The following is a 288358-nucleotide window of genomic DNA, read 5'->3' on the forward strand; positions in this document are numbered from 1 at the left end:
TTGAAGAGTAAAGAGATGTGAAAGTTTAGAAAAAGGCTTTTCGAAGCGTTTCCCATAGACAGCGCCAAATGATGTAGCGCGATCTGGTCACTCCTATCTGGTACTCACGTGGCTCCTGGAAGGTACCTGAGATCAAGAAGAAGAAGAATCCCCAGGGAGTTTACCCGGTGGGGATACTCCGATGCTTAAGTTAGTACTCTGTAAGAGAAGCAAAAAGGAGACGAAGGCTAAGAGTGCAGATAGCGCAATCTCACTATACTCGAGAGATTAGAGGTCTCAAGAAGAAGTTTCTCTCCTGCCTTGAGGGCTTTTATAGGGGCACTCACGTCAGGTCGGGCATAACCGCCACTGGGCTCCTTCCACTGCCATTATCTGTCAGGGCTGTGCAGGTGGCCATTGTGGCATACATCTCACCCGGGTGAGTGACACGTCTCCAAAGTGGCAAGCACGTCTTTGCCTGTTGAGAGACGTGGATGCAAACTGCTGAAAGGACTCGGACTACGCCGTCAGTAAGGGATATGGCACAGTCTGACCGGTATGGTCTGTTAGTCAGAAGCTTCCTGAAGAGCGTTCACGTGGCTCATTGGGACACTCCATGAATATCCTTAGTAGAATTGGTCATTGGGATGACTTGTCTGCTTGGGAGCTCGGACGAGCTAATAACCTTAGCTCGCGAGCTAAAGTTACATCAGAGTATCTCTTCAAAGGTAGCTCGGGGAACCCGGAGCTTGCGTTGTGGCAAGCTTCTCCTTTTGTGAGCTACAATGTAGCGAGCTGCTTTATGGGCCCGTCACTTGGTCGCACCAGGCTACAACGCTGAGTTGTCGCTCATGCTGAGTCAGTGTCCATGTGTCACCGTTTCATAGGTTGGGTCAAATCGTCCTCCATCAAAACTGTAAGAGCATTTTGCAAATATATGAAAATATTCAAGAATTTCTAATGCATAAACATAACTCTTGGGGGAGGACAAACCCTGTCTTTGTACGTTTTCATCTATTGGGGGTCTAAAAAATGCTACATCATAGCCAGTATTGGGATCATACGCATGATAAAAGTTCAGAAAGACCAAGGATAAGAAAGCAAAGTACAAATCATAGTGTATATTGCAATATAACAAATATTTAAAACTTAAAAGCCAAAAAAAGGTAATCCCTTGAAAAGACATCTCATCCCAATGGAACCATGGGCTTGAGGTAAACCAAACACCCTACCCAACTTGAGGCAAGACACTGAGAAACTTGGTAAACTAGGAGGATCTTGCTGCTGTTGTGGCTCCCCATAAGTGAATGGTGGGTTGTCATTTCGATCCAATCCAATATCTACATAGTTCTCCAAAAGGAAAAATGGGAAAATAAAAGAACTGCATACATCAATTTAACTATCTTCTATAAAGAAAAGGGCACTGACAAAGTAATCCATTTAACTATCTTCTTGTAAACTGGGCAGTTCTGGGGCTTTTGATAAGTTGAATTCTTTTCTGAATGTTAAGGAATTGCTAGAGATTAAGAATGGTCAAGCTGGTCCACTACAAGTGGGAATTAGGCCCCATGACAAATGGGAGACTGATCCTCAAAGCACTGAAGCTATCATGGAGATAGATTTCTCATCCACTATAGAAGGAAAATTTTTTGGTTGTCTTTGTTTGTACCTTGTAGGGTTCTTCAATGGATAGGCTTGATACGTTGAGTATTCCTACTGAAGCAGAAATGCATGGGAAAGCCACGTGCAATGGACTTATAGGTTTGGTTTCAATGTTTATTAAGGCTCTTCTGCCATTTGATTCCTTAGAAGCAATCCATGTTGCTCTATCTTTAAGAAATGGGGCTCCAAATATGTTAAGGATTGTCATTATTAGTGAAGTTTCAGAAAGCGTGAATCTTTTTAAGATCAAATACATGGAAGGATTAATACTCTTCCTTGGCACTATTACAAAAATTGTAGTGATTGATCCTCCTATTGATATATCCAATATGTATTTGGATTGTAAATTACTTATAGTTACAACAATTCAGTTAGTCCACAAATTGGGCTCTCAGAAGTTTGGCTTAGCCAGATGTCCTTTAAGGTTGGGCTCTTAGTCTAAATGTCGGAAATCCTAGCGAGAGAGGCATTGAAGAGAGTGGATGTAGTTTCTTGTCGGGGCTTACGCATGGAAGAAAGGGTTCTCTCTCCATTTGGGGTTGTTGGGAAACTGCTTCTTGTTAGTTGCATACAGAAATGAAGATAGAGTAGCGATCTATTTCTTGAAACTTGGGTTTTATTTTGAAAATTGGAAGAATAATGAAGGGAAATTTTGACATTTTGTTTTTTCCATTAGCACTTAACGATGATGTCAATTATCAGAAATAATAGGATTTGTTTAAGGCAATAGTTAAACAGTAAGGGTACATTTTGTCAATTAGCTAAATAATTGGGGTAGTTTAAGAAATTTGCCCTTAATATTAATGCATTCATCATATTAAACAAAAATAAGTGTGATAGATAAGAGCTATTTTTATTAATGATAAAAATATAATTAAAAACTAAACTAACTTAAAAAGAAAACTATTTTGCACACATACACATATATTAATCATATTAAAGAAAAATAAGTGTGATGAATAATAATTTCTTTATTGATGTTGGAAATAAAATATAAAATTTAAATACAACCCAAAAGTGAAATTGTTTTCCTGGTGACAAGTCAACAATTGAACCTTTCAGGTCATATGTGTCAACCATTCATTTCATAATTAAATAATAAAAATTAAAAAAGATAGAAATTATGTAAAAAACATTTGGACACATCTCTAATATTTTATATTAATCATATTACAAATTAGGCACAATAAAAAATTGTTTTTAGCTTTTTATTGATGATATAAATAAAACTCATAATTCAAAACCAACCCAAAAGTGAAATTGTTTTCCTATTTGGTGGTAGATCAATTCAACATTTTAAGTCAAATGTGTCAACCCGTAAAGTTATAATGGAACAATAATATTTTAAAAAGAAGAGAACACAAAAATATATAAATTATGTAGGAAACATTTAAGCATATCTCTATATTAATGAACCATAAGAAGTGTGACAAATAAGAGTAATTTTCATCAACACAGAAATATAAAAAAATTGTAGAAAATTTTGAAAACTATTATATACTATCATCATCATCACAAAATTTATCATGGGTAAAGTACATACATACATTCTAGTAATTATTTAGAGAGAATGAAAGCAAGGTAAGAGCCCTTCAACTAGATTATAAGTTGTCAGTGTGGGCCTCACTCAATCACACATAGATAGCCAAAAGCCCTACCCCTTAATAAAAAATCATTGTGTTACTCAATATTCAAGCATTATATATTTATCGAAATAATTAGCATATTTTTCAACCTAAAAAAGCATATTTTTCATATTTTTATAAGTATGAAATTATGTATATTTTCTTTAAAACAGCTAGAGTCAAGAATATTTGGCTTTAGGGTCGAGTTAGGGTTTTGATTATTTGACCCAAATCGAGTTCGGTTTTGGCAAACCCACTCCATTGTATACTTATTCAACGGCCTAGCTTCATGCCTAATTTTACATTGTATCGGGCTTGGGCTTCGAATTGGGCCCATGAACAAGTCTACCCCACCAAGTCATGATACCCTGCATATATACAATGTATTGTTGTAATTTTTTTTTTACTTCTAACTCTATAATTTTAAAGTTTGAGATTTATTTACGTGCTGATCTTTTTTTTTAAATGGGAAAAGTAACACCTTAAAATCTATAAAACAATTTCCTAACTTAAATTCATGGATTCTAGATCTTCAAAACGTGTTAAAAAGTACAATTGAAATGTTATGGGTCGGATCAAGGTTGGCATCGGGTTATATCCTATAGGGCTGGATCAGGTTTGAAAATTATGCATTTTAAGGGTGGGCGGGTTCGAGTTGGGGCACTAGAGGGTCGGGTTAAGGTTGAGGCAAACCCATGCCAAACTCGACCCATTGACATCTATAAAAATAATGCCATTGAACAAGTTATATGTTTGGTTACTAAATATGACATTTGATAACTTGTTGTATAAGAAATAAAATCATAATAATAAAAACATTCAAAATTTAAGGGGGTGATTGCCAATGTGAATCATTTTGTTTCCCGAGATCTTTTGTCACTATTTCTTGTTTTCCTAACCACATTGCTGGTGGAGGATGAATGTTAATGCATCTACAACACACTCAAAGGTGAAGATGGGGATTATTGTGAGGGATCATACAGGTTAACACTTGTGTAGTGAAAGAAGCTAAGGCTAAAGCATTTTTTGAAAGTTAAAGCTACATTCTCTCTCTCTCTCTCTCCAAAGTTATTTTTGAAGGTGAATGTTATTCATTTCAAATTAAAAGAAAATTACATTTCCCATTGGTACATTCACATTATGATTGGCATGTATAAGAATCTTTTCTCTCACTTTTTATGAAGTCTAAATTGTCTTTCAAGAAGGTCTCAAAGAATTATTCAATCTAAAAGCTTAAGCTATTATGTGAATAATTTGAATATGCTTTTTTATCTAACACGCCCCCTCACATGAAAGTGCTAAAATTTAATTAATTATAATAAGGACAATGATGAGTAATTGTTAAACCGTCTCAAAGAAATGTTCAACCTAAAAGCTTAAGCTATTATGTGAGGTCTTTGAATAGGATTTTTACTATAACAAAAAGGATGCCAATCATGCCACTTCTTGGATCATTCATCTTCTTTTACCAAGCTTTAAAATCCTTTAGATTTTATTGTTTCTCTATTCACCAAGGATTACACTTTTTATCAAGACTTTTAGTTTGGTGAATGGATATTTTGTCTTTTACATGGAAAAAATTTTTGTTTCCAAAAACAAAAACAACAACCATGTAAGCAAAAAAAATAAAATTATTAGATTATAAGCTATAAAAAAATGTTTTTTTTTTAACAATAACCAGAGTTAATACTATCAACTTTATTTGTGAAGTCATTCCAAATTAAGAACTTGTTTGATACAATTTTTGCATTAGATGTGAATTACAAACTTATGATGCCAGAATAGTGGTAGTTGAACACTTGTATTCTGGAGAATGTACCTAGAGTAGCTTTGTATTGTAGTCGTGTGTTTGGAATGTAGTGGCATGCTTTTTGGATTTTCACAAATGTAGTTTCTGACATTCCCATGTGGGGCCTAGTTTGAAATCAAAAGTTGCATCCCAAAAGCCCTCCCAAATGGGTCTAAATGTCTTTTTTTCCAATTATTTATTTGGTAGAAAAAGTAGTAAAAAGATTCATTAGTGCACTAGGAATAAGAAAATATACAAAGACCAAATATATCATAAGCAAACAAAAAAGACTCACCACAAACTAAGAAACAATAGTTCACTTTTAAAGTCGAGATACTTTAGATAACTAAAGTGGGACATCCCCATTAAACATTAAAAAGATACCCAAAACCATACCAAGCTAACAGGCAATGTATCACATTAAGAGAACTAGGCACAAAAACTAAAATAAATATCCAAAACCTTGCACTCTAATTTAACATCATAAGGAGACAAAAACAAACTCTCTTTGGGATCCTTTACACAGCAAGCAATAACCATTATTGAAGTCACAAACTGTAGACAAAACACAACCCTTAGAACTCATAAGAATTATTCCAAAAAAATGCAATCTACGAACTTAAAGACCCTATCATAATTCAATTTCAACCACCTTGGGTTTAGAGGCTTTCAACTAGCTTGCTCAGGGGGGAGCTAGTTTTAACCACCCTCGAAACTCATAATAATTATCCACAACAGTATACCCTAGGAACTTAAGCATCCATCATAATTCAGTTTGCTTAAGGGGCAGCTAGCTTGACCACATAACACACATTTCTACTATCCATAAAAGTATACCCTCGAGGCACAAAAAAAAAAATCAAAGCTTCATTGTTCCAGCTCCTATAACTACTATTTATAAGGTCATTTACTTTTATTTTACCTAGTAATACATTTTTCTACCCCCAACAACCATACCTTGGTAATGACTCTCTTAAGAAATCCTTATTTTTGAAGTATCATACCTTAAGAACTTAGACCCAAACACTTTTAGAATTCTTATAAAACTTCCAAACAAGCTTTACCAACAAAGCCAAATTAAAAGAATAAGGGTCCTTAAACCCAATACTACCCTCGACGTTACTTTTGCAAATCAATTCCTATTTAACCTAACTAATTTTGTATTTATCTAGAATCCCTTTATGCAAGAAGGATCTTTGGTTCTTAATCATTTCATTAAAACCTGATTTTAAAAGGAGACAACAAAACATGATATAAGTTAGAATTTAGTTGATTATAACTTTTTAACATATTTTCCTATTCAATAAGAGAAAAATAATTGACCCCATCCATTAGTCTTGCTTTTGATTATATCATTAAGATACTAAAAATACCTTCCTTGTTTGATTAGTCTAGATTAATTGGGAGGCTTAAGTATTTACTAAGGCTCTGGACAAATTTGAAGCCCAAACTTTTGGCAATGTTTTTTTATTTTATTTTATGATGCATATATATATTATTACTAAATAAGTTTTTGGACTTTTGGAAATTAATTTTCTACCCAAAAACTCTTTAATATCTTTTCAACACTTTCAAAATCTCTTCTCCTTCATTGAAAAATATTCTTAAAAAATATAAATACCATTTGCAAAGAAGACATGGTAGACAAAAGATTTTTGTTTTTTGTTTCTTTTTTTTACAAATTTTGATTCCTAAAAAACCATTGCTTTAGGCTATATTGTTCAAATTTTTAGAAAATCACATTAGATCAAGGATAAAAACTATGTAAGGTAAGAGGGGTCCCCTTCTTTGAGACCTCTGAATAAAATGATTGATTTATTGCCTGACCCATTGACTAACACTATCAATCACAATAGACACACTCCATGATCTAGTAGTTAATGCTTGTTCCAACTATATGAGGTAAGAAGGGAGTTTACATGATTGTTATTTGATAATTCCACTATATTTAGTGTCATATATAGTATTAAACTATGGTATGCCAAATCATGTCTTATGGCCCCGATCCAAGTCCTTTTTTGGTTTGCCCCTGTCTCTAGTTCTTTATAAGAACCTAATTTTCTTGTCACTATTTTCTATCTTGTTTTTTATTTATCTAACATTTTTAACTACTTATAAAATATTTTTTTTTCTTTAAGGTTAGTCTTGATGTCTGGACAAGGAGATAATTCGGACTCTCTACCAGTACCAGTTAGCTAAAATGCTATCCCATCTCTCGTTTCAACCCAAAAGATACAACTACAATAGCTTCTCCATCTTCAAGTTCTAAAGATGATGTTGGCAAAAGAAGTTCAAGTACCACAACTTCAGAGGCACCATCTAAAAAGAGAGTCTAAAAAAAGTAACTATTGATGGACACATCAAGTCAGTTTGTAATTACTGTAATAATAAGCTTGGCGGGGATTCAAAAAGTTGAACTAAACATGTGCATGAGTATTTTCATAAGTGCCCAAGGTGTAATCAATAGGATACAAGGCAACAATGTTTGGAGGCAAATCAAAATAAGAAGGATGGAAAGTTTAAAGTCACATAAAACACATTTGATCCAAAAAACTCAATGAAAGAACTTGCTAATGTGATCATTCCACATAAGTATCCTCTCTCTATAGTCAACCACATTAGATTTAGGAGGTACTTATTTAGTCTACAGCCTACATTTACAGTGGTTTCGTGAAACATAATTAAACTGAAAATTTTTTTAGTAAGAAAAGAAAATGACAATTAAATTGTTGAAAAAGAATGAGAGTAGACTAACCATCACAACTGACATGCGGGCTGCTAATAATCAGAAGAAAGGGTCCATGGCAATCACAACACATTTCATTGATGTTGATTGGGATTTATAATGTCAAATTATAAGATATGCCTTTTTAATATAATATTTCATTAATAGTATTTAGTATTGTTAAGTAAGTTTTGCATTTTTTGTATTTATTTTTGTTGTTTAGTTTTTTTTCCCGTTTTATTTATTGTTATATGTTTGTTTAGGTGTTTTGTATACACACAAAAGGTTCTAGTAGATATATTAGTAGAATGTTTTTTATATTGGAATATTGATAAAAAGTTATCTACAATTACTGTTGATAATTGCACTACAAATGATGTTATTTTCAATGATATTATGGATAAACTTTTAATGAGTTCACTTATCTTGGATGGAAGATTCTTGCATATACATTTTTGTGCACATATACTTATGTTATTGTACATGATGGATTAGTTGTGATTGGAGATGACATTGAGAAAATTTGTGACAATATTGTGTATTGGAAAACAATCCCCAAAAGAGAACAAAAATTTAAGGAAACATCCCGACAATTGCAAATTCAATGTAGTAAGAAATTGTCTCTTGATTATAAAATTAGATGGAATTCAATATATGAGATGCTTCACACTGCTTGATTTATAAGGATGTTTTATCTCGCTTAAGACAACGTGAATTACAATATAAATGTTTGCCAAGTAAGGAAGAGTGGGAATTGGAAAAAGAAATTTGCGAGAGGTTAAAGTTATTTTATAATGTGATTGAACTATTCTTAGGGACCAAGTATCCCATAACAATTTTATATTTTCTTAAGGTTTGTGAGATCAGAATAGCATTATCTCAATGGCTTAGATGTTCATGTGAGGTTGTAAGGAATATGGGGTTGAAAATGTTGGAGAAATTTAACAAGTATTGGTATGTGACTAATGGCATTTTTGGTGTGACAGTAGTGTTAGATCCAAAATATAAGATGAAGTTGATAGAGTATTATTTTCCTATAATATATGTGAATGGTACATTAAATGAGATTGAGAAGATTCGTCAATTGTGTTATGATTTGCTTCATGAGTACCAATCCAAATCCAATAATAATGAAGTTGGACATGAAAGTAAAACTTTAGTTAATCCGATTTGCACATCTGAAAATATTGATATAGAAGAACAAGATTTGTTTTCCAATTATTACTTGTTTATTAATAGGAGTTCAAGTAATTTAATTGTAAAATTAGAGTTTGACCATTATTTGGAAGAAATTATACTACATAGAATTTAGAACTTTGATACTTAATTTTATAGTAGTTAAATGGAAGTATCCTACCTTACAAACAATTGCAAGGGATATGCTAGCAATTCCTATTTCCACAATTGCTTCAAAGTTTGCCTTTAGCACTAGGGGAAGGCTAGTAGGTCTATACTGTAGTAGAATTCATGCCAAGACATTAGAGGCATTGATGTGTGCTTAAAATTGGATGGTGTATGAAATTCCAAGTAATGTTATTTAAATTGAAAAAATTAAATGTTCATCATTTGATCTTTATAATTAACTTTTTTCTTTTATGTAGATGCTCCTATTGGTAAAGATCCTTACACTTATAACACAATTAATAGTGATGATTCGGATATAGATGAAGCATTTAAATAGTGATGATTCTGATATAATTTTAACTTAATCTCCATATACTCTCTTGTTTTTTTAATTGTTTCATGAAAATGGGGTTGTGGATTAAAGTAGAAAATTGTTTGAGTGAGATGGAGCCTGGATGACAGTTCTATCAGGTAGTTTTAACTTAATCTTTATACACTAACTCTTAAAGTGTTGCTCTAGGAACTTTGACGAAGCTTTTTGCTATTCTTCTTGTACATCAGCTTTGTTGGTGTTCTTCCAGTTTTCTGGTTCCAGTTTAGGATTTGTTTGAGTTAAACTTTGTAAATTTGTTAAATGCTGCATCCAGAGTGAAGCCTTTGAAATTCCAAGGATCAACCAACCCCCCTTTAACCACCCATGATCACTTGAGAGCCACTCCACAACTTTGTTTTGAAAATCAATTTAAATTTGTAAACCATCTAAAACCCATCCGCTATCATAAATGGTTTGATTTGAGGGTGATAAGATATTAGGAAATAAACTTTATATTTTTAAAGCATTGACAATTTTTTTTTGGTTTTAGAAAAAACATATTATGGAAAAGGAGTATTGTCCATATTTCCTATATCTACATCCATGACAGTACCCTTATCTAGGCATCATAGCCAGGCATACACACCAATGAATGCTAATAGAGGCATATATGCTCATAGCAAAATCATAGTAGTTAAAGAGGTGGTTAACTTACCTTACGCCAAGCACAAGATGCATATGAGCAGAGAAGTTTATTGTTCTTGCATTTCTGATGAAACACATTTTATCAGCCAACCATAGCATGGAAGCTTATTGTTCAAGTTCATCTTGGAAGCAAATTCTAGGGGCATAAGCATGGACATCAATAATCTATAAGAAAGGATCAAGAAAATAATATTTGAAAATAATTAAAAGATTTCCTTGCCTCAGAAATTTTAGAAAATGCAATTAAAAAAAGTGCAAGTCACATAATCTGCCTATTTTGGATTGCATATTTATGCATGGTATGTAAGCATTCCATGTAAATGAGCATAACTGGTTTACAATATTTAGAAGATTTATATGCTACTACATAATGGATTGAAAATTTAAAACTTTGTATAATTGTATCATTAGAGTAGCTATCATTACCTCTTGAAGCTTTTCTATGATTACCTCTTTTGCAGGGCCAATATGTCTACAACATCTAAGTGGTTTATTACAAAGGAAATGCTAATCCACAGTCATTTTCTCCAAATGGACCTATTTTAGAAAAATCTTTTGAATGTTGTTTGATGTTTCCAGCTAAAGTTTCCTATTGGAGTAATACAGTTGTCCTTGTTGTTTCCAGTTGAAGTTAGAATGTACATAATGATTTATCTTAAGCAAAGTAATGTTTATGCTTCTTCCTGGTACTCTTGCCTTATCCATAGCTTTATGTGTGAATGTTGCTTGATGAAGTTCGTTGTATTATCTATTCTTTTTTTTTTTTCAGGAAAAGAATATCAGAATTAGTCCTAAGGAATCTTGTTTACTTCTATTTTTTTCTACTTGGTAATGGAATATACTTTTAGTCTCACAAAAAAGAGGCAGTAATATGCCTATTTGACAAATGTTAAATCATTATAGTAACAATGCAAAAAAGAGTAGGCTATATGGGGTCAATGTTGAGGAGTTTGAGCTTGAAAAGTTCATACATCTTAGGCTCATCTTGGAGCCAACTAAAGATTGGATAAGTTATAGGATTGATTGTAAAAAAGCTCATTAGAAATTTATAGCATAAAAGAAGAGATACATTTCTTTTGGAGTAATACAATCATTAGAGCGGGGATATGTCAGGGATTACCCATCCCCAAGTTTAATGATTACGAGGCAGGGATATGTTGGGGAATCTCCATACCCGACGGGGCCGAGGATGGGGGTTGAATCTTTACCCTGATATCGGGGATGGGGTAGGGACGACCTGGGGGATTTTAGCCACGAGGCGGGGATGAGGAGGGAGTGCCCTGCCCCATACCCACCCCGTTGCCATTCCTAATCATAGTCTAGAGGTGTAAATCAGGTTGTGCTACCTATTTACACGGTCTAGCCTGGCCCAAGGGTCGGTCTACGGGCTAGCTTGGCCCAGTATGGGACTGCATTGCCTTGGGCCATGGGCCGGGCCGGGCTGACCCCCCAAAATATCCCACGAGAGGGAGGTATGACCTGTTTTACACCTTATGAGCTCATAATCAAGTAAATGTACTTTTTCTATATTCATTAAATATACCTATTTGGTACTCAATCCATTCTCTTCTAAAATCTACCACATCATCTTTTCATGGAGCCTCATATGTTTTCTCCAATTCTTAATGCCATCATGTAACTAAAATTACAAAACTAAAAAGGATGACAATAGAAAATAAGCTAATAGATAAAAAGTATTGATTTAAATACATCATTTGGATAGAAATTATCATATTCTTTGTACCTAAAACAAAGTTGCATGTAAGAAAGGAAAGCCATCAAGCATCAACAAGTTGTAGACCTGGAAAAAATTTGACCCAACCCACGATCTTGACCTGCTATGACCTAAAAAGTGGGTCAAGGTCCCCTATCTAGCTAGCAACCCGAATTAGAAGGCAAACTGATACAACCTGATGATCCAAAAAGAATTTGGCTCAAGTCTGGGCCACCTCTTTTCAAACCAATGTTTTCAAACTATTAATTGATCCATATGGTTGAACCATTTGATCAATTGAATGGTTAAACCCGTGTTTTTTTGGTAAAAAGCGTTGATTTGATCAAAGACCTAATGGATTAGGTGGTTGAACCATTGACCCATTTGATCCATGAGGCAACCCTAAACGAAATATTTAGGATTATGGTCTAGCATTTTGCCAACCCAACCTGAAACTTCACTCAATTGCAATGCCTAACAAGTTATGATGTCCTTAGTTTTTGACAACTACTTAAGTCTCTCATAAACTTTGACCTATAAAAAAACCTCCCTCCATACTATGGGTAAATTAGACAAGTTGATCACTTTCATACTTAGCCTTGATTTTCTATGTAATATGATTATAGCTTGAATGCCTTGGCATAAGCCAAGAAGAAACATTGCTGGTGGTGGAGGGTGCTTACTTTAACACGTCCAATAGCAAGTGTTGTCACTGCAAAAAGAACCCACAACTTGGGTTATGCATGAAATGAAAGTGAGAGGTGCAATTCTGGTGGGCTTGAGTAGTCGAGTTGGATTTTTGTCAAAATTTTGAATGGACCCAAGCTCGAAGTAGTGTAAAATGCTAGTTCAAGCCATGGTTATGTTGCTGCAAGTAACCTGCTCGAACCTCCTCTGTGTTGTTCATTTTGCCATGTCATGGTGATGGCGCTATAATCAAATCTACTCAAACCTTCAATGTTTTTATTGATCACTTGTTTTGGTAGAAATTTCTGTTGTGAATTCATGCAAGTAAAAAATACAAAACATATAAAATAGTGTTGGGCAATTTAGTCACAACAAATGAATCTTGGAGTATAATTGGAATTTTATTTATGTTTAAAACTGCGATATCAGCTTTTTTTTTTGTGCTTACAACTCAATGTCAAACTAATTATATGGGTCAATTTGTTTAAATTTACATGAAATGTGATAGATTTTCTTAAAGGTCAATATTCAAGGGAGGTTTAAGCAGATGTTAGAAATTATAGGGGAGATTTAGGTAATAAAGAGGGTGTTTGGCACTGATGTATCATATGCGTTCCTTTCTACCAAGAATCAAGAACACCACCTCCTCTATTTTTCCCCAAAGAGACATAAAAAACCAATTTGCTGGAAATGAATGCCATTTGGGTGTTTAAAGCTATCAGTTTTTCAAATTTCAGTGTATTACATCACTTTTTTTTTGTGTGCGTGTTCAAATCAAATTTGCTACCATAGTATGGTAGCTCTGCATTGAAACAATAAAATCAAAGCCTTTGATTTATTGATGTGGCCCTACCTTGAATTAAATGAGCTGACATACTGGTAAGGTGCAACAATAAATCAAAGACCTTGATTTTTTGCTTTAGTACTGTAGTGATTCAAGATCATCAAGATTAGCAAGTCAATAAATACATCATTTTTTGGATGACAATTTTCTCCATAGAGCTGGCCCCTGTACCCCTAATTGAGTAATTTGACAGGTTTTCCTCAATCCTAAACGAGGATGGAATTTACATATAATTCCCCAAACTCAATGGTAAATTATTAAAGTATGTGTAAGTTTAATTTAATTTCTAAAATATTCCTAAATTTCTCCCAAATCTCTAGAACCTTTATGATCATCCCATAACCCAATCTTTAAAATACCTCCAGATTCCCATTATCGAGATTTTGAAATACCCCAAATCCTCATAATCACATTTTTAAAACACCCTCATATATAATGTATTTTTAGGTGGTGGACTTGTGGGAGAAAATTCAGGAATTGGGTATTGCCCCGAACCCGCTCTACCACTTAAGATAGGGCGAGAATGGGGAGGGGCATCTTAGGAGACCAAATCAGCCCCCCAAGATTTCCCCCCACAACGTCTCACAGCACATCCCCGCCGTGTATTGCGAACATATCCCGATGAGAATCCCATAAATGATGATGTCATCATCAAGAGATGTTCCCAATACACGGAGGGGATGTGCTATGGGACGTTGTGATATGGGGGGCTGATTTGAACTCGTATCTTATCCTGAATCCATCTGATTGCCATTCCTACATCACTCTAATGATTCAAGAAACCCCCATGCCAATGGAGAGAATTGGATGATAACAGATGATGAGGGTAGAAGTAGAACCCAACCTGCACCATGGCCCATGGGATGGGGGATGGGGGATGGGCTACCCCATTGTGTAGCCCATGAAGCAAAAGAAAAAAATAAATCCCTTGCCTTGTTTTGGTGATCATATAACATCAACTTATAATATCCCACCTCCCTAGTGATTAAATAACCTTTTTTTGGTAAGTTGGTCAAAACAAGATCACCCATTCACCCCTACTCGGCCGCTACCTCTCTCCCGCGACTCACTCAGACGGACCATTCGCTTGTATAAATAGAGCCCTTCAACTGTCAAAAGACACCCAACGACTCTAGAATCTAGAGAGTCTGGATTTCCTACCAACTTCTCTCTATTCCCCTCTCTACTAACCCATTAAAATTATTCCAGCCTTAATTAATCTCTCCGCTAGATACTGTTTTAAAGAAATACCTATTTTATGCATTAATTAATATTTTTAAAAATAAAAGTATAATAATTCTGGGTGGTCTGTAACTCTTTTTCCGATGCATGAATTTGCTTTACTAGGCTTAGAGAATTTTGCATATAATTAAAGAGAGAATGGGAAATTTGCATATAATTAAAATAGATATTTTTATTTCTTTTATAAGCCTAGTAAAGCAAAATCATGCATGGAAAAAGAGTTATAGATAGGGGTGAGCTAAAAAACCATGGTTTTTAAAATCAACTCGATGACCGAACCGGTTAGGGGTCTTGTTATCGGGTCGAATGACCGCTCGAACAACAGTTCGACCCAAACGGTTGGCCTGTTCTCACAAAAAATAAATTAAAAATGGTCAAAACCATTCGAACGATTAACTGGCTGGTCCAACGTTTTGCTGAGCAAAATCAATAGTTTTGGAGAAAAACAGAACCGATCAGGTCAGGTGTGACCAATTCTCGGATTTTCCCAATCCGGCTGTCCGGTCTAGTCCGATTTTGAAAACCATGAAAAAAACTGAAAAACCGATCGAAATCGAAGCAACAAATTGGTTAACCGAACTGATCAATTCGGTGTTTTTAAAAAATCAAAGGTATTAGTTTGGTTTCGGTTAACCAATTTAAAAAACTAGCGGTTAACCAAACCGACCGGTATACATGTTTTTCTATATATTTATGTATATTATATATTATAAATTAATAAATATGCATTATATATATAAATATATAGTTGTAATATATTATATATTATATATTATTTAAAATATAATATTTTATATATACTTATAATTCTTTTATTATATATTTATATATTTTATAATAAATATTAAAAAGTAAAAAAAAACTGAAAACCCGATGAACCGAATCGTTGGTTAACCGACTGGTTTTGGTTTGGTTCTGGTTACTGATTTTCCATAAATCAGTACTACCGATTTGGTTTACAAAAAAGGCCCACGGTTTGATTACCCAAACCTTGAGCACCCCTAGTTACATACAACCCAAAATGATTATACTTTTATTTTTAGAAATATTTAATTAATGCATTAAAGTGAGTATTTCTTTACCATTCAGTCCACCCCTAGGTGGAGGTACTAGTAGACTAGGGGTGGACTGAATCCAACTCGTGGATTGATGCCAAATTCATGGGTAGGATGTGGTTTATAGGGGGGGGCTATTAAGAGACTAGGAGGGGTTGAAAATTTAATTTCTAACGTGGGTTGTAGTCATTTTTTTTCCATAATTTTAAGGGCAAATTTCTTAAACCACCCTTATCGTTTAGTTAATTGACTAATTTTACCTTTACTATTTAGATATTGTCTTACAGAACCCCTAAGTATTCTGATAATTGACTAAATCCTCCCTACCATTGAGGTCCGTTAATGGAAAGAAGAAAAATACTATTTTACCCATTATTTTCTTTCAAAATTTCAAGCCTCAGTTTAATGTAGTTTTACAACATCAATTGACAGAATCTTTGCTGCAACTGCCATCAGTTACATTCATCCAAGCAGAAAATGAAATTGCATCCTTGAGTCTGAATGGAATCGCTGCCATTAAACAGACTTTATTCTGGACTAGGGGGATAACTTGTACTGTGGCAACTCAATATCCTTCTCTGAGAGAGTTAATTTCCAAGGCCATATACCACCTCAAGGTTTATCAGGCAGGAAATCATCTTCACGCAATCTTATACCACATAAATAAAACTGTAGTGAGATGGGTGGCCTTTGTTACCCTCTGTAGGCTCTGCTTTTTTTCTTATTTACAGTTACCCGTAATGTATTGGAGAGATGCGGAGAGTTTGAAGGAGCTGAAGAGGGTTATTGATTTTGGGTCAATGACGCTGGAATCTTTGCCTCAAGGAGCTAGGCACAAGTTTCCTCCACCAAGATCGCTGTCAGAAATCCCTCGCTGCCTCCTTGTCCTCTTCATCCTTTGTTGCCCTGTCAACCGATATTGTTTCTAATTTGTTTATATAACTTCCGAATCATCAGCTGCAATGCTGATTGGGAGGTATACAGAATCATCAACTATAGATGCAGATCACACTGTTTAATTCTGATCATTGGACGAGGCTGAAAAAAGGTGGTGTCGTAGCTGATGTATGGAGCTATTGTGATTGTAAGCTCTGAGCCCGTGTACAAAGGATGGTTGACGTGTTTATTTCTGATTGGGAGGTACAACTCATATTACACTTATACATGGGAGGGTTAGTCGTGAATGGTTCCTAGGAATGAAAAGCCTCAACAGCAGAAAAGGAGTTCAGCCAATCTGCAAATGTATAGTCTTTGGAGGATGTTTTGATCAAGGACTTGTGGATGTGAGGAATCACACCTCCACCAGCTATAATTCCTTTGATCATTATATCAAGTTCTTCACCCCCTCAAATTGCAAGCTGTAGTTGCCTTGGTGTAATATGTTTAACCTTCAGATCCTTACTGGCATTGCCTGCTAGTTCCAGTTCCAAGACTTTTGTAGTAAGATACTACAAGATTGTTGCCCCTACTCTTCCATTAGTTGCAATTTGGCCTGGACTTTAGGAGACGATGCTACAGCCAGCAAGGAACTGTAAGCCTGTTCTAGAAGAGCGAAAGACATGTTTCTTCTTGTCCATTTTGGTGTTTAGAACCGAGGATGTAATTGGACCTTTTGCCTTTTTCTGACATCATTCCCACCAAAAAGATTATTGTTTTCAACGATTTAGGAAGGGAAAACAAACTTAGAAGCGGTTGGAGAGATGGATAGAAATAGAGGGAGAGATGAAGAGTATCATTAACTTCGGGTAGGGAGACTTTCTCCCAAAAATCACTATAAAAACTATAAAAAAGGCCAAAAGGGTATAATCATAATTTTTGAAAAAAGTATGATAAGAATAGAGTTATTCAATTAACCAAATCATAAGGGTAATTTAAGAATTTTATCCTAATTTTAATGGGGTAGTAGAGGGAAGTTATTAGGAAATAAGGACGGAAATCTAGATCCCCTTCGTTTTCGTTCCTTAAGATCGAAGCAAAACCATTTCCCCCTTTGGTTATCAGTTACCACATCCACACTTGCTGCAAGTCTAACGGAAAATATCTTCAATGGCGGGGAGAGGATTTGGTTTTTTAGCGAATGCCCCCACAACCATGATCGTCACGAACACACCAGCTTCGGATCTAGCTCTCACCAATTTCGCTTATTGCTCGGCTTCGGATCTTCGAAAGTTCGCTGTTCCTGGGTTGAACCTCTTTCTGGCATTGGTGGCCGATTCATTCGTCCTATCTCTTCGATATCCTTTTTTTTCTTTTCATTTTTGTTGATTCTTATGCTTCATACTTGCTTTGATCACTAATTTGTGTTTCTTTGGGCGATAAATTGCTTTTTATTATCCTTTTGTTGGTTGAGTTGATGATCGGTTAATTGTTGAACTTTTAGCTTCATTTCCACCTTCAAGGTTATACATTTAAATCAGTGAAGTAAGGTTGTGGTAAACTAGCAATTAGAGTGAAGTAAAACATTGAAAGCAAGTAAAGTGATCATTATTATTAGTAGTAATAGCAGAGATGTTCAATGCCTGTACGTTCTTTTGGAGGGAGGTTGGATTGGTGTTGTCTGTTGACTGAATCAGTCCTATTTTTTTTACCTATATGATATTTTTCTTTTCCGATTATAGGTTTATGTTCACTACTTTTGATCCCTCATTGGATTTATTACCAGTATGAATGCCTTCTTTTACATATGGGAATTATGCATTTCATAGTGGGAATGCTTTGCCTATGTGTTTCTCCAGTAAGTGGTGGTGGTGTTTTTTCTTCAAACACTATCCTCTGAAGGGCCTCAGATCTTCCTTTGCTCATGAGAGATCCGTCCGTTTGATGGCTATAATCATAATTCACTAGACCAAACTTTTATTCATCAAAGTCACTCTTCTAATTTTCAATTACAATGACTCTATTTATATACTCAACACAAGTGCTCAGATCTCCCTTTGCTTTTTTTTTTTATTTTTTATTTTTTGATAGTAAAAAATTTATAAAAGAACATAGAAGCGAAATAATTGACTAACTACAATTCCAAGTTTGAAGTTGACCACTAATTGCATTAAAACTAAGATAATCCATAAGACACTCAAATATGGATTCCAACCCCTAAAATAGCATAGACAAATTTTGGATCCTGAACATTAGAATGGAAGAAAAGTGATATCATTGTGTCCACAAAGACATGATAAGTAACTGAAGTGAGTGACATCTCCCCCTACTTTAAAGCATCACATGCATCTTCAGCTCATACGCCCTAGCACCATTGAGAGGCTGTGAATAAGTCTCAGATGCAGTACTCCACACATATTTTTCAGTCCTTTAAACATAAAATTTCTGCTAGTGGTTGCATTGAGTTGAGCACCCAAGACATCAGCATATGATTTTCTCGAGTCCATTTGGTATGATTGGGGTCTTTGGAACCAGGCTCCTTCTCACTCCTTGTGATGTAACCCAATTTCCCATGTCCCTGATCCTAATCTACACTGGTTGTGCCCATTCTAGATAGTTGAAAACATCTAACCTCACTGTAATGATCATTCCAGCAGTTTGGGGGGTCTCCACCTCCTCCCTTCAGGGTTCCAACCTCTGTAATCTGGTTCTGTTCACTTCCACTGGTCTCCATTCCTTGCAAACTATTTCAAACAATAACAGAAAGCCATATTTGATGTGAAGCAGAGATTCCGACCACAAATCCTAACTACAACCCAAGATGGATCAACCTGGGAGCATTGTGAGAAGAGAGAAATGGCAACCACTTACTACTTTTGTCAGGGAGGCCTTACCTTCAAAAACCCTGCTTTGTCTCTGTCCATAGCCAGTAAAGTGCAAATGGTACTAACAACCACAAATGGATCCCCCTCTTACTAAAACCTTTTCCAGACTATGAAGTGAATAGACTATAATCATTCCTCTCCACGGCTCATTACTTCCCAAAGAACTATATAAATTAAATAGGAAAAATTAAGTGGTTATAATGGGTATGTTTCTCTGTCTCCCTTCTGGTCTTTAGCCATCTTCTCTTCTTTATATGTCAATTGTTTGCCATTTTAACTTTTGTCCTTATTTTTACTATATGTTTTGATTAGATTGAGAATACTCTTTTGTAGTTATATGCATTTTTCTTTTTCCTTTTGAATTATAGTGACTTAGTAAGCGAATCATATCAAAGTAGTTCTTTTAGGAAAACATTTTTAAAAAATTAAGATGATTTTAATGAAATGTTGAAAAGTTTTTAATAATATTCTAAAATTTGAAACTTTAAATTTCGTATCACCATCTAGCAAATGGGGATATATTGTGGATATTGCAAACCATAATGGTGATTTTCATTTTTATCTTCCCTTCCTTGGGTTGCAAGCCTGGATAGATTTTCACTTTTTTCTATTTAATACTTTCTCTCTTTTTCTATCAAGGAAAAAACCACCAAGGCTGACATAATCTTCAGTGGCATAGAAAAGAGTTTTTTAACTACATGCACTTTCACCATTAATGCAACAGTTGCTAATAAAAGGCTATGTGAATATTTTGAAATTAGACTATGTTACTGTATTTTACTCATAGATTATTGATATTTATATGTCTTGAGTTGCAAGTCTCATATCCCAGGGTCCCATGCCTCACCTCGTGTCTTTGATGATAAATGAAAAAAAAAATTCTCTCATACAGTTATACTATAAAAAACAAAATCCCCTCTCTTGCCATTCAATGGTGTATATATATTTGTTACTGCAAGTATCTGGTGCGGCAGGAAATTTTGTGTAATAAAGAAGTTTTAAGAAATTTAATGATGGTCGGTGGTTTTTTTTTGGGAGGGGGGCCTTAACCAATACTCACTGCTCATGAAAGTATACGTGATGGTTATATTGCTCTGAATGCCATTCAACGTCGGCATGCAAGAGTTTCTACTGGAGACACAATATCTGCAAGCAGGTTAGATGATTGATTCCTAACTTTTCCATTTAGACGTAATTTGTGTGTTTCTTAACCTTCTTTTTAATTGTTCACTGATGCCACTGTACCTAGATTTGTTCCACCTGACAAATTCAACTTGGCATTGCTCACACTGGAGCTGGAGTTTGTCAAAAAAGGGACTAAAAGTGAACAGGTAAGCCTTACCTTAGACCTCTCTGGTGCAATATGATATAGTTCCACAGGATGTGTCTCAAATGAGTTGTCCACTTAGTTTATTCTGGAGACATGCCCACTTGTCCACAATCATTTTTTAGTCTACTTGTGCTTTATGGAGGTTAGTAGGACTTAGATGTATATAATCCATTGCAGATCGATGCTATTCTTCTGTCTCAGCAACTGCAGAAGAGATTTATTGATCAGGTACGAGTCACTTTTTCCTTGTGTGTGTGCGTGTCTATAACTCTCTCTCTCTCTCTCTCTATATATATATATACATATATATCTGTGACTAATTAGTTTTCTATTAATTTTATAAATGGAGTATTAATGCAATTTGGAATTGTGCCAAGTACCCCTTCATATTTAGGTTAGCCCCTGCTGCCTAACCCTCCCTTTCCACTATCTTGCTTGCAAGTTACAAAATTGTTTTCCTAGGAAAGTATCCCCCAATATAATTGGATTCTGTTAGTTTATTGCTTGGCCATAGCATTGGCTAAACTGTAAAGCTCAGTTTAAGTCAGAGTAATATATACTTCAATTGAGTCTTCTCATGAAAAATACCCCGTCTGCAGGTTATGACGGCAGGACAAAGAGTATCTTTTGAATATCATGGTAACAACTATATATTTACAGTCACACAGGCAGCTGTAGAGGGGCAAGAAAAATCCAAGACCCTTGAGCGGGGAATGATATCAAATGATACATACTTTGTGTTTGAAGCATCAAATGCCAGTGGGATAAAGGTTAGCTTATATTTATTTTTCCTCATGTAAAATTACTGTGATAGTTAAAATAATCTCTGAATCATGTAAAATTACTGGGTCTTCATTTTCAAATGGAATCAGGCAAATAGCTAAATCTCTTCTTTTCTTTTGTTATATACTGTCTATCAATTATTATAATCTTGGACACTGACAAGTTATACTGACTCATTGTACTTGAGCTGTACAGATTGTCAACCAACGTGCAGCGGCCAGCAGCAACATATTTAAGCACAAGGAGTTTAATTTTCAGTCACTGGGTATTGGTGGTCTAGATAAAGAATTTGAAAATATTTTTCGAAGAGCATTTGCTTCTCGAGTTTACCCCCCTCATGTAACAAATAAGTAATTACGCTCTTTTAAGTTGTAATTTACCCTTTAAGCCCCATGCATTTCTTCTTTGTTATATTTTTCTACTTGTGATCCTAAATAGAAAGGCTTTTGATAATCCAGATTGGGCATCAGGCATGTCAAGGGAATGCTGCTTTATGGTCCTCCTGGTACTGGGAAGACTCTTATGGCTCGCCAGATTGGCAAGATGTTAAATGGGAAGGAACCAAAGGTATTAAATAAGCTGTACCCAGAAAATGATATGAATAAGTTTCTTGATCTTGTTACTACTTCGATGTCTGCTTGCTTTCCTATTTGTTAATGTATAATAAGTTTGGAGTCAAGTGTCAATGCTGCTATCTTGTTTGATTTTTTATACCAGTAGATGGAATTTGTTATATATGCAGATAAAGAAAGGCAATCAATTATGTTTTATGTCAAGTGGTGAAGAATTTGAGGCTTGTTTATACATTTTTGCATTCAAGGCCTTAGCATTTTTGCTTTTGGGTATCAGTAGGGAGTAGAATATATATTTAACTTTTTGATAGTAAAAGGAAAATATATTTTTTTGATCATTAGTAAAAAGAAAATATTTTAAAAATAAAAATTTAGAAGTACACAAGAATTCCAGCTCAAGCAAAAATGGAAAAAAGAAGACAAAACTATGTATCACCACCAATTGGAGCAAGCGTCGACAGAAAGAATGAGCCACCCCCTGCCAAATGAGGTTCTGATTTTGCACAATAATACTTTTCAAACTTAGATAAAAAATGATGCATGCTGCCTCTGGTTTCATGGTCACTTTAATTTCAATCATGGAGAAATGAAAATGGGAAAGAAAAAAAGGAGGTCCTGATTTAAATGTTATTTATAGGTTTCGTGGGGTTTGATCATCATTATCCTACTCCTACTTGTACCTATTCTTGGTGGAGGAAGTGGCCTACTTGTGGTTATGTTTTTTATTTTCCTATAAATGCCTTCCTCAGTTTTTGACATTTCTTTTTTCATTGCCTTGGTGCCAGTCTTTAGATTATTGCTTACTTTCATACTCTCTTATCTAGCTGTAACATTTTCCTTTTTAACTTTTAGATTGTTAATGGACCTGAAGTATTGAGCAAGTTTGTTGGAGAAACTGAAAAGAATGTCAGGGATCTATTTGCTGATGCTGAGAATGACCAAAGGGCCCGTGGTCAGTAAAATGTTAATATTCCAAATTTGTTTAGTGCTTACTTTTCCATTATATAATTTTTTTTGTTTATTGTTTTCAGGGGATGAGAGTGACTTGCATGTTATTATCTTTGATGAAATTGATGCTATTTGTAAGGTGGGCGCTTGCATAATTCCAATCTGATATTCATTACTTCTTGCTGTAATTTGACAAAGATGATGGTGCAGTAGATATGATCTATGATACCCTGGGTACCTGTATAAGGGTGCCATATTTTGTTGGATACTTAAAGGTTTTAGTATAAAATTTGCATCTGACACCTTGTTCAGTCCAGCTAGAACTTGCTATTTAATTTAGGGAGAATGACTGTTCAGCCCAGGGTCAGAATTCATAGGCCCAAAGTACAGTTGGGATAGGTGCCAGCTCGGAATTGATGCCAATTCACGGGCGGGTATGGGTGCATTGAGTGTGGGTTTTTGACCTTTTGAGTGTTTATAGATTTGCTGAGGAATTCAGAAATCTGCATTAGGCCTGCCCGTACTTTTCCATTTATTTTACTTATGCACTATTCATTTTGTTAAGTGCATGCTGCTTTCCACTCCATCAATATGATCTAGGCATTATTGGCTTGTAGCCTTCATTATAATCTTTCTACTCGCAGCCTCACAGGAAAATCAATGCTCATGAGATGTTCTAGAGGAAAAGTTGGACATGATTTTTTTGAACCTCATACTTGTAATTTGTGCTTAGCATGACACTATGAACTTTCTTTTTACCTGTGTAGTCATCTCTCTATAATCTGGAACCACTTTGCTATTATGTCAAATAGTTGATTTGATAGTTTTTGGGATGCATGGGGCTTAGAATTTGGTAGTGCTTTGTGCTAGAGAGAAGGCTATTGGTGGTATGTGTGGGGGCGGGGGGGGAGATCCACACTACTAGGATAGTATGTATATTGTGGGATCTTTCAGGGAGAAAGAATGCTAAATTCTTCAAGAATGACCAGTCATTCATCAGGTACAGATGCTGGAGTACTTGGGGGGACTATGGTATATTCAATCTTGAGAAAGCCATATTTATTTGATCTACAGAGACATAATGTGATGGTATATGCACCCCTTTGTGAACATTATCAAACTAAGCTGATTATTTCCTAACAACCCAAGAACTTTGGTGATAGGATGGCATTCAGAAACAATGATGAGTGTGGTCATTCTAGAGTACTTGGGACTGGTTGGCTTTGGGATTCAGCAAAAACCGGCTTTTGTATCATGGACAAAGGGGCTGGAGTTATCAGCATCTACGGGCCATGAGAGGCTGAATATTGAGGGGGGTTGATAGGTTTTGATTGGTTAGAAGAAGGACAGGTAGGTTAAGAGGGCTATATATTAAAGACTAGGCTATTGGAGTAGATATTTAAGGTGAATTCATTCCTTTGGGTTTCTCTACAAACTCCACAGCAGATATCCATGCAAGATAACTGTAAAATGAAGAAGATCAGCAAATAGGATGATATCAGCTATCCTATTTTCTGATCTTTGTGTCCATTTTGCATTCCTTATCCCTTTTTAGAATTTTGATCTCCTCATAATTTTCTAGTATTGCTGTGGGGCCTTCTCATTTTTCAGCCATTTAATCACCACTGCGGAATCTCCTTCCAATTCTGTGTTGCTATAATTGAGATCTTTGGCTAATCTCAGCCCTTGCAATGTGGCTAACAACTCTACCTTTAAAGGGTTTCCTTGCCTATTCATTCCAGAAAATATGGCCATAATGTATCCAGTGCGATTCATGCAATATATTTAAACTTAAGAAATTTGGTGTGGAACTCTGTGGTATGTTCCTTCTTCCCAAAAGAATAGAAGGTAGACAAGTTAATGTATAAATTCTCAGAATTGAGGAGTGATATGGATGCCATGCTACTAGTCTTCGAATTTAGGAGGATGGGGTGGCTAGGTTGAGGGTGGGCGTGACCAAGAGGATTGTTAAGCCAGCTGGATGGTTCAGAGAGAGAAATATTCCTTGGATGGTTCCATAGGGATAGTTGACTGGAATTCATAATAATCAAAGTTTGATACAGAAATGGAAGTAAGCAAGGCTCCAGGGTTACTCGTTATAGGAGGAGAAACTTTCGCAAGAAAAATCTTTTAGGACTTGGAAGAGAAATATCCTATGCCTGTGGATGACTAGTGCAGATCCAAAGGAAAACTCTTCAAAACTTATAGACAGTAGTGGTGGACAAAAGGTACAGAAGGAAGCGCAAAATCTGTCAATGAGAAGAGTGAAGAATGGTTGCAGGTCAGCTATTTGAGAAGAAAACAGCTATGAAATTGGAAAGGATTAACGATGAATCTAAGAATCTCTTGGGGTTCAGGAAGGCTAATCTCACAGAAGATTCTGGAGTCAAAAAAAGAATTGAAATGTTTTGGTTTCAAATGTCTTCACTAGATTAAAAAGGGGGTCTTTTTGGACTTGGATCAAATAAGAAGGTGATGAAATCCAGGAAATTATCAAAGAAGGAAATAGAGAGATTTTATCATGTTGATTTTCTTTCTCAGCTTGTTGGAATGCTGGCATGTGTAGGGGTCTGTGGTCCTTCTACCTAAAGCTTGTATGTTTGGGGTGTTTTTTGGTCTTTTCTTTGGTTGAAAAGTGTATTTCTGGTGTTATTCTTTTGTTTGAGTGTTGTTTCTTCCCTGGAGGCGTGTTGGGGTTTGGAATTTTCACCTTTCTTGTATCTTTATTTTTTTCTTATAATAAAATTTTATGTTGTACCAAAAAAAGTTGGAGAAAGGCTCCATTTTTAAATTAGAACTGGAGCACCTACTAGGGAAGTTTTCTCTTAACTTTCTATCTTGAATAATTTTTTTTTGGTTGTTATTGATAGGAAATGCTGTTTTTTTTCACCAAATGCATATTTTACCGAATCTGTTGTTTGAATTAATGTCATAAATTGTTAGATGGATGTCAGTCAAATTGTCTAAACCTTTATGGAGTGGGTAAGTATTTTATGAAATGGTTTTTCCATGTACACTATCACTCTTCCAATATCCACATGAGAGTTGGGAAGAACAAACAGAGCATCCATTGGCTGACACACAATAGAAATGCAAAAATGTTACCTATTAGCATCTGGTACTGTCATTCCCCATTCTAAATCAGTCACATTGACACCTATCCTATCTGAAATTCTGAACTATCTATTAAATCCTTGGCAGACCAAGAGGTACATCTGAACAAGAAATTCAGATTACATGCTAAAGTTAGCATTTCTCTAATCTAGTATCTTTGGCCCCAAGGTCCCTGAGACTGAAGTTGCAGCCATCTTATTATTACTTGACAGTACCTTCAACCACAAGCCCATGCCATCCATTACTAGAATATTCGTGGGCCGGGCTTTGTCTCTGTATTAACAAAATATAATCAGGCCTGAGCCCAAACCCGGTCCGACCATTGGGCCTAGGTCTTCTGCTCAAGCCCAGCCCTTATTTAAAGCCTGAAGCCTGGGCCTGAGTCTGAGCCTAGCTAGAAAGTTGGAAAAAGATTTTTTTCTTTTTTATTCAATAAATTTTTTATTTATATTAAAAGACCTGAAAACCTGAAAAATAATGAAAGATCTCACTATTACTTGAAAAAAGAGAATAATAAAGAATAATTGGCCCGAGTCTGTGGTCCTAAAATCCTGTCCAAGCCCGACTTAGATAGGGCCAGGCCGGGCTGGCCCGTGGGGCTACTCAGCCCATGAACAGGTCTATCCATTACTATATGAAGCTTCACTATTATATTATTTGTCCTGTTTCTTTAGGGCTCAGCTGGATTAGGCAACTGAGTGAGGGATGAACTCTTAGCACTGCTACAAATAATTAACTGACAGTACCTTCAACCACAAGCCCATGCCATCCATTACCATATGAAGCTTCAGACCTTGTAGCAGTGCTAAGGGTTCAGCCCTCACTGAGTTGCCAAATCCAGCTGAGCCCATTTTGCATTAGATCTAAAAGTCCTTTCTTGACTTAAGCTAGAAGGGTGGGACTTGATAATATGGAAAGATAAAAGGCCACCCAATGTTGGCCTCCCAGCTATCTGTGGTTTTAGAGAGGTGGAACGGATACAGTCCTTACTTCTGGCATTTTTTTGTACAAAGTGGCTGCTCTCAGACTCGAACCCACGTTCTTATGCTTGATAGCCCAAGATTTTACCATTACACCAAGTAATGACCCCTTCTCTATATTATGAGAAGATGCAAAATGCAAAAATCTAATGGGAATTAATAGTCCTAGAATTGAGTTGGACTGAAAACCTTTTTCTTCCTTCACATGACCAGATGATACTTTTTTTTTCTTCTCTTTTAAGATCTTATGTGCAATTAATGAACCTACTACCGAATCTAAGGAATTAAGGTAAAAGATGTTAACAAGTAATTTTTCATTCCAAAATAAAAAATGGATTCTTTATATAATTGAAAAGGAAAATAAATGATCAAAATAGAAGTGAGTTTCTAACTTTGTTTTTATTTGATAGTGATTTGATTCAGAGAGAGTTTTTAGCTTATCAAAGTAGTACAATCATGTTTAGAGGATGGCAGCACATCATAAGCTCTTCTTCCCACTATTTATTTTGGGAATCCTGGACCTTTGGTTGTAGGGGCATTATGGTAGCATGATAGCACACTGGCAGCTATATTTTCAGGCCCTATAGGACAAGGGAACTAAATGAGAGTGGAAGTCTGGCTGTCTAGCAAGGATTAAGGATAGGGAAGGAGCTAAACCATCACCAGCTGTTGGTGGAGGGTGACTCAAAGGTTGTAGTGGAATGACTGTGGGGAACAAGCGTGGTACCATGGCAATGCAGACATATCGTGAGAGAAATCAGACAGATAGCGAGAGATGTGGAAGCCACCTTCAAATGAGTTCAGTGAACTCATAATGGATTGGCAGATAGCTTGGCTAAGCAAGGGGTCAATAAGTACAGATGTTTTGGGGAGTTGTCCCAAGGGATTTGAATGACATTGTGAACTGAAAAAGAAGGATCATGGGTTAGGTAGCTGGGCTCTAAACATTCCCAATATCTGATTGACCTGGGTTCCCAAGAAAATTACCATCAAAGTATAGAATGCAGCCTTGTACAGGCGCTGACAAAGGTACAAAAATTACATGTTTTCGAGGAGAAAAGCTAGGCACTGAGGTCCTCCCTCATAGGACTAAATTGATTGGTACTCCTTTAGTCTCACCCTGGTCTCCTCCCAATATACAATCTGGATTGTACATATGTAAATGATGCTATTTGTGTCATTATAATTGTTCTAAGAAATTCCTGTGTTTTATTTGCACCATATACTCCACAAGATTGCTGCTATCACACAATGCCATAGTAATTTTCCTCTTTTGGTGGAAATGGGGCAGAATTGACTAGAAAATTAATCTACAACATCCAAAGAAGCCCAAGAAACTTTGAACAGATGAAGAAAATAGCTCCACACCTTAGTAGTGAAGTTGCACTTGAGAAAAAGATGAGCTGCACAAAGGAGAAAAGAACTACTTAGTTCTCCTTTCTTAAGCATATCACCTGTGTTGATAATCTTCAAGGAGGATGCTGAAGAAAAGGCTTTTAACTTTTGGGGGAGCAAGGCCCATCTAAATTGCTCTCACTGGACACAAAGGTGAGAAAATAGGGGATACATCAAGGTCTTTTAAGAAGGAAAACATGATAATAGACCAAGTGTGCCATGAGCCCATGTACTTGATAACTGTTAAATGGATATTAATGTCCTAGGGTAAAAAATGCTCCTTTTTCTGAATCTATTGATGTATAATTTCTTGTCATGAGATTTATGTGTATTCATGGATGTTATTAGTGATCACTTGAAGTATCCAATGCTTTATGTGTATAGGGATTTGGAGTCTCCACCTACGAATGCATATTTTGTTCTTTCCAAATATGCATTTACCCCTTTAATTTGCTTATTCAGTTCTAATAGATGGTTCTGCTTTGAATTTGTAGTCAAGAGGATCAACAAGAGATGGTACTGGTGTTCATGATAGCATTGTGAACCAGCTTCTTACGAAGGTCAGTTTTATTTATTTATTTACTTTTCAACTGGTAGAATCATTTTGATGTTCTAATCATTTAACAATGCTCCTGTCAATATATGTTACCAATTCTAATAAAGTAATTGTTTCTCAGATTGATGGTGTGGAGTCTTTGAATAATGTTTTGCTTATTGGAATGACCAACAGAAGGGATTTGCTGGATGAAGCCCTCCTGAGGTCTCTCTCTCTCTCTCTCTCTCTCTCTCTCCCCCTACCCCCATGTGTGTGTGCATGTAAAGTTGTATCTTATGCTATATAGGATAAGAATTGAAGAATTGTATGATCAAACCAGCATCTTACATCCAAGGCTCTGCAACCTCCAAAACCCCTTGCTATGTAGGATAATTTCGACAATTCTAGTTGATTTTAAAGGAACCAAATTTCTTGACTTATAAATAGTCAGTTAGTAACAAAGCTGGTGTCTAGTGATTAACATAGGTGTTTTTTGAGGTAGTTAAACCACAGGGTTTGAGTACTGTATAGAGGGGGAGCTTTTGTATTAACTGCTTCTATTAACAGGACCTTTTATTTTGGTGATAATGATGCTATTGTTTCTATGGTGGAAATACCTCAGAAAAATGAAAAAGGAAAAAAAATATAGAGATTAATATCTCAGGAACAAACCATATGATGAAAACTCAAAAATTTGCAATGCATTAAGGTATCTGTCCTTTGGACTCGTTGAAGAATGAAGCCAATAGAAATTGTGCTTCAAGCCCTCATCATAACTTCTTCCTGTTGTCTAGACCTATTCTGGAATCTCTTCTGTTCCTTTTCAAGTGAAAATAATTATAAAAAGGGTTCATCCTCCAAAATGTCCTTTTTGGACAGCCATTGTATCTCTAACATTGCCCCTCAATCACCATAAAGCATTCTTTGGAGTGGCCTGAATACCTGATATTCCAAATCAAGTTATCAAGCAAGACGCTGGCACTAGATCTCCATCACAAGTATGCTTGGCATGTGCATGTAACCAGGCATTGTAGATCACCCCTAAAAACACAAAGAACTTAATTGTAAAACAAAATTTCTACCGACTTATATTGCTCAAAATGAATTATAGTTCATGGAAAAAATCTTACTTGTGATAAATTTGTTGAATCGCATAATGATACTTTACAATAAAGAATGTTTTAATGGCATTCTACTGGCAATTATGTAAAACATACATAATTTCTGGAGTTAATCAGTGTTTAAGGCAGTTTTTTTGGCTTGTGCTGCAAGTTGTTTGGAGTAGGTATTTTTTTGATTGGTTGGTATTTTGATTCTTTTACATTGGAAGAAGTAAAATTTGGATGTTCTACTTGCTGTTACTGAGTCGGTTAATCTAGTATGGGCTTCTTGGTGCATCAATGATTTCCTTAGAAAATCTATCTTATAAAATTTTCTTTTTGATTGCTTGGTTTGTAGACCAGGACGCTTAGAGGTTCAAGTTGAGATTAGCCTTCCTGATGAAAATGGTCGTTTGCAAATTCTTCAAATTCATACAAACAAGATGAAGGAAAATTCTTTCCTTGCTCCAGATGTGAGCCTTCAAGAACTTGGTATGTGTATCAATTAACTTTCTTTGGAAAAGTTATTTTACGGTTTTATTTCTTATTTCTTATTTTTTTGCTCAATTTATGATTTTTTGACCAGTAGCAGAAAATTTTCATTAAAAGATATGAATCAAGTAGAAAGGTGGGGAGAAGTAAACTCTCTTAACTCTCCCCCATGAAGATACAACATACAAGATTACAACATAGCTCAAAGCAACTGTTTCTTTCCACCCCTTGTTTTGCAAGTGCATCTGCAAAGGAATTGCACATCTTTTTACCAACTGCAGTCTCACCTCCATGCCCTGAGTCAGCCTCTTGAAAATTCTTCGTACATGCTATCATCTTCCTTCCTTAGTCATCCTATTGCAACTTTAGAGTCTCCTTCAATAATCATCCTGTTAACATTTAGTTCCTCAGCCCTTTTCACACCCTCCATCAAAGATAAAATTTCTGCTCTCAATGAGTATCCAACACCAATTGGGCAAGAAAACATAGCTATGGCTGGACCTTCCTCCAATCTATAAACTCTATCAATCCCTGAAGGTCTAGGGTTACCCTAAAAAGAATTTGAACTTAGGTTGTTTAGTTGAAACATAACTCAGATTTTGATTTTATTTATTTTTTCATTATTTGAATGGTACTGTCTAGTGGCCATTACTTGGTGCAATGGTAAAATCTCAGGCAATGTGTAATAACAGGGGTTTGAATCTGAGAGTGGAAACTTTGTGCAAACAAATGCCAAAGGTTAGGACTGTATCCAGTCTATCCCTCCCAAGACCCCATATAGCTGGGACCAACACTAGGTACTCTGCAATGGCACCAATGCATGTTTTATTGAGTTGCCTGGTACAGACTTGACAGTTTTCACTTAATAAATGCCAACCATGTGTAAACTAAGTGGGTAAGTTTTATGTGCAGTAACTCTCTCTCTCTCTCTCTCTCCTGCATTGGTGACACAATAATCTTATTGAAGGTCTTTTAAAAGGACTTGTGAGCTACAATAGAGTGCTAAACACAAAAAAGAAGGCCTGAAATTGCATCTTGAAATTTAATTCTATTAGTTCAACGACTGAGAGAAGATTATATTTCTGGATGCAGCTGCGCGGACAAAGAACTACAGTGGTGCAGAACTTGAAGGTGTTGTAAAAAGTGCAGTATCATTTGCCTTGAATCGGCAGCTAAGCTTAGATGATCTTACAAAGCCCATAGATGAGGAGAACATAAAAGTTACCATGGATGATTTTCTTCATGCACTCCAGGAAATTATTCCTGCATTTGGAGCATCCACTGACGACCTTGAACGCTGCAGGTGACTTTCATCTATGACCTTTTTTATATCATAGAAATGCACATTATTTTACAAATGGGAACATTTATATTCATCTTTTAAACTAGATGGGCTCACAAGATGTCAGATTAAACAGGTCTGTACGATTTTCTGTTATATATTGGCCTTACACAATGTTTATCACTCTATCCATTAAATAGTTGAGCATCTTCTCTCTATCATACCTTTAAGTTTTCTTTAGTTGTGGATGGTTGGATATATCCTGTGCTCAGTTTTTCAGGTTTTATTTGTTCACTAGCATCAAATAAATATAACCCAACAAAGCCTTGTCCTAACAATATGGGATTATCCACTTTGTTCAGTGCTATTTCTATTGTTAAATTGTAGGCCCTCTCTAACTACTTCAATGTATGTTCCTTTTGGCCTGTCTCTAGCTCTTCTAGGTCCTTCAATTTCCAATAGATAACTTCTTAATAGTGTTGTAGATGGTTTTCTATGCACAGGACTAAACCATCTTAGTCTATTCTTCATCATTTTATCACCTATCAAGACTACTCCTAGGTTTGTACAAGCAGGTTTAAAATGTCAGTGTTGGTGGAAATATTGGTCATCCAAATACAGGAAACATGTTGGAAATTCTGTATGGAAATATTGTAAAAATTATAGACATGGTGATTCATCAATACATACATATATATATATATACATTCTGGAAAAGAAAAATGTGACAACATTTTATGAAATGATAAAAGAAGTATAGGTTCACTCATTAAATTATTATCTTGTTCCAAATCATCAAGAAAAGCTAAGAAATTAAGGTTAACAGAAAAAAGAATACATTACAAGGTTGTACTATAAACTTGAAGAGTCATAACTACATTCAAGCAAAAGTTAAACTCATAGAAAGTGTAAGTGATTCTAACATATCAACCAAATGATTTATTACACAAACAAAACTAAGATTTAACTTAATATCTAAGAAGAATTTCAAGCTAGCTCAAAGTGGCAATTATGTCCATTAGGCAGGCATCTACAATATTTGTTGCCAACTTATGTTTTTTTTTTTTTTTGAAAAAGGTAAGGTAAATTTATTGACTGAAATCAGAACCATACAAAGAATGTCATATCTAGTAATATTTGTTGCCAACTTATGTTGTAATACCATTTTGTGTACTCCACATAGCATTAGTAGTTTTCACTTAGAATAATGTCAATTCTAGTAATATTTTTAGTTGTCAAGACATCTAGGTGATTCTGGGTGACACTGGGGTGCCTAGTTGCCTAGGTGATAAGAATTTTATAATATAAAGAAGTAACTTTTTGCTAGTTTCCTAGTTTTGTATACCATTCAGCATGCATATTAATTGAAAAATAGAAATTCTCTTTATTAAAAACATTAAATTTCTTCTAAAAAATGTGGTAAATCATCATATCTAAAAGATAAAAAATCTTTTAAATATATTGATTTCATTATTTAAAAAAAACACTACTATAATAGGAATTTAATAGAACTATTTCATATCAATTATTAACTAAAGAAGGCTATTAACGTTATATAATAAAAATTCACGATGGAAAGTAAAATAGTCAAAAGGGATGCAGTTGCTGTTTTATCTAATTGAAGAGGGGGGGGGGGGAATAGAAAAAAGCTTTATACTTCTATTATTTCTTTCTTTCTTTCTTTCTCCTCAAAACTTTTTTGATCTCTTAAATTTCAATATAAATGATATATAGTATATAATAGAATGTATTCACACGCATATTAATAAGATGCATCAATATAAATGATACTATAATAAGGTGTCCGCCTTGTCATTTTTGTTGCGTAGGCGGGTGGCTGCCATAAGTTGAGGCATTTGGGCAAGGTGACCAGCCAAGCTTGCCTCGGCAACGCCTTGACAACTATAGTGTCAGTATCCATGGACCTCCTTCAATTACCTTGGTTCTATAATTTATAGGATGGGCAAAATGGAAGGGTGCATCTGGATGGAGTCTTATAAGATATGTGAATACCACTTGGATAAAAAGAAAATTCTACGAAAAAGTTGTAAGCCCAACAATGCTGTATGGAGGAGAGTGTGAATGTTGGGCAGTCAAGAAACAGAAATGAAGTCGTTCGATGGAACCTAGGACTAGCTCCAATAGGCAATAAAATGAGAGAAAGCAGACGAAGATAGTTTGGCACGTGTATATAAGACCATCATTTTTTTTTTGATCATAAGTAGATAAGACCATCATCAAGAGCACCTATAAAACTAAGTGATTTGTTACAAGTTGAAGATGCTAGAAGGGCTAGGGTCAGAACAAAAAGGGCATGGTTTGAAGCAAGGATCAAAATTTTGGCCCATATTGGCCATTGCGTATTTGTATCGGTGGGTCATTGATATGTGAAATACAAAGAGTTTCAGGGGGTATCCCGGCCTTATACCGACACCCCCCCCCTGAACGTGTTTGAAAAAAAGGAAAAAACTAAAAAAATAAAAGTACTCTCTTCAAAAGTTTGATATGCCCATTTGATGTATTGGACTATATTGGTATTTTGGAACCCTTGTTTGAAGTTGTAAGAAATGATTTAAATGTTCACAATTTAACAATGGATATGGTACTAAATAGAATGGAATGGTGAAATAGAATTCATGTAGCCAACTCCATATAGTTGGGAGACAAGGCTTAGACAATGATGATGATGACCCATGATAGAAAGAACGGCGAATGGGTTTGCTTATGTGTTAGCAAAGCAATGGGTGGGAAGGAGTAATCTGTTCTGGGCTCAATTGTAATATCTAATTTATACTATGGAGAGTTAAGAAAGTTTATCTCTCCTGCTCTTGTATTATTTTCATAATATTTTTAATGAAATCCTGTTATTGATCAAACAAAAAAAAAAGAAAAAAAAAGAAAAAGACCCATGGAATATGTCAATATGTCATGGAAATATTAGGAAATATATAGACATTTTAAACCATGCTCAAATATGCTAATTTTGAATCTTATCTTTTCTAGTTTTTCTGTTAATCCATCTCAACATTCACATCTTTGCTATGTTCATTTTCTAGATTGTATCCATAGTTGTAAAGGCACTAAGGTGTGGCTAGGTGATTAATGATGATATTTTTTATACAAACTTGGTTATTTTAGCTTTTTGAAAAAAAAGGTAAGGAATAGATTTTATTACTAGAAGAGAAACAAAAGTATTACAAAACATATTCTCTTGTACACAAGATTCTGCACCCTGAGACTGTGCATTAGTATATTTTCATCACAAAAGTAGGTTACTGTGATAAAAAAACTGGTGTGACTCCTTTGAAGCTTTTGAGAATTGACAGCCAAGAATGGATTGTGACATAGGTTCTATTCACAATTACATCCTCTGAAGCCATCATTTGATAAGTAAGTCAAGCATTTTACTCCTTCCAGACATTTCAAATGATCACAGCAGGAATGATCTCCCATATGGTTCACCCCTTTCTATTTTAGACCAGTCAGGTACTCAGGTTCCAGCCTCTTGAAGATTTAACAGTGTTGCTGGGAGACGCCCATTGATCCCAATTTTTTTTTTGATCAATGACAGTAACTTTTATTAAAAATATTAAAGAGAGATACAGTATATAGGGAGAGGTAAAACACTTAACCCTCCCTAACAATAAGGATCATATTACAACACGGCCCAAAAAAGATTTGCTCTTCCCACCCCTTGTTTGGCCAAAAAATCTGCCACAGAATTGGCACACCTCTTGGTCAATTGTACCTGAATTTGCATGTTTCGGGTAATCTGGTTAATTTTTTTTTTTCATTTGAGAACTTTCACAAACTAGACTCTTTCTCCTGCAACCAGTTAACCGCCAGCCTTGAATCTCCTTCCACCAACAGGTTTCTGATGTTCAACTGCTTGGCTCTTTTGATCCCTTCCAATGCTGCCAAGATTTCAGCCCTCAATGAATCCCCCCAGCCTATAGGTGCTGAGAACATGGCAATAATCCGACCTTCTTCATCCTGAAACACTCCACCCATTGATCCCAAAATGTCTTGTAAATCTGATTCACAGTGCATATGAGAAATTACAATGCTGAAATAGGTTATCAGCAGTTTCCACTTCTTGCTGACAGTGAACACAGTCTGCTGAATCAATTATCAAAAAAGAAAAAAAGTCTATTGAATCCAAATTAATCTTCATCCTGCACAGCCTGTCCCTTGTCAAACACTTGTCAAAGACATCCTATGTTACCATACAAACCACCTTTGATGGAATTTGAAGAAGCCAAACCTTTGAACTTGGGAGAAGATCCTCTTGTTCTCTTGACTTACATTAGGTTTTTCTTTTTTAATCACAGAGTACCATGATTTCTTCCATCTCCCAGTTGTTTAAATTTCTTCTAAGAACATGATTCTATACCAATTGATCATTTAACATCTGAAAAAAAAATGCTACCAAAGAGTTTCTGTCCCTAGCAGCCAAGAAAAGGGCTGGAAACAAATCCATAACTAAATCTATCAGCACACCTGGCATCTGTTCAGAAATTGTTATAGCTTCTCTCCACTTCTTTCCAAAGGTCACAGCCATATGACTTCCTAGCCTGCCACAATGCCAATTCTTGACCTGTATTTGGTTACTATGGTTTGTCTCCACAAACTGTCTGGTTGTTCATTGAAGTGCCAAAACTATTTCCCTAATAGGGCTTCATTTACCAATCTCTCACACATTGTCCATCCCAACTTTTCAGGAGAGCACACCTTGTTCCAATTTACCAGATGTATTTTATCTTCCTCCAGATTTTCCACAAAAAAATCTTTCTTCCTTTCTAGCTATGTTGCCACTTGAGATGGAAGTGGAAAGAGGGATAAAAAATAAGTAGTAAGGAGTGCAAAGGGAACACTATTCAACAATGTGATTTTTCCGTCATTTGATAGGTATCTCAATTTCTATGATGCCAATCTCTTATCAAACCTTTCCAATATAGGACCCCTCATAGCCTTGGAGATATTTCTTTAACCTAAGGGCAAGCAAATATTTTACAGGCAACTTACCTACTTTACAACCTAGAATTTCTGCTAGAGACTCTATTCCTTGTGCATCACCCACTGTTAGGCTAAGCAGCAAGTCAAGGTAAATTGCTGTCAGCTTGTTCATAGGAATACATTTTAGTATAAGCTTTCATTTTCTGTACATATCAGCTTCCTTGTGTAACAATCACCAACTACCTGATTTCTTATGAATCATAAAAATGTCAACCACCTAATTTCAAGTACCTGTGACATGCAGACTACGTGGTATGGTGGAGTGTGGTGAACGGCATAAGCACATACAGGAAAGAGCTATGCTACTAGTGGAGCAAGTTAAAGTGAGCAAAGGAAGCCCACTGGTTACCTGTCTTCTGGAAGGTCCAAGTGGCAGGTAAATCTTCCTGCTTCTTCATTTAACTTTGTTTGTTACCACTATTCTAATACTTCTATTTGAACAGTGGCAAGACTGCAATGGCAGCAACTATCGGCATTACAAGTGATTTTCCCTATGTCAAGATAGTAAGCTCTTTCTTGTTTTGAATATTTATTTAGTTTCCTTGATGCCCACTCTTTTTCCATTCTTTTTTTTTTTTTTTCTTACTTGATATCTCTGTATGAGGGCAGGTCTCAGCAGAAACAATGATTGGTCTTAGTGAAAGCAGTAAATGTGCACAGATTGTCAAGGTCTGTAACATTGATCCTTGATTTTCCATACCTTCTTCAATGATCTATTGGAAATTTCTGAGTCATCTAAACAAAAAGAATGATTTGTGCTGATCTTCTTGGATCAATTTATTCTTGTTATTTCAGAAGAGATTTTATGTAGTCTGTTGGTTATGTTATCTTGGATTTATCTGTCTCAGTGGTTGGCCTTTAAACTTGTATGAAAGAAGCCTAAAACTCATCTCTGATCACATATCCTTCCCAGGTATTTGAGGATGCATACAAATCACCATTGAGCATCATCATCCTTGATGACATTGAAAGGTAACTCCTGATGATTTAAATTCTTTTGACTTTTCATAAACTTCTGTTTTTCTTTTAATTCTTTTATTTTTTATTTTTTATTCTGTGTTATTTCTTTTGTGTTCAATGGTTGTTTCAATAACTGATGCAGGTTACTGGAGTACGTTCCAATTGGACCCCGTTTTTCAAATTTGATTTCTCAGACATTGTTGGTCCTCCTCAAACGACTCCCTCCAAAGGTTTTTCTTTATGTCTCTTTTCTTTGTTTTCAATCCTAGAGATAATTAAAAAATAATTATATGAATTGGTCCAAACTCCAAGGTTCATGGTAGTGTGGGTGTCAACTGGCAAGTGCTACTATGCTATAGTAGTGTCCCTTGGTTCCAACACCTTAGGAACACTCTGGGAAGTCCAGGTGGCAGTGAAGATTCCTCTAATGCATGCACCTTGTAAACACTGGAAATGGACTGTGTACAAATAAAGGGGCCATTTACAATACAGTTATCCCCCACCCAAGATAAAAGGAAAAGGCAAAATGTATACACAACAATAACAACAATAAAAACAACAAAGAAAGGGGAGGAAGGTTTTTTTATTGTTGAGAAAAGGTAAATTCTATCATTTTTTTTTAAGAAGGGTAAAATACTTTTCTCACTTCCGCAGGTTTATGATTATGATGATATTTTAGTGAAGTGCAAATTTCTGTTGTGGATGCTAATTGGTTCAAACCAGTGTTGACCATGGTTGCACTTGGCAGATACATTTTTGAATTTTTTTTCTTCTCTCTTTTGCAAAGAAAATGAAAAAATCTTTGTGAGTTTTGTTCTTGTTTATTTCATTCATTTAACTTATTATTAACACTAAATGTTCAAAATTATTCATGTAGTTCTGAGTGCAGAGAGTAGAAGTTCAGAACTGATATCAGTCTTGAACCCTGATGGATTTCAGGATCGAAGATAAGAAGAAAGGTAAGAGGAAAGAAGAGGAAGAGGGAGGAGAAGCAGTAGAACACAAGGGTTGAAAGGAGGAGCAGAAGCTTATTGTTCTGCCGCCGCCACTTTAATTAATATTTATAGGTTATGCTCATTACATGGAAAGGACAGATCTGCCCTTAGTCTTTACATAACAAATAGAGCAAAAAATAAGACTGAAATAAATAACTGAAACAACTAAATGACCAATAGCTACAAACACAGTGGGACCGTAGCTGTGGGGCCCACATCAGTGTTCTCTACACTCCCCCTCAAGTTGGGAATAAATGTTTATCATTCCCAACTTGGAAAGATCTGCCTCTAACTTCTTCCGTGGTACAGCTTTGGTGAGGATATCTGCCAGTTGCATATTGGAGGTGATGTATGGGAGACACACTTCTTGTGATGAGACCCTCTCTTGTACAAAGTGTCGATCAACTTCAATATATTTAGTCCTGTCATGCTGCACTGGGTTGTGTGCTATATTAATAGCCGCTTGATTATCACAATACAACATCAGGGGCTTCTCATACTCAATACCCAACTCCTCAAGTAGTGATCTCAGCCACTCCATTAGCCATTGACCTGTACTCAGCTTCAGCACTGGTTCGGGAGACAACACTCTATTTCTTACTCCTCCAAGAAACCAAGTTACCTCCCACAAGAGCACAATATCCAGAGGTAGACCTTCTGTCATCAACACTCCCAGCCCAATCGACATCTGTATAGACTTCCACCTTCATGTGGTCATTGTTCTTGAATAGTATACCTCTACCCGGGCATCTCTTCAAGTATGCTAGTATTCTTTCTGCTGCTAGAATGTGCGTGGTTCTAGGAGAATGCCTTATTGAGCCGACTTCCCAAGGGCTAGTCTGAATCTGTCGAACCAAGCTCTAGGTGATTGCTTCAAACCATACAATGCCTTATTGAGCCGACAGACCTTCTTACCTGCCTCTGTATCATAGAATCCAAGAGGCAACTGCATGTAAACCTCTTCCTACAAGTCCCCATTCAGGAAGGCATTCTTAACATCCATTTGGTACAAAGGCCAAGTGTAGCTTGCTGCAAGAGATAATAGAACCCGAATGGTGGTCATCTTGGCTACCGGGGCAAATGTCTCCAAGTAATCTATACCATAAGTCTGAGTGAACCCTTTTGCAACTAGCCGAGCTTTGTACCTCTCAATGGAACCATCCGCATTGTGCTTCACAGTAAATACCCACCTGCATCCAACTGGTTTCTTTCCTTTGGGCAAGTCAACTAGCTCCCAGGTATTATTTTTCAACAGGGCATCCATTTCAACTTGCATAGCACCTCTCCACTCCGGGACTGATAGGGCTTCTTGCACTGTTCTCGGAATAGGGACATCAACAATGGAGGTGAGATAGGACTTGTAGGAAGGAGATAGGCGATCATAGGACAAAAACTGGGAGATGCAGTGGGCTGTAGATGTGGTGCAATGCCGTTTTTCTTTACGGAGGGCAATGGGAAGGTTAAGGTCATCTGCAGAGGGTGAGATAGCAACAATGGAAGGAGTCTCTGTGGGCCCTGGGACTGTAATATCTTGACTTGGAGCCGCAGAAGAGATTGGAGCTGGCTGGGACTGCTGATGATCGGGATCAACCTGCTTGCATCGCCTATGATAGACTCTTAATTCCCGATCCCTTTGACCACCCTCGCTACTACAACCCTCATCACCAACTGGAATAGGTAAGGGAACAACCCCAAAGGTATTAATCCTGTCCTCACTGCACTCCCCCTGAGGAGAGACCCGAGAATAGTAGGGTGTCTCCTCAAAGAAAGTGACATTCATGGATACAAATTTCTTCCCTGAGACAGGATCATAACAACAATAACCCTTTTGAGTTTGTGCATATCAAGAAAGATGCATTTGGAGGCCTTGGTTCAAACTTGGAGTGATGGGGACCGAGAAGCTGAACAAAACAGGTACAACCAAATGTCTTGAGGGGAATAGTGAACAACTCCTCACTAGGGTATAGAAGGGAAAAAGGAGGTTTCATATCAAGAACCCGAGAAGGAATCCGATTAATAAGATATACCGCCGTAAGGATAGCATCACCCCAGAAGCGAATAGGGACATTGGAGGTAAACATAATACTTCTAGCCACCTCCAAGATGTGCCTATTCTTCCTCTCTGCAACCCCATTCTGTTGAGGTGTATGAGGGCAAGTGCTCTGGTGAATAACCCCATGATTAAGGAAGTACAATGCCAATGGCTTAGCAAAGTATTCCTTTGCATGATCAGATCTAAGCACTTTTATCGTGACATCAAACTGGGTTAGGATCATTTGGTGGAAGTTTTGGGTCAGGGCAGGCACCTCATCTCGTGATCGCATAAGATAAACCCAAGAAAACCGGGTGTGGTCATCAACAAATAACAAAAAATACCTGTACCCACCCATAGAAGGAATGTGATATGGCCCCCAAACATACAATATGCACAATATCAAAAGAACTATTACTCCTTTTATTACTCGATGAATAAGAGTTTCTACAATGTTTAGCAAACTCACAACTTTCACACTTCAACTGAGATGACTCAACAGACTCAAACAAAGTAGGAAACAGACTCTTCAAGGACCGAAAAGATAAATGACCCAATCGGTTATGCCAAAGCATAACCGGACTCACAACCTGAGAAACAAGTAACTTCTTATCCACTGACTCTTCCTGACGAGAACTCTCCCCGAGCAGATAGATCCCATTCGTCTCACAGCCAGTTCCAATCACCTTCTTCGTCTCCAGGTCCTGAAAAACACATCGGTCAGGAAAGAAAGTTATTGAGCAGTTCAAATGTTTGGTAATACTACTAACGGAAAGGAGGTTAGTATCCAGTTTAGGAACATGCAAGACAGAGGACAAGGATATAGTATCCGACAGTTTGATGTCACCCTTGCCAGAAATAGGGACAAGAGAACCATCGGCTATAGATACTTTATCCCTACCAGAAGATAAGTGATAAGTAGTAAACAAAGAGGGCAGGCTAGTCATATGGTAGGATGCACCTGAATCTATTACTAACACGGTTCAGTAGTACCTGGAGCGGAGGCATGGTAGGCTGAGGCTCGAGTACCTGAGTGTGCAAAGGCCGATGTGGCCGGAGTTGATGATGACTACGGTAATGAGCTGAACTGCCAACTTCCTTCTCCATTTGTATTAGAGCAGCCTGAACTGCAGCTAAGGTCTCTAATGGTGTGCCTCTCGTGCCAGATGAGGATGGTGAATCAGTAGTAATGGCCACATGAGCATTACCCCTTTTATTTCTCAACTTTGCCGGGACCAAATGTGGATGCAACTTCCAACATGTTTCTTTTGTGTGTTTAGGTTTCTTGCAATGCTCACACACCACATCCCTTTTATCTTCCTCTTTCTGTCCCTCTCTGAATCACCCTCTGTTTTGGGTTTGACAGCTACCAAGGCAGGTGTAAGCGGCTGAGATTGCATCATGACTTTCCTCCTGGTCTCTTCACTGTGCACTAAGGAGTATGCCTGAGAGAGGGTCACACTATCTCTGGTCAAAATTTGCTGCCTCACAATATCATATTCTGAATTCAGTCTTGCCAGGAACTCAAACACTCTGTTTGTCTCGATGTGCTTTCTATGTATTTGAGCATCTTTGGGACTCTCCCATTCAAGAGTCTCTAAGTGATCAATCTCATGCCACAGGGACTTCAAGGTAGAGAAGTAGACCGACACCGGTTTCTCTCCTTGTTTAAGGGAATTCACCTCACATTTCAACTAATATGCTCTGACAACATTAAGGGGTTGGGAGTAAGTCTCTTTCATCACATTCCATATCTCCTTGGCTGTCTTTGCCCATAAGTAATTTCGACTGATATGGGGCTGCATAGAATTACAGAGCCATGTCATAACCAAGTAGTTTTCTTGGACTCACTTGGTATACATAGGGTCTCCCTTGGAAGGTTCTGCCGCATCTCCCAAGAGATACCCTACTTTGCCCCTTCCCCCAATAGCCATCATAGCTGATTGGGCCCATTCCAAATAGTTTGATCCATCAAACTTTACGGTTGTAATCTGAAAACCTGTCTCAGAACCACCACCACAACTGCTGTTCCCAAAACTGCCTTCTGCCTGATTTTTAAACTCCATTTCGGTCAAGAACCAGAAGTCTCAAAATTATGGTTACTACAGTCAAAACCAGCACTAGAACTCCCAACCACAGTCACAAAATCAGTATAGAACCAATCTGTACTCACGGTAGATGTGCATGAAACATGTATAAGACTGATTTGAAATCAATAACCACACACAACAGCAACAGTCCGAACTGTTTTCACCCCTTTAGAAGTGTTCGAAACCCCAAAAGAAATCTGAAAAACAGTTTGAAGAGCAATCTGATATGCTGAAGCCAATTTGAGGTTTTAATCAGTCCTAAGAGCCGTACACTCCAGACAGTACCGTACTGATAAGGTTTATATTAGGGTTAATATGAAACCCTAAAACTGATCAATGTTGAGGAGAACTATTAGGGTTTGCCGCAGGGATAAGATCACAAGGTTCGGCCTAATACTAGGGTTTGCCGCAGGGATAAGACAAAACCCTAGAGAATAGAGAGATAAAACCCTAGAGTGGTTCGGCCACCCTTGCTGGATAGGTCCAACCTATCTTCTCTGATGTTACTTCTCTCAGAAAATAAAAGACTTACAATATGATGTAGTTCGCTGCCTAACAAGGTTACCCGAACCCTAGCCTTCTCTGATTCTTCCTGATCACCAACTCGCTGCAACTGTGGCACTTCTTCAAACAGCTGCTAATCCTCTGGAGATCTCCAAGAACTAGTCAACGAACTTTGCTTTCTTAGCTTCCAGCCTTAGATGGTTCTCATGTGGTTGGCTGGACTAGACTCACATGAGAAGCCCTGGCTCTGATACCAAGTAGAAGTTCAGGACTGTTATCAGTCTTGAACCCTAATGGATTTCAGGATCGAAGATAAAAAGAAAGGTAAGAGGAAAGAAGAGGAAGAGGGAGGAGAAGCAGTAGAGCACAAGGGTTGAAAGGAGGAGCAGAAGCTTATTGTTCTGCCGCCGCCACTTTAATTAATATTTATAGGTTATGCTCATTACATGTAAAGGACAGATCTGCCCTTAGTCTTTACATAACAAATAGAGCAAAAAATAAGACTGAAATAAATAACAACTGAAACAACTAAATGACCAATAACTAACCCTAGGCAGACTAGAACATCTTCTACCCAACGAACACAGTGGGACCGTAGCTGTGGGGCCCACATCAGTGTTCTCTACACAGAGCTAGATCCATCTACCCATTGTTGATCTCTGAATGAAAATCAGAAACCAATAAAATCTTTTGCTTGTAGAAGGATATCAAGTTCTAATTTGATCTTGTATGTAATATCACCCAATAAAGCCGCACTTGATCAGGATACCTATACTTTGTTTGGGAATAGGTGCTAGTTTGGGTGCTTTTGTTTATTGAGTTGGATGACATAATATCTGGTCCAATTCCCTGGAAGCTTTAATTCATTCTTATTTTTCTGAAAATCATGTTTCCCATTCCATGCTATCTATGGCCTTATATTCCAAAACTGTTAAAAAAGGTAAATTCAATTTTGGAACATGTGTCTGATTTTTTTTTTAATTCTTGTTTTTCTGTCAGGGAAAAAACTTGTTGGTGATTGGTACAACTAGTGAGTCAGCTTTCCTGGATTCACTTGGTATCTGTGATGCTTTCTCTGTTACTTATCATGTCCCACAATTGAAAACTGAAGATGCCAGAAAGGTAAATCACTACCTAACCCTCAACCCACTTAATTCAAATTACAACTCAATCATCCAACTCAGGACAGGAATAATTCCCAAAGTACATTTGAGCTCTGCTAGTCCACTGTTTAGCTGGTCCATCAGCAATACGGTTGCTTGATGTTCAAATCCACATGAATGTTTCTCGCAGTTCTGTAACAAAATGCTTGATTTCTCTCATTATGTGTCTATATTAACATGGTTCCTCACTAATTTGGATCTCTTACACTTACGCCTTGCACTAAGGCATATATTAACCATTGAAAAGAACCGATGATGTCTGGCCGAAGGTGTGGGTTCTTCTAGGAGTTGAATCGTCATGATGGAGAAGTTACTCCAAGGAAGAAGACGATGCTAGCTGGAAGGTTCCTGATTACGAAAGTTAACAGCTCAATATAGGGCTGTCAATGGGTTGGGTCCGGCCCGATGGACCCAAACCAATTGGGTTGGTTCTCGTTCTGGGAATTGGAACCGACGTGCAGTTTTGTGTCCCGATTACTATCAGTTCGGAACCGGTTCCACCTAGTCCCAAATAGGGCTGCAAATAAGTCGGATCGGATCGGATCGGATCGGATCCGATCCGAATCTGATACCGTTTCGTTAAGAGGCGGATTTGGATCTCTCATGATCCCTAACAAAACGGATTGGATTGGAAAAGCCGATCCATTAAGTTAATGGATCGAATTCGGATATTGACTGATCCGGTCCATTGAGACCCGATCCTATCCGTTAATTATGAAATATTATATACTATATATTATTTGCATATATAATATATGTATGTTCTATATATTATTTATATAATTATATATTATATATTTTATATTTACTATATTATTGTATTATATAAATAATATAATATATTATTTATATTATTTACATTACAAAAAATAAATATAATTCTAATCGAATCGGATATCCAATAATATATTCGATCATGCTTTTGAAAATCCAATGGATCCTTATTGGATTCGGATCAATTGAATTTTCTTAACGGATTGGATCAGATATTTGCAGCCCTAGTCCCGAATCGATTCAGATCCGACCCTATATATATAATGTGTAATATGTTAAATAAATAAATTATATATATACATAATATTATATAATATTTAATATATATTAAACATAAATATTTACTTTTTTATTTATTATAATCGGGTATGTCGGGTCAATCCAATTGTCCCAAGAACCGATCCATTCAGTTTCGGGTTCAAAAATTACAGACCCTATTGGGTCGAGTTTCGGGTCTGTGTCCTCAACATTTCATGTTGGGTCGGTTCCAGTTCCAGCTGGTTCCGACCTAGACCCGACCCGTTGATAGTCCTAGCTTAATAGTATCGGGAATTGGAGTTAGTGTGAGGGGTAATCAGACTTATGCAGAGGCCGTTAAGGACGAAGCCACACCATCTATTACGATGGGCCCACATTTCATATTTAATCATATGAGGCCTGATCTGGCTAAGGCCTTGGAAGATGAATCGATTTTTGGTCTTGGTTGAGCTGGTGGAGTCAGCCCAAGGGATTATCAAGCAATCTGTGCGTGGGAGCCTTCACTTGTCTCGATAGGAGAAATTAACCCCCTTCATTCCTCTTTAGGTAAGAGAATTGATGGCGTTAAGCTCGCAGTCTTAGAAGATTTTCTTCGTTTTCCTTAGGGCGGTATTAAGGTGTGGGGTGCAAATGCTCCGATGTCTTTTGTAGAGAAGGGCTATTGCATAAAGTCCTCACCTCATGCATTAGGAAAGGAGTGCAGTGAATAGGAATTTAAGGTCGATCTGCATATCGGGAGGAAGGGAGGTTGTTCCAGAAAAAAAGGGAAGGTGGAAAGTGAAAGGTGCCAGGATTGATCAAATCAAAGCTGAAAAGAAGTGAATGGGTAAGGAGTTTTTCGACTAAGGCTAGAAAAAGGAAGGAAGTGAAGTGGATTTGGGTGATTGCAAAGTTTGATAAAAATGGTTGGAAAAGAATCTTTGATGGTTTAGGGAAGGTTCTTGACGAATATTCTTTGTCTCAGTCTTCGGAGGTGCTAGTACCCAAGGTTCAAAATTTTGATACGTATCATATTGGGGGCTTCTCGGTATGCCCCTACAGGAAACCGACCCCTTTGAACTAGGTTAAAAAAAACTAAAAATAAAATAGGGGAGTGAGCCTCGACACAGTCTGATACACGGCATACATACTGGCATATTTGGTTGTATCAATATATTTTGAACCTTGCTAGTACCTGTTGAAACTGAGAGGCCAAAAGGGGAAGAGGAGACGGGCTCGGATAGGAATCTTTATGCTGATGTTCAGTTGGAAATTGAATGTAAGGAGGAAGGGAAAAATGATTCAGGTGATGAGGAGACCCCCAAAGAAGAAGTTGAAAGCAATGCTTCTCGCTTCGAGGAGGTGAAGATCGGAAAGTTGGGTGTCGATTTGGGTAGAAGGGGCAACACTAAAGAGGAGGGGGGAACAAACCAGTCTCAGTCTTCTTCCTCCCTGATGCCGAAAGTGCAATAGGAAAATAATTCAAGTGGAGGCGATTCTGAATCTGTGATGAGACAGATGATTCAAAATGATAACAGTTATGTAGGGGAGTCAGGTGGGGGGCCCTCCAAAAAATAGTGGACAGAGAGGTTACAATTGTGAAAGGCCTAGGTCTGTTTTATTGGGGTGGTGAGGAGTTTGCTAGAATGGATTTTAAGGAGTTTGAAAGGAAGAGAAGTCCAAGAAAGATGCCCGTCCAAAAATAGACAAGATATGGGATGAAGACAAGTCAATCCAAGAAGACATGTCCACAGAGGTTTTCTGAAGTCAAGGTTGCGGCTAGGCGGGACTTATGTTTTTCTATTTTCTTGATGGGTTGTTGGGCTATGTTTTTTGGGGTTTTTTCCTGGCTCTTAGTTTGGAATTGTTTGCCAATCCAAGAAGACATGTCCACAGAGGTTTTCTGAAGTCAAGGTTGTGGCTAGGCGGGGCTTATGTTTTTGTATTTTCTTGATGGGTTGTTGGGCTATGTTTTTTGGGGTTTTTTCCTGGCTCTTAGTTTGGAATTGTTTGGGCGTTCCTTTTTGTTATCAAATTATGCGGGTTTGGGGTCTCAGAGGGTCTATGAGTCTTGCTTTTCTTCTTTTGGTGATATCTTATCACCTCCTTGATGTATCTCTTATATTTTTGATAAAATTTTTATCTTCATTCTTCTTCTTCTTCTTCTTCAAAAAAAGAAGGCATTTGTGCTCACTTAATTTCAACTCTCAAACATGAGAGTAGATGGGTATGACACAGGGAGAATTTTGACCATAAGACCGCCCTGGTGAATTTTTGTTGGTTAGCTTATGCCTTAGTTCAAGGCATTATTAAGCCAACCAACAACAATCCTTAAATCCCATCCTACTACCAGGCTATTGAAATGTTGATCCCTTGCCATTCTTAATCCTTGAATGACTGCTTGTAATTCTTCTCTTATTGAGTCTCCAACACCAATAAGTCCTGAGAATTTATTATGCCATCTAGTGTCTAAACCCTTGATGCCAGACTTCCCAGGGTTAACATTAGCTGCACTTATCGTAACCAGCGATTTAAAAGGCGTGCCTAGGCACACAGGTAGGGTGCATTTTAGGGTATGCACCTCGCCTAGGTCCTAGGTGCAGCACTTTCAAAAGGCACATGCCTGGTGTGTCTTGCATTTCAGCCCATGCTGCACCGTGGACTGGTTTGGTCTTGCCTTGAGGGACTTGGGTACAAAGGCTGCTCATAGAATCAAGAATGCATAATGTTCAACATCACATTAACTATTTGAAGTAATGACATTGGGGGAAAAATAAAGAGGTTGAGAGTTTTACATGCTTTTTTTTTATAAGTAATAAAGTGATTTATTAAGAATAATTAATATGAGTTATTGATAAAAAAAAGAATAATTAATATGAGCCAGCATAAGGTACATGATAGAGTTCCCATAGAGAGACATGAGATTCTGCCTCAGAAACAAAGCAAAATTACAACTGGGTAATAGAGGATCCAAAATTACAAGTAAACCCCTATTTTTCTCACCAAATATATTTTCCAGGAGACTCCACCAAATGACTCACCTTCTTACATTTGGAGGATCCAAATCTCTCGTGGAAGGTACAAACATTTCCTTTGGAGAGCACACATTTCTCGTGGAGGACCCAATACCCTCATTGAGGACACAGATCCTCACCAGAAAATATCCTAATGCATACCTTTACAGAGGTAATCCTAATGCATACCTTTATAGAGGTACAAGAACCCTGCTTTTCTTGTACAACAAGAAAACCCTCAAAAAGGTAGTATTACATTTCAAATAGGAAATCTTCTAAGAAGGACAAATACAACTTGCCCTGGAATTCAACGCGCAATCTTAACAACACACACACACACACTAGGGGAAGTAATAGTTTTCTGGATGTTCTTATTTTTTTCTGGAAAATGATAGAAATTTTATTAGAACAGAACTAAATATCACATGATTACAGAGTACATCCAGCAGAGATGGGAGATGCAGCCCCAGCCAGAAAGACAGATTACAACTTAGCCCAGAATAATTTAGATCTATGCACCCCTTGTTTTGCAAAGAAATTAGCTATCACCTTAGCTGACCGTCAGCCTTTCCCATTGGACTGAAATTGTCATATCTCTGACCAGCCATTTAAATCTTTTCATATATTCTTTGTATTTCCAAATTACAGTTTCAGGTTCCTTCAACCACCCTATTACCAGTTTAAAGTCACCTTCAACTAACAGTCTTTCATAATAGTTTTTCGGATGTTGCATAATTTGTTTTTTAAACATATGTAGGTGGCTAACTATACACCGATATGAATGCTATGTAAATATATCTGTCTTCTAAATGAGGAGATTAGTGCTCTTCTTCAGAGTTGGTCTTATTTTGACATTTTGGAATAAGCTCACCATGTATGATGTATCTATAGTCTAGTGAAAGATTATTCATTACATTTGATATTAGGATAGAGTTGGATTGCATTACCATGACTGATGACCGATAAATTCATAATCTTGAGGGCAATCCTTTGCCTTCCTCACATTTGGGGTTAGATGCTTAAAATCTCTATCGATGTGCCTCAGTGCTTGTAGAGCAAACATGTTGTGTTTCTACATCTGAGTTTGTTGTCTCCATTTTCTCTTATTATTAGACAAGGAACATCATATTCTATTAAAAATGACTAGAATCTCCATGTTTTTTTTGGCATCGATTGGTTATTTTTTTACACAAAACTGTTAGTGATAATGCTTTCTATACATCAGTTTAAGATATTGTCAGATGTAAGTTCAGTTGCACCTGTTTCACTTATCAGAAAGATAATGTTTGTGAATCTGAGTGTTGGTGGCATTTTCTTCTATGCAGGTTTTGGAACAATTAAAGGTGTTCACTGAAGATGATATAGATGCAGCTGCAGAGGCCCTCAATAATGTAAGCTTAATTCCATTAATTCTTCATGAGATATATCATTCTACCCCAACTCTTTCCCCTGCTTATTTTGACACTTTCTGATGAAATATGGTCATTACAATTTACCAGTATGTCCATGAAGTTGACTGTGCTGATTGGTTGGAGACAAAATCATCACAGTGGGCTGGGCAACCTATCATGAGTGTTCACCATTGTTCCATATGCATAAAGGGATTTTGTCTCCAGCCCATGAGGTTCCCATTTCAGTAATAGTTGTGGCTGAATAAAGGGATTTTGTCATGGTACTGGTCATTGCTGGAAACCAACGGTGGTTAATACTTGGTAGATTCATATGGGGCAAAACTAAACCTACTTAAAATAAAACACCGCTTGGTTTGGAGATGTCAATCTTTTTTTCTTATGACCAACTATTTCTGCTGAGATGAAGTTTTCATCCATTTAGTTTTTTATAGTAGTGTTTGCATTTATAAAACTTGGTGACATTGATACGCCTGCCTCCATCTGACATCAAGTTATGGAAGTGATGAAAAACAGATTCAATTTATTTATAAAAAAAAACAGATTCAATTTTTTTCTCTCTTTTTTTTTTGATAGGAAATGTTAACTTTCATTGATGGAGTTAAATAAAGAGTACAAGTATCACCACCCAAAGGATGGTTGGAGAAGCCAAAACAATATTAGCCTTACAAACAAGCCCAAAACAAAGCCTCCCTATTAACTCCTTGCTTAGCTAAAGTGTCTGCCATTCCATTTGCTGACCTTCTAACCCATCTAAATTGCACCCCAAGCTCCCTTGCTAAGCTTACAATTTCTCTTAGTGGCTGTTTGAATGACCACACTCCCAGGTTTCTTGCTTGCATCCACCATATTGCCAGCTTGGAGTCTCCTTCCACCTCTAAGTGTTGCATTCCCCATTGTTTTGCCAATCTCAGGCCTTGGAGTAAGGCCTTGACTTCTACACTTAAAGAGTCTTCCACCCCCAGTATAGGTCCAACACTCTTCCTTCCTCATCTTTGAAGACACCCTCAACTCCCGACAGACTTGGATTACATAAGGACCTTCCGTCAAAATTCAATTTCACCCTGAACTGTGGCGGTGGGGACCAACTCACTTGAACTATAGGAGAAGAGGAAGAGGATACTAGTATTCCAACTTCTAATTAAATCAATTAAGGAAAAGTCCTTGAAAAGTTGTGGAGCTTTCAGCCAATGTAGAATCTTAATGGTAATGCCCTCAGCAAGTGTTTCATTGGATTTTTCTTGCCCTTGGAGAATCTTATTATTTGTCTCTTCCTAAATCGACCATAGGATGGCTGCTCTTGTTATTCTCTACATTACCCTACCCTGTTTTTTGGTTGTTGGAAGAAACTAGAGTACAAAAGGTTCAACACACGGGGGGGGGGGGGGGGGGAACTCCACCTGCAACCAAACAGAGAGGAGAAATAAACCCAAAGGTAAGAAGCAAAAGGACAAGAGATCAAAAGATGAGTCTGTCTCACCACTCCTTAAGCAAAGGCAACAGACGTGGGGAAAGGCACCAATCTGGCCTTTTTCTTTGAAGTACATCCATAGTATTGATCTTTTGGAGAGATACTTCCCAACAAAATGCCTTAACCTTTGGTGGAACAGGAGTACACCATACTTCTTTAACAGGAAAAGGGAAAGGTGCAACAGTCGGCTGAATTAGGGCATTGAAGAAAGAAGAGCAAGAACCCTGAAGAGGACTCTATCCAGATTCTTCTGTCTGGGCAAGAAAGATGAAGGAAAACTGAACTCAAAAGAGTGAAAAGTTCATCTTTACAAACCATTTCTGAATCCCTGAACCCTCTTTTGAAGCCCAAATCCTAGGACCCCTTAGACACACGAAACAAGGAAATAAGCTTGAATTTATTTATGGAAAGAGAATACATTACCAGGAACCTATCCTTAAGGGGAATGTTCCAATCCAAATGTCTTCCCAACACAGAATTTTGTTACCTGAGCACACCAAATCTGATGAAAGGGACTCCGACAATGGCTTTCCAATGCGAGAAATGAGAGGCCCTAGGGTTGACACCAGCATCCCATCCATTTGCTGCCATTCTGTGAATACTTTCCACCACAAAAAACCACTATCTGTCCTGCTCTAGGGGAAACCTCCACAACCACTTCCCTAACAATGCTACATTTTTTAATCTAATATTGCCAATGCCTAGACCCCGAAATTCAAGTATTATGAAGCTGTAAGAGCATAAATTAAAGAGCAACTAAATAACACATGAGAGTAAAGATGGAAGGAAGGCTGGTGTCACGTGGTATTAAAAGAATGGTGCTTTAGGGCATTTGAGAAACGTGTTTAGGGGTGTAAGAACAGCCTGACCTTGTATTATGCCCAGTAAGGTCAGCTGAGTGGGGGAGTCATGGTGACATGTCTTGTGTCTGGTCTTTGCACGACCGGAAAGACTTGAGATTCTAGAAAGTGTCGAATTTTCCAGAAGAGACTCGAGATCCCAGAAAGAGTAGAGCTTTCCAGAAGGGGACTCAGGGACCCCCCCTAACTGCCTATAAATTGCGTAGTTCTGGGGAATTTGGGGACATTCTCTTTTTCAGATCCAAGAACCTTTTCCTCCGATCACCAAGCCACTGCAACTTTCAGGTCATTCACGACTAAGTTAGATCGGTGGAGTTAACATTAGAAAATTTTCTTGTTGCATTTTAGAACTCTCACTTGTATAAGACATCCATAGTGCTCTTTTGAATAGGGTAATGATTTTACAGACTGACACATGGGTTTGTTTAAAAGCAAGGTAGTGATTCTCATTTTCTTTTTTATGATAGATGGTAGTGATTCTCACTTTCTTTTTTATGATAGATGGTAGTGATTCTCACTTCTCACATGGTTAGTTTGTATTATGATATGTTTTCGCAGATGCCAATCAAGAAGCTCTACATGCTAATCGAAATGGCTGTCCAGGGGGCACGAGGTGGAGGTTCCGAGGCCATTTATTCTGGTAAAGCAAAGATTGACATTTCTCATTTTTTTGATTGCCTTGGGGATGTCATTCGCGTGTAGCTTTTACTTGTTCTGCACTGTACAGCTTCTTGGGTTTGATCCCTTTTTTCCAGGAGATATGAAATGTAATTAAGTTGGGTATATTTACTTGGTGGTTTTAACGAGGATTTAAAGGAAGATTCCATTTAATTTTGTATGCTCTCACGGTCTGGTAATCCATCAATCTCTATGGACCCTGAATTCTATCAACTCAATCTAGTTTATATGTTTGTTTACCAAAAAAATGCATAATTCATATGTTTCAAATTCCATGCAGAGAATCTGGGGTTGGGTCCGGATTTTGGAAAAAAATTATAGACTGGGTAGTCTTAGCATGTGAACTTGAATGTATAATTTGGATGGCCATGAAACGTGATTAATGATTCATAAGAGGGTTCTAATGTCTCGTATTAATTCTATGGCTAAACTCCATATACTCTTCTTTCTATACTATTTGGTGTGTTTCACTTCAACTACACTAGTGTAAGTATGTTTCACTTTAACTACACTAGTGTAAGTAAATGGTAAAAATATAAGTTGACATTATATCTATGTATGTATGCGTTGATGTGGCATGGTATGAACTATCTGATCCAACTGTTCAAACTGGTGACCCACAACTTGGAGGCAAAAATGGTTAGGCGTATTAGTTGATTTTTAAAACATTGGTTTAAATCAAAGCAAGTATTGACTTAACTTGCAGGGTTTGATTGTGATACCAGTGGTATTCGTCAAAATTCATGGGTGCCAAAGCTCTTACCGTATCATGTATTTCAGGTATCATAAATTTCCCTGTTTTATATTCGTATGGATAAACCTAAGCTTAAATTTTATATTCGTATAGATTTCCCTGTTTCCGGTATAATTGTTCAGAAGCGCGATTTGGACATTGGAAAATGTGAAACTTCACATGATGATGAAGAGAGGACATATCTTCCATCTATTTCCCCAACAAAGAGATGTTATCTTATCACTTTGGTATTTAGCTTAATTCTATATTTTTGCAAAGGGCAGTTGCGACTTTGTGGGTCGTTCAAATGGGTGGCGACTGGCGAATGACCCATCACACGGTGCCTCACTTTTTACCGTTCACGAAGGGTACAAGGCTCATTATATAGAGTATAGACGATGATGAATGGACGTCATGTTCATCAAAATAAATTATAATCTTTTTTTATAGATGAACAAAGCAAAATAAAGTATAAAAAGGACGCCACATTCATCACAATTTTAGAAGCTGCCAAAGCTGGTCCCCCACATCACAGTGCCACTTTTTTCTCCTGATATGACACATGGCAAATTCGCAATCCAATTCAAATGCAAGCATCGCAAGTAGCGATATGAAGGTTTAGCCACGTGGACTATCCGCATACATCAACACACTTCCATTTTCCACTTCTCTTTTTATTTCTTTGCTTCGGTCATTGCTGAGACTTGAGAGGTTGCGTGTTTTAGCAATAGCTTCACGATTCAGTTATTGCACTATAACATACCCAGAATTCTTTCACCTGATTTGGTTAAACTTAAACAACTTTTTTAATTATAGAAGAATTTGATACTCAAAAATGCAACAATTTGCCGAACAAAAGATACAGAAGGTGCTTGATGCACGGCACAAATCAGATTTGCTCCTCACGGAGAGTGCCTCACACCAACCTTACATCCAATGCAGCCGTAAATTGGGAATATTTTCTTAGCAACATACAATTATGGTATATGTGTTTCCACTTTCCATTTCCAATACACGGCTGTGAGATTGGTGTGAGACGCTATGTGGAGTAGCAGATCCGGATTCAAAATGGTGGGTTGAAGTTTCAATGTTTGTATTTGATTTGTGACATTGGAAATTGAAAAAGCAAGACTTTCTGCACATAGCTCAATGTAGTGATGTACAGTTGCTTGTTTATCGTAATTTCAACTTTCCAACGCATAAAGCGTTATTAGGCGCCACAGAGAAATTAGAAATACAGCCGAAAGGGAAACAGTCCAATATGGAAAAGTTCAAACGCGTACATTGTATTTGTACTTATGTGGAAGTAGATCTATCATCTTTGCATGGGAGAAAGCAATTGTCCCAAACAGTACCCAAAAGGATGGGCAACATTGGGTCAAGCGTCACTGGGTCTTGATCGCCGCCCAACAACAAATTTCAGTTGTTTGTTATGAGCTCCAGTTTTTTCTTTTTCTTTTTTTCCTTTTTTGGTGCCCTGTTCTAAGCTCTATCCTTGAAATTGACAGAATAGGGAAGTGGGGGGAGGACCGACCACCTTGCATGTGAGGATAAAAAGTGAGAGAAAGATCACAATAACGTAAGGCTACGGATTGTTTGACATGGATTTGAAAAGAAAGTAGGCTACAATGAGAAGCAACTTCTATTGCAAAAAACAAAAACTATATAGGTTCTGTTTGCTTCCACTGTTCCATTGATATAAAAATTTAGGGAAATAAAAAAAAAAAACAAACCATAAAATTTAAATGGTTTGGCATATTTGGACTCCTATGTGCTAAGGCCATTTATTCGATTTTCTCTGTTGAGTTTCTCAGTAACTTGGGCTTGATGCCATTCGTAGAACAGTGAAGGAACAACCAAACACTTGGGTGGTCACCCATGCACGAGCATATTTGCGGGCCATACTTTAGATCATGAGCGAACCATATTCCCATTGAAATGACTCAATTTCTTAGTTTTAATATTAATATATATATATAAAAATTAAGATCTTTTGTATGAACAAATTAAATAGCTGTGTTACAGCTTTCAGTTGGGTGTGCGATTCAGTGATTGGTGAAGCCCATATAATGATGGACGAGAGAGAACGAAAGATTTTTCCACTGTTGCATTGACAACATCTTCTCGACCCTTTTTATTTTCTTCTTTTTTAATCATGACTGAAGGGGCCAAGTCATGAGCAATTTTGAAGATTTTTTTTTTATCAAAAACCAATAACCCGATTGAGCTAGTAAATTATTTCACTGCATGATTGAATCTTATTTTAATGGTGAAAGGATGAACGAATGATGCTATTCTTTGGAAAATCAATAAATATAGAAGGCTGAGTCTAAGCATCTCGACTGTTGATGACTAGTAGTCTTAACCAAATCAAATCACCATTGTCTTTTACTAAATCAATCAGCAGCATTTGCAGAATTTTTTATTTTAGATAAAACCCAGGAAAAGAAAACATTAGTGGAGATTACAGTGCGGACGTGCGTGCTAGTCTAGCATCTGTGTGAGGGAGAGATATGAAGATGACATGAGAGGATCAGGACCAAAGGAGGCCACCCCACCATTATTGAGATTCCTTGGGATGCTTCCTTGAGTCGTGTTCTCCTCACAGGTCTCTATATCACCATGGCCGTGCTGTCTATAAATACCAGAGCTGGACACGGTCTGGAGGCATAGCGAGTACGAGCGATCCCATTTCTCACAGTTCATTAATCTCTGCTTTCTGTTTTCATCTTACGTGCAATCACTCACCATGTCGACCTGCGGCAACTGCGACTGCGCTGACAAGAGTCAGTGCGTGTAAGTCTTCTATACTCACACAACCCATCTGAAATCTGGTTATTGTTTTTCTATAGAACTTAATTACCTACCCTCCTCTCTCTGACGAGCCAAATTATCTGCACTTGGTGATTCCAGGAAGAAGGGAAACGGTTACACCATCGAGATCATCGAGACTGAGAAAAGGTAATTAATCTCAGAACCACCTTTGTTTTGCATCTCCCGATATAAAATCGATCTCCCTGCCTATAATTCGTTGAGAGTGGGAGATGAATCATCGAATGGGTTCAAACTGCTCAGACTAAAACTAGAAAGATTTGTTGATTTATGATGATGGGTTTCTCTTGTTAATTTGCAGCTTCTACGAGAACACTGTGAGTGAGGTTCCAGCGGCCGAGAATGATGGCAAGTGCAAGTGCGGAAGCAGCTGCACTTGTGTGGATTGCACCTGTGGTGGTCACTAAGCACAGAACAGTATTTTAAGGGGAGTGAAGATAAAAGAAAAGATGTAATAATTAATTAAGAAGTTGTGGTGTTCACAGTTCACTGCTCACTGGTCTGTGGTGAATAAGCTGGTTGGTGTCGTTCGTGCTTGTGCTTGTGTGCTAATGGTGGGAGTCAGTCATTGTATTGGCTTTCCTACAGCACTTACTGCTTGTATTGCTTAATGAAATTTCAATTATTAGTATCCTACTGGCTTGATAAATCTTTTTATAAATCTAGAATTATATAATTCATATTAGCAAAAACGAAAGAAATCGATCTGTCTGATATCTGACTGGTTTTGACAAGCTTTAGATATTGTAGATCTAAAGCTCGTCCACATACTGGTTTTGATAATTTGAGTTTGAGTGGTTTTCTTGCTTTGGTCATAAATAGTCTCTCTCAGATTTCAACAGGATGGGTCTCTATGTACACGCTAAAAGCCTAAAAGCCAAATGCACAAAAGATAGTTGCCATAACTTTCTAATACTGATTGAATTGATGGGATGAACGATGACCTTATCTTGTCGTGATCTGAAGGAAACTCTAATGTGAACGGCAACCTCTTTTGACAGATTTTTATTTTAGGACCTGAAGTTGGGTTGGGTGAAAAGAAACAAGTGGACCTTACAGTTTAAGTTTGATGTTTTCAAAAATCTGACAGTTTCGGTTCATTTCGATTAATCATTTAAAAAAAGCCAGTGTTAACTGAACTGATTAATATATATACAATAATATATATTTATATAATATTATATTAATATTATATATTATATTTTATTATTTTTGAAAATCTACTAAATGCGGAACTGACACTTTTCAGTTTGCCTTTCCTTTTGGCTTTTCCCTTTCTTTTCCTCTCTTTCTCCGAGCTCTCTTTCTCCTACTCTCTCAGTCCCAGTTCTTCCCCAACAAACCGGCGGGCGACGGACTTCACTCCACCTTAGACATTTGGGTCTAAAAATTCTGACCCTGGGCTCAACCGTCATTTTCAAGTGTCAAAAAATTTAACAGAAAAGTACAGACAGACTCAATTCAGATTTCTAAATTCTACTATAGAACTATAAACATTCAAAATGTCAAAAATCCCCACTCCATACACCAATGCCCGTTCATGAATTGGCATCAATTCTGAACTGGCACCCACCCCAATTATACTTTGGGCCTAAAAATTCTGACCCTGGGCTGAACCATCATTCTCCCAAAATTTAAATAATTGACCAAGGGCATTGAGATAAAATACAATTGGTTGAAGAGAACTGCAAATTTATTTGCTGAAAGATTTCCTAATCCAAGGGTGAATAGGAATTCTTTGTCTTGAGCTCAATTCTAATTTTGTTTTCTTTTGTTATTTGCTTGTGGGGGAGTTAAGACAATTTACCTCCCCTTATTGTACTTAAAGCTTCTTAAAATTTAATGAAGTTAATTGTTATTGATAAAAAAAATTGGAGTCAAATTGATGTGACCCCAGTTTAGTATGGGGAAGTAAAGGAAGATGGTGGTGCAAAATTTGCATTAGTTTTTAAGATGCAAATTTTCTACTGCCAACAGCAACAACTGTAAGTTTTGCACAAGGTAGGAGTGCAAATTGTTTCAAACAAATGCAAATCAGAAACGAGTGCAAAATTTATATCCAGTTCAGACTTGCACCGCAGACTGGTACAAAACTGACCGGAGGCAAATTGGATGGTATTCTATTACAAATTAATATGAATGAGTATTAAATGATATATTATAATTTATACATGGCAACTAGAAACTTACAAATCAAATTAACTTTACATGCAGTATATTTATTTTTTACAAATATTAACATTTAACTTTTGCATTACATCTTAATTAAATTTAAAAAATAAATAACTTAAAAAAATTATATCCAGATTTATATTTATTGAACCATACCATTCCTTATATTTGATCCTTGTAGCTGTAGGAACCATATCCAGCTTGCATACTGAGCTTCTTAAATCACCAGTAACAATACAAAACATTCAAGAAACCCTGCATAGATAGCATCTCACTCTTTTCTGTTTCTTTTCACTTGTAAAGTAGGTGTGTTCTGTTCTGATAAAAACCCTGATCTTACCCCTGGTAGAAGAAGGGAAAAAATTACATTCTCAGATTCTGAAAAGAGGCTCCCTTTCTGTGGAAAGAAGGCTGGATTTTGGATTAAGGAAAGGCTACCAACAACTGCATGAACAGCCGCATCTGGCAATGTGGGCCTTCCTATGATAGTCTGAGTTTTTTATCCAAGCATGAGAACCCTCTTCAAAATCAACTGCAAGAGAAAATTGTGTCAGAAAAAAATGAACTGCAATCAAGTTTATGTCAAATCTTGAAAGGTGATCAGCAGCAACAGAAGTGAACAAGATGATGTGACGCAATTTCTCCAGACAATACATTTGACAATGTTGCCTTCGAAACCCAGGGACCTCAGGGGTGGGAGGAGTTGTTAGAAACCATGAGGTCAGTATCATTTTAAGTTTCTCATGCCCGGTGGGACAAGGAAATTCCTCTAGAGCTGAACTTTTGGCCTTGGTTCAGGGATTAAAACTGTTGGTTAGGCAGGACCTAAGGAATGTGGAAGTTGAAGGTGACTGTCAAATGGTTATAGGTTGGATGACAAAGCAAAACCAAACTCCTTGGAAGTTCAGATCTTTAGTCAGAATGGCTCAAGCTCTGGGTGCTGACTTGAACACCTCATTCAGGTGGGTGCCTAGGAATGCCAATTTTTTTGGCTGATTCTCTGTCTAAGGCTGTGGTTGGGAAGTCTAGTTTAGATTAGGGATGCCCAGGACTAGCTACTAATGTATAATTTGTAACCAGTGCTTTTCTTTGTTGTATTTCGTTTTTTCTGTTGTCAGATGTGGATGGCCTATTAGGAGGCCCAGCTTTGTATGCTTCTTTGGCTGTACTTTTGTGTGCAGCTTGTTTTTAATGAATTTTCTCCCTGTGTTGCTTGTCAAAAAAAATGTTGCCATGTATGCACTCATTAACAAAGGGACTTTTTCTTGAGAAAGTAAAAATTTCATTAACTACAAAAATTGCTTCCTCAAAGGACCCATAGAGTAAAAAATTGCTTCCTTGAAGGATAAGGCCTTTCCAATCAGGAAAACACTTGGCAAATAAAGGACCCATAGAGTTTCTAATTGTTTTGTATCCAATTTGGAACTAAGGCTGTCAACAGACTCCATAAATCTTATATCTGAATCAACCCTGAATCCCAGTATCCTGGAATTGGATGTCAGAAGTTGAATCCAATTAATGATCAAACTGGATGCAGATTTAACCCTATCCGATCTGATTAAAATCCGAGTCCAAGAAAAATATTAGTTTATATATATGTAGTATAATTAAGTTATATATATATATATATATATATATATATATATATATATATATATATATATATATGTAATTATGTTTGTATGCGTGTGCCTACACACACAAATATAAGGAGTTTATAACTAATAAATTTAATATTTTATATTTACGTACATTTAATTGGTACCAGTAGAGAGTTCGAATTATCTCCTTATCCAGACATCAAGACTAATTTTAAAGAAAAAAATATTTTATAAATAATTAAAAATGTTAGACAAATAAAAAACAAGATAGAAAATAGTGACAAGATAACTAGGTTCTTATAAAGACTAGAGAGAAATAGGCATATTTGTATGAACTTATTAGTAGTTTCAATACGTTGTGAAATGAGAACAAAAAAGACTATGATAATTGATTGTGTAAAAAATGTCATCTATAGCACCTTTAAGAAATCATCTATTGCTAGTGGAAGGGTTTAAGGAATTGTTCGTTTCCTCTTTACTCTTATCTCTTAAGAGGAATCTTTTAACTTTAATAAAAAAAATGGTTGTTCACTTCCTCTTATCTCTTATCTCTTAAAGTGCAATGATACAATTTCTTATTTTCCAATGATACCCCCAAAAAGACAAACAAAAACTCTCATATATGGGGTCAAAATGTACATTTGATACTTTTCAAAATTCAGAATAACATTTTTTGCATTCAGAGTTCAGAGGAAAAAAAAGTTCACCAATACCAATATACCTCTTGATGTAATTATTGCACTTTCAGATGTCAGACTTTAGAGCAAACGAACAGGCCCTAAAAGAGATAAGGGCAAACCAAAAAGGACTTGGATTGGGGCTAGAAGACATGATTTGGCATACCGCAATTTAATATTATATGTGACACTAAATATAGTGGGATGGCCAAATTACATTCATGTAGACTCCCTCATTACCTCATGTAATTGGAATAAGCATTAACTACTAGATCGTGGTGTGTATCCATTGTGATTGATAGTGTTAATCAACGAGTCATGCAACAAATTAATCATTTTATTGAGAGGGCTCAAACAAGGGGACCCCTCTCACCTTATATGTTTTTGCCTTGCTCTAATGTGATTTTCTGAAAATTTGAACAATCTAGCCCAAAGTAAGGGTTTTTTAGGAATCAAAAATTGTAACAAAAGAAGCCCTTTTGTCTATCATGTCTTCTTTGCAAATGGTATATACATTTTTTTAAGAATATTTTCAATGAGGGAGAAGATATCCTGAAGGTGTTGAAGGAATACTAAAGAGTTTTTGGATAGAAAATTAATTTAAAAAAGTCCAAAAATTTCTTTAGTAATAATACATATGCATCATAAAATAATAAAAAAAAAACATTGCCAAAATTTTGGGCTTCAAATCTGTCTAGAGCCCTAAAAGCCTCCTAATTAATCTAGATTAATCAAACAAGGAAGGTATTTTTAGTATCTTAATGACAAAATCAAAAGCAAGATTAAAAGATGGGGTCAATTATTTTTCCCTTCTTGGAAAGGAAAATATGTTAAAAAGTTATAATCAACTTAATTCTAACTTATACCATGTCTTGTTGTCTCCTTTTGAAACTAGGTTATAATGAAATGATCAAGAACCAAGGATCCTTCTGGCAGAAAGGGATTTTAGATGAACACAAAATTAATTGAGTTAGATGGGAATTGATTTGCAAGAATAACGTCAAGGGTAGTGTTGGGTTTAGGGACCCCTATTATTTTAATTTGGCTTTGCTATTAAAGCTTTGTTGGAAGTTTTATAAGAATTCTAAAAATGTTTGCACCTAAGTTCTTAAGGTGAGAAACTTCAAAAATAAGGATTTCTTAAGAAACTCATTGCCAAGGAAAGGTTGTTGGGGGTAGAAAAGTGTATTATCGGGTAAAATAAAAGTGAATGACCTTATAAATAGTAGTTATAGGATCTGGAATAATGAAGCTCTAAATTCTTTATTTTTTTTGTGCCTCAAGTTGTAAAAAGCATTTTCATGACTAATCTTGCCAAAACTCAAATGAATATATTCTCATTAGGGACCTTGGTCCACAAAGTTGTTTTCCATTGAAGCCAACTTATTATGTTGCATATAATCGTACTAAGTTCCCATTAACCAATTAGTAGATAGAAATCTCCCTTGAAAAATTGGGATATTAATATTAAGCCTAAAATTAAATGTTTCTTTGAAGATGTAATAATATTATTGCTAGTAATGATAATCTCTTAATACAAGGTGTTAGCCTTAATGGAAACTGCCACATGTGCAAAGTAGGAAAAAACTATTTTACATGCCTTGGTTAAATATGATAAAAATAAAATGGATTTGGGTTGTGAGCAAACTTGGGTTGACCAATTTAATAGATTTCAATCAATGCTTTAGTAATTGAGTTTTGAATATTATGAATTTTCTTCTAATGGAAATAACTCTTTTAATGATTTCTTTGCATATTTGGCAAGCACCCTATGGCACATATGACTTAATAAAAATGAGCATATGTTTCGTGATACTGATCAATCTATAAAATTTATTATGTGTAATGTTGATAGGTCAAGGCTAAATCTCCAAACAACTTAAAAAAAGACTTGATCAAATTGCAATCCAAGACTTCGTAGCTACAACTTATTATAATAACATCTTGGTTAAGCTAGATGCCCCCTAAGCAAACTGAATTTTGATGGGGGCTTAAGTTCATAGGGTGTACTTTTTTGGATAATTATTATGAGTTTCGAGTTGGAACTAGCTCCCCGCTAAGCAAGTTAGTTGAAAGCCTCTAAACCCAAGATGGTTGAAACTTAGTTATGATAGGGTCTTTAAGTTCGTAGAGTGCACTTTTTTTGGATAGTTTTTATGAGTTTTGAGAGTTGTGCTTTGTATACAGCTTATGACTTCAATAATGGTTATTGCTTGTTGTATAAAGGATCCCAAAGATAGTTTGTTTTTGTCTCCTTATGATATTAAATTAAAGTGCAAGGTTTTGAATATTTATTTTACTTTCGTGCATAGTTCTCTTGATGTGTTAACTTGCGTGTTAGCTTGGCATGGTTTTGGGTATCTTTTTAATGTTTAATGGGGATGTCCCATCTTAGTTATCTAAAGTATTTCGACTTTGAAAAGTGAACTATTGTTTCTCAGTTTGTGGCGATTTTTTTTTTGGTTTTCTTATGGTATATTTGGTCTTTGTATCTATTCTTGTTCCTAGTGCATTAATGAATCTTTTTTCTACTTTTTATACCAAATAAATAATTGGAAAAAAAGACATATAGACCCATTTAGGAGGGATTTCGGGATGCAAATTATAGTTTCGAGCTAAGCCCCACCAGGGAAAGCCAGAAGCTACATTTTGTGAAAATCCGGAAAGCATGCTACTACATTCCAAGCATGAGAAACACGACTGTAATACGAAGATGCTCTAGGTACATTCTTTAGAATGCAAGTGTTCAACCACCATTGTTCTGGCATCGTAACTCACATCTGATGCAAAAGTCATACCAAGCAATTTCTTAATTTGGAATGATTTCACAAATTAAGCTGATAGTATTAACTCCGGTTATTGTTAAAAAAATTTCATTTTTATAGTCTATAATCTAATAATTTTATTAATTTTTATTGCATGGTTGTTGTTTTTGTTTTAGGAAACAAAACTTTTTTTCTATGTAAAAGACAAAATATCCATCCACCAAACTGAAAGTCTTTATACAAATTGTAATCCTTGTGAATAGAGGAACAATAAAATCTAAAAGATTGTAAAACTAGGTAAAAGAAGAGGAATGATCCAAGAAGTGGCATGATTGACATCCCTTCTGTTATAGTAAAAAACCTATTCAAAGACCTCACATAATAGCTTAAGCTTTTAGGTTGAACATTTCTTTGAGATGGTATCAAAGTTAATTTGATCAAATGGTCTGACATTTACTCATCATTGTCCTTATTTTAATTAATTAAATTTCAGCATAAGGTATGGCTGAGCCTATGTTTATCCATGATTCTAGCCCAATGGACTTTCATGTAAGAGGCTATGTTAGATAGAAAAACATATTCAAATACTTCACATAATAGCTTAAGCTTTCAGATTGAATAGTTTTGAGACCTTTTTGGGAGACAATTTAGACTTCATAAAAACTGAGAGAAAAGATTCTTATACTTGGCAATCACAATGTGAATGCACCAATGGGAAAAGTAATTTTCTTCTAACCTGAAATGAACAACATCATTCACTTCACATTCAAAGATAACTTTGGAGAGAGAGAGAATGTAGCTTCAACTTTAAAAAAATGCTTTAGCCTTGGCTTCATTCGCCACACAAGTGTTAACTTGCATGATCTCTCATAACAATCCCCATCTTCACCTTTGAGTGTGTTGTAGATGCATTCACACTGATCTTCCTCCAATAATGTGGTTAGAAAAACAAAAAAGTAGTGACAAAAGATCTCAAGAAACAAAATGATTCACATTGGCAATCACCCCCTTAAATTTTGAATGTTTTTATTATTATGATTTTATTTCTTATATCATAAGTTATCAAATGTCATTTTTAGTAAGAAAACATATAATTTGTTTAATGGAATTGTTTTTTTATTGATGTTAATGGGTCGAGTTCGGCATGGGTTTTCCTCAACCTTAACCTTACTCTCTAGTGCCCAAACCCAAACCCGACCTAACCCACCTTTAAAATGCATAATTTCCAAACCCAATCTAGCCCTATAGGATATAACCCGATGCCAACCATGACCCATAACATTCCAGTTGTACTTTTTAACATGTTTTGAAGACCTAGAATCCATTAATTTAAGTTAGGAAATTGTTTTATAGATTTTAAGGTGTCACTTTTCCCATTTAAAACAAAAAGATCAGCATATAAATAAACCGCAAACTTTAAGACTATAGAGTTAGAAGTCAAAAAATTACAAGAATACATTGTATATATGTAGGCTATCATAACTTAGTAGGGTAGACTTGGTCATGGGTTGGGCTCAAGTTTGGCTATTGCCATAAATTAAATGGGCCCGGTTCGAAGCCCAAGCCTAACACAGTGTAAAATTAGGCCTAAAGCTCGACCCTTGAATAGGTATACAATGGAGTGGGTTAGCTAAAACTGAACCCGATTTGGGTCAAAGAATCAAAACCCTAACCCGACCCTAAAGCCAAATATACTTGACCCTAGTTGTTTTAAAGAAAATCTACATTGGCATCCCTTTGTTTTAAAGAAAATATACATAATTTCATACTTATAAAAATATGAAAAATATGATTTTTTGGGTTAAGAGTATGCTAATTATTTGGATAAATATATAGAAATATACATAATTTCATACTTATAAAAATATGCTTCTTTTGGATTGAAAATATGCTAATTATTTGAATAAATATATAATGCATGAATATTGAGTAACATGATGATTTTTTTTAAAAATGTGTAAGGCTTTTGGCTATCTATGTGTGGTTGAGTGAGGCCCACATGGACAACTTATAATCTTCGTGAAAAACCCAAGAAAGACAAATTGGTTGTTCATCACTCCATACGCTAGTTGAAGGGCTCTTAGCTAGTTTTCATTCTCTCTAAATAATTACTAGTATGTGTGTATGCACTTTACACATGATAAATTTTGTGATGATGATAATAGTATAGAATCGTTTTCAAAATTTTTTACAATTTTTTTATATTTTTGTGTCAATGAAAATTACTCTTATGTGTCACACTTCTTATGTTTCATTAATATAGAGATATGCTTAAATGTTTTTATAATTTATATATTTTTGTATTCTCATCTTTTTAAAATTTTATTATTTAATTATAACTTTATGGATTGACACATTTGACATGAAATAATCAATTGATCTACCACCAAATAGGAAAACAATTTCACTTTTGGGTTAGTTTTGAATCATGTGTTTTATTTATATCATCAATAAAAAGTTAAAAACAATTATTGTTTATCATGTCTAATTTTTAATATGATTAATATAAAATATTAGAGATGTGTCCAAATGTTTTCTATATAATTTTTATCTTTTTTAATTTTTATTATTTGAGGGTAATTTTTTTAAACTATCCTTATGGTTAGTTAATTGACTAAGCGTACCCTTACTGTTTGAAAATTGACTAACACTACCCCTACTATTTCTGACAATTGACTAATACTTCCCTTATTGTTAATGTACCGTCATAAATCATTCACGTGACTGTTATAACTTACAAAAATACCCAATATACCCTTGTTATAACTTCCAACCCTATTCAAACTCAGCCCTCCGTCACACCTCTCCACTAGACTGTGTTTCTCCCCCATTTCCAATTGTCTGTCCTGAATCTTCCATTCGAGCCACCCTTTCATCCTTTGACGAGTCAGGCAGTTGTAGAATCTGTAAGGGATGTTGATCTACTGATGCTTTTGATAAAACAACAAAATCGAGATACCTAGGTGAATAGGTGCTTCTGAGACCCCACAATCCCTAGGGTGAAATGCTCCATTTGGACTAACCATAATTGCCGCAGAATCACGTAAAGCAAAGAAGGGCTTACTACAATCAACATGAGCTATAGACCAAGGTGCCCTTTAAGGTGTTGGGGTTCATAATAACCCCAATTTTGGATATTCAATTCGTCGTCGTCCATGACAACTAGAAATGGCGAAGACGTATGAAAAAGTATCAAATCTTTTTTCTTATTTCTGTTCAACCCCATCGATCACATTGTAACCTGCCAACACTGCCTACATAACTCTCCACCATGAAAGAAAAACTAAGAAACACAAAAATCCACATCAAAATAATAGCTTCCCAGAAAACAACAAATAAACAACAAATCAACTCCACTAGGTTGTGTTTCTCTCATCGCTCCAACATATCGCTTCATGTCTCTTGGCCTTCCCCTCTATCGTCAATAAAAAACTTGGAGACCCCGTCGTTGAGGTTGTCGTTGATAATCTTCGCCACACCGGCTAAAGTTGAAGAGGACATGCTAATGATGGACGAGATTCTAGTCGATTCAGTGCCAGGAAGACATATGAGGGCGGGGCTAGATTCCAACTCCTTGTCATTGGGGAACAACCTCTATAAGATAGAGATTTGCCAGGCATGGGAGGATACCGGTAATTGCCACTACCACTCCAAATTCTAGGTATTGTTTTCCAATCGAATGGTTCTTTTTGTGATGATGATCCATGACCATGAAAATCACTCAACTATCTAGTGAGCAATGGATAGGCAAAAATTTGAAGAAGAATAAAGGGTAAAGTAGTGTTTTTTGTCTTTTTGTTAACGAATATTAAGGGGAACTAACAGTAAGGGAAGTATTAGTCAACTGTCAGAAATAGTAGGGGTAGTGTGAGTTAATTTTCAAATAGTAAGGGTACACTTAGTCAATTAGCTAAACCATATGGGTAGTTTAAGAAATTTATCCATTATTTAATTATGAAATTAATGGTTGACACATATGACCCGAAAGGTTGAACTGTTGACTTGTCACCAGGAAAACAATTTCACTTTTGGGTTGGCTTTAAATCTTATATTTTATTTCCAACATCAATAAAGAAATTATTATTCATCACACTTATATTTCTTTAATATGATTAATATATGTGTATGTGTGCAAAATAGTTTTCTTTTTAAGTTAGTTTTGTTTTTAATTATATTTTTGTCATTAATAAAAATAGCTCTTATCTATCACACTTATTTTTGTTTAATATGATGAATACATTAATATTAAGGGCAAATTTCTTAAACTACCCCTATTGTATAGCTAATTAACAAATTATACCCTTACTGTTTAACTATTGTCTTAAACTACCCCTATTGTTTCTGACAATTAATATCATTATTAAGTGCTAATGGAAAAAACAAAATGTTAAATTTGCCGTCCACTATTCTTCCAATTTTCAAAATAAAACCCAAGTTTCGAGAAGCAGATCGCTACTCTATGTCTGCTTCTGTCTCTAGCTAATGGGAAGCAGTTTCCCGACAACCCCAAATGGAGAGAGAACCCCTCCTTCCATGTGTAAACCTCGGCAAGAAACTATTCCTACTCTCTTCAATGCCTCTCTCGCTAGGATTTTTGACATTTAGATTGACAACCCAACTTGAAAGGACCTCAGGCTAGGCCCAACTGCTGAGAGCCCAATCTGTGGACTTACTAAATTGTTTGTAACTATAAGTAATTTACAATCCAAATACATATTGGATATATCAACAAAAGGACCAGTCACTACAATTTTTGTAATAGTGCGAAGGAAGAGTATTAATCCTTCCATGTATTTGATCTTAAAAAGATTCACACTTTCTGAAATTCCACTAATACTGACAATCCTTAACATATTGGAGCCCCATTTCTTAAAGAGAGAGAAGCATCAGTTGCTTCTAAGGAATCACATGGCACAAGAGCATCAAGAAACATTGAAAACAAACCTATTAGTCCCTTGTATGCAAATTTCACATGCATTTCTGTTTCAATAGGAACAATCAATATATCAAGCCTATCCATTGAAGAACCTTGCAAGCTGCAAACAAAGAGAACCAAAAGTTTTTCCTTCTATAGTGGATGAGAAATCTATCTCCATGACAGCTTCAGTGCATTGAGGATTAATCTCCCATTTGTCATGAGGCCTAATTCCCACCTGTAGTAGACCAGCTTGACCATTCTTAATCTCCAATATTTCCTTAATATTCAGAAAAGTTCAACTTATCAGAAGCCCCAGAATTGTCCAATTTACAAGAAGCATCTACGGAGTTTCAATTTGGGTTTGCTCAAATAGTCAAACTCATTGCAATCAAGCCATTCAAGCACCTTGACCAGAATACCAAATTTGGGGTTTTGGGCTTGGGTGGGTTGTCAGAACCGCTGGTGATGTTGCTACCTTTTTAGACAAGGTTTAATGCCTCGAAAAACACCAACACGCTTTGTTGCCAGGTTTTCTGAACGATTCTATGCGTCTCCTTCAATGTTTGTTGTTGATGAACAAGAAACCACCAATGGCACTGAGGGTTGTTATTTTAAGGTTTCTTCTTCTTTTCTTCCCATTTTCTGATCTAAGGGAAGATGCAACCGTTTCTTCTTTGAATCAACAAGCTCCATTTCAATTTTCGAGACTGTCTATTCAGTGGTTCAGGAAGGTGAATGTGGGAGGTCTATTGTGACGATGGAGAGAAGGGAGAGAAAAGAAGAAAAAAGGAAGGAATAATTGATTTGGGGGTCGAAGTTGTAGTCTCTGAAATGTTGAAGCTTTGGCAGGGACAAGGGTAACATTGGGATTTAAAAACATTATATGTCACGTGGTCACATGTGTACAGATTTTTACGGAACACTAATGGATGCTAACGATAGGGGTAGAGATAATCAATTGTTAGAAACAATAGGGATAATTTAAGACAATAATTAAACAGTAAGGATACAATTTGTCAATTAGCTAAATAGTAGGGATAGTTTTAGAAATTTGCTCTAATATTAAAGATGCACCCAAATGTTTTTTACAAAATTTCTATGTTTTTAATAACTTTTATGTCTCTATCTTTTTTAAATATTTATTATTTAGTATGATATCATGAGTTGATCCATTTGATCTAAAATGTTGAATCATTGAGCCGCCACTTGAATAGGAAATGGTTTCGTTTTTGGGTTAGTTTTATATCTTGCATTTAATTTTCATATAATGAAAATACATTTATTTTGCATGCTTAATGTTATTTGATATGATAGATAGATAATATTAGAGGTGTGCCTAATTTTTTACATTTTTTTATAATTTTTGTAATTTTTGTAATTTTATAAATTTTATATTTATTTTTAAAATTTTATTATTTAACTATGATAACATTGGTTGACCCATTTGATGCCAATGGTTGAACTATTTACTTATAATTCAATTAAAAAGGGTGGTTTATTTAATTATTTTTCATGTCGGTTTTGGACATAGGTTAGGTTTTACATTGTTAAAAATATTAGATATAAATTTACTTTGTAGAATTTATTGGTGACAAAAATATTTCAAATAAAGTATCTAAGGAGAAGGAATGAGAGTTAATACCTTAATGAGAGGAAATTTAATGAAGTGGAAAGTAATAGTACTTTAAATTACATTTTTGGCTAGCATAGTTAGAGAGGTATTAAATTCATAAATAGGGGTGTTTTAGTCAAGAAAGTCCACAAAACTCATTTTTTTAATGTATCTTAGACATAATAATTAATGAAAGGAAACAAAGACTTAATATCTTAAATATAGGACTTAATGATGATGAGTATAATGAATTTAATAAAAGTAGTAGTTCCAAGCTATGTTTTTGACTCTCATAAATATTGGGAGACCAAGTTCAAAGAGTAAGGGTATTTTAGTAAAAAAATCCAGAATGTAAACTTCTTTCACACTTTTAATAGCAACATTGATATTGATAGTATAAATAAGCATTGAACCAAAAAATGTAAATTGACATTTTGCTATAGCTTGTTTTTCAATTATAGAACAAAAAAGGTACTTTTGTGTCATTTTATTAAATAAGTAGTAATATATGAAAATGTAAAATAACAATTTTTTTTTTCATTAGAAGGAAATCCTAACTTGGGTTTAAGCACAATGGCATCTTGGTTTTTAAATTGGGCCCCACACAGACCACCTACATCTGTAAGTTATGTTAGTTGAAAATGAAGAGAGCCCAAAATGATCATAACCAATCATTATAAGGTCTTTCCACCTTAGTCCGCATTTGGCATTTCTTATTTTAAGGACTTACCTCCTTTATTGCATTTAAAAAATTAGTGTTCAAAAGGGCATTTTAAACAGAAAAAGGATATGTGTCCTTAAAATAAGGATATGTGTGTGCGCGCGTGTGTTCTTGTTATATTATTATTATATAATAAGGATATTATATTATTATTATATGTAATAATATAATATATCTAAATTTAACTTATAAAGTTATAAATATATAACAAACTCTTTCGTTTTATAATAAAATAATAAATAATAAATAAAAGTTTTAAGTTTTAATTTTAAGGGTGCTATTTCGGCTTTCTAATTGGATTAAGCCCAATAGAATCAAAGAATGGTCCAAATTCCCTAAACTGTATTAAAAACCACACCAAATCATAATAGAACGGTTTGGTCTAATTTGGTTTCTATGCCAAAACGGTTTGATTTAATTTATAAATTTTTGAAACCATAATATAAGGGTTTAGTTTGAGATATTTTCTAAACCGCACCGAAATAGACCGTAAACACCCTAGTTGAACCAAAGCAGCCTCTTCAAAGCACCTGAACTAAATTAGTTAAACTGAAGATTCCGTTGCTTTGAAGTGTTCTTGTTAAAACCATTCAAAGATGCTTAAATGGATAACCCTTCTAATGACCGACCGACATCTGATTTGGCTTGTCGGTGTTTGGAATTTTACCGAAATAAACTTATATCCATATGGGGTACAATGGTCCATTACAGAAAGCCAGGAGGTTTTCATAAAAAAACCAAAAAACCTAACTGAAAAATGTTGTTAACCAAATTGTTTGATTTAGTTTTGGTTCGACATTTCTGATAAACCTAAGGACCAGTTTAGTTTTTGCCGTTTTGGTACGTGCCACATATTATTTATATATTATATTTATAATTATCTATTTATTGTAATCAATTTATAATATTAATATTATATATATTTATAGCATTAATAATATAATATACACGTTTATAATATATTATATATAATTTATTATTTATAATATATTATATTATATATTAATTTATAGTATATTTAAAAAACTAAATAACCAAACCGGTCAAAAACCGAAATCAATTAACCGGTTACGATTTGATTTCCGTCGAAGAGTTGCAAAAATCGATAGAACCGATTCGGTTTAAAAAAGTTGCCCATGGTTCGGTACTTCGGTTAACCGAACTGTGAGCATCTCTCAGCCGGTCGATGTGTTTCAGTCCTCTCAAACGGGCCCTGAGCGGTCGGCTAGCGGGCTAGGCCTAGCGTTACTCATTGAATAACTAATTCCAATTTTACGCACCGTGTAGGTTAACCCCTAACTAAAACCCCCCGTGCTCGTTCGATCCTCTATTGCCTATCAGCTGAAAGCCTGAAAAGCCAGTACGCGCATTGAAGCAGAAATCATGGCGAGCAGACGATGCCTCAACGCTCTCACTCATCAGCTTCGGTCTCTAGCCTCCTTAAACTCATCGTTTCAATGCCTTAGAGCTCTTCATCAACTTCGCACCCTTGTTGCATCTGATCCTCTCTTGCTTGGAAATCCCACCTCAATCACCTATCGTATCGGTCATACATTCGAATCTGCCTCCTGCATTCAGTCCCAAACCGTTCGCCCTTACTCATCTGGAAGGAGAAATTCTAGTAAACCCCAGAACGACGACGATGACAACTATGCCGACGAAGATGATGATATAGACGAAGACGAAGACGAAGACGAAAACGAAGAAGAAATGGGAGAAAGCAGTGATGGCGACGGAGAAGGAGACCATATTCCGGTGTCAAATTGTGTACCGAACAGATCTTATTCATTAGAGGAGACAGAGAAGGAAGCAGATGCAATAGGGTATAAAGTGGTCGGGCCTCTTGGTCCTTCGCAGAGGCCTTTTAAACCATGGGAGCCAGTTTTTGCTGTTGTTCAGGTTTTGTGCATTTTCCATTTATTTGGTTGATTTAGACTTATGCAGTAGGTTTGAATTAGGGAACTAGAACGAGAAGTTAGGTTTGCAACTGTAATTTAGACTATATTGAATTTTCACAGGGATTTCATCTTATGCAACTATTGCTGGAGTACATTAAAAGCATGCTAAATCTCGTGTTTTCTGTGGGTTTGCTTTCTTGTTTTTTATGGTTTTATTTACTTTTAGTTTTACAGGCACAATATTTTTGAATTTCAAATTATCGGAACTATGACAGCCTTACTGTAAATTTCATTCCTCATGTTTTCTTATGTCAATCTCAATGTTTATCTTTTTATTACACCATGGATATTGATACTCCACACGCTCGTATGGCTTTCCCACAAATTGTCAACTGAAAAAGTAACTTCCCTATTTAGCACCCCATATTGCACCAAGTGGTTCTTGTGGAGCTAAGTGTCTAGGTTTTAATGCTTTTGTTGGTAAAGTTCGCTTGATGTAGCCCATAACAAGTGTTCACCAACCATGGTTATTGTATTCCCTTTCTGTTGATGGGAGTAATAGCATATCTATCTCAAAAGTAAGTAGAATGGTTCTCGTCAAAAGTTCTAATTCAAGCTTGCATATTTACTCCTTAAGATGCAGGCTGTTACTGTAGATAGACTTGCAGGCTCCAAAAGGCTCTCTCATGGCCAGGTGATACTGGGTTTTGGAAGTACCTCCAATGGATTGTGTAATAGTTTTCTGAATGAAAGAAGCGGGTGTAATTATGAAGATAAAACTTATATGGAGGCTAATGTTGCGGCATCACCGGGAAATAGTGTTAGAGAGAGGTTATTCTTTATAAATAGTGTTAGAGAGAAGTTCTTTGAGGATAACACTAGCCCTACGTTTCTGGGCTGTGAGTTTTTTTTTTTTTTTTTGAGTTCTTTTAAGCGCCCTGTGGTTGTTTATACAGAATCTCACTGTGCAGAGGGCTGTAAATAAATTTTCAATGTTAATATAATACTTTATCTTCTCAAAATAAAAGTAGTAAACTAGTCATGTCAAGGACTTAGAAAGAGGCCAAGTGGTTTAAATTAATGCTTTGAGGTCTGGATGAGGATTCAATTGGTTCGTGAGAAGTCCATTCTTGGAAATAGGTATAGCATAAGGGTTTGGGTAGAAGTCACTTTGTGGAGGATGTGTTGTTGTAGATTGCAGGTTCTGGGACGTTTCCTTGGCATTAGACCTGTTCATGGGCCAGGCTGGGCTTTGCCTCTTTATTAACAGAAAATGTCCAGGCTTGGGCCCGAGCCTGGCCCAACCATCAGGCCTAGATCTTGAGCCCGAGCCTGGCCCAACCATCAGGCCTAGATCTTGAGCCCGACTCTGGCCCCTTATATAAAGCCTGGTATGAATAGGAACATGCAAATTTTATTATATGCTACTAATATATATATATAGTGTGTGTGTGTGTGTGTGTGTGTGTGTGTGTGTGTGTGTGTGTATGTGTGTGTGCGTAGGGGGGGGGGAGGTGTTGCTGTTCACTCCCACAAAGAAAGATTTATATTATGAGAAAATTACACATATGCCCTTAGCATGCCTAAATACAAAAAATGACCAAGAAAGACCAATAAGCCCTTACAAATAAAACATATTTTCAACTCTCCCCCTTAAGCTGAGCATAAATATCTATCATGCCCAGCTTACCAAGATTGTTGTCGAGTTTCAGCTTGGGAACCCCCTTGGTTAAACAATCAAATAGTTGATCTTCTAACTTGACAATAGGTAGGCAAATCTCTCCACTAGCTATTCTCTCTCCAATAAAGTGTCTGTCCATTTCAATATGTTTTGTGCGATCACAGGGGCGAAGCTAGGGGGGCCTATGGGAGCCATTCCCCCCTTATGGTCCAAAAACACCATATGTAATGCATTTTCCCATGCATGTTTCCTCTCTCTCCCTAGTTTCCACCTAATGGTTGGTCCCCCAATGCTCCATCCATAAGTTTTGGCCCTCATAAAAAATTCCTAGCTCCGCCCTTGTGCGGTCATGTTGGACAGGATTATGCGCAATTATGGTAGCTTGACTGTCACTAGATATCTACATTAGAACTTCTGCTTGTATTCCAATATCTACCAGCAAACTCTTCAACCATGGCAATTCTGATACACCATGAGCCATTGCTCTATATTTCAACATCAGCATTGGGTCGAGCTACAACAAGTTGTTTCTTACTTCTCCATGACACTACATTGCCACCAACGAATGTCCAATAACCTGAAGTAGATCTCCTATCATCCAAAACCCTACTCAATCAGCGTCAGTATAAGCCTCAACCTTAAGATGTTCATGGTTAGTATATAGCATTCCTTTACCAGGACAACCTTTCAAATAGGCAAGTATCCTATTTACAATCAACATATGAGATGTTTTAGGCTTGTGCATGCATTGGCTCACCACACTTACTGCATATGAAATATCAAGCCTAGTCAAACATAGATAAAGAAGGCGACCAACCAATCTTCGATAAACACCTTTGTTTGGAAGAATATCTCCATCATCAACACTTCACTTATGATTGGGATCAATTGGAATTTTAGCTAGCTTATGCCCCAATTTGCCCACTTCTTGAAGTAAGTCAAGGACAAATTTCCTTTGTGATATAAATGTTCCTTTCTTTGATCTTGTAACATCAATCCCAAGAAAATACTTGAGATCACCTAGATTCTTGATCTCAAATTCAAGAGGTGTCAGCTCTAGTAACCACAATATCATCAGCATATACTATTAGCATAGTCAGATGGTTATCAACTCTTCTTATGAATAAAGTATGATCAGCTTGAGATTATGTGAATCTTCACCACGACTTTCCTAAATCTATCAAACCAAACCCTAGGAGGTTGCTTGAGGCCATAGAGAGATTTCTCCAAACAACATACCTTTACCTCACCATTAAGGAAGCTCACATTAGAAGGAAGGTCCATGTAAACCTCTTCTTGAAGATCACCATTAAGAAAAACATTCTTCATATCCATTTGATACAAAGGCCATGAGAAGTAAGCGACAAGGGAGAAGATTACTCGAATTGAGTTCATTTTAGCCACAAGAGAAAATGTCTCCTGATAATCAATGCCCTAAGTTTGAGTATATCCTTTTGCCACTAGCCGAGCCTTATATCTCTCAATTGAACCATCGACCCTATGTTTTATAGTGTACACCCACTTGCATCCCACAGGAACTTTGTCCTTAGGAAGAGGAACTATTTCCCAAGTCTTGTTCTTTATGAGATTTTCCATTTCTTGGTTCATGGCATCCTTCCACTGAGGTGATTGTATTGCCTTTGTAACATTGTGAGGAATGGGCACAGAAGAAATAGCAGAGACGTAGGCAAAGTAGGATGGTGAAAGGGCATCATAAGAAACGTAATTATTAATGGTTATTAAAGAAAGTTGGATATTGATCAAAAAAAGAAAGTTGGATTTTCTTTAATATGTTGAATTTTCTTTCCTGGTTCAGCCCCTATATTTTTTGAATTTTCTTTCCTTTCTTCTTTTTCTTCTCATAAATATGTTGATTTTCTAGACTTAAACATGAAGTTTATAATTTTCTTATGAAAATTATGGATAGTTATTAAAGAAAGTTGGATATGGAACCTAGGGAACTACCCTAGGATATGTGACTTTTACTTAAAAAATCCATCACCTAGGCGACTAGGCAACAAGGCGCCCCCTTGTCACCGAGCCTTGCCGTGGCGCCTTGAAACCTTGAAAACTATGCTCAAGCACATATTTTGAATATATAGGAGAACATAATTCAGTTAAGGATTCTGAGGTTCTATCAGTGGAGCTACCCATTATTTCCAAAGCATGCTTCAGGATCTGAGTCTTCTGCATTGTTTTCCTCTAAGGAGGAGCAACCTTCAGTCCTCTCTTGCTGAGATTGGCAAGATGATAGATAGAATTTCAGAGACATGAAGAGGATCTGAATTTGAGGTTGTATGCATTGATTTGAAAAGAGTGATATCAACATATGTTGAAGTTTCTTCTAATTCTGAAGTATGCGAGAAAGATGAATTTCGGTTTGATATAGACTTGATGAAGGGTCTAAGGTAAGGTGAACCTTTGCCCCCCTTCCTTTTCATTTTGATTGTTGAACCTCTTGGAAGACTGATTAGAAAGACTATGGATGGTTGGTATTTGGAAGGTTTTCAGGTAAGCCTGGAAGCACCTCAAGTCCCCTTGCTGCAATTTTCTGATGATGCTATTATTTTCTCAAAAGCAAGCCAAAAAGACCTTTTTTTTTTAAGTTGTGTTCTCATTTGCTTTGAAGCTGCTTAGGGGCTGAAGATAAAGTTGCAAAAGAGCCAGCTTATCCCAATTGATGAAGTCCGAAAAATAGCCGAATTGGCAAGGGCCCTGGGTTGTAGAGTTGGTTTCCTCCCTACTAAATGACTGGGCTTTCCCTTGGGTGCACAATATAATTCCTCTGCCATATGGGGTCCTGTCATCGAGAGATTCTGCAGGAAGCTAGCAGGCTGGAAAAGGTCCTACCTTTCTAAAGGTGAAAAACTTGTTCTAATTCAAAGTGTGCTCTCAAACCTGCCCATTATTACATGTCTTTATTTTGCATCCCCTCCTCCGTGGCCAACATTTTGGAGAAGCTCCGCAGGACTTCCTTTGGGAAGGTCCAAATGGTGAGAAGAAATTTCATTTAGTGGCTTGGAATAAAGTGTTTGAACCTATTATCAGCTGGTGGCCTGGGTTTAAGGAAGCTGCACACAACGAACAAATCTCTCCTTTGCAAACGGTTCCAAAGGTTTGGGGCGGAGAGCAACTTTTTGTGGTGGAAGTTAATAGCAAGCACATATGGTTTGTCTCCCACTGGTTGATTTCTCTTCTCCCAAACTAGTCTTATGGTTGCAGGGATTGGAAGGGTATCATGAGACTGAAATCAGATTTTGAAGCCTTCACTAAGCTGAAACCGGGTCCGGATGATAGAACTCTCTTCTGGAAGGATGCCTGGTGCTTCAATCACCCCTTCTGAAAATCTTTTTCCGATGCTGTTCCTTTTGGCTTCAATCAATGATGCCCTGGTCTAAGACTGTTTTGAAAGGATGGGTTCTAGCATAGTTTTGAGTTCCACCTTCAGATGCAATTTGAATGACTAGGAGATGGATAATCTTGGATTGCTACTGGAGAGATTCCACAATTTTGATTTCAACCTGAAAGCTAGTGATGGAAGGATATGGATTGGTGACAATTCAGGTTGTTTTTCTTATAAACCTGGCTACAAGGCTCTCACAGGTCCACCAGCTCAGCCTACTCCTCGGGCTTCCATCATGTGGGGACTTATACCCACCAGATACCAAGGTCACACCGTCTTTCTTTGTGCATGTGGAGAATTCTTACTGTTTGTGTAGCATGTTTCAGGAATCAGTGTCACATCTCCCTATTCATTTTGCTTTCTCCCAATAGATCTGGTCTTATTTTTTGGTTCTGTTTGGGAGATCATGGGTGACACCCCCTGACATGCCATCTTTGTTAGCCTCTTGGAATCAGCCTGTTTTTCAGTTAAAGGAATTTTCTGGAAGTCCCTCCCCCTTGCATTATGCTGGACTATGTGGAAAGAGAGGAGCAATAGGATTTTTGAAGTTAAGTCCTCTCCCATTGAAGTGGTGATTAGAGAAGTAGAATGGTCTCTTATTAGGTGGTTGGGGTCCTGAAGACTTTTGCTGATATCCTCACTCACACTTTTATGAATCAGTGTATAAATATAATTTTTTTTATAGTTTTTGTGGATTTATGTATAGAGCTGAAATGGTTTTTTGTTCTCAGCTATTTAGCAGCCTGTATATGATTATTGGGGTATCTTTGCCCCTCTTTTTTTTTCAGTAATACAAATTTTATACCATTTATCAAAAAAATGTGTCTTTTTTATCTGGGCTGCAGTTTTTGTTTTTTGGTTGTGAAGGGATAATTTTTTTGAAAGGTAAGTTGATGCACTATAATACTAAAAAATAGGGTGACACTTGGGCCATGTTCTTTTTTCGGAAACACATTTACCTAGGTAAATGCACTTACCCAGGTAAGTATTTCCTAGGAAACACTTACCTGGGTAAGTGCATTTACCCATGTTCTTTTTTGTTTGATTTGTCCAGGTAAATGAAGTTTCTTATTTTTCCCATGTTCTTTTGCAACACCCACTTTCCTGTGTAAATTGTTATTTTTTCATCTCTTTCCAATTTTACCCTTTGGACATGGATTTGAAAACCATGTTACAAAGTCTTAAATGTCCCTAAAATTTTTGGAAATAAACCATGCTGCCTCATCTTTTAAACCCAATTTGAGCCTAATTCAAGTTTTTCCTCTGGAACGATAGAAGAAAACACCATCTGCCATTATTTTGGGTTCAAATTTTGGGCATTTAAGACTGTTGTCATAATTTCTGGTTTTCTTTATGAAAATCAAACTAGTTCTGGTTATTTAATGAACCATTGAGTTTTCACAAATAACAAATAGCAGAGGAGAGTTTAAAATGTCAATGCTTATAAGATCATGTCAATCCTTTGACCTTCAAAATCACAATTATGAAATTCACAAATGGGCATATACAACAAATGAAGAAAAGAATAATGTGAGGACCCGAAGCACTTGCAACAGAAGTTTCTCTGCTACTTCCTGTAATGAAAGAAGTGAAGTGTTATTAACAGAGATCCCCCACCTCATCCTACCAAAATAAAAAAGATATACTAGCAAGTGAGAATCTGTTGGAAGCTCAAGAGTCCATTTCTTGTTCACTTTGTCATAAACCTCCCCACTCCCCTGATATTCATAATTTTTCAAGCAGATTCCTTCAGCAAGATCTGTGAGATTCCACAAATGCATTACCCATGAGGCCATGATTATAGTTATCCCATCCAAATGAAACCAACTGTAATAAAAGGTTCAACCTAGGCCTATAAGCAAGAGTAAAGTATAAGAAAACTTACCCCTGGTCCTTTGCAATGCGTAATCAGCTCGGACACTGCTCTGTGGTAACAAACCTTTAACCCATTGTCCTTTCATTAGAGCATGAAGCCTTTGGTGTTCAGTTATAGCATCAATGCACTCCTGTATGGCAGGGACAAATGAATGTTGATAAAGGCAACTTTGCTGCAAATAGAAAATCCACAAGAAAACATCTAAATATAGGCATGACAAACAATAACTAGTAATAGAAAAACAAGAGGATAATAACAGTGTATGAGCAACTGCCATGCAGCAGTATGAAGAGACTGCACAAGAGCAGCACGTAACTGATGAAGGATCCCATCTTCGTCCAAAGTAAATGTTGGTTTCCATTCTTTAGACCCATCAATTGGAGAGACAGTAGTAGGAGCTCCAGTGTTTGGGGAATCACTTCCTACTTTATTGACAGTAATTGAGATACCAAGTTTGCTAGCTGCTTGCATTACCTGAAAAGTGGATGCTCCATTGATATTCCAAGGCCAAGTTAAATATCTGGATTTCAAATTTAAAACAAACTAATTAAAAGAGATCTCGCTCCTCCTAATTAATACCAGCATACTCAATAAGCTACTAAAGGAGTTGCAACTTAAAACTGAGCAAAACCAGAACTTATTTTCAAGGTCAAATGGCAGGAATTGAAACTCAAAAAAGAGGTCCAAGCAAAACTGGGGAAAAAAGGCAAGTGCATAGCATAAACCTATTAAGCTCTAAGTGAGTCCATTTAAAGAGACCAGTGCATCTGATTATTAGAAGAATCATACGCCCTTGAGCTCCCAGGTTCCATGTATTGCCTGCTTCCTTGCTGAGAAAATTCAAGCTCACCGGAGAACTGACCGTCAACAGACTGTGAGAATTGTCTAATGCCTAAATCATGAGGAATCTCGTTCGAGCTGCTACTACATTCATTTCCCTTGAAAGCCCATGAATTGCTTGTTAAGTTGTTTGGTATAGCACCATGAGGTGCTGATGATAATTATGGCCATTCCTGAAGAAGATGATAATAAGCTAGAGACTTTTTTGGGGAAGTTAGACCTGTTAGTCTCTAAATGCATGTATAAAATTACAAATTTCTTCAGTGTTGGATATATATATTGGGTTTTGCTTATGTATATATTTTGACAGAGTTATTTCAAGGGAGAATGGTGATTTTGTGCTAGGGAGGAGCATCACAGAGAATGATACCTTGGGGCATGAATGAATTTAAGTACATAATAAAAGAAAGAGAATGCTATATTTTTATATTGAACACTGTTAAATTTTATTGAGGTTGTTACATACTGGATTCCTAAGGATACACTCGATTGTAAGTGTATCTTTTTTATTTGAAAGGCTAGAAATATAGAAAAGGAACCAATTCATAGAAGATAAACATATCACAATTCAAGTGAATGAATTTAAAAGAGATAAGGGGAAGGCCATCAAGGAGAGTGATTGTAGTAGCAGAAACTGAACTGGGGACTTACAATCCATTAATTAAGAGGATAAGGCCCTAGAGTGGAATTGCAAAAAAAAGTTTGCATTGAAAGCATATTTTGAATCCCATGCATGTTCTAACTATATAAATGAAAATAAAACTAATCAACTTCAACGTGAATCTGATACGGGATGGTCCCCAGTTTAACTTTTGATTGATAATGGATGCCTTCCCAAAAACTACAAGCAGCAAGCTGAGCCTTATGGACACATCTATGAGCCTTAAACGGGATGGTCCCCAGTTTAACTTTCTTTCTTTAGCTGAAAGAAAGAGATACAAGCAGCAAGCCTTCCCAAAAACTACAAAGAAATGTTGCATGGACATAGTCACAAGAATCAGAATCCAACACATGTTCAGGAATCTGACTTGGCAAGATGAAAAACCAAAGATTCATGGACACATCTATGAATTATTAAATACTAATTATTTTAATAATTCCCATTTCCGACTGCCAACCAAAATGAATCCTTACTAATAGGGAAAGATTTTGGTTGCTTGGGCTCCATTTGAAAAGAACGCAGATACAAATATATTTAGTGAACTGCATGTGCAATAAATGTTATTTATAAATCTTATTTTTGCACTGTACATATTGTAATTGTACACTCTTCCCAAACTGAGCCTTATGGCATGTTTAATTGATGTGAAATGGAATCATTTCAATAATTTCCTGAAACCATGAAATGACCTCAACTTTGAGTCTTCCAACAGTTCAGACTTGAGATGGTAATTTCTGCTATATATGAACCAGGTAAGTAGAAGGTAGCACCTAAAACGTATTGCTACTATCTTCATTCTCGACAGGCTTGCTGATGGATCAACTATCAAAATTTAACTTGATCACACCATGAGCATGAAGATCCATTTTTGCATAGTGCTCTGCCTCTACTAGTCTGAATGCCATAGCAGATAGTCTCCCTACTTCAGAAATCAGTAGTTTTTTTATTTTTTTAATTTATGGAGCAATATCTCCATTCCCATGCATCGTTTGGTAGGAGAAACTGCTTCTCGATATTTTGTTTATTTTTTTGCTTTCTGGATGTAATTTAACTCTTACCTTTTCTTAGAAAAGGCAATCCCCAAAATGATAGAACATTTGAGATACGTCAACTCTTACCTTTTGTTATCTTTTAAGTTTTACCAGATATTTTTGGACCCCTAAAGCAGTAATTAGTAAGCTTTGTCCCAACTATATGACGTTGGGCCAGTCAACTGCATGAATCCTGTTCTGCCACACCATTCTATTCAGTGCCATATCCATTATAAAAATATGGGCTGTTAAATCATTTCTCACTACCTCAATCCATATATGTCTTTTTTATCATATTCAGCAGAAAATAAGCATCGACATGAAGTAAATAGTAACACCCAAACCTGATTTGAGTTAAAAATAAAATCACTCATGCTTAAGCCAATAGAAACTACAAAGAAATTATTCATTTTATTCATCACAAGGTGTCATTTGAACATAAAATCTAACCATTAATGACCTGACCTTATGCATATGCAAGTAAGCCATCACAAATTTAAAATCAGCAAGGATAGCAAATCCTCATAATAACCCATTTATTAGAATCCAAACCGAGATGATTTAATCACAGAAATCAAGACAGCTATCCATCCTAGGAATTCAATCCAGACCCATACTAATAAAACTAGGAATGCTTCAACTAAAAACAAACTCAGAACAAGCTGCAAAAAAAGTGTAAACAAGAGGGACTTTAAATTTTACAGAAAACAAACTGTTGTCTGGGAACCGAAACCGATTGCCACAGCTGGAACCAGCAAGGGAAATGGCACACTGTTCCCAGGGTCTCCCTAGTGGAGTCACCCGTCTGTGGGCACCAGAAAGTGATAATGAATGTATATTTTATATTACAATAAATTTTATGTCACATTGTTCATCCATCCACAATAGAATCTCAACCAGATTTCATTCTTCCTTATTTGTAGTGTAATGTGATACAGTGTATCTTATCTCTTTACTACCTATAGGATGAGTTTGGATAGGTGCATCTGAGGTAATATTGTCAGACAGGCCCTTGATGCTTCTCTAGTTTTATAGCTTTCTTCATATTACAGTCTTACTGAGATTTCTTACATCCAAGAGGTTTTTCTCTGTAGGCAAATTACATATGCAATTTTATTTTTTTATTTTTCTGCTTTTTGTTGTACTGATTAGCATTTCTTTCCTGGAAAATCACATAATTTTGCTCTCTACTTTTATTACCACAGGACCCAAGTTTCTGAGCATCAGGGTCACACCATAGTTCTGACTCAGCCGATAGATCCACAGACAAGATGGACATTTCCCCTGGAAACAACTTGAGTGGCGATGCATATGATCCAACTGAAATAAAAGATTCAACTAGTTCCCAAAGTAGTTTGCCTCGTGGTGTATCTCCTATTTCTGATAATTCTCAATATGATCTTTTATCATTTAATTCAAGGGCTTCAGATTCAGACACCAAAGGCTTGCTTGAAGCTTCCGAAGAAACAATTAATGAGCTCCGTGCAGATTTTCAGTCCTGCATTGTTCCTCCTCCAGTGCCTAACAATATTCAGCCACCAAAGGTTCTCAATATGATCTTTTAACATGTTTTTAGTGCCTAACATCTTCCTCTAGTGCCTAACAGGCCATCCACATCTGACAACAGAGAAAACGAAATACAACAAAGAAGAGCACTGATTACAAATTATACATTAGTATCCAGTCCTGGGCATCCCTAATCTAAACTAAACTTCCCAACCACAGCCTTAGCCAGAGAATCAGCCAACAAAATTGGCATTCCTAGGCACCCACTTGAATGAGGTGTTCAAGTCAGCACCCAGAGCTTGAGAAGATCTGGACTTCCAAGGAGTTTGGTTTTGCTTTGTCATCCAACCTATAACCATTTGACAGTCACCTTCAACTTCCACATTCCTTAGGTCCTGCCTAACCAACAGTTTTAATCCCTGAACCAAGGCCAAAAGTTCAGCTCTAGAGGAATTTCCTTGTCCCACCGGGCATGAGAAACTTAAAATGATACTGACCTCATGGTTTCTAACAACTCCCACCCCTGAGGGCCCTGGGTTTCGAAGGCAACATTGTCAAATGTATTGTCTGGAGAAATTGCATCACATCATCTTATTCACTTCTGTTGCTGATCACCTTTCAAGATTTGACATAAACTTGATTGCAGTTCATTTTTTTCTGACACAATTTTGTCTTGCAGTTGATTTTGAAGAGGGTTCTCATGCTTGGATAAAAAACTCAGACTATCATAGGAAGGCCCACATTGCCAGATGCGGCTGTTCATGCAGTTGTTGGTAGCCTTTCCTTAATCCAAAATCCAGCCCTCTTTCCACAGAAAGGGAGGCTCTTTCAGAATCTGAGAATGTAATTTTTTCCCTTCTTCTACCAGGGGTAAGATCAGGGTTTTTATCAGAACAGAACACACCTACTTTACAAGTGAAAAGAAACAGAAAAGAGTGAGATGCTATCTATGCAGGGTTTCTTGAATGTTTTGTATTGTTACTGGTGATTTAAGAAGCTCAGTATGCAAGCTGGATATGGATCCTACAGCTACAAGGATCAAATATAAGGACTGGTATGGTTCAATGAATATAAATCTGGATATAATTTTTTGAAGTTATTTATTTTTAAAATTTAATTAAGATGTAATGCAAAAGTTAAATGTTAATATTTGTAAAAAAATAAATATACTGCATGTAAAGTTAATTTGATTTGCAAGTTTCTAGTTGCCATATATAAATTATAAATTATAATATATCATTTAATACCCATTCATATTAATTTGTAATAGAATACCATCTAATTTGCCTTCGGTCAGTTTTGTACCAGTCTGCGGTGCAAGTCTGAACTGGATATAAATTTTGCACTCGTTTCTGATTTGCATTTGTTTGAAACAATTTGCACTCCTACCTTGTGCAAAACTTACATTGTTGCCGTTGGCAGTAGAAAATTTGCATCTTAAAAACTAATGCAAATTTTGCACCACCATCTTCCTTTACTTCTCCCATACTAAACTGGGGTCCCATCAATTTGACTCCAATTTTTTTTTATCAATAACAAGTAACTTCATTAAATTCTAAGAAGCTTTAAGTACAATAAGGGGAGGTAAATTGTCTTAACTCCCCCACAAGCAAATAACAAAAGAAAACAAAATTAGAATTGTGCCCAAGACAGAGAATTCCTATTCACCCTTGGATTAGGAAATCCTTCAGCAAATAAATTTGCACTTCTCTTCAACCAATTGTATTTTATCTCAATGTCCTTGGTCAATCATTTAAATTTTGGGAGAATGATGGTTCAGCCCAGGGTCAGAATTTTTAGGCCCAAAGTACAGTTGGGGTGGGTGCTAGTTCAGAATTGATACCAATTCACGAGTGGGCATTGATGTATGGAGTGGGGGTTTTCGACATTTTGAATGTTTATAGCACTGTAGTGGAATTCAGAAATCTCCATTGAGCCTATTCGTATTTTTCCGTTAAATTTTTTGACACTTTTCGGTTCGTTGGGAAAGAACTGGGACTGGGAGAGTAGGAGTCAGAGAGAGAGCTCAGAGAGAGAGGGAAAGAAAGGGAAAAGCCAAAAGAAAAGACGAACTGAAAAGTCTCAGTTCGGCATTTATTAGATTTTCAAAAATAATAAAATATAATATATATAATATTATATAAATATATATTATTGTATATATATCAGCCAGTTCAATTAACCACTGGTTTTTTTTTTTTAAATAATTAACCAAAATCGAACCGAAACTATCAGTTTTTTGAAAACATCAAACTGAAACTGAACTGACCGATTCAATTAACCGATTTTTCAGTTTGGTTTCGATCGATTCGATTTTTCGGGTTTTTTTTTCTCACCCTAAGGTCCACTTGCTTCTTTTCACCCAACCCAACTTCAGGTCCTAAAATAAAAATCTGTCAGAAAGAGGTTGCCGTTCACATTAGAGTTTCCTTGAGATCACGACTTTCACAATATCTCAGATCACGACAAGATAAGGCCATCGTTCATCCCATCAATTCAATCAGTATTAGAAAGTTATGGCAACTATCTTTTGTGCATTTGGCTTTTAGGCTTTTAGCATGTATATAGAGACCCATCCTGCTGAAATCTGAGAGACTATTTATGACCCAAGCAAGAAAACCACTCAAACTCAGATTATCAAAACCAGTATGTGGACGAGCTTTAGATCTACAATATCAAAAGCTTGTCAAAACCAGTCAGATATCAGACAGATCGATTTCTTTCGTTTTTGCTAATATGAATTATATAATTCTAGATTTATAAAAAGGTTTATCAAGCCAGTAGGATACTAATAATTAAAATTTCATTAAGCAATACAAGCAGTAAGTGCTGTAGGAAAGCCAACACAATGACTGACTCCCACCATTAGCACACAAGCACAAGCACGAACGACACCAACCAGCTTATTCACCACAGACCAGTGAGCAGTGAACTGTGAACACCACAACTTCTTAATTAATTATTACATCTTTTCTTTTATCTTCACTCCCCTTAAAATACTGTTCTGTGCTTAGTGACCACCACAGGTGCAATCCACACAAGTGCAGCTGCTTCCGCACTTGCACTTGCCATCATTCTCGGCCGCTGGAACCTCACTCACAGTGTTCTCGTAGAAGCTGCAAATTAACAAGAGAAACCCATCATCATAAATCAACAAATCTTTCTAGTTTTGGTCTGAGCAGTTTGAACCCATTCGATGATTCATCTCCCACTCTCAACGAATTATAGGCAGGGAGATCGAGTTCATTCGGGAGATGCAGAACAAAGGTGGTTCTGAGATTAATTACCTTTTCTCAGTCTCGATGATCTCGATGGTGTAACCATTTCCCTTCTTCCTGGAATCACCAAGTGCAGACAATTTGGCTCGTCAGAGAGAGGAGGGGAGGTAATTAAGTTCTATAGAAAAACAATAACCAGATTTCAGACGGGTTGTGTGAGTATAGAAGACTTACACGCACTGACTCTTGTCAGCGCAGTCGCAGTTGCCGCAGGTCGACATGGTGAGTGATTGCACGTAAGATGAAAACAGAAAACAGAGATTAATGAACTGTGAGAAAAGGGATCGCTCGTACTCGCTATGCCTCCAGACCGTGTCCAGCTCTGGTATTTATAGACAGCACGGCCATGGTGATATGAGAGACCTGTGAGGAGCACACGACTCAAGGAAGCATCCCAAGGAATCTCAATAATGGTGGGGTGGCCTCCTTTGGTCCTGATCCGCTCATGTCATCTTCACTTCATATCTCTCCCTCACACAAATGCTAGACTAGCACGCATGTCCGCACTGTAATCTCCACTAATGTTTTCTTTTCCTGGGTTTTATCCCCCCCCAAAAAAAATAATTCTTCAAATGATACTCATTGATTTAGTAAAAGACAATGGTGATTTGATTTGGTTAAGACTACTAGTCATCAACAGTCGAGATGCTTAGACTCAGCCTTCTATATTTATTGATTTTCCAAAGAATAGCATCATTCATTTATCCTTTTACCATTAAAATAAGATTCAATCTTGCACTGAAATAATTTACTAGCTCAATCGGATTATTGGTTTTTGATAAAAAAAAAATCTTCAAAATTGATCATGACTTGGCCCCTTCAGTCATGATTAAAAAAGAAGAAAATAAAAAGGGTCGAGAAAGATGTTGTCAATGCAACAGTGGAAAAATCTTTCGTTCTCTCTCGTCCATCATTATATGGGCTTCACCAATCACTGAATCACACACCCAACTGAAAGCTGTAACACAAAATTATTTAATTTGTTCATACAAAAGATCTTAATTTTTATACATATTAAAACTAAGAAATTGAGTCATTTCAATGGGAATATGGTTCGCTCATGATCTAAAATATGGCCCGCAAATATGTTCGTGCATGGGTGACCACCCAAGTGTTTGGTTGTTCCTTCACTGTTCTACGAATGATCGAGCCCAAGTTACTGAGAAACTCAACAGAGAAAATCGAATGAATGGCCTTAGTACATTGAAGTCCAAATATGCCAAACCATTTAAATTTTAAGGTTTGTTTCTCTTTTTCTTTTTCCCTAAATTTTTATAGCAATGGAACAGTGGGAGCAAACAGAACCTCTATAGTTTTTGTTTTTTTGCAATAGAAGTTGCTTCTCATTGTAGCCTACTTTCTTTTCAAATCCATGTCAAACAATCCGTAGCCTTACGTTGTTGTGATCTTTCTCTCACTTTTTATCCTCACATGCAAGGTGGTCGGTCCTCCCCCCACTTCCCTATTCTGTCAATTTCGAGGATAGAGCCTATACAGGGCACCAAAAAAGAAAAAAAGAAAAAGAAAAAGAAAAAACTGGAGCTCATAACAAACAACTGAAATTTGTTGTTGGGCGGCGATCAAGACCCAGCGACGCTTGACCCAAGGTCCCAAGCCACACTCTATTGCCTTCGCCCATCCTTTTGGGTACTGTTTGGGACAATTGCTTTCTCCCATCCATAGATGATAGATCTACTTCCACATAAGTACAAATACAATGTAGGCGTTTGAACTTTTCCATATTGGACTGTTTCCTTTTCAGCTGTATTTCTAATTTCTCTGTGGCGCCTAATAACGCTTATGTGTTGGAAAATTGAAATTAAGATAAACAAACAACTGGCACCCACCCCAAGTGTATATTGGGCCTAAAAATTCTGACTCTGGTCTGAACTGTCATTCTTCCAAAATGTTAATAAATTTAACAGAAAAATATGAAGACTCAATACAACTTTCTGAATTCCACTGTAGAGCTATAAACATTCAAAATGTCAAAAACCCCCACTTTATACACCAATGGCCCTCATGAATTGACATCAATTCTGAACTGGAACTCACCCCAACTGTACCTTGGGCCTAAAAATTCTGACCCTTGGCTGATCCGTCATTCTCCCAAAATTTAAGTAATTGACGACATTGAGATAAAATACAATTGGTTGAAGAGAACTGCTAACTTATTTGCTGATGGATTTCCTAAGCAAAGGGTGAATAGGAATTCTTTGTTTTGGGCTCAATTCTAATTTTGTTTTCTTTTGTTATTTGCTTGTGGGGAGTTCAGACAATTTACCTCCCCTTATTGTACTTAAAGCTTCTTAAAATTTAAAAATTTAATGAAGTTGTTATTGATAAAAAAATTGGAGTAAAATTGATGTGACCCCAGTTTAGTATGAGAGAAGTAAAGGAAGATGGTGGTGCAAAATTTGCATTAGTTTTTAAGATGCAAATTTTATACTGCCAACAGCAACAACTGTAAGTTTTGCACAAGGTAAGAGTGCAAATTGTTTCAAACAATTGCAAATCAGAAACGAGTGCAAAATTTATATCCAGTTCAGACTTGCACCCCAGACTGGTACAAAACAGACCGGAGGCAAATTAGATGGTAATCTATTTCAAATTAATATGAATGAATATTAAATGATATATTATAATTTATAATTTATACATGGCAACTAGAAACTTACAAATCAAATTAACTTTACATGCAATATATTTATTTTTTACAAATATTAACATTTAACTTTTGTACTACATCATAATTAAATTTTAAAAGCAAATAACTTAAAAAAATTATATCCAGATTTATATTTATTGAACCATACCAGTCCTTATATTTGATCCTTGTAGCTGTAGGAACCTTATCGAGCTTGCATACTGAGCTTCTTAAATCACCAGTAACAATACAAAGCATTCAAGAAACCCTGCATAGATAGCATCTCACTCTTTTCTGTTTCTTTTCACTTGTAAAGTAGGTGTGTTCTGTACTGATAAAAACCCTGATCTTATCCCTCGTAAAAGAAGGGAAAAAATTACATTTTTCTGTGGAGAGAAGGCTGAATTTCGGATTAAGGAAAGGCTACCAATTCGGTATTTTATTATCAAATTTTAACATATTTCTTTCAATATTCCCTTTGATTGATCCTGCCCTCCAATTCCAGCCAGTCTACATGATTGGTCCAATATCATTCTGTAAGTGGAAGACCTCTCCCATGGCACAATCCCAAAATCATCATTATACTCCTCCATTCCTTCAACTAGGAACTGCCAGGGAAATGCACCTGCGCCTGCTCCATTCTTCCTTGCTGACTCGTAAATGATGTCGTAAATAGTTTTGTAAAATTTATCTCGATGAGATGGCTCAAAGTCCTTGTTCTTATTTGACAACCCAAATTCAGTAACCATGACAGGCTTCTTCAACACTTTGTCACCATCTTCTATGTGAGAAATTACCCATTTTGAGACAAATTTCAGTTTGTCTTCCAGTTCTTTCTCCTTAAACCTACAGAATAAACCAATTAGATACCATCTGTGTTTTGATTTAGATTGGTAATACAACAACAAAGAAAACATAAAGAGGTTTTCCCTTCAGACAAGAGTAAATTCTACAAATTGAACCATTTAGGTTTCAAAGCACCTTCCCATATTATATGTGATTTTGTAGACAAGAAATTCAGAACAATTAAGTTATTGTCTTTCAATGCTTACCAGTTATCAGGATAAACATGTATAGAGGCAAAATCAATGGTTGAAATCTCTGAATTTTGGATAAAATCAGATCCTAGGAGAGTTGCCCATGCTTCTGGGTTCACACTCAGTTTCTCTGGGTTCCTGCTAGGACCATAGAACCCCTCAAGTCCCACAGTCAGCAAATGGTTCTTATCAATTGATTTCACAAAACGACTCATCTCTTCAATCCAATCCTGCAATTCTTCACCAGAGAATGTAATCAAACTCAGGACTTCAAAAAATAAAAGAAAAAAATTCAGTAATCTAAATTGCTAATCTTCTTCCATTTACCATTCAATCATCTCTCTCTCTCTCTCACTCACACACACCCACCCACCCCCCCCTCACGTGCACACATGCACACAGAGGACTTACTTGAAGGGTGTCACCAGAAGGATCAGACATACAGCGGGGTTCATTTATCAACTCCCATGCAAAGATAGTAGGATCGTCCCTGTATTCAATTCCAGTGAGACTGTTCCTCCTTGTCAATATAGTCTGCAAAAGGTAAGTCAAATTGAACCGATAAAAGCTCTAATATCAGTGTATTACTTTGCATTTCAACAATGATGTGAGTTCAAAAATTGAGTATTAAACTAGCTAACATCCAATGAGAAAGAGCACAGTTTTACTATGTATTTCTAGCTATGCTACATAGCCTACATTACTTCAACAGAAGACAAGGTCATTTTAAGTTTGAGTTTTGTCCTATACATATCTGCAAAGTTTCCTCAGTAACTTATCTGAGATAGATGATCTATAACGATAATTCCTCTCATTAGTAGCTTTCCTCACATCCTTTGCTTTAACTGCCAATGGATATCTTGATACTTCAGATATTCAAGGTGGGTGTAGCAGGTCTGATTTTATTGTCCATAATCAACAATTCAAAGTGCCAAAATAAAATAATGATGTCCTTGATTTTGGGTATGCAGTTGGTGTTTCTCTGAAGCCACTCTGTATGTGCAGGGGTAAGGCTGCATACATCTGTCCCTCCCCAGACCTCACATCGATGGGAGCCTCGTTTACTGGGCTAACCTAGTTGGTGTTTCTCTGAAGCCCGAATGGCCAAACTAACATTTTATTTTTATCAATATTCCAAGACCATAAACTTCTCTCAGAAGAGAATCCCGGTGAAAATTCCATATTGGTTATGAGTTATCTACAAATGACTCCACTATCATAATGTTAATTGGCAAATAACAAGAAGTAAAACCCACCTTGACATAATTCTTGAAATAACTTCGAATGGATGGATCAAAGAAGAACGAATCATTGGAAGAGCTCAAGGCAACACCCTCTTCCCACGCCCATTTGACATACTGAGTCTTCCCACCATATGCTTGCAAATTATTGACCAAGCTAAGAATCAACCTGATCCCATGCTGTCTGGCCTCTGCAATGACACCATCCAATGCCTGCCAGTCTAACTGGTTATTAAATGAATAAAGAACACAGGGTTCTTATAATATGGCACACTACATGACATCGCTACAGTAATTGTAGAATATGAATTAATTAGAAAGAGAACTAGAACTTGCATTTTTTATTGAAGCATGGTGCAAACTAGAAAACTCAGGAAAACAGAGCAGTAGGTTAAATCACCGGAACAGAGGAAGTAATATAAAATAGTAGCCAGCTTATCTTTTACATACTAAGTCTTTGTCTCTTCAAAATGAGAACCGGCCCTTTTATCTCTAAAATTTGGTAGTAAAGCGTTATTTGATCAATAATTTGGTTAATCAGACATTCTTTTCTTTTCCTTTAAGCTTGCATTTGAACAAACAAATTAGAATAGAACGAAGAAAACAGACTCCACCCCAAAAAAATTCTCTTATTTTCAATGTGGTGTCAAGTTTTGATTTTTCTCTTCATTTTAACAGTTCATCGCTGATCATTCTTCTTCTCGATACCCAATGGGTAATAGACAATTAAGTAAATAAAAGCAATAACACACAGATTATCACTTAAACTCTTCCAATGAAAACCAAAACCAAACTTTCAGATACCCAAAAGAGAAAAGAAATCGAAAATGATAACTGAGTCGCAAAAGTTTTTGCATCCCTATGACGAGACACACACAAATGAAAAATATAAGAACGGAAGAGAAGGGATTTCTGCAATACCTTGAAGACGCGCTCATTAAATCGTCCAGGGGAGGTCTGGAGCGCATTGTACGCTCCATCGTTAAAAGCCCAAGTTCGACAAACAGTCAGACCCATTTTTGCTCCAGCTTGAAGCATTGCCTTGACTCTAGGCCTGCTGAAGGCCTCCACAGCCTGATCCATCAACCAGTAAGAGTTCCAACCGTTCACATAGAACGCCCTCCCGTCCACCATGAATCGAGTCCCATTCCTCTCCACAAAAGCCATCTTGGGTTCTTCAAAATGATACAGAGTCAAGTCCCCCAAAGATATGTAAATGAAAACAACACAGGATGCAAAACCAAGAAGAGGGTACAACAAGCCATTTCCGGCCACCATCCTCTCTATATTCTCGAACCCAAAATTCAAACAGATGGCGTTATCCCTCCTGAGTTCTACACCAAGTAATTCAGAACAAGTAAAATCATTCCCCAGAAAGAACAAGAAAAATCAAAATTTTAGATTCCTAGATACCTTATTCCCTCAAAACTAGGGAACCCAAACAAAAGGAAACAGTTCGCTTTAGCATGCAATCTTCTAAGACTGCAAGTCTGCCACTGCAAGATCAGGTGTTCGCTCTGTTCCTAAGTGAAGAGGGGGTTCACTGTTCAGCACTCCAAGTGCGGTACTTAGAAAATTTCAGAACTTGGAACCCGGGAGATGCCAAAGTCCAAAATCCACAATGAAAAAGAGTCAGACACTTATGACAAAGTGACCCAGATGCCTATGATAACTGAGATACAAGTGTACTCCAAGTTATCATCCATCAAAACAAGGAAGGAGAGAGAGAGTGATTGGGGAGGGAGGGAGAGAGAGAAGTCGAGGTATAAATGAGGGATCAGAATGGATCTCGTAGCCCCTTGTCCAGTTTCGGGGGTTTTATATGAAAATGCTAGTGTTAGAAGGATTAAGAGGGAAGAAAGTGCCAAAAGAAGTAAGAGAGGACATCCAACTGACCACTCTCAGGAACATGGATGGACGGGAGGGTGGTGTGCGGTGTAATGTTGGTATCAAGTTTGGCTTTCTGGGCCATCTGTCCGTTCAAAAACCCTCCTGATCCATAAACAAAGTACAAAACTACAAATTACAAACTCATTTCCCCATTTATTTGATTCTTTCCTAAAATACAAAGAGAAGAAAAAGAAGCCCACAAACAATTGGAACATCAACTTCTCGTCTCAGTTGGCTCTAAAATCAGTCATTTATACAATTATACCCTTCATAATTATTAGAGGGAGAAAGCTCAGAACCGAGAAACCCAACCAACCCAAGCTCTGGTCCTGCCCATTTGATGTGAGTGTGAAGACTGAGGACGACAGTAAGCTGTAGTTTTCCTCTAAGAAGTAACTCTCAAGTTTCTCAATGTATAAAAATGCTGTCTGCTTCTTTTCTTTTTTTTCATTTTCAGATTGATACTTTAGAAGGATAAATAGAGCTATGGATATATTTGATTAATGAGGTGACATCATTTCTCTGCCATAAAAGGAAGAAAGAGTTCCTACATGTGAGGTTTGTCGCTTTACAAACGTCTGATTAGAATCTCATGGTCAAAAAGTGTTAAAAGAAAATCAAAACCCATGAGAGAGGTCCATTAGAGAAAAAGAAAAATCTCGATCAAGGGCCAAACAAAGATGGTGTTAACGCGTTGGGTATCTGTGCTAATGTGGTGTTTAAAATTAATTTAGTTTTGAAATTAAACAAACTTCACTCTAATTAGAAATAGGAGGTAACAACTCAAAAGTTCTACTTTAATGGCTGGCATGAAAAAGAAAAACCAGGCAATTTGTGTTTGTATGTTTGCATTAGATGGCATCAATGAAGGCAATTCTTGTCCGTTTACCCCAAAAACACTACTAACATGGAGGGATCGTGAGCATACCAAACACCCTCTTAATCAATATGCCATGTGAAGGGATCTGTGACCCGGAACCCAATGGATTGGTTGCATGTTCGGTTCAATCTCACAGTCTGCATCTAAACTCAATCTGTGAGTTCTTCTTATTGGTTTTTATTTTTATTAATGTGAAAAATTTTATTTATTTATTTTTACATATTAAAACATGGTTCTATTTATTTACCTGGCAAGCTTTTTAGGAATGAAAACTTATCCTTGAATTAAGGATTGGAATTGTTTTTGAGCTATAAGTTAACTGAAAGATTGTTAGTCTTTTGGGTGTTGGTTTGACAGAAAGCACTTAAGAATTTTTACAGAAAAGAGTTGTTCCTTAAATTATGCTTCTCTCTTATTTGTCGGTATGGTGTTTGATTTGTCGGTATGTTTATGATAATTTTATTTATAAAAAAGTGACTTATCATGGAAATTATTTAGTCTTTAATAAGTAAATCAAATTTTCTAGTGAAATTCAGTTTTTTTTGGTAGATAGAAAAAAAAAAAAAAACTCTAGTGAAGTTCAGTTTTTTTTCGTCTTTTTATGCCAGAAAGTCAAATCAGTTGATATCCGTAAAAATGTCAGTTATCTATAGTGAACCAAACGCAGTGCAAATGACCAGACTGGCTAATGGTTGATTATATAAATGCAAATGATTCATCTCTAACATTATTAATATCAAGATAAAACGTTATATATAGAGAGAGATGGACCATTTGACCCATGACCCATTAATTTTTCTATAATAAAATAATTAATTTTGTTTGAAGAAGTCGGTAGACCGGACGGAGAAATCAATCTCCTTCAATCACTAATAATTAATATCCCCTATCACATTCACTGGCCCCCTCTATTTCATTTCAAATTTCGGAGGATCTTCATTCTTCAATAAATAATGATGTTTAGCTTTAAATAATGATGATCTGATGGAATAATAGCAATGGAGGGGGGGCAATTATAGAGTTTATCTAATGGATTATCTACTTCAGAATGGGCCCATCACATGAAGGAGGAGCTATTTGTGACGTCCGATTTGGATCTATTTAACGGCATATTTTTCTCTAATGAGGGAGAGCATGATATAACCAATGGCAGTGATGAATTGGATATAGTGTGAGTGTGAGAAAGGCTGAACGGGATGTCTGTTAATTAGGCTGTGGAAATTATTATTTTACACACTAGTAATAAAATGCATGGGACCTGCATCATTTATAGAGAAATTAATTAATTACTAGTGTGGAATAAATTTTTTTTTTGCCTTTTTTTTGGGAAAAATGATGTCAGCTTAGAGCCAATATAGGTTTGTATATCTATGAAAGCCATTTTTCTAGAATATGGCATTTTGGGTATTTATTGTGACGATATATGTCTTAAAATATGAATAAATACTAATGATTCATTTGGTTCACAAGAATAGAGGTCTGAAATTGGAATGGACTATTCTAATTCTAACTGTTTTGGTTGGACGGAATCATAATCTCAATCCCATTTTTGTTGGGATGCCATTCCTCCGTTTAAGGGAATGGCCATTCCCTGTTCCTTTCTTAAGAATGAAATACCATTCCTGCTGATTCTTATTCCTATTCTCATTCTCATTCCTATTTGAATCAAACAGACTATGGGAGTAGATCATTCTGATTCCGATTTTGAAAGATTTTGATTCTAATTATAATTCTGATTCTGACTGAACAGATAAAGTATTGTTTTATATTTTGTGCAGAGTTAACCACTAAAAAAAAAGAATAAATTACAAATAGGTACCTTATACCTTAAGGGAGTGATACTTAAAAACCTAAAGTTTCAAGTGGGACATTTTAGTACCCTGAATTTTCATAAATATACACTTAAGTCCAACTATATTAAAACTAACATTTGAATGAGGGAAAATTGCAAAAATACCCATATTTGAACTTTTATTTTACTCTTTTTTCCATATGGAACCACCTCTATACTAAGAATAAAAGCATTTGAATGAAACAACAGAAAAACAAAAAGAAATGTAAGTTGGTTGTAAAAAACTGGACTCAAGTGTATATTTCTGAAAGTTTAGATTACTAAAATATTGCATTTGAAAATTCCTAATCAGCCCTTTAAATGTCACTCCTCCCAAAGTACAAGATATGTATCTTTAATTCACGAAAAAACAGTTTTTTGGATAAGGGAATCTCGACTTCTATGTATGTTTTATATTGTTATTTAGTGTCGGCTAACAAATAACTTTGACCTTTGAAAAAATCATTCGTAATGCCACGTTACCATGAGAGTGGGGTAAAAGAATAATTGTCCTTATTTTCTTTTGATCAAAAAGTTAGATGTGGGCATGAATTGGTTACTGTGTCAAGCTCAAAAACATTCTCAACAGCCTATACTATACTGTTGGCTCCAACAACTAAAATTTTCCTATCAGCTAGATGCCACGTAGGCAAAATGGTGAAAACATTGAACATCAAAATGATGCTTTCTCCAAAAAGAAAAATGATTCCCACTGAGTCAGAGACATTTAGTGATGTTTGAAACGGCATGAACATGTTGAACCAAACAATAAAGAAGAGAGGGAAAGAACGAAACGTCCATATAATGCTGACATGACAAATGCCTTGGAGAAATAACTCTGGTGCCAAACACTACCCTGATGTGAGGCTAAGAAAAAAGAAAAAAAAAAAAAAAGCAGCAGACAATCAATTGTGGCATTGGTTGATTTAAGTTAGGGGGTCATTTCGCCAACTTCACAATACCAATTGCCAGCTCTGCTAAAATGATGAACAATTAATCCATATGTGCAGTGTCTGATCTGATTTTCATTTCATTAAATAAAAAAAAATGTTCCATCGGGTCCAGTACTAATATTTGATTCCCTTAATATCTTTTCATTTGAATTGCTTTGGCCCTTGTAATTATCTAGAATCATTCATGCATGGTTCATATAGACCAATATATATATATATATGTGTGTGTGTGTGAAAAGATATGAATAACACATTTGATCAATCTTTTCCTTCCACATTCTATATTTTCTACAAATATCTTGTCTTGATATGTCAATGCTCAATGGGTTGAGTTTGGTACATTCTCGATTCGAATCCAAACCAATTAAATAAATAAAGAATATCAAACGCTGATCCACCTCATCTCATATATAATATATCTACACAACTAAATTTATATTTGTAAATATTACAATACTTTTAAAAATAGAAAAAGAAAAACAAATATTTTAACGCAACAAACAATGTCAATAAGTATGATTAAACAATCAATATCCGAAACTGACCTAAAACTCAATCAAGGCTAACCCAACCCTAAACCACTGACATCCCTAAACGTGTAATAGTAATAAATGGGGCTAATAAAATTGATTGTTATAAGCAATGAGTTATGAATTAGTTAATTAATTACCATTTTTTTTGAAATTAAGAAAATTTTAGCTTGGTAAAATGACAGATCACCATTTTGCCACCTCTCGATCGATAAAACACTAACAACCAACTGGTACGATCAGTGAGACACGAGATCCAATCCCGTTGTCACTAAGGTATTATTTTGACCCGGGGGGTGCCATAGGTGTTGCACTATGCAATAGCCCCTACGTGGGTTATGGGCGCATCGCCAACATACAAAATAAAAAATATAATAAAACACCAACAAGCGATCTACTTTTTTTTTTTTTTCATTATTATTATTTAAAGAAGTCCACAGGCAATTCATTGATTCATTTCACTAGCTCGGAGATCGGTCAGTTACACGAGTAACATTAAAAAATTTTAGGTTGCGTTTGGCTGTACTGCAAATTTTATTTGTACTGATAATGTTATTGTAGTGCATATGATTTGAGTGAGAATATTGATTTATTCTTGTTTCAATTTTCACTTTATTTTGTTTGATTGAAGTGAAAATGAAGTAAAACAAGTCCTGTAGCAAAATAAAATAAACCTCAAAATAAAAATTAAACCAAAATTTGCATTTATTTCATTTTCAGTCCAATGCATTTATACTAGTGCAAATAAAATCACATTGCAACCAAAATTAACATGTCTTGGCACATATCTCACTAATAAGCAAGAAGAAAGGTGAATACAAGATTCAAGTTTTCGATATGATATGCCCCACATCATATTTGTATCTTTTAGATTCCAATACACCTATTTAAACGCACTTTTATGAATTTTTATAATAATAAAAATACATAAAATAAGGCCAAGCTGAAATTTTGAAAAAAAAAAAGAAATAAAAAACACAAGGCTCAAAGTATCAATACACTTATACACCCCTAGGATGTATCCATATAATCATTGAATTTGTGCAATCAATAGGCACAATTTTTAGCCACCATTGTAGATCAAAATCATCCATTAACAAAAGATTAACTATGAAAGCACTTTTATAAAAGCATTTTTATCAAAGAATTTTTATAAAAGCACTTTTACGAAAGCACTTTTGTAAAAGAACTTTTATACAAACACTTTTACAAAAGAATTTTTATAAAAGTATTTTTACAAAAACACTTATATGAAAGTACTTTTATAAAAGCACTTCAACAGAAGTACTTTTATAAAAATAATTTTACAGAATACTTTCATAAAAGCACTTTTTTTCAAAGGTAAAACTTGCATCAGGTTGAATCAAATCTAATCCAATTAACACCTCTACCAATGTTCATAAAACAATTCACATTAAGTCAATTAGGACCCATGGCCTTATTCTCTTTCATCGAGTTTAGAGCCTCCATAATTTCACTAGCTAGCTTGATGCCTTGAACCTCCTTCCCTACATCCTCATTTTCTTCCGCGGTGATGATTGGGTTAATTACTTCCAGGTACTCGTCAATTTCTTCGGTGGTACCATGCCTATCTCTCTTTAAACGCCTATTTTATTCTTTGACTTTCTTATCGTTGATTTAATGTGAAAAAATTTTGTGTCCATATCTAGCCAAGCTATTCTCGATCTCCTCTTTTCCTAAAATTTTATTTAGTCTTTAACACTTTTTTGAATGGCTTTTTCCTCATTTATGTCATTTATCGTCATATTTCCAATCTATTTTCTCATGGAGACCACCCCTAACCCCTTCTCCAGGTAAACTTTTAAAGTTTAAACCCCCTCGCCTCCATTTCAATCAAATTACAACTGTTTAAAATATTTCTGAATGAGTTTGTTTCAGTAATATTGAAAGATCCTCCATTCTTGTCTTCTTTTGTTTTATAAGGTTAAAATCACCAATTAAAAGTTTAAAACCCATGGGTCAGGGGTTTGATCATAAATTTCTTTGATCCATTTTCATATATACCGTGGATTGTTCAATCCTTAATTGCTAATATTGGGGGTATATACAAAAGTTATAAAGGTTGTATTTGGAAATGATGCAAATAGAGTGTAAATCCCAATTCAGGGTAAATTCGCACTCTAGTTCACTTTGCCTGTGTTTGGCAATATTACATTTATGCATTAACAAATGACAAAAATTATTTTTAATGCATAATTACATTGATAATAAGATGTAAAAGTACATCAATAAAATAGAAGTAAATTTGCATTCAAGTGGGTTTTTGATAATAAAAGGCACATGTTTTATTGGAATTCGTGTTTACATCCATTACAGCTAAAAGTCTGTTTGGTAAGAAGGTAAATTTGTGAGTGCAAAACTAACCCAACTTTGCAATTTATATTAGGGGTGCAACTTGGGCGGGCCCAACCCGAGCCCGAACCTGCTTAGCCCAAAATTTTATACGGGCTGGGCTTGGATTTTTTATCTTCTTGCTTGGCACAAGCCCAAGAAATTGGGCTTTTCGGGCTGGGCCCAGGCCTAGCCCTTAGGTAGCCCGAACCTGATTTGAGCCCAGCCAACTTAACACATGTGTATATATGTTAATTTTGCATACATACATACATACATACAAAAAAATATATATATATATATATATATATATATATATATATATATATATACACACACACACACACATTTGTATACATATTTACCTATTTACATACATATTTGCATAAATACATATATATGTATAATTTTAGAGTGGGTTTATTGACCAATCCGAATTTCTCAAATTACAATGTGGGCTAGGCTCAGGTTGGGAAAATCGGGCTTGACCTCGGGCTTGATCCGACTCGGGCCTTAAGTCCAAATTCTAAGATCAGGCCCGGGTAGATCATAAACCTGGCCCAACCCAGCCTACCCAACTTGCACCCGCAATTTATATGGACTGTTTTACACTTTACATATTTGCATTGCTTCCAAATGCAGCCAAAAAAAAAAAAAAGGTTATTGGACTTATCATGCAATTGCACTTGGATCAATATATCATTTACTACTACAAATATGAACAGTACAAATACATAGTTTTGCACCCTACGTAGATTTGTAATTGTACTCTTCAAATCCCATGTCTTTGTTCCACCACAACGAGAGACCTCCAGAATAACCCACTGGGTCTAAAAAAAGAAACCAGGCTAACCCTTGTTTCACACTAAAACAAGACGTCTGATCTAATACATTTCGATATTGCTGACGTGTCCATTTATAGCTGACATGTCCGTTTTATACTTGACGTCTGGTCTGTTTTGGGCCTAGGAATGATCTACTTTTTTTCATTTGATAGCTGTCATGTCCATTTTGTTGGGGGGTTGCAATATATTGCTTCCAATAGTTTGACAAGAGAAAATACAAATAACAATGAGTGCATTTATATTTACACTGAACATATTTGTATTTATACTCTTTCCAAATGAAACTGGCATTGCGGAGTGGAACATATACATTCTTTTCCACGCATTGAAGGATCCGTTGCAACTAATTTGTTGTGAAAATTCATTTGCACCATTATAAAATGCATGAAAGTGCAAATGAGAAAAATGCAAATTCTAGTTCGCTTTTGTTTCAAACTTTAATTTAGACTCATTTTGGAAGAAGTATAAATATAAATATATAGAGTGCAAAATCTTGTATTTTATATTATTTTGTATGTATTTATATTATATATATTTGTATTTGTGTTCTTTTCAAATTTAACTTTAGGCTCCATTTGGGAGTATAAATACAAATATATAGTATAAAACTTTATATTTTGTATTATTTTATATATTTGTACTCCTTCCAAACTGAACCAGTTTGGAAGGAATACAAATGCAAATGTGTAGAATACAAAAGCTTGTATTTTATATTATTTTGTATATATTTATACTCCATCCAAACCGAGCCTTAACCTCCTTTGCAATGGAAACAAATAACACAAAAAATAAAGTTTGAAACAAAAGTAAATCATAAATTGCTCTCATTTACACTCGCATACGTTTAATTATATATATATCAGTAAAAATGAAATAGATGAAACTTGAACTACAGACAAACCAAGCTTAAAGTAGAAACGAGTCAATAGTGGATTCTAGTGTTGTAGCTGTAAGCACATGCACTCAATTATTTTTCATATTAGGATAAAGTGATTGGAGGCCTCTTGGATCTCCACGACCATTTACATCCTTCTCAACTATAATAGTGAAATGAGTTTGACTAGTTTGGTTTCATTAGATACTCAGATTCCATTTAATTATTGCACCTTTTTTTCCTATTTCATATAATATTGCTTTCAACTTTTCTGAGTCATTCTTTTATATTAATATATGCTCACCTTACAGCAACGACAAATTGGTAGCTTTGAGACAAATTATGATTTTACAGTTTGTGGATGTATACTGGAACATGAGTGATCTATAAATGGAAAGCTAATATGAAGACTAAATGAGATTAGATTTAAATGCTCAAAACACATCCATATAGCTAATTTTAGAAGATTGGATCACAAGAGAAGATTTCTGGGTTGTTTTTCACTTGGCAGGAAAAAGGCCAACTGCTGCATAATTTAGATCAGATGAAAGAGTACGTAGTTAGATAATACTTATGCATCCGACTAGCTCTGTTAGCTTTCATCCACTCCAATAGTCCAATGGATCATCATTAATTGGTTGGGTCATTCAGCCCACTAATTAGGCACGGTCTATAAGTTGGTCCAATCCAACCGACTGTTGTCGGCTAACAACTTTATTTGTCCATAACCTAGCACTTTCGATACCATCAAGAACAGAATCTTCTCATTTTTGAGTTTTCATGGCATTTGGCATATGGAGAGTCGGAGACCTCCTATGAGTTAACAGTTTCATCTAAATTAGAAAGTCTCTTCCCTAAAAGAAATTGTGAATGGACAGAAACACTAACGCAGTGAGATGTAATGTATCCTGATCCAATCCGATCATTTTGGTCTAATTTCTTGTTTTATTTGCTTGTAAAAAATATAATTTTATTTTCTAGGCTTAACTAGCTTTGGCATTAGATTGGAGGGAAAAATACGAATGCTTCATTAATAAAAATCTTTGCCTTCAAAAATTATTCATACATATGGATGCATACATACATATTTGTATTTGTACGTATGAGTGTACATGTATAACAATTTTTGAAGGCAAAGATTTTTATTTTGCATGTATTTGGACCGGGTGGCCCAAGGTTTCAACCCTAATCAAATCTGAAATTAAATCAGTTTGAATTCCAGCCCAACCCCAACTCTACAAAATAGAGGCTCAGTTTGGGAAGGAGTACAAATACAAATATGTAGAATGCAATACCTTATATTTTGTATTATTTTGCATGCATTTATATGGTGTATATTTGTATTTGTATTCTTTCAAAACTAAGCCTAAGGGAAAAGAAAGAAAATAAAAGAATGGAAAGAATACAAATTCTGATCTGCACGCTAGATGACTGACCACAATTTCATTAATCTCTCTCTCTCTAAAGTGGATGTGGGATGTCTCACTTCCCAAGACAAGAGGCTTAGTCACATTCAGAAAACTATATTTAAGGGATAAGTAGATTGCATTCCACCTCAGAAATCTGAAATTACAGCCCCCTCCCAGTCTACTAGTAGTGCCCCCTATAAACCACATCCTGCCCGTGGATTTGACATCAATCTATGGTCAGGATTCATCCCACCTGTACGGTGGGGCTAAGATTTGTTGGGGTGGACTGAGCAATAAAAATCCCTATATTTTTAAAGCAATCTAAATATTGTTTTTTGAGCCTGATTACAGAATACAAGAGGCCCCTAATTCAGAAATCCGGGGACCAAGAAGCCAGAAAACAATACAGTTAGAAACTGCCAGTGTTCAGCTGGGCTCCCAATATCCTTGGTTGGACCCCTAAAGCAACAGACAGGAGATTAGCTTTCCAACAGTACAGGACAATAGTTGATCCACTGTGTTGTGTTTATCCTGGAATTTTTTTTTGTTTCTTTCAGCCCAAATGGTGCTAATTGCAGCCACAGGAATTGAGAGCCAGACACATTTTCCTAACTTAGATAATCCTCTCTGGTCCCAGCACCACAACAGGTCCAGAACAGTTGCAGGCATGACCCGAGATAGGTGCCGAGAGGAGAGAAAGTGGTTCCAGATTTTATTGGAGATAGGACAATGCAGAAATAGATGGCTGCTGTCCTCCTCCCCTTGATTACAGAACACACAAAAAGAATCCTGAAGCTGCACACCTCTCCTCTCCAGATTTTTCTTGGTAAGACACTTATCCAGCGCCACAGCCCAGATCAATGCATTAATCTTTGAAGGGAAAATCATTTATCAAAAAAAAAAAATCCTTGAAGGGAAAATCTGGTTCCAGACCTTTTCAGCAGGGAAATCAGCAAGTCTGGTTCCAGACCTTTTCACAAGTATACATAACAAAGTATACAGACACCTTTCTGGGGCATTTGGAAGATCATGTGGAATAAAATTGTGTCATTGTATCATTTTTATGGCATCTGAATGCTTAAGCTCATCATTTAAAATGTATTCATGTCAATAATGTCAACAGAAAAAGAAATGGGATCATGTAGGATATTAAGGAAATCACTCAATTCTAGTCTTTGTTAAATTCTGATGATAAGTCCATTTTAGACTTTAACCCTTGCATTCAAATGCTAAGGAATACCAAAAAGAAAAGTGATTCCATTTCATGTCTTCTAAAGGACCCCTTACACCTTAAAGAATATTAATTACATGAACATCAAGGTTACCAACCTACAGAGATAAATGCACTGAAGCATTAGGCTATTAGCTAAATTAAGAGGATGTACAATCAAACCTGTCAACATCTTGAGTTCGGCTGACAAATGAAGTGGGTCACCAGTAATCCTGGCAAGAACATGTACCATCTCTGAAATGATGGAATCGATGCTTATCTCGAACAATAATCTTTCTGCTGGTGACAATTGAGATGAATTTAGTTGCAGAATGACAATCATCACACATTCGAAGATTCTTGACAATCCTAATTGTTGTTCCATGGCTGGTGTTCATGATACCAAATGCTATTGCAAGCTTCTCACTGTGGTATCTAAGCGCAAATTCCCTTTCCTCTTCTTCCAATTCGTGCATCACTGAATTGGATTCTGGTATATAACCTGCCTCCCTAGACTTTGACATCAGCTCCTCCAGATACCTATAGATTTCAGTTGTCTGTGGGTGGGACTTGTCACCCATACAAAACATGTGGGTCACCTGATTGACCTCTATCAAGCTATAGCCAACTTGCTTCTTTAGGCCTTTCTCTATCATTCTGCTTCTTACTATTTCCACTTGATCCATCCTTCCTGCCAAAGCATACATATTAGAAAGCAAAACATAATGGGAGGAATTCTCAGGCTCTAGTGCTAGGAGGCGATCAGCCACTTGTGCTCCAAGACTGAAATTCTTGTGTAACTTGCATGACCCGAGCATTGCTGTCCACACTGCAGGGGCCGGTTCTCCTTGTATTGTTTCCTCAATATACCTAACTGCATCGGCAAGAAATCCAGCACGCCCAAGCATGTCAACCATGCAAACATGATGCTCCATCCTTGGCATTAACCCATAGTCATGTCTCATACATGCAAACACCTCACGCCCCTCGTTTACTAACCCAGAGTGGGCGCATGCAGATAAGACTGCTACAAACGTGACATCGTTTGGTGGTGGCCCATGGGATCTCATTTGATGAAAGAGATCAATGGCCTCATGACCATAACCATGCATACCATATCCAGAAATCATAGCTGTCCAAGCGACTACGTTACGTTCAAACATCCCATAAAAAACTTCACGTGCTTTTGCTACATTTCCACATCTAGCATACATGTTGATCAAAGAAGTACCCAGAGTTACACTAACATCAAAGCCATTATCAATTATAAAATTATGCACCCACTGGCCTAAACTAAGATCTCCTAATTGAGAACAAGCAGACAACAAGCTCACCAAGGTTGCTGAGTCAGGTTTCACTCTCAAATCCCACATTCGGTTAAACAATTCAACCGCTTTCTTAGCAAAACCATTTTGCTCATAACCCGAAATCATTGAATTCCATGCAATGATAGTTCTCGCAGGCATTTTATTGAATACTTTCCGTGCAACAACCAAATCACCAGCTTTTGCATATAGTGCCACCAGAGCAGACTGAACGAATGAATCTGAACCAAACCCAGAAACCAGAAGATGAGAGTGTATGATTCTACCGAATCCCAAATCCGATAAATCTGCACACGCTTTGATAACGGCAGTGAAGGTGTAATTAGATGGGGCAAGTCCGGCTAGGCGCATACGTTGATAGAACAGGATAGCGTCAAAAGGGAAGCCAGACTTAGAGGAGGCTCTGATGAGGCCATTAAAGAGGAAAGAGTCAGGTTCCGAAACAAAATAAAAGAGTTGGCGAGTGTAGACAATTGAACCGGCCGTGCAGGCCAAAGTAAGGAGCTTTGTGATAAGGGCTCGGCTCCGGTGGAGACCAGAGACGATGATGTGGGCATGGACTTGTTGGAGAGGTCTGAGACGAGTGCCTGCTTGTAAGAGAGCTTTGTAGGTCGGGGAGTGTGAAAGAGAAGGTTGCTTTGCTTGTTGAACTTGAAGCTGCTGCTGCTGCAGCTGCGACTCCATTTTAAAGGTCCATGAGACCAATGGAGGGAATTTTAAACATATTATACACAGAGACACGAGCCAGAAACGATATTGCCGGGTGGCAAGTTCAAACTTATGAGGTGTCAAGTTGCAGATGAAATGAGCATCTGCCACGTGTAAAACGTATATGTACGAACTTAGCATTCATGATACGTGTCTCATGTGTATATGAGTATATATTTGAAATTCCCTCCACCTAGGCCTTAATACTCCACCTTCCTGCTTCCGAGCTCCGAGGAGAACAAGAGAGGGAAGAAAATCGGGAAAAGTGAGGATGAAACCATTGCCGATATGTACTCCTTCTGGTCAATCTGGAAGCAGCAGAAAAGCATGGATAGTGCATAGCTTGTTTGCCGGAGCTGCAATTGCAGTGGCAATAGGAGCCCATGCCGTTTTTTCTGGTCGTCGATTTGGCAAATTTCGAAGCACGGTTATTGGAATAATACCCGCCCGCTATGCTTCCTCGAGATTCGAAGGCAAACCCCTTGTTCAAATCCTTGGGAAGCCTATGATCCAGGTACCCGTCTCAAATTTGATATTCTGTTGTTCGTTGTCTTCGATCTGTTTATTGCTTCTTTAATGCTATTAATGTATTACTCAGTTTTGCTCTTAATCGGACGACAGCCTAAAGTCAATTTTGCTCCACGTCCAGATTTCGATTTTTTCCTCTTTTGTTATTTTAATGTCTTCGTTCCTCTTTTTTAGTTCCATTGAGTTATTAGTTTATTATACTGTCTGTTATTCTTAAATCGTGTTTGGGATCTGAAACCAGCAACTAAGGATTTGGGTTATTACCAACAACTACAGATTTTGTACATATCTGCCTCTCTGGATGGATTCATGAATGAATATGATTGCACACTTATATTTATTGGATTTTCTGACCAAGCATTAATAAGTTTGGGTGAAACTTACATGGTGCATTAAATAGGTTCAGCTTTTGAATGGTGCGCTGTTTTCTTACATTCTCAAGTTCGGGCAAAACGAAAATTATAGGAAGAATAATAATGGTTTTATTGGATCCATGGAACTCCGACTTGTAAAGTGTAAACGATAACGTGAATATTATCTTTTACGACTGAGCAATATTTTACGAGGAAGAAAACAATGGGAATCGATGAAGGAAGATTTGGCCCAACCTCGTAACCACTCAACACGTGGCGAAGGCAACAGCCCAAGACGCGAGGTCCGAACTCCCTACAAGGAGCCCGAACTCCCCGTAAGGAGCCCGAGCTCTCCCTTAGGCCCCGAGCCTTACGAATACAAAGAGCAACAACGCAAACTGGTCTGCCCAATGGCAGTTCGGGTCACACCTCTATCCGAACTCAAGACTTTACCTCGCACACCAGTCCAGCACTTCGCCTCTAGAACGCCGAACTGAACAACCGTACCATACCTGACACTGAAGGAGTACGTATCCAAGGGCGACGCACCTGACTGACTTGGGATCTGACGCTTGACACCTGCACTTCAACGGCCACCTGCCACCGTCATCTCCAGTTATAGAGACGGCTCCGACAAAGAGAGCAGTGGCGGTTCTGCCCCAGGAGAGGTGATGACACCCGAACTGGCAGGAGCACAGAGGTAATCATACCCGACCTGACAGAAGTTTAGGAGTGAGTGCACGAAGTGGTTATAAAAGGCTCTTTACCCCCCAAGAACAAGGTAGATGAACTTTGTGCCATTTGGTTTTATCTTGCCTTTGAGAGAATACTAACTTGAGCTTCGGAGCAATCTTATCGGGTTCCTCCCCGGAGATTCCTCACCTTTTCCGTTTTAGGCACCTGTTGCTCCTGTCAGAGGCAAGGTCGTTGACAGCTAGGACCAGCCGGATTGCGCACCATTAATTGGTGCTGTCTGTGGGAATCGAACCCACGACCCATCGAGCTCGGCAATACAGAGGCTAGTAGCGCTAGCACCAGGCCCACTCAGCAACGAAAATGCCGGCGAAGTCGCCAAACTGCCACCCGTATCCTGCCTGAGCTCAGAGGTAAAAGAGAGACAAGCTTGGACGAGGTAAAAGCTGTCCCCCCTATTCTCTCAGTTCCTTCCCCCCTCTCATCAGAACTCCTCGCAGTCCCCATGCCCAGAGACTTCAAGTTCCCCCCTTTAGACAAGTATGATGGGTCCTTCGACCCCAATGACCACGTCGATGCATTCCAGTCCCAAATGCACCTAGACAAGGCCAGTGAATCGTGCATGTGCATAGCCTTCACCACCACCTTCAGGAGGGTGGCCCGCACTTGGTACAGGAACCTGGCCCCCGGGTCAATAAGAAGTTGAACCTAGTTCGTGCAGGTCTTCACCGCGCACTTCGTTACCAGCAAGCGGTGCCCCAGAACAGATGAAAGCATCTTCAGAGTAGTCCAGAGGAAAGGAGAGTCCATCCGGGGCTACATCAAACGGTTCAATGACGCATGCTTGCAGATACTGCGACTGGACCTCGCGGTGTAGCTCACAACGGCCAAGAGAGGAGTAACGCACAAGGAGTTCAAATGGCACATGGTAGCTAACCAGCCCGCGACCGTAGCCGAATTCCTCAAGCTCGCGGATAAGTTCATGAGAACAGAGGAAGAGATCAACTAAAGGACCGAAAGTGGGATCGAGAAAAGGAAGAGGGAAGGCGAGCCCTCCAACCCAGTTGACAGAAGAAAAAACCCGGCCCGGGAGGCGAAGCCGAGCTAGCCGTTTCGAGCTCCCTTAGCAGCTCGGACGGACTACACACCCTTAAACACGAGGTGGACTGAGATCTTGATGACGATCAAAGACGCCCGATACGTCAAATGGCCACCTCGCCTAAAAGGGAACCCAAACGAGAGAAATAAAAACTTGTATTGTAGTTTCCATAGAGATGCGATCATAGTACTGAACAATGTAATAATCTCCGGGACGAGATAGAGGGACTCATCCGTCGCGGGTACTTGAGAAATTTTGTATAGCATAATAATAATAATAATAATAATAATAATAATAATAATAATAATAATAATAATAATAATAATAATAATAATAATAAGATAGGTCGGCAAGGGGAGCACGGAAAAGATGCCCCCGAATCCAGTAGCTGGCCAGTCGAACCATCGCAAAGACAGCCTCCGGAAGAGAGGCCAGTTCGGGGAACCATCCACGTGATAGTGGGAGGTTCGGTGGTAGCAGGTTGCACTTCAGTAGCGGCTCGGACATCAGTTCGCGAAGCGGCCCGAGAAGAACAGAACCCTCCAAAGAGGCCGAAGATGGAAGAACCGATCTTCTTCACGGAAGACGATGCGCGAGGGGTCCACTACCCCCACGATGATGCGCTTGTCATAAAACTAAGGATCAGGGACTTCGAAGTCAGGTGCGTACTTGTGGATTCAGGTAGCTCGGCAGACATCCTCTTCAAGTCGACATTTGACTAGTTTCAGTTGCAGAGAAGCTAGTTGAAGCCCGCGAACACTCCTCTGGTGGGTTTCAGCAGAGAGGAAGTCAGGCCCCTTGGGAAAATAACAGTACCTGTGGAAGTCGGCACATGGCCTTGTGCGGTCAGACTCAACCACGATTTCCTGGTGCTCGCGACCCCCTCCCCATACAATGCCATAATAGGGTGGCCAATTACGCATGTCCCACGGGCAGTGGTCTCCACCTACTATTTGACAATGAAGTTCCCTACAGACTTCGGTGTGGGGGTAGCGTGGGGCGACCAGCTTGAGTCCTGCAAGTGTTATCTTGCCGCCCTGAAGGGAAAAACCAAGGCGGCCGACGACCTTGAGAAAACGGTCGCAATCCCAACTTCAGCTACGGACCCGGCTCGAACGCTACAGATCGGTGCTTCCGTCAAGGAGCCTCTACAAACCGAACTGGTGAATTTCTTACTTCAAAATTTAGATATTTTTGCACGGTTCGCGGCCGATATGCCCGGTATTGATCCTAGCCTTATAACTCACAAACTTAATACTGACCCTGTAGTCAGACCCATTAGACAGAAGAAACGCAACTTAGCCCCGGAGCGCTGGAGGGCGGTCGACGAGGAGGTCGAAAAGCTCATCGTAGTAGAGTTCACAGGGGAAGTTCATTACCCGAACTGGGTAGCCAACCCAGTGCTGGTGAAAAAGGCAAATGGCAAGTGGCGCATGTGCGTCGACTACACCGACCTGAACCGAGCTTGCCCGAAATGAAAGAATGGTAGGATCCATCTAATGGACGCCAAGAAGGGTGCGGAATGGGGGGCGAATTTCAAAAAAATTTCCTACCTTCTTCCAATTGGGAATCATATTCCTTAAATTTAGAATACATTATTCAAGGATCCTACTTGAACCATAAACAAATCAGATCTGAACCAAAAAGAAACAGGAATGATTATACCTGATCCGGAGAAATAATATCTCCCAAAGTTGGTGTTCACGCCCAAAGAAGTAACCAAGATCCGCTCCTGTTGAAGATGACACAGCTGTGGATGGAACGGAACCAGCAGGGTGCGTCCTACACATTGGATTCTTCACAAGAATCCTCTGGAAACCTTGAACACCGAATCCTTTTGTCTTTCTTGCAAGACTATTGTCAAGAACTGCTTTCTTGACTTCCTGTTGCTGCAAAGATCCTATCTTTCAACAGGGAGTGGTGGCGGCTGAAGGAGGAGAAGTCCAGGGACGAAGAGGGCAGAACTGTCTCTTCTCTCTGGAGTCTGTGAGAGATCAAATCTCAATTCGCAGGATGTGTTTCTTGCTTACTCCAAACCCCTAGTTCGAAATCTGATATTTCTTCTAGGGTTTTCTCCTCTTTCTTCTTGATTAAGAAACCTCCCAATATTTTGGGAGTTATCCCAATCCAAATCAGTATTTGGATAGAGGTTAATCTTAATCCTATCTGCAGATTAAGTTAGTTAACTCCTGATCTTATCAGGAGGTTACCAGATTCAAATCTAATTTGAATTTGGTCTCTTAGAGTGGATAAGGTTAAAGGCCCAATCCTTTTACTAACATTAATCTCAGATTCACCCCATGAACTGGTGATCATATCAGCCCAGTTCGAAATGGGCTTTTGGCCCATTAAGTGTTCAGTGTTTAATCAGTTTCCAACCTGCTGCCTAGTTGGGCTTCTTTGTATGGCGTGGGACCCAAGCATTGATCTATACACCAGCCACATGGGTTCGACCCAGCCTTTATTACAAGGCCCAGCCGAATTCACTGAAAGACTTAGTGACCCCCTTGAGCCCATCACATAGACCCTATGGGCCCAACACTTACATTAAGTGGTCATTGGGCCAAGCCATCTTATAAAAACCCAGGGACTGCGGGAAGGTACAAGATTAGCCCATCAGGTATTATCCTAAATGGTCTTACATTTAACCTCTCAGCCCTTAATGATCAAGCACTGCCCGACAAGAGAAGCCTCTCTCTTGATTGCAAGGAACAATGCCGCACTCTCTACTCACATGGATTTCGAGAATTAAAACCTTTTGCAAATCTTTTGAAACCGTACATATACATATATATATATATATATATATATATATATATATATATCTTATTTTTGCAAAACAAAATTCCTTGAAATCAACTGCCGGCAGTTTGGTTTCCATCAGAGAGAGTGCATTCCCGATCATTACCATTGTTCGACAAAGGGGCTGATCCTGTCACTATGACCACTCATTCAGATGAATTCTCAGACTGCCCCAACATGTCCAGGTTTCGACCCCCACTAAGGATCTCACTGATTGACACATCAAAGACAGCCCGATCCGATACCTAGTGATGTGTCATAATCGAGTCTAGGGGTCAAGTGTAACTTTCCAGTTTTGCCCATCTATCTCCAAGGTCTAGGGCAATACTAGAAATCTGGTCCGGTTCAAGGGTTCAAGCAATCCCATACTACATGTGCCTTGGGTCTTACCCTGATGGCCGAAACAAGCCATCCCAACACTTGGTGGCACATCAGTATCAGCCTTGGCAGGATAAATCTCCCCAGACTTATCCAATGGCTGTGAACATTTAAAACTAACACAAGTTTCTATAAGTGTCCAGTTTTAGGGTCTTACACAGAATTACACCAAACAACATGAATCAAACATGCACTTTAATTTATTTCCACTAAATAACAAAAGTACATCAAATCCGATTGAAGCTAAGGGCATACAAGACTGTCTAACACGAAAGACTGCTTCCCCCTCCCCAGAATTGACCGCATAGTGGACGCGACTTCGGGACATGAGTTGCTAAGCTTCTTGGACGACTACTCGGACTACAACCAAATCAGGATAGACCAGTCCGATGAGGAAAAAACCAGCTTCATAACCGAGTTCGGCCTGTACTGCTACAAGGTCATGCCCTTTGGACTGAAGAATGCTGGGGCGACCTTCCAAAGACTTGTGAATAAGTTGTTTCGGCCCTTAATTGGCACGAAAGTAGAATGTTATGTAGACGACATGGTCGTCAAGACGCAGTTTTCACAGGAATTGATACAAGACTTAGATTCTGTCTTCCAAATTCTGCGTCAATTTAGCATGAAACTGAACCCAAACAAATGTGTCTTCGATGTCACATCGGGTAAGTTCCTAGGGTACATTGTCAACCGGTGCGGTATTGAGGCCAACCCAGACAAGATAAAGGCCATCCCGAAAAGTAAAAGAGGTTTAGAGGCTAAACGGCCGCATAGCCGCTTTGAGCCGCTTCATGTCCAACTCGGTAGACCGCTGTCTGCCTTTCTTTAAGGCAATCAAAGGCAAAAGGGTTCGAATGGACTCGAGACTACCAGCTCGCGTTCGACGAGCTAAAAAGCTACCTCGCTAGTGTGCCGATCTTAGCTAGGCCCGAGGAGGGCGAGGTCTTAGAACTGTACCTCTCGGCAAGCGACAAGGTGGTCAGTTCGGTACTAATAAAAGAAGTAGATCGGGTCCAGCGACCCATCTATTATGTTAGTAAAATTCTGCAGGGAGTAGAGACGAGATACCCGCAGATAGAAAAGCTAGCATACACATTGGTAATTGCAGCTCGGAAACTCCGCCCATATTTCTAGGCTCACACTGTCATCGTCTTGACTGACAAACCTCTGAGGCAAGTCTTACTCAAGCTCGAGGTTTCCGGTTGGCTGACGAAGTGGGCCATCGAGCTCAGTGCACGTTTAGCCTCGAAGTCCCTAGGCCGGTTGAGCCCGAGATCCCTAGTTCGGGTGAGCTCGGAGCTCCCAAGCCAATAGAGTCTGAACCCCGCGAAGTAGCAGCTAGTGTGGCATCTCTCCTGGTTAGGCCAAACGCGAACTGGGATGAGGAGCCCTGGATCCTTCATGTAGATGGCTCCTCGAACCAGCAGGGCAGCGGGGCTGGAATAGTGCTGTGTGGCCCGGGTGGCACGAAATTGGAATACGCACTACGCTTTGAGTTCGCAGCATCCAACAACAAGGCGGAGTATGAGGCATTGATTGTCGGGTTGAACCTAGCGCAAAAGGTAAGAGCAAAACACATAGTTATTTGCAGCGATTCCCAGTTTGTGGTCAACCAAGTTACGGGCGAATACGAAGCACGCGAGCTGACTATGATCGCCTACTTGGCAAAAGTAAAGGCGGTTCTGCTCAACTTTCAGTCACACTTCATCAGGCAAATCTCGAGGTCAGAGAACACTGAGGCCAACGCCCTGTCTTGGTTAGCCAGCACGAGTCACAACACCATGAGAACCGTGTACATAGAGGACTTACCTCGGCCTAGCATTCTCGGTGAGGCAGAGGAGGTCACTCCCGTCCTTGAAGCAGAGCCGAGCTGGATCGACCCACTCGCGAGCTTCTTGCTAGATGGAACCCTCCCTGCGGACTGCAATGCAGCCAGGAGGGTGCAGCGCCAGGCAGCCAAATACGTCATAATAGATGAACGATTGTACTGACGGTCCTACACGCTCCCCTACCTACGTTGCTTGCGACCTGCCGAAGCTGATCTCGTACTCCGCGACACTCATGAAGGTCTGTGCGGCAGACACTTGGGAGGCAGAGCCCTCGCCCAAAAGGCACTTCAACAAGGGTACTACTGGCCAACGATGAAGGCAGAGGCCGTCGAGCTTGTTAGAAAATGCAACAAGTGTCATAAGCATGCCAATATCCACCATCATCTTGCCGCCGACCTCAAGTACCTCACCAGTCCGTGGCCCTTTCCGCAATGGGGCATCGACCTCCTGGGGCCATTCCCGCCAGCAACAGGTGGAAGGAAGTTCCTAGTGGTGGCGGTAGATTACTTCACAAAGTGGATAGAAGTTGAACCTCTGGCAACAATTACAACCCGAAACGTACAGAACTTCTTTTGGAAGAACATAGTATGTCGCTTCGGGTTACCTCAGGTACTGATCTCCGACAATGGCAAGCAGTTCGAGGATATCAAGTTTCAGGAATGGTGCCAAGATATGGGAATTCGGCAGAACTTCACATCGGTCGCACACCCGCAGGCAAATGGTCAGACAAAAGTAATGAACATAGCTATCCTCCGCGGACTGAAAGCGCGACTAGACCGAGCTAAAGGGTTGTGAGCGGACGAGCTACCAAGTGTTCTATGGGCTCACCGAACCACGGAAAAAACTGCCACAGGAGAAACCCCTTTAACCTCACCTACGGCACTGAAGCGGTAATCCCAGTGGAGATCGAAATACCTACACTACGAATTGAAGCATATAACAATCAGACAAACGGAGACGAGTTACATACCAACCTCGACCTATTGGACGAGGTAAGAGACTCGCGCACATCCGGACCACAGCCTACCAGCAAAGAGTAGCTCGGTACTACAATGCCAGAGTAAAGATGCGGAACTTCCGCATCGGCGACCTGGTTCTCCGTAAGATCATGGCACCCGAGCCCGGCGTGGGCAAACTTGAACCAAATTGGGAAGGGCCCTATCGAGTAAAGAGAGCGCTCGGGGGGCATACAAGCTCGAAACTTTAGAGGGCAAACAAGTACCCTGAGCGTGGAACGTTGTTAACTTGAGACGATACTATCTATAGATCACTAAGTGAAGTGGACTAAGTCGCTACCAGAGCCTTAAGGCTAGAATGCCGAGTTAACAAGGACCTCGGCATAGGCAAGCGAAGGCAAAACAAGCCGCACGAGTGCAGTAACCCAGGCAAAACAGATCGGGCATATGGTCAGTTCGGGAGAGAAGCGACCAACACTTAACCAAAAGAGTCATTCCATTACAAAATAAGGGAGTGTACACTTCCAAAAAAAAAAAGATATATATGCAATATCGAGCTCACAGGCCCGGAGGTACTTCGTCACCATCAGAAGGCACTTCGACGATACCCGAAGTTCCTGCCTCATCCTCAGAGTCCGGTTCACCGTCTACAGCATCGGGGTACGTATTCTGGATCATCCACCGGCTTAGTTTAAAGCCCCTTCTGTACGAGCCCACCGTCAGGTCATCAAAGCGCGACGAGGCGATATATTCATCGATGACCTTCTTCTTGGCATCCTCGATGCCTTGAGAAAAGATCTGTGTCCTCTCCCTAATATCCTCTTGAAGGTATTCAACCTGATGCTGCAAATCCAGCCTCAAGTCCGCCATATGCTTCACCACAACTCCCATAGCCTCAGCATCTCTCTGAGACCTCGCCTGCCTGGCCTGTGCAGCGCGAGAAGCTGCCTTAGCAGCTCGGGAAGCTGCCTCGACAGCACGGAAAGCCTCTTCGGCAGCTCGCGCCTGCCTTGAGCTCCTTTCCACTTCGGCCGCCAAGGCATGGATAGAAGAATTCACCTACCAAAAGGAAAGAACGAATGATCAAAAGAACGATAGCAAGATAAAAGCAAAAAATCCTGACAAGAAATCGTTGACTTACCACCATGGAATGAGTGGCAGCACGACAAGCTACCTAGTTCAAAGGAAGCTCGGTCCATGCCACGACCTCCTTAGGATAAATGGCATCCCTACTCTTCTGAAGAGCGTGGTTCGGCGACAACACGCTCCTGAACTCACCTTCGGCTCCCGAGCCTGAGGGCCCAGCTCACGTATAAGCAGACTCAGAGTACGTGGGAGCCCCTGTGTAAGTAGCCTCGGCATAAGGGGCCCTTGTCGCTTCATGTACTAGAGGGGCCATCTCGGGCTCCCTGGGCGGATTCACTGACGGGTAGTCTGGTACCTCGGGCTCCGCATCTCGAGGCAGCTCGACACGAATTTGTTTGGCGACTCGCTTCCTCCTCTTCATGACGTGAAACTGGTTCCCGCCATGAGTCTTCTCTGAGTCCATCACACCTGCAAAAAGAGCTTGGCATCAGGAAAACGAAAGAACAGAGCAAAACAAAAGACAAACCTCTGAGTAAGGAACCTACCCGAACTCAGACCGACCTCAATGAGTTTGGCCTCCGTCAGATAATGGTGGCATTTTAGCCCAAGCCGTGCCCATTGCCAGAGGCCCTTTGTCGTCTCCTTATCAAGCGTAACACCGGCGTCAGGGGCAGCCATCCCCTACCCGGTTTAGAACGGCCACCCCAATGCACTTCGCATCCCAAAGTAGTCCCGTTTCCACGCCGGGACCTTGTTGGGAAGTTCGTGTAATAGCTTAAAACCTGGGCGAGGAGACAGGTAATACGCTCTCCTACGCCTGGGAAGGGGACCCGCTTGCTTCTTAAGCATTAAAATGGAAGAGAAGATCTCCAGGTCTAAAGGCAAGACCTGTTCGCAAAATAGGGAGATTGTCCCCACCAAGTTACGAATAGAGTTCGGGTGAAGCTGGCCGACAGTAACGCCGAAGTGGACAATGAGGGGGTGGAAAGGCAGGCGCAACCCCGCAACGAGCTACTCCCGAAATATCACGATCTCATTAGGACCGTGTTCCCAAGGGAAACTGCCCGAGGGTATGAAGTAGGTGTACTTCCTAGGCAAGTTGAACTGGGTAATAAGGGAGTGAAGCCCCTCAGGCGTCATTGTCGAGGACCCAACTTGTCTAACACCCGACCTCGAAGAGAGGAGGACGCCAAACTACCTGAGGCGACTCGGCCTACGGGTTCGAACTCTTCCTCGAGTTCTACCTCAGGTTCACTAGGACTGTCGGGGATGCAACTCGGTTCGTAGAACCTGCATCTGACCCCCTTAAAGAACTGTCTGAGCTATCCGAGCTAGACATTGGAAGGAGAAGAAGGATTCCAGGAAAGTACTCACCCGGAAAAAAAGCAAATGGACTACGGGAACGTGAACGCGAGCTAAAGGCTTGAATGCGAGCTGAAACTTGGATGCGAGCTCAAGAAGCAAAACGCAAGATAATGACAGTGACTGGGGTCCCCCACTATTTATACCCACAGTAACCGAGAATCAACGGTTCTGATCAAAGCAAATCCAACGGCCTGAAGTCGCGTTGACCACATGTCTCCTGAGACCGAGACGTGACTGGCCGCATGTCTCCTAAGACCAAGACGTGACTGGCCGCATGTCTCCTAAGACCGAGACATGACTGGCCGCACGTCTCTTGAAACTAAAAAGAGCTCCAGTGCACGTCTCCTCGCATTAAAGGTGGCAGCGGTGCGTTTTTTCAAATTTGAAAAGGTGCCTGCTGTCACGTCTTCCAGCGGCGTGCTTTTTGAATTTTGAAATAAGTGCGCGCTGTCACGTCTGTTAGCATTTATAGACAGATTGGCGCGTTTCCCGTCTTTTTGGCTCTTGAGAAAACCGAAAAAATCCCGATGAACACGCACTTCATGCTATCAGTCAAAACCAGTTCGAAGTACGGGACAAATCCACCCGCCACCAAGCGAACTCCCCGCGCCAGGGAAAGTCCCTTAGCACGAGGAATGGGGGGCAATTGATGAAGGAAGATTTGGCCCGACCTCGTAACCACTCAACACGTAGCAAAGGCAACAGCTCGGCACAATAGCATGCCCAAGGCGCGAGCTCCGAAAGGAGGAACCAGCGGTCCGAACTCCCTACAAGGAGCCCAAACTCCCCGTAAGGAGCTCGAGCTCTCCCTTAGGCCCCGAGCCTTACGAACACAAAGGGCAACAACCCGAATTGGCTTGCCCCATGGCAGTTCGGGTCACACCTTTATCCGAATTCAAGACTTCACCTCGCACACCACTCCAACACTTCGCCTCCAGGATGTCAAACTGAACAACCGTACCATACCTGACACCGAAGGAGTCCGTATCCAGGGACGGCGCACTTGACTGACTTGGGATCTGATGCTTGACAGCCGCACTTCAACGGCCACCTGCCACCGCCACCTGCCACTGTCATCTCCAGTTACAGAGACGGCTCCGAAAAAGAGAGTAGTGGCGGTTCTGCCCCAGCAGAGGTGATGACACCCGAACTGGCAGGAGCACAGAGGTAATCATACCCGACCTGACAGAAGTTTAGGAGTGAGTGCGCGAAGTGGTTATAAAAGGCTCTCTATCCCCCAAGAACAAGGTAGGTGAACTTTGTGCCATCTGGTTTTATCTTGCCTTTGAGAGAATACTAACTTGAGCTTCGGAGCAATCTCACCGGGTTCCTCCTCGGAGATTCCTCACCTTCTCCGTTTCAGGCACCTGTTGCTCCTATCAGAGGCAAGGTCGTTGACAGCTAGGACTGGCCGGATTGCGCACCATCAGGAATGAAAAGAGAAAGATCTCAAGGGGTGCATATCATGCACATTAGGATGGCTGATAGTAACGAAAAATGTAAAAAATAAACAAAAGGTTAACAACTGTGAATTGCAAGGTCTGTACTAAATAATAGTGTAGTTAAAGGTACTAGGGAATGTACAGATGCCAGCATTTAGGTGCCTACGTTGCTAGATTATTGTTCTCATTATTGGCTGTCCATTAGAGTTTTCTTAAGAATTAAAACCCGGGTCAGGGACTCAGGTCCTTCCTTCACATGCTTGTGTCTCCACAAGGGAGCATTCTAAAATGTTGCTTTCATGCCTCAGTGCTTTGTTAGATTGGAAGGGGTTTGAAATAAGGAGACACTAAAACTACCCTTTTTTACAGAAGGTGCTTAGTAGAGAATCTTTATGGAGCCAAAGCTGGGATTTTAAGGGCTTTCAGGTTGAATTGTATCTTCCATTGATAGTTCACCATCAATTTGTCAGAAACACCTTGGTTTTTTATGTAACTTCCCATTTGTTTCTGTGGTATCTGAGATGTATGTTGTTTAAAAATCATATCTAGCCTTCATATTAATTTCAATGAAAATAATGTCTTTGGTGTGGAAGTGGTGTACATTTGCATCATTGTTGACTGTTTAGTGTGGAGTCCAGTATCCAGTGCTCGCATTGGCACTCTTGGGAGGTAGTGTCATTGGCATATATGTGGAACTGGTGGTAGAAGGAACTGAGAGAACATATGCCCCTTAAGCAATGCTTATCTATGGGTAGTAATCTTGCTTTTATTATAATATCCCCTTCAAGTCTCTAAACCTATTTCATGTTTTTCTGTGTTTGTGCTGGCTAGAATTGCTTTGAAGGTTGAGAAGTTGCAGCCAGGTTTACTGTGAAATGGAATGGATGGCTTGTTCAAGTTCACTAATGGCTTGGGATTATGTTACAGACCTAAGCGTGTTCAGGGCTTGTTTTCACTGTCTACAACTCAGGAATAAGGTATTCGTTTGAAAAAGGACATGGATCTGCTTCGTTGTATGGGTTAGGGGTGTGGAACCACATTATGTGAATCTTTGGCTAGTTTAAATCGGTAAGGGAAGATCATCAGAATTTTGGATGATGTGGTACAGGGGGCTATCTCTCAAGATTTCTTTATTATGTATACGGTTCCAACAGAAATGCTACATTTGCTTATTAGATATAAGAAAAGCATTGCTTCAAGTTCTCAGCTTTGTGGCACTCAAAAGTGTTTGCTATGTGGAAGTTGAAGGTTACTCAGAGATTTTTGTTGGATGCATCATAAATGAAGGGGAGGTTCCTTCTGTTTTCAGATATTATGTTAGAGAGGCTGAGCTCTGGTTTCTAGATTGCACACCTTATTTAAAAGGGTTTGGATTCGGGAAGTCTGCAATACCTCTGGGAATATAGCCTAGCAGCCTAGGCAGAGGTGATGCAGGAAGGAGTGGGTTCTTTTGGATTGCATAACTTCCAATTAGTTGCTTATCCTCTTGATTTTAATTGATATAATTTGTCTCGCCTCTTGATTGGGAGGCTATATACTCTGGTGCTGCTCTTGATAGGTGGGCTATTTGATTGATGTCCACTTTGATCTGGTTAATTATAAGGAAAAAGAGGATGAAATATGTGGAAAATTGATCTATTATTGAAATGTCTTTGTTTTCTCCATCCCTGCACTGTATCATAAGTTACTGTGTTTCCTAAAATATTAGAAAAACAAATATTTGATAAATAGGATCAATATCATCATCATATAAGCCTTGTCTCAATTATGTGGGGACTGGAGAAGCTACACAAATCCTGTTCCGCCATTTCATTCTGTTTAATTTCATATCCATTGCCAAATTATGGGCCCTTAAATCATTTCTCACTACTTCAGCCTATGTCATTTTTGCTCTGTCTTTAGCCCTTCTGCATATGACCAAAACATCTTTGTCTACTTCCCTCTTTTTATCACCTAATGGAGCTACCTAAGTTCCTTCAAGTAAGTTGATTTCTGATCCTATCCTTTCTGGTTGTCTCACTCACCTATTTCAGCATTTGCATTTCTCCCATACTCCTTTTTTGTTACTTGACCGTCTAAAACTCTTCTCCATACAACATTGTTGATCTTGTAACTGCTTTAGTAAGTAGGATGTCTAGGAGTCTTTGGCTAGACTGGTGTATATTTGGATGTTAATGTGGCTGTGTTTCCTTGTTGGTGAATGAAAATCAAAAGAATTAGGCTTTTGAGCTTTGCAAAGAGTATGGAGAAAGAGAAATCATTCGAATTTTGGACTTCCTTTCCAAGTGTTTCAATAATAAAAGAAAATATTTTAAGATTTGTGCCACTAATTATGAAAAAGTATGCTTAACCATGATTTTCAGTTAAGCTTAGCATTTGGATTACATGACTACAAAGTTTAATTCAAAATCCTGTATATGCTTAGCATGTCATGGTGTTATGTTTTATGCACGCAAAAGTTGTCACATCTTAAATCATTCACCTAACAATTTTAAGTTCTTTGATACAGAGAACATGGGAAAGAGCCAAGTTGGCTACCACATTGGACCACATAGGTATATTTCCTCAAAAAGGAACAACCATTCCCCTCCTGTGTCTGTATGTTTGTGTTTGACTCATCTTCCATTATCTTACCACTTCTAGCCTTTTCTTTGGCGCTAGTTGTGGCAACGGATGATGAAAAGATTGTAGAATGCTGTCAAGCATTTGGGGCTGATGTAATAATGACATCAACTTCTTGCCGGAATGGTAAGATTTTGTCTGTTCATTTTATGCAACTTTTGAGATTTACTGACAGATGTAATCTCATAACTTTAGTTTGATTTGCAGGCACTGAACGTTGCAATGAAGCACTACAGAAGATTGAGAAGAAGTATGATGTTATTGTCAATATTCAGGGGGATGAGCCTCTTATTGAACCTGAAATAATAGATGGGGTTGTAAAAGCTCTACAGGTAGTTTCTTTTTTTTTTCTCCTTCTGGTATTGTTGTTGCAATGGTTTCTTTAGGAGTTGTGGCTGAACATCTCAGTAACAAAATATGTGGCTTTCTTTTCTCCATTTTTTAACCTCTTTAAAAAACTTTACAAAAAGATGATCTAAAATCTTCCAACTATAAATTTGGCCTAAATCTGGTGTTTCAAAAACTTATCTATTTTGCTTGAGTTTGGCTTCATTGAAGAGGTTATCTTATTAACTAGTCCACAAGTCCCAAGATCTCATGATCAAGGCATGACTCAGACAAGTTATCGCCAATTTAGAAACACCCAGCTAGTTCATGATGGATTCCCTATTTATAGGTTATTTGAGTTTCACTTTCTATTTTATGTAAGTTTTGGATTTGAATGAGAAAAAAGTTTCTAATGAAGATGTGATTTACTAGTTTGTAGAAGGTTGCTGGCCAGAAGGTTGCTTGTTTGAGGAAATGAATCCATTCGGGAGTTACTTCTTAAGTGGTTTAATATAGCGAAGCATTCACATAATCAATGGGCGATTGTAGTGGGTATGGTTGCTTGTTTCACTACTTGGGAATTGGGAATTGTGGAAAGATAGGGACAGACACAAAATGGAGAATTTGTTTAGATTCTCTCAAAGTGTTATCCTTTTAATTAATAGATGGTTTCATGATACTTGTACTTTTCATTATGTCCACAGCTTCTCTAAACATGGGACAAACTTATCTTTGTCTACTCTTGGGATTCCTATTTTACCTACTAAAACTAAGGTGGTTTATGCAAACCCAACTGGACAAGGTTTTGTGAAGCTGATTGTAGACAGGATGCCTAGAGGGAACTTTGGTGGAGGTGGAATCATTAGAGTTGGAAGAAATTCCTTGTTGGAATTTTCCATAATTTATATGGGATTGATACAAATCTCATGGTGCTCATGCATTACTAGATGGACTACAAATGGTTAAAGCATTGGATTTAGATAAAGTAATGGTGGAGATGGATTCCCAAACATGATATCATTAAGGATTCATCAAATCTTCCTCGGTTGAAAATTTCATGTTTTAAGGGAGGCAAATTGGGCCGCTGATGCTCTTTATAAATTAGGATGCGAGTGCAGCCAGAAAACACTAATTGCTTTGAAGATCTTCCTTCACATGTCCAAAAGTTAATCAGAGACAATGGTACTGGCATTTCTTTTCTGCGAGTAAGATGATCTTTGTTTGTTTTTTGGGGAGCATCAGACCTTTTATTGTATTTTTATGATCCAATGACCCTTTGTATAGATTTTCTAGAGGGGTAATATTTTTACATCTCCCCCCAGGTGTTTCTTTTAATCATTAATAGAATTTATGGTGGCCACCCCTCCACCAGGCGTTAAGTTTGGGGTTTAAAAAATATGAGAAAACTGTTTTCTTTCAGAAAGTTCAGTTTGGGCTTGTATTAGTTGGATATCAAGTTGATAGTAGTTAAGAAAATAAGAAATTTAGTGATAAGGAGTTGTTTTATTCTTCCTTTTTCCTATAAATTAGAATCCAAGAAGTTCATAGGTTTATGGTGTACTCATCAATTGTTACAGCCAAAAGGATAAAATTCTTTTTTTTTTTTTTTGAGGGATTCATCATTTGGAGGTCAAGATGCTTCCATTGCCTTGGTGTGATGTCTAATAGCACTTTCTCTTGGTGTGAAGTCTCCATCTACCAAAACTACTACAAATGTTTCAAAAGAAAAAAAAAAGTAGGTGTACAACATATAAAAGGCTCGCCATCCTTAATCATATTAAAAATGGAATGCTCTAACCATCCAACAAGTGAGTACTATTCCATTACATTGAACCCTCTGTGAATAACTCCATCTTTGTTTTTGTATAAAGTCATGTGATCTTTAGATCATAAGTGATCATAAGTTACTTTTTTTTGTTTCATTTTAGTTTGAATTGACTATAAAGTCATGTGATCTTTAGATCATAAGTGATCATAAGTTACTTTTTTTTGTTTCATTTTAGTTTGAATTGACTGGATCATCTAAACGAACTCTGCAGAGAGCCCCTGATGCGGTCTTTAGTACTGCAGTCACATCATTAAAACCTAAAGATGGGACTGATCCAAACCGGGTAAAATGTGTGGTGGACAATCGTGGTTATGCAATATATTTTTCAAGGGGATTGATCCCCTATAGTAAGTGAGTCTACAGCATACTATCATTTAGTTGAATGGTTCAAGTGTCCTTCATGGTATCATTTATTGTATTTATCTGTCCTTGAATATTTCACAGGTCTGGGAAATTCAATCCTAAGTTTCCATATTTACTTCATCTTGGTATTCAGGTATCATAGTAACACAATGCTTTTTTGCTATGGTTATATATTCTTGCTCAGTTATGCATGTTATTATTATCATTCTGTAGATAACTTTTTACCTGGTAATGCTGCCTATCTTTTGTCTACCAGAGCTATGATTCTAAATTTTTAAGGATATATCCAGAGCTTCCACCCACGCCATTACAACTAGAAGAAGATTTAGAGCAGCTTAAAGTCCTTGAGAATGGGTATAAGATGAAGGTATCATCAAATATTAAGGCATTCTCCATTGATGATTTTGTTTTCACATTTTGTATTTAATTAATTTGACACTGAAATGCTTCATCATGATTACTAGCTTTAGGGTACCTTATTCCATAGGTGCCTAAATATGTTGCACATTAAAAACCAGAACAGCTTCTCTTGGTTGTATTGATCTAATGTTGATATGCAATGTTAGATAGAAGGCCTCAATAATAACTTTGACGGTTTGACCATGAAGGTATCATTGACTGTATAGTGTCTCAAGAAGTGCCCAAGGTTTTATTTAAGTAATTGAAGCCCTTTTAGGAAGGCAAAACATCTCATTAAGAATATGGTTTGTACTTAAATGGTTGATAGCTTTATCTCCAAGAAAGTCATTGCTTTACTTCTTTCATGATGAAATTTTTAGGGCTTTTGCCTTCTGTTGTACATCACATCATCTGAGAAAATGGTTTTCACTTTTCAAGGCCGTTTTCAAATGTCTTTGAGTGGTTTTTCAGGTCATTCACAATTATAAGTCAGTTTTTCATGTTCCTAATCTAGGGGAATGTTTTACATTAGATAGTATACAAGTGCAGATTTATTCTCGATGTATTGAAAGAAAAGAATAACAGAGTTTTTAAAGACAACAATCAGGAAAATAAAAGCATTAGTAGAAAGCAAATCTATTAAGGTAATTCATTGGGTAAAGACCTTTGGAAGTGTTTGAACATTTTTCTACTGATAATATCATTTGAAATTGGAAAAATGTGGTGGCATATTCATCTTTAGCAAGAGTGACTGTCATTGGATCCTGGTCCCTTCCAGCTCTGAATTATCACTTTAAACCTTGATGGTTATAGTTTGGGAAATTCAGGGACATTTGGCGTTGGTGGTATGTTTAGAGATATGGATGGTAGTGTATTAGGTGTGTTTTGTCCCTATTGGATGTGAAGACTCCATTGGGACAGAATTGATGCTTGTGTTGTAAGGCTGAGATTGGGGAAGTCCTTAGATTATAGCAATCTCTTAGTGGATGGAGATTCCAGAGTAGTAGTGGGATGGTTCTAGCAAAACAGTATAGGCCCATGGTTATACAGGTATGAATAAAAAGTGAAAAGACCATCCGAGGAGCTGAGTTATGTGGTATGGATCAGCCAACAGTATGGCTGATATGGTAGCAAAACAAGTGGTAAACAGAAACAAATTCAATTGGGGGGTGATTTCCCAAGAGGGAAGTTTATAATTATTAGAAGTAAAAGTGAAAATCTAGGGATGGATGACAGTGCTAGCCCATTATGGGGGCGCTACCGCTCTAGGCATGCTTTTATACACTTATTATTCTTTCATTCATCAAGTAATAAATTGATCAGCTATGAAAAAAAATTACATAGTATATATATATATTTTGTGAAAGGGAAAGTACAGTTTAAAAGCTAGCATCCCGCAATTGGTAATAGGTCACATGCATTTACTGCTGTCCTTTTTCTTTGAAACTATTTTACTAAGAAGTGTCATTGAAGACCAATATCATACAAAAGGTAACCAAGAACGTTCTTTATAAGATCATTTTTATTTCTTAGCTATCATGGTTGCAAAGGAGGACGGTACAATTGCCATGTGTATTGAACCATCATTGCACCATCATGATTAAAAGTGTTAATAGCATGATTTTCTGGCCATTTACTAGATGTTTTTGAAAAACCACTATGCTTTCCTTGCAGGTTATCAAGGTGGACCATGATGCCCATGGTGTGGACACCCCAGAAGATATTGAGAAGATAGAAGCACTGATGCCTGAGAGGAACTTGTCTTAGGGCCTGTTTGGAGGGCTTCAGCATTGATTGAGCTGTGTTGACCAAGCCGCATCAGAGAAGCTATCAAAACTAGTTTCACTGGAAAGTTGATTTCTCAGCTCAAAGTCCCTTTGGAAAGTCGATTTCCCAGCTCAAAGTAAGTGTCTTTTGGCTTTCTGGGTTTTTCACCAAACATAGCTTTATGGCTTCATGCATGGGGCCTACTTCCTACATTGCAATGTGAAAGCCCTCCCAAATGGGCACTTAGAGCCTTAGACTCTTACTGTATAGCAATGAAACTATTAATTAAGGAGCTCACAATCTGAAATAAGACTGTCTTTACAGTTTTCATTTTTTATATATTTTTTGGGCCTAAGGATTAATTTTGTTGTCATGTTACGTTATTACTCGCGCAAAGAGTCAATATGAGTGCACCCTATTGGCCACGCTCCATTACAGTCACATGTTTCCAATGATTTCTCTCCCAACACTCTTTTTGATAGGCTTCCACTGGGTAATATGGGGATGAGGCTAAGGTCCAGGATTGGCTGGGCCAGAGGACAGGGAAAGACACGGGACACTACTGAAGGACTGATTGCCATTTCTCTGAGTTTTAATCTGGGTCTTTGGGGGAGATGTGCTCAGTGCTTACCACCTGATTATTTGTGCGGAAGTCATTGACATGTACTTTGATGTAAAAGGAACTAATTTGTGAAAGTAGTTAAATCCACCCAGTAAGTTAAAAAGAATATACCTTTATAGCCAAGTCGAGATGGTAAAATCATGTAAACTCAGATGAAATGCCCAACTTGTGTTCATCAAACATGATATTTTTTGGTCAAGCCTCACGTTCAAGTGAATATTAATTGCGAGTTATGAACTCACGGACATCGAATTGTAAACCCACTGAGTCTCTATTCTGAACCACCATCTTTGAATAACACTTAAGCAACTGCAAAATAAGTGACTACAAAAAGTGTGCAGTGTGACACTGGTGTGCATCGCGAATCTAGTGAATAGTGTGAAAATCTCAGGGTCCGTTTGGTTTGAGGGAATAAAAGTCTGGAATCGAATTCATTCCCATTCTCAATGTTTGGTTAAACAGAATTCTAGGCAGAATGGGATTCCCCCAATGGGGGAATAGTCGTCATTGTCGAACCGCCCTTTGACGAGGTAAGATCGCCGCCAACCCATTCTTCTTTGGTTCTTCCCCTCCGCCTTCCAAATCAACCGCACATGCTTTGATCCGAGACTTGGGATCTTCTCTGATGCAGGATCTTCTTTTTCTTCCCTGCTTTCTCTTCCTCTCCTTTTTCCTTCTTTTTTCTTTTAACTGACTACAATATTTGCAGATCCGCCCTGCTCTAATTCTAGATTGATCTATTTCTTCACTGCCGCCATTAACGAGTTCTTCAAATCTGTAAATCCAAGTTTTGCTCCTCTGTACTTGTGGAAGGAATGGTTGCATCAGTAAGGTGCTTTGACACTAGAGATCTTCTATGTCAAAAAATTCATCTGATAAGATGATCATAATCACCCTGATCTGGAAACTCCTTTGCTCAGCCCGGCAAACTTCTAACTTCTAGCCTTTGACAACCTTTGACAGAGAAAGTTTGATTGGCAAATCAGTCAAGAATCATAAAAAATTGGCTTCTAGCTTCCCTGCACGCTTGACATGATCACAACTTTACAATCCGCCCTGCTCTAGTTCCATCGGAGTCTTGTTTAGTTATTTTAGTGCAGGACCTGTAAGTACCACACTACAACTATACTAGGGTTGGCTAAATGCAATCATGAATCATGATGCAGAATATAGATTACAACTTTACAATTACAAGACAAAGGAGGGCATGATACTATTTGTTAGCACCCATTTTTTGCTCGGTCCCTTCACCCCACTTCTTGGTACCCTCTCTTAGACCCCAGATACTTAGAAACATAACCAAATCAATTCGAGACTTTCCAAAATGCGAAAATACCCTCATCTGACACAACCCACAAGACAAATAAGAGCCTCGAGATCAATATCAACATCCGATTAGACATCACCCCTAGACTTTGAAAAGTACAACCTAGTTACACATCAATTTTCATGACTAAACTCTAAAGACCCATTGTTCATCACACCAACTTCCTTTCTAACGGCCTCAATCTATGCGATATCCAAATCCCAACTCCTCCAAAATCAAATCCAACATATCCATCACCCCAAGATCATTGGGAGATAATCAACAAGCGAATCCCACCACCAATCTACAATGATCAACCGCAAAAAACATCATAGTCCCATTTTGATGGACCTGAATGATTACCAAGATCAACCATATTTTTCTCATATCAGAACCATCCACTTGAATCCCACCCATAATTTATGCATATCCACCAAATTGTAGTTCAAAATTCCTCCGTTTAACCTCCCATCAAGCCTAGATCTTATTCCAACAAATCTCATTAATTAGAGCCTACCAGCCATCATCCCAATTTCATGTGACAAATCAGACCTTACCTTTGTGTTCAAAAACCCAAAATACTTCACCATGTCAAATTTCATGACCAAACACCTCCGTTTGACCATTGAAAAAGTAAGATTCCATTTCAAACTCTCTCGTGATAAAAAAATCATAAGCTAAGACCATGATTTGAACTAAACCAGTCAATCTACACCTTTGATAAAAAAACCCATAACTTCCATTAGATTCAGGGTGATCAAAAATGCCAACCCACCAAATTTCATCATAAAATTCCTTTGTTTGACCCTTTAACGAATAAAGATTATATTTTAGCAAATCTTATCGATTCGAACTTGTTAGCCATAGATCACAATCATCCTGTCCCTCTTTGTCCGATCAGACCTTACCACTATGTTCAGAAACCCAAAAAACCCCAAGACACCAAATTTCATGACCAGATTCGCACATTTGACCATTAAATTAGAAAGATACCATTTTGATGCACCAAATTAAATCACCACTTCATTTGGCCTAATTTGAAGCCTTATATGGATGATGGCTGATTTCAGACCCATTCTTGACCCATTAGAACACTTGGACCAATGAAACAGGGTCTAATAGGCTTAAAAAACCCAAGATACCAAACAAACCCCTACTTAAAACCCATAAAAGACAAAACTTTAAAAAGTTCATCAAATTTACATTTTCTACCACTGATAACCTCAAATACGAGACTGCAGCGTATGATACACCCTCAACTCCCATTGGTTGCACAAAACTTAGGAAAATCACCCCCAAAATCGAAAAAAATGTTTCACCAAATAAGAAAGCTTGACTAGACACTTATTTCTTTGAAAGAATCTTGCCTATTTCAGTGAAAGAACTCTGTTCAGCCACAAACACTGTAGATGAGTGAATTTCAAACCATTTTTTTTATAAATAGAGGCCCAATTCGAGCTTGAGAGGGGGGGGGGATGAATAAGAAAGATCGGAGAGAGAGGGGACCTAAGAGACAACTTGAGGAAAGGATAGAAGAGAGAAAACCTGAGGGAGTCCCCTAGAGAGAAAGAGAAAGAGAAAGAGAGAGAGAAGGGAGCTTTCTTCCAACCCATACAGCCTCTTGTTCACCTGAAACTTGGAAGCAATCTAAACCCCAGATTCCAAATTCGTCTCATCCATTTTCAAGCAGAAGTTGCCACAATCGAAAGCACTCCCTAGCTCAAGAATTCATTCAAGCTTCGTTTTACCTCATTTCGAACTATTGGAAAACTCCCATCAAGGCACATACGGAAGGTAAGTCTTTTTAGTTTTTCTGAGTTGCTTGAGGTTCTAAAATGTTGGAGAACCATTGCTTGCAATTTCTTCTTGACTAAGAGTAGAGGCAGAGAGGTGAGAGTCTTAGGGAAATCAGTACCTAAAACCCTCCCGTTTTGGGCTGCAACAACAGCTTAGAGAGAGGGTGCCTAACACTTTCCCTCTCCCAATTCTTGGGACCCGAATCTCTTGGTTGTATGCCTTTCTCATGAAGGGTGGAGTCATTATCAAAGACATGAAATTGATATTTTCAAACCTGAAATGAGGGCCCATTTCCTCTAAAAAATGGGTGGCAACTCCAAATCCTTTGAGCCGGCTATGAGCTTCCCGGAGCTCACACTATTACATACACCAGATATTTCATTTTCACCTGAAGTAGATGATGAAAGTGTGTGTGAATGCTTTTATCATAATGTATATATAAATTTTGTTTAAATTGTAAATTTTAATAAATAACCCATAATTTTTTATTTTATCAAATTATTGTAAATTTTGTTTTAATTTTATTTAATTTATTTTCTATTAATGCAATTTTGTATTTTCAATTTGTAACTATATAGTCTATATAGTCTATAATTCTATATTGTATTTTTTATATTTTATTAATTTATTCCATTTTCATATCTCATTCATCCATGTATGAAGTTTATGAAGTATCCAACCATTGTATATTTCATAATTTCAATATTTGTATAATTGTATGATTTGTAATTTGTATCATTATTCTTTCAAATTTAAATGAAATAAAATTATTAAATTTCTATTTGAATTGTTTTATACTTTTATTTATTTATTCTTTGGGTAGTCATAATTCGTAAATTCATTATTGTTCGTATCTTGTACTGATAATCTGATATCCATAATCCGTTTAGTCATTCAGTGTCTGTAGCCTGGTTCAGCCCAGGCCCAAGGCCAGCCCTATGGTCTATCCTAGCACGACCTGCGGCCCGACTCGACCTAGGCCCGCAACATAGCATGGGCCCGCTTGGGCCTAGGCCGTGGGCCATGCTGGGCCGACCCCCAAAATTTCCATTGGGAGGGCGGCACAGCCCGCGAGCCAACATGGCACAACTCACCTTTAGCACATGCCTCCCATGGGTGCCGGCCCGGCACGACCCACTTTACACCTCTACGTGTGAGCCCCTTTTGCAGGTTCAACTTGTATTTGCTTTGAGCTTGTGCTGGGAATGGGTTCGTCGCATATTTGCGATGCACAGTAGGTTTATCGTAGGGAAAGATCAACTATTGGTTGATTGCAATCATCCATGTGGTATCAATCCAGTGTTTATTGTGCTTTGAGGGACTGAACGAGCACTATGCACTTACTGTAGTAGTAGTAGTAGTAGTAGTAGTAATAATTGTTATTGTAATTTAAAACTTTTGCAGGTGCATATTTAGTACAAATATTTAAGTTTATTTTTTACCATATTGTTACTTTTGTTAATTTTTAATTTCTATCCTATGATATATCTAAAATTCAAGTAATTAATATGAAAAAAAAAATTATACATGCAAGGCACGTGCTTAATTACTAGTAGGGTAAAAGACTTAAACCCCCAAAAAGCATTTGGTGAAAAAGTAGTAAGCATGTTTTTTTCCATCAAAACAGCTTATTAGAAAAGGAAGTTTATTGGCTTATGGCTTCTTGCATTTTCAAGAATCACTTCTTATTTTCCATCCCAATTTTGCCCATTTAAACTTTTCTTGATATTCAAAATGCCCCCATCAACTCTAAAACCCTTGCCTCATCTTCTTCTTCACTTTTCCTTTCTATTTTCACATCTCACTATTTGTAGCAACAACGAGCAAGAACGAGGTTCAATTTCCAACCTTTTTTCTTGTTTTTTTCCTGAAAACCCTTTTTTTTTCTTCTTTTGTTGGTTTTTGCAATGAAACAGGTATGATTCATATGTTTTCTCATTTTATTTGTACAATGAGCATGGATTGATTGAAACCCCCTTGCCATTAACCCATTTTGAACCAAGCAATGCTATACATGTTTTTTATGTTTATATAGGATGGTGGATAATCTAATCTATATATTAAAATGAATGTGCTAAGCTGATACTTTCTTGGTTTTTTTTTTTTTTTTTTTCTGGTTTCTTTCCAAAAGCATTTATCTTTTTTCTTTTTATTTAATTTCTAATTTTTAAATTGAACAAAATAACTAAAGTGACCAATCACCTTTAAGGCTTTTAGCACTCCTCATTGACATACCATTATCCCTCTCTCATGAACTCTTTTAATAATCTCTCATCATTAAATACGCTATTAACTCTCTCCTTAATAACTAATGCCACTAATTCTCTCTCATCTCCATTACTCTATTAAATTTCACAAAATTCATTAACTTTATCTATATCTATATTCATTTCAATTTAACTACACACACACATACACACACATTAAATTGTAATTATTAATAAATATCAATTGTATTGAAATTGAGATATTCAATGATATATTATTACACTAAATAATCTAATTCCATTTAAAATTATATCCATTTATATTTCATTTGAAAATAATAAAAATTAATTAACCATAATAAGAATAATTTAGTAAGTTACTTAAACAAAATAAAAATAATTATTATTATTGATAATTTTTTTATTAATATAATAAAATGAATTTAATTAATAAAAGGAATAAGATAAATTAAAAATAATATAAAATAATACAAAATTATATAACAATTATTAGTTTTGTCATTAAGTTTTACTAATTTAAAACCAACTTAAGTTCTACTAAAAATAAAAACTTAGTATAGTTAATTAAATTTCATAAGGAATTTAAATTTAATAAATACTTAATATACTTACTTAAATTTAATGTTCACTAATTTCAAAATTTAATATAAAATATTAAGTTTAGTTATTTTAAAACCAATTTAAATACTATTTAAAAATAAAGAAAATTATAAAAACCTCCTTGGGTTTTTCTAACAATCCTATGAAATTCCCCACTGTTTTGACTTTAACAAAAACCTCCCATATTGTTTTGAAAAAGGTGAGAATACCTTATTTTCATCATCATGCCAAATAAAATATGTTGATATAATGCATTAATTTCACTTTACTTCATCGTTTTTGCCTTACTTTGTCCAAGAAGAGTAAGGAGAATTATTCTTTCAAAGTTGTCCAAAAAGGGTAAAGTTGAAACTTTAAATTGTGTATGATAATGCATTAACAATGATAAGGGTCTTTTGGTAACGTTAGTCTTTTTATTACTGAAAATCGAAGGCAAAGGAGGTATTTGCACTTGTTTCAAAACTATAGGGGAGGCCATTGTTAGGGTAAAAACACAAAGGTGGTTTATAGAATTATTATTTAGATGCTTTTTTTTTATAATTTTATCTAAAATAATAAAAATAACAATAAATCAATAAAAATTTATTTTCCAAAAAGTTAATAAAAATTATCTAGAGAATAAGAAATTGGCCACTCTCACTAAAGCGCAACTTAAATTGTGATTGGATAAAATAAATATAACCGAAAAAATAATACTTGAATTAAACTTAGTTGGGACCACTTAATAGAACACCATCCTCAATTTTGCTTATATTGCATGAGTACTGACTATTAGTCTTCATATTGGCAAAAGCCCATTTTGAATCAAACCATGTTATTAAATAAGTGCTTTTTCGAAGTCTTTTTTAAAATTGTGGAATCCAGCAAAAAGTCAATAAACAGAACTCAATCGTTTCAGTTGAGGTTCCAATATGTGATATGTAAAGGCACAAGAACACAACAACTACCTCCAACGTCTCACAAAAACCAAAACCCACCTAGAATTGCCATCAAAACCCAAAACCAAATTGCATGAATACAAAACAAAAGAATGAAAACCGAAGGGCCCAAAATCCTACCTGACTTTGCATTGGATGATGCTTATGCAAATGGATGGTTTCCACCTACACCAGCAGTTCCCAATTAAATCAAAGTCTGAAACGGAGCCCAATGCCCACCCCCTCACAAAGAGCCCGTCATCACACAAAGTGTAATCCTTTAACTGTTCTCAAAGAGATTAAATAAATCCCAAATCTAAAAAGAAAAAGGGGAAAAAAGGAAGTTATCTCAATATGAATTGGGTTCTGAAAAAATACCAATTAAAAGATTTTATGGGATATGTGTGGAGTGATTATTCAAAATTCTCCGGTACATTAATGATATGTTTCTTTGTTGAGGTGGTGGAGGGTTTGTTTATTTGGTTAGTCAACTTCTTTATGTTACAGACTTGATCTGTTTCTGGATGACTGACCAACTAGAGGGGAACTGATGCTTGGGAGGTTTTGAGGCTGTTTTCCTTGCTAATTAGTCAAGAGATTCGCCAAAGAGATTGGTGATAGAGGATGTATGGTTAGTAACCTTGCTGGAAAACAGCCTAAATGTTAATAATCTGTAAGACTGCAATTGGAAACAATGCAAATGGAGGGTAAATCCCGGTTCAGGATAAATTTGTACTCTAATTTAGTTTTGATTGTGTTTGATAACAATGCATTTATGCATTGACAAATGAAAGAAAACATGTTTTTCAATGTATAGTTACATGGATATTGAGATGTAAACGTATATCAATAAAAAAGAAGTAAATTTGCATTTAAGTGAGCTTTTGATTAAAAAAGACATATATTTTATTGGAATTTGTATTTGCATCCATTACAGCTGAAAGTATGTTTGGTAAGAAAATAAATTTGTCAACGCAAAACTAACCCAACTTTACAATTTATATGGACCGTTTTATACTCTAAATATTTACATTCACACTTATTTGCCTCAGTTCTAAACACAGCACTAGCTAAAACACAAGATTGAAAGCATTATAAACAAGAGAGAATCATTAAACTACAGTTTTAAAGAAAAATCCTGCTAAACCTTTTTGCTGTTGTTTTTGTTTGGATTTCTCTAGTTAGTTTCTAGTTGTATCTTTCTTGTTTTCTGAGTCATAGTCTAAGGATCATAAAGGGGCAAATTGGGTTTTTGAAAGAACAATATATTACACTAAATTTTTATTATTTTCAATAATTAATAATTAAAACTGAGAAAAATAACAGTAAATTACAATAAAAATGAAATATTAATAACAATATATGACACTAATTCTTGATTATTATTGCAATAAATATGACTAGTAATAAATTATTAATGCTCCAAAAGTAGTAATAATATTATTATTATTAAGGTTTTAAAAATCGACTTAGAACCAAGACCACTTTAGCCATCGGTTTCTGGATCAATAGTTCAACCATCTGATTTGAACAATGGCCAACTGAAATTAAAAAATAAAAATGACCAAACACCCATTAACATTAACAAACAGAGAAAGAAAGAAAAACTACATCAAAAGAACTTGAAACGGTTTCGTTTCTTCCTCTCTTTTCCTTCTTTCTTCATTTAATTTAGAGTTAAGAACGAAACAAAGAGAACCAGAGAGACAGGTAAGTTAATGGCGCTGACAAGAAAACGGTCAATGTGTTATGTTTCTTCAATCCCCAAACAGACTACGACACCCATGTGAATATCTTCTTCTTCTTCTTCGCTCACGTCTTCTATCTTCCCTCCAAATCCCTCTCTAAATTTTGCTTATAATCATTATCCTTTAATAAATAAGCAAAATCCCAAATCTCCTTCTAAATTTAGTATAATTCTTTAATTTCATTCCATTTTACTACTGTTCATGTACTTACTTACTCACCTCTCTGCCAGGCTCTCTATTCATCTGTCTTTATCTGGGTTATTAACTTTTGTGGGACCTACTAATAAATGTAGAGAAAAGAAAAGAAAAAAAAGACATAAAGAAAGGAATAAAAAGTCAATAGACTTTTTGTATTGGCTTGCAAAGTAAGCTAACGTGTCTTTGGCTAACCGATGAATTAGAAAGAGTTCACTTCTACTCTCTATTCTTTCAATTCTAATAGTTCTCTAGAAAATATCAAAGAACAGGAAAGGGGTTTAGAGAAAAAGATTTTTGGGAAAAAAAGAAGAGTTATAAGGGCTGAAATGAAGAAGACGAATCTGTTTTCAGCATCTCCTCTTGTTTCCTTTGCGGTGCTTCTATCTTTGGTGAAAGATTTTATGCTTGTTATCCTTCTTAATCATGTTTTCTATTATTGGTATTCAAGAGTTTTCTTAATGTTCATCATCTAGTTGCAACTAGATAAAAAAACATTCTACTCCATTGCTGTTATTGATAGTAGATGATTTAGACCTTGGTCCCGTGGTTTTTATCTTCACATTGACACTAAAAGAAGATGAGGTTATAACTACGGTTGTCAAAAACTGTAGCCACAATTACAACATGGAATATAACTACAACTTCATGTCCGTAGCAAAAAAGATGAACTTTAGCTACGGACATTTTTCCCGTGGTTAAAAGCTTTTTGTTCATAGCTAAAAGATACTTATAACCACGGTTTTAAAATATCAGTGGCTATAAGTTACAAAAGTAGAATTAGACCTATAGCTATGAACGTTTTGTTCGTAGCTAAAGCTCTTATTTGTGGGCAAAAGCTACTTATAACTATAGCCACAGATAAAAGTTATCCGTGGCTATAAATTGATTAGAAAATATTATAAAACAATAAATATATTAAGAATTAATAAACTAATAAATATTTAATAAACAGATGAAAATTAATAAAAAAGTAAATATTTAACAAAATAATATTTAATAATTAATGATTGCTATTTAATAATAATTAAACTATCAAATAAATTAATAATAATTTCATAAGTACATTAATAAAAAGATAGTAGTTTCTAAAATATAAATAAATAAATATTGCCTATTGTTTAATTAATTGAAACTAATCATAGAAAAATTAATTTAATTATTTAAACAAAATAATAATTTTAAAAAAAAATAATAGTTAATTATCAATGAAAATAATATTGACAATTAAACTAAATTATTTAATTTCATAAAAAAATATTTATAAAGTAATAGTATAATAATTATTAATTATTTAATTTTTTAATAAATGAATACTTAATTAATTAATAATTGTATGTGCTTCATGGACCAAAGGCACCTTGGCTCACCCATTTTGCCAAGGAAACCTTTTTTTCCTCAAAATGTAATTTTTAGCTATTTTATTTAAAAAAGATGAAAAACTAAAAAAAGTTATAAATAAGATCTATTTATATTATTTATTCTATATATTTCAAAACCATATTATTTATTCAACATAATAAAACATATACACACTACCAATGTTAGAAAGGTGAACCAATTAAATCAGCTAGCCAGTCGGTCTATATACTAGTTCGATCCTACCGCTAACCTTGTTCTCTTAAAAAAAGGACCAAAACAGTCCACCTAGCTGGTCCAACTTAAGAACCAATGAATCGGTCCAGGTTTTGTGTAACCCTGATCAATTTTCTCAAATTTTTAATTATACTTTAAATTTATCTTGTCTGTAAACTTTTGAACTTGATTTGTCCTATGGGGATGATCTGCTTTTGTTTTTATTTTATTTTGATATCTACATGTTCCAAAATTCCAACACTCCTTACCCTGTTATATTTGCGGAAAAAAAACACATTTTTTGACATCAAATCCTAATATTTTATATTAAAATTTTTAAGGTAGAATAAAAGATATGTGTTATAATAGACTTTGAATTTAGGGATTTAATTTATTTTAAATGGATAATAAATCAATAATAAAAGTATTTTCCACACAATCCACTCTTAAATTATATTAATTTATTCTATAATCCAAAAATATTGAATCAAATATTACATTAATTGGGAAAGAACCGAACCGGCATAATCAGTTTGGTTCGGTTCAGTTGGTCTAGCAAAACCAACCCATTGACAACCCCAAATGCGAGGGGTTTTGTTCTATTTGAACTCTCTCCTGCTCTTCGTCTTTACGGTCTACTCTCCCTTTCCCGCTCTGTCTTTCGTCTCACTCTGCCATCGTAGTGGCTTAGCCCTATTAATCGAGCCCTAATCTCAGCCTCTCTCATTCTCATTTCTCACTTAGCACTACCACCACTGTTCATTGATCTGGCCACCCATTCATAGCCCTCGACCGCTCCGACCACCCATTCAGCATTGTCTAAGCAGTTGTCTTGTCATGTACTCACTGTTAAGGACTGGAGTTCAGCAGATGATAGCGATTCCAGGTCTACCAACATTTGGTTTAGAACAGGAAGATCGATTCCAGGTCAGTAACCTTTCATGTAGCGTGTGAAGAAACCCATCTGTGTTTCTTTTTTTTTTTGTTTTTTTGTTTTTGCAATTTTTCCTGTGTAATATGTTGTATTTTTTATAGGTTATCTGCTTTTCTCTTCAATTTCAATCATCTTCTCACAAAACCTCAAACTGTCATTTGTTCAGAAGCCAGTTAAGAGTCTAATGAGAAGATACACTTGTAATCCCTTTGCAGGCTCCTACTAATAACCATTATCACCTTCATTTTCGCTATTTTTCTTATTTTTAATTTCCTTCAATCTAAATCTTCTGCTACTAATGATACTGTTCACACAATCTGATCAGACGTGATTTGCTCAACATTTCGCCTACTCTAACCGAGGCCGTTGGTGTCATTGTTGATGTAAGTTTCTGTTTTTGGCTCTCTACTTCATTCGCTTCGACATTGTTTTTTATTTTTCTAGTTCTGCTCAGATAAATGCAACAACATATTTAGTGGTGCCACCTCAGCTGTACAAGAGTTTTGGGTGTTGAAAAAGAAGAAGGTTTCCTAAATGTATACATTTTCATCGACATATTTATTTCTATTCTGACATAGAATACCTATGGGGTGGGTTGTAAGACTTGGTGATTAAAGTGGTACTTGATTTATTTACTTAGGGCTCTGAGGTTGCACAATTCTGAGGCTTGTTTTGGCTCTATAGGCCCATATATACGAAGATTTTTTTTTTTTTTTAACTTCTGACATAGCGAGGCTTAGAAACATTCTGAATGATAGAAGGATACACAAGTAAAGGTGTGGTTGAAGTGAAAGAAAGAGAACAAGAAAAAAAAATGAAAGCTAGTTACTTAATAGAGATATTATCCAAAAGAGAGTAGATAGGTAGAACAGGATTCATGTAACCGGTTGCAAATAGTATTATGAGATGAAAATGGATGGACAAAGAGGATTTGTAGCCATTAGGCTGTGACAAGTTTCATTTGGCTCAAATTTCTATCATCAATAGTATGGAGGGAGCAACACTGTATGGGTAAAACTGACATGTTTAAAGTGTCTTTTCAATTTAATATATTCAAGAAACAATTGTCTACTGGTGAGTGCCTTAGGTGAACAAGCAGATATTGTGAAGTGTGGATTTGAGATATTAGTAGGAGGATCGGCCAAGCTAGTAACAACCTGCAAATCCCATTCCAATAATTTGAGATGAAGTTGTACCAAAGGAATGGACAGAATATTAGAAAACCAATATAGAGACAAAATCCTAAAAATCTGCTCAACGTAGAGACAAAATCCACATTTACCAGTCCAGGTATCTGCAGAATAAGATTGATTCCAACTTACACAATGTACACAATGAATAGTCTTCATAAGAAAGCATGGTTTTCACAACAACTGGATTCACCCTTTCCAAAATCTATGCATTTAAATTTCTACAAAAGCTAATCTTTTTCCTCTTCTCCCTTCCACTGCAGGCAACTAACCAAACAGTAATGACTTTCTGATAAGAAAATACTTGCATATCCCACATAAGTGGCCTACTTGCTATTGTAATGAAGTACATTTTCATTAAAGAGAAAATGGTAGTGTTATTGGTAAGGAGTGTCATGGGCCTTATTTCCTTAAATCACAAGAAAAATGATAAAACCAAATAGGGGATGTTTTGCAAATAAATGGGTCGTGTAATTTAGTTTTGTTATTTTGTGATTGGGTAGGACCAATGAAGCCACCATCAGTCCCCATTGTAAAATTGAGTTCCCAGACCTGCTCCTTTGTTCTGAACCTGGTTTATTTGTTTCCCAAACCATCTTACCTGAACCTGTCTCCCATAGCCTAATGTAACCATGATGGATGAAGGTTCAGTCATAGCTTTGTTATTGATAAAAAAAATTAGTTTAAAATTTCAGAACTAAACAGGGAGTTGAAAGCTCTTGAGGGCAGAATGGTGTCCACCACCAACGAATCTCTTAAAATTAAACTTTGATGGTTGTAGTCTATGCAATCCTGGAATTTTAGGCATTGGAGGAGTTTTCAGAAACCATGAAGGAGGGGTGACTGCTATTGTTTAGGACTAGTCAAGTAAAAGAAATCAATAGAAGCTGAATAAATTGCAGTACTTTAGGGACTAAAGTTGGGCTAGTCATTTGGGTGCAAAAATTTTATAGTGGAAGGTGACTTAAGGACAACCATTAAGTGGCTAACTGAAAACTGTCCAGTTCAATGGAAACAAAGGCACGTGGTAATGGAAGCAAGGAATACAACAAGGAAGCTGAATACTACAGTGGTCTGGTCATGAAGAATGACGAATTGTGTGGTCCAAATCAATTGTTTTAGGAGACTAGAAATAACAAATGAGAGGGTAATGCAAAATGGAAAGAAAATGAATTGCCAATCATGGTTGCCACTAGATATATCCCAAATTGCACTTGGATCTTAAAACAACCAAAAATCAGTCATAGGTAAACTTACTAAAATCCTACAATAGTAAATTCTGTGTCGGCGATAGTGATCACTTATCCGTTGTAGATGCAGGGATCTGGTAGATCATTCCAATGGACTGACCCACATGAGTAATTGTAGTAGGCCAGCAGCAATCTCAAATCTGTGGTACCTCATACCATAAATGCCGAAGAAAATATATCTTCAAGGTGTCTGTGTGGTTCTAAATGTGCCAATCCAGCCATAAATTGTAATCAGAGATCTGATCACCATTGGCAATCCAAACTAACTCATAATCAAACCAACAGTAACAGGAAAACGCTAGCCCAAGTTGGAGATGATGGTTTTAATATTGCTTTTGGTGTGATTACTTTTACTAGGCCTAATAAGGCTGCAAGAGAACGAGTACCTTGCAGACTAACCCCCTTTTTCTTTTCTTTTTCCAGGAAACCAAAATCTGAAAATGCAAATGGCCATTGGCCCCGTCTCTCTCTCTTTCTCTCTCTCTCTCTCTCTCTCACCAGAAGGTTGTACAATGTACGTAGTGTTTAGTTTCCAAGTTCCAACCGTCTCCCATTAGAGAAGACTCCCCAATGCCAAAAGTTCCATCAAAACTCAAAAGCAACATTGCTTCATGCAATTCCTCCTGGGCATTTAGTTAGTGTTAGAGCATCTACCTCAATTATCTGGATTGGAGCAATTGAATTTCTAGGAGCATGGGGCTCAGGTTAGATTTTGTTGTTATAAAATTCAAAGAATTGCTTCATGAGGCCTGAATCTACATCCTACAATTCAAGAGATGGTTGTATAGATTGTCTATTATAGGGTGGCAGGAAAGAATTAAAGTTAGAGACAAAGGAGGCGGTGCTAACTGGCACTTTTGATTGATGTATGATTGAGACCCCAAACTCATTGTGTGGTTTCCCTTCCTGAAACAGAGTGTGAAAGCTCCGACTAAGACTTAAGGGAGTGGTGCTGCTCTGCCTCACTACTTTCACTCACTTATCGCTCAGGCACTCGGGTCAAATCAAAGTAGCCTTCTCTCCCAGAACCCTTGATTTGGTGGGACACCATTTAATTGAATCTTGTTTTTTTCTTTTTTCAACTGTTTATTTTCTTGTTGCATTTCACTCATTTGTGCACTTAAAGAGTCCACCTCTAGTTGTTGGTTTTAAGTTCTCTACTTGATTTTAATTATTTGTTGGTAAAACAGAAATTAATACACATTGCCGTGCCATTATATTGCTCAATGCATAATGTGGTTGATATTCAATCCTTGTACTTCTAATTTGTTTAAACATTAGGCTAGGAATGAAGTAGGTAAATTTATATTACATAGTTAATAATTATATTTTCATACATGATTTTATATCTTTAAAAATGTGATTTTTAACTTATTTTCAATTATTTTCTTATAGGCTAAACATGCTAAAGGAGATAACTTCACATGTGCGGCTGAACACCAATTTGATCGAATTTTACATGTCAAGTTTTTTTTTGGGGAGGGGGGGATTGAGTTTCATGTATTCAAGAACTTTGAACTTGTAATAGATTTTAAACACATGGATATATTAAAACACGTTGAGATGTAATTCATTTTTTCATTATAAAATCTTTTATTGGAATTTTGAATTCAAGCTTCATCTTTTATTATAAATGGAATATGTTGTGCTTGTATGTGATACAGGAAAAAAATGCCATCAACCATATATCGACAATTTTAGCTACATCTAAATGTTATAGCTTCGAGCATGCATTTTGAAACCGTACCTATAGAGCAACATTTAGCTATGGTTGTAAAACAAACCGTAGCTATAGTATCAAATTAGTAGCCACGGTTAACTAAAAAATCGTAGCTAAAACGTCACATATAATTATTGAATCAGTCTTTAGCCATAGACATAAACTATAGCTATAAGTTAGCTTTAGTTACGGATGATAGCACCCGTAGCTATTACCTATAGCCACTGCGACTGTAGCTATTATTTTCTAACCGTAGCTAGTCTGTAGCTATAGACTTATAGCTATGGTTTTTTGGATTTTTAGCTACAGTTTTGTCCATAGCTAAACATCATTTTTCTTGTAGTATGAGGGGTTTTTCATGTAAAAAAACTTGGTGTCTACTATTATTGCTTGTTCTGTTTTTTGTTATTTGTTTTATTATTACTGCATGCTTGATATTTGTGGTTAAAATCTCTGTGATTTTTTACAAAGAAAAATATAAGGATTATTCCCAACATTAACTCAGGTTAGTTGAGTTGTATTTGGGTTTCCTGGGTTATTTTCCGATGCAGAGTGGTGCTGTAGAGAATGAAATTAGGGATAAAACTTAAAAATTCTACCGTTGTGTCCTCTCATCCTGCAAACAAAACTCCTTATGCTGCATTTGGAAACGATGCAAATATGTGCGAATGCAGATATGTAGAGTGTAAAACGGTTCATATAAATTACAAAGTTTTAGCTTTGCATTGACAAATTTACCTTCTTACCAAACAGGCTTTTAGCTGTAATGGATGCAAATACAAATTCCAATAAAGCATATATATATATATATTTTTTTTTTTATCAAAAACTCACTTGAATGCAAATTTACTTCTTTTTTATTGATGTATTTTTACATCTTATTATCAATGTAAATATGCATTGGTTTGTTATTTGTCAATGCAAAAATGTAAAGTTGTCAAACACAAACAAAAGTGAATCAGAACGCAAATTTACCTTAAACCCAGATTTACACTCCATTTGCATCTTTTCCAAATGTTGCTCCCTGCTTCTCCTTCTTCTATTGGTTATGTTACTTCGGGTGTTAGTTATATGATTCAATCCGGTCTGGGTTGGTGAACGGATGAATGATGAAGGGAAGGAGAGAGGAAAGCTCTTTACATCGACAATTCCGGTACTGATTTCTGTTATAGTGGAGACGATGGAGGCTTGGACCTACATTTCACAAGAAATTTAATTTTTTTTAATAAAGACTATTAATAAATCAATACCATAATTAATACGGTTAATTGGTACTGCTAATTAATATTTATCTATTTAACTATTTAATAAATAGTAAACAACAATTAAAACGGGCTAGATATGGGTTAGTTTTCCACTTATAAGCACCCGGTCCATTTAACTTAAGCCACATGACTTAAGTTAAATGGACCGAGTATGATTCTATAAACCCAATTTGTACTCGGAATGGAGATCGTCTTCTTCACCGCGTTTTGTCTATTGTATTCGCTTAAAACCGTAAACACAGCACAACAGATGTGAACACGACGAAAAGTAGTCGGAGTGGTTTAAAGAGAAATAGATGCCATTTCAATGGTTTAAACGAATACCAGACGTTAAAAAATTACTAAGAATAATGCATTTAATAGACCAAAAAAACAAAAAAAAATCTAGAACATACCTATTTTTTGTAAGAAAATCTGAAGAGAGATGAACCGCGACCAGATCCAATAAGTGCGAGATGCTCCAATGGTTGGCAGGAAATTGGAAAAAATCAAGTGAAAATCTCTTTCCTAGGTAATGTGTTTCAGTAGAAAGATAGAAGGGGGCAATTAGAAATCTGAAAAAGGTAATAAACATGTCATCTTTAACAGTAATGAGGTTCCCAAAAAGTTTTAACTTCTTGGGAAGGCAAGGAACTTTCAAAAAAAAGACTGATACATTTGAGTAAAAATACCAAAGTGGCAAACGTTTGTGAATAATTGTCAGTGAATGGCTGAATGCTCCACCTCTACTTCGTCCAAAAAACTGTGAAGAGTTTAGGAAGGTAGAAAAGGATAGAAAGAATCGTGGGGTTACTTTCTTCTTGTTTTATCACAATTCAGAATGGTGTTGGGTTGTTTTCTTTTTAAATTCAAAATCGTGCCGGATTTTCTCCGTAAATTAAGATGGTGTTTGGTATCGATGTAGCTTCTTGAATAAACGGTGCCAGCTTAGCATTGAAGATGTGTTTAACAAAAAAACGCCTAAAAAGTTATTTGGTTGAGCCGCTCTCAAAAATTGTGTAAACTGTTTATTAAAAATACACCAATTTTGATGTTTTTCATTCTCAATACGATTTTTCACTATTTGGCTTTTATGGCGCCTAATGGCACTGAGGTGTAATAAAAATAGTTCAGCATGTTTAAAGTAGATTTTCTCTCGTTTTTCATGACAAAATTGTATAAAACATTTATCTTATAAACACCATTGATACCAAACAACCGCTAAAGGGGCAAGAAATGGTAGATTGCCATGCCAGGTGGCAACTCCATGTGCTTCTAGATGATATATTTTTGCGCCCCCTCTAGAATGGGTTTGGATCTGCCATCCACAAATTGTTCCATCTCTACACACAAAACATTATAGTTTGGCATTGAAAATATCTCCTTTGTCATTCATAGGAAGATGTGATACTATATGGGTATGGATGTGGAAACAACTTGAACTTGTGGGTAGTAGATCCCGAGTGTTCTAAAATTGCTCGATTTGAATAATGAAGCAGGAAGAGGGCTTCTGACGTGGCAAATTCTACTTAGTATATATATATATATATATATATATATATATATATATAAATTTGCAAACAATGTGCAATGTGAAAAGATTTAATTCTTTTACCCTATTTTATATTCCAAGAGTTCTAATAGAACCTAAACACTGGATGTGTCCTTCCTAGGAGAGACTAGAGACAGGCTGCCAGAACCAATGCGAGTAGTTGGCCAACTGATGATTTCATTATATTCCAAGAGTTCTAATACAAGACTCAACTTCAAAATATATAATTATAGGGAAAGAAAAAAAGAACTTGGGGAACTGTATTTTAAGCTGATTTAATTTGGCCCAATTAATCTCCTCTATGGGTTCTACTGAGACGTAATTAATTAATGGGAACCTGGGACAAATGGCAAATTACATAAGGCCGCCCTAGAAACGCTAGCTAGCGATACAAATTTGCAGTGCAAGCCCAATATTGCTCATATATAGTAGGGTTTTTAATAGCGTTTTTAACTTAACCAACTCCACATTAATGGCATTAACCCTGTAGTAATATTTGATTATTCAACCGATTCACCATTTCAAAGTTTATCTTACAGAGAACATATATTATAATTAATGACAGTTCAATCCTTTATCAGACGAATCGTTTCTCTAAGAACCTAATCGAATACAAGAAGAGGATCCAGAACAGTGTGGATGGAATAAAGGAGGAGCCCTGTATAGATAATCATGGCAGCGAAGCCTGCAACTAGAGCTCCTGCTATTTGTTTGCAGAAGTCGGAGACTTGGTCGCAGATAGGCAGCCAACCCGCAGAAGAGTTTCCCTGCTTGCCCACATAAGCTACTGCCAAGGCGGCCGAAAAGGAGGAAGTGACCAACACTGTGGCAATCTAGAAAACCCAGAACCCACGCTACCTTAATTAGTTTCAGATCAAATGATAAAGCATTAATTCAAGCAAGAAACACAGTAGTTGTTAACTGTTATATTACCACATCGACGGCCACCACGAATTGCCAGAGCTTGCTAGACGGAGGTAGAAAAAGGAGGAGAAACCCATAAACAGTTACGATTGAATAAGCAATGACAAAATACCTGCAACAACGACAAGCTTAGTTTCAGTAGCCAGCGCAAGGAAGAAGAGATGACGACTGAGTGAACAAGCAGAGAACTTACGTTAAGGCAGGCGAGTTGTTATAGCTTGCCTGCAACTCTATGCCGTAAAAGAAAGCATTCTCATTGCTTGTCGCCATGACAATGGTGGCAGAAATTGCTGCAGCAAAGGCCAGGAACCTGAAAACAAAGAGGACAGCCCTCTTCTTCTTTTCCATGGTACCTACGTATGGTGAGCTTCAATGGCGATTGAGTTGAGTTGAGTTGAGTGAGAGGAGGAAGGTGGGGAGGGGGTGTAGAAGACTAACAAGTTTTAATATTGGCTTTGAAGTCATATGTTTGGCAAAAGCAGATGGGGGAGGGTGTACTACTTTTCTGTTTTTTTATGTTCAAAATTGACTATCATCACTGATATCCATTGGTTAAACTGTTTTTCTAAGTGAAGTATCCCTTTCTCCAATTGTAAATAGAGATTCAGGTTAGTTGAGAGTGTTCATCTACTTGATAGAGACTAATGAGCAGATTTGCAATTTATTTTTCTATTTTACAAGTACTAGAAACTCAACAGTAATTTGTATCAACCAAACCCAAATTTGTCTCCCTCTCGAGTTTGATTTAATTTAATTAATCAACCCCAGTCTGGTTGAAATTTTGTCACACTTCAGAAAGGCTAAAAGAGATCATTCATTCACATTTATGATCCTTACCCATTTGATTTAGCAGATTAACCTCCAGGCCTGAGACAATGTTTTTGACTTTGTTCACAGCAAATAGAAGAAACAAATAAAGGGCATAACCAGAGGAACAAACCAAATCAATAACAGAAGGATGGAAGAGTTATTCCAGATCATGCATGATTCTATTATTAATTCAGTAGTTGTGCAAATATTTTAAAGTGAGGAGACGATTGGTCTCTTAATAAATTGATTCTTCCTTTTATGACTAAAACCATGTAAAGTACTATTTCTGAAGTCAAAATTTGTATCTTGACGTCTTTGTACACCATTGGAAGAGTGTACAATTGTACATGTTGCTGGTAGCTTTTCTTTTTCTGTTCACTTTCTTCTTTTTTATTAACTCATGGGTCATGGCTGCTGATACATCTGACTCACGCTAGTTTAAGTTTATATGGTTGGTGTGCATGCATGCATCAGCCCCTTAGAGAAATTATGAGATCTTTCTCCTACTCCTTCCAGACTGCTGAGGTAGGCAGATCCAAAATAGTTGGTGAAAATAAGCTTAGTAGACGCAACAAATCCCAGCTTAGGAAAAACGAAATAATAGAGAAGTGAGATGGGCTCGGTCAACAGCCCAACATGAACTCAACTTTGGGCCCTGGGCCTGTCACTAGGAAGTCTCAATCATAGATAAGGAAAAGGTGCTCTAGAACAAGGGACCCATCAAAGGGATTAGATGTCAGGCCCAATAACACGTACAGCTTTTGTTGTCACTTGTCAGTTGGAAGGAAACATCAACGACCAATGTTGAGATATTGCACTAATTTATATTTATATAGATTGATTGGCATGCAATTTTATATGTACAACTGGAAAAATATAAATTTTATAAAATTAAAAATTGCAAGAGAGAGAGAGGGGCGCTCTAAATTTTAAAGTGGAGAGACACGAGGGATACAACCTCATTGAGGGTTTTTCCAGTACTAAATTTCTATTAATCATGTTTTTTCTAATGGTTTTTTTTTTTGACTTCGTTACTTCATTGATTTTGGCAAAATGAGCCTTAAATGTATAAAGTAAGCAAAATCTATGGTGCAGAATAAAAAAATGTAAAACTAGTGATAGAATGACAAGCATCTTTAATATTGTTAAAGTTTTAATGGTAAATACATCTTATGAAACATAATCAATGAAAAGTAAGCTTTGATCTGAAATCTTGATTTAATATGCAGAAAATATATATAACATACACATTACGATCTGTATATTCTATCTCAGCATTGAGAGTAGAGGCTATAATAAATATATATATATATATATATATATATATATATATATATATATATATATTTGTGACATATTAAATCTTGATATCAATTAATTATGTTAAAAGTATTACATATTCTACTTATTTTACAAGGGCTATTTATCAATCATGTCAAAGACATTAAAAAACATCAAAGGTGTCACACTAATTCATTGTTTCATGTTTTCTCTTCACGGTTTGTAGTTTATGCACCACAACATTTGCCCTATTTAAAGTATCATATTGGTCCATAGTTTCAATTGGTCTGCCCAATAGTCACTGTCACATTAGTATTTTTTTTTTTTTTTTTTTTCGCTTTTTTCTTATACTTTATGACATAGGATTGAATCTCCAAATTAAGGGGCCATTTGATAAAAGCTGAATTGAAAAACTTCTTGCTTTGTCTTCTAATGAAAAAGTTTCTAAAATCGAAGGTAAGAATGAGATTTTTAAGATTCAATATTCATCATTTCAAGGAAAGGCCAACAAATTAATGAGGGTTTTCGTTTTTGAAATCACAGTGTTAGCTAAACAAGTTGGTTTTATTAAAAAAAAAAAAGAAAACATTCAAGTTTTTGAAACCGTTAAGGCATTAAATATCAGTTCTGAAAACGAAACAAACTTTGGAGCACTATGATATATGAAACATGATGATGTAACATGAAAACATGTTTTTCGAATCAGAAATTTAAGAACACGACTTTTTAATTTCAGTTTTGGATGGGTTGAGAAGCAAGGGTATGTCTATTTTTTTTTTTTTGAAAATAATCGTATGTTAATTGAATGGGAGGGCAAGGAACAAGTTGCAGATACTCTGTTTTTCACTCATAGATGTAGTTATGTTGCACAGAGAGATTAGTAGGGAAGAAAACAAGGCATAAAAGGAGACTTTTGTTCCCCAAGTCTTCCCATTGGTGCAATATATTTATGGGTCATTTCTTATACACCTTCTATAGTTTCGCATACTTATAAAAACCTATCCTTTAGTTTGCATATATTATTAATTAAAACACCCTATAGTTTATAATTGCTTTACTTAATCGACCTTTCACCAAAAACTATTTATTCCATTTGCAAATTGACATATGACCTCTGAAAATGAGTGGAAAATGAAAAAAAAAAGTCATCTGTTCAGTTTTTTTTTTTTTTTTTTTACTTTGAAAATACTCCTAATGGATCTAATATCAACCTTTTAAAAATAAAACCCTCCCCTCATAATTTGGTTTAGAGAAGGCATGGAGTGCACATGATATGAGAATTATTAGAGGCATTTTTGGAATAAAATAAAATTCCCACGACTTATGTTCTTTCGCATTTTCTAATCACTTTAAGGGGTAACATGACCATTCCCAAGTTAAATATAAGCAACTTCTGATGAAAGGTGGCTTAGATAAAGGAGTTGTAAATGGCAATGGTGTTTTAATGATATGTAGCTATATGGTAGGTTTTAGTAAATATGTGAACTTATAAAGGGTGTTTAAGTAAATATGTGATGCCAATGGGTTAGGTTAAATGGTAAACCCAGCTTGAACCGACCTAACCCTATGGGTTGGATATAAGGTTAGGTCTATTTAGGTGTAGGGCTGGGTTAGGGTTTTGATTCTTAAATTCAAGTCGGGTTTGGGTTTTGGCTGACCTGGCCCATCAGGTCATGATACCCCTCCATGTATACATTGTATTCTTGTAATTTTCCGATTTCTAACTTCATAACCTTAATATTTAGGCTTTCTTTTTAGGGTTTTTGCATAAAAATTAACAAAGTTTGTTGAATTGGCAAAATTAGATACATTTCAAAATAAATTGCAAAAACAAATAGCGAGAAGAAAAAAGTCTTTATTGGGACCAAATTGCCCCTTGTTTAAAACCCTCTCTCTCTCTCTCTCTCTATCTATCTATATCTATCTCTATCTCTATCTCTGATGAGGAGTAGTTTGGCATGACCTGGTAAATAAAAGTCACGTGGATGCGATCTGCACGTAGGATGACAACTCAGCAAGGGGAGCCTAGTCAGTGCTACACGGAGCTCGACGTAAAGTCACTTTGGCATAAAGTCACTTCGGCAACAGCTCACCTCGGCATAATGCCACCTCGACTGCTAATCGAGTTCAGAGCCTAGGAACCGAAGTGACATGTAATAAATCCCAGTAGCTTCATAGCAGGCTTCGAACATTGCGGGATCATACCGCATAATGGTAAGCCTTATCTTCTCCCCGTCCGAATCGGGCGGCGATAATGAAGTTCATTGACTAATACGTTACTCTTCGACTAAAGCGAGAACGGATCTCGCCCATTCAAGCCATAGATCTCGGAACTATTATGGGAAACCCGCAATAACTCGGCTATATAAAGTTGTCAACCCCTCCATGGTCTAGGTACGTGCGATTACTTGCATCCAAGCTCTCTAGCACTCAGATTCTAGCTCGTAATCACAATATAGTACTGACTTAAGCATCAAAGCGACCTTGTCGGGTTAACTACCCCAGGTGCTCTAAGGTCTTGCAACCTGGTCTAGCTCGCTACACGACTAAGGTCCAGATCATCCTCCAGCTAGGAGCTTGCAGATCGTGCACCATCAATTGGCACCGTCTATGGGAACATGATCGAAAGGTCATCCCAATCTCTTTACAGTTTCAAACTCAATCTCAACCTCAATGGCATCTTCCAACCACAACGGTAAGGGTAACATGAACATCACAAGGGGGCAAGAGGAGCAGATAGTCGCTCCCCAAGGACCCTTGGTGACAATCGGCCAGTTCGCCATTCCTTTGACCATATCTGGAGTCCCATCAATGTCTACATCCCACGCTGCCCAACAGGTGAGTGTCCTGCTCCCCCAGGTGAGCACCACATTCTCAAAGCCTTCCGTGATTCCCCCTGGGATTGGACACTCCCAGTTCAGCAACCTCGTTCAGAGCGTCCAAACGATGCAGATTCAGATGCAGCAGATTCATCAGTTTTAGCAATATTACTTTTATCAGTAGTATCAGCAGCAGTTCCCACCACTGCAACCAAACCAGCTGACGAACAACCAGTGCCAGTCCCCGCCCTAGGGTGTTATAGGCGACCGACGTACCCCCTGTCTCTCAAAGAGAAAGCCTGAGGAATAGACCCGAACCTAACCAGCCTGAGAGGCACAACCAACAAATTTCCCACGTGGAGCACCGATCCGAGGTCTGAGGTGCGGGCTCCAAGAGAGACCACTTAATTCCTTGCAGCAGCCAACATCGAACACATGACGAAGAGGAGGCGGCGAGAAGAATCTCCGAACCAGCTCGCCCTACTATTCAAAGTAAGATTGAAGTGCCTAACAACATGGAGGCTGGGAGTACAAATGTCACTCCACCTAAGAAGCAGCAACGGTGACGTCGCAAGACTCGCCGTTCATTAGCAAGAATGATCCAGCAGCAAAGCCCAACCAAGGTTGGGAAAGAGAGGAGATGAGCTCGGTGGCCACAGGAACAATGTCTACTCTTTTGAGCTGGCCTTCTCCCCTAACAACCAAGCTCCTAGCAGCCCCCATGCCAAAAGATTTCAAGGTCCCACCACTAGACAAGTACGATGGGTCCTTTGATCGCAATGATCATGTGGACACGTTCCAATCCCAAATGCACCTCGCCGGGGCCGATGAGGCTTGTATGTGCGTGGCTTTCTCTACCATGTTCAAAGGAGTAACTTGGACCTTGTATAGAAACCTGACACCGGGTTCCATCGGAAGTTGGGCGCAGTTCGCAAACATGTTCACGACCCACTTCATCACTAGTAAGAAGTTCCCGAAGTCATAGGAGAGCCTTTTGAACATGGTGCAAAGGGAGGGAGAGTCAATCCGCAGCTATATCAAATGCTTTAACAAGACATGCTTGCAAATACCGAACCTTGACCCATCAGTACATCTCACCGCAGCACGCAAAGGCATCACCCATAAAGAGTTCAAGTGGCACGTTATACCCAACAAACCAAAAAATATCACCGAGTTCCTCTAGTTAGCAGACCAGTTTATCAGCACTGAAGAGGAAATAAACCAAAAAACTGACAACCAGCTAGGAGATAAAAGGAAGAGGGAGGAAGAGGGGATGAGCAACAAGAAAAGAAAGAAAAGTAAGTCCCCCAAGCAAAGAAGCAAATCCCCCTCACGAAGTTACAGGTCGGGTCGGCGTTCCAGGACCCCTCCAATGGAGAGGATGAACTACACCCCTTTGAACACGAAGCGAGGAGAGATCCTAATGGCAATAAAGGATTCCTCTATTATCAGATGGCCACCTAGACTTCGCGGAGACCTAACAACTAGGAACCTGAACGTCTATTGTCACTTTCATCGAGACCACGGTCACAACACATAAAACTATAGAAACCTCCACGACAAAATTGAAGAGCTTATTCGTCATGGATACTTGAAAAAGTACATTCTACATGAAAAAAAGGAACAGGGGAACCGACAAGAACGGAAAAAAGATGCCCCAGAGAGTAACGGACAGAACGAACAACCACCTCGCCCGCTACCAAAAGAGAAACCGATCTGCGGAGTGATTAATATGATCACCGGGGGATCTATTATAGCGGGGTGCACGGTGGCGGCTGGGAGAACATCATTCCGAGAGCTAAAGCACGGAGCAAAGAACCCTCCCAAACAACCTCGAATTGAAGAACCGATCTACTTTACCAAGGACGGCACCCGCGGGATTCAGTATCCTCATGACGACGCCCTGGTCGTGAAGATGGTCATTGATGACTTTGAAGTAAAGCGGATATTGGTGGACTCAGGTAGTTCGAAGGATATCCTCTTCAAGGAAACCTTTGACAAGCTACAATTACAACATAGTGACCTAACGCCGGCAGAAGCCCCACTAGTAGGGTTCATCGGAGAAGAAGTTAGACCTGTAGGTCGTGTCATAGTACTAGTGGAGGTGGGCACGTGGCCAAATATTGTCCGGTTCAAGCACACATTCCTGGTGGTCACTACTCCATCCCCGTACAATAGAATCATAGGTCAGCCTATTACGCATGTTTTACACGTAGTAGTGTCAACCTATTACCTCATAATGAAGTTCCCAACAGATTGTGGAGTGGGAGTTGTACGAGGCGACTAGTTCTAGTCCTGGAGGTGTTATGTGGCTGCTCTCAAAAGAAAAGCAAAGATAGTAGAGGAATTGGAACGACCGACAGACTACAACGAGGAACGAGCTGCCCCGATGAAAGAGACGGTCCACATACCAGTGTTCGAAACCAAACCGGCCAAGACTCTCCAGATCGAAGCACTCATAAGCGAACTGCTTCGAAATCAACTAGTAAGTTTTCTACTTAACAATTTAGACGTTTTTGCCTGGTTTGCGGCATAAATGCCCGGAATTGACCCTAGTGTCATAACTCACAAACTGAATGTGGACCCTTTAGTTAGGTCAGTCCAACAAAGAAAGCGCAACCTCGCCCCAGAATGGTGGCGGGTAGTCGATGAGGAGGTCGGGATGCTCCTCGCTACAGATTTCACCAGGGAGGTCCATTACCCGAGTTGGGTCACAAACCCGGTGCTCGTGAAGAAAGCCAATGGCAAGTGGCACATGTGCGTCGACTACATTGACCTGAACAGAACCTGCCCAAAGGATTGCTTTAACCTACCCAGAGTTGACCGCTTGGTAGATGCGACTTCAGGGCACGAGTTGTTGAGTTTCATGGACGCTACTTTGGCTATAATCATATTAGGATGGACGCGGGTGATCAAGACAAAACTGCCTTTGTAACTGAACTAGGGCTATACTGCTATAAAGTTATGCCCTTTGGTTTGAAAAACACTGGAGCAACCTTCCAACGACTTATAAATAAATTTTTTGACCCTTTAATTGGCAATAAAGTGGAGTGTTATGTTGACGACATGGTTGTAAAGACTCAGTTCTCTGAATCTTTAATTAATGATTTAGACGTTGTTTTCCAAATTTTAAGAAAATAGGATATGAAATTAAATTCGAATAAGTGTGTCTTCGGAATCACTTCGGAAAAATTTTTAGGCTACATAGTCCACCAGCGTGGTATCGAAGCCAACACATAAAAGATAAAGGCAATTATGGACATGAGTCCACCTCAAAAAATAAAAGAAGTCCAAGGCTGACTGGTTGGGCAGCCCTAAGCCGTTTCATGTCTAAGTTAGCATGTCGATGCCTCCCCTTCTTTAAAGCCATTAAAAAGATTAAGACTTTTGAATGGACTGAAGAATGTCAGCTCACGTTTAACGAGCTCAAAAGGTATCTAAGTACCACCCCAGTTTTAACCCGACCTGAGGAAGGTGATGTTTTGAAGTTGTACCTCTCTGCAAGTGATGAAGTAGTCAACTCGGTACTAATTAGGGAGGTAGAATGGGTTCAAACTGCCCATAAGTAAGGTACTGCAGAACGTAGGAACAAGATACCCCGACATCGAGAAGCTAGTGTGCACGCTAGTGGTAGTAGCTCAAAAGTTACGCCCCTACTTCCAAACCCATACCATTGTTGTCCTTACGGATAGACCTCTGAGGCACATTTTACTTAAACCCGAGGTGTCCGGGAGGTTGACAAAGTGGTCCATGAAGCTCAGCGAATATGACCTCTGGTTCGAGCCATGACCAGTGATCAAAGCCCAAGTCTTGGCAGTCTTCGTAGTAGAATGCACGTTCAGCGCACCGGCCCCTGAACTGACTGAGCCCATTTGCACATTAAAGGCATTAACTAGTACGACACCGGTCCCGGTCATAGTAGTACCGACCTGGGATGAGGAGCCCTGGATCCTCCATGTCGATGGCTCATCTAACCAACGAGGAAGCAGAGCAGGACTGATATTGTACGGCCTGAACAAAGTGAAGCTTAAGTATGCTCTCCGGTTCGGATTCGAGGCATCGAACAATGAGGCGGAGTATGAGGCGCTAATTGCTGGACTCAACTTAGCAAAGGAGATGGAAACAAAGCACCTCATCGTCTGTAGTGACTCTCAACTAGTAGTTAACCAAGTCAATGGCGACTCCGAAGCTTGTGACTTGACCATGGCAGCCTACTTAACCAGAGTCAGAGAGATCATGCCGAGCTTCCATTCCTACTTTATCAAACAAATCCCCAGGTCCGAGAATGTCGAGGCCGACGCCCAGTCATGACTAGCAAGTACAAGCGACAACACTATGCGGACTATGTACATAGAGGGCCTACCTCAGCCTAAAGTTCTCAAGGGGGCAAAAGAGGCCGCTCCCATGTTGCAAGTGGAACCGAGCTGGATTAACCCGCTTGTTGATTATTTGTTCCATGGGACCCTACTTGCAGAATGCAATGCAGCTCAGAGGGTAGAGCAACAATCGACCAAGTATGTCCTCATAGATGAACACCTGTATAAGAGATCATTCACGCTCCCCTACCTACGTTGCTTGCAGCCCATAGAAGCTGAGCTTGTACTTCGTGATATCCATGAAGGTCTATGAGAAGTACACCTAGGGGTAGGCCCTTGCCCAAAAGACATTAAGGCAGGGCTACTATTAGCCCACAATGAAAGCAGACTCACTCGAACTCGTCAAGAAATGCGACAGATGTTAGAGGCATGCCAACATCCTCCATCAACCTGCTACCGACTTAAAGTATGTTACTAGCCCGTAACTCTTCGCGTAGTGGGGAATCGACATCCTCGGTCCATTTCCGCTGACAACCGGACAAAGGAAGTTCTTAGTCATGACGGTAGATTACTTCACGAAGTGGGTGGAAGCCGAACTGCTAGAAAGCATTATAGCTCGGAACGTGCAAAATTTCTTTGGAAAAACATCGTATGCCATTTCGGACTCCCCAAAATCTTGATTTCGGATAATGGGAAGCAATTTAAAGATAATAAATTTCAGAACAGGTGCACTGATATAGGGGTTCAACATAACTTCACATCGGTAGAACATCCACAAGCAAGCGAGCAAGCCGAAGTTACGAACAGAGCCATCATTCGTGGGTTGAAAGCTCGTCTTGCATGAGCTAAAGGGTTGTGGGTGGACAAACTACCTAGTGTTCTTTGGGCCTACCAGACTACCATCAAGACAACGACAGGTGAGACCCCCTTTAACCTCACATATGGTACAGAAGCGGTGATCCCAGCAGAAATTGAAGTGCCCACATTGTGCCTTGAGGCTTATGATGAGGAAACAAATAATGATGAGCTCCGTACCAACCTAGACCTTGTAGAAAAGGTACGAGACCTGGCCTACATCCAAGCTACGACGTACCAGTAGAAAGTAGCTCGATATTATAATGCTCGGGTCAAGATGGGTGTACAGTATTATGGTACCTGAGTCTAGTGTGGGTAAGCTCAAACTGAAATAGGAAGGTTCGTACCATATAAGACGGGTGTACGGGGAAGGCACGTATGAGCTTGAGACTTTGGAAGGGAAGCTAGTACCTCGAGCATGGAACATCGACAACTTAAGAAGATACTATGTATGAATCCACAACTCCAAGTATAAGTCACTCATGAAATCACCAAACTGGTCAAATAGACGACGAGTTGGAGAGAGGACCATAAGACACTCCCAGAAGCCTAAGGGCTATGGTGTCGAGCTGATAACAGACCTTAGCACGATAAGTCCTAGTTGCCTCTTCGGCACAGGCAACTTAAAATCCAGTCGCTTTGGCATAGGCAAAGCAAAGTGACCCAGTCACAGACAGGTCGGGTATGTACCCTATAGTGTCTGTTCACCCTGGCATAGAAAGGCGATTAGATTATTCCTATTAGTGTCGAGCTCGCTAGCTCGAGAATCTACACTTAGAAAATTGGCACACAAAGATTGCAAAACACTTGTATTTCATTGATAAAGAACTTCAAGTACAAAACAAGAAAGAGAAAGATTCCAACTGACCAAGCTCGGAGGCTCGGAACATTGAGCATTACAAAAGGAGGGGAGGTCCAAGAAAAGAGGCTTCAATCTGTTTGGGGCTCTTCATCCTTATTGGAGGCTTTGGCAGGAGGATCTATCTCCATACGGTCCTCGCCAGCACCAGTCTCCTCTTCCTTGTCATCAAGCAGGTCATCATCACTCTTCGCTTTGGAGTCCGGATCTTTTGGAACTTTGATGGTCATCTCCTTGGTGATCTTCAACGTGGTTATGGCGTTGAAGTCAAGGTGGAAAAATTCAATAGTTCAGTTTGACCAGCCTTTCCTGAAGCTCCACTGAGGACTTGTACTCCTCAACTGCCTTAACCTTGGCCTCCTCCATCGCCTGAAGCAGTAGTTCAGTTTGTTCCTTCACATGGGCCTCGAGGTTCTCGATCTCCCTCTTCAATGTCATTTCACACTCTTCTAGCTCCTTCTTCTCTGACATCAGCAGAGTTAGCAACTCCTTCTTAGCTCGCGCGTTGTTCTTCAGTTGGTTAATTTCGTTGCGAGCTAAGTTCAATTCGGCATGGGCATTTCGATAAGACTCCTCGGCTTCGAAAGCCCGCTTTGGGTTCACCTCAGATTGATAAGCCAAGGTGTGGATGGAGGAGTTCACCTGCCAAGAGAAGAAAATGGATATCGGTGTACAAAAAATCTAAGTACAAGACAATTTGAAAGACAAGTTCAAGAACATACCACCATACAGTGTGTGGCCGCTCGGGCCCCAAGCTAAGCAACTTGCAAGTCGGCCCAACGAGCGATCTCCTCAGTGAACACCGTATCCTTGCTCTTGAGAAGGCCAAACTTCAGAGTCAAAATGCTCCAAACTAGAGCATTGCTGCCCAAAGAAGTGGCAGTTGCTAGGACGGGCTCTGAAGACGTAACCTCCTTGGGCATGCGGGGTGGGGTGGCCTTGCTCGAGTCCTCCTCGACCAGATCGATTACAGAAGGTTGCTCGGCAATTGGTGGGTGCTCGGGCTCAGTAATGGCAGCCTCAGTTGTGGTTGCTTCAGTCTCGACATGAGCCTTTTTGGAGGCTCTCTTCTTTTTCTTCCCCTTCTTCATGCTCCCAAAGAGCTCATCGGCGGGGATGTCGTCCATGGCAGTTGCGATAAAAATGAGCTAAGTCAGATATAGTACCAAGTAAAACGAATAGAAAAAGTACAACAAATAGAGACCTACCAGGAGGACTTAGGTCAACCTATACGAGCTTCTCCTCAGTCACGAAGTTTTCAAACTTCAGGTCGAGCCCCGCCCAAGATTGGACCTCCTCCCTTGTCTTCAGGTCCAGTCTCACGCTGGGGTCCTGGACGGCTGCCCTCCAGTGAGTCGGGAAGGGCCCTCCTCGGTGTTGTAGACCATGAAGTAACGCCTCTTCCAGGTCGGGACCTTATTAGGGAGCTCATGCAACAGTTTGTTTCCGGAACAAGGTGACAAGTAGTAAGTTCGCCTGTGCTCGGGCAGAACGCAAGACGAGTTTTTCTTAACGTTATGGATCGAAGAGAAGACGTCGAGGTCAAGGGGACGGTTGTAATCATGGAAAAGAAAAATGGTCCCTACGATATTATAGATAGAGTTTGGGTGTAGCTGGTCTATGGTAATGTTAAAGAATTTAACGATCTCGATTATAAGAGGGTGAAGTGGAAGATGCAAACCGGCTATGAGATGCTCCTCGAAGATCATGATCTCGTTGTGATCATGATCCCAAGGAAAGTTGCCTAAGGGGATGCTATATACAAGGTTATTCGGGAATCTGTACCGAGCAACTAAGGCTAGGAGCATGTCCACCGTCATTATCGACAGACCGAAGTTGTCTGGCAGCCGACCTCGGTGTGAGGTGGAAGCTGATTTACTAGAGGCCTCTCGCTCTCGCCAAGGTGAGTTCACCTTGGGCAGATTGAGGACCATGTCCTGTCCTAAAGTGACCACCTCGGTAGGATGAGGATCTACGGTCTAAGCCGAGGTACCCACCTCGGCCCTAGCGGACTCGCCGCTCCCGTCTAAAAGACTATCTAAGCTAAGGCTAAACATATTAAAGGAAATGACAACGAAATCAAAAGGAAAAAGCAAAGGAAGGTGGACTTACCAAAAGGAAGACCGAAGAAAATGAGGTGACCTCGGACCCATAAAAGGGTGATACTGAATTGGAAGACTTGAGCGCGACCTCAAAGATTGTGGATTTGCGAACTTGTGGCAAAGAAAATGGGCCCTTTGGCCCCTATAGCAAGTATATATGAGAATCAACGGTCAAGATCAATATGATCCGACAGCTCCTAGGGAAATCGGTTGCACAACCCCCGAGGTTGAAATCGATTTAGCGCGTGTTTTGATGTCCGCGAAGTCTATAAACAGCTTGACATTTGCGATCTTGGTTACTTCTTGGTTGAACCGAATGGTTGAACGGGTCAGACCAGTGGCTCCCCCTCCGCATCACCTAGATTTCGTGCCAAATCCACCTAAGCTTGTTGTGAACTCCCCACGCCAAGTTAGGACCACTGCCACGAGGAGTGGGGGGCAATTGATGTGGAGTAATTTGGCATGACCTAGTAAATAAAAGTCACGTGGACGCAATTTTCACGTAGGATGACAACTCAACAAGAAGGGGAGCCTAGTCAATGCTATGCAGAGCTCAGCGTAAAGTCAATTCGGCAACAGCTCACCTCGGTTGCTAATGGAGTTCGGGGCCTAGGAACCGAAGTGACACGTAATAAATCACAGTAGCTTCCTGACAGACTTTGGATATTGCAGGATCATACCGCATAACGGCAAGCCTTATCTTCTCCCGTCCGAATCAGATGGTGATAATGAAGTTCATTGACTGATACGTTACTCCCCGACTAAAGTAGGAATGGATCTCGCCCATTTAGGCTGCAGATCTCGGAATTGTTATGGGAAACCCACAATAACTTGGCTATATAAAGGCGTCAACACCTCCATGGTCCAGGTGCTTGCATTCAAGCTCTCTAGCACTCAAATTCTAGCTCGCAATCACAACATGGTACTGACTTAAGCATCGTAGCGACCTTGTCGGGTTAACCGCCCCGGGTGCTCTAATCCTCTGTCTTGCAGCTTGGTCCAGCTCGCTACACAACTAAGGTCCAGATCATTCTCTAAATAGGAGTTTCTAGATCGTGCACCATCAATCTTTATCTCTCTGATTCTTCTCACTATTTTCTATACCTCTCTCCCCCAACCTCCAATCTATCTCTCCCATAAGCAAACCTACTTCATGCCTCTATTGGCATCTCAATCCAAAAGAACAAAAGCAAAAAGGGAGTTTGTGCCATTTTTCCATGCCTCTGTTGGTTCTTAGCTCGCCCCTATACGCTCAAAGGACCATTTTCATTGAAATAACATGTTCTATAGTTGAGGGCGTTCTCTCTTTCTATCTATGTGTTCATTGTTTCTAACTTTTTAATGGAATATAAATCCCACCACCACCTTGTATTGACAGAGGTCCCATTTGATATTGAATTCATTGGTAAAAACCACTCTTGTTGGATTCCACTTTTAGCATAAATTCTTGTAGAAATCTTAAAAATGGCATCCATACAGGTCAAACAGGTCGCTAAAACTTTGGTACGAGAAATCACTTCACTTATGCATTATTGCATGGAAAAATTTAGACACACAATTAACGACTTGACAATAGGATGGTATTTTACAGGCTTGGTAACCATCCGATATTACAAATACGGGATGGTTAATTGTAGTTTTGAATCATCATTTGTGATTGCAAATATATATCACTCATGTGACAAAATAGTATTTACACTCTCAAATTCATTTAAAACCCAATAGGCCACAGAGTTTTATATGATTCTCACAATTGTACAGACCATCTAGTATAATAGAGACCGGATGGTGTTTTACAAACTTAGAAACCATTCAGCATTATACATGCTAGATGGTTGCTTACAATTTTGAGTCATCAATTATAGTTACAATTAGAAGTGAGCATGGGTCGGTTCGGTTCGGTTCCATGGTAGAATCTGGAACCTACCCTATAGGGTCGGTGCCAAGTTTTTGGAACCAGAACCTACCCTGTAAAGATCGATTCTAAGGTTGATTGTGGCCTTAACGGTTCTGGGGTCAATTCTAGGGTTTACCCATGGAACCTGTTCTTTTTTTACTCTCCCTCTTAAAAAAAAAAAAAAGAAACATGTCCTTTAAAAAGTTGGTTTTCAATAATGATAATTTATAATTTAAAACTTATATTATGTTTATTGATTAAATTGAGTAACTTAATATGTAGATTATTATAATATATTAATATATGGCTCAAAATTTATCATATTATAATTTAAACTTTATAAATTACCTTTTATATTATTTATTATACACATTCAAGTATTAAAATAAAAACAAATTATCAAATTACTTAAGTAACTCAATGGTTGAGTGAAACCATGGCTTTTGTAACAATGAGTGCTTAAGTTAAAATGTTCACATTCTTAAAAATATTTTGAAGTTTATTTAGGGCAAGTTCGACTCCAATGCCAATTCCACCAAGGCCAACCAAGCTAATTCATTGGGTCGGTTCGGGTAGGATAAACCATTGATTTGGCTAGGGGTTGATTCTAAGAATTTGGAACTAGACCCTACCACTACAAGAAAATTGACATTTAGCAATGGTTCAAATATTGTTTTTAATATAGAAAAAACTGTTGCTAAATGTTTTACTTACAACTAAAAGAACTGTTGCTAAATGTTTTACTTACAACTAAACCAACTGTTGCTAGCGAAGCTATTGTTAAAAGTGTTTTAAAACAACCAAGTGTTGCGAAATATGTTTTTTACAACAGAGTCCAATTGTTGACAAAAATAATGTTTTGCAACAACCATTTAAAACCATCGCCAAACAAATTGTTTAGCAACAATATATAAAAACGGTTACCTACATAGTTTTTTAGCAACAACCGATTACTTGTTGCCTAATGGTATCATCCCTAACAATTATGTTAGTTGTTGCTAATTATAAATTTGCCCCAAAGTTCTTTATATAACGATCAAGTTAATTGTTTCCAATTGTACATTAGCAACAACTGAACAATTGTTACTTATAAATATTTATGTCAACAATTTTTATGAATTGTTGTTGAACTAACAACAATCAAGAACCTGTTACCTTAAGGTTACATACACAGCAATTAAGTCAATTGTTGCTAATAGTAAAGTGGCTACAATTGAATATACATTTCTCATAAATATTTGTAAACGGTTGTTGAATTACATCCCAACTGTATTTATACACAAATATGTTAAAAATATATTACAATTTCCAAATTAATATCATAAATAATACAATTAACACATATAAATTTGGTCCAATGTATTACCCACATATCCAAGAGAAGACTGGCAACAGCAAGGCAATGCATCCATTGCATAAAGTCTACAGCTCTCTCCCTACATTATCCTCTCAATCTGAAATGTTTTAATTAGTTGAATACTTTTATGATCATATATATGTCCGTGGACGTCTATTCATATATATGTCCAAATATTGTTTCATATCTTACATACATGCACTTCTATTCATATAGCTCACATTCTGTGAGGAGAGGTTTCTGCTTCTCCAATGCAAATCAAATCTATGTTATTTATATGTAACAATGGAAAGACAGATCTCGTTCTTTGATGGGATTGATCACCAATGGCATTTCTGGTTATGCAACAGGTGCGAGGTGGTTGATTGCCAGACATTACATTGCTTCTCATCTTTGAACAATAAATAGATATTGCCTCCACTTGGTATTAAGGCTTAGCCAGTAGAAACCTTGAACTTCCTTTCTTTCCTCCATCACATTGATAATCTTGTCTGAGAAAATTAACTAAATGAGTGTGAAAACCCAAGTAGAGTTGGGCTGAACAATAAGAACAACATTGGACAGAGCAGAAAACTAAACAAATCAAATAATAAATTAATCTAAAAGAGGGCACCATTTCTATAGTAAAATGCATTCTATCAGACACAAATTACATACATATAAACATGCTATAAAGGTGAAGAGATCTTACACTCCTTAGAAGTTGTTAGAAATCCTCCTAGGCATTTCTTTCCCAGTCTACTTTCCCAGCAGTCTATGGATGAGCTTATTGTTCTTGATGTAGATGCATACCAACCTAAATTGTGTACGCCCAGCATGAAATCCATAGAAATTATCAACAACTAAGAACCTTCTCTCTCTCTCTCTTTCATTCAAATAGTCTCTTGCTCACCGAACGATGTGCACACTGATAGTTGGGTCCCTCGGGCAAGCATTTCTTTTTCCCTTGAGAAGCATGTATCAGCTGTAGCTCTTGATTTAAGTATTGCAACTCCTCTTATACCTAGTAGCGTCAATACCCAGATTAGCAACTACAACAACTACAAAGCAATCAAATTATAGAAAAAACAAAACCTTGGTTAAATGAAAGAAACTAGGCATATACTTGCATGCGTGGAGTGCTTCTATGGATTCAACTACGTCTACTTAATGTATATGCATGGAGAATTAATGCACATAAACACAAATTTCTATCAGTCTATGTGAATGCCTTACTGTTCGTGATGCACCAGATTTCAAGCTTAGAACAATAATCAGGATATTGAAATAGTTCAATTACTACTGTTCAAATCTGTGGCATAATTCAGACTTAAAGCACCCACTTCAGTCTGGTTTTATCACTGAGGAGTGAGATGCATTGAATGGATGAGTAATCCAAGTTTTGGCTTCTACTAATCAGCTTGTAGCTCATGTCAATCTGAACTGAAGAGCTTGAATGATAGTAAGATTGGATGTAATACGTTACATGTTGCAGCAGTTGTAGTGAGTGTCATCATATCAGCAGAAGTTCGAGTGGCCATGCCAAAGTTAATGACCCTATCAAATGCAAAACTTGACGCTTTATTCAAATAGGACTGTGATACAATTTATTAATCTAGACAATTATCAACAGCAAAGGACCTTTAACAAATTGGATAGGGTCAGTTTAAGGTTGGTTTTAGATAGAACCTACCCCTAGTTACAATAATCAATTATACAGGTGATTTTCATAGATGCATAGACCATCTGGTGTGGGGAAGACCGGATAGTGTACTAAAGATTTAAAAACCATAAGACATTGAAAAGATTGGATGATTGCTTGCAAGTTTGGAACATCATTTTGAAAGAATGGTAGGATCCATCGTATGGACGCCAAAAAGGGTTGGGGAATGGGTGGGAGAATTTCAAAAATTTTTCTATCTTCTTCTAACTGGGAATCATATTCCCTAAATTTAGAATATAATATTCAAGGATCCTACTTGAACCATAATCGAACCAGATCTGAACCAAAAGACAAGGGAGGAAATATACCTGATCAAAAGAAGCAGTATTTCCCAAAGTTGGTGTTCATGCCCAAAGAGGACACCAAGATCCGCTCCTGCTGAAGATGATACAGCAATGTGTGGAACGGAACCAGCAGAGTGCGTCCTACACACTGAATCCTTCACAAGAATCCTCTGGAAACACTAAGCACCGAATCTTTTCAGTTCCTTCTTCAAAACTGATATCAATAACTAATTTCTTGATTTATTTTCTTTAAAGATCGAATCTTTTCAGAGAATGGCGGCGACTGGAGAACTCCTGAGATGAAGATGGCGAAGATTGCTTCTCTTCTCTCTCGAGTGTATGAGATGAAGATGACAAAGATTGCTTCTCTTCTCTCTCGAGTGTATGAGATCCTATCTCAATTCGCAGTAAGTTTTCTTGCTCAAAATCCTAGGTTCGAATCCTGTTGTTCCTCTTAGGATTTCTCCTCTTTCTTCTTGATTAAAAAATCTCCTAATCCTATTAGGAGTTATCCCAATCCAAATCAGTATCTGGATAGGGGATGATCTTAATCCTATCTGCAGATTAGGTTAGCTTACTCCTAATCTTATCAGGAGATTACCATATTCAAATCTGATTCAAATTTGGTCTCCTGGAGTGGATTATGTTAAGGCCCAATCCTTTTGCTAACCTTAATCTCAGATCCGCCCCATAAGTGGGTGATCATATCAGCCCAGTCCGAATGGGATTTTGGCCCATTAAGTAATCAGTGCTCAATTGGTTTCCAATCTGTTGCCCAGTTGGGCTTCTTTGTATGGCATGGGACCCAAGCATTGATCTACACACCAGCCACATGGGTTCGGCCCAGCCTTTATTACAAGGCTTAGTTGAATTCACTGAGAAGCCCAGTGAACCCCTGAGCCCATCACATGGACCCTATGGGCCCAACACTTACACTAAGTGGTCCATGGGCCAAGCCATCTTATAAAAACCCAAGAATTGTGGGCAGGTGCAAGATTCGCCCATCAGGTATTATCGTAAATGGCCTTACACTTAACCTCTCAGCGCATAATGATCAAGCATTGCCCGACAAGGGAGGACCTCTCCCTCGGTTGCAAGGAATAGTGCTACACTCTCTACTCATATGGATCCTGGGAATTAAAACCATTTGCAAACATTTTGAAACCATACTTAAACATATATCATATATATAAATTTTGCAAAAACAAAATTCCAATGATTGAAATCAATTATCGACAGTTTGGTTTCCATCAGAAAGAGTGCATTCCCGATCATTACCTGTGTCTGACAAAGGGGCTGATCCTGTCACTATGATCACCCACTCAGATGATTCATCAGACTGCCCCAATATGCCCAAGTTTTGACCCCCGCTAAGGATCTCACTGATTGGCATATCAAAGATAGCCCAATCCGACACCTAGTGAAGTATCATAATCGAGTCTAGGGGTCAGGTGTAACTTTTCAGTTTTGCCCATCTATCTCTAAGGTCCATGGCAATAGTGGAAATCTGGTATGATTCAAGGATTCGAGTAATCCCATACTGCACGTGCCTTGGGTCTTACCCTGGTGGCCGAGACAAGCCATCCTAACACTTGGCGGCACACCAGTATCAGCCTTGGCAGGATGAATCTCCCCAAACTTATCCAATGGTTGTGAACATTTAAATCTAACACGAGTCTCATTAAGTGTCTAGTTTTAGGGTCTTACACAGAATCATACCATACAACATGAATCAAACATGCACCTTATTTTTTACACTAAATGTCAAAAGTACATCAAATCAGATTGAAGCTAAGGGCATACAAAACTGTCTAACACATTTATAGTTGGAAGCATCTATCCCCCTGACGATCTAGTTGTAGTTATACCACCAAATACACCTAGAACCCATTAAACCACAAGGTTTTGTATGATTCCCAAGACCGGATGGTGTTCTATAGATTTAGAAACCATCCAACATTACACAAGTTGGATGGTTTCATAATATCAATCTGGTGAGCAAGGAAGCTCCATTTTCCCCGATCGTTTGAGATGAACAACATACGCTTTCACGAATTCATGAGGCAAAACATCTTTTATCGTTCTAGCAGTCTCCATGACTACAACAACACGTAAAGTTGCAAGACAATGATGAATTTCTAGGGTTTTTACTCTCTAGGAAGTATAGAGGGCATTCTTGCAGGAGATATTTGTGGTCGGCTACACAAGTCCTATCTTCCCATTGTAAAGAGCTTGAGCCATGTTTTCTACAAATATAGAAGCCTCCAACTTCATATCAACATATAAGAAAAATATGAAAAAAATGATAGAAAAATAAACAAATGGTCTAACAAAGTGAGGAGGGAGATAAAAAAAGAAAGACACCGAAGAGAGATAATGAAAGAACAAAAAAAAAGTTTGGCCTAATGATTAATAGATGGGGTCATGGTTTTTAAAATCGACTCAGAGACCGAACCGGTTAGGGGTCCGGTTATCGGGTCGATGATCGGCCCATTCTGACAAAAAAATATAAAAATTTTAAAATTTTTAAAAATTTAAAAAACAATAGAAAACGGTCAAAATGGTTCAAACGGTTAACCACCCAGTTCAATGGTTTGCTGACCAAAATCAACGGTTTTTTGAGAAAATCCGGTTTTGGGGGAAATGGAACCGGTCCCGATTTTTCCAGTCTGGTTCGGTTTTGAAAACCATGGATGGGATTTTAATAAGGGAAATTTGGTCATAAATAATAAGCTTTTTGTACGATTCACTGGTTTTGAATTTTTTTTTCAAAAATATTTGATTTTGTCAATATTCGTAACTTTGTTAATTTTTATACAAAAGCCCCTTTCTTTTTATATCTATTTTGGTTTTTATTTTTTTACTAATAGAAAAAAAAATGACACCTTGAAACCTTTAAACCAATTTTTCACCTTAAAGTCTAAAGTTTTTACGATATCATATCTTTTCGGTATCATAGTAAGAAGCCTTTTTTATTTTTTTGGGTAAAATACAAAAACCTCCCTTGAAGTTTCTAACAATCATAAGAACCTCCCCTATAGTTTCATTTTAGCAAAATCCTCCCCTTTATTTTTGAAAAATTCAACAAATACCTCCCTTCTGTCAATGATTAAGACAGAAAACGTTAAAGAGATGATATTTTTTTCAAAATACCTATTTTACCCTTTTACGAATTAACGTGCATCTGGAACACTATCCATCTTCTTTCTCATGATGCACAATTGCAGAATGGCGGTGCACTCCCCCCTCCAACCTTCCCTCTTCTTGAATTTCCCTATGATTCTCTCTCTCTCCCCACCAACACGAAATAGCACTATTCATCATTCCCCCTCTCTCTATCATTCTTCATTATTCATCAATGGCATCTCTACGTCTCCTCTTGCTCTCCCTCTTCTTCTTTTCTCTGTCTAAGGCTTCCCCACGAGCCACTTTGCTCCTCCTCATCACGAAAGATGGTGCAACCCACCAATATCTGACAACGTCCTATTGCCGGTGGTAGAGATAGTCCGAGGAGATGATATGGGACTATCGCTTAAACTCAATGGTTTCTTGGATGAAATAAGTTTTGGTGGAGCAGTCATCCTTGAACTAGTGTTCATCGACAATGGCAAACTAGGGTCTTGTAAATGCCTCAATCGGCTATTTGTTTCCTGCCAAAACCTAGCAGGTACATTGATTCCATGAGGCCCAACCCAAGCTTAAGAAACCCCATTGTGCTCCTGTACTCCAGAAGTTCTGCCAGAGGAGACACTCAATATCAAATGCAGTGAGATCGAAGGGAACTAATGACCCATTTTTGGAATTGGCATCCATTGCAAACCGGTTCCTATAAGCCAAAGTAGTGGTAAGGAGATCAACAGAAGGTTTGAATCGACAAAGAGAAATGAAGGAATAGAGAAAATTCAAGATCGAGAATTTGCAAGGGAAAAAAAGGGGATGCAAGGACCCTAGACCAAACTCTCAAAAAAACAAATTTCTGCCAAACAAATCAAAAGAGAAAATTCAAGATCGAGAATGCATCTATGTTCTCCTCCCAGAAAAAGAGATCAACACAAGGTCTTAAAGGACTAGATTTAGGTGGAAATAGAATATTGGAATGAAAACAAAAGGAGAGTCAGAGAAAGATTGTCGAGAAAAGAGTGAACTATGATTTTAATTTAACAAACCCCCATGTAATTTTGAAAAAAAAAACCTGCGGTTACAAACCTCAACGGGAGGTTTGTGGAATTGGCATCCATTGCATGATACAGTCTTTACAAAGTCGGCAATGCTTGTATCCCGATGTAATCTACCATCAAACGATGCCCTCCTACCTTCAACAATCATTGATTGCTGCAATGCACGAACCATGGTTCTAGATCCAATGAGTATTTTTCTTGTCAATAGTGTAATCTAAACTTCTTGTTAAAGGATTTGTCATTCTAGTTCTGCCCAACCAATCTTGTTGATCAATGGATTTTGAGTTCTCCATCTGATCTATCGTCCAGAACCATTAATCTTCCCTATCAATGGCGTTGTCCTCCTCTGCTCTGGTGTAGTCTTTCTAGTATTAGCCAAATTGGGCATTGGAGCAGCCTTCATCTTACTAATTGGAAGTGAGAACAACTCCCCATGAAACGAAACTAATAAACTCCACGTAGAAGTGAACAACAGTTTTGAAGCTACTAAAACTTCGGCAGCATTGCCCATCCTCGTTGAATCAGGCAAGTGGGGTGGTGGGTTGAGGAGTGACCAGATGCCTCTGCTCAGCAGATTGAGACTGTTTGGTCAAAGACGACAATGGTGTTGAAGCGGTTGTCAAGGTAGTGGGCCTCGAAACAAGAGGTGGTTATTGTCTAGAAGAAGAGGAAGAAATAGAAGAGGTGGAAGTGGAAGGGGACATGTACCTAGAAGTGATTTCTTTGGATTTTGGTCTCTAAGAACCAACAACGCCATTGTCCTTTTCAAAAGGTAATAGAGGAAGTATTTTTGGATTTCCGTGAATCTCTTCTTGTGGTGAGGAGGTAAGTGGAGTGCCTTGATGGAGAGGTCTATTGCAATCTTTTGGAGGGGGAGTGCACCACCATTCTGCCGCAATACGTGTGAGGAAAAAGATGAACAGTATTCGAGCCGATCATAGAGAGATGGGTAAAATAGGTATTTTGAAAAAATGATTATCTCTTTATGATTTCCGTCCTGATCATTGAGGGAAGGGAGGTATTTGTTTAATTTTTAAAAAATAAAGATGAGGCTTTTGTTAAAATAAAACTATAGGAAAGGTTCCTATGATTGTCAGAAACTTGAGGGGAGATTTTTGTATTTTACCCTTTTTTTTCCTCGCAAGAACAGGGAGAAAGATGGCGGTTTGTTCTTGGTGTTATCTTACATTCTCGTTATCCAAAGATCTAAGGTTTGATCAACCACCAAAGAACCTCATCTCAAATCCTCAGTTGGGTGTTTCCTCTGCAACCCATCTCAGCTTCAGATCGTCCTTTACCTTCTTCACTAGCCACAGACCCAAATTCCAAGTCAAATATCTTGACCGCTGCAACCTCTCTCGTTATAATCAAATTCAGTCGATGTTTACTGGAATTGTCGAAGAGATGGGCGAAATCAAGCAACTGGGTTTCGTCAAGAACGGCGGGTTTGAGATGAAAATCTCAGCAAAAACAGTTCTTGAAGATGTCAAGCTTGGGGACAGCATCGCCGTCAATGGCACCTGCCTCACCGTGACCGAATTCGACAAGGAGACGTCAGAATTCTCGGTGGGTCTCTCGCCTGAGACCCTCCGGAAGACTTCACTCGTTGAGCTTGTTCCGGGTTCTCTCGTTAATTTGGAGCGATCCCTCCAACCGTCTACACGTATGGGTGGGCATTTCGTCCAGGGCCACGTTGATGGAACTGGTGAGATTGTTTCCATGGAGCCAGAAGGAGATTCTCTGTGGGTGAAGGTTAAAACGTCGCCGGAGTTGTTGAAGTACATTGTGCCGAAAGGGTTTATAGCTGTGGACGGGACAAGCTTGACTGTCGTCAAGGTGTTTGATGAGGAGGAATGCTTTAATTTCATGTTGGTTGCTTATACACAGCAGAAGGTAGTCATTCCTCTGAAGAAGATTGAGCAGAAGGTGAATTTGGAGGTGGATATACTTGGGAAGTACGTAGAGAGACTCCTTAAAAGTGGGTTCACCAGCTCTTTTGCATCCTCGTGATCAAAGGTACTGAAGTTTATATCTTTTTTCATTTTGGCTTTCCGGTTGCTCCCTTTTTTTTATGTTCAATTTATGTTTCAAGGTTTTATTGTGGAGAACAGAAATAGATTTTGTATGTTGTTTTTCTGTTACCAACATTGGTGATAGTCTGATAGAATTAGGCTTTATGTGTGTTCATTGTGTCGCTATAGGGACATCTATAGGCCGACTAATCTGCAAATCTTGCTTTTGTTGGTCCTATCTCTCTTGCTGTAACTAAAGGCGGCAATGGTTGACTGACTGGTTGGGTTAGGGGGCTGGATTGTTACCAGGTTATTAACAGCCAAAAAAAAATCCCGGCCTGTTAGTTGTGATCTTCTTTAAAGAAAGAATGTGGTGGAAACTGAATTGATCCTCGTTTGAAACTGGATTCACTCAAATATGATCCCATTTTGAATGGATGAGATTAGTCATCCCAAACCTGGAATAACCAAGAAGCAGTTGGTTGGTCATGTCAAAATTACCACTCCCCACTTACAGAATCAAATGTGTAACAGTGATATCATGTAATTCTTATTAGTCCATGGTTCTGCTTGTTATCATGGTGTTGATGATTGCAATTGCATCTGTCAATTGTGGCTCCACTTAATCAATCTCCTTGAAAACTGAAATAGGCAAATTCATTGAGAAATGCTTTAGTATGGAAATGCCACATTTAGATTTTCTCTGGTAATTAAATTTTCACCTTATGTGACAAAAACCGGAAGAATATGTTTTTATGGTAGCTCTTCAGTATTAGATCTAATGGAGTTGAGTTGAGCTTTATGGATTTTCAGGAAGGAGAGAGGCAATTGCAACAATTCACAATAAAAGCTCTTTGTGAAACCTAACATTTGTAGGTTATATAACACATTTAAGTATAGAAGGATAAGTGCACAATTGAAAGATTTCAATTACACCAGCCATGCCAGGGGTACAGTTCCAGCTCATTCAGAGCACGACCTAGTTCTGTTGAGTCACTGCTGGCTTAGTGATAGGAGTTGACCATGCTCCTTTTGGTGGTTCTGTTTTTCTAAAATTACAGTGTCACTACCCTTTCATTGACAAAACCAAGGAAGTGATCGGAAATATGAGAGTGCCAGAGAATGAAAAATCAAAGATAGGCAAATCAGTAACTTTTCACCATATATCTCTGTGAAGACCCCACTGAGGTCAACCTAGAAGTATAATTTGCTCGAATTTTAACTAAATGAATCGCGTTGTTCAATACTATGGCCAATCTCAAGTCTTACGATGGTGATGCACTCATGCTCTTTCCAAATTGCAAAGCCAGAACTAGTTATGGCCTAGTAGAATTTGGTGTTGAAAGAACAGAAAACCGTATCAAAATTTTTCCTTTTTCATTGAACATGGAAAACGAATCTGAGTAATTGAAAAATGTGTTGCAGAATATGATCCGGAAGAACCAATTACTGTGCAGAAAATTAGAAGGCAACGTTCCTTTAATTTGTAGTTTTATACCCTTTTTTTTGAAAAGTGAATGTTTTCTGTAGCCATTTTTCATGCAACCAAATACCATCTGGTAACAAATTTCCTGAAACACGTGTAAATAGGTGTATAAGATCAAAAAATACCGTACGACCAATAACCATCCAACCCAACCCTCAGGGCAATACAAAACTGGCGATAATGACTAGATTTATTATATTATCTGTACGGCAAATTCATATCAGTGTTACTCCACGAAGTGCCTTGAAAAAGAAAGAATCAGTCGCTCCCAACGTCATTGCCGCTTCTGGAGATAGCAATGGATTTGCGTCCACAAATCTAAACCTAACTAAAGATAAAATCGGAAAAGCACAATCTACATTTAACTCAAAGCCCTAACTTGTTTAACCAATACCCATTAAAACTAAATAAGCAACAAGAATGAAGTTGTGTGTGCGCGAGAGATTAAAGATCACGGACCTTTACAATTGCTAAAAAGAAACGGAATGTTTATTACAATTTGGGCATGCATCCCTATTGAAATCCATTGGGGCGAGTGATAATTTCTGTAAGGGGACTGAAAACAAGAAGGGTAGAAGTAGAATTGGAATACAAAAAATTAGGCTCAGAGCACCATTCTCGTTTTTATAATAGGTATAGATTTATGACAACTCTTCCATCTCCAATATAGAAGATGTTCAGGAAACAGGTTCATCCACAAAAAACGTTACAAAAGAACAGACCCAGACAAGGAATTAAGCTAAAGTAGTTAACCATTGATGAAAATATTTACAGTTAAATGGAAGAGGAAAAATGGAACATGGCAAAACAGCCGATAGGAACTGTCAAGCGCGCCGTTTGCTTAATCGCCAAGAGTTGGGTTCGTGATATCTATCATAAAGCGGTTCAATGCGTTCTTGACGTTTGCGCTTGCTCATCTTGGTTGGATCAGCAACCTTGAAGAATCTCGGTGCGAGTTCAACTAGCCATTTCGGGTCAACAACAGTAACCTCACGCATGTACTCCTTTGTAGTCATCACCAACTCATGGTAGATGACCCAGTCTGGTTGTCTCTGGAAAAGAGCACTGCTGGGATGAATATAGACTGGCTGGTTTTCAACTAATGTTCGGTAACCCTCCTGCGGATCCTTTCTGGCAGAATGGAAGAAGAATCCTGCTGTAATTGCCTTCCTTATCTTTGTGAAATTTTTCCCAGCGCTCACAACATCCAACTTGTACCTGAAAATGCAACATTTATGGATTAGAACAACTCCCAAGTATTATCTACATATTGAAAAATAAAAGGACTGGATTCCTAAGTATTATTCTTTTTCTTGATAAATGGATTCCTAAGTAATTAAGTATTATTCAATGGGGTTCATTGTTTCACCTTATACATAGCATTATAATTCAAAGGACCTAAATCTCAAGTCTAATATACAAATCACTCAAGGAAAACGCAGGAATAGGGCTAGCAATTCTGACCCACCCAAAACCCACCCATTCTAATGATGAGTCAACATGGGTCGAGTAACCCATTAGGGTCAGGGGGTCAGGGTGGGGTTGGCTCAAGGGTTTACCCATTGACCCTCGAATCTTTTCCTCTGCTTATTAGTTAGGGCTTTCTTCTTCTCTCTTCTTCTCAGTTGGGATTTTCTTCTCTATCTGTTTAGGACTTTGCAAAACCACCAACGATCACTCCTGCCACCACCATTCTCACTATTTAGGGCTTGCTCAAGTGCATTGTTTCTTGCTCAAATCGCTGCCTCCATTTCTCGCCTCCACCAGCAACGACATCAATCTGTTGAATCGTTGCACCATGATCTCAAATAAGTGGCAAAATGAAGGTTTCAGCTTACTGTCAGCGTTATTGATGCCGATGATTGAACAGAGGAAGGAGCAACAGGGGCGAGCAAGATGATGCCGGCGAGTGCAATGGGACCATCTAGGAGGCGCCACCGCAGTCAAAATGTATTTTTTAGTTTTTTTTTTGATAAATCTTTTTCTGTGACCGCCGCGGTCAATTATATTTAATCATTTTCTGTAATTTTTCTTTTATTATATTCTTTGTTGAAATATATATAAAAATTTTTATCATTCTTCTGTAATCATTTCTATTTTACCTGAAACGTATAATTTCTGGAGATTTCTATTATCATTTTCTGTATTTTTTGTGATTATTGTTTTTAGTTGAAACATACAATTTTTTTGGACTATATTTAATTTATTATTCTGAAATTTCTGATTTTTTAGATAAAAATAAATTTTTTGGAAATTTTTATTATTTGTATGATTTCAGAAATTTCTATCAATTTTGTCCATTTCTGCAATTTTTATCATTTTCCTGCAATTTTTTGTATTTTCTTCAATTTTCTATGCTTTTACAATTTATCTTTTCTTTTATTTAATTTTTTTTTTGCAATTAGAATATAGAAAAAATTTAAAAAAAGTCTAATTTAAAAATTTGAATTAGAGGGTCAAATGGGTGGGTTAAGGTGGGTCCACTAACATGGGTGGGCAAATGGGCTAGTGGGTCAATATTGTTGGATTGGTACTCAACCCACACCCAACCCAACCCACCCATTTTCCACCCCTACACAGGAAGTAGGAAGCTGAAGCAATTGGCAGTAAAAGCATAAGAATAACCTCACCACCCACTTCGATTTGTGAACCAAATACTAGACGACCAGTGTGTGTTTAGACAGACAGTCCTTGAACAGGAAATATTTTATTATTTATGGTTATAACTGTCTCCCGTGTGATTGGACTTGTAGGATTCATGTAAAACAGTAAAGTGAACAAACGGGAACAGTGCATGATGGGTTTGAGTGCAACATTTTCAACACTTCAAGCACATAAAAGACAGGAAAATTAGAACAAATAAAGAGCATAATAAGAGAACTTTCTAGATCATAAGAAACTTCCAGTTCATTAAAAAAAAGAGTAAGGATATAGGGGAATTAATCACTTTACTAGAAAGATGACAACAATAACAAAATGTATACAATGCAGATCCAACCAACAATAATTATTATATGTAGGAACAAATGAATATATGCAAATAATTAATCATTAGTTCAATTCTTGGTGGATCTTGGATTCTTTTTGCTATCATTTCTAACTTTTTTTCTTTGTTATTTGTTTGTTTGTAGTGTCATCAGCTTAGGTCGGACTTAAGAGTAGCTCCAATATTAGGTGATAAAATGAGAGAAATTAGACTAAGATGGTTTGATCATCTGTGTAGAAGGCCATCAACAGCACCCATAAGAAGTGATTCAAGTTGAAGGGCTAGAACCTATAAGGGCAAGGGGTAGACTAAAAAGGCATGGGTAGTAGTAAGAAATGATTTAAGTGCCAATAATTTAACAATGGATATGGCATTAAATAGAACAGACTGGGGAAACACGATACATGTAGCCAAGTGCATATATTTGGGATAAGGCTTGGAAGATAATAAATGATGATATGATGTCATCAGCAAACAGGGCTCAATTGTATGACAAAAAAAATCTTAAGAGAAGAAATGAAAACATCAACTATTTTATTACTTTATAGTTAACATCAAAGATTTCATCAATACCATGGCTAAACAAAAGAAACTGGAGAATCATCATACCTGTCCATGATGGTAAGAAGCTGCTTTCTGACATCCTGTGCTCTCCTCAAAGATCGAGACTGAACGAAATTCTCAAAGCACCAAGGCCCAGAAAAGTTTTTCGCTTTCCAGGCCTCATAAACAGCAAGTAAAGTCAGATGGTCTCCTTCTGGCTGGAAAAACTTGGCCCTCTTCTGATCTGCTTGAGCTTGTTTTTCCCTGGGTCTGTAAAATATGTTTCCTGTCTGAATCATTGCAATGATAGTTAAAATCTCATCGCTGCATCCAAGGTCTACACTAGCAAGGAGCATCTTAGACAAAGGTGGCTCCAGTGGAAATTCTGCCATCTTCCTTCCCAATTTGGTCAAAAGCCCTTCCTCATCAAGAGCTCCAAGACTGTAAAGTTGCTCCATGGCAGAGATCAGAGCTTGAGGGGAAGGGGGATCCATAAAATCAAAGGACAGAAGGTCATTTATACCCATAGCCTTCATTGTAAGTGTAGTATGCCCAAGGTTAATTCTCTGGATTTCTGGAATTGTAGTGGGTGACATCTCATTACGGTATGCACTCTCAGTGTAAAGACGATAACATTTACCAGGTCCTGTACGCCCAGCACGTCCAGCACGTTGCTTGGCAGATGCTTGTGAAATAGGAGTAATGACCAGCGAATCAAGTCCTTGTTTGGGATTATAAACATTCTGCTTTGCAAATCCAGGATCAATAACATAGAATATCCCATCAATAGTCAAAGAAGCCTCAGCAATATTCGTAGCCACAACCACTTTTCTCTTTCCCGGTGGAGCAGGTTCGAAAATCCTTGATTGCATTTCACTAGGAAGGGCACTATAGACTGGTAATATAATCAGTTCTGGCACATTCTTCCCCAGGCCTTTCATTCTTTCATAAAGACACTGACAAGCATGATCAATCTCTTCTTGACCAGTTAAAAATAGAAGTATGTCCCCCTCAGGTTCTGTCAAGTGGATCTGCATGACAGTAATTAATGCTGCATCTAGATAATCACTTTCTGGCTGCTTTGTATACAGGATTTCAACTGGAAATGTTCTTCCAGGAATGGTGAATATATTACAATTGAAGAAATAACCAGAGAATTTCTCTGCATCCAATGTGGCAGATGTGACAATCAAACGAAGGTCAGGTCTCCGTTTAACAAGATGCTTCAATAAGCCAAAAAGCACATCTGTATGGATTGTCCTCTCATGAGCTTCATCGAGCATGATCACAGAGTACTGGGAAAGACTCTCATCAATCAGAATTTCCCTAAGGAGCATACCATCAGTCATGTACTTAATGACTGTATCTGGTCCAGTGCAATCCTCAAACCGAATAGCATATCCAACTTCCTCACCTAAACGACACCCAAACTCTTCTGCAACTCTCTTTGCAACAGACATAGCAGCCACCCTACGAGGCTGAGTACATCCAATCTTACCCCTAGTTGTGTATCCTGCTTCAGCTAGATACTGTGTTACCTGTGTTGTTTTGCCTGATCCAGTTTCTCCAATGACAACCAACACCTGGTTATCATGTACCGCCTGAACCAGTTCTTTCTTCAATTTATAAATGGGTAAACTCTGTCTTTGTTCCTGTATGGAAAGCTTTGATCTCTGCCCAAATGTCAGGGCTTTCCCATAAGCATCCTTCTTCCATTCAGGCATGTCATAGGCTGACAGACCCACACCCCTCAGCTCTTGTGCAAGATGCCTCTCCCCTGTCTCAGGCATTGGGTCCTCCCAAGGACGGTTCAGATCTTTTGGGATGGAGTCAAGCATTGTCCGCTGCTGCTGCTCCCTCATCTCTCTCCGTTCCTTAATGAGAGCAGATTGCAGTGCTGCTGCACGACTCAATGAACCCTCAGGATTCTTGAAGATCTTCACTGGTGACATATCTATAGAGTATCTGCTCTGCCCTTGCAAGAAAGCTGGCTCATCCTCATTCAACTCAATCTCAAGCTCTTCTTCAGCACCCTCTTCCTCATAGAGCAACCCATCCCCCTCTTCATCATACATAGGATATTCCCTTACATCTAGAACACCCGAAGCAATCAATTGCTTTGCTTCCCATCTTTCTGGTGAGCTCATTCGCTTCAAGGGTCTTCTTGAAGGGATGGCATTGTCTTCTTCCACAATTTTAATCCCTGAAAGTCCTGTCCTTGTTACAGGACCCTGGTTTGTTCCTGAAGGGTTTGCCCTCAAAGCATCATCATCTGTACTCTTCTTCATTGGAAGGAGATCTTTTCCAGTGTTCTGATCAACATCCCTCATTGAAAGACTCATTTTCTGGCCTGACATTGAAATGACCTTCACAAATACCTCCTGATCCCTCTTCACTACTTCCTTTGCATTTGCAACCCTTCGACTGGCAATCTGAGAGGCATGGACCAATCCTTCTTTGCCTCTAAAATCATTCAGCTGGACAAAGCATCCCGTGTCCATCACTCTGGATACCCTTCCTGCATAAACCTTAAACAGTTCGGGCTCATCTGAATGGTGAAAGCTGTCCTGCCGGTTCTTATTGTCACTTTTATCCTCTCTAGAATCCCTATCATAATCGTTCTCTTCATATCCATCTCCCCCATCTCCTGCATGCCTATCCCTGTGTCTTGCCCTACTCCTGGAATCATTTCTATCGTCATTATCCCTGTCTCTGCGTCTGTCTCTCCTATCATCCATCTCATCCTTGTATCTGTCCCTATGCTTATCTCTTCTACCGTCCCTGTCCCAATCCCTCTCTTTATCTCTATCCCTGTCCCTATCCCTAACTCTGTATTTGTCTCTGTCTCTGTCTCTGTCTCTTTCCCTATCCCTTGGTTTACTTTCTTCATCTCTTCGTCGTCCCCTCATCTCTTGCTCGATTTCCCTCTCCAGCTCCTTCGCTCTCTCTTTACTATCTGCAATTGCAAGACCTGGGAATGCCGTCTTCTTACCATTGGCGGCATCTTTCTTCTTTTCCTTCTCAGTTTTAGGTATTGGAGGAAGAATAGCATGGATTATAGTAAGTAGAGTTCGAACAAAGTAATCCGGCATCTCGGCACCATTTTCTTTCAATTTCGCGTCGAACTCATCGACAGTCTGGCAATTTCGACCCATGTCCGTGATGAATTCGGCCAAGACCTTGTCACCGAACCCAAGATGGGATTCGAGTTCGGTGCAGACCTTTGAAACGAGGGACAAGTATTCAAGTTTCTTCAAACCCTCATCTTGAACCTCAACCGCCATTATTGGGCTCCAGAGAAGAGATCTAATGAAATACAGAAAGAAATTTATACGAAATGAGGGTTAGGTTAAGGGTTTTTGCGCACCTGAGACTTAAAGCCGCCTGAGCCGCGGGGATTGAAACTGCGGCGGTTCAGATCTTCGAGAATTCCTTTTGGCGGTCAGAAATTTTAGGTTTAGAACTGGCAAAGTCTCTATAAATCAAGATTCCTCCAACCGCACTCCGCTAGAATATATGCTCCAGAGTCTGAGACAGTCCAGCATCTTCCCCACCGAAAACCCTAAAATACGCCCCCTTCGCCTGAGTGATGACGAGAACAGCCTCAGTTCCTCCAAGCTCCAAATTCTCGTTTTGGCGGTCAGAAATTACTCACTCAAATCTTACGCTGTCGATACTATCGTCTATCGTATCGAGTTCAAACTTCAGAGTTCAGAGTTATGCGAAAAATCTTTCGGCCCCTCGCACTGCACCTGCACGGCTATAAGTCCGTCCCTCGACATCATATCAGTATCAGACTTTTATTTTGCCGAAACATCCCGAGTTTTCGCGAAAATTTCTATTTGACCCCTTTGGAGACAACGGAATAATACCGGTAAAAAGCAATGTTTTAAAAATCGAGCCAAATCGGAACGTCTTCGCCCACCGGTTTTCGGGTCAGAAGTTCGACATCAGGTTCGAACGGATGGTCCGTTCCAATTTAAAAAATAAAAGTAAATCATTGTTTGGGTTAAATGAGTCGATGGTTCGACCATTCAAGTCAACTGTTTGCTGATTGATTTAGTCAATTATTTTTGGCTAAGCAATAGATTAAGAGTGAAACATAATCGGTTCTTTGAACAGTGTCTGAGCAAAACAGTCCCACCGTCTGAGTCAACAACCGGTAAAAAATAGTGGACCTCTTCTCTTCACTGGCTGGGTCAGATAAAATGTCTAGGCCCGAACCTAAATCAGCCCAAACATCAGGCCTAGATCTTAAGCCTAGGATTAACCCTTAAGTAAAGCTTCAAGACTGGGCCTGAGCCCAAATCCCGCTCTAGATATAACTTATAAGAAGTCCTCCCTAAAGGTGTAATTTAATAAATTAATATTATAATAATTCCATAATAACATAATAAATTAATATTATATTATCAGACAGAACTCAGATTCGGACTGCGCTTATTTAAAAAAGCATAAACCTGGTTCAAAAAATAGTTAGTAGTTGGGTCTGGTGTTCTGGTGCTTAAAGTATAAGCCTGAACTATAAGCCTAAAATTTTGTCCATGTGCAATAAAGAATGGACCAGGCGGGACTAGCCCGTTAGTTTCTTCAGCTCATGAATAGGTCTTTTCTAAAAATAGGTGAAATCTCAAAATTTCACATATATGATTAAAAATCTAAAATTCTTTTTTACTTTGACAGTGTCTCAGAGAAACAGAGCTAAACGTTAAAAAAGCAAATAACTCTTTATTTATGATTATTAGAAATAGTTAAGCTTATATTATCTTTTTATTGGTTTAATAGTTAATTATGTAAAATTAAAAAAAAATCAAAAAAACAGAAAATTAAGAAAGGGGATTTGGGGTAAGGAGGGCCCATTAAAAGTTTAACAAATTTTCAGTCCAACCCGAGCCAAGTTGCACCCCTATCCACAATGATGAAAAACCTGAGCTGGCCTGGACTCAAATTAGGGTTGAGGCCCATTTCAAACATAACAAATTTTAAACCAACCCAAATTGCATCCCTATCCACAATCTGATAAGGCCTATTTATGAATACCAATCCGAGCTTCCAAACAAGTAAGGGTGTCAATGGACTGGTTTTTGATTGGACCCCGTCTAATCCAAAATCAATTTGGACAAATTGGACGGACCAAAAAGACATAGTGGATTGGACCAATTTGGTCCAAAATATTTATTAGATTGGAATGGACCTGGTCTGCCCGTACTTCGTAATAAATTTATGTTGAATTTGGTTGGATTAAGCCAACGTCCGGTCCATTGATATAAGATAACAATATAGGTATCAATGGACTGAGTTTGAGTTAAAACCAATCTAAATTAAAATGAATTTGAATAAATTGGACAGTCCAAACATTGAATTGGACCAATCCAAAATGATCCAAATTATTTATTGGATTGGATTGGACCTGATCCATTTGTAATGGATTCACATTGGACTGGATTGGATTGGACCAAATCCAGTCCAATCGACACCCCTACACAATTCGGAGTTAGGCTTAGAACTAGTCAAAGGAATCTATCATGTGCTGATTGGTTGCTTGGATGTATATCAGAGGAAGCTATGGAGGCCAACTGATCATGGTATCCTATTAGAACCATTCTCTTGGCTGATATACAAATTCTGGACTCGGGAGATTATCTCAGTTTTGGAAGTACAAGAAGATATGGAGGCCAACTGTTTAGTATTTTTAAGGGTTCCACTATGATATGGGAAAAACAATTGACCAATAAACTGAAATTATAAATATGATAGCAAATAAGGTGTTATTTATCAAAATTCATGGGTGGGTTTTGATTGGTCAAAACTCTTTCCATATCATATCTTTTCTACAACATAGATTTTCCCTATTTTTAATCATAATCATCACCTTATGTGTGATTTATGAAATTTACCCTTTAAAACATAAAATAAACTTAAACATACCTGGTGAATTGACCCTAGTAGACTTAAATTACATTTTATTATTATTAAAAAGTTAATAACTATTAAATGTGGCATCAGATGACCTATTTAATTTTTGAAAAAACCTTATTTTTCCCTCTATACCATGTTAAAAAGAACCCTCTCCTCTTCTCTTCAAAGCTTCTCCCAATTCTATATATTGAGGTTTGATCCCTCAAAGGAGGGAACTTGTATTGAACATCGCAATAGAGGATATATAAAAAGGATGGCACAAATTGCAGACCCTTCGCTTAGGTTGTGTTTGGTTTGAAGGAAAAAGTAAGAAAACCTTTACAAACTCCGTATAGATTTTCCTTCATTTCTTTACCTTTCCCTTCAAATCAAACATAGCCTTAGGGTTCTTGGCACATGTATATATTTATAGCGTTCTTTCATAATAATTAAGAAAGATCGAAGACCTCCGTACAAAGTATAAATAAGTATATATTTCTAGATTACTTGAGCAAAACTTCAAACAGGGCACATTGCACGGTTTCCACTTTGGAAACTCTGGAGTTCGTCTATCTCACCTTTTATTTGCTGATGATCTATTATTGTTTGGTCATTGTACACATTGTGAAAGTACAACTATTCTTCATCTTTTAAATGACTTTTGCAAATGGTCTGGTCAAGAAGCTAATTTTTCAAAATCAGCAGTTTTCTTTAGTCCTAATACTCACCGACGAGTGCGAACTCAACTGGCCAATCATTTTGCTGTGAATATTATTAACCATAAATGAAATATCTTGGAGGCCCACTATTCTTGGGTAGATCAAAAACTATTGAATGGAACTATTTGGTTGATAGATTGAAGTCCAAACTCAATTCTTGGAAGAAACACATTCTGAGCCATGCGGGTCACACAACTTTAATCAAATCCACTCTACATGTTGTACCTCAGTGCATCATGCAGTCATATCTCTTACCTAAAGCTATTTGTACTGATCTTAATAATATTTGTAGGAATTTTTTGTGGTTTGACTCAGATAAGCATGGTCTTCATATGCATTCTTGGGATACATTCTTGAGATCAAAAGATGAGGAGGAGGACTTGGATTCCGTGATGCATCAGCTCTTAATGAAGCTCTGATATGCAAACTTTGTTAGTGCTTCCTTTCCAACCCATCAACTCTTTGGGTGAAGGTGTTAAGGGGAAAATATGTCAGGACTAAAAATTTCTAGTCTATACCATTATTGCCCTCAGGATCGTACATTTGACGAGGCATTTTAAAGTTGAGAGGTGTCTTGCACCAAGGTTGTCATTGGCTTATTGGGGATGGGTGGATTGTTGATGCAATGCATGACCCTTGGCTAACAAATTGGGTTATTCCCTCTATCATGGCTCCCACACCAAGCCACAACATTAAAGTTGCAAAGTTTATTGAGCACTCCTCTATGACTTGGCACAATAATCAGATTGCAGCTTCCTTTGATTCATTTACTACTCAATCTATTGTCTCCATTTGACTTTCTTTATAGGTTGGCAAAATGTCAAACAAACTAGTTTTTAATCTAACACCTCATGGACGCTATACCACAACATTTGGTTACAAACTTTTAACCTCTATGCATCCCGCTTCTTCAAGACAGCAATTTCTGACTTCTAACATTACTTGGTGTTAATTCTGGAGCCTCAAGAATGTCAATCCTAAATTGCTCATCTTCTCTTGGAGGTTGCTCCAAAATGCTTTACCCACTAGAAGTAAACTCCATAAAATTCTTCATTTCTGTAACGACATATGTCCTTTGTGTGAATCGGCTATAGAGACAAAGGATCATTTATTTCTGCACTGCCAATTTTCTAGATTGGTATGGTTTGGTTCCTCTATGAGATTTAAGCCTAATTCATACTAGGAGAGAAGCTTATCAGAATGGATTGTTGAATGGATTTTTCTTGATTTGAGTAATGGTCAATCTTCTGGTTTGATTTGTGGTCAGTAATTCAATATCCTTTGGCACATTTGGCTTGCTTTGAATGCCCTCATATTCAATCATCAACACCAATACCTAGAAATCATTATAGAAAAGGCTCGTGTGGATTAGCAGTTGCATTCTAATGTTATTCATCACTCTTTAGTGGTACCTAATGAGAACAATTCTTTGGCCCCAACTACAACGATCCATTGGATTCCACCACCAAGAGGTAGTGTGAAAATCAATTTCAATGGTGCCACTACTACTGCTAAATCTGGCATTGGTATCATTATTCAGGATAATAATGGACCATTTCTTTTTGCACATGCTATTCCGATAGCACCTCAGCCCGCACTCTTCAGTGAAGCCTTAGCTCTTTTGTAAAGCATTTGATTTGCCTCTTCTCTTGGTATTTCTATTGCTGTAACTGAAGGTGATGCACAACTCTTGATTAATCTCTTGTTGGAGGATACCCTTACCACTCCATGGAGTATCTATACTCTTCTTATGCATTGCAAGAGATTCCTATCCCACCTTCAAGACTACTCAGTTACTTTTGCTCCTTGGTTTTGTAATCAGGTTGCCCATAGACTCGCTAAACATGCTTTGTCTTGTTACTCAGCACACACTTCGTTTGTAGCACCTACTTTCTTGATTCCTTCTTTGGAATCTGATGTAACTGAGTAATTGTTGAAAGGATCAGCCTTCGGGCATTTTCAAAAAAAAGATCAAAGACTAGTTCTTTATTGATAAAAAAAAAAAAAAATAGTAAAGGGAAAAGGTTCAGTAAATCTTCTCTTCTTTTGTTGGGATATCTAATTTGGTTATCTCCTATGGTAATATGGTAATATGTTACTGAAATGATCATAAAGGCAAAACCCTATTTTGCCATCCATCTTTCTATTATTTATCCATTTCTTTGCATGGATGACCATTTTTAGTACTTTGTTTTGAATATGCAAGAGTGGCAATCTGACTTCGCTTCCCTCCCTATAGAAAAGTTGGAGATGGAGCGGGTTTTGTGTCACTTCTTTGCATGGGATTCTTGGGCCATTCTCACTTGACCTTGAGTGTTATATGTTTGCATTTGGTTGACTATAATAAAACTAGAATTTGAGTTTGCTTCAATAGAAATAAGTAAAACTTTGAATAGATTGGTTCTATGTAGATTTAAGTAAAACCAAAAAGAACTATAGCAATTGGACTAAATGTTATTTCTCACTTGACCTTGGGTGTCATACTTTTGCATTTGGTTCTAACTATAATAAGACTAGAATTTGAGTTAGCTTGAATAGAAATAAGTAAAACTTTGAAGAGATTGGTTCTATGTAGATTTAAATGAAATCAAAATTGTAGATGGTATTTTTGGGTTTGGTTATGATAACAATTGAAATAGATTTAGGCCCCGTTTGGCACATCTTTCAGCATAGTCTTTCGGCTGTTTACAAGCCGGGAAAACCGCGTTGTGGTTTTTTTTTTGTTTGGTTCATAGCAGATCTAGCCACCAAAAGTCAATGCGCCGAAAAGACGCAAGAAGCCCATTTTGGGCTGATTTCGGACAGCTCTAAATGAAACTTTTCGCGTCTTTCTCGATTTATTCTCACAAGAAAGACAGAGAAAGACAAGCAGTAGCCAAACTAGCTTCGGACTGCTCAAATCTTCATGCAAACGCTCAATGTGTCTTTTGACTGTTAGAGCTACCAAAAGATATTTCCAAAAAGACTTTCCAAACGGCTCCTTACTATATCATCCAATTGCAAGTCTTGCAAGGTCCTACAAAATATTAGTCACCAAACCACTCTACCTCATATTTACTAATAACAATAAGTTTATCTTCCTCAACAGTTCAGAAAATCGGATTGCAAAAATACCATTCTTCTCCCACTTACAACTCCGATCATCCTCTTTCCCAACATGAATATTTTAGTTTCATAACAACTTGAATAGATTTTGCATATCATCCAATTTCTAATCATGGAAGCTCTTATAAAATATTGGTGACTAAACCACTCTAAGGAGACTAAATGTTGGACACCTAAGGAGACTAAATGTGAAAATACCTACTCTATGGTTTAGTTAACAAATCCACCATCTTGGTTAGAGCAAGAATTCTCAGCATTTCAAACATATTTGCATCTGGCTTGAATCAGGCATTCCATAATCGTTTCTTGGGAGATATTGACAATTGTATTTGTATCTTATATTTTTCATTCTAACGAAGCTTCCCGTTATTATGAAAATCCTATCTTGGAATGTTTGAGGGTCTAACAATCCTACAACTTTAAAATTCTTGAAAAGGATTTATCTCATTCATAATCCAGACATTAATTTTTTTCCTATCAAAAACAAATATGTCTATAAATAATAAATACAAACTTTTGGGTCAAAAACTTGGATATACTGAATACCGTGGAGTGTAGCACAAGGGACTAACTAGGGGGTTATATTGTGCCTAGAAAGTGGAAACATAACATGGGTTTGGATATCTATTTCTATTTCTATTGACCATTAATAAAAATGGGAATGGTAACCATCCCATTCGTCAAAATTCCCTAATTTTAATATCCAAAATTACCCCTCACCATTATTTCTATTTTCCTTATCATTGTTTATAAGCCCATTAGTTTTTGTGTTAGAAACTTTGATTTTTATTTCCAAAATTATCATAATTATTTATTATAACATTTATATGCTTTATTCCTTTAACTGTGTTTATTAATTTATTTTCTTAAAAACCAACAATAACGGGTGATTGTAGAGGTGTAAATCAGGCTGTACCACCCACGACCTAGCACGATCCAACATGATTTTGAGCCAGCCCGGCATGAATGAGTGGGTCATGCCACTTGTAGCCCGCATACCGACATGGCCCATGGCACGACCCAACACGACCCATATATATTATATATAATATATCTATATATATAATTTTATTTTAAATTTTGTAATATTATTTCATTTTATTATTGCAAATATAAGCAATTATATACATCATAATTCATATAAAATAAAATTTTAATATATTTTTTAATTTTTTTGTGTATCTTTTTTAATTTATGTTAAAATTTTCATTATTTTTTCAAAAATTTTAAAAAACATGACTTGGCCCAATCTGCAGCCTGGCCTGGCTCAAGGCTTGGCCCACGGCATGGCACGACACGGGCCCATGCGGGCTCGGGCCGTGAGTTGTGCCAAGCCAACCTCCCAAAATATCACAGGGGAGGGAAGCACAACCTGACTCAACCTGCATTTTGACACAGCTGCATGGCCTGCACTTTGCACAGGCTGCATGCAAGTCATGTTGTGTCGGCCCAGCATGGCCCGATTTACACCTCTAGGTGACTAAATGAAAAAATATGTTAACAGAAATAATGTAGGTTTTTAGTCACTTGGAACTAATGGAGTTCCAAGTGTTTTTGTTCTTCATTTTCAATCATATTCAGTATTTTGCCTTTCATTTCAAGAAGTTTCAACATCACCTTTATCACAATTGCAAAGTTCTATTATCTCTTTTATTCTTTTAAGTATTGAAAATGCAATAAGAGTTTTGGTTTCACATATGTTGTAGATTAAAATTGAGTTTCTTTGATAATTATTTTTGCTTAATTAATTTTAAGCAATTAGGGTCTTGGTTCAATAGGTTTTGATTTATAAGTTTCAAGCACTTTTCATCTTTGGGTTTAATTTAATGTTTAATCATGTGCCTTTAGTAGGCTTACATTTGCCCAAATCAAATTTCTAAGCATTTTTCTGGTGTTTTGTAATTTTGAAGTTCTCACACACCTAATTCTCTTAACCATCAGCAAAAGACACCATAAAAATACCAAAATTTAGTGCTTGTTCCACATGAAGAATCCAAGTTATTTGCTTTCAACATCTTGCACTTGCAAGCTAAGAGCAAAACCCTTGTGCTGGTTTGCTTTTGGCATCCTCTAGGTTTGGTTTCAACATCCTGCACTGGAAAGTTGAGAGCGAACCCCCTACTGCTAGGCTCTTTAATTGAATTGAACCTATACCACAGCATTCCAATTAGGATCAGTCCTTAGATTTTAATTTATGATTGGCACGAAGCATTATGTTTGGTTCCACGTCCCTCTAAGCCATTGTACTAATGTTGCAATATGGAACATTTTGTGTACTTATATACACACATACATTCCATTATATGTCAAATGGAATCCTTGATCATGTTTTAAGTCAGTTTTGTTTTCTTAATATTACCACTTACACTCAACTATGGTGAAGTAACTGAAATATAATTTCATTTTGGGACAACCAAACAAATTGGCACTAATACAAGTTGTGAAGAATCAAACAAGTGGCTACACTCAACTTGGTTAAGATCTATATTTGATTGTAGTATCATTCATTGGTTCAAATGTCCCCTGCATTGCATGGGCCATTCTACTAGTTATTTCAAAAGATGAGAGAATGATAGTTGCAAACATATTAGTCGGTCAAAATGAGGAAAGCTGGTTGTTGTATTTAGTTTATGATCATTCTGATTGGTGGAAAAGACCTAAAATTTGGGGGGACTTTTCTGCATTCATAGATGATCATTCACACTAGATGATGCTAGGGGATTTGGACGATATAAGTGATTATGGTGATTATCAAGGGAGTAAAGAGTCCTGTAATAAAACATCCAAATTCCTTCAAACAATAATTTAGTCTCATATGCTCCAAGAGATTCAAATGGTGGGTAATCATTTCACCTGGACCAATGGACAAGGGGGAAAAAGGTTAGTAAAAGAAAAGCTTAACCATGGTTTAGCTACTCCTTGGTGGTGTTCTAAGCACCCAAAAGCTAAAATCCAAAATCTTTCTTCTTTGCATTTTCAGACCATTCTATATTAATCTTAAACACTAATCAAACTATAGTGTCTGGTCCTAAACAATTTCACTTCCTCACTATGTGGTCAAAGGAAGATGAGTTTAAAGAGAACTGGCCTTGCCCACTAACAAAAGGAACTTATACATATATAAGTTGAAAATATGTATGTAATGTACAAATGATGATTGTGCCCCCCTTATATGAAGAGATATGGGATACAGTGAAATCTATGAGACCCTTTTCAGCTCCGCGTCTAGATGGATTCGTTCCCTACTTTTACCAAAAATTGAACCAAGCTGATCTCTACTCCTTGGTTCATGAGTTCTTTCACCGAGCAACATTTCCCAAGGAAGTGAATTACACTAATTAACCTTGTGTTCATTCCCAAAATGAGAATTCCTTCTAGTGTCTCATAATTCAAACCAATTAGTGCACGTAATGTAGCTTATAAAATAGTTACAAAGTGTGTGGTAGAGAGGATACACTATAAATTGGACAACCATATTGCCCCAAATCAATTGGCTTTCATCCAGGGAAGATAGGGTATAGGCAATATTATTATGGCTAAAGGGATCTTCCATAAAATACATAAACAAAAGAAGGGTGGATTTGGTTAAAGATTGACATGTAATCTTCTTATGATTAGAGGTGTCAATGGTATTCGAAAATCCGATTTCAAATTCAAGATTTGGCATAATTGAATTGAATTTAGATAATTTGAATATCTAATTAGTCGAATTCGAATATGACCTGATTCACTTCGATAAATATCCAAATTTTCCCAACTATTTAATTCTTATATATAATATTATAAAATATTTTAAATGTTTTATATAATTTATATATATAATTAAATTATATGAATAATTTATATATTTATATACTTTATATAAATAAAACATTTATTTTATATATTCATTAATTACCTAAAACAATTAATTGAATCAAATATTCAAATATTTAATCAAGTTCAAATTCGAATATTAATTTTCAATATCCATCGGATATCGAATTGAATTTGGATATTGCTTGATTTGCTTTGAATTTAATCCGTTTACACCCTTACTTATGATAGAATGAGACGAGATTTTTCTAATTAAGGTACTTAAGGAAATGGAATTCTCATATCAGTGGTGTCAATTAGCTAATTTTTGTATCAATTCTCCTAAAATTTCCATAAAGTTGAATGGTATTGAAAAGGAATTCTTTACATTGAAGAATGGGATACAAGGAGATCATCTCTCCCCAGATTTGTTCATAATAGGCATGTGGATTCTCTCTAGTTTATTACACCAAGTTGAGTAAGCAAGAATATTCAGGGAATTAAAGTCTCCTCTAATGGCAATTGATGAAGGAAGATTTGGCCCGACCTCTTTATTATGAGACACGTGGCAGAAACGACAGCTCGGCAAAAGGGGTCAAGCCTAGGCGGGAAGGGGACACACTTCGCCGAACTAACCCACCTTGTAACAGCTCGGGGTAGACTTCGCCGAATTGCCGCCTTGTAACAGCTCGGGATAGACTTCGCCGAACTGACCATCTTGTAACAGCTCGGGGTAGACTTCGCTGAATTGCCGCCTTGTAACAGCTCGGGATAGACTTCGCCGAACTGACCACCTTGTAACAGCTCGGGGAACATTTCGCCGACTAACCCACCTTGTAACAGCTCGGGGTAGACTTCGCCGAACTGCCACCTTGTAACAGCTCGGGACACACTTCGCCGAACTAACCCACCTTGTAACAGCTCGGGACACACTTCGCCGAACTGACCCACCTTGTTACAGTTTGGGATACCTCCGAGCTCAAGACCGCCTCGCTCAGCACTTCGCATCATCTTCTAGGCACCAAAGCCAAACAAGTCGTACCATGCCTGGCACCAGGGAAGTCCGTGCCCGAGGGCGCCACGCCTGACTGACTTGGGATCTGACGTTTTGGCAGCAGCACTCTAAACGGCCACCTGCCACCGCCACTGACGCCGCCATCTCCAGTTAGACGGTTAGGCAGTGATGGTTCTGTCTCAGCAGAAGGGATGACAGTCGAGTTGACAAGCGCAAGGGTAATCATACCCGATCTGACAAGGGCCTCGGGACGAGTACGCGAAGCGACTATAAGAGCCCCCTGCCCCCCGACAACGGAGGTATGCAAACTTTGCGCTATCTGGTATTACCTTGCTTTTGAAAGATTCTAACTTGAGCTTCGGAGCCTCTACACCGGGTTCCCCCCGGAGCTTTCCCATCTCTCCCGTTTCAGGATCCCTGCTACCCCGTTCGAAAGCAAGGCAGCGGACAGCTAAGACCAGCCGGATCGCGCTCCATCAATTGGCGCCGTCTGTGGGAAAACGCTTCAAAAAGCCTCCCTCCAAACTTCGATACCCCCTTTCTTCTTCAAAAATCCCAACACTCATGGCCTCCTCCAGCAACACCGGACGCGGCACGGAGACAAACGCCACCGGGGAGCAACTTCAGGTCCCCGTAGTGTGCGTTGGACAGTTCACCATCCCCCTTTCGGAGGATGGGATCCCCATCCTAAACACGCCACAAGCAGTGGCACCCGTAAACCCTCCTACCACAAACGTCCCCTTTCCTCTCCCCATTGAGACAACTTTCACTGAACCAACTGCCATCCCCCTGGCAACTAGCCAAGACCGGTTGGAGGACCTGGTGCAGTGCATGCGGGCAATGCAAGCCCAAATGCAACAGTTCCAGCAACACTAGCTTCACCAGCATCAAGTGTTGCACAACATCTCCCAGTATCACTACCAACAGCAGTTCCCCCAACTGCCACTGAACCAACCACTACTTCCACCTCACCACCCCGCTCCGAGGCCGGTCAAGGCCTCCCCGCAGGATGGGCGCCCCCGCCAAGCGAAGGCCTCCCGGCCCCAAAACCACCCCAACAGCCAGGCCTCATCCCCAGGCCGAAGAGAGAGAAATGTCATCCCCGCCTCGCAACCCGCGGGTGGGTCAGGAACCTCGCTCGCGAGGTTGGCACCCCGGCGCTCCAAGCCCGAGCTCCCGCTCACCGAAAATCGATTCAGCGCCCGGGCGGCGGACTACCAACACTCCGGGCCCATCGAGCTCGGTAACACGGAGGCCAGCAGCGCCAGCACAAGGCCCGCTCAACGGCGAAGGCGCTGGCGAAGTCGCCAGACCGCCACCCGCGCCTTGTCGGAACTCAGAGGCAAAGCCACGAGCTCGGATGAGGTAGGGGCTACCCCGGCTCTCTCCGTTCCTTCCCCCCTCGCATCGGAACTCCTGGCGGTCCCCTTACCCAGAGACTTGAAACTCCCACCTCTGGACAAGTACGACGGGTCCTTCGACCCCAACGACCACGTTGACGCCTTTCAGTCGCAAATGCACCTCGCCAGGGCTAGCGAATCGTGCATGTGCGTGGCCTTTACCACCACCCTCAGGGGGGTAGCCCGCACTTGGTACAGGAACCTGGCCCCCAGGTCGATAAAGTGTCGGGCCCAGTTCGTGCAAGTCTTCACCACACACTTCGTCACCAGCCGACGGTGCCCCAGAACAGAGGAAAGCATCTTCGGAGTGGTCCAAAGAGAAGGAGAATCTATTCGGGGCTACATCAAGCGGTTCAACGAGGCATGCTTGCAAATACCGCGGTTGGACCCCGCAGTGCAGCTCGCGGCGGCCAAAAGAGGGGTGACGTACAATGAGTTCAAATGGCACATGGTGGCCAACCAGCCCGTGACCGTGGCCGAATTCCTCAAACTCGCGGATAAGTTCGTGAGGACTGAGGAAGAGATCAACCAACGAACCGAAGGCGGGAACGAGAAAAGAAAGAGAGAAGGCGAGCTCTCCAACCCGGTGAGTAGAAAAAACCCGACCTGGGAGCCGAAGCTGAACTAGTCCTTCCGGGCCCCCTTAGCAGTTCGGACGGACTACACGCCGTTGAACACGAGGCGGACAGAGATCTTAATGACGATCAAAGACGCTCCGTACGTTAAGTGGCCACCTCGCCTGAAGGGAAATCCGAACGATAGAAACAAGAATTTGTATTGTAGTTTCCATAGAGACCATGGTCATAGCACCGAACAGTGTAATAACCTCCGGGACGAGATAGAGGGACTCATCCGTCGCGGATACTTGAAAAATTTTGTACAACACAACAATAACAATAAAGCAGGTCGGCAAGGGGAGCAAGAAAAGGATGCACCCGAGTCTAGCAACAGACCTGCCGAACTGTTGCAGAAGCAGCCTCCGGAAGAGAGGCCAGTTCGGGGAACCATCCATGTAATAGTGGGAGGATCCGTAGTAGCGGGGTGTACCTTGGCAGCAGCCCGGACTTCAGTTCGCGAAGTGGCCCTCGAAGAAAGGAACCCCCCAGAGGCCAAAGACCGAAGAGCCAATCTTTTTCACGGAGGACGGTGCGCGAGGAGTCCACTACCCCCATGATGACGCACTTGTCATTAAGCTAAGGATCAGCGATTTCGAGGGCAGGCGCGTACTCATAGATTCGGGCAGCTCAGCGGACATCCTCTTCAAATCGGCATTTGACCAGCTGCAGTTAAAGAGGAGCGAGCTGAAGCCCGCGATCACTCCCCTGGTAGGTTTCAGCGGAGTGGAAGTTAGGCCCCTCGGGAAAATAACTGTCCCTGTGGAAGTCGGCACATGGCCTTGTGCGGTCAGACTCAACCATGATTTCCTAGTAGTCGCGACCCCCTCCCCATACAATGCCGTAATAGGGCGGCCGATCACGCATGTCCTACGGGCGGTAGTCTCCACCTACTATTTGGCCATGAAGTTCCCTACGGACTTCGGTATAGGGGTAGTGCGGGGCGACCACCTCGAGTCCCGCAAGTGCTACGTTGCCGCCTTGGGAAAAACCAAGGCGGCCGACGACCTCGAGCTGGAGCAGCCGGCGGAGCAAGGTGAGGAGTGAGCTTCGCCCACGGAGGAAACAGTCGCAATCCAGGCTTCAGCTATGGACCCAGCTCGCACACTAAGCATCGGAGCTTCCATCGAAGATCCCCTACGAGCCGAACTGGTAAGTTTTTTACTCCAAAATTTAGATATTTTTGCCTGGTCCACGTCCGACATGCCCGGCATTAGCCCCGGACTGATAACTCACAAACTTAATACTGACCCTGTAGTCAGACCCGTTAGACAGAAGAAACGCAACTTAGCCCCAGAACGCTAGAGAGTGGTCGACGAGGAGGTTGAAAAGCTCCTCGCAGCAAACTTCATAAGGGAAGTCCACTACCCGAGCTGGGTGGCCAACCCGGTGTTGGTAAAAAAGGCAAGCGGCAAGTGGCGCATGTGCGTCGACTATACCGACCTGAACCAAGCTTGCCCGAAAGATTGCTTCCCCCTCCCCAGAATTGACCGCCTAGTGGACGCGACCTCGGGAAACGAGTTGCTAAGCTTCCTGGACGCCTACTCGGGCTACAACCAAGTTAGGATGGACCCATCCGATGAGGAAAAAACCAGCTTCATTACCGAGTTCGGCCTGTATTGCTACAAAGTCATGCCCTTCGGACTAAAAAACGCCGGGGCAACTTTCCAAAGACTTGTAAATAAGCTATTTCGGCCCTTGATTGGTATGAAGATAGAGTGCTATGTAGACGACATCATCGTCAAAACTCGGTTTCCACAAGAGTTAATACAAGACTTAGATTCTGTTTTCCAAATCCTGCGACACTTTAGCATGAAGTTGAATCCCAACAAGTGTGTCTTCGGCGTCACCTCGGGCAAGTTCCTAGGCTACATTGTCAATCGGCGCGGTATTGAGGCCAACCCGGACAAAATAAAAGCCATTCTAGATATGAAACCACCTCGGAAAGTAAAAGAGGTCCAGAGGCTAAACGGCCGCATAGCCGCTCTAAGTCGCTTCTTATCTAAGTCAGCAGACCGCTGCCTACCCTTCTTCAAGGTAGTCAAAGGCAAAGGGTTCGAATGGACCCAGGACTGCCAGTTCGCGTTCGACGAACTAAAAGGTTACCTCGCTAGTATACCAACCTTAGCCCGGCTCGAGGTGGGCGAGGTCTTACAACTGTACCTCTCGGCGAGTGACGAGGCGGTCAGTTCGGTACTAATAAAGGAAACAGACCGGGTCCAACGACCCATATATTATGTTAGTAAAATTTTGTAGGGAGCAAAGGCAAGGTACCCGGAGATAGAAAAACTAGCATACGCCCTAGTAATAGCAGCTCGGAAACTCCACCCGTACTTCCAGGCTCATACAGTCATCATCCTAACTGACAAACCTCTCAGACAAGTTTTACTCAAACCCGAAGTCTCCGGTCGACTGACGAAATGGGCCATCGAACTCAGCGAGTACGATCTCCAGTACAAATCGAGAACCGCTATCAAGGCCCAAGCTTTGGCAGATTTTATCGCCGAGTGCACTTTCAGCCATGAAGCCCCACAGGTCGAGCCCGAGGTCCCCATTTGCGGCGAACCCGGAGCTCCTGAGCCCATAGAGTTCGAACCCCATGAAGTAGCATCCAGTGTGGCATCTCTCATGATCAGGCGAAGAGCGAATTGGAATGAGGAGCCTTGGATCCTTCACGTGGATGGTTCCTCGAACCGGTAGGGCAGCGGAGTTGGAATAGTCTTGTGCGGCCCGAGCGGCACAAAAATAGAGTACGCGCTACGCTTTGAGTTCGCGGCATCCAACAACGAGGCAGAGTACGAAGCGCTAATCGCCGGGCTGGACCTAGCGCGAAAGTTTAAGGCAAAACACTTTGTCATCTGCAGCGATTCTCGGCTCGTGGTAAACCAAGTTACCGGCGAGTACGAAGCACGCGACCTCTCCATGATCGCATATTTGGCCAAAGTAAAAGAAGCCCTGCTCAACTTCCGGTCACACATCATCAGGCAAATCCCGAGGTCCGAAAACACTGAGGCCGACGCCCTGTCCCGGTTAGTCAGCACGAGTCACAACAATATGAGAACTGTGTACATAGAGGACTTACCTCGGCCTAGTATTCTCGGGGGGACAGAGGAGGTCTTTCCCATCTTAGAAGCAGAGCCGAGCTGGATCGATCCACTCGCGAGCTTCCTGATAGATGGAACCCTCCCTGAGAACGCAATGCCGCCAAAAGGGTGCAGCGCCAGGCGGCCAAATATGTCATAATAGATGAACGGTTATACCGACGGTCGTACACGCTCCCCTATTTGTGGTGCCTGCGACCTACCGAAGCCGAGTTTGTATTCCGTGACACTCATGAAGGCCTGTGCGGCGGACACTTGGGGGGCAGAGCACTCGCCCAAAAGGCACTTCGACAAGGATACTACTGGCCAACGATAAAGGCAGAAGCTGTCGAGCTCGTCAGAAAATGCGACAAGTGTCAGGCACGCTAACATCCACCATCAACCTGCCTCCGACCTCAAATACCTCGCCAGCCCATGGCCCTTTGCACAATGGGGCATCGACCTCCTTGGGCCATTCCCACCAGCAACAGGCGGGAGAAAATTCTTAGTTGTTGCGGTAGATTATTTTACGAAGTGGGTAGAAGCCGAACCTCTGGAAATTGTTACGGCTCGAAACATACAGAACTTCTTTTAGAAGAACATAGTATGTCGGTTCGGATTACCTCGGGTTCTAATTTCTGACAACGGCAAACAGTTCGAGGATATCAAGTTCCAAGAGTGGTGCCAGGACATGGGGATTCGGCAAAATTTCACGTCAGTCGCGCACCCACAGGCAAACGGTCAGATGGAAGTAATGAACAGAGCCATCCTGCGCAGACTGAAAGCACGTCTGGATCGAGCTAAGGGATTGTGGGCCGAAGAGCTACCAAGTGTCTTATGGGCTCACCGAATGACCGAAAAAGTAGCCACAGGAGAAACCCCCTTCAACCTCACCTACGGCACTGAAGCAGTGATCCTGACGGAAATCAAAATACCAACGTTGCGATTAGAAACATACGACGATCGGACGAACGGAGACGAGTTACGGACCAACCTCGACCTACTAGACGAGGTAAGGGACCTCACGCACATCCGAACAGCGGCATACCAGCAGCAGGTAGCTCGCTACTACAATAGCAGAGTAAAGCGACGAAGCTTCCGAGTCGGTGACCTGGTCCTTCGGAAAATTATGGTGCCCGAACCCGGCGTTGGCAAGCTTGGACCTAATTGGGAAGGGCCCTATAAAGTAAAAACAGCGCTCGGGAGAGCATATGAACTCGAAACCTTGGAAGGCAAACGAGTACCCCGAACGTGGAACATCGTGAACTTGAGGCGATACTACCTATAAACCACCTAGCGAAGTGGACGAAATCAGGCCATGTGCCACAAGGCAAGCCGAGGAACTTCAGCACATTATCAGCTCGGCAAAAAATCAGTTCGCGGCATAAAAGACCACGGAAATCTAAAAACCCGGCAAAGAAACAGCGCTCGGGAGAGCATATGAACTCGAAACCTTGGAAGGCAAACGAGTACCCCGAACGTGGAACATCGTGAACTTGAAGCGATACTACCTATAAACCACCTAGCGAAGTGGACGAAATCAGGCCATGTGCCACAAGGCAAGCCGAGGAACTTCAGCACATTATCAGCTCGGCAAAAAATCAGTTCGCGGCATAAAAGACCACGGAAATCTAAAAACCCGACAAAGAAATAGCGCTCGGGAGAGCATATGAACTCGAAACCTTGGAAGGCAAACGAGTACCCCGAACGTGGAACATCGTGAACTTGAGGCGATACTACCTATAAACCACCTAGTGAAGTGGACGAAATCAGGCCATGTGCCACAAGGCAAGCCGAGGAACTTCAGCACATTATCAGCTCGGCAAAAAATCAGTTCGCGGCATAAAAGACCACGGAAATCTAAAAACCCGGCAAAGAAACAGCTCGGGGAAGATGAGCAAGGGGAAAAAGACACTCCATTGCAAGAAAAAGTACACTGGCAAAAAAAAATTACATGCCCAGAGCCACTTCTTCGCCATCGGAAGGCACTTCAACAACACCTGAAGGCCCTGCCTCTCCTTCAGAGTCCGGCTCGCCATCGGCAGCATTGGCCATCTCCTGAGTTATGCGCGAAGTGGTTATGGCACTTACATCGAGGTCGGGGTATGTATTCCGGATCATCCACCGGCTCAACTTGAACCCCCTCCTGTAAGAGTCCACCATCAGATCGTCAAAACGCGGGGAGGCAATGTAGTCTTTAACTGCCTTCTTTTTGGCGTCTTCAATGCCTTGGGAGAAAATCAGTGTTCTCTCCCTAATGTCCTCCTGAAGATACTCGACTTGATGCTGCAAATCCAACTTCAAATCCGCCATGTGCTTGATAACTACTCCCATGGCCTCGGCGTCACGCTGAGACCTCGCCTGTCTGGCCATCGCGACGTGAGCAGCCTTTTCAGCAGCGTAAGCAGCCGCCTCAGCAGCCCGGGTATTTGCCTCTGCAGCACGGAAGGCTTCTTCAGCAGCATGAGCAGCAGCCTCAGCAGCTCGCGCCTGTCGCGAGCTCCTCTCCACTTGGGCCGCCAAGGCATGAATCGAAGAATTCACCTACCAAAAGAAACAAGTGAGCAAAAAGACAACAGAAGCAACGGAATTAAAAAAAAAAAATCTCACTTACCACCATGGCATGTGTTACAGCGCGGCAAGTGACCTGATTCAAGGGAAGATTGGTCCACGCCGCGACCTCCTCGGGGAAAGTAGCATCCCTACTCTTTTGAAGAGCATAGTTCGGCATCAACACGCTCCTAAACTCCCCTTGAGCTCCCGAGCCTGAGGGCCCAGCCCGCGTATGAGCAGACCCGGAGTGAGGAGCACTTGAGTACGCAGGAGCGCCCGTATGAGTGGTTTCAGCGAAAGGCGCCCCGGAAGTCTCGTGCACTGGTGGAGTCACTTCGGTCTCCCTGGGCAGATCCTCTGTCGTATGGTCTGGGGCTTGGGGCTCCTCATCCAGGGGCAGCTCGTTACGAGTTCGCTTGGCGACCCGCTTCCTCCTCTTCATACCTTGGAACAAACGCCCGCCGCGAGTTCTCTCCGCATCCATCACATCTACAGAACGAGTTCGACATCAGAAAAAATGAAGGAACAGAGCAAGCAAGAAACCGCATAGCCAGAAACCTACCCGAACTCAGGCCGGCTGCAAAAAGCTTAGCCTCCGTTAAGTAGTGGTGGCACTTTAAGCCTTGCCGTGCCCACTACCGGAGACCCTTCACCGTCTCTTTATCAAGAGTTACGCCCGAGTCGGGAGCGGCCTTACCCCACCCGGTCTGAAAGGGCCATCCCTGTGCACTTCGCACGCCGAAGTAGTCCCGCTTCCACGCCGGGACCTTGTTAGGGAGATCGTGCAAAAGCTTAAAACCCTGGTGAGGAGTAAGGTAATACGCCCGTCTCCCCCCAGGAAGAGGACCCGCCTGTCTCTTGAGCATCAAGATAGAGGAGAATATCTCTAAGTCCAAGGGGAAGTTCTGCTCGCAAAAAAGGGATATCGTCCCCACCAGGTTCCGAATAGAGTTCGGATGAAGCTGGCCAATGGTGACACCGAAGTGGTTTATGACTTCGACAAGAAGGGGATGGAAAGGAAGTCGCAACCCTGCGGCGAGCTGCTCTCGAAAAATCACGATCTCGTCGGGGCCGTGTTCCCAAGGAAAGCTACCCGAAGGAATGAAATATGTGTACCCCCCAGGAAGATTGTAGGACAGAAGTATGGATTGAAGCCCCTCAGGCGTCATGGTCGAAGGACCAAACCTGTCTAGCAGCCGACCTCGGCGGGAGGTAGACGCCAAACTGCCCGAAGCAACTCGGCCCACTAGTTCAAAGTCTTCAAGCTCCACCTCAGGATCACTGAGGCAGTCTGGGGACACGGCTCGGTTGGTGGAACCTACGTCGGCCCTACTCGAAGAATCGTCTGAGCTATCAAAGCTAGACATTGGGGAAAAGATAGATTCAAGAAAGTACTCACCGGAAAGTTTGAAGAACAAGCTAAAGAACCGTGAAGACTGTATAACCAACCTTGACGCGAGCTGGAAGAGACTCAGACGCGAGTTGGAAGGTTGGACGCGAAATCGATAGACAACCGCAGAAGTGACAAACCAACCGGGGTCCCCCACTATTTATAGCTACAGTAACCAAGAATCGACCGTGCAGACTGAAGACGATCCGACGGCCCACGTTCTTACCAACCGCGCAACCCTTAAAGTCGAGACGTGATTGGCGCACGTCTTTCCGAAAAAAGCGAAACGTCAGCACGTCTTTTTGAAATCGATGTCGCTTTGACACGCGTCTTTTCAAATCTGACGCGCCGCACGTCTCCCTGACAGTCGACGGCGTACATACAGCAGTGGCGTGCCTTTTTGAAATGACCCACTGTCACGTCCTAGCGGCGCGAGTTGGTTTGAAATTTAAAACGCACGGTCACAACCACCAGCGTTCTTGAGTAAGGCACGTTTCCAGCCTTCTCGAAAATCGAAAAAACCCTAGCAAAAGCGTCTCATACAGTGAAGGTTTGAAGGACGGGACAAATCTACAACCACCTCGTGAAAACTCCCCGCACCATGGCAAGGCCCTCGGCGCAAGGAGTGGGGGGCAATTGATGAAGGAAGATTTGGCCCGACCTCTTTATTATGAGACACGTGGCAGAAACGACAGCTCGGCAAAAGGGGTCAAGCCTAGGCGGGAAGGGGACACACTTCGCTGAACTAACCCACCTTGTAACAGCTCGGGGTAGACTTCGCCGAATTGCCGCCTTGTAACAGCTCGGGATAGACTTCGCCGAACTGACCACCTTGTAACAGCTCGGGGTAGACTTCGCCGAATTGCCGCCTTGTAACAGCTCGAGATAGACTTCACCGAACTGACCACCTTGTAATAGCTCGGGGTACATTTCGCCGAACTGACCCACCTTGTAACAGCTCGGGGTAGACTTCGCCGAACTGCCACCTTGTAACAGCTCGGGACACACTTCGCCGAACTGACCCACCTTGTAACAGCTCGGGACACACTTCGCCGAATTGACCCACCTTGTTACAGTTCGGGATACCTCCGAGCTCAAGACCGCCTCGCTCAGCACTTCGCATCATCTTCTAGGCACCAAAGCCAAACAAGTCGTACCATGCCTGGCACCAGGGAAGTCCGTGCCCGAGGGCGCCACGCCTGACTGACTTGGGATCTGACGTTTTGGCAACAGCACTCTAAACGGCCACCTGCCACCGCTACTGACGCCGCCATCTCCAGTTAGACGGTTAGGCAGTGACGGTTCTGTCTCAGCAGAAGGGACGACGGTCGAGTTGACAAGCGCAAGGGTAATCATACCCGATCTGACAAGGGCCTCGGGACGAGTACGCGAAGCGACTATAAGAGCCCCCTGCCCCCCGACAACGGAGGTATGCAAACTTTGCGCTATCTGGTATTACCTTGCTTTTGAAAGATTCTAACTTGAGCTTCGGAGCCTCTACACCGGGTTCCCCCCGGAGCTTTCCCATCTCTCCCGTTTCAGGATCCCTGCTACCCCGTTCGAAAGCAAGGCAGCGGACAGCTAAGACCAGCCGGATCGCGCTCCATCAGCAATCATAGAACCCGTTTGCTTTTTGTTGATGATTGTTTAGTGTTGTGTAAAGATGAACCAATACAATTAAAAGCTATCAAAGTCATTCTCAAGAAATTTGAAACCATGTACGGGCAAAAGATTAATTTGGTGAAATCAAGGGTCAATTTTAGTAAAGGACTATACTGGAAAAAAAGAAAGGTATAAAAATATAGGTTAAATTTCTTAAACTATCTTATGGTTTAGCTAATCCACTAAGTGCACCCTTATTGTTTGAAATTTGACTGTCGCTACCCCTATTATTTTTGACAATTGACTAATCCATTTTTGTCATTAATGTGTATCAACTAAAATATGAAAAAGACTATTTAACCTCCACTTTTCTTTAAATTTTCAAAAAGTGTATCTCTCCCTCTCCTGTCTGTTCTCTTCTTCAGAATCGCCAAAACCGCCAGAACTGCAGATCTCTCCCTCTCCCTCTCATTCTCTTCTTGGAAGCACTGTAACTACCGAATCTGTAGATCTCCCAGACCTCTTCCTCTCCCTCTCGTTCTCTTCTCCGGAACCACCAGAACTATAGATCTCTCAAATCTCTCCCTCCCATTCTCTTCTCTAGAACCGCCGGAACTGCCAAAACTGTAGATCTCTCAGATCTCTCCCTCTCCCTCACATTTTCTTCTCGGAATCGCTAGAACTGCCAGAACTGTAGATTAGGAAACAGTAAGATTCTAGTTACGGCTAGAACTATAGATCTCTCCCTCTCCCTCTCGTTCTCTTCTCTGGAACCTGTCGGAACTAAGACCTACACTCGTTCTCTTTGTCGGAATTGAGATTGATATCTTTGTAGATCTCTCCCTCTCCCTCTTGTTTTCTTCTCTAGAACCTGCCAGAACTGAGATTTACCCTCCCATTTTGTTCACTAGAACTGAGATCGACATCTCTGTAGATTTCTTCCTCTCCCTCTCGTTCTCTTCCCTTTGGCGCTTGTTAGACAAGATTTGGTTGCAAAAGGGATCTATTGATTCCTTTGCAGCCAAAACCAAAGAGAGTACAAATAAAGAAGTAATGAAGAATGCTGGTTATGTAGTACATTTTCCCTCAGAACCCATTAGATCTTTTAAAACCCATTAAAAGATAATAATGGGCAGGTTGTACCTCTCAACAATTCACCAGAATCCATTAGATCTTTTAAAACGAGGGAGGGGATCACTACGTAACCAACATACTGGTTAAGATCTCTTTGCCAGAACTGAGATCAAAATCTCTGCTCCTGGGTTTTTGTTTGAAACAGATAAAGAAGTAATGAAGAAGAAAGCCTTTGAGGATGTTGGAACTAAGATCTCTTCACCTGAACTGAGATCTATTCCGCACACTAACTACTTCAGAAGCCTTTGAGTTTCAGAATGTTAGAATAATGAAGAAAGCCTCCAGACGAGACTGAGAGGAGACCCAAAGATGGAGACAGAAAGGTTTTAGGGATGGTATTTTAGGAACAGAAGTCAAAGGGTATTTTTAAGAATGGAGGTGGAAACAGTGTTTTAGAAATTTTTAAAAAATATATCAGTCATGTGATGTCACATGTAACGAAAAGTTAACAGATGCTAACGGTAAAGGTAGAATTAGTCAATTGTCAAAAACAATAGAGGTAGTGTTAGTCAATTTTCAAATAGTAAGGATACACTTAGTCAATTAGCTAAATCATAAGGATAATTTAAGAAATTTACCCCAAAATATATGGCTGAGATGAAGGAAATAAAGATTGAAGACATGTATTTAGGGGTTAAGTTGTGGGAAGGACAGAACAGTGTTTCTTCATTTCGTGATAATCTACATAGAATAGAAGTAAAGTCTGCTTTATGGAAATCTAAATACTTGTCCTAAGCGAGAAGAACAACTATGGTCATATCTATGTTACAGGCACACCCACATTATGCAATGGCCACTACTTTGTTTACAAAACATATCTTGAAAAGGATGGAACAAATCCAAAGAAACCAGTGAGGAGGGTGTAGAAATAAGTTAAGTATTGCACACAATTGCTTGGGACAAACTTTGTAGGACAAAGAGAGAAGGTGGACTAGGATTTAGACATACATTTGTGGGAAGTGAATCAATAAGCTCTAATTTTGTTAAATAAATATGGAGATTGTTGAGAGATAATACATCTCTTTGGGCCCGAGTTATAAAAGACAAATACCTTCATGTTAAGTTATTGTTTAATGTCACCGAAAAATGTAGTGATTGAAAATGGTGGAAGAAGGTTCTTTCTATTTTTAGCTAGTTAAGGACTGATCTACTATGGCTAGTAAGAAATGGTGATATCATTTCCATTGTTGATTCATGGGTCCCTACTTTTAGAGATGGTACTCCAACTATACAGCCTAACTCCACTATTGATACTCAGGTTTCTCATCTCATAAATGAGCATGGACCATGGTTCATGGATTGTACAATTGATGCATAATATCTTTACACCTTATTCAGTCCCTCATATTCTGCAAATTTCTTTATTAAGGTCTTGATCATGGAAAAGGACAAAAAACAGTTTGTATACTATCAAATCTGGTTATAAGGTGTTCACAAGACTTTATCATCTAGTTCTGGTGAGACTATATACAGGAATATGATATGGAAAACCAAATATGGCTCTGTTTGGTTGCAGTGCAAATTCATTTGCACTGATGTAAAATTCTGGTAGGGCAAATGATTTGGTTATAAGTTTTGATTTATTTTTGTTTCAAATTTTACCTTATTTTGTTTGGTTGCAATAAAAATGAAGTAAAATAAGGCCCAATTTAAATAGAAAAAAGTAAAATCCATAACAAAATTAAACCAAAATTTGCATTTTTTTATTTGTACTCCCATTCCTTTGTATTAGTGAATTGCACTGCAACCAAACACAGCCTAAGATTCTAAATATTTATGTAAAAAGCCTACTGGAATGGCATGCCAACCAAAGACAAGATGGTCTCCTACCACCGGAGGATTCTCTATGTTCATTGTGCCATGAATTCAAAGGATGGTGGTTCTGTGAGGGGATTTAAGGGACTTTTAGGGATTAGTAAGCTACCAATTAGAAGAGATGTAGATAGTAAATTTTGCAAGATGGTGTCCCAAGTAGGGATTTAAACGGATTGGATCAGATTTGAATCAGGGTATATTCGGATCCGATCCAATATTGTTCATGTTGGATTCAATCTGATCTAAAGATCTAATGGGACTTGGTTTGAATTCGAATCTTATCGATAAGTTCGATATTTGGATCCAATCCAATCCGACTTGTATTCTTTAAAAATTAATAAATTATTAAAAAAATTAAAACATACTAATTTAAATAAAGTAAAAATAAAAAATACAAGCATTTTTAATTATTTTCATCATATATATACATGTTTTTTATAAATAAATAAATAAATAACATAACAAATTTATAAAAATATAATATAAAAATATTTATAAATAAATAAATAACATATATATGTATTATATATATATATATTTATAAATATATAATATATATTAGATTGGATCTTCTCAAATCAAATAAGGGTGATCCAAATCCAATTCAATTTCTGATCAGATCTTATTATCCGTTCCAATCCAAAAATTCGATCAAGGGTGATCTGAATTTGACCAAATAAAATCAGATCGGGTCCGATCCGATCCATATGCACCCCTAGTACCAAGGTAGAAGATGAAGGACAAAACAGTTTTTTGTTCAAATCATCAAAGATAATGATGAAAATAAGGTATACTCTAGCTAATTGCAAAATTCAAAATTATGTTTAAATCAAACTTAGGGTATGTATATTTAAGTATTTTACCCTTTATATACAATCACGAAAATCATCTATATAATCAGTTTTGTTCTGTCAAGTGGACCGAACACATTGGCAGCTCTTATCTCCACCACCTCTACTGCCACCATGATTATTAACATTAAATTCAATGAAAATGTAATGGCGTCGACTTGCAATTCCCCAGATTGTGCTACAAAGGGACCTGAAAGTTTGATGTTGCACTCCTCGTCACCACCATCGGAAGACAGCTAGTGAGGATTTAATATTCTATATTAATGTTTTCAACTTATCCTTCACCTTAAACCCAACCTAACGAGGATTGATTGGTTGATCTCTAAAAAGTTTTTCATTTCGAGCAGTCCAAATATAATAAAATAGCAGCCACCCAGCTGCTTAAAATTTCCATTAGATCAGAATGAGTATGAACACTATATCAAACTATATCAAAGCCTTGAGAAGCATTAAACCTAAGTCATGGTTTTAAAAAAATTAAAAATAATTAAAAATAAAAAACGATCAAAACTGTTGAACAGATCAACGGGTCGATAATTTAACTGTCCGGATCAATGAATCGTTGACTAATTCAACGATTTTTAACCAAAGATTAGATTTATGATAAAATAGAACCAATTGCCTCTGGACCGAATGGTCCCTCCATCCAAATCAACGGCGTTTTGGAAACCATGACCCAAGAGCATTGAAAAATGTCAAACAATCTCAGATGCAAAGAGAACCATATAAATAATACGACAATCGCAAAATAAATCTTCAATAGTTTCTATCGACTGATTACACAAATAAAACATAGAATCATCCAAGCACATACCAATGGGAATGAAACCATTCGTTTGGTTGGCTAGGTTCTGGAATGGAAATCCGTTCTTTTGTTTGGACGGAATGAGATTTTAATTCCCATTCTTGGAAGAATGCCATTCTCCCATTTAAAGGAACGGCCATTCTGGTTAATCTTTTTATTATTTTTATTTTACATTATTCTGTGTTTTTATTTATTAAATCATTAATAACAATATTTCTTATTTCTTAGACCTATCTCTATTTAATATAATGATGAATATATAATATTAGAAACGCACCCCATCTTTTTTGCAAATTTATTCATGGTTTTTAAAAACGAACCGGTCAGGAGTCCAGTTATCGATTCAAATGGTCTAACCGTTCGACCTGAATGGTCGGCCCATTCCAACAAAAAAATAAAAAAAATAAATTAAAATTTTGAAAAACGGTCAAAACCATTCAAACAGTTAACCAGCCGGTTCAGCAGTTTGCTGACCAAAATCAACGGTTTTGAGAAAAAATGAGGTTTTGGAGGAAAACGGAACCGATTAGATGACCGGTTCCCAGTTTTTCCGGTCAGACCATCCGGTCTGGTCTGATTTTGGAAATAGTGAATTTATTTGTAGTTTTTTATGCTTTTAATTTATTTTTTATATTTTTAAATATCCATGAAACAGAACGTTGAACCACTAAGCCACCCATCCAGTGGGAGAAGCAATTATTTTCCATATCTAATCTATTTTCCTCGGAAACTTCTTTTTCGTCTAGTTTATCGTTCACTCCACCTCAGAATTCAGGATACAATCACAATACAATTGTACAATTTGATTCAAACCAAGGTTCAAAGTATCAATACGTATCGGCTTGTATTGGCTGATACATATTATTTTGGGACCCTTCCGATACACCCCTATAATTAATGCATCGGGGGTCTAACCGGTTTAAGGAGTGGAGGAGCCCTAAACTGACCGCCTGAACCGGTTTTAAAAAAAATAAAAGTATTGATTCGCCTGATATGCCCCTACCAGCATATCAGGCATATCGGTATTTTGAACCTTGGGTCAAATATCATTGGATGATTGGGTGATTGCATTTGCATGTTTAATTTTCTAACAAGCAACATCTTTAAAAAATAGATGTATATTTTTATAAACCACCAACAAGCCTCATTTCAATTTAGGATTTAGGGTGCAAAATTAGGATCCTAGTCCAGCTCCTGCTAGTCCACTCAATGTTCAGTTGATCATAAGGCGTCCCTCGTATTGAGGAAGTGCAGGTTTAAATTAGGAGTGCAACTTTGGGCGAGTTGGATTGGGTTGGGTTGATGGTTAACCCAAGCCCAACCTTAAAGGTGCAAACCTCAGGTTCGGTATTGGCCCAACCCAAGGTTAATCCCTTCAACCCATGCCCAACCCAAGCTTAACCCAACACTGCTCAAGTTGGGCTCGAGCTCAGACTTGGTTGGGCTGGGTCAGTCAAGGTTGGTCAGGTTGAAAAGGATTTATGTATATAACGTATATAACCATTTTATTATCGGGCTGGGTCTACCCAACACTTCAACCCAAGTTAAAGTCAGGCTTGAGGTTTTTTTTTTGGCAGGGGCACAACCCATGTAACAACTTGGGATGGGTCGGGTACGGCTCTGATTGGGCCCACCCAAATTGCACCCCTAGTTTAAACCACACAAAGGCAGGCTCTCCACATTGTATGCTAGTGGGCCCTATGTTCACTTTATCACTAACCAACTAACAAGGTCTTTTACCGTCTAGTATATTCAGGCTATGTTTGGTTTGAAGGAAAAGATAAGGAAAGAAAAAGATAGATAAGAAAACCTTTACAAATTTTATATAGGTTTTGATATTTTTCCTTTCCTTTTTCTACCTTTTCCTTCAAACCAAACATAACCTCAGGAGATTGTGTCTCCACTAATACCAGGAAAAAAAGAGTTCAGCTACTAATTGTGGAGCATGAATCCCTAAACAATCCAAAGTTTATGAAGTGTAGGGGAATTGAAGGCCCATTGGAATGAAGGTTTGAATTCAAATAGGATTTTTTTTAGTGCTAAATTGCTAATAATGGAGGATGTCATAACCAAATATTCCACAAAGGAACATATATGCCAGTGAACACTATGTTTTATGTGGGGAGCAAGATAAATTCAAGATCAATATCTATGAGAAAGAAAGTAGCATCCAATAACTCGGTCAAAAAGAAAAAGAATGGGTCTTACTACCAACAAATGTGACCTCTTTAGGGAACTTTTTATCGAGATGACACTTTTTTTTTAGGGAAAATGAAGAAAAAGGAAACAAAATAAAGAACCTTTTGATACAACGACTTCATCATTCATCAAAATGCATCTGAAGCGCAATTGAACTTGTCATCATTCAACTAAGGTCCAACAACTTTTCTTTCCCTTTTTCTTTTTCTTTTTTTCTTTTTATTTGCATTTTTGACTTTCTTATGCAAAGTCATGAAAAGCAAAGAAGAGAAATGAGGGAAGTTGCTATGCTATATATAAATTGGTCATGTCAACAAAAAGGCTTACATCTTTTCAACATTCTTTTACAACTGACTCCATATTGTTTTTTCGACCAAACTCCTTTCCTTTGGATTGAGAGGATTAGATTTTTTTTCCTTGGTTTATTCGAAGAATTCGAGCTTTGGGATTGTTCAACTACTATTTTACTTTGAACCCACAATAGTTTTTTTCCCCAAGTTTCCTTCACATTCTACTCAAGATTCATGAACACATGACCATTTATTCTTTAATTGTTTTAAGCAGCTTTTTTTTAATATTACACGTATTTAAATGGATTGCCCAATCAGCTAGATGGGATTGCAAATCTGCTAATTAAAGTAGGGGATGTTTGGGACCATACTGTTTTTTTTTTTTTTTGAAAATGGTAGCACATCAGAGCCACATTAGTGTGAGTTCAGATCTGCTCTTCAGAGAGCACACCTAACACTGACCTCACATCAAATTTCAGCCATGCATTGAGAATATCTCCTATGAATAAAAATTTACAATTAAGGAGATGTTCCAGATGCGCCACTGATACGTGTTGTAAGGTCAGTGTGAGACACTCTGTGAGGAACAGATCTGAACTCCATTGATTTTTTGAGTTTTGAAGTCACATTCTTTGTTTGGTTGATGTTTTTCCCAAGAAAAAACAATCCCTCCTAGGAAATTGGAGAGGCATGATGGGAAAAAAAAACATCAAAAGGGGTATTTTCTCATTTTCCATATAATTGCAAACAATGGTTATTTGATATGGCAATGAAAACACTTAGGTGGCAGCAATGGAACCAAGACACCATTGCATCACTATTTTTTTTAAGTTTGCGTTTGAAAACAATGCAAATAAAGTGTAAATCCTGGTTTAGGGTAAATTTGCTCTGTTTCACTTTTGCCTGTATTTGGCAACATTACATTTATGCATTGACAAATGGCATACCAATGTATATATACATTAATAATAAGATGTAAAAGTAAGCAAAGAGTCAATGGTCAATAACAAGGTTTAAAATATTAATACACCCAATACATCAATAAAGGCTTATCAGACAAATTGATACATATTTTTATTTTTATTTTTTGCAACTGATTCAGAGGGGCTGGTTTAAGACTCCCTTTACCCCCTAACCGATCGGACCTCCAACACACCCATTAGGGGCGTATTAAAAAGGTCCCAAAACAATAAGTATCAATTAATACGGACCGAAGAAAGACAATGAATGAGAGAAAGATCAATTCTATATGGATGGGTGGAAATAACTAAAAGACAAACAATATGCAACCACATTAGTACAAAATGATGAGTTTTATAAGAGAGATGAATCATGATTCATGAACCAGCATGCGTGTACGGCATGTCACAGCATGACCTGCTGGTGCTGCATGTTTCGCCTTGGACTAAACAACCTCACGTCATCCATTATTCATGCACGCCATCAATTTATTTTTATTTTTTTTCATTTTATTACATATTAGAGTTATTTCTGATTTTTTATATGATTTTATTTCAAACCTTATCATTTTTCTATTTTATCATTCATCCAGAACCCAAATATATATATATATATATATATATATATATATATATATATCACACTTCTTAAATGTCTAGTATTTTATAATCCATATAACGTAGCTGGCCTTACAATTACTTTATAATTATTTTTTTAGCTCAATTGATATTTGCCTATGAAAACATAAAGACTCTTAATGCATCCTTCCCTTAAGCTTTGGGGGTTGAAAAGTAAAATTCAGTCAAAAGTGTATTAAATATTTGGTAGAATTTTTTTAAACACCCTAATATAAATGTTAAAATCTTAAAACTAAATTTGAAAGAAGTACAAATGCAAATATATAAAGTACAAAATCTTATATTTTATATATATTTATACTGTTTTGTACTCTTTGCAAATTGAGCCTAAAACAGTGAAACCCTTGTAAAATCGTCTAAATTTAAACTTTATCCAAACACAACCTAAGTAAAAGCCGGGACTCCCACCACAGTACCAGTGTACCACACAGCTATGGCATGTGGGACAGTCTGTCCTTGTAAAACTCCTTGTCAATCCCAACCAAAAAAATCAGAAAATAAAACATCTATCAAGTATGAACTGTGAACCATCCCGTTCTTCTAGAAACTGATGCCACAGGATTCATTATAAAAGCAGACTTGTCAGTGGGACCCACCAACTCCAACCTTCGCGCATTATCATTATTGGGCCCAAAATTTTGAGACATTTTATTCCAGTCAGACGGTTGTGATTGGGCTGTATCTGATGACGACGATTTCATCGAATCATTTTCCACGAAGTGGTTCTACGACAACGACGCATGGTACCCCGCGCCCTTCTAAAACGTGTTTCTCGTTAGTCTGTCATTTTACCCTCCCCGATTCGCTAGAAGACAAAATCCAAAAGAATAAAGTATTTGAAGAAGGGTGGGTTGAGAAATCCTTTGAGCAAAAATCTATGCTGCAGAAAACAGGTGATACCGGACGACAAACCACATTTGCCATTGCTAGTGCTGCGCTGAAACAGTAAAAATCAAAATCAAAGGCTTTGATTGAAGCTAACATCTATAAACCTTTGATTTATAGATGTGGCCCCACCTTGAATTGAATTAAATCAAAGGCTTTGATTTTTAGTTTTAGCCATGTGCTTAGCAAAAGTGAATTCGATACGGGAAGGGCTTTGGCCGATTAAACCCCCCGTGAATTTGATAAATAACATTCCGATTTGTTATAACTTTTATGATATCGATTAATTGGTTAAAAGTTTTTGCCCATATCATATATTCCCGGCAGCATATATATATATTTCCTGAGGGTTCGTGTCTGATGCGGAGTTATTGATCTTCTTCAACATCATTCAAACCTTCGGTTCACCCGAACCATCACCGCCCCTGCACAAACCTTTTCGGGTCACAATGATCATACGAAACAAAGCATCGACCGGTCAGAACAAAATGACGCACGCAATGACTACGTTATGCATGATGAAAGATCATAGCCGTTCTTTTTATGGAATTGCATTTTTGCTGGCTATGGATTCGACCAAAAATTGAATTTCTAATCTGATCCAAATTAGGTGTTCCCTCAACTTTACTTACTAAATAAAACCGGACCGGTGTTAGACCGGGGTTAAATCATCGATAATAAATAATATATTGAACAAGATTTTTTTTTTTTTAATTTGATCTCATCAATCTGAGTTGTCCGGAGTTAAACTGGTTTTTCTGTTATATCCAATTTATACGGGTTGGGTTCCTACAAACCTGACAAGATCAAAATTGTAGCGTGGAATAGGATACAGCCGTAATTCGATGAGAAATGTAGGATAATTATGGTACTAGAGGTGTAGAACCAGCAGAACCTTCCCTGATCCCTCCAAATTCTTGCACTTCTTCCTCCAGCAGCTCACAGTTGTCCAATGACGAGTACTATACACGCGTTGATACATCATTCACTATGTCGAGAAAATTAACCTTTCCTAACATTCAGAAACAGATCACACCAGCGCCACATATGCACATCCCAACGTGCATCAGTTATATCTATCGTATTTGTCACTGGAAGATATTCCCAATATACGGTTAGATATTCTGTGGAAAGCGCCTTATGGAGCGCCGAAGTGAACTCTGAGAAAAAATCAAGGTCTCGAGATGCCGCGGCAAGACTTCCGCTATGACTTGAACCACAATATCCCCATTTTTTACCCCTATAATTTTCTTCGTGAAATTCTCCCATTCACGAAACTATCCCCCCGTATTTCAACGGAAGTGCTGTTTATGTTTTACTGTTTGGTACCACTGGCTCTGGTGTATCAACTTTTAACATGCAATGTTTTAAACTGAAACATGGTTTAGACTTAGGGGATGTTTATAACCGTGGCCGTTTTTAAAAAAACGGTGTCACGTCTCATTGTTTGCTTTAGTAAATTATTAAAAAATTGGATATGTTTCGAAAATTGGGATCTCATTCATGCATCGGTGAACTGTTTCCCTCAACGGTTGACTGATGTATATCTTATGTGATGTTTACTTGTCAGTACATATATGAAAAACGGTGATGAAAATCACCTTATCAAACAGTATAGTATTGCTTATTGCCTACGTGGCAGAAGTGTTGTTTTTTTTTTTTGTAAAACGGGTCTTGAAAGTATGAACATTTTTTCTTGAAAATCGGTCCTAAAAAATGACCACGCTTCCAAATACCATGTTAAAACACAATCACCATTATTTGTATCTGAATCTGGTTTGGTGAAAAATGTGTCTTTCATCTATGTTAGCGCTGCATCAGCCAGGGTGTTCGAGATTTTTCTTCCAGACTGATGTTGAGATTGTGCTTCTGAGGAATAAATAATTGATACTTCTTAACACACCCCTAACATGGATTTCCATGCAAATTGTTTTATCATTATTTTCACTCAAATTCTTTGACCAATTACAAGAGGAGAATGATGGTTCAACCCAAGGTCATAATTTGTAGGCCTAAAGTACTGTTAGAGTAGGTGTAAGGTCGGAATTGTTGCTAATTCATGGGCGGGGTGCATTGGTACTAGAGTGTGATTTGTTGACATTTTGAATGTTTATAGCTCTGCAGCGAAAATCAACAATCTGCATTGGGCATATTTGAACTTTTTCAATTAAAATTGCTCAAAACACTTATGTAGTTACACGGCAATGATGTTGAGGCATTTATACTTAGAAAGGTCAATGATTCCAAACAACCCTTTTGAAATCACTCAAAACTCAAGTTATCTATGAGATAGCTGATGTGGCAATTCAATCTTTATTCAAATGATTTGATATTACTTCCCTTTTTACAAGTGGCAAGCCTAACCCAACACCCAATTAAAGCGGATACTATTCGACCTCAAGGTCGTGCCAATACAAGGCGGGGATGCTCTGTGGGACGTTGTAGGGCACCCTCTCGTGAGGACTGATCTGACATTTAACCCATACCATTGAATCCCTAAACCCTTCTTACCAAAGGAAAATGGAAAATGAATGATTTTTCTTAGAATGATATTTAATAAAAAATTTATTTCCCCAAAAGACAAATTTCATGTTCTTTCATTTTACATGCAACCAATTGTAAGGTTTATGTCCACCCATGCCTTCTTAGATCAGTAGTTTCCTTTTTTATATTAGGTTTGTACCGAAAGAAAGTTTATTTGAGGATTAGAACAAGGATCTGTTCCTTGTAAGTATTTTTTTTTCTTTTCTTTTAATTTTATAAAAATGTAAGTCTTATTAACATGTAATCATTAATATTGGTTGCACATTAAATCTAGTTATCAAAGAATCACACTAAAGTATGTTTTTATACCTTCTAGGCAAATGAGCCAAGGAGTATAGCACTCCCTCAACCATTTAGGATTGATTATATGAATCAAATTTGCATTTTCATCGGTGCATTTACTTGTTTTAACCAATCTCTTATTAATTTAGGATCTTGATAGACACTAATCAAACACAATAACTCCATATAGGTGTTTCAATAAATGCTCATATATTTCATTGTTTGGTTTAGATGTTTATTGAAAAATCAAGCATGTCTCGCAAATCGGGACCCTATCAATGCATGAAATATCAAATTTGACGTTTTATGCATCGGTGAACTATTTCCCCCAACAGTTGACTGATTGACAATTACGTGTATCCTATGCGATGTTTACCTGTCAGCATACATAAAAAAGGGTGATGAAAATCATCTTACCAAACAGCATATCACTGCTTACGTGGCAAAAACATTCCCAAAAAAAATTTAAAGTTTTTTTCTTTTTTTTTTTTTTAAATGGGTCTTAGAAGCATTGACATTTTTTCTTAAAAATCGATCCCAATAAACGCTTCCAAAAACCATCTTTATTATAAACCATGAAACCGCGAGAATATTCAACCACAAGGCAAGATCAATGAGACACTTGTCATAAACTAAACAACAAGCTCATCACAAAACAACTGCACCGGATCTTGACCATTCAACCACCAAGAATCAAGAGCTCAATCCAAGCAAACCATCCTCAACGATAATCCTGGCTATCCAGTGTCTTGAGAGGAGTTGTAGACCTAATCTTTTGGCCTCACAAAGTGGCTGTTCTAAGACTCGAATTCATATTCTCACACTTGTCAGCTCAAGATTTTTCCATTACACACCAATGACCCTATTGACCAAATAAACCATTAAAACCACCAATAACATGAAATCCCAGGAGAGCCGATAGCTGAATCTTTTGATGAACGGCTGAAATGGCTGAAACCGAATGACTTATTAAGACTATAGAAATTAACCCTACCCGGTTCACCCACTTAGAACGGTGTCCTTTGACTACGACTTCTCATGACCCCAAAGGGTATTTTCGTGAGTTAAAAACATTGATGAATGAAAAATAAAGTCGAAAAAAGGGAAGGCTGAAGGGGTAAGAATGTAATTACACGTATCAACCCTTTCAGCAGATTCTACTATATTTATTCATTCTGGCTCCCTCCCCGAAGTCCGAACTCAACGCAACCTCTCGTTAAGCTGCAGAGGGAGGAGGACCTTTCTTTCTCTCCAACAAAGCCACGAGGCAGAGAGAAAGGTGTTGTTTCTTCTGCGTGCTCGAATCTCTCAGATTATTCGGCGGCAATGAAGAAATCAGGAGTCTTGATGGCTTCCATGGCTGCAGCTTCTGCCACCGCCATCTCTGCTTCTAATACTTCTTCCTCTTCCTCTTCGGATTTCTTCGCCAATTCGAAGATCCAAACGCATTGCGAGGTAAATATTCATGAAAGCCGTGTTTTCGTTCTTTCTGCTCACCGTATCATCCTGCTCTTCTTAAGCATTTGCATTTCTTTGCACATTCCTTTTGTTGTCTCATGTGTTTTTTATTATTTCATGAAGTTGTCGAATTCCTTTCATGGTTTTTCGAGTCTTTTTCTTTGAGCTAAACTGTTTGTAAGATTTTAGGCTCAGATTTTCATGCGATCTTTATATTTCGTCAGTATTTCTTGGGTCCATTCCCTTTATTCTCTCTTTCTCCCAAGGTTTTGTTTTCTGTTCCTTTTTTTTTTTTTTTTGGAGGGGCGGGGGGGGGGGGGGGGGGGGATGATTTTGTTCTTGAAGAATACAACGCAATTAATCCATCTTAAACTAACACGGCATCTTATTCTAATACTTTTTTGTTTAATCCAGGACTCTGTGTCAAGCAAGGGCCGAGATAATTTTTCTGCAAGGATGCAGCCCTCGTCGGATAAATTTGCGCCGAGGTTCGACGGATTGAGATTCATTGAGACGCTCGTCACGGCTCATAGATGAGCAACATCCCTCACATGAAAGAACATCCCATAATTTCAGTGTTTTAAAGAAATATGGTGTGGTTTCTTCCTTTCTGTTTGCTCGATTTTATTTTCAAATTTAACAGTTTTGGTAGGATATTTGTTAGGAGACAGAGGTGATTATGAGCGGGGGAATTAATGGCATCAGGTTCATTGCTAAATTGCAACATTACATGTTATGTTGTTGTAATTTCTAATTAGTGGCATGATTAGCATCGTAACTTCTCTAAATCTCTTTCTTAAAATCTAAAAATCTAGTTGTTTGGTGGTCGGTTGGCTTTGATTTTATTACTGACTTCAGTTGCAGATAGTGACAAATCTTGATCTGACCCATCAACACCACCCTATTTTGTTGCTCTGCTACTACTAACCTATGGAATTAATGAGCTCGGGTCTTAGTTGTTGCCAATTCCTACCTTGATTTTTTCTTTTCTTTTTTTAATTAGACCCAGACCCGACCCAGCTTTTGCATAAAGGCGACTTGTCTACCTCTTTTTTCCAGTAGAAATTATTAAGCTCATTGGGTTTGGATGGGGCCAGGATTAGGCATTCATCCAACCCGACATGGGATCAGAAGAGATTGAATTTCTACCTCCTCGGGTAGGAACTGGAACCAGAATTCTCATAAGATATCTTTCAATCTCTAAACCTATGTTGATGATCTATACTGGTAACAGTGCATATAACTATCATTTCATATTAACTGCTGCTTCTTAATATATTATACTTTTTTCTTATAATTTATAAAATGTTCTGGAATACAATGGTCAGAATGTTGAGTGGAATCAAAATGATGAGCACCAAACTTAAAATTATCTCTTGGGGTCCAGAGCTCCTTCTGGAACTGAATGAGAGAGAGAGAGAGAGAGAGAGAGAGAGAGAGAGAGAGAGAGAGAGATGTAATGAGATTTTAGACTTGGTAATTAAACTGAATGAAAGGTTTAACAGGGCAATTTAATACCTTTCATGGATGGAGAAATGACTTGTTGATAAAATGAGCAGAGCTTGGATGAGGATGTTGAGATTTGATAAATAGCATAACCAAACTGGGTAAGAGGAGAACACAAATGATATCCTTAAAAATTCAGGGGTGATTCTAACGGGTGATAGAATTAAGAATAATCAACTGATTTGATATGGCAATGAGCATTGAAGACCAATGGTGAACCAGTGACAAATGCTGTAATTCATTGGAAGGCTACAGAAGGATAAGAGAAGACCCATAAAAATTTTAAAAATATAAGCAGAATTAATGGAAAAAAGATATGAAGATTCATAGTTCATTGACTGAAATGTATAACATGGAAGCGGTAAAACGGGTAAAACAAATTCATGTAACCAATCCTTGAATCCCAAAATCCAAATTCAGGTAGCATAAGTTCAGAGAAATATTGTGAACAGAAAATTTGACACATTAATGCTGTGGTTCCCTATTCTTAGTAGATCAACACCTGTTTCAGTTCCTGGTTCATTGAAACAATTGTCAATTTGCAAAGTCAAGGATTTGGAAGGTGAGCTTCACCTAAGAAGGGCGAATGCTGTGTTCAGTTGTATGTATAGCAAAGGAAAATTAATAATTTCCTTGGAAATTGATATTCATTGAGAAAACGAACCTGAATAGTTGAGAAATGCAAGGAGGTTGCAAGATATGAATCAAGAGGATCACCCTCTGTTTGCAACATAAATTATGATAATTAGAAGGAATGCCATTTTTCTAAAATTAGTAGTCTTTTTTTTTCGAAAATGCTTTGTCTCCCACATCCATATTACATATGATCCAAATCTCGACCTTTGGTACAAGAGGCAGCTACTGGAGGCAGTAACTTTTGGCACAAGAGGCAGAACCAAATGGAGCCAAAAGCAAAAGCAAATTTAACAACAAAGGCCCAATAGACTGATGGCTTTTTATCATAAATAAGATCCAAGAAAAATTCTTTATAATTTTTATCAGTTGAGATCATTTGGCATTCTTTTTCATATAAAACTCGGTGCTGCTGAAGCTTTTAGAGATTCAATTCTCTCTAAATTCAACATAAAAATTTCAGTCTTTTAGTTTGGTGAGGATCCCTGAGAATTGTGCTTTCAAAATCTGAGCTATATAATGACTAGACATGTATTCTGCAATTGAATGAAGTGCATCCTATTCACACCCATTTGGTGAGGATCTCTCAGAGTGAACCATGTCATCATCATATGTTCATAATTCATCATGTGCCACAATTACTCCCAATCTTCAGTTGAATGTTCTGCAGAAATTGAAGATTATAGCAAAGGTGCTATGCTTTCAGAATCTGAACTATATAATGACAAATGGCGGAGGCATAAATATTGGCCAAGGAGAGGTAAGGTAAAAAATGTAATAAAGTGGGTGCTTGGCGGCTCACCCTCGCCCCCCACAAACTGGAACTAAAATGTTTAAAGAAAAGGATCATTTTCTAATGCTCATGCAACTCTCAAAATTAAAAAAATCTATAATAGACCCAAACCTTCCCACCCCATTTCCCTACACAGCCTACCTCTTCTACTCCCACCTCATTAAAAAAAACTGGAACTAACATGTTAAAAATCTATTAAAAACTTTATTTATTTTTTCTTTAAAAAAATCTATAATATACCCAAACCTTTCCATCTCATAGAAAATTCCTGGAGTCTTCAGGGTTAGTCATGTCTATCTTGTTTGCCCATGTCATCACCATATATTCACATTCCATCATGCATGTACCTTAAATCTCTGGTGATAATACACTCAATTTTTTATTCCGAGTATTTTCCAACTCAACAAGAACTTTTGCTAAATGGAAAAGGTTGGCTGGTAGCTTGATACATGCCAAGGGGAGTTAGGTGAGTGGATATATGCGTGGTCCATTAGGGCTGCTGCCTTGTCTACCACCTACCAAAATGATGTACAGACATGATACAGTACTTATTTAACTCAAAGAAGAAACTTGGCATCTTAGATTGTATAATCTTAACACCATGCAAATATATTAAATAAGCACTTCACTCGTTTGATTGAATGCTTACTAGAAATTTTCTTTTTAATCTTGTTATAATAATGTTAGAGATGTTCTCAAAATTTTGTAACTTTCTAATAATTAATAGAAAAGATGTCGGTATATAAGTTATCATAGTGGCCAGTGCCAATTTTGTACATGAAGGCTGTAGCTATCTCCATTCCCGAAGAAAAAGTTTGAAAGGTATAACAGTTTTTAAGTTTTAATGAAAGAATATAAACAGCACTCAAAACCCAGGAAATTAGAAATTCAGTTCATCTGAACCGACCGCTGTAGCTCATGAGATCAGCAAATGGATCTCAGGGGCAGGATCCTGTCCATCCCTAGATATCTTACCTCCACGGAAAAACCCTTAATTTTTTTAATGGGGAAATTTCACTTTACTACCCTGAGCTTTGGGGGTAGTGTCAAGTTAGTACCCAAACTTTTAAATGGGTCATTGTAGTATCTAAATTTTTGAAACAAGTCGAGTTGTCCCTGCCATTAATCGATCACCAATTAACTATTGAAAATGTCAAAACTACTTTTCAAGACACTGTTCATTGTCTTCTGCCTTGAGACTGAATTGGTTATTTTCAAAAAAAAAGAGAGAAAAAAACATGAAATATGATAGAGGAGAACAATTACTGAAAGCAAAGAAATAATTCGACAAGAATGTGTTTCAGATCTAAAGGAGTAGTGACTTCATTATTCTAGAATCTCAAACACTTCAACTGGTTCAGCTTCAAGGTAGAAGACAATGAATAGTGCCTTCTTTTGAAAGGTAATTTTGACACTGACGTTGCGCAATCCGGTTGCTTCCAGCTGGAGGTGATCTGGCTTCCAATAGACAACAAACACAGTTGATCTACAAAAAACAAATCAGAGAACCCGGGGTTGCTTACCCGGCGAGGCCGCTCCGATGCTTAAGTTAGTACTTAGTTGCAAGCTGATAAGAGCTTAGAATGCAAGAGAGCTAGTGAATAGAGATTACACGTACCTTGCACCCCCAGGGGGTGAAGCCTTTATATAGTGGAGTCCTCGTGGGTTTCACGGAGGCGGTTCCGGGATCCTTGTTACAATGAGGTTTGTTTCCGCGTTAATTGGGGATAATGCAGCCAATTGATAAGATTCATCACTTCCGCCCGAATCGGACAGGGGAGATGATGCTAGTTGTTACGAGGCGTGACCCCGTAAGGCGTGGAATCTGGTGGCGAGATCTTCGGGGTTTCCATGCAGTGGTCAGTCAATACTACCCGAGCTAGTGCCCTTTGGATCCGACCTGGCATGAATGCCGAAGTGCCTTGGGATCGAGGTGGTCCTGATGCGATTGTGCCCCAAGGTGGTTTTGTTATCCGAGCTTGACTCGTTGCAGACTTGGTAAGTTAGACTGAGTTGTCATCCTGGTAGTTAGGTCGTGTCCACGTGTCCCCTATTACCAAATCAGGCCAAATCACCCTACATCAATTGCCCCCCACTCCCTAAGCCAAGGATCATGACCCGATGCGGGGAGTTCATGACGAGCCAAGTGGATTTGGTTCGAGGTCCGGGCAGCTAGCCAGATGAATCACAAGTCGGACTTGTTCGGCCACCCGACTCAACCAAGAAAACCCAGGTCACGTCTGACCTACGCGTGGACGTCACACGATCTATAAACTTTGCAGACGTCAAAAAATGCGCTAAAACGATTTTATCCTCGAGTCGCGCAACCGGTTTTCCTAGGAGCTGTTGGATTGCTTCGATCTCGACTATTAATTCTCGAACATAGCAGCTATAAATAGGGGATCCATGACTCATTTTTCTCACCACAAATTCTATGATTGAGCTCTCCCAAGGTCGTCTTTCATTTTGGTTTGTGTTTTCCCTCGTTTGCTTCTCCTTTGCTTTTTAATCATGTCTAACTCTAGCGTAGACACGCTTTTAGGTGGCTTTAGTGAGGTTGAGGGTGCCATGGTGCAATCCGCGGCCCCTGTTGGGGAGGTCAGCTCGCCGCTGGGTGACTCCCCTCTTTAGCCTTTAGAGGGAACTTCTGTTCCCGAAGTTGAGCCATCTCGGCTCGGGAGACCGAGGTTTGGGAAGAGGGTTTGTCCTCTAGAATGGAGGTCCTGTCTTCTTCCCGGGTTTAGGATCCAGATGACTTCGGTCCTTTTACTCTGACCTCGAATAGGCTAATGTACCTAGTAGCTCGCTATCGTCTTCCCGATAGCTTGGTTTTTAGTCTTCCTTTAAGCCATTATCCTTGGGCTCATGATCACCATGAGCTCACGGTCTTTGAGGAGCAACTCACAACCGGGCTGCGCTTCCTGCTTCACCCTTTCATTATAGAGGTAGTCCAGTTTTTCAACATCACCATCAACCAACTACATCCAAACTCTATCTGGAATATAGTTAGTACTATCTCCTTGTTCCACACATATAATCGGCCTCTGTCCCTAGATACCTTCAGATCGATCTGTGCGATCAAGCAAAATTCTGCTTGTCTGTGCGGGGACGTCAGACAAAGCTATTACATCTCACTTCGGCTTGGGTTCAAAATCCTGTTCGGCTGCCCGAACAAGGTTCTAGCCTGGAAGAGGAGGTATTTCATTGTCTGAAAATCCTGAAGGGTGGTCTTTTCCAACTCACTGGAGGGTAGCTATCAAGGATCCTGGGGTGAGCTTGGATGCAGAAACTAGGGCAGTTATCAACTCGTGGAGGGACCTCGGCCTCGAGATGAAAGATTTCTTGGCCGAGGAGAAGCTTGTGCGAGCTGGTTTGAGCCCTCCTGGTAGGTTTCCACTTTGCTTTTTTACTTTAAGGTTCTTTTTAGTTTGCGACTAACCTTTTGCTCTTGCAGTTACCATGTCGGAGGTCGATGCTAAGAACCTTCTCAAGAGCTCTCAAAGAGGGAAGAAGAGGAAGGCTTCAAAGAAGCTTCACCGGGAGGCCGGTCCTTCAGCCCTTGCCTCATCCGAAGTCCTGGCCGTGGAGCCGATCTCTGCCGAACTCTCCGAGGAGGAGGTTCGTCCTCAACCCCTATAGTGGACCTGGATGATGACTAGGAGGAGGATGTTCAACCTCATGAACCGGGGAGCACTTCTGTACCCAAGCAGGAAAGCGCCCAACTTCACAGGTCGGAGAGCACTTCTGCACCGAGGCCCAAGTCCTCCAAGGAGAGCATATTGACTCTTTGGCTCAAAATGCGCAAGAGCAGGGATGCTGTCTTTCCTGACAAGGTCGCGGAGTGGGCTGACATGTCTACAACCATGCTCAGAAGCCGAGCTGTTGGTTATTGCATGGTGGTAAGTATCTTACTTTACTTTTTATTTCTTTGTTAATTTCAAATGTACTTACCTCGGTTTTATTTGCATGTTGGTTATTTCTTTGTTAATTTCAAATGTACTTACCTCGGGAAGCTGAGATCTGCTTGAAGCAGGCTCGGGATGCCAAGGAAAAGGCACGATAACTTCATCATGAACTGGACTTAGCTCAGAGCGAAATACTTCGGGCCAAGAATGGAGCTCGAAACCAGCAGAAGCTGATCTTGTCCATGACTGAGGAGAAGGAAAAGCAACAAGAACTAATCTCTGCACTGACCGAGGAGAAGGAGAAGCTTCATCGAGAGATCGAGAATCTTGAAGTGACGATCCAGGAGCGGACCAAGATCTTCGAGACTGCCATCCAAGAGGCGAGCTGAAGAAAGAAGCCACGCCATCGAATGCTTCAAGGAGTCCTTAGAGTTCCACGATCTCCAAGTCGAATATGGATCGTTCTCCTATCGTTCCGGTTTCAAGCTATGCAGGTACTTGGTGCGGCAGAAGTTCCCCAACCTTGATCTCGAAGTCATCACTATGTCGGGCCTTACCCCCAAGGTGGCGAACGCGGCGAACGAAGAGCCCAGCTCATTAGAGGAGGAAAGCGATGACAAAGTCGAAGATGCGGAAGAGCATATGGAGACCAACTTGGTTGACAGTCCTCATGAGTGATTCTGGCTTTTTGGTCTTTCTATGTTTTGGATGTACGCCTCGAGGCCACCGAGCTCGGGTTGCACTGACATCTTTGTACCTACACTCTTTTTATTAATGAAATACAAACTTTTCTGAGCAATCCTTGTGAAAAAAATATTCTATGTGTAAATAACTCCCGATCTGGGCAACAAGTGTATAGGTTACTCGAATTGTCGAGCTACCGAGCTGGACAACAAGCAAGGATAACCAAAGTGAAAATTTATCTAAGTGTTTGTTACCCCGGTGAGCGACATTGCAGGGTATATACCCGACCTATCCATGCACGGGCTATTCATTTAAATGTTAGTTGTCCCTAACAGGCCCAACCTGTTGATATATATGCCAAAGTGGATTAGACATCATAGGGCTCAAACCCAAGTTGTCTACACTTTAGGCATTAGAAGTAATTTGCCTATGCCAAAGAGGTGACTAGGACTTATATGCCCATGCCAACGAGGCGACTGGGACTTATATGCTCATGTCAAGGAGGCGACTGAGACTTATATGCCCATGCCGAGGAGGCGACTAGAATTTGATCACCCATGCCAAAGAGGTGACTGGGACTAGTTTGCCTAAGCCGAAGAGGCGACTGAGACTTATATGATGTCGAGGTCTTTTATCAGTTCGACACTTTTAATCCTTGGACTTCTGGGAGTGACTCGCACTCCGCTCTCCAGTTTGACGATCACAGGTAATATCGCCTTAAATTGCTGACGTTCCATGCTCGAGGTACCTGTCTTCCTTCTAAGGTTTCGAGCTCGTGCGTACCTTCCCTAAGTACCCGCTTTACTCGGTAGGGACCTTTCTAGTTCGGTCCAAGCTTACCGACACCGGGCTCAGGCACCATAACTTTCCGAAGGACCAGATCTCCAACACAAAAGTGTCGCTTCTTGATGTAACTTCGAATCGACTCTCCTTCCCTCTGGACTATGCTGAGGAGGCTTTCCTGTGACCTCGGACACTTCTTGCTAGTGATGAAGTGCGAGGTGAACATTTGCACGAACTGCACCCAACTCTTGATCGTCCCGGGTGCGAGGTTCCTGTACCACGTGCGAGCTATTCCTTTGAAGGTTGTATAGAAGGCAACGCACATGCAAGATTCATCAGCCCCAACTAAGTGCATCTAAGACTGGAAAGAGTCTACATGATCATTCGGGTTGAATGAGCCTTCGTACTTGTCCAGCGGAGGTACTTTGAAGTCCTTCGGCATCAGGGTGGCCAGGAGCTCAAAGGACAAAGGAGATGGCACAGAGAGGAGGGGAGCGGTCTTCATAGTTCTTGAGCTTGCCTCTTCTTTACCTTTTGGTTGTAGCTCGTCGTACCTTACAACACCGCTTTTGCTGCTTCTTGATTGGCTCAACATTTGTGCTACTAATTCTAGTGTTGTCGGGCACTGTTTTGGCATGGAGTTGCTCATACTACTGATGCTGACTGCTATGGATAGAGGGCCTTGTCTAGAGTCTGTGGCTAGAACCCCAAACCGGTTCCCTGCGAGTGAACCTTCCAGCTACGAAGACCGAGGTAAAGCAGCTCTGGCGGGCTGAGTGTCTCCCAACCTATTCACTTGCTGCGAGGCGAGAGGAGTGACTTTCCTTTCCCTCCTACTACGGGACGAGACCTGGCTCCCGAGAGGATTTTGGATCTAGGAAGTCTCTCCCCGGCGAGGAGGGCAATTGTCCTGATGGCGAGACTTGTTCCGTTGTGTCGCTGGATGCCGAGGTGGAATTGGCTATTGATTCTGTTGCAGCGGAGGGAACTATTGCTGATATTGCTGCTGGTAGAAGTGATGTAGGACCTGTTGTTGGTAGTGCTAGAATTGTTGGACCTATTGCATTTGGACTTGAATAGCCCGCACTACAGGGAGAACCACAGTTGGTTCAACAAGTGTCGCACCCACTACAGAAGGAAGTGGGGCGTTCACCGATGCTATGACTCGAGGCACATTCAGTGTTGGAACCCCATATGTAGAGAGAGGCACAATGAACTATCCGATACACACAACTGGGACCTGAAGTTGCCTCCAGGAGACGTTCATTTCAGCATTCTATTTGGCGTTACTGGAGGATGCCATGGATGCTTTTTGAGGAAAAAGGCTTCTTGTATCCATTACCACAGATGACGCCAAATGATGTTGTGCAATCCGGCTACTCCCAACTAGAAGTGATCTGGCTTCCAGTAGACAACTGACATAGTTGATCTGTAAAAAGCGAATTAGAGAACTCGGGGTTGCTTACCCGACGAGGTCTCTCCGATGCTTAAGTGTACCTTGCACCCCGGGGGGTGAAGCCTTTATATAGTGGAGTCCTCGCGGGTTTCACGGAGTGGTTCTAGGATCCTTGTTACAATGAGGTCTATTTCTGTGTTAATTGGGGATAACACTACCAACTGATAAGATTCATCACTTCCGCCCGAATCGGACGGGGGAGATGATGCTAACTGTTATGAGGCATGACCCTGCAAGGCATGGAATCTGGTGGCGAGATCTTCGGGGTTTCCATGCAGTAGTCGGTCAATACTACCCGAGCTAGTGCCCTTTGGATCCGACCTGGCATGAATGCCGAAGTGCCTTGGGACTGAGGTGGTCCTGATGCAATCGTGCCCCGAGGTGGTTTTGTTATCCGAGCTCGATTCATTGCAGACTTTGTGCGTCGAATTCAACTGTCATCCTGTTAGTTAGGTCGTATCCATATGTCCCTCTATTACTAGATCGGGCCAAATCACCCTATATCATACACTTTTAACAGTTAAGTGATGATCGATTAAGAGAAGAGATGAACTTGACACTTTTTGAAAATTTAACAGTTACTGCGATCACACGTTTGAAAATTACACTACCTCAAAGATTAGGATACTAAAGTAAAATTTTCCCTTTTTTAATCTATTATCAACAAGAAATTGTTGTTTCTAGACTTTTGAGGGTTTCCCTGTAAATAAGTGGGGCAATTGGATTTATTTACGAGCTTTGCTTTAATCACTATCCTCCATTTGAATAGTAATGGAGCCATGCGTGGTAGTGTGGTATCATGTTCACATGTGACAGATAGATTTCACGAGTATAATATCAAGGCGAGTCTTCTTGATTCTTTCATTACTCCACCTTCCGCTTTCAGTGACGTAGAGGATGACAAAAGCCAATCAATACCAAATATAATAATATCCTCCCAAGACAACTATTTATTAATCGTGCTCCATGACCCTGACCTTCTAATTTGTGCATTTTAAAGGTTAATTTTTATACTGCATGCCGCTCTCTTCAAGCAATTTGTATTGCCAAAAACCACTTACAATCTCTCACCTGTTTTTTTTTTCGGATGATTGTTTCATCTTCCGCCGAGATGAAGCAAATCATCTAGAAGATTGCTGGACATCCTCCATAAATTTGAAGAATGGTCAAATTAAGAAGTGAACTAAGAAGTTAAGCATAATCTTTAGTACAAATGTGCTTTGACGGCATCAAAGATGTCTAAGGCACATCTTGTTGAATTTTAATTAAATAAGAGATTAAATTTAATGGGTTTGGTTAGTCAATTACATGAGAAATTGCACATATACATTTGATTGTAAAATTATAAGTTTTATTTTGAGTACTTTAATAGGAGCTGATTTACATTCCTTAGAAATAGTAGATGAGAGTATGGGGGTTTGATACCGTGCAACATGCGTGCATACACGTATGTGCGGTGCAATGAGGCGCACTTTGTGTGTATACGCATGGCTCGCGAAGGGCGGTTTTGATTTTGGTGCGATGCTGACCGTTGATGATCAACGGTCACAATTCGATCAGGTGTGATCAAGAGGCATAATTCAAAGTTAACAGTCATTAACTGTTAACTACTTTTTAAACAGTCACAATGTTTGAAATTGTGACTGTTCAAGGTGCCTTCTATGAGCCACCTACCTTTTCTTCATACATTTTCATAAACTATTTAAGGAGCATGAATCAGATTTCAAAAACACACATTTTTTGAAATCCACTCTCTCTCTCTCTCTCTCTCTCTCTCTCTCTCTCTCTCTCAGTACAACCTGCTACAGTCTCACAGAAGGCTTCTTCAGAGACTCTTCAACTTTGCTGGTTGCATATTCTCGCTCAAAACTCTATTATATCTTAGGAACAGATTTGCCTATAACCCAATAGCAAATTCTATGAAATTGAGTGGGGGCAAATAACGTTCTAAAAAGAGTGTCTTCAGACGTACCTCAGAACTTCTCATCCAAAGTTATAATGACCCCATTTTCCAACACATCTTAGGAATGAAACATACGAGTCCAAAGTGACAAGTACTAAGAAACAGGAAGTTTGTCAAGAAATCGAGGCAAGAGTCAAGTCTAGACTGAAAACTGGAAAGCTCGACTCCTATCTCAAGCAGGACGAGTCACCCTAATTCACTCAGTAATATCAAATGAGCACGCTGATCTTGCCACAACAGCATATCACTGAGATCGAAAAATCTACAAGACAGTTTATTTGGGCTCATAACACTCGAGCCCAAAAGTCGGCCAGGTAGCATGCGACAAAGTTACAAGGCCAAAAGAGAGTGTGGAGAGGACTTGGGATCTGGAAATTGAAAGAGATGATCTTAGCCCGTTTTGCAAAGCAACTTTGGAGGCTCCCTAGGGAGAGATCCTCATTGTGGGCCCGTTCATTCAAGCAAAATACTACAATAAAAAAAAAGTGTTTGGCAGGCCAAGACCAAAGGGGATGCATCTTTCTGGTGGAAGCAAATTCTGAAGCTAAGGGGAAAAATCAAGGCAGAAATTGCATGGCTGCCAAAGAATGGCCAAGAGGTTTATGTTTTCCATGATCCCTGGCCACCCATACTGGCAGGAGGCACACCTACAGGAGCAGCAGTAGATGATCGGACCAAAGACCAACTCAAAATCGCAGATTTAATAGATGAAAACGGATCATGGAACAGAACACTAGTGGAATCACTCTTCAATCATACATAAGCTTCTCATATCTTACAGGTGAACTTGATTCACTCTCTTCACATGGGCCGGTCCGAGCCATGTCAGGGTGCAGGTGTGGGAACGTATATGCGTGCTACACCGGACATTTTCTCTTTTGACCGATTTAACCATTTGATTTTAAAATTCAAATTTACTTTTTTAATGGTGTTTTTTTTTTCTGTTCGTGTCTTTTCCTTTTCAAGTCTCTTTGAACAGGAGCACTGTTCTGAAGAGGCACATGTCTGAATGGACACCTCTATCTGGTCTGAGAGCAGTCTATAAAAGGAGTGTTGATTGGCCCAGTCTACACACCATTTTACATTTTCGACAGTCTTTTCTTCACTGTCTTCTCTGTCAAATTGAGCATCATTTTCTGTGGTTCGCAGATTACTAATAAGCAAGTGAACGCCTACCAATGGTCTATGATTGCTTTATCTTGGTGACCGATTTGCAATCACTCAGATGCACCATAGGGGATAAATGTGATTTTAAGGAGAGGGACCAAGTGGCACAACTCAGCCCTCCTCTCTGCAACTTCTCAATTTTGCAATTCTGCAACATCACACTCCTGCAAGTTCCTATTTAGAAAACGATTATCGATAAATTCCATTCTATCTTTTTTACTATTTTTCTAACAAGAACTATTTTGGCCACTGGTTTTCAGGTTTATGGTTTGACTCTATAGTTTGAATGGACGGTCAATTCCAACTTAAAAAATCAAAAATAAAAAATAATTAAAATAAAAATGACTAAAACCATTGAATAAATCGATATTTTGACCACTCGGATCAGTGGATTACTGACCACCTGAACGGATCCCGGGTTAAACGATCCAACCGTCCAATTCAAAAACACTGCTGTATACTGTACTAGTGCAGTAACCCAATTGACTCCATCACTAAATAAAACTATGAAAAATTATTAGAGAAAACTTAATTACTAGGCACGATGGTTAGGGAAAGGGGTTTCTAGTTGTATTATTGCACTGAAAATATCTAAAGAAGATACCGATGGCACCAAATTACAGAAAAGGTTGTCCAGCAGAACAAATCGGATTGGATTCGGAAAGGGTATATCTGATCTGATCCATTAAAAAAATCTGAATGATTCGAATCAGTTAAAAATTCATCGGATTTTTAAAAACATGATTCAAATTTGAATTTCAATGTATTATCGGATATCCAATTCGAATCCGATGGGTACATGCAATCCATTAGATGGTGACCCTGAAAAACACGTAAATAGACCTTTACTTAGGCATATCCGGATCACCGTTGTCAGCATGGGATTAGACTAGTAGATGGACCATCAAAATTGGGAACCGACACTAAAAGCATGTTTAGTCTGTCCCCCTACAAATTTTGATTTTTGACTTAGTGCCTGTTTGGGAGAGCTTTCAATTAACAGCTTCTAACTTTACAAGGTAGACCTTACATGAGAAACCAAGAAGATATGTTTGGTGAAAAACCCTAAAATCCTCAATACGCTTTCATTTGATCATGGGAATAATCAAAGCTGAAGCTCTCCCAAATGTACTCTTAGGCCCCGTGCGCTTTTCGGTAAGTTACTTACCCGGGTAAATGCAGTACCTTCCCACTTACTTAGGTAAGGGCATTTACCCATGTTCTTTTATTTCTCATATAAATAAGGCAATTATCATTTTAGCCATAAAAATCCATTACTAAAAAGGGCATTTTTGTCCCATTTAAGTATTGACAATTTTCCCTCTAGGTGGGAAAGTTATTTACCCACCTAAGAGATGGGTATCACTTACCCGGGTAAGTGGTACCCAGGAAAATAAACTTTCCCTGGTCCCCACAAAAATCTGAAAAATGAACATGAGATTCTTGGTCAATAGGAACCAAAATTCCATTGACCAACTTTTCCCCCTCTCAAAATCCGAAAAAAGAACACCCCCTTAATGATCCAAGACAAGTGCATGCTTTAGTATCAATTATAAGTTATAACCAATGGTAAGAGTGTAAGACTTTAGTAGAATTATTTATTATTTTATATTTTTATTTAAATGAATTTGAACAGTCAAAGTGAACGGTCAATTGTTTACCAAAATCCAGTGACCAAAATGGTTTTATGTCTAATCCCAGTTTAACAACAATGGAGATAGACAAGTTATTTCTAATAGGGTAAATTCCCGATCAGTACCCTGTACTTTGGCTTGAGTGAAGATTTGGTCTCAAACTTTAAAATGCAACAATTTAACACCTGAATTTTCAAATGTGACAATCCAGTACCCAAACTTTCAAAATGTGACAATCCGGTACTTGTTGTTAAGTAACATTTGAAAAGAAACAAATGCCCTTCAAGTGTCATCCAATTCTCTTTATCAACCATCCAAACATTAACAAAAAATGGATAGTCCCAAATTCTAGCTTCTTCTAAATAATCGCCAACTTTTTTTAATAGAAGAAGCTAGGATTTGGGAGTGTTTATTTTTTGCCAACATTTGGATGGTTGATAAAAAGAATTAAATGGTACTCGAAGGGAATTTGTGTCTTTTCAAATGTCACTCAACGGCTGATTAACGGACTAGTTAATGGTAGGCACTGGGTTGTCACATTTTAAAAGTTTTGGTACTGAATTGATGCATTTAAAAGTTTGGGAGACCAAATTGTCAATCAAACCAAAGTACAAAATTTTCCCTTTCTAATATCTGAACATTGATTCAGCACGAAGGGATTAAAGGCATGTTAGAGAAAGAAATGAAACAAAAGATGAGCTCAATATGAAAATATACTCCGAAAAAACTGTGAAATTCAGATTCATAGATTGTAGATTTGTAACTTATGAGGTCATAGAGTATCAAACAAGAATTAGTTAAAAAAAATCAGTAAACAATTTATGAGATTAACTCGAGTTATGTATGTGACATTGTAAAGAAAAACAAAAGGTACAATTATCGTGAGGTTAATCAAGCAGGAGGCTCTTTCTTCTACTTCGGACGGTTTGAAGTTCAATTTATCTTGTCTTCCTTTTCTCTCTGTCTTATATCTGTATTGCTTTATTTTTGGGGTTGCGCTACATCCTCAACTTTTACTTGTGACAAATAGGTGTTAGACAGTTTTGTATGCCCTTAGCTTCAATCAAGATGATGTACTTTATGAATTTATTGTAAATGAAAAAAAGTGCAAATTTGATTCATGTTCCCTTGGTATGTTTCTGTGCAATACCCTTAAACTGGACACTTAACGAGATTCGTGTTAGTTTAAAATGTTCACAGCCAGTGGGTCGGTCTGGGGAGACCTACCCTGACAAGGCTGACACTGTGGTGCCACCAAGTCGGTTGGGGTGGCCTGTCTCAACTGCCAGGGTGAGACCCTAGGCACATACAGTATAGGATTAATTGAATCTATGAACTGGACTAGATTTCCAGTATTGCCCTGGACCTTGGAGATTGATGGGCAAAACTAGAAAATTACACCCGACCCCTAGACTCGATTATGATACTGCACTAGGTGTCGGATTGGGTTGTCTTTGATATACCATTCAGTGAGATCCTTAGCAAGGGTCAAAACCTGGGTATGTTGGGACAGTCTGAGAATTCATCTGAGTGGGTGATCATAGTGGCAGGATCAACCCCTTTGTCAAACAAAGGTAATGATCGGGGATGCACTCTCACTGATGAAAACCAAGACTGCCGGCAGCCGATTTCAATCGTTGAGATTTGTTTTGCAAAATATATTTTATATGAGATATAAAAGTATATATATTATGGTTTCAAAATGATTTGCATAAGGTTTTGATTCCCGGGATCTATATAAGCAGAGAGTGCAACGCTATTCCTTATAGCCGAGGGAGAGGTCCTCTCTTGTTGGGCTATGTATGATCATTATGGGCTGAGAGGTTAAGTGTAAGACCATTGAGGATAATACCTAATGGGCTAATCTTGCATTTGCCCACAGTCCCTGAGTGTTACAAGGTGGCTTGGCCCAGAGACCACTTAGAGTAAGTGTTGGGCCCATAGAGCCCATGAGATGGGTTTCAGAGGGTGCACTGTCCATAACAGTGTATTCGGCTAGGCCTTGTAACAAAGGTTAGGCCGAACCCATGTGGCTGATGTATAGATCAATGTTTGGGTCTCATGCCATACAAGAAAGCCCAACTGGGCAGTAGTTTGGAAGGCTAAGTGAATATATAACCTTAAATGGGCCTTAAGCCCATTTCGAACTGGGCTGGTTTGACCAGTCAATTAAAAAGGGGCGAATTCTGAGATGGATCAGATGATAGGATTGGGCCCAAACCCTATCCACTTAGAGAGTCCAAGATCTAAATAAGATTTAGATCTGGAAGCCTCCTAATTATATTAGGAGATGTCTGATCTGATCTGTAGATAAGATAAGGGTTATCCCTTATCACTTAAAGGGATTTCTAATCCAAATATGATTTGGATCAGTAACTCCTAATGGCATTAGAAACTGATTCCTTTTAAGTCTATAAAAGAAGGAGAGGATGACAACCTTTTGACATGCAACCAACACATTCTTGTCTTAAGAACTGAAATCACAAGAAGAGAAAATTTTGCACCCTGCGAATACTCTCTTGCCGCCTCCTTCCTGCAGTCGACGCCTCCAGCAGTTCGATCTCCTACTCTCTACAGGAGTAATCAAGATTTGATCTTGATATCAATCTTTTGGGGAAAAGATTGATTAGAGCTGTATTCACAAGCCATCCTATTGATTCTTGCGAAGGCTCAAGTTCTTTTAGAAGAACACTGTTGATTCTGCTCCACCCTTCACTGCGCCATTTTCAGTGGGAGCAGATTTTGGATCCTTCCTTGGGCGTGAACACCTCCATTGGGAGATACTGTTTCTCTATATCAGGTACATCCTCCCTTGTACTCCTTTTGGTTCAGATCTGGATTGGTTAATGGTTCAAGATTGATCATTGAAAAATATGTTTTTCTAAAATAGGGAATTCGATTCCCTACAAAGATGGGAGAAATTTTTGAAATTTGCCCCCCCTTATTCCACATTCTTTGTGCATCCTTGTGATGGATATCCTATCCCTTCAATGGTATCAAAGCCATGGTTCAAATCTTGGACCAATTTGTTTCAGATCTGAACCTGCACAAATGGGCAGAAGGCGTTCTACCCGATTTGCGTAGATATGGGTTTTGAGAAATTTGTTTCCAAAATTAATGGGTGAATAATCTGAAATTAATTTTATTCAAATCTGATTATTATTTAGAACTGTTCTTTGTGATTTTCTTGATTTATGGGTTGTTCGTACAAGAGGAGATCGAGTTCTTGGTTTGCATAGGGAACCTGCAAGATTTGCATTTTCTTGATTTATTCATTACATTTGGTCTATAAATAATTTTTTTTTAGACTGAATGTATAGGTATTCGATTTGATGTAATTATTAATAGAAATAGGGTTTCTATTTATTTTATTTTTGAATCGAAGATGGCAGCGCAAAAAGGGAGATTTCGCGGAGAAGAAGATTTCGCAGATGGGAGAAATACAATCTGTGATTTGTAGTTTATGAAACTGCAAACTATGATCTGACCTCTGTTTTGCAGGGTGGATTGTGTGAACAGCCCTGTTTGACTGACTCTTGATTTTCTTTTGTCAGTATTTAATTTTAGATTATTTTCTTGAATTAAAGATTTAATTAAAGATCAAACCCTAAACCCATTCGAACCAAGATTGGTTCAAACTGTTTGGACCAAATCTAGAGTTTAATCAAGGCTGAAAGTTAGCCCTAATTTTTCCACTAATGGGCCTAGGGATTGATATTTAATTAAATGGTTAATTTGGCCCAACCTGTAAAAGCCTAGTTTTAAATAGTTAAAACTACCAAAAGCACTTCAAAGGTTAAAGCTATATGGGCCGAAATAGGTAACCCTTATTCAGCCCATATACCTAGATAATATTAATGGCTAATATTATGAATTTAAAATGGGCTTCCAATGGGCCTTATAGACGATTAATTGATTGGATCAGTTTATCCCTACATGAGATGTATGGATGTGTGATGTGTTGTGTACATGGGCCATAAGTGCTTGGCCCATGCTCAATCGACAGTGGTTCTTGTGCACACCATGGCTGAATGCACATCATTGCCATGGTGTCCCTTTTGGTCATTAGATGACCTCCCTTAGTGGTGGGCCCCACACCTCATCAAGAGGTTATGTGCGGAACCCTAGCCGATTAAGGCCCACTAAAATATGATTTTATAAAAGTCAGTGGGAGCCACTTTGGTTTGACCTAAATCAAAATAGGGCATAATAAATGTTCTCTATAGCTAATATAAGTGCAAGTGATAGGGGGATTCATATGATGAACTCTCTAAAAGCCTTCCATCATTAGCATGAGGATAGGTCATTCAGTAATGAGGAAACGCACCAGAAAATGGGCTATCCATTTGCTGATGGGCTTGTTTGAGTGTTTCATGAGATGATAGGGGCGTCATAGACCGATGTGGGAGGGGCTTCACCAGAAAATGGGAACTCTCTCATGGTACCTTGGCGTTCACGAATATGATGGGTAAGCACACACTAGATAGAAAGGTTTACCTAAAAATGGCTCTGAACCTTGTCTGATAGAGGCCAAAGGGAAAACTCATATGATGAGTGGATATGATCCTTCACAGAAAGGTTGTGGGATTATGCAGCTAAAACAGTTGGATCCATGCACCCTATGTGATTTTCCACATTTCTAGAGACAACCCGTAGTCTCCGTCACTGAGAAAGGAGGGAAATCTTAGAGATGAATAAATGGAAATGGATCGTAGATTAAAATTCATATATAAGTAATGAACATGAATCAAATTAGGTTGTGGATTGATGTTTGCTCTTTTATTAGAAAATGGCAAATGGATCTTTTGCAAAGCTTCTTGACGGCAACAAGCTTAAGGGCCCAAACTATGTTGACTGGTACAGGAACCTTATGCTAGTCCTAGCTTCTGAAAAGCTAGACAAAGTGGCAAAGAATCCTGCCCCGGAGCGTCCGGGCGATAAGGCTTCTGAGGCCCGAAGGAGAGACTATCAGGAATGGGAGGAGAAAAACTCCCTTGTTCGGTGTTACATCATTGCCTCCTTGGACAACCCAATACAGAGGCAATTCGATCAGATCAAATTTTCCAATGGCATATTGGATAGTCTCAGGACGATGTATGAAGAGCAGAATCATTCTACTCGACAAAAGATCTTGAAACAGTTCATGACCGCACAAATGACTAAGGGCCAACAAGTTCACGACCATTGTCTTTGGATGATGGGATACATCAACGAACTGGAGGCTCTTGGATCTAGGCTGGACCTTGCGACCCAGATAGATGCTATCCTTAATTCTTTGCCTCCTTCCTTTAATCTGTTCATTATGAACTATAATATGAACAAGCTGAATGTCAGTTTGAAAGAGCTCAACAATATGTTGCAAAGAGCTGAAAAACTGATTAGAAAGGATGGGCCTGTAACTATGATTGTTGAAACTAGCAAGACAGGCAAGAGAAAGAGGAAGGCAAAGAAGCCTCAGAAGAAAGCCACTAAGGGTAAGAAGCAGAAGAAAGACAAAGTATCGGATGTCTGTCACTTCTGCAAGAAGACCAGCCATTGGAAAATGAACTGTCCTACCTACCTGGAATCCAAGAAAGGTAATTTCGAAACTTGTGTTATAGAAACCAATTTATTGGTAGCTTCTGCGTCCTGGTGTATTGACTCCGAGGCTTCAACTCATGCGTGTAACTCACTGCAGGGGTTCAAGGTAAGCAGAAGGCTGAGTGAAGGAGAAGTCACACTCTACTTGGGGACTACTGCAACTGTTGCAACCGCGGCCTTAGGAATAGTGGAATTACTGTTTAGAGAAGGAACAATTATACTAAAAGATTGTTTTTATGTACAAAATTTAAGGACAAATTTGATTTCTATCTCAAAACTGTGTGCAGATGGTTATTCTGTCTTCTTTAGTAATACGATTACTATTAAAAGAAATAACAGATTCATCGCATACGGGGAACTGGAGAACAGTCTCTATGTTCTACATCTTTCTCTAGAAACTAACATAATCGAAACTATGTCGGCTGAAATCCCCAAGAAGAGAGCCTGTGATATAGTTAATCCCACGTGTCTGTGGCATTACCGACTTGGCCACATTGGTGTTGATCGAATCACAAGGTTGGTAAAGGATGGTCCTTTGGATTTTCTAATTGTAGAAGATCTTCCTATCTGTGAGCCTTGCCTAAAGGCAAGATGACGAAACAGCCATTTAACGGTAAGCCTGAAAGATGTACAGGCACACTTGACCTAATACATATTGATGTATGTGGTCCCCTGAGTGTTAGGACATAGAATCAACACGTGTATTTCATCACCTTCCCAGATGATTTTTCACGATATGGTTACGTATACCTAATGAGACACAAGTCTGAATCCTTTGAAAAGTTTAAAGAGTTTAGACAAGAGATCAAGAAACAGTTAGGGAGAGAAAGTGAAGCCCTTTGATTAGATTGAGGTGGCGAGTATCTCTCTGACGAATTTAGGGACTACTTAAAGGACAATGGGATAGTATCACAATTAGCTCCTCTTGCTACACCATAACTTAATAGTGTTTTAGAGAGGAGGAATAGGACCTTATTGGATATGGTCAGGTCGCTTCTCATACACTCAGAGTTACCCACATCCTTTTGGGGTTACGCATTAGAGACTGCGATTTACGTACTGAATCGGGTTTCAACAAAATCAGTTCCGAACACTCGATATGAACTTTGGACCGGAAATAAACCAAGTGTCAGGCACTTGAAGATTTAGGGTTGTCCAACACACGTTAAAAAACGAGTGCAGATAAGTTGGAATCCAAGACCAGACATTGCCTATTTGTAGGCGACCTAAAAGGCTCTGTAGGTTACCTATTCTATGACCCAAGTGAGCAGAAAGTGTTTTGCAATCGAAATGCACAATTCTTGGAAACCAAATTCATCCTAGACACCCATCGTTAGAAAGTTGTTCTTGATGAGGAGAGCTCAGGAGCAGTGGGAGATGTCCCACAAGTTCCAGGTAGTGACCAACCTAGAAGATCCACTCGGGTATCCAGGCCACCAGTCCGTTATGGTTATGACCAGGATAGTTACCTAGTGGAAACCTTGACTAGTGAGGAGGATCCCGTGACTTACGCGGAAGCTATGTTGGACATAGATTCCAAGAAGTGGGTGGAGGCCATGAGAGCAGAGATGGACTCAATGGAGACCAATGGAATCTGGACTCTAGTAGATCCACCCTCCGGGGTAAAAGCAATCAGTTGCAAATGGATTTACAAGAGGAAGAAGGGCCCCGATGGTAGGGTTGAGACCTTCAAAGCTCATCTGGTGGCGAAAGGGTACACTTAGAAAGAGGGCATAATTATAAGGAAACCTTTTCGCCTGTGGCCATGCTTAAATCCATTAGGATCCTGCTAGTTGTAGCAGCATACCATGATTATGAGATTTGGCAGATGGATGTCAAAACTGCATTCCTGAATGGAGATCTTACTGAAGATATCTATATGCAGCAGCCGCAAGGCTTCATTGATGCAGGTCAGGAAAACATGGTATGTTAACTTAATAGATCCATTTATGGACTTAAGCAAGTTTCTAGAAGTTGAAACATCCGTTTTGACTCTGCTGTCAAATCGTTTGACTTTGAACAAAATCCAGATGAACCCTGTGTCTACAGGAAGTACAGTGGAGATAAGGTTACTGAAAGAATGGTAGGATCCATCTAGTGAACGCCAAGAAAGGTGTGGAATGGGGGGTGAATTTCAAAAAAAAATTTCTACCTTCTTCCAACTGGGAATCATATTCCCTAAATTTAGAATACATTATTCAAGGATCCTATTTGAACCATAAACAAACCAGATCTGAACCAAAAGGAAACATGAAGGATTATACCTGATCCAGAGAAATAATATCTCCCAAAGTTGGTGTTCACGCCCAAAGAAGTAACCAAGATCCGCTCCTGCTGAAGATGACACAACTGTGGATGGAACGGAACCAGCAGGGTGTGTCCTACACACTGGATTCTTCACAAGAACCCTCTGGAAACCTTGAACCCCGAATCCTAGTGTCTTTTTTGCAAGACTATTGTCATGAACTGCTTTCTTGACTTCCTGTTGCTGCAAAGATCCAATCTTCCAATAGGTAGTGGCGGCGGCTGAAGGAGGAGAAGTCCAGGGACGAAGAGGGTAGAATTGTCTCTTCTCTCTAGAGTCTGTGAGAGATCAAATCTCAGATTGCAGGATGTGTTTCTTGCTTACTCAAACCCCCTAGTTCGAAATCTGATATTTCTGCTAGGGTGTTCTCCTCTTTCTTCTTGATTAAGAAACCTCCCAATATTTTGGGAGTTATCCCAATCCAAATCAGTATTTGGATAGAGGTTAATTTTAATCCTATCTGTAGATCAAGTTAGTTAACTCCTGATGTTATCAGGAGGTTACTAGATTCAAATCTAATTTGAATTTGGTCTCTTAGAGTGGATAAGGTCAAAGACCCAATCCTTTTACTAACACTAATCTCAGATTCACCCTATGAACTGGTGATCATATCAGCCCAGTTCGAAATGGGCTTTTGGCCCATTAAGTGTTCAGTGTTTAACTAGTTTCCAACCTGCTGCCCAGTTGGGCTTCTTTGTATGGCGTGGGACCCAAGCATGGATCTACACACCAGCCACATGGGTTCGGCCCAGCCTTTATTACAAGGCCCAACTGAATTCACTGAAAGACTCAGTGACCCCCTTGAGCCCATCACATGGACCCTATGAGCCCAACACTTACATTAAGTGGTCCCTGGGCCAAGCCATCTTATAAAACCCTAGGGATTGTGGGCAGGTGCAAGATTAGCCCATCAGGTATTATCCTAAATGGTCTGACACTTAACCTCTCAGCCCTTAATGATCAAGCATTGCCAGACAAGAGAAGACCCCTCTCTTGGCTGCAAGGAATAGTGCCGCACTCTCTACTCACATGGATCCCGGGAATTAAAACCTTTTGCAAATCTTTTGAAACCGTACATATACATATACAATATATATATATATATATATATATATATATATATATATATATATTATTTTGCAAAACAGAATTTCAACGATTGAAATCAACTGCCGGCAGTTTGGTTTCCATCAGAGAAAGTGCATTACTGATCATTACCATTGTCCGACAAAGGGGTTGATCCTGTCACTATGACCACTCACTCAGATGAATTCTCAGACTGCCCCAACATGTCCAGGTTTTGACTCCCACTAAGGATCTCATTGATTGACACATCAAAGACATCCCGATTCGACACCTATTGATGTGTCATAATCGAGTCTAGGGGTCAGGTGTAACTTTTCAGTTTTGCCCATCTGTCTCCAAGGTCTAGGGCAATATTGGAAATCTAGTCCGGTTAAAGGGTTCAAGCAATCCCATACTGCATGTTGGCACACCAGTATCAGCATTGGTAGGATAAATCTCCCCAAACTTATCCAATGGCTGTGAACATTTAAAACTAACACAAGTTTCTATAAGTGTCCAGTTTTAGGGTCTTACACAAAATTATACCAAACAACATGAATGAAACATGCACTTTAATTTATTTCCACTAAATAACAAAAGTACATCAAATCCGATTGAAGCTAAGGGCATACAAGACTGTCTAACAGCTCCCACTTGCACTTAAGTCCAATCTGGTACAAGCCAGAGTCCCATACTTTCCACGTGTTTCTCAAACACCTTCTGTGTCAGTGGCTTAGTCAATGGGTCTGCCACATTATCCGTTGATGCTACCTTCGGAATTAGGACGTCCCCTCTACCAACGATCTCCTGCAGTACATGGTACTTCCTCTCGATGTGCTTTGACTTCGAGTGGGCCCGAGGCTCTTTAGCCTGGGCGATCGCTCCATTGTTGTCACACAACAATGGGATGGGTGATGTGCTGGACGGAATCACTCCCAATTTCGTGTATGAATTTCTTCATCCACACGACTTCCTTGGCAGCTTCACTTGCGGCAATGTACTCGGCCTCGGTTGTGGAGCCTGCAGTGGACCCTTGTTTGTTGCTTTTCCAGCAAACAGCACACGATCCTATCGTGAAAACATACCCGGATGTAGACTTTCTATCATCTGGATCCGACTGGAAATCGGCATTGGTATACCCCAGAACTTGTAGTGAACTACCATCGAATACCAGACAAAACTCTTTTGTCCTCCGAAGGTATTTAAGTATGTTTTCACAGCAGTCCAATGCTCCTGCCCTGGGTTAGCCTGGAATCTGCTTACCACACTCACCGCCTGAGCTATGTCCGGGCGATTGTACAACATGGCATACATGATGCTCCCTACGGCTGAGGCATAGGGAACGTCTCTCATGCTCTCAATCTCCTCAGAAGTTTTGGGAGACATATTCTTGGAGAGAGTTACTCCATGTCTGAAAGGAACATTTCCTTTCTTGGAGTTTTCCATGCTGTACCTTTTGACAATTTTGTCAATGTAAGCAGCCTGGGATAATCCAATTATCCGCTTCGATCTATCTCTATAGAGTTGAAGACCTAGTATGTATGAAGCTTCTCCAAGATCTTTCATGGAGAACTGCCGTGACATCCATACCTTGACCGAAGTCAACAATCCTACATCATTCCCAATGAGTAGGATATCGTCCACGTACAATACTAAAAAAGTAATCTTATCCCCACTGGACTTCCTGTAAACACAAGGCTCATCCGGATTTTGCTCAAAGTCAAACATTTTGACAGCAGAATCAAAATGGATGTTCTAACTCCTAGAAGCCTGCTTAAGTCCATATATGAATCTGTTGAGTTTACATACCATGTGTTCCTGACTAGCAGCAATAAAGCCTTACGGCTGCTGCATGTAGATATCTTCACTAAGATCTCCATTCAGGAACGCGGTTTTGACATCCATTTGCCAAATCTTGTAGTTATGGTATGCTGCTACAGCTAACAGGATCCTAATGGATTTAAGTGTGGCCACGGGCGAAAAGGTTTCCTCATAATCGATGCCTTCTTTCTGAGTATACCCTTTCGCCACCAACGAGTTTTGTAGGTCTCAATCCTGCCATTGGGGCCCTTCTTCCTCTTGTAGATCCATTTGCAACCAATTGCTTTTACCCCGGAGGACGGATCCATTAGAGTCCAGACTCCATTGGTCTCCATTCAGTCCATCTCAGCTCTCATGGCCTCCACCCACTTCTGGGAATCTATGTCTAACATAGTTTCCGCGTAAGTCACGGGATCCTCTTCACTAGTCAAGGCTTCCACTAGGTAGGTATCCTGGTCATAACCATATCGGACTGGTGGTCTGGATACCCAGGTGGACCTTCTAGGTTGGTCACTACCTGGAACTTGTGGGACATTTCCCACTGCTCCTGAGCTCTCATCATCAAGAACTATTTCCTGACGGTGAGTGTCCATGATGTATTCAGATTCTAAGAATTGGGCGTTTCGACTGCAGAACACTTTCTGCTCACTTGGGTCATAGAATAGATAACCCACTGAATCCTTTGGGTAGCCTATAAATAGGCAACGACTAGTTTTGGTTTCCATCTTGTCTGCACTTGTTCTTCTAACGTGTGCAGGACAACCCCAAATCTTCAAGTGTCTTACACTTGGCTTCCTTCCGGTCCATAGTTCATATGGAGTTTTTGGAGCTGATTTGGTTGGAACCTGATTCAGCACGTAGATAGCCATCTCTAATGCATATCCCCAAAAGGATGTGGGTAATTTTGAGCGTATGAGAAGTGACCGAACCATGTCCAGCAAGGTCCTATTCCTCCTCTCTGAAACACCGTTGAGTTGTGGTGTAGTAGGAGGAGCTAGTTGTGACACTATCCCATTGTCCTTTAAGTAGTCCCTGAATTCGTCAGAGAGATACTCGCCACCTCGATCCGATCGAAGGGCCTTAACTTCTCTCCCTAACTGTTTCTCGACTTCCTATCTGAACTTTATGAACTTTTCAAAGGATTTAGATTTGTGTCTCATTAGGTACATGTAACCATATCGTGAAAAATCATCTGAAAAGGTGATGAAGTACACGTGTTGATTCCGTGTCTTAACACTCAGGGGACCACATACATCAGTATGTATTAGATCAAGTGTGCCTCCAGATCTTTCAGGCTTACCGTCAAATGGCCGCTTAGTCATCTTACCTTGAAGGCAAGGCTCACAAGTGGGAAGATTTTCTACGGTTAGAAAATCCAAACGACCATCCTTTACCAGTCTTGTGATTCGGTCAATACCGATATGGCCAAGTCGGTAATGCCAGAGGCACGTGGGATTAATTGTATCACGATTCCTTTTCTTGGGATTTTTGACCGACATAGTTTCAGTTAGGTTAGTTTCCAAAGAAGAATGTAGAATATAGAGACCATTCTCCAGTTCCCCACATGCGATGAATTTGTTATTCCGTTTAACAGTAATCATATTAATAAAATAAACAGTATATCCATCAGCACACAGTTTAGAAACATAATTTAAATTTCTTCTCAAGTTCTGTACATAAAGACAATCTTTAAGTACAAGAACTTCTTCTCTAAAAACTAATTCTATGGTTCCTATCGCCGTAGCTGCAACACTTGTAGTCGTTCCCAAGAATAGTGTCACCTCGCCATGACTCAATCTTCTGCTAACCTTGAACCCCTGCAGCGAGTTACACGCATGAGTTGAAGCCCCAGAGTCAACACACCAGGACACAGAAGTAACTAACATATTAGTTTCTATGACACAAGTTTCGATGTTACCTTTCTTAGATTCCAGGTAGGCAGGACAGTTCCTCTTCCAGTGGCCGATCTGTTTGCAGAAGTGACAGACATCCGATGCTTTGTTCTTCTTCTGCTTCTTGGGTTTGGTAGCTTTCTTCTGGGGCTTCTTTGCCTTTCTCTTTTTCTTGCCCGATCTGTTAGCTTTAGCAAGCATAACCACAGGGTCATCCTTTTTTAAAAGATCCTCGGCCCTCTGCAACATATTGCTGAGTTCCTGGATGCTGACATTCAACTTATTCATATTGTAGTTCATAGTGAATGCATTGAAGGAAGAGGGCAAAGAATTCAGGATGGCATCCACTTGCGTGCTAAGATCTAGCCCGGATCCAAGAGCTTCAAGTTCATTAATGCATCCCATCATTCGAAGATAATGGTTATGAACTTTCTGCCCCTTGGACATCTGCGCGGTCATGAACAATTTCAGGACCTTCTGTTGAGTAGAACGGTTCTGCTCTTCATACATTGTTCTTAGACTGTCGAATATGTCCTTGGCTAGTTCAATCTGATCGAACTGCCTCTGTATTGAGTTGTCTAATGAGGCAATGACAAAGCAGCGGGCTAGGGAGTTCTTATCCTCCCAATCTTGGTAGTCCCTCATATGGGCCTCAGAAACCCTATCACCCGGACGTTCCGGGGCAGGATTTTTCACTACCTTATCTAACTTTTCAGAAGTTAGGACAAACATAAGATTTCCGTACCAGTCAGCATAGTTTGGGCCCTTAAGTTTGTTATCATCTAGAAGCTTTGCAAATTGACCGTTTGCCATTTTCTGATAAAACAGCAATAACGTTAGTCCACAACCTTAGTTTGATTCATGTTACCTACATAGATATGGCTTTTAATCTATGTTCCATTCCCATTTATTCATCTCTGAGATTTTCCCTCCCTTCTCAGTGACGGAGATGACGGAATGTCTCTAGAAATGTGGAAAATCACATAGGGTGCGTGAAGCCAACTGTTTCAGCTGCATAACCCCACCACCTTTCTGTGACGGATCATATCCACTCATCAGATGAGTTTCCCTTTGGCCTCTGTCAGACAAGGTTCAGAGCCGTTTTCAGGTAAACCTTTCTGTCCAGTGAGTACACACCCATCATATTCAGGTTACGCCAAGGTACCGTGAGAGAGTTCCCATTTTCTGGTGAAGCCCCTCCCACATCGGTCTATGACGTCCCTATCATCTAATGAAACACTCTAACAGATCCAACAGCAAATGGATAGCCCAATTTTATGGTGCGTTTCCTCATTACTGATGGACCCATCATTGTGCTAATGACGGAAGGCCTTTAGAGAGTCCATCAAATGGATCTCCCTATCACACACACTCATATTTGCTTGGAGGGAACAAAATTACACCCTAGTTCTAATTTAGGTCAAACCAAAGTGGCTCCCACTGGCTTTCATAAAGCCAGATTTCTGGTGGGCCTCAATCGGCTAGGGGTTCCGTACACATCCCTTTTCAGGGTTGTGGGGCCCACCAAGTAGAGATGGGTCATCCAATGACCTTAAGGGACACCATGGCAATGATGTGCATTCAGCCATGGTGTGCGCAAGAGCCACTAACGAGTTAACATGGGCCAAGTGCTTATGGCCCATGGTCGCAGCACATCATACATCCAAACATCACATGTAAAGGAAGAATTGATCCAATCAATTAACTGTTGTAAAGCCCATCGAATGGCCCATTTAAAACTTAAAGCATTAACAATTAATGTTTACTAGGTGTATGGGCTGAATTGCAGTTAGCAGTTCGGCCCATACAGCTTTTCTCACAACAATGGGCTTTTGCAGTTTTAACCCTTTAAAACTAGGCTTTACAGGTGGGCCGAATTAATCCCTGTAATTGAACATCAGATTTGGAATAATCAGTGTGAGAAATATGGACTGAAAAATAGCCCCCTTCGAATCTCAGATTCGGTCCAAACAATTTTGGTCCAATCTAGTCCGAAAAGGTCCAAAACTGATTTTCAATTCAAGAATTAATTCAAGAGAGAGTGCATTACCGATCATTAACATTGTCCAATAAAGGGGCTGATCCTGTCAGTATGACCACTCACTCAGATGAATTCTCAGACTGCCCCAGCATGTCCAGGTTTTGACCCTCACTAAGGATCTCACTGATTGATACATCAAAGACAGCCCGATCCGACACCTATTGATGTGTCATAATCGAGTCTAGGGGTCAGGTGTAACTTTCCAGTTTTGCCCATCTGTCTCCAAGGTCTAGGGCAATACTGAAAATCTGGTCCGGTTCAAGGGTTCAAGCAATCCCATACTGCATATGCCTTGGGTTTTACCTTGATGGCCGAAACAAGCCATCCCAACACTTGGTGGCACACCAGTATCAGCCTTGGCAGGATAAATCTCCCCAGACTTATCCAATGGCTGTGAACATTTAAAACTAACACAAGTTTCTATAAGTGTCCAGTTTTAGGGTCTTTTACACAGAATTATACCAAACAACATGAATTAAACATGCACTTTAATTTATTTCCACTAAATAACAAAAGTACATCAAATCCGATTGAAGCTAAGGGCATACAAGACTGTCTAACAGTTACCTTTTTGGTTTTGTATGTAGATGACATTCTACTCATTGAGAATGATGTAGGAATGTTAACTATGGTGAAAGTATGGCTTTCACAGCAATTCTCCATGAAAGATCTTGGAGAAGCCTTCTATATACTGGGTCTTCGACTCTATAGAGATAAATCGAAGCGAATAATAGGATTATCCCAATCTGCTTACATTGACAAAATAGTCAAAAGATACAACATGGAGAACTCCAAGAAAGGAAATGTTCCTTTCAGCCACAGAGTCACTCTCTCCAAGAAGATGTCTCCGAAGACTTTTGAGGAGATCGATGGCAATGAAGACGTTCCCTATTCCTCTTCCGTAGGAAGCATCATGTATGCCATGTTGTGCATTCGTCCTGACATTGCTCAAGCAGTGAGTGTAGTAAGCAGATTTCAGGCCAACCCAGGGCAGGAGCACTGGACTGCTGTGAAAAACATACTTAAGTACCTTCAAAGGATAAAAGAGTTTTGTCTAGTATTCGATGGTAGCTCACTACAGATCCAAGGGTATACAAATGTCGATTTCCAATCGGATCCAGATGATAGAAAGTCTACATCTGGATATGTTTTCACGATAGGATCATGTGCTATTTGCTGGAAAAGCAGCAAATAGGGGTACTACAAACTCCATGACCGAGGTCGAGTACATTGCCGCAAGTGAGTCTGCCAAAGAAGCCGTGTGGATGAAAAAGTTTGTTCATGAGTTGGGAGTAGTTCCGTCCAGCACATCACCCATCCCATTGTTGTGTGGCAATAATGGAGCCATTGCTCAGGCTAAGGAGCCACGAGCCCACTCGAAGTTGAAGCACATCGAGAGGAAGTACCACATACTACGAGAGATTGTTGGTAGAGGGGACGTCCTGATTCAGAAGGTAGCGCCAGCAGAAAATGTAGCAGACCCATTGACGAAGCCACTATCACAGAAAGTGTTTGAGAAACATGTGGAAAGCATGGGACTCCGGCTAGTATCTAATTGGACCTAAGTGAAAGTGGGAGCTATTAGATAGTTTTGTATGCCCTCAGCTTCAATCAAGATGATGTACTTTATGAGTTTATTGTAAATGAATAAAAGTGCACATTTGATTCATGTTCCCTTGGTATGTTTCTGTGTAATACCCTTAAACTGAAAACTTAACGAGATTCATGTTAGTTTAGAATATTCACAGCCAGTGCGTCGGTCTAGGAAGACCTACCCTGACAAAGCTGACACTATGGTGCCACCAAGTCGGTTGGGGTGGCCTGTCTCGACTTCCAGGGTGAGACCCTAGGCACATACAGTGTAGGATTAATTGAATCTATGAACTGAACCAGATTTTCAGTATTGCCCTGGACCTTGGAGATTGATGGGCAAAACTAGAAAGGTACACCCAACCCCTTGACTTGATTATGATACTGCACTAGGTGTCGGATTGGGTTATCTTTGATATACCATTCAGTGAGATCCTTAGCAAGGGTCAAAACCTGGGTATGTTGGGACAGTCTGAGAATTCATCTGAGTGGGTGATCATAGTGACAGGATCAGCCCCTTTGTCGGACAAAGGTAATGATCGGGGATGCACTCTCACTGATGGAAACCAAGAGTACCGACAACCGATTTCAATCGTTGAGATTTGTTTTGTAAAATATATTTTATATGATATATTATGGTTTCAAAATGATTTGCATAAGGTTTTAATTCCCGGGATCCATATAAGCAGAGAGTGCAACACTATTCCTTGTAGTCGAGGGAGAGGTCCTCTCTTGTCGAGTAGTATATGATCATTATGAGCTGAGAGGTTAAGTGTAAGACAATTGAAGATAATACCTAATGGGCTAATTTTGCATCTGCCCATAGTCCCTCGGTGTTACAATGTGGTTTGGCCCAGGGACCACTTAGGGTAAGTGTTGGGCCCATAGAGCCCATGAGATGGGTTTCAAGAGGTGTACTGTTTATAACAGTGTATTCGGCCAGGCCTTGTAACAAAGGCTAGGCCGAACCTATGTGGCTAATGTGTAGATCAATGTTTGGGTCCCATGCCATACAAGAAAGCCCAATTGGGCAACAGCTTGGAAGGCTAAGTGAATACATAACTTTAAATGGGCCTTAAGCCCATTTCGAATTGGGCTGGTTTGATCAATCAATTAAAAAGGGGCGAATTCTGAGATGGATCAGCTGATAGGATTGGGCCCAGACCCTATCCACTTAGAGAGTCCAATATCTAAATAAGATTTAGATCTGGAAGCCTTATAATTAGATTAGGAGATGTCTGATCTGATCTACAGATAAGATAAGGGTTATCCCTTATCACTTAAAGGGATTTTTAATCCAAATATGATTTGGATCAGTAACTCATAATGGGATTAGGAGGGGGCGGCAACCTTTTGACATGCAACCAACATATTCTTGTCTTCATAACTGAATTCACAAGAAGAGAGAATTTTGTACCCTGCGAATACTCTCTTGCCGCCTCCTTCCTACAGTCGTTGCCTCTAGCAGTTTGATCTCCTACTTTCTACAAGAGTAATCAACATTTGATCTTGATACCATTCTTTTGGGGAAAAGATTGATTGGAGCTGTATTCACAAGCCATCCTGTTGATTCTTGTGAAGGGTCAAGTTCTTTTGGAAGAACACTGCTGATTCTGCTCCACCCTGCACTGCGTCATCTTCAGTAGGAGCAGATTTTGGATCATTCCTTGGGCGTGAACACCTCCATTGGGAGATACTGTTTTTCTGTATCAAGTACATCCTTCCTCTTACTCCTTTTGGCTCAGATTTGGTTTGGTTAATGGTTCAAGATTGATCATTGAAAAGTAAGTTTTTTTAAAATAGGGAATTCGATTCCCTGCAAAGATGGGATAAATTTTTGAAATTCGCCCCCTATTCCATATTCTTTGGATGTCCATGTGATGGATATCCTATCCCTTCAATAGGTACATCAGGACTTACACACAAGACATGGACACCTTTTAAAACCCACAAGCCTAAGCTATTGGATTATGGTCTCTTGTACCTCTATTTCCTTTTCAGTTTTCAATGACATACATTGGTTATACATGAATACCAACATTATATGACTTCAACACCTCGATATTAACCCATGTTTAATCCATAATGGATGGATTTGGTGGATCACATGGATTAATCTATCCTCCAAATCCAATACCACCCCCCCACCACACACACATACAAATTCACCCAACCTTGGTGAGGACTCAAGGCGATACCAGGTTCATGGCTCAATATATTTGAGCCAGTTTGGAAAAAGCTCTTTTATAGGAAAATCTTCCAATAGATTAGATAGTCAAAAGATGGGCTGTTTGGTAAATCTTTTTGGGAATATCTTCTCGTAGTTTTGACAGTCAAAAGACACAATGAGCTTTTGCATTAAGATCTTAACAATATAAAGATTGTTTAGTTCAGATGTATCTTTCCATGCAAAGACAAATTGAAAAATACTGAAAAGCTCCATTTAGAGCATATTGAAATCAACCCAAAACAGGTGTGTCTTTTTGGGATGCTATCTTTTGACATTTAGATCTACCACAAATCAAATGGAAAAAGATCAAATCGCAGTCCGTCGGACTTGTAAATAGCCAATAAACCATGCGGAAAGATGCTCCAAACGGGGCTATAATGAACTTCTAGGGTCTTTTTTCAAAAGATATAAGACCATTTGATAAGTATTTTAATCTATCATGATGTCCAAAAAGACCACAATTAAATCAGCTCTGTAAATGAAATGTGTATAGGAAAAAAAAAGTGTTGTCATAGTATATATTATATCTATATCCACTCTGATTAACTTGCTTGTTGGCACTAAATTGAGATCTTTTTAAGTAGTGAAGGATGTTGAAAGCAAGGTTCAAAGTATCGATACACCCTTATGTATCGGCAAGGATGTATCGATACTAAAAGTCACCGTTCAATGTTTTTTTTTCAAAATTTGATTTTTGAAGATATTTTATAAGTATTTTTTACTAAAATAAATGAGGATTCCAAAACACGTCTAAATAGATATATCAAAACCAAAAGATATGATAAAATACGCCCAATACTTAGTTGGAAGTAATGCTTTTACCAAACGAAGAGATCAATAAGAGGGAGCGCAATTAGTATATATCATACCTGATTCGGTAAACTGAATCAGGTCACCCGGTTCGACCATCCCTAACCCTTTGCACCAAAATTGCTGTTCACATCAGATGGCTGCTTTATTCGAAAGACCAAGTGTCAACAGCTGCCATAGGCCAAATAGCACCACAAACCAGTGTCCATGTGGCAAAAGGTGTTGCATATACGTGGTGAAAATTAAGGAGCAGATAACTCCACCCAAATTTGCAATTTGCAAAACAAAAGATGGAGATGGCGTGAAATGATGAAAGGGAGAAAAAGCTCCTTCAAGTTCAAGGCTTCAACGAAACAGTGCAATGAGTGATGGAACATTTTCCGATGCTACTCGTACTTCTACTCAGTGCGTCAGTCTCTCTCCTAAATCAAGAAACTATAAATTTTTGGCAGGATGGAAATTATTATTGCCAAACAAAATTTTGAAAACAAAACGCTCTCAAATGAAAATCTTCATGGGTTGAATGCCCCTGCTGCATGCAGTTCGATTTGCGTGTGGAAAAATACAAACACAGAATTATAGATTCTTGAACACAGTGATGAAGCGAATCGTTACATCCCATCGTCATAAAAAAAAAACGCAAAATTCTCTTCTCTCTCTCTCTCTCTCTCTCTCTCGTCTCAACGATGAAATTGACCAGAGAACATTGTTCTTGAACGGTCGGGATCAAGGATGAAAGGAGAATTCTTAAGACTGAAGATCAAATGTTGGAACAGGAACACAGAACTCAGTGAAGAGAGAGAAAAGTTAAAGCAGGATTGGATACCAACAAAGGAATAACAAGTCGTTTTCTCTTGACCCATTATTTTCTTCATCAATGAGGGGACGCCATTTCCATGACAGGTCGAACCTCGGTTTTGAAGAGGAGAATGGAGAGCGAGCCATGAGAGAAGTAGACAAATCCCCCAGGTGAGTGAGTCACGAACGATCCAAAACTCGTTCCCACTACACAATGCCACGCCAAGCCGTACGACGAGTCAAACTCCTGCAAAAACAAAATCCCAGCTTCCGTTCTGTTAGCGGAATCGCTTAGCCTCGACTCAATAGCCAGTGAGTCGTAAGCTCGATCATGGGTAACTGTCGACCATCTCTACCTAGCTAAAAGCCTAAAACTCTGCATCTTCTGGTACTGGAAAAGAAGGGAGGGATGGAGGCAACGAACTCACCTTCTTCAGAGCGCGAGCTATGTGGGTGGGATTGGGTCGGCTGTTGGGAGCCTCATCGACGAGTGATTTGGTGTATCGAAACGCCCGCTCCTGCATGTTTGCCGGCATATCGGCGGATCTCAGACGTATATTTAGACTGATAGCAATGGCGGCCAGCTTCAGCTGTGCAAAGGGAGACCTATAAACGCCTGCTGCTGCTAGGATAGGCTGAGCAGGAAGAAGCTGACCATTTTCCTTCTTCACCTGTGGCATCTTCTCCATGGCGACAATTGAGAAGACTAGTGAGTAGTGAGTCTAGACTCTAGAGCTATGGAAGTGGAATCTGTTCTGGGTAGAGAGAGTTGGTGGGAGAAAAGAGAAAGAGAAGTTTGAAATTTGACCCTGGTATTTGGGGTGTGTGTGTGGGACGAATAATGCAAAGGAGGAGGAGAAATTGAGAGGCGAAAGATTTACTGGTAATCTGATATAACAAGTACCTTGCTACGGTCCACGGACACGACAAAGGCATGGCATAGGACTTTTCTCCTCTTTCGTCCCTCTTAAGTCTTTACCTTTTTTAAAAAATCGACCCAAAGGGCGAACCCTTTTTTTGCCTCCGGCTCGCAGGTCACGGGTTCAATCGTTCGGGCCGAAGTGAGTTTTATGTATATTACTACATGTAGTAAGTGAATTAAAACTTTCAATAATTTTTAATATATTTGTATATGAAATAATTATTATTTATCACTCTTATTTTTGTTTAATATGATGAATATATGATATTAGAGATATGTCTAAACATTTTTTTTGATAAAATTTATTTATTTTATGTTTTAATTTTTATTTTATAATTATGACATCAAGGGTTAACACATATGAACTAAAAGGTTGAACTATTGCCCTACCACCAAATTTTTTTATTTCTTATTTTTTTTGTTTGATATAATGAATATTATTAGAGATGTACCCAAATGTTTTTCTACAATTTTCTTTTTGCAATTTTCATATTTTTTGTGTTTTTATCTAATTTTATATTTTTATTATTTAATTATGGTATCAACGGTTACATAGTTGCCCCAAAAAGGTTTAATTGTTGACCCTCTACTAGATAGGAAAACAATTTAATTTTTGCTTCACCTTTGTATTTTGTATTTCATTTTCATCATCAGTAAAAACAATTCTTGTTTATCACACTTATTTGTATTTAATATGATTAATATAAAATACTAGTGAACTTTTGTATTTTTAATTTTTTTTGTACTTTTATCATTTTTAAAATTTTATTGTTTAATTATGATATCATGGATCGACACATTTGACCGAAAATGTTGAACTGTTGACCCACCACCAAATAGGAACACAATTTCATTTTTTTGGTTGATTTTAAATTTTGCCTTTCATTTCCAACATTAATAAAAACATTTATTGTTTATGATGTGTGTTTTTCTTTAATACGATTGATATAAAATATTAGAGATGTGCCCTTTTCTAATATTGTTAGTTTTTGCAATTTTTGTATTTATTTCTAATTTAAAAGTTTTTATTATTTTAACTATGACATCATGGGTTAACCCATTTAACTTGGATGGTTGAATTAATATCCACCATCAAGATGGAATAACAATGTCATTTTTGGGTTGGTTTTAAACATGGATTTTATATTAATTGCTAAAAGAATTGGATATAGATGACATACTTTATTTGAAACAAAGAAAATAATGATAAAATTCATTAGTGTAAAATTTAGTTCAAATATGGGATTTAATGATAGAATTCATTATGTCCTCACAATTAGAGAGAAACCAAATAAAAAGGATAAGGGCATTTTAGTTAAATAAAATTTTCAAACTTTTAATAATTAATAGTAGTGTGTGTATATATTTGTATATATATTTATATTTATGATTATTTATATTTTCAGTTTTAAATTTTTTATTTATAAAAATTTAAAAATTTGAGATTTGAAGCAAAAAAAGATTTATCCGATATTGATATAAAGATCACCCTAATTGTACAAATGATGAACATGGCCTTGAGGAATTTGTATATACATATAGATATAGTGTGTAATGTGTGACTCGGGTGACTGGCCGAGTGGGTTAACAGTTCAGTCACCCAAGTCGAAAAGGATTTAAATACATCATTACATCAATGGTTTTTTCTCAAATCCCGAATTTTAAGAAAGCCAAACCTAGAATTGTAACTAGGTAACAGTTGAAACAATTCGACAATCCCGGTCAATGGCACGTTGAAAAACAATGCTTTGGTTGTGGTTGTGGTCTTGTGGACCAACTAGCTAGCTTTCAAGGCTTCTAGCTTCTAGCAAGTCCATGAGACAAGGGAGATGACATATTATGTCTATGGTCCGGGTCAACTCAACAGTAAATTTGATTCGAGGTTAAAACTATCATTTTGTAAAGGATACAAAGCAAGAGAATTACAAGTTTATTCTCTACGTATAATTGATCCATCCTCCTCCCATCAGGGCCCTCACCAGTTGTTTAGTATTGATTAAAAATGAAGCCACAGCTCATAAGAGAAGCAAGGTTTGTGGATTTATAAGCATAATACAAGGATGATTTAGGATGTGTTTTATAATGTGGTTGAAAAAATTGGTAGGTGTGGATTGGTCTTCTTTTTTGGTAGATATGAACTAGCCCATACTGCACTTTCGACATGGACTAATCCACACCACACCATAATTTATAGTTGTTTTGAATTGTAGACATATGTGGAATGGACCAATCTACATCCACAATTGTGTTCTATAGACGTGGTGTGAACTAATCTATATCACACTTTTTTATTCCATGTATCTTATATTCTGTTTGCTTAAAATGGAAAGCAGAATGATGTAATCCCCACTTTACATAAGAGAAAAATGAAAATGGGAGTAAAATTGCTTCTTTAAAACTGAATAAAATAAGAAATGGAATGATATGTTTTTCACTTTGAGATGCAAAATTTGCATCACCAATGAGTGTAAAGTTTGCATTGGGTAAGAATGCAAATCTTGAGTACAAGAAAATGGACGTTTGGATTTGTACGATGAACAAAATGGAGGCTTATGACTGTTTGGAGAAAAAGGGTAAGGTAGGGGAACCCATACAGGGTTTGTACTTTGTACAGATTCCCCTACCTTTCCCTATGTTTTCTTTCAAACCCATCACAGCTTAAGAGGTGTTTGCCAATATTTATGACACTTACTTCTTAAGATTTTGAGACAACAAAAATAACATAAATGCAACTCGGGCAGGCTGGGCTGGCCTAGGCTGGCCGAACCAGTGGTGAGTTGGTTCCCCTCGACTAAACCCAAACACAATTTAGCCTGGGCTTGGGCCTGGATGGACTGGTAAAGTTTAAAGGTTTCTTTCTTTTTAGTAAAAAATAGAGGCATAAAAGTTTTAGGGTTTCTTATGACTACATTGCAGTTTTATATTTTACTATGTATAGCCCAATTTTATAAACTATACAATATACATAAATTTATTTTTTGGCACACATTAGATAGTCCTTGGTTACATGTCAGCGCTGGAGATGTTTTCAATACATGACTATCATGTGCTGTGGGGTGTGCTTTGTGGGGAGCTCATCTTTTTTTTTTTTTTTTGGATTCATCTCTGCTGTGATTAGAGGTGCAATTTTGGGGATTGGATATGCTACCCACAAGCTGTTCTCACATCTTTACCCACAATACATTACAGTAGCTGTATTTGGAATATCTCATTTGTTATACATGGAAAATGTTTCTAATATACGGTTGTGGTGCTTTGTGAATAGGGATGTAGGAACAATTTTTGGGTAGCAGATCCGGAGTGGCAATTTGAATGGATTTGGGTTGGGCTTTTGTCAAAATTTGAATGAGCCCAGACTATAGTAATATAAAATGTTAGGGTTCATTTGGTTCGTAGGAATGGAGGTTCGGAATCGGAATTCCGATTCTAGTCATTTGGTTGGGCAAAATTGGAATCCGATTCCCATTCTGGGCGGAATGACAATCCCCCATTTGAGGGAATGGCCATTCCCGACCCACCCCTCGGAATAGGAATCTCATTCCCGCTCTTTAATCTGTACCATTTATAAAAATGAGGATGGTGATAATGTTTAGTCAAAAAGCCTGATTTTTTACTTTCCATTTTTACCTTTATCATGCTTTTTTATTTCAAAGCTTATTTTCACATTTCACTTTCACCCTTTATATTATTATCTTTTTTTAATTTTCCAATTTTATTTAATTAATTGTTAACACTTGTAATTGGATAATCTTTGTACCATTTATAAAAATAAGAATGAGGATGGTGACGGTGTTTCATCAAAAAGCCTAATTTTCATTTTCCATTTTTACCCTTTATCATGTTTTTTTTAAGCTTGATTTTCACTTTCCATTTTTACCCTTTGTTATTTTATTTTATTTAACTAATGGTTAACACTTGTAACTGGATAAAGCAAATAAAATAATAATAAGACATTTGTGGAACCTATTCCTCGCCTTATCTGATCTTCTCCTGAAACACCTACCTAACAAACCTCTTCATTGATTAGAGCCAACACGTGTCAAGTATAATCACGAATTTGAATTAAAGGGAGGAATGGATCTTTTCAACCTCTCTCTTTTCATCATGGAACTATCGATTGGATGATTAAATGAAGCTTTTCTTTATTTGGTTTTCTCCCTGTTTTCTTTTTTTTTTCAATTGTTTCCGTTAACGTAATAAGTTGTATTGGATCAAGAAATGCTCTTATCATTATATTGATTCGTTTTATGGAAAATTTTCTTGACGATCATCGGGCCAACCCGGTAATTTGACACCCTACCAATGTAAGAAATGGTGTCTCTCTTATCCTACACACCTTTCTCCTCAAAATGAAGAAAACAATATAAATTAAAAAAAATAAAGAAATACACAAAACTATAGAAAATCATAAAAATTTTAATACCATACTAAAAATGAGAATGTTGCAATTGGTTTAGTCAAAACACCCAATTTTACTTTCCAACTTTATCCTCAACTTTCTATTTTATCCCCATTGTATATATTGTCAATGCAAAATAATTATGAAAAACATAAAATGAAGAAAACAATATAAATTACAAAAAGGAAAAAAATACATAGATAATTTACAAAAAAATATAGAAAATCATAGAAACTTCTATATATACCATACTAAAAAATGAGAATGTTGCAATTGGTTTGGTCAAAACACCCTGATTTTACTTTCCAACTTTACCCTCAACTTTCTTCTTTTTTTCCCATTGTATATATGTCATTGCAAAATCATTATGAAAAAACACATAAAATGAAGAAAATTATATAAATTACAAAAAAAAAACAAAGATGCAGATAGAAAATTTACAAAAAATATAGAAATCATAAAAATTGAAGAAATAATAAATTACAAAAAAGAAAGAAAAACCATAAATTATTGAAAAATGAACAAAAATTGTAGAATAAAATAAAAATTTATATCTACTACCATATATAAAAAATGAGAATGATTCAGTTAGTATGGTTGAAAGACCCTGATTTTTCATACTAATGCTACCCCTTAGTTTTTTGGTTATTCCAACATCCCAATTCTATATGAGGGTGCACGATAGTTGTTGGCAAAAAAAAAACATTGTCTTTTCTTAAAAGAAATTGGGTGGGTTAGGTACTTAGGCTTGGGTTGAGCTTCAACCCAACCCACCTAATCCATCAACCCACTAATGACCCATTTTGGGTTCAACTCAAACCTATCATAACTAGGGGTGGCAACGAGCCGAGCTTTTCACGAGCTGCTCGAGCTCGGCTCGTGAAAAGCTTGACTTGGCTCGGTTTCAACCGAGCTTGAGCCCAATTCAATGGCTTGATTATTAAACGAGCCGAGCTCAAGCCTACTAGAGCTTGGCTCATGAGGCTTGTAAGCCAACTTGAACATATATATATATATATATATATATATATATAAATTATATTTAATATATATAATATAATAATATGTATAATAAAATTATAGAAAATAATATATAATAAAAATATTATAATTATTAATTTTTTAAGTATAAAATAATTTTTTATATGTAATTTTTATTTGTATAAAATATTTATAAAATATAAAATGAGTCGAGCCGAGCCGAACCAAGCTCGAGCTCAAGGTTCTGGCTCAAACCGAGCTCGAGCTCGAGCCTTGTAGAATAGTCTCGAGCCGAGCTCGAGCTTGGTACTATTCGGATTGGCTTGGCTCGAATCCATCCCTAATCATAACCCAACCCAGCCTGCCCAACCCATTAATTTTTTCACATAATACATAAATTCTAGAAAAATATAACTATAAAAAATACATAATATATAAATAAAGATATAAAATGTAGAAAATAACATAAATTAAAGAAAAAATAAAATTATAAAATAATTATAAAAACACACAAAAAATGAAGAAAATAATATAAATTACAAAAAAACAAAGGAATACGCAAAAAATTGCAACAAATTGTATAAAATCATAAAAATTGATGAAAATAACAAAAAACAAAGAAAACCATAAATTACAAAAAAATGAAAATATAGAAATTTCATTCCATGGGCTCTGGACATGTTCGTCAATTAGGCCAATGTCTTATAAGGGCATTTGGCCACTATGACTGTATGTTATCATGTGCGCAGTTGTTAACTAGGGCCTACAACTCATGTCCTCAATCGTATGCAACACTATGACACATTATGAATTGTTCTATTATTTTATTCTTGGGCAAATATGAGGAGGTGCTCAACATGCCTAGAAGGTGTTTGCATACATGATACTTTAATGGTTTGTTGATAAATTTTGCTTCCAACTAATTTATATATATCATATTAGTTAAAAAGTAAGAAGAAAATGTTTTTAGATTTAAATGTAAGTCATTTAATAGTCATCTTAGATAATGACTTCTGCTATTCAATGGTTACTTGTGTAAATTAATATAATAGCTTTGCTTACTTCTAACCATTAATAGTAATTATTTTCATAGGTTTTAGGTTATTACAAAACAGGAGATTGGTTAAGAGTGGCATTTCCTATTCTCCATAAATTTTGTGTTTCATTGGGATGAACTATATTTGCATATAATGTTGTTGAATGTAATTTTATCATTGATTTTGTGCATTAATGTTTCAATCTGATGCATTTGCAACCAACATTATATGCATATTATAAAATTTAGATATTAGCATTTTGTGAGGATAGTATTTTTTATGTATTATATAATTGTCTTAAGACTTGAACAATATGTAAATTTTCATCTATGCCTGAGATGTAAAAGTGTAGTCATACATCACCATCAATATCAAATACCCCATGCATCGCACGGGCCATTCCACTAGTATAAGAAAAAACCAAAATGACGACAAAAACCCCTCAAGCCTCTCCCAACCCGATTCCAACTTTCTAACTCTCTCTCTCTCTCTCTCTCTCTCTCTCTCTCTCTCTCACACACACACACACACACACACACACACACATTCGGCCACTGGAGTTCGAAGTAGTGATCTGAAATTTTGAAACGAAACTCTAGCAACGGTGACAAGGTAAATCACCATTTATTTTTTTTTTCTCTGCTCTTTCCTATTCTTCTTCTTCCTCTCCTTCTATCTCACTTTTTATTTTTTTCATTCCTCTCCAGTTTTTTCGCTGTAGACCTGACTAGATCACGGTAAGGTAAGTTTGCTCAATTTTCCTTCTAGAAAAGTATTTTTTATATAGATCTTTCTATTTAGCAATCTCTTGTATGTATCTAGCTAAGCCTTCTTGAAAAGTATAGCTGATCTCTGAGCTCATCAAGCTTTCAAGAAATCTGGTGATGCATGCTTCTTGTTAAACATTCCAGAATTATAATATTTACATTTATGGAATCTTGAGCTAACAAGGATGAAAACATAAGTTTGAGTGTGAGAATGGTCAGTTTATGAAGAAAAATGCTGAAGGTTAGGTCTGTGTCCAGCCCAAATTGGGCTATGGCTCTTTGGTGCATGTCTTGTGTAATTTTATAGGAACAAGACTATCGGAACAGTTTGGCAATGTAGGCAAATAAACATATTCATCAAAAAAAAAAAAATTGTAGGCAAACAAACATCAAATCTGACTATTACCATTCTATTGATCATTGGTTTCCAAGATTTATATTCAAGCAAGGTTGAAGATCTGACTGTTTTTCTCTTGTCAAACCTTTATTTGTCATGTAATTAACATTTAAATTACAGCAATACAATGCCTTTATTTTGTTTTTTCCTATTTTTGGATCAGTTACAGCAATACAATGTTTAATCAAATATATTCTCCATCATCAGGTATTTCAAAATGTAAAAGCAATTAATTCTGTTCAATATGCATATACTTGACCAAAATTAGAACATTTTAACATTTAATACTGGTAACTAGAAGGTATTTCCATGACGCCAACATTACAAAACAAATAGAAGTGGACTTGGGATGCATGCATGAATCCCAGAACTGGGGTTTGTTTGGAATTTGAGTATTGGGTCCATCTCAAACTCATTCACAATGCAGCCTTGAATGATTTGAATGGGCTAAGTGTGATACTTGGGGAGGGAATTACATAAACAACACATGTACTTCATGTTGGAAAAGAAAATCAATCTCTTCCTAGGTGAAAAATGAAGTCCTTCCTTTCTGAGGTGAATCAACTTATATTTATCTAGCTAAGCCACTCAGGCTTTCAAGAACCTGGATATATATATATTGCAAAAGAAAAAGTCCTATAAATATTTCATATTATATTGTCCAATGACGACATAGATTTCATCCCCATCCTTGCAATTAAGTTCCCTCAATTATTTGTTAAAAGTATTTTCAGATTTAAGCAATCGCTCTCAATACCAACATTATCCCACTTTGTATTTAGCAGGAGAATCGCTTCTTTGATCTTTAGAGAACAACATATAACCACAAACAGATTTTACTCTATGCCTAGCTTGTCACTCATCTATCATCCGTGAATGTGTGTCCAGAAGAGGTCGGGAGGTGAAGAATAAGTGTTATTTTGGAATCCCGGCATGGATACTGTGCTATTTTTATTCATTTTAGCATTTATATAAATTCTTGATATAATGTAAAATATTTATTTATTAACCATAAGCTGGTTCTATCATCGGAATAACATAGTTACCTATTCAGTACTTCACTTAGTTATGATTTGGATTCGCAGTTCTCACAGTTGGCAAGATACTTAATGACTAGAATTGCTAAATATACTGACAAATACAACAAGAAGAATCTCCAAACTAGAATTGCAGTTTTAAAAATTACTGACTCATTATTTTCAGTGCATTTTTAAATGAGGAATTGGGTATTCATAATTTCAGGGAAATCTAGTGGCCAAGAAATCAACTTTTCCATCTGGGGTTAAATCTCTAGCAGACTATGTTCACAGCAAGGAGTTTAAACTAGGAATCTACTCTGATGCAAGGTATAAGTCTGCAACTTTTTTTAACATATCTTTACTATTATACAACAAAAATGGGAACAGCTTTAGTACATGGAATTCATGGTGTTAAGTCCAATGCCTAGCAAAAATATCATTACGCATGTGGGTCCAGCCACCATGGCTTCTCATTCATGCAAGATGTATGTTTTGACACCAATTTCTTGAGCCACAATTACAAGAGGGATGTTATGTGATGAGAGCATTTTCTATGATCTAGGCTTTGCAATCTGAAGTGAATGCCATATTAGAAGGTGTTGTCCTTCTCTAAATGTCTACATGGGCATGGATTTGGTAATTTAGAATGAATGGACACATCCACTTTATATATTTTTCTTCCCTCAACTTATTCCAATTGATGATATTTTCAAAGGTTTCAGCTCCCAATAAGAGAGATGGTAATACATTAATTTCTAGGCATGAAATGGACCCATCCACTTTTTGTAATTTTCTGTTTGTCTGTATATGAATTATCATTACTATCTTATATGCTTTTTAGAAATATCTTTTGTTTTATGTGGTTTTTGGTTTGATTTGTCTAGAAAATCCTTATTTTGTTTTTGTTCCAATTTGTATTGTTTTAAGTGGTTTCAAGAATTCTCCATTTATTCCATGTTCTCTTCTTTGATGCTATGTACTTGGAAGTGATATGGAGATATATTATTATCACTTGAAGATGAATTTCCTTGTTATTGGATAGTTGTATTCAACATTAGGATCATATTGTTATATGTTGTAGATTTATATGTTGTACATCTTCTTTTATTATTCTTATTCTAACTATTAATTTTGTATTGTTTCAAATCTAGTCTCAGGATATTTTGTAAGTAGAAATCAATAATGCTTATCAAAGTTTGACAGGAGACAAATGTTAGAGCCTTCTTCTTCTTCTTCTTCTAGATGCATCATTGGGTTGTTAACTACGAATGTGCAGCATAGTCATGCCAAACCAAGTATCTGCCGTCGAGCCCTCATATCATAATATGAATATATCCTTCTCCTAATAAATAATGTGGGGACACCACTTTGACTTGTTATAGTTGGTACTTGCAGAAGAAAATGCGCTCAGAAAGAATTTTTATAATTGCACTAACTTTGACTTTTCAAAAAAAAAGAAGAAAAAAAAAAAACACTAACTTGATGTAGGAGTTTAACATTATTAAGTAGACTGCAACTTTTAGTCTAGGCCCATTTAGCTGCTGCAACTAATACGAGTGTGGTGAAGGACAAAAATGCAAATACACAATAGACTGCAGCCAATGACCCAATGTTCAGTTTGTCTTGGGTTTAAATCCATGGAAGGACAGATACTCTAGACTTCTATAGATAGTCCAAATGGGTTTTGTGAGAAATTGTTGTACATTTTTTCATTTTTTTTATGGTGGAGAATGATTTTTTTTGTGATTTTTATTTGCTTGTGTTTTTCTTTTCATTTTTTTCATATTTTCTCCATATATGCACTTGGTAGCAGGTTGCCAATGTGTGTATATGTTGAAAATATATAATTAGTGGATGTTTTTGAGGTTCTTTTAAAAGAGGCAGAATTGGAAACTTTGGCTGATTCCTTTTCCAACTTCTAATTGAATCAAATAGCAACAATTGAAATCCGGTTGTGATTCTGGTTCCAATTCCTGACTGAACCAAACAAGTGCCAGGAATAGATGGTTCTGAATCCTGTCTTGTCTATGAACCAAATGCACCCTTAATTTGGGCAAAGTCATGTTGCACCGCTAGTTGTAGAACCTCAATCAAACAAAAGCACGTCAGTGAATGAGATAAATTCAAAACTTCACCTATATTACTTTTCATTTCAGTCATTGGTGCATTTGTGCTTCATTGCAGTGTCACAAGGGAGTGCTGCCACCATGGTCATAGAAAGTGTGCTCTCCCTTTGGTCAGGGTGTGCGCAAAGTGGTAACAGGATTCTCTGTAAGCAAAAACTCTACATATACTGTGAAGAACGGGAATCCTGTGATGCCTCCCAATGAATTTAACAGAAATATATGGGAGATATTCCCAATGTGCGGCTGGATGTTATGTGAGAAGAATTTTTTTTGTGGGAGTTCTGGGCTCATTAAAGTATTAATGCTATCGATAGTTTTAGCATTTTGAGAGATTGCACCAATTGACTCTCTCTCTCTCTCTCCCTATAATTAGCAAATGTGTAGGTGCTTTGCGCATGCTAATTTTATATGAACATCATAATCATTATCATGGTTTTAAAAAACTAACTAAAAAACATAATTGCTTTGATCACCGGTTCTTGGGTCAAACGGTTCAGTTACCAAGTCCGAACCCCCATCAAATGGTTTTGGGGTCCAAAACCGTACTTAGAGCCATGACTGGCTCTTGGGTCAACTGGTCTGACCATCCAATCTGGTCAGATTTTCAAAACCATGATCACCATCCATGCCTTATCCCAACTCTGCTAGTGTGAACTTGTCTTACACCACCGATCCCAAGCCTAGATAAAGGAGGAGGGTGCATCAAGTTGGCACCCAACACTAAAACTTTTGCTAAACTCTCATGACATCAATCTTGATTTATATGCTAATGATAACAATGGTAATAGTATGCATCCAATTTTTTTTTCACAATTTTTTATATTTTTATTGTGTGTAAAATAATTCTTATTTATGACACTTATTTTTGTTTAATATGATAAAAATATAATATCAGAAATGTGCCCAAATGTTTTCAATCAAAATTTTGTATTTTTTGTATTTTTATCTTTTTTATTTTTTATTGTTTAATTATGGTATCGATTGTTAACACATTTGAAATAAAAAGATTGAATTGTTGACTCATTACAACTAAGAAAATAATTTTATTTTTGGGTCAATTTTATTTATTTTTATTTCATTTCTATCATTAATAAAAATAAGTCTTGTTTATCACAGGTTAATAGAAAATACTAGAGATTTGCTCAAATTTTCTATAGATTCTTTTTGTTTTTGTATTTTTTATTCAAAATTTTTATTGCTTAACTATGTTATAATAGGTTGATCCATTTGACTAAGAATAGTAAATATGCACGTGGCTTGCACATGGCAATTTCAAATGATAACAACAACAACAATAATTATTTGTATATTGCTTTTAACTTTAAAGACTTATATCAAATATTCTTACTCTATAGCTTATATCAATATTTTTCAATTTATTGTGCTAATTGAACCATTACTTGCATAGAGATCAATCAAACTACTTGAATAGTTATTTGACTAGGATTTTCTGTTCATTTTCCACCAAGTTGCTTATTTGTAAAAAATCATTGTCTTGGCCAACAACATGGTGACCTAAGTAATCAAACCAATCATTTGATTTGTTTAATAGGGTGATGTAAAATTCTTTTTCAATATTTTTTGTGTTCCATTTCCATCATTTAACAAACATGATAGTGGTTTCATTGGCAAGGTAGTTTTATATTTTGTATTCCATTTCTATTATTAATAAAATTTTTTCTTATTTATCATACCTAAAAACAATTTTATTTCTAAGTCGATTTTGAATATACAAGTTTTTATACTATCAAAATTGTTATTCATGAATTTAATTAGTGAAATTTTATGACGAGAAACAATGATTCTATGAGAGAGAATGGAAGTTAACCTTAAATATAAGACTTAATGAGAGAGAATAGAATGAAATGAAAATTAGTATTCAATTTACAATTTATATCTTCATAATAGAGAGAGACCAAATTCAAGAAAGGGGTGTTTTAAGTCAAGAAAAAGTCCAAAAGCCTTAAAGATCTATTGGCACTTCTTATAGATTCCAAGTAATTTGTAATTCATCTACAAATTAACATGTAAATCCAAGTGTTTAGAGTAATTTGTCCAGCTAAATACTCCATGCAATTTCAACTGCAACTCATTAAGTTCTATGATTTATAGATGTCTATTTAGACACATTGTGACTATCAAAAAAAAAAAATCAGACATGTAATTTAGTTATTTAGGAAGCATAGAAGAATTACATTTTTATCCTCTTATACAATTCAGCATGGAGTTAACAATGAAGGACTCAATTTGTCCTATTTTGATCTCATTTTAAACAATCAACAAAATACTTGATTTGCCCTCAAATTCAAATATGAAAGCATTAACACAAAGGGGAAAAATACTTCTTATAGGTCTTTTTAGTAATTTTCCCAAAAATAAAAGTCATTAGTTTGTAAAGTCTTTTCTCACTTATCCTATAATTGCTCCCTTGCCTTCTCTTAGGCCTCAAAATAATTGACTTTGAATTTTTTCAATCTTTTGAGGGTATGTTCATTTGAACTTCATTTGAAATAAAGTAATTACATTTTCTGTTTTTTTTTTTTCTCTATGGGGCTACACAACAGGGGTGGCCCATTCCCCAAACCCATAACCCCCAACCTAGGTGCAGGTGGGATTTGATCCAAGACACCTTACTGATTGGCCAATTGGTGCCTAGCAAATACAAGAGCCACATTCAAAACTTGTTTGATAAGGATCACTCTTTCTAATTTAAAAAGAGTTTTCAATTTCCAATCCTAAATTTTCTTCTTAATTTTAGTTGTGATGTTAATCAAAGCCTTATTATCAAATTTGCCTTAAACAATTGGGGCACCCCAAGTATTTTTCTTTGTTTGTTGGTATTGGGATGCTCATAATCTTAGAAATCAATTTTTAAATCCTATTTCACAATTTTTTTTTTAAATTGACTTTTTGAAATAGATATTTTGGATGAGGCCCTCTTAAACATCTTAAGATTGATCAAAAACTACTTATAAACCAAAGAAAAAACTAACCAAAAAACCATAATCAAAATTGTGGAACCACATTGAAAATCCACATTTTAATGACAACTGAACTTACTTTTAAAGATCACCAAATAACAATGATTTTGTTCAATATTAATTAAAAGAAAGAGCTACATTTAATTAAATACTCCATGAAATTTTAGTTATAATTTATTATTAATTAAAAGAGAGATAAATACATCTAGCTAAACACTCCATGAAATTTTAGTTGCAATTCATTTAAGTAAATCATTTAAAACAATCAACAATATATCAAATTTTTCCTTAAATTCAAATTTGAAAACATTCACATAAAGGTGCAACATTTGTCCAACTAAAATCCCTAAAATTTTAGGGGCTATTTGTACTAAGAAGTATATATATTTCAATTTCTTATGGACCGCCTAAATGAAAAAATAGTTATATTGTGTTAAAAACAACATGGGTATTGCTAAAAGTATTAAATTTTAGATCTCACTAGTAGAATTTATCAGTGAGAAATAATTTAAATATAAGAATTAATGAGAGAGAATAGGAGTTATACATTAAATATAAAATTTAATGACAGAGAATTCCATGAGGTGAAAAGTTAGTAGTTTAAATGCCCTTAGAATTGGAAATTTTAAGAAAAAAAATTTTGCATCATTCATACTTTTAATAACCTATACTACTATAAAATGTGGGAATAGCTCTTCATGTTTTTTGGAATTTTTCTTGACCAAAATGCATGTCTTTTTGAATTTAGTCCATCTCTATTTTGAGGGTAGAAGCTATAATTTGAATACAATTGTTAAATTCATTTTATTTCCTCACATTAAAACTATATTTATAGCATGAACTCCTATTCTCTTTCATTTAATCCTATGTTGAAGTTACCTGTATTTCTTATCATTAAATTCCAATAATTTCAATGGTATAAAACCATATATATATATATATATATATATATTTTTTTTAAACAACCCACAAATAAAACCTTTTTTTGTCAAGTGGTGGGTAAGTAGTTCAACCATTTGAGTCAAATAGGTCAATCCATTGTAACATACTTAAATACTAAAATCTTTAAAATTATAAAATACAAAAAGTAAAAAGTTTAGACACATCTCTAATATTATACATTAGTCATATTAAATAAAAAAAGTGATAATAATTATTTTTAAAAATGATGTAAATGAAATACAAAATTCAAAATTGATCTAAAAATGAAACCATTTTCCTATTTAGATGGTGAGTCAATGGTCCAACCTTTTGGATCAAATAGGTTAACCCATATCATATTAAATATAAATATTTAAAAAGATAAAAACACAAAAAAAAATACAAAAAGAAGTATAGAAATTTTGTAGAAAAACATTTGATCACGTATATGATATTATATATTCATCATATTAAACAAAAATAAGTGTAAACAATAAGATTTGTTTTTACTAATGACGAAAATGGAATACAATAAAATTGACGTGAGAGTAATCCAACTTTTCTATTTATGCAAGCAATGGAACAATGGTTAAACCATCTAGGTCAAATGGGTATACCGTGATGTCATAATTAAATAATAAAAATTAAAAATTAGATAAAAATATGGTAAATTGTTAATATTTTATAAATAACAATTATTTTTATTAATGATGGAAATAAAAAATAAGAAAAAAAGATAATTAATGTCTAACTTGTGACTCCACTAACTAGGTCAAACTGTTAAATGGTTAAAATAGACAGGTCACCATATTGTTGATTGAGTTAATGTTTTTTTTTTTTTGTAAACAAGTAATTTGATGATAAATGGACCCAAAATAATGGTCTAATGGATTAACTAGTTGACCAATTGATTTGACCATGAGATAAAAAAACACTAATAAAAAACTAATGTTTTAAAAATTGAACAAAACCACATTTCCCTTACAATCAAACAAGTGAACTTGGGATGTCGTAAATTAAATAATAAAAGTAAAAATATAGAAAATATTATGAAACTACAAAAAAAATTAAGCAAGTCTTTAATATTAATATTTATCATATTAAACAAAAAATACTTTAAAAAAGAGAATTATTGTGATTAATGATGGAAATAGCTAAAATACAAAAAATAATAAAGAAAAAATGTTTCATCCATAGCTTGTTGACCTGGTCAAATAGGTCATCAGTTTCACCAATACACACCATGCTTTGATTACTTATCTTTATTACATGGATTTCAATAAAAGCATCAAAATTATTATTACTATTGTTGTTTTTTTGTTATTGTTGTCATTTGAAACTACCACGTGCAAAAACACGTGCACATTTACTAGTAATAATAATATGTATGTATGATTTAATAGTAGTGTATCTGGCTTAAAAATAGTGGTGTGTGAATGTGAGTTGAAAGTTATTCTAAGCATACAACCAAACCATGATACATTGGCATGTTGAAATTATAGCATAATAGTTTCTGAAAATTTTTTTTTCACAAATTGGGTACAGATTGTTGACATTCATATCAACTTTCTCTAAGTTTGCCTTCAACAGTGCAATTCAGACAACATTTTCAAATAAAATTTCTAGTCTTTGGAGGAATATTTAGAGACCGAATTATTTTCCAATGATTTTTTTATTAAACCATAAGTTGACTTTATAGAAAATTTGCATTTTGAGTCTATGTAGCCAGATCAATTTGTCATTGCCACCTACTCTAGGAAGTAGGAATGGCAATGGGGGGGTTTTTCTTACCCCATATTTGACCCCAAATTCAAATTCCCCACCCCATACCTGCCCCAAACCCCAATGGGGATAAAAATCCTAACCCATCCCTGTCCCCACAGGGAACGGGGATCCCTGACTTTGCCCCCCCTGCCCCCTACTCAACCTCAAATTCAAATTCCCTGCCTCATACCTACCCTGAATCCCATTGGAGATAAAAATCCTAACCCCATCCTTATCCCTAAGGGGAACAGAGATTCCTAACTTTGCTCCACCCTGCTCCGATCATTCTTACTTCTATACTTGTTAATTTTTTTTAAACATGCTTAGAAATATTTTATATAATATACTATATATTAATATATATATATATATATTATTTTATATAATATAGTCAGGATGGTGTCGAGACAGGATGAATACTAGACAAATATTGTCCCGGCCTCGTCCCCAGTCCCAGAGTTTCGGGTTTTCCCCTAACCTACCCCGAACCCCGATCAATGATAAAAAAAGCCCCACGAGGGACGGGGGCCACGGGGACGAGTCAAATTGCCTATCTCTACTGGGATGCTCTTAGGTTGCATATCTGCTCATTAATATCTGAATTAAGGCATAGAGCTAATTTCCTTTTGTCCTATTCCTTTTATACAAGATCAATGAGACCCTTAACCCATTTAACCATTTAACCATGATAGAATTCACCCCGGGTCCCACAAACATAGACAGATATGCTGAATTTGGACGATAGTCTACATACATGAAGACACTTTATACCCTTTTTGCTATATACGATACGAATGAATTTCAGTTTTTTTTTTTTTTTTGGGAAAAATGAAAAACAAAACTTTTCAGAGTTCAGTCCAACCTATTATTGGGCCCAAAGTTATTGAAAATGGGTAAGGCCTCGTAAGGCTATTGAGGTCATTGTCTTGGTGGTAAAAGCCCATTGGTGTAATAGACAAGCGTACAAATCCACACTATTCACATGGATCTGGGTCTCATCAACATCGAAACCGGATCTCCCTTTGTCATTCACGGAGAGATTGATCTCGATCTGCGGCTGTAATCGTTGGTTGGAAGGCTTGTTGGGAGCAGATCCAAACTCATTGTCTATCTTCCTTTGAAACTCGACAGAGACAGACGACAGCCTTCGTAGCTCTGTAACAAACAACAAACGTTTTTTCTCGGTAAAAACAAATCAAACACGTCCAAGAGTCTCTCTCTCCGTTTCTCCCCTTTTCTCTCTCCTCTCAGCACACAGATTCGGTGTGTGCTCTGGTCTCCTGAAATCTCTCTCTCTCTCTCTCTCTCTCTCTCTCTCTCTCGCATCGCAAGAGATTTATTTCAGTAGTTTCTCACATATATTCATCTCTCAGATCTATCCTTATACAGTGGCACTTCTGTAAAATCGGTCTGATTTACATGGCTGCGATACTCGAATCGGTGACTGTTCCTCGTCGTTTTGGATTCCGTACGGCCCTATCGCCGTCACCGACGGTTTCTTCGATTACTGCTTCCCTGAACAGCCGGAAAGTCTGCAGCCTGCCAGAATTTAAGGGTTTGAGGATTCAATCGCGTCCTCTGAGGCGCACGTCTGCGTCGGTAAGCTTGAGGAACGCGGGGATTTCTCGACGAGGAGGAAGGATCGTCTGCGAGGCTCAGGATATAGCTCTCGATGGTTAGACCTCTAGCTTTTCCCGCCACTTCCCGTGTTCACTTGAATTGATATTATTATTATTTTGTTTTACTTTTTGGTTATATGTTTGTCTTTTCTGTGATCTAGATTTGTTAACTTGAGGATATGAAAATTTTTGTTCGTGTCTTCTGGAAATGATTGTTGAAGATCCATTTCCATTCTAGAGAAATAATTTCATGCTATTTCTTGGTTTTTTCAAATGAAGCTAATTCTCTTTTTCTTCACTTTTTCGGCGGGGGTAGAGAGGAATCCATGATTTGGTTGTTGTGGAAGGAATATTGGAAATTTGAACCATTTCTTAATATTCGTGAATCATTGTTTAATAGCTTGTTTGATTACTTGAAAGTGCATGAAGTTGACTCTTTGTTCAGATAGCTCGATTGGGTGGTAAAAGAACTTCAGTAATTTGGCACACTGGAGTTCTAGAAAAGGTGTAATATGTAAAAGCAAATGAATCGTAATGAAACATTAGCCATTTAACCTTAAACAGCACAATGTATTTGGTTCAGCTTACTGCCCCTCTTTTATAGAGCACAATCTAAAGTGAGACTTTACTGTAATGCATCACCATAGTCTTCTATAGAAATGTGCCATTTATTGCAATTTAGAATATTTGTCCAGTTCTTGGTTTTGCCATCATGTTTACATTTTCAGGTTTGAGGTATATTTGATTTCCATGTTTTCTATTTTCTTTATCTTGCTTTGATTTGATTTGTGTGAATAAAAAACAGCAATAGAGAAGAGGCCACTTAGAAAATGTTTATACAATGATTGGCAACTCTGTTCTTTTTTTGGGAGGATATTTGGGTAGGAGACTCACCGTTAAAGGACTTGTTCCCTTCGCTTTTTTCTATTTCTTTGTACAAAAAAGAGGTGGTCTCAAAATTTGTTTCACCTTTGGGAACACCCTTAGATCCTACTTGGGATTTTGGGTTTCGTAGAGGACTTAGGGATGCTGAAATTGAGTCTCTTTCTGTTTTGTTTGGTTGTCTTAATCAGGTTTGTTTGGATCCCTCCAAGCCAGATAAGAGAGTTTGGACTCCTAGACCCATTGGAACCTTCTCTTGTGCTTCTTTCTTCAAGTCCACCTCTCAACTTTCTTCTCACCAACCCTTTCCGTCTAAAGAAATTTGGTGCAGGTTAGTCCCCCCAAAAATTATGGCTTTTTGTTGGGAAGTATTCCATGGGATAGTAAACACTTTAGACAACCTACAAAAGAGAAGACCTTTTCTCTGTATTTCTCCTAATTGGTGTATCCTCTGTAGAGCTCACGGTGAGGATTGTTACCATCTACTAGTATCTTGTTCATTTTCTGCAGACCTTTGGGCTTGGCTACTTTCATTGTTTGGGGGTAGTTGGAGTCTACCGGCAGAAGTTCACATGCTCTTCAACCATTCTACCTTTTATTGGCCTACAAAAATAGGGAGAATTATGTGGAGATGTGCTCGTGCTGCTTTAACTTGGACTCTTTGGGAAGAAAGGAATCTCAGAATTTTTCAAGACAAGGAAAGGAACAACCAAGATTTGAAAGACTATGTGTTAAACAGGGCAATACATTGGCTGAAGACCTTGGAAATCTTCTATCAATTCTCCTTTAATGACCTTTGGAGAAATTGGTCAGCAGTAGCAAGGTGCTCATCTTTAAAGGACAAATCAATTACAAGCTGGTCTCCTCTACCCGAAGGCTCAATAAAGTTGAACTTTGATGGAAGCAGCATGGGTAATCCAAGATTATCCGGAGTGGGGGGTGCTTTGAGAAATGAGAAGGGAGAGATTTTGTTGCTCTACTCAGGTCCCTTGGGAATTGAGAACTCCATAAGGGCAGAACTTTTAGCTGCTGTACAAGGGGTGCAATTTGCAAACCAACTGGGGGTACAACACCTAATAATCGAGGGGGATTCCAAAGTGGTGGTGGGTTGGTTAAAAAATTCCAAAGAGGCTATGTGGCGATATAAGAATGAAATGAAGAAATTTAGTTGGTTGACAAGGAATATGTTGGTCACTGTACAGTGGGTGGGGAGATAAGCAAATACTTTGTCAGATGTGTTAGCTAAGCAAAGGGTAAATAGGGAAGAATTATTTTGGGCTCAGTTGTGATTATTGTTTTTCTTTCCTAGTTTACTTGTAAGATTCAAGGAGGGGCTGCAGCTCGTTCCTCTCGTTGGGATGATGTATGAACTCACTCTAAAGTTGCTTCTGAATCAATAAACTTATTATTATTCATCAAAAAAAAAAAAAGAGCAGGATTAGCATACTAGTCAGTATGAAGGTGCTGAACATTTTTCGGTCAAAGACAAAAAATGGTGGTGAACATTTTGTTAGGTTATGACATTAGAAGGTTCTCATCTCTTGTTATTGTTCTTCATTAACATGTATTTGTGATCTTCTATTATGTTATAGATGATATAAGTAAACTATATATCACAAGTAGCAAGCTTGTTGGGGGTTTGGCAGCCTGGCTAACCACTTTACCTTTCCTCAAATGGCAAGGAAATGGAGTGTATTGAGTAAATAAAGACACCATACGATATAATGCAGCAATACTAGTGGAATTAAGGTAGAAAGCTGAGGAACTAGGATTTTCTCATGGTTGATATGTACACACACCCTGCTTTCTGAAGTGATGTGCAATTTCTTTCAAAAAATAGAACATAAGTTTAGGGGAAAGTAAAAATTGTGAAGAAACAAATAGGTACACATACACACACAAAGGCTTGTCAAGCAAGCAGATAGAGGGAAAACAGATGGAATAGCTTACAGGAAAAGATATGGGTATCCATGAGGTGATGAGGAAGAGCTTAAGTAAGATAAGTAGCACCAATCCTTGAGGTTTCCTATGAATTTTGGATTCCAAACAACTCCACTTGTTCCCTCTTCATTGTAGTTCCATGATAATGTATCTCTATTCTCTGCTGCAATGAAAAGAGATGGATAGCACTCAATAGGAGGTTTTTCAACACACCATGGATCTTTTCATAAAGGCGACCTGGAGACATCTCCCACCTTATATATAAGCTCTATAATGAAAGAGGTATGGGATTTCTCAATCCTATCCTTTGCTATGCACCCACTCCCACCCAAAATTTCTTACTCTGTACTTAGCTGCAATGGTTTATCTCCAGAGTATGTTCCTTCATTAAACCTCCATCATTTGCTAGGTGGTTTGGGGGGGGGGGGATGGGAGCTAATATTATTATTCTAGTCCTTAGTAGATGGTACTTGATTTCACCCTTTCACCCTCTCCATGAGAATACCTCTTTATGAGTTTATGTTTGCTAGTGGGTTGAAGGCAGAGGGACCATAAATTCTCATAGTTTAACAGTTGCTAAGGTAAACAACATAAAATAAAGGGGAAAGAAACCGTTGTTGGTCAATCCCAAAATTTCCCCTCAAGAGTCGTTTTCATCCATTTATTTTAGGATTTAAAAAAAGTTGTTGACAAAACAGGTATGATCCAGGTTTAGAAAATTAGCTAATAAATGTTTGTAGGGTACAAGATTGGGGTTTAGGGAGGTGAAGATGGATAGGTTTAAACAAAATTTCTCAGGACAGGAAATAAAGAAAATTAAGAAAAAACATGAAGGTTTGACATTTTGTGAAATAGTCTAGATAGTTGACATGCAAGGGGTGACTAAGTTTGGTAGTATTTTCATTAGGAAAAACACTTAATTAACAATAAAGAGAAGAGATGAGGAATGAAAGGTCATTACCCAATGTTGGTCTCAGATAAATTTTGGCATTACTTTTATTTATTTATTTATTTTGCATGAAGTGGCTGCTCTCAGACTCAAATCTGCATTTTCATGGTTGTCAGCCTGAGATTTTACTACTAAACCAAGCAATGTTCCCTAGAAGGGATGGGAAATAAAAAGATAAAAATACAACCTAAAAATGAAAAAAAAAAGAGGCTAATGTCAGCCCATTACATATATCATAATTGGTCTCCAAGGAATGGAGGCCCCTGATATTATCTCTGTTCTGTTTATTCTAGATTTGGCAAGCTTATTTGCCAAATTAATAGAGGGTGGGCCTCAGCACAATGGTTGGGTTGCTCCATTGTGACTTGGGTGACCAAGGTTCAAATCTTGGAAACAGCCTCTCTGTATGTGCAGGGGTAAGGCTGCGTACATCTGTCATTCTATCCCTCCCCAGACCTCACATTGGTGGGAGCCTTGTGCGGTTTCCCTTTTTTATTTGTCAATTTATTAGCTATTATCTCCTGATCTAATTTAGTGGGATGATCACACTAGATGCAAGAGCTTTGGCTTCACTTAAGATGTGTCAAAGCTTCCATGCACTATCCTCTTACCATCCATCTAGCTAATAACAGTCTTTGAATCTCTAGTTATCTTTGGAAATATAGAGTATACATGAGTTTCAATCCCTACAACAAGGCTAAAATCGGGGGAGGGGGATTTGGTTTTCTCTAGGATGGTTGAGTGATTTTGATAAAGAATTTTCTTTTCCTAGATGAGAGTGAAATTGGGTTGGTTTTTGTTAATGGATGTATGAAAATACATTAGCTATCTGTCCTCTAATTATGTTGAATGACGGTATAAAAAAGAGATGGGGGAGAAGGAGGTGACGAAGACGTTTCAGTCAGCTTCAATGTGGAAAAGTTAGGTAAAGATAGAAGCAAAGAGGTTCTTGTTTGAAGAGCATAGACTTCAAGGTAGTGATTCCTTGAAAGTAAGAGAGGAGAAAAGAGCTACCATCTTCTTAGTGGGTGAAGCAGTGCAGTGGATTAAAGGATTTGTGGATGTTATGACCTTTTCTGTGAAAAGAATGGGTTGGAAGAGTTCTTTAGATCGATTTGGGAAGTGGTATGAGGCTGAGTTAAGATGGAACCGGAAAGGCTGGTTTATAATAGTCAAAGAGTTCTTCAGCAAGGATAAAAAACAAGTGATCTGTTTGCCAGAAGGAAATGAGAGCAGAGGATGGTTGCTAGTTACAGAGAAAATGCAAGAGTTTCTGGTGCTTCAAGAGACACCTTCCAAGTTGGTTCAAGAGGAAGAGCAAAAGGTTGAAGAAATGAACCATACAGAGTGATCGGCAGACTCAACCCCCTCAATGCTGGATGATGGTAAAGATCAGAACTGAAACTTAGAAATCTTTAGTTCTTGTACTAGTTCAAAGGTTACCATGGATGTGGATAAAGGAGTTTGGGAAAGGAGATATATCATTACATTGAAGACAAAAGTTAAAGATTGGAAATTAATCGTGGATTCTGTGGTGACTAAGTTTAATATCAGTGACCATGCATTGGTGCTTCCATTTTGCGACACCAGAGAGATTATCGATGTTGGAACTGAGGTCATCGAGGCTTCAGTGGTGGAAACGACAGCGGGCTCGGTGCTAGTTGAAAGATGGGTCATGTTGTGCAATGAGGTGGAGTTAGACGAAGATACAACTGTGGTGAAACTGGTGAGGCTTCTGTTCAACTTCTGGAGGAGGAGGTTATTGAAAGGTTAATTAAATCGTTGGTTGGCATACTGGAGGACATTAGTTTCTTCAACTTGATGGCAATAGTAGTGATAATAGTAGGGATTAAGGCAGAAAGAATCTCTCATTGTTGTGAGCTGCTTGTGGATAGAAAATGGTGGAAGGTGTGGATCTGGTTGGGCTGTTCCAAGGTTGAAGAAGGTGCTGATGTGGTACATTGGCTCACAGGTGGAGGCACGGGAGCGGTCGAAACAAGTGGTAGAGGGGCAGAACCATTTCTGGAAGTGGAACAACCTAATAAATTGGACCGAAGGGAGGGGCCTACAGAAAAAGAAAGTTTTTCAATTTTTTTTCAAAATGAAAAGTAAAGAGGCAGGTGGGGCTTCCTTTGCTGAGGTGCTAACAAGAGGAGCAATGTTAGATCCGTTGTTGGGCCCACAGAAGAGGTCTAGTGTAGGTCCTTTGAGCTGACTGGCTGTCGGGCTAACCAGACTGGTGGCCCAACATTCAGAAGTCATATTGGGGAGAATTCGGACTCATGTTACTTTTCAAGTAGACATGTGAGTCAAAGGGTGATTGGTTCGATTGGGGACAGAAGTTATGGTCCATCTTCTTCCCCACTTGTCTCCCAAGCTAAGGCATCAGTAGAATCCAAATCTGGTCAGTTGATGAAGTGGGCCCCAAGAGCTCCACCGGTGGAAAAGGATTTTAGCTTTTCCGGTTCTGATTGTTCCAACCCTAGGTATTCAAGATCTAGAAGAGAGGAGAAAGAGGGGGAAGACCAAGGTTGGCTTGACTGTGAAATCTCAGACGATGAGTCGTCTGATTCAGGTGAAGAGTCATTGATTGGCAGTGTGGGGAAAACATAGATTTGGAAGACGGCCTAGGGGGATAGGGAGACGCTGTAAATGTGGCAAAATTGTTTGAAGATAGGGAGAATGTTACAAGTTCATTCCCTAATCCGAATCCTGTTACAGATGAAAGGGTTTTTAACAGAGCAGAGTTTGCTCCTGGGAAAGGGGAGATAAATCAACGATTAAACGAAAGGCATTTGGTTTTAAATTCTAGTCAATGGCAAGGAGTTCGTAAAGCGGTGGTGGTGATTTCTCAGAGGTTGAACACTGATAACCCAGTTAGAGACAGGCCACATAGTCCAGGCAGGAAGCATTGAACAGGGTGTGATTTTACCCAGAGTTGGTTCCGATCAGTCTCAGGCTGCTCTTACTTAGGCTGAGGATCCTAGGCCCCCATTGTTAGTCCCCCCCCAGGTATGCTTGTGAGTTCAGGTTTTTGTACTGACCCTCTTCTTGTGTCTGCTGATCTTGTTTCAGGCCTCCAGCATTTTGTTAAGCTGATAACCAGCCCAGGTGGTGTGGAAGGTGGCAAGGGTGATTGTGAGAGTAAGGAAGAGGAAAGGGGGTTGAGAATATGGGAACTGATGGAGGTGTACTTTGAGGAGTTAAAAAAGAAGGAAATAGAAAAGGAGAGGACTCATTCATCAAAAAAAAAGGAGAGGACTCAAGATTCTGGAGGGAAGTTGGAGACAATAGGAGTTGGGGGTGAGGCATGCAAGCATGTATCGATAGGGAATGGCAATGATGATAGCCAATAAAGTTCATTGACAGATTTTGTGGAGAAGCTAGGCTGTAAGATAAAAGACCCTAATGAGCTAAAAGCTTTCTTAAAGGAAGTTGAGTGAGGCTGAGAGACTAAAAAAAGATATAGAGGGGGACAAGGAGTTCAGTGAAAGAAAGGATAGAAGAAGGGGGAGCAGATAGGGTAAGGCAGGGTAGGGGCAAGTACAAGACGAGAGTGATGAAGATAACCAGTTGGAATGTCCATGGTTTAGGGAGTTCTAGGAAGAGGGCCATTATGAAAGAAGTTCTAAGGAAGGAGAATCTGGACATCATTCTCATTCGGGAATCAAAGTTGGGGGAGTTTAATAATAGGTGAGCAAGAAGTATTTGGAGATGTAGAGGTTTAAGTTGGGCAATACATCCTTCTTGGGGTTCTTCAGGGGGTATAGTGACTCTTTGGAGGGATAATATGATGGAGGGAGTTGAAGAATTAATGGTGAAATTCATCTTGTCTATCAAATTTTGATAGGCAAATGATGGATTTGAATGGGTATTGACTAACATATATGAGGCCTTTGGGATGTACCTTGGTGTATAGGTGGGGGTTTTAATGTAATAAGATTCACCGATGATACCAATAAGAGTAGACCAAGAGTGACAACCGATATGAGGAGATTTAATGAGTTCATAAATGTTGTTGAGTTAAAAGAGATTCCTATGTCACATAGTAAGTTCACTTGGTCAAATCTGCAAACAAATCCAATTTGTTCCAAACTTGGTAGGTTCTTGTTTACAGTGGATTGGGAAGAACATTGGGGAGACCTAGTTTCAAGGGCCTTGCTTAGAGTTACTTCTGATCATTGGCCAATTTCGATTTGCAAATAAGAGTTTCGAGGTAGAGACCCAACTCCTTTTAGATTCAAAAATATGTGGTTGAATCATCTAGGTTTTATAGGAAAAGTGAAGAAGTGGTGGACAGAGAGCAACCCAGAAGTCCCTTGGGAAGGAATGAAATTCCATCGGAAGTTGGAGTTAAAGGGTAAAATCAAAGATTGGAACATCCATCAATTTGGTAGATTAGAAGAAAGGAAGCAAGAATTGTTGAACCACATTGAGGCTTTGGACATCAAGGAAGTGGAAGGAAACTTTGGGGAAATTGAAAGGGCTGAGAGGTGGTCACTAGGGAAGCAATTGGAGGATATATTGGTCAAAGAAGAGATTAGTTGGAGGCCAAAGTCAAGGCACTTGTGGTTAAAGGAAGGAGACAGGAATATGAGGTTTTTTCACGCAATGGCAAGTGTTAGGAGAAGTATAAACTTGATTTCTAAACTTGAGGTGAATGAGAATTAGTTACACAACACAATGAAATAGTCAGGGCCTTTGTGGGACATTTTAAATCTATATTTAGAAAGCCTCTAAATGGGAGAATAAGTATAGATGGTTTGGAGTGGACAAAGATCTTTGAAGATTCTAAGGCGTGGCTAGAAAGAAATATTGATCTGGGTGAAATCAAGGAAGCAATTTTTTCCATGGATAGAGCTAAGGCTCCAAGGCCAGACGTTTTTACAATGGTCTTTTATCAAGACTGTTGGGAATTTTTAAAGCTAGATATTCTAAAGGTGTTCAATGATTTTTTTGATGGAGGAGTGATAAACCCATGGCTGAATTCCACTTTCATTGCTCTTATCCCAAAGAAGCTAGATGCAGTTCATCCCTGTGAGTTTAGACCCATCGGCTTGGTGAATAGCCTCTATAAGATAATTGCTAAGGTTCTCTCTTAGAGAATTAAAGTAGTGCTTCCTTCTATAATCTCATTGAATCAAGGGGCATTTGTAGGAAATAGACAAATCATTGATCAGATCTTGATTGCAAATGAAAGCTTGGAGGATTACAAAAGAAATGGAAATGATTAGTTTGTAAGGTTGATCTAGAAAAGGCATATGATGTGGTGGATTGGTCCTTCAACTTGGAGGTGTTGAGGAACTTTGGGTTTGGAGTAAAGTGGTGCAAATGGATTATGGGTTGCCTTGAGTCTTGCCATTATTTAATCTTGGTGAATGGAATAGTAGTGGATCATTTTCCTACCATAAGAGGAATTAGACAAGGTAACCCCCTCTCCCCGTTCTTGTTTACCCTTGTTGCAGAGGTCCTTGGGAAGTTAATTGAAAGAGCTGATGTAAGAGGTTTGGTGAGAGGTTGGAGAGTTGGTAGGGACAGGATTCCAGTTACACATTTATAGTTTGCTGATGACACCATCTTATATTGTGATGGGGTTGATATGAGCATGGTGAGAAATTTGAAGTTGGTTGTGCAGTTATTTGTGAGGGTGTCAAATTTGAAAATAAATTTCAACAAAAGTTGTGTGGTTGGGGTGAACTTGATTGAGAGGGAGCTACAAGAGTGTGCCTCTATAATGGGCTACGAGGTCTCTCAGTAGCCAATGAAGTATCTGGGACTTCCCTTGGGAGATAATTCGAGGAATAACAGTTTTTGGAACCTTGTGTTGGACAATTTCACTAAGAGGTTGGCCACTTGGAAGAAAAATTACTTATCTTTGGGAGGGAGAATCACTTTGATTAGGTCCACATTGGCAAATCTGCCGGTGTATTTCCTATCTGTTTTTAAACTTCCAGTGGGAGTGGGCAAAAGGCTAGAAAAGTTAACGAGAGATTTTTTGTGGGAGCATGGGGAGGAAAGGAAGGACCATAGGGTCAATTTGGACCTAGTTTGCAGGAGTAAAACTGAAGGTGGTCTAGGTTTAGGGAGTATTTAGAAGAGAAATCAAGCTCTATTGGGGAAGTGGTTGTGGAAGCTGCCTTTGGATGAGGATAAATTGTGGGCCAAGGTGGTTCTTAGCATTCATGGGTTGTTGGCTGATGGTTGGGATGCTGGAGTGATGGCTTGAGCTACAAATGCTTCTCCTTGGAGGTCTATACATGCTGTCTTTCCTCTTTTCCTACCATTTGTCAGGTACAATCTTTACTCAGGGGACCTTATTAAATTTTGGGAACATGTTTGGGTGGGTGAGTCTTCTCTGAAAGATCAGTTTCCTTCTTTGTTCTCTATCTGAAGTTTCAACTTTTAAGGATGAGCCGGTGTCTTCTCTCTTGATTCCCTCTGCCTCAACTTTAGGGTTTGATTGGAATTTGGGCTTTTAGGATAGGAATTAGAGATTCAGAACTAGACCATGTGTTGTGCCTGCTCACCCACCCTTCTTCAAGAAGTCTTCTTGGACCCTTCTAAACCAGATAGTAGAATCTAGACCTTAGCCTCCTCTGGTTCCTTCTCTTGTGCCTCTCTCTTTAAACTCTTGAACCTACCTTCTGCCAGTTTTGGGCTGCATTTTCCTGTGAAAGAAGTGTGGGGAAAGCCAATTCCTCTGAGAATAGGGGCCTTCTGTTGGGAAGCTCTCTTGGGGAAGATCAACACTTGTGATTTGCTTCAAAGAAATAGACCTTCTTGGTGCTTGTCTCCTAATTGGTGCATTTTGTGCAAGGCCAATGGTGAGAGCTGTTACCACTTGTTAATTTCTTGTCAGTTTGTCCTATATATCTGGAATTGGTTTGCTTCTTTGTTTGGTTGCAGGTGGACTCCTCCTCTGGACTTAGAAAGCTTGTTTGTCTCTTTGGTTGTAAGTGGGATGAAGAGAAGGGGTAAAGTACTTTGGTGATGCACTAGAGCTGCTATATGCTGGACAGTGTGGGAAGAAAGAAATGAAAGGACTTTCCTAGTTAAGGAAAGGAGCTGCTATATGCTGGACAGTGTGGGAAGAAAGAAATGAAAGGACTTTCCTAGTTAAGGAAAGGAGCTTGAGTGCAATTCTGGAGGTTGTTACAGTTAGAGTGCTTCAGTGGGTTAAATCCTTAAAATTGCTTGAGGATATTCCAACAGGGCTGCTGATTAATAACTGGGAGGAAGTGGCCAAATCTGCACCTAGGAAAGAGGTTTATAATCCTTTGTGGTCTCCACCAGTTGAAGGGTTCATAAAGTTAAAACTTTAATGGAAGCAGTGAAGGCAACCCTGGGCCATCAGGTATTGGAGGTGTATTCAGTAACAAGGAAGGACAGGTGTTGGCTATATTCTCCGAGTCAGTTGGGGTAGGTGATTCTCTCAGGGCTGAGATCTTGGCTGCTTTGGAAGGGTTAAAAAGGGCAAAAGAATTAATTATCCACAAATTTGTCATGGAAGGTGATTCCAAGGTAGCTATTGGCTGGTTAGAAAAGGAAGAGAATGGTCTGTAGGAATTTGTAAATGAAAAGAAGAAATTCAAATGGCTCTCTGAGGTATGGAAGTAAGACTTCAGTGGGTCAAAAGGGCCAACTCTTTTGCAGATGCCTTAGCCAAACAGGGGGTAGGGAGCACTCAATCCATGTGGGCTTGTTTGTAATTTTTTATCTTAGTATTGATCTCGGGGAGGGCTAAGAGAGTTTGCCTCTCCTCTTGGTTGTTGTACTTGATCCTTCTTTACTATAAATAAATTTTCTGTTACTTATCAAAAAAAATGTTGAATGATGGTATTTTCTCTGGTTATTGTTTGGTAATCAATGCTGAAGTTAGCTTACATAGCAAGAGATAAACAAAGAAGAGAAAAGGTTCCTAATCCCTCCATGGGCACCAAATATTATTCTATGTTTTGATGGGAATACTCAAATATTCACTCAAAATATAATAATTGATCTCTTTATCTTACAGACATGTTTATAGATCGTAGGGATTGGCCATTTCTACTAAAACTAGAAAAGCAGAAAATTACAAATTTGTTATCGTTGTACTTTGATTTAAAGTAACTACAACTCCTAATCTACTTGAGTAATGACTGAAATTATAAACACTAGTACATAACCAAGTTATAAATAGATTCATAAAAAAGATTGCGTTGTAGATAGACAAATCAATCTACTAGGCTCGGCCCACTTACAACTTCGTAGAAATGATCAAAATGCCCAAGAAATTTTCATCTCCGTGAGTATCGATAAAAAAAATTCATCTCCATGAGAAATTAGGATTTGAGGGTGGGCCTTGGTGCAACCGTTGGGTTGCTCCATTGTGACTTGGGTGACCATAGTTCAAATCTTGGAAACAGCCCCTCTGTATGTGAAGAGGTAAGGCTGAGTACATCTGTTCCTCCCCAGACCTCGCATTGGTGGGAGCCTCGTGCACTGTGGACTGCCCTTTTATGAGAAATTAAGATTTATTATGTGCAATTCCTATCAATTCTACCTTCCAACCATCAAAATTTTCATGTTGCTCATAACTTCATATACACTTATTATCTATATGCTGTCTTTATTTATTTATTTATTGATAAGTGAAATTGGTGTATGTATTATAAGGGGAGAGAGGTTTCCCGAAAATGATAGCCAACTGAGTTTTTAATGTATAAAATAAATGATCTCTGGGTGATGCAGTGCCTGATGTGACGGAGGCAACTTGGAAGCCACTTATCCTTGAATGCGACCAAACTGTGTTGGTTGAGTTCTGGGCTCCATGGTGTGGACCTTGCCGTATGATTCATCCCATCATAGGTGAGCTGTCAAAGCAATATGCTGGAAAAATAAAGTGCTTCAAACTAAACACCGATGAGTGCCATTCGCTTGCAACTCAATATGGAATTCGAAGCATTCCGACCATCATGATCTTCAAGAATGGGGAGAAGAAAGACACAGTTATAGGTGCTGTGCCCAAAAGTACACTGACTGCTAGCATCGAGAAATTCTTGTAGAGGTTGGTAAATGCCTTGGCAAGCAGAGTGCTGTTTCTACTATTTTGTGGTGACGTTGTTAGGGCTTATTATATCGAGATTCTAGTCACCATGCCACCATGATGAATATATAGCTTAAGGTGTATAGTGATGGAGGCTACTGTATCTCATGTTTTCTTGTACAAGACATGTTTTCTCATCATATCTTTTCTCACAAACCTGAACTTTATTTGGAAGTTGCCTCGTTCCCAATTTATTCATGGTTGATCTCTTTGTCATACTCTTTCTCTACTATACCCTACCCACAATGAGAAAGCAAACATTTGAGCCAACCTTAGAGCATGAGGGAACATTTGTTGGTGCATAAATCAGTCTGACTTTTCAGTCAGTCAGTCGGTCAGTTCAGCTGTAGAATTATCAATTAGTGACCTCAATGGCTTTAGCCCATCAGAGTGAAACCAGAAGAGTTGCATGTATCTGAATAACTTTTCACAGTGGGAAAATGGCTGAAACTTAATTCCATTCCACCTGCGTGGGGCCAATAGGGATTGATACTTAGTGTATCAGCCATTACCTTCTTATTTTATTTGTATTAACATTCCATTCGATTTGGTTCCTTAACCAATTCCATGGTTTTTATGGTATATAAATTGCAAGTGAGAAGATTCTGACCAGTAGTCTTTAGGTTGAAAGACAATAAGCTTACCACCACCATACCATGCTTCAACTGGTTATATTTGCGTGTGCTTTAAATTTAAATCTTTAGATATTTTCTCTTAATCTATGCCTATGAAAAAATTAAGAAAATTTATTTGATAATTAAAATTTGTATATCTATAAATATTAACAAGAATTATATTGGTTTCCTTATAATTAAGATACATGTTCATACTTTTAGTTCTATCAGTTTTAAATGATGCCCAAATGTGTTCCACTAATGCACATTTCACAAAAACTATCTAAGTATGTGCTCGTTATGTGTCTAAACCTTCTCTGTAGTCATCTAAAACTAAAATTACTAAAATTAGTGCCATTGATGTATTTTATTGGGGTTTATTTGAGTTTTATTAGTGTATCCATGCATATTATAAATTTTTAATTATATATTTATATCCATGGATCTGTATTTAAAGCGTTTTTCAGTATGTTTCTTAATTGTCTTTTTGAGACTGCATTTTCAATATTTTGGACCTTCTATAAAACTAGGGTTCATTATTGAGTCTGTATTTGGTTTTCAGTTTTCAATGGTTACCCGCGTACCAATACTAACCCATAGGTTGCATTCGGTCTGCAAGAAGATTTTGGTGGGACGGAATGGAAAAGGAAAACTTTAAGGCTGTGTTTGGTTCGAATGAAGAGGTAGGGAATGTATAGGTTTCCCTACCTTTCCATTCCTTTGCCTACCTTTTCCTTCAAACCAAACAGAGCCTAAAGATTTCAAGTTTCATTATTTGGTTAAACTTATGGGAAACCGTGGGAACCTCAGTTAATAACAATGAATGTACTTTTCTTTTTATACAAGGACCGTTTGTTGTACATAAGCTATCCCCTTTTTCCAACCTTTTCACACCTAAATGGTTAGTAGACCTATTCATGGGCCGGGCCGGGCTGGGTTCGGGTCGGGCTTTTACTCTTCATTAATGGAAATTTATTAGGCCTGAGCTCGAGTCCGAGCCCAACCCAACCAATGGGCCTACAACTTGGGCCCGAGCCCGGCTTTGATAAAAAGCTCGAAGCCCAAGCCCAAGCCCAAAGCCCAAGGACTCATCGCCGGTGATTGTGTTCGTTGGAGCTGAGTTCGCAGTGATTGTGAGTTGTGACTTGCGATTTTAATAGTGATCAGTTCACGTCCGAGAGAGAGAGAGAGAGAGAACTCACTGCCGCCGTTGGTGCCTATATTCGCTGCCTCGCCGTCACCGGTGTTTGAGATTTGAAAGAGAAGTGAGATTTGAGAAGAGGAACGAGAGAGAGAGAGAGAGAGAGAGAGGATTCATCGCCAGAGTTGTTGCGTCGGTAAACGTTTGCCGCTTCGCTGGTTGTGTGGCTACCTTAGAGTGTGAGGACTAAGAACTGTGGAGGATGTGGAGAAGAAATGTTCGGTTGGAAAAAGAGGTGAAAGAAAGAGGGGTATTTGACTAGGGTTTTTAGCTTTAATTATAGGTCGGGCCGGGTCGGGCTTGGGTCGAGCTATTTCGATAAATCCCGAGCCTAGCTCAAATTTATTGTGAGCCGGGCTTTTTGGCCCGAGGTTAAACCTACAGGCCCATTTGCGTGTTTAAGCCCATCCGGGGGCCAGGCTGGCCCTTCAGGCCACCCGGCCCATGAACTGGTCTAATGGTTACACAAGGGGAAACTGTGGGAACCTCAATTAATGTGCTTTAACTTTGTATATATACTGTTTGTGTTAAATAAGATTCCAAAAATTGAAAATTATAATTCAAACTAATTCTCTCATTTCATAACATCTTGCAAATCAAATGTAAAAAGAGAAGAATATTAAAAATATTTCTTTATATTCATTTATTTCTTCAACCACCAAAGAGTACACGCTCTGAACAGGACACTACAGTAGATCCTGACTCACCAAATGCAACCTTACTGGTTATGGTTTTGTTCCCTTTTCTCGATAACTGTTCCTTCTTTTGTTTGTATGTGCCTTCCACAGTTGGTTTATCATCGCTGGTGATTTATTAAGAATCAGTAATACATGTGCGGCCACGAGTGGCTTTCAAATTCCAATATGACTGCTAATGGCCTCTCTGCACACAAATACTTTTTTCTCTGAATGGTTTACATGTCCCCTTGTTTGTGTTCCCTTTACTGATTTGTATTCCTTTTTGGTTATTAAGCTTGAACTTTCAAGGATGTAAAATCATGATTATTTTTTTCCACATTGAGATGACTCCTTGAACCAAGACTAGAGGGGATTTGAGAGAGGAAGAGTTGAGGTAGTGATAGGGCTGTTTTAATTGGTGGCTCTGTGCCGTATCAGTGTAAACCAGACACTAAACAAAAAAGAAAACTGGTCCTGACTCCTGCTTTAGACATTATGGAGTTTGTACTAGAGCTAGAACCATCATAGGGTTTATTGGGTCTGACCTGAAAAAAAAATCAATTATAACTTGCAAACCTTTTGCTTGGTAATTTGACGATAAGCCTGATAATACTCCTCCCTCTCAAAAATCTTATTATATTCCATATAAAGCTCAATATGCAGACCTAGAACAGATTCCATTGATAATCAAACTGTTGGCAACCTTTGGCAAAGTTATTGTCTAGCATAAACTTGGATATTCAAATTTATCAAAAAAAAAAAAAAGAAAACTTGGATATTCAGGCTCCCCTAAATATAATTTGGTCAATTGAAGCAACACACCACAATGTTACAGGACAAGCGTCATGTGACAGGACTGCAAATCAAGCTGTATTAGGTTTCTGTTGATGATATATAAATTGAATCCATAAGAGACAATCAAAGCTTCTTTTCTTCCGTTCCTTGTATCAATATCTGAAAGAAAGTGGAGAAAAAAACGGTAGACGTGTTCATACGGCATTTAGCTTTATCATCAATCATTTTCGAACCAAGATAACAGGATGTTTCTGTTTTGGAGGATTCTTACCATATAGCTGCGATAAGGCATGGATAAGTCTATTCTTTTGTTTTTCTTATGTGTGTATATGTGATTTGTGTGGGGCAGGCTAAGGTAGCAGGAAGGTAGGAAATATACAAGAACGAGACAATCTTATGACTTTTGACATATCAGTCAAATACGCCACTATCCCACATCACAGATTTGAATCAAAGCAAGGACTATCTGGAAGAGTCCGAGCCACCCGGAAGAAGAATTACGCGTTGTTACAATGAAAGTTGCCAAGAATGAGTTGTTGAAACATTACTGTAGTCTGTGGCAGCGTGTTGAAACTTGGTAGGTGTGGACAGGTTTACATCACAACCTGTGACAGGGATCAATCCCACACCATACCATAGTCCCGTTCTAAACTGTGGATAGATTGTGTGGACTAGATCAGTCCATATCCATAGGTGTGATGTGTGGATTGATCCACATCATACCTTTTGATTCTATGTATTTTATATAAATTTTATGAAAGATCTACAAAATCAATCATAAATGTTTAATTTTTGTATTTTATATGATAAATAAATTGAAAAAAGGCATCAATATGTAGACAACATTTATATTTTTAATATAATTAAAAATTAAAAAAATAATATTTTAAATATTATTTTATTGATAAAATATTAAAAAATTAATATTTAAATAATGAAAAAAGAATTGAGAAGGAGAACCATCAGACTTGTGCTAGAATTAATATTAAAAATTATTATTTTATTGATAAAATATTAAAAATTAAAAAATTAAAAATTATTAAAAGATTAACTAAAATGGGAGTAATTTGACCAATGTAATGTAGATGTATTACACTGAAACATTCCCACAAACTGTCCACATCATAGTGGACTATCCATGATGAGACTGTGGATGATAAATTGGGGTGTAGCCCATCTCTATCCATACTATTTTCTAGATGGGGACCGTTCACATATAGCAGAACACTATATCTTACTTTCGACGGGACGGGAGAGACAAAAGTCATCAATTATCAGTTATCATTTTGGATAGAGCTGTTTGGGAAGGGATAGGGAATTGAAGAAAAACCAATTCATCCCTCAAACTAGAACTCATCAACAGCAGATGAACAGAGACAAACACTCAAACACCAATCCATCTCCCCCTTCCAAAAAAAAAAAAAAATCTAAAATAAAAGCACAAAGAAGAAAAAGCGAGACTCTAATAGGTCAAAATCTGTATTCATGAATATAAGATGATTTTCAGATGTGCGGGTGACCATATCAAAAACTTTGACACAATACCTAACTAATAATGTTTTGGTAATGTCCAACAAAGACAGAACAAAGAAAAGACTATCTAAAGGCATTTATTTATTTTTTTTCTTTCAAAATATGAAAATGCCTTGCTTGATAACATTCATATTCATGATTAAGAAGAGTAAAGACAACAGTGTCATCCTTCAAGCATTTAATGCAGTGATGGTTACAAGTTAAACCGCAGCGTGTTTTAAAGGACGCTTGCGTAAAAATATTCAAGGAACGAAACTGGATGGATAAGGGAGAACTCTGTATTTTTAGTTTTGACAACCAACCTAATTTTGTAATGTAAAGTAATCCGTAAATCTGTAAATATCATGCCTTATTGTTTTTAACTTTTTGGTCGGCAATTTCTTCAATATTTCATACCACATCATCACACTATAAGAATAAGAATGACTTATATTCCGTCAGTAGGTGGTAGAAAGGCAAGACGTAGATGATGCCACTCGGCTCGTAATTAACCGACCATCTCAATTACTGGGTTGAGAGTGATTTTTTACGTTGTGATGAAAATTTACGGAGCGTGTCCAGAGGGAAAAGTTGGTTAATATGATTTTAATTAAGAAATTCATTTTTTTTTATTTATGTAAGGATCTGGGAAAGTTTATTTTTATATGTATCATTTATTCTGGGTAAGTGATTTATCGCTCAAGTGGGTAAATAACTTTCTTATCAGAGAAAAATTGTCTATAACACCTGGATGTGAAAAAATGACCCATTTAATAATGAATTTTTATGGCTAAAATGGTTGTTGATTTATTTATCTGATAAATAAAAAAACATGGATAAATACACTTACCGAAAAGTTAATTAAACCTGAGCATAAACCTTTTAAATCCTACATAATCTAATAAAAAAACCCTTGTTATAGTTTTGTATTGTAATTGGGATCTCCCCCCACACAGGGTGCCTCACAATGACTTCAGAGGCACATTTCATGTAAATAATAACACAAAAGCATGGGAGATGTTCCCAATGCAATGAGGGATGTGCCTGTGAGGTCAGTGTGAGGCGCCATGTGTGAGGAGAAGATCCCGTCTCTTTGTATTGATAGGCAAACCCATTGCTACGTTGGTGCAATGATTGGATATCTCTTGGCGACCTGGATGACTATATATGGTTCAAATCTTGAAACAGTCTTGTGCATCGAGAAGGCTGGATAAGAGTGAGAGTCTGGATCACCTGTCAACAGAACACATTCCAACAACTTACCCATATGATCTGATACCGTGCATCTCATATATGGTGGGTTTCACTTTTATAGTGAGTCCCAGTCTCATGGTGAGATATGCCATGTTAGATCAAGTTGGCAGGGGTTCGAACTAGCTTGATTGGCATGATATTTCAACTCTTAAGAGGGTTAAGGTTACTTACATCCATGGTTTTCGAACCGCTGTTGACCTAAATGGTCGGACCATTTGGCCTGGAAATCGTTCAGGCTACCAGTTCTGTTTTATCTCAAACCTGGTCCCTGACCAAAAACCATTGAATCCGTTGACCCAGACAGTCAGACCATTGACTCATTCAATGATTTTTAGCTATTTATTTTTTATTTTTTTATTTTTTATTGTCAAAACAAACTGTCCGTTCAAATTAGACAGTCAAACCGTTAACCCAAAAATCGGTGGTCAGAACAGTTACATTTCCAAATCGTTTTTTAAAACCATGTACCTTTCTATAGCCTGCATTGATGGGAGCTTCATGCACCAGACTTCTCCCTCTTGGCTCTTGGCTATATGATCAGTTTATTCCTTAAAAAACTACAAAGTATCAATTGATGGAAAGAAG

General features: G+C 38.4%; 9 protein-coding genes, 2 long non-coding RNA genes and 2 pseudogenes across 16 annotated transcripts; 7 read left to right on the plus strand and 6 right to left on the minus strand.

Annotated features, from left to right (window-relative positions):
* The first annotated feature begins 17374 nt into the window (after positions 1 to 17374).
* LOC148877775 (vesicle-fusing ATPase-like) lies at positions 17375 to 53596 on the plus strand. Its single transcript, XM_088943789.1, has 21 exons — positions 17375 to 17918; positions 20506 to 20601; positions 20695 to 20776; positions 20953 to 21003; positions 21375 to 21545; positions 21754 to 21908; positions 22017 to 22125; positions 22983 to 23082; positions 23162 to 23217; positions 29062 to 29127; positions 29245 to 29327; positions 30561 to 30694; positions 31787 to 31997; positions 37237 to 37368; positions 37436 to 37496; positions 37602 to 37661; positions 37906 to 37964; positions 38095 to 38182; positions 44573 to 44695; positions 50087 to 50152; positions 53060 to 53596. The coding sequence occupies exons 1-21, from the start codon at positions 17731 to 17733 to the stop codon at positions 53201 to 53203; spliced, it is 2235 nt and encodes a 744-aa protein (XP_088799915.1). The 5' UTR covers positions 17375 to 17730; the 3' UTR covers positions 53204 to 53596.
* An 18891-nt stretch (positions 53597 to 72487) lies between these two features.
* On the plus strand, positions 72488 to 85302 carry LOC148877776 (uncharacterized). Of its 4 annotated transcripts, XM_088943848.1 has the most exons (3): positions 72490 to 73109; positions 83806 to 84144; positions 84786 to 85302. In XM_088943848.1, the coding sequence occupies exons 1-2, from the start codon at positions 72594 to 72596 to the stop codon at positions 83818 to 83820; spliced, it is 531 nt and encodes a 176-aa protein (XP_088799974.1). In that variant the 5' UTR covers positions 72490 to 72593; the 3' UTR covers positions 83821 to 84144; positions 84786 to 85302. The 4 variants fall into 4 exon arrangements, with proteins under 4 accessions (XP_088799945.1, XP_088799955.1, XP_088799974.1 ...); XM_088943819.1 differs by lacking the exons at positions 83806 to 84144; positions 84786 to 85302 and adding an exon at positions 73746 to 74135 and having other exon boundaries at positions 72488 to 73109; XM_088943829.1 differs by lacking the exons at positions 83806 to 84144; positions 84786 to 85302 and adding an exon at positions 73752 to 74135 and having other exon boundaries at positions 72488 to 73109.
* A 4699-nt stretch (positions 85303 to 90001) lies between these two features.
* LOC148877777 (mannan endo-1,4-beta-mannosidase 2-like) lies at positions 90002 to 94260 on the minus strand. Of its 2 annotated transcripts, none has more exons than XM_088943867.1 (6): positions 93723 to 94260; positions 93231 to 93484; positions 92325 to 92522; positions 91480 to 91602; positions 91084 to 91298; positions 90002 to 90877 (listed from the first exon to the last, which is right to left on the minus strand). In XM_088943867.1, exons 2-6 carry the CDS (start codon positions 93474 to 93476, stop codon positions 90484 to 90486), a joined length of 1176 nt encoding a protein of 391 aa, XP_088799993.1. In that variant the 5' UTR covers positions 93477 to 93484; positions 93723 to 94260; the 3' UTR covers positions 90002 to 90483. The 2 variants fall into 2 exon arrangements, with proteins under 2 accessions (XP_088799993.1, XP_088799985.1); XM_088943859.1 differs by having other exon boundaries at positions 93231 to 93643.
* Positions 94261 to 105016: 10756 nt separating this feature from the next.
* On the minus strand, positions 105017 to 107257 carry LOC148877778 (Pentatricopeptide repeat (PPR) superfamily protein). Its single transcript, XM_088943881.1, has one exon. It carries the CDS (start codon positions 107255 to 107257, stop codon positions 105305 to 105307), a length of 1953 nt encoding a protein of 650 aa, XP_088800007.1. The 3' UTR covers positions 105017 to 105304.
* A 130-nt stretch (positions 107258 to 107387) lies between these two features.
* On the plus strand, positions 107388 to 127288 carry LOC148877779 (3-deoxy-manno-octulosonate cytidylyltransferase, mitochondrial-like). The gene is made up of 8 exons (XM_088943890.1): positions 107388 to 107630; positions 122157 to 122202; positions 122309 to 122395; positions 122477 to 122601; positions 124636 to 124775; positions 124869 to 124920; positions 125044 to 125154; positions 126861 to 127288. The coding sequence occupies exons 1-8, from the start codon at positions 107388 to 107390 to the stop codon at positions 126951 to 126953; spliced, it is 897 nt and encodes a 298-aa protein (XP_088800016.1). The 3' UTR covers positions 126954 to 127288.
* An 11277-nt stretch (positions 127289 to 138565) lies between these two features.
* Positions 138566 to 142926, plus strand: LOC148877780 (uncharacterized). The gene is made up of 3 exons (XR_016099070.1): positions 138566 to 138868; positions 139201 to 139258; positions 142711 to 142926. It is a non-coding gene; the product is annotated as an uncharacterized LOC148877780 (long non-coding RNA).
* A 3374-nt stretch (positions 142927 to 146300) lies between these two features.
* Positions 146301 to 147173, minus strand: LOC148877781 (CASP-like protein 1C1). The gene is made up of 3 exons (XM_088965585.1): positions 146949 to 147173; positions 146765 to 146867; positions 146301 to 146664 (listed from the first exon to the last, which is right to left on the minus strand). Exons 1-3 carry the CDS (start codon positions 147101 to 147103, stop codon positions 146434 to 146436), a joined length of 489 nt encoding a protein of 162 aa, XP_088821711.1. The 5' UTR covers positions 147104 to 147173; the 3' UTR covers positions 146301 to 146433.
* A 21307-nt stretch (positions 147174 to 168480) lies between these two features.
* Positions 168481 to 170154, minus strand: LOC148877782 (QWRF motif-containing protein 2-like; annotated as a pseudogene).
* Positions 170155 to 170228: 74 nt separating this feature from the next.
* Positions 170229 to 171803, plus strand: LOC148877783 (riboflavin synthase pseudogene; annotated as a pseudogene). Its single transcript, XR_016099051.1, has 2 exons — positions 170229 to 171231; positions 171417 to 171803. The product of XR_016099051.1 is annotated as a riboflavin synthase pseudogene (transcript).
* Positions 171804 to 173296: 1493 nt separating this feature from the next.
* LOC148877784 (ATP-dependent RNA helicase) lies at positions 173297 to 180026 on the minus strand. Its single transcript, XM_088943911.1, has 2 exons — positions 176309 to 180026; positions 173297 to 173931 (listed from the first exon to the last, which is right to left on the minus strand). Exons 1-2 carry the CDS (start codon positions 179524 to 179526, stop codon positions 173538 to 173540), a joined length of 3612 nt encoding a protein of 1203 aa, XP_088800037.1. The 5' UTR covers positions 179527 to 180026; the 3' UTR covers positions 173297 to 173537.
* A 34699-nt stretch (positions 180027 to 214725) lies between these two features.
* LOC148877785 (uncharacterized) lies at positions 214726 to 216062 on the plus strand. Its single transcript, XR_016099075.1, has 2 exons — positions 214726 to 215271; positions 215689 to 216062. It is a non-coding gene; the product is annotated as an uncharacterized LOC148877785 (long non-coding RNA).
* Positions 216063 to 249611: 33549 nt separating this feature from the next.
* On the minus strand, positions 249612 to 250794 carry LOC148877786 (dynein light chain 1, cytoplasmic-like). Its single transcript, XM_088970891.1, has 2 exons — positions 250359 to 250794; positions 249612 to 250177 (listed from the first exon to the last, which is right to left on the minus strand). Exons 1-2 carry the CDS (start codon positions 250617 to 250619, stop codon positions 250007 to 250009), a joined length of 432 nt encoding a protein of 143 aa, XP_088827017.1. The 5' UTR covers positions 250620 to 250794; the 3' UTR covers positions 249612 to 250006.
* A 17434-nt stretch (positions 250795 to 268228) lies between these two features.
* Positions 268229 to 281894, plus strand: LOC148877787 (uncharacterized). The gene is made up of 2 exons (XM_088943944.1): positions 268229 to 268919; positions 281366 to 281894. Exons 1-2 carry the CDS (start codon positions 268664 to 268666, stop codon positions 281677 to 281679), a joined length of 570 nt encoding a protein of 189 aa, XP_088800070.1. The 5' UTR covers positions 268229 to 268663; the 3' UTR covers positions 281680 to 281894.
* Positions 281895 to 288358: the final 6464 nt, after the last annotated feature.

The sequence above is a fragment of the Nelumbo lutea genome, chromosome 1 (assembly GCF_056320005.1).
Source record: "Nelumbo lutea isolate HS-2025 chromosome 1, American lotus-T2T, whole genome shotgun sequence".
In the NCBI taxonomy this organism is placed as follows: Eukaryota; Viridiplantae; Streptophyta; class Magnoliopsida; order Proteales; family Nelumbonaceae; genus Nelumbo; species Nelumbo lutea.

What these genes read in the sequence shown, in the direction of transcription:
- LOC148877775 (XM_088943789.1), top strand. Translation starts at nt 17,731, where the DNA reads ATGGCGGGGAGAGGATTTGGTTTTTTAGCGAATGCCCCCACAACCATG. An exon ending in TCATTCGTCCTATCTCTTCG is followed by an intron (nt 17,919 to 20,505) that starts ATATCCTTTTTT and finishes ACCAATACTCAC; the next exon opens with TGCTCATGAAAGTATACGTG. An exon ending in ATCCTTGATGACATTGAAAG is followed by an intron (nt 37,965 to 38,094) that starts GTAACTCCTGAT and finishes TAACTGATGCAG; the next exon opens with GTTACTGGAGTACGTTCCAA.
- LOC148877776 (XM_088943819.1), top strand. Translation starts at nt 72,594, where the DNA reads ATGGCGAGCAGACGATGCCTCAACGCTCTCACTCATCAGCTTCGGTCT. An exon ending in CAGTTTTTGCTGTTGTTCAG is followed by an intron (nt 73,110 to 73,745) that starts GTTTTGTGCATT and finishes TTACTCCTTAAG; the next exon opens with ATGCAGGCTGTTACTGTAGA.
- LOC148877777 (XM_088943859.1), bottom strand. Translation starts at nt 93,587, where the DNA reads ATGGTGGCCGGAAATGGCTTGTTGTACCCTCTTCTTGGTTTTGCATCC. An exon ending in ATTTCAAGAATTATGTCAAG is followed by an intron (nt 91,603 to 92,324) that starts GTGGGTTTTACT and finishes TACCTTTTGCAG; the next exon opens with ACTATATTGACAAGGAGGAA. An exon ending in CTTCTGGTGACACCCTTCAA is followed by an intron (nt 91,299 to 91,479) that starts GTAAGTCCTCTG and finishes GAAGAATTGCAG; the next exon opens with GATTGGATTGAAGAGATGAG.
- LOC148877778 (XM_088943881.1), bottom strand. Translation starts at nt 107,257, where the DNA reads ATGCTAAGTTCGTACATATACGTTTTACACGTGGCAGATGCTCATTTC.
- LOC148877779 (XM_088943890.1), top strand. Translation starts at nt 107,388, where the DNA reads ATGAAACCATTGCCGATATGTACTCCTTCTGGTCAATCTGGAAGCAGC. An exon ending in TTGGGAAGCCTATGATCCAG is followed by an intron (nt 107,631 to 122,156) that starts GTACCCGTCTCA and finishes TCTTTGATACAG; the next exon opens with AGAACATGGGAAAGAGCCAA. An exon ending in GGGTTGTAAAAGCTCTACAG is followed by an intron (nt 122,602 to 124,635) that starts GTAGTTTCTTTT and finishes CGAACTCTGCAG; the next exon opens with AGAGCCCCTGATGCGGTCTT.
- LOC148877781 (XM_088965585.1), bottom strand. Translation starts at nt 147,103, where the DNA reads ATGGAAAAGAAGAAGAGGGCTGTCCTCTTTGTTTTCAGGTTCCTGGCC. An exon ending in AACAACTCGCCTGCCTTAAC is followed by an intron (nt 146,868 to 146,948) that starts GTAAGTTCTCTG and finishes TCGTTGTTGCAG; the next exon opens with GTATTTTGTCATTGCTTATT. An exon ending in TCGTGGTGGCCGTCGATGTG is followed by an intron (nt 146,665 to 146,764) that starts GTAATATAACAG and finishes TGGGTTTTCTAG; the next exon opens with ATTGCCACAGTGTTGGTCAC.
- LOC148877784 (XM_088943911.1), bottom strand. Translation starts at nt 179,526, where the DNA reads ATGGCGGTTGAGGTTCAAGATGAGGGTTTGAAGAAACTTGAATACTTG. An exon ending in CTTCTTACCATCATGGACAG is followed by an intron (nt 173,932 to 176,308) that starts GTATGATGATTC and finishes TTGCATTTTCAG; the next exon opens with GTACAAGTTGGATGTTGTGA.
- LOC148877786 (XM_088970891.1), bottom strand. Translation starts at nt 250,619, where the DNA reads ATGGAGAAGATGCCACAGGTGAAGAAGGAAAATGGTCAGCTTCTTCCT. An exon ending in TAGCTCGCGCTCTGAAGAAG is followed by an intron (nt 250,178 to 250,358) that starts GTGAGTTCGTTG and finishes TTGTTTTTGCAG; the next exon opens with GAGTTTGACTCGTCGTACGG.
- LOC148877787 (XM_088943944.1), top strand. Translation starts at nt 268,664, where the DNA reads ATGGCTGCGATACTCGAATCGGTGACTGTTCCTCGTCGTTTTGGATTC. An exon ending in TCAGGATATAGCTCTCGATG is followed by an intron (nt 268,920 to 281,365) that starts GTTAGACCTCTA and finishes TGGGTGATGCAG; the next exon opens with TGCCTGATGTGACGGAGGCA.